Source organism: Pristiophorus japonicus, chromosome 16 (assembly GCF_044704955.1).
Source record: "Pristiophorus japonicus isolate sPriJap1 chromosome 16, sPriJap1.hap1, whole genome shotgun sequence".
NCBI lineage: Eukaryota > Metazoa > Chordata > Chondrichthyes > Pristiophoridae > Pristiophorus > Pristiophorus japonicus.
In genome coordinates this window covers 70709444-70997801 of record NC_091992.1, presented here as the reverse complement: position 1 = coordinate 70997801, position 288358 = coordinate 70709444, and the positions used below count along the sequence as shown (strand labels likewise).

Sequence of the window (288358 nt, the reverse complement as noted above, 5' to 3'; positions counted from 1 at the left end):
TGATGTAGGAAGGCCAGCTGCAGAGTTAGAGAAGTCAAGCCTGGAGGTGAAGCCTGCATGGACCAGGCTTGTGACAGCTGGGTGAGAGACACAGGGGCAGAGAGAGGCCACATCGCAGAGGTGGAAGAAAGCACTTTCCCCAACAGGGCAGATTTGGGAAGAAAGCTGGGCTCCGGGTCCAGCCAAAGGCAATGGCTTCAGTTTTGCTGACACCCAGCTGGAGGAAGGTTTGACTCACCCAGTTCTCTATCACAAAAGCAATTTTACAAGGTTGGCAACAACCTTTGGTCACCCTTTGTTCCTCGCTCGTTGTGCAGCTATTCAGCTGTCTCTGGCTTCAAGTTCAAAGGTCACCACCACCCAGCCAGCAGCATTCGGCAAGTTTCATTATTCAAATAAATTAGCAATGATACAGTCTTCAGTTCGTGATAGTGTCTAGTCAGTTCTGTTCCTGACTACCATCAACCCATCGTCAACATTGTCTCTGCCCTTGTAATACAGGTGATTCAGATATGGTCCTGATCAGACTCAAACTGGCAAAAAATTATACATCAAAAATAAACCTTTAATTACATCTGTAATATCAGAATTAATGTCACGGAATTTACAGCGACCAAACAGGTCCATACACCGCGGTGTTTATGCTCCACACCAGCCTCCTCCCACCCCATCAACATATCCTTCTCTTCCTTTCTCCCTCGTTTCTCTGGTGGCACTACCAGCTGGTAGATTTCAAATGAGTTTCTAGCAATTAGATTATCCCAGAGATGCGAGAGGTGATGAACCAACTCAACAGGGGAGATAGTCGACTACTGAAACCACCAGTCCCTCCAGCTATCCATGCAGACCGGACGTGAATCAAGCAGCCCTACAGTGACACTCACTTTGCTCTCAGCCACCACTTTCATATTAGGAAATGGAGCTCTGGATGCCCGATATTGGCGAAAATACACTGCTGCAGTTCTCGGGTACATTTCCCATTAAACCAAAGTCCCACGTGCCACTTCATTGCAGCTTTTCAAACTGTTGTCCTTTGGTGGAGGGGTGGCAAGGGGGCGACCACTGCAAATATTGAATATTGACAGTCCCAAGGAGCACTGTCCTAAGTTCTGGATGAAACAAAATGTTTTCATACATATAACATAGCGGGGGCCCTCCTGAGCACAAGATTTGGGTGACCCATTTTGGAATGTTTGCACTACATTGCTATATCCATGGGCCAAGGCCAAAACAAATAGGTATAATGCATTTCAAGGCAGCTCAAGACAATTCCAGCTGCTTTAGTACATCAGCCAAATGCTTGGCATTCCTTTCAGGAAAGGCAACTGAAGACAATGACATGTGCATAGTTGCCACTTTCCACTGATAAGCAGCATCTGTCAATGCTCAAACTAAGGAGTGATTATAGATAGTTGGGTCGGAAATCAGCCGAGGGAGGGCACGGTGACTGCAAAGGAGGGTGGGGTCCCACTGCTATGTGCTTTGGTTCATCCCAACCCCTCATCGTGGCAATTAAATTCAACCAAGAGAATGCTGCACCACGGGCAAATGACAATATCCCAGCCAAGTGGAATCCACAGGACTTTGGAAATACGAGTGCCAGATCTGGGCTGCTAGCTCTTCAACTGTGCCACTGACACACTATAGCGAGAGACATGCAAAACCTTTGCCCCAACTCCAAACTTGCCCTCGGCTATCTAGCTGGGTATCCAAAAGTTACTATTTATTCCTAGCTATACACATCTCCACCACTAGATTGTTCACAGATGTAGGGGTGTAATGATTTACACTGAACACATTTTATTGTGCATTCCTGGTCAGATAACATTGCTAAACCAGCAGCATAAATTGCCATCACCACTTCCAGTGCAGAAAGGGAGGGACCTGCAATTAGCAGATCGCAATACAGCCAAAAGCAGCGGGAGTGCACACAATGCACACAGCAACTTATTAAAACTACAATAAAAAGCTTCCATTAAATCAGCATGAACTATTCAAATATTGATGGTCAGAAAGCTAGCCAATGGCATGTAAAATCAGACCGAGTACTGAGCCGGTGATAGGCCTCAACTCGCAATATAAAGCTAGGTTGTGTGTTTCTTTCTCAATCCTTAAGTCGGATTGGTTTAGCAGACTGTTGGTTCAGTCATCACTCAAGCTCCAGATGCCCCGCTGCCATGGTTATCAGCTCACACTTCCAGCGAGTTCGGGTGCAGGGCGTGTTGCAAGATGGCCGACTCCCACCCCTGGAGTCACCTTTTACACAGATACACCTTACTCTACAACCATCGTGTTGGACCCTTCATCGGTGCTGCATGAAATATACGGAGCTGTGCAGTCGAGGTATAAAGACTGGGCTCAGGGGTAGCACTTGTACCTTGGAGTCAGAAGGCTGTGGTTTCAAGCCCCACTCATAGAAATTTACAGCGCAGGAGGCGGCCATTTCAGCCCATCGTGTCCGCGCCAGCCGACAAAGAGCCACACGGCCCTCGGTCAGCAGCCCTGAAGGTTACATATAAACCTATGAACAATGAACAATGGCGGAAAGGTAAAGAGCACCCAGCCCAACCAGTCCGCCTCACACAACTGCAACACCCCTTGCTCCGAAACATTCTACACTCCACCCCAACTGGAGGAGGAAAACAGACTTGTCTTCATACAACAACAGTAGCTATATAACGCCTTCAATGCAGTGAAAAGTCCCAAGGTGCTTCACAAGTGTATTATGAAACCAAAAAATTTGACACCGAGCTGCATAAGTAGAAATTAGCGCAGATGAAGAGGTAGGTTTTCAGGAGCTTGCTGTACCTGCATGTTGTGTTTCATGCACAAGGACCCCCAGGTCCCTCTGTATTGCAGCAATTTTTCTCCATTTGAATTATAATTTGCTTTTCTATTTTTTCTGCCAAAGTGGATAACCTCACATTTTCCCCACATTATAATCCATCCAAATTTTTGCCCACTCACTTAACCTGTCTATATCCCTTTGCAGATTTTTTTGTGTCCTCCTCACAAATTGCTTTCACACCCATCTTTGTATCATCAGCAAACTTGGCTACATTACACTCGGTCCCTTCATCCAAGTCATTAATATAGATTGTAAATAGTTGAGGTCCCAGCACCGATCCCTGCGGCACCCCACTAGTTACTGTTTGCCAACCGGAAAATGACCCATTTATCCCGATTCTCTATTTTCTGTTAGTTAGCCAATCCTCTATCCATGCTAATATATTACCCCCAACCCCGTGAGAATTTATCTTGTGCAGTAACCTTTTGTGTGGCACCTTATCAAATGCCTTCTGGAAATCCAAATACACCACATCCACTGGTTTCCCCCTTAACCACCCTGCTCGTTACATCCTCAGACAATTCCAGCAAATTTGCCAAACATGATTTCCCTTTCATAAAACCATGCTGACTCTGCTTGATTGAATTTTGCTTTTCCAAATGTCCTGCTACTGCTTCCTTAATAATGGACTCCAGCAGTTTCCCAATGACAGATGTTAGGCTAACTGGTCGATAGTTTCCTGCTTTTTGTCTGCCTCCTTTTTTAAATAGGGGCTTTACATTTGCAGTTTTCCAATCCGCTGGGACCTCCCCAGAATCCAGGGAATTTTGGTAGATTACAACCAATGCATCCACTATCTCTGCAGCCACTTCTTTTAAGACCCTAGGATGTAAGCCATCAGGTCCAGGGGACTTGTCCGCCTTTAGTCCCATTATTTTACCGAGTACTACTTCATTAGTGACAGTGATTGTATTAAGTTCCTCCCTCCCTATACCCCCTTGATTATCCACTATTGGGATGCTTTTAGTGTCTTCTACTGTGAAGGCTAATTACAAAATATTTGTTCAACATCTCTGCCCTGTTCTCCAGTCTCATCCTCCAAGGGACCAACATTTACTTTAGCCACTCTTTTAAGGTACCTGTAGAAACTTTTGCTATCTGTTTTTATATTTCATGCTAGTTTACTTTCATAACCTATCTCCCCCCTCAATCGTTTTTTTTAAAGTCGTTCTCTGCTGGCTTTTAAAAATTTCCCAATCCCCAAGTAAAACTAGCAATATCAGTCAGGCTGGTGTGAAACAACAGCATGTGCAGGATTTACAATCAATACGTTTCAGCCAATGCTCTTCGCTCCTGAAGGTGCTTATTGCTGCTGGGGTACAGTTCCTCAGACGACACCCAGTAAGTGTTAGGCAATGATGGGGTGGACATCAGCTGAGTTCTGTCCTGTCTTCATCTGATGTTCAATACATGCACTTTCCAGTTAAGCATGGTGCAGAGAAAGAGGGCAGCACTGGATAGCAATCGGGGGTGAAACCCCCAGCTGATTCCCCTCTCCCCGGCCCCGAGCCCAGTTGTACCACCACAATTGCTGCCTTAGAATTAGAATCCAGGCTGACATCAGCTAACTCCAAGAACAACATTTCTCAAGCCATTAATTGCTAACCGATCTCTTCTACAGGATCACTGCGCTGCTCACAATATACAAAACATGCACCGGTTCATCTCCACAATTCCAACACTCAATCAACTAGAGACAGGAGTGCATCAAAAACACACGAGTTCCCCTGAGACAGGACAGAGAAACATAGAAAATAGGTGCAGGAGTGGGCCATTCAGTCCTTCTAGCCTGCACTGCCATTCAATGAGTTCATGGCTGAACATGCAACTTCAGTACCCCCTTCCTGCTTTCTCGCCATACCCCTTGATCCCCTGAGTAGTAAGGACTTCATCTAACTCCCTTTTGAATATATTTAGTGAATTGGCCTCAACTACTTTCTGTGGTAGAGAATTCCACAGGTTCACCACTCTCTGGGTGAAGAAGTTTCTCCTCATCTCGGTCCTAAATGGCTTACCCCTTAGCCTTAGACTGTGACCCCTGGTTCTGGACTTCCCCAACATTGGGAACATTCTTCCTGCATCTAACCTGTCTAAACCAGTCAGAATTTTAAACATTTCTATGAGGTCCCCTCTCATTCTTCTGAACTCCAGTGAATACAAGCCCAGTTGATCCAGTCTTTCTTGATAGGTCAGTCCCACCATCCCGGGAATCAGTCTGGTGAATCTTCGCTGCACTCCCTCAATAGCAAGAATGTCCTTCCTCAAGTTAGGAGACCAAAACTGTACACAATACTCCAGGTGTGGCCTCACCAAGGCCCTGTACAACTGTAGCAACACCTCCCTGCCCCTGTACTCAAATCCCCTCACTATGAAGGCCAACATGCCATTTGCTTTCTTAACCACCTGCTGTACCTGCATGCCAACCTTCAATGACTGATGTACCATGACACCCAGGTCTCGTTGCACCTCCCCTTTTCCTAATCTGTCACCATTCAGATAATAGTCTGTCTCTCTGTTTTTACCACCAAAGTGGATAACCTCACATTTATCCACATTATACTTCATCTGCCATGCATTTGCCCACTCACCTAACCTATCCAAGTTACTCTGCAGCCTCATAGCATCCTCCTCGCAGCTCACACTGCCACCCAACTTATTGTCATCCGCAAATTTGGAGATACGACATTTAATCCCCTCGTCTAAATCATTAATGTACAATGTAAACAGCTGGGGCCCCAGCACAGAACCTTGCGGTACCCCACTAGTCACTGCCTGCCATTCTGAAAAGTCCCCATTTACTCCTACTCTTTGCTTCCTGTCTGACAACCTGTACTCAATCCACGTCAGCACACTACCCCCAATCCCATGTGCTTTAACTTTGCACATTAATCTCTTGTGTGGGACCTTGTCAAAAGCCTTCTGAAAGTCCAAATATACCACATCAACTGGTTCTCCCTTGTCCACTCTACTGGAAACATCCTCAAAAAATTCCAGAAGGTTTGTCAAGCATGATTGCCCTTTCACAAATCCATGCTGACTTGGACCTATCATGTCACCATTTTCCAAATGCACTGCTATGACATCCTTAATAATTGATTCCATCATTTTACCCACTACTGAGGTCAGGATGACCGGTCTATAATTACTGTTTTCTCTCTCCCTCCTTTTTTAAAAAGTGGGGTTACATTGGCTACCCTCCACTCAATAGGAACTGATCCAGAGTCAATGGAATGTTGGAAAATGACTGTCAATGCATCTGCTATTTCCAAGGCCACCTCCTTAAGTACTCTGGGATGCAGTCCATCAGGCCCTGGGGATTTATCGGCCGTCAATCCCATCAATTTCCCCAACACAATTTCCCGACTAATAAAGATTTCCCTCAGTTCCTCCTCCTTACTAGACCCTCTGACCCCTTTTATATCCGGAAGGTTGTTGGTGTCCTCCTTAGTGAATACCGAACCAATGTGCTAAATGTAGCATGTTTGGGAGGAACAAGTGACTTTGGTACTATGGGTCCCCAAGCTCTCCATCATTGGAGTTTTCCTCACCTCATGTCTGGGTCTCTTGTAGACTAATTATAGAATCATACAACACGAGGTGGCCATTCAGCCCATCATGTGTGTGCCAGCTCCTGAGAGATTGATTGCTATGATTAGTCAACAACTCCATTGTCATTGTATCATGCAACTACCAGGATGGTGGATGGTAGATGGTGAACTGGTTGGACCACCCCCAGCACACGGACCCGCCCGCCCCCAACGCCAACACCCAGACCCTGCCACCCCCAACTCCAAAACCCGGACCGGTCCGCCCCCAAACCCAACACGCAGAGCCGCCCGCCTCCAGCACACGGGCCCGTCCGCCCCCAACACCAATCCCAACACCCGGGCCTGCCCGCCCCCCAACCTCAACCCGGCGTCGCCCCCGGCACCCGCCCACAGGCACCCGCCGCCCGCCCACAGCCCCCAGCATACGGACCCCACCCACCCGCCCCCAGCACACGGACCCGCCCCGCCCCCAGCTCACGGACCCGCCACCCGCAGCACACGGACCCGCCCACCCGCCCCCGGACCCGCCTGCCCCCAGCAGGCAGCTGGCTCAGTCGCCCTGAAAGAAGTGGAAAAAAAATGATGCACCCAGGAAGTGCTTTGACGGAATGAGTGTTTAACTGAAAACTGTTCCAGGCATTATCACATTATGTCTGAAGATCATCAATCAGTGCTCAACTGTTGGTGCCAATAATCAGAGGAGAGCCCGAAGCACTGACTGTGCGCCTGTTTAATGCCGAGCTCCTGCTGCCTGCAGGGAAAGAAATGCAGCCACACTGCTTCGTGGGCTACAATCAGACCAATGCAGTGCCGCACTGGGGCCCGCAGGTCAATGATCCCACAGCGCACATCACTGCTATACTCTGGGTCCGCTTGCCAAACTGGTAACGGTGCAAACCCAACAGTGGGAGTAAAACCCCAAATATGGAAAAAGGCTATTTACCACACCAGTGTTGTTGCTGTATCAAGCCACAGAACCGAGCACACTGACTGGCTTCTACTTGGTTAGTCTGACTATTGCAAAAACAGCTATCACATCGACAAGTGTTCATTCGTGTCCACCAACTGCAGGCCCGTCAGTTTAACCTCGGTAATAGGGAAGCTGTTAGAAACAGTGATCAAGGACAAAATTAAATCACTTGGATAAGGGTGGATTAATTAAGGAAAGCCAGTACAGATTTGTTAAAGGCAAATTGTGTTGAACCAACTTGATTTGAGTTTTATGATGAGGTAACAGAGAGGGTTGATGAGGGTAATGTGGTTGACATAGTGTTGTACATGGATTTTCAAAAGGCGTTTGACAAAGTGCTAGCAAAGTTAAAACCCATGGAATAAAAGGCACAGCGGCAGCTTGGATACAGAGCAGTGGAGAACGGTTGTTTTTCGGACTGGAGGAAGTTCCCCAGGGGTCGATTCAGACATGGATATACAGAGCACAATTTCAAAATTTGCAGATGAGACAAAACTGAGGGATTTCAGTTCTGTGGATAGATTGGAGAAGCTGGTGTTGTTCTCCTTGGAGCAGAGAAGGTTGAGAGGAGATTTGATCGAGGTGTTCAAAATCATGAGTTGTCTGGACAGAGTAGATAGAGAGAAACTGTTCCCATTGGTGGAAGGGTGGAGAACCAGAGGACACAGATTTAAGGTGATTGGCAAAAGAACCAAAGGTGATGCAAGAAAAAAAAATCTACGCAGCGAGTGGTTGGGATCTGGAATGCGATGCCCGAAAGGGTGGTGGAGGCAGACTCAATCATGGTTTCAAAAGGGAATTGGATAAGTGTCTGAAGGAAAAAGATTTGCAGGGCTACTGGGAAAGGGCGGGGGAGTGGGACTGGCCGAGTGTCGGCACGGGCTCGACGGGCCGAATGGCCTTCTGTGCTATGCTCTACATAGCACCTGCAACTCACCAAAAGAACAGAAGGTGACAGGAAGGAAAGGAAAGGAAAAGAGCTGCATTTATATAGCGCCTTTCACGACCACCAGAAGTCTCAAAGTGCTTTACAGCCAATGAAGTACTTTTGAAGTGTAGTCACTGTTGTAATGTAGGAAACGTGGCAGCTAATTTGCAAACATCAAGATTCCACAAACAGCAATGTGATAATGACCAGATAATCTGTTTGTTATGGTGATTGAGGGATAAATATTGGCCAGGACATCGGGAATAACTCCCCTGCTCTTCTTCGAAATAGCACCATGGGATCTTTTATGTCTACCTGAGCGCGCAGACGGGGCCTCAGCACTGCACTGGAGTGTCAGCTTAGATTTCGGTGTGCTCAAGTTCCAGGAGTTGGACTTGAATCCACACCCTTCTGACTCAGAGCCAAGTGTGCTACCCACCGAGACAGAGAGGAGACGGTCTCTCTGGGCTCACATTGTTGGGCATACTGTCGGAGGGTTGGTGCCCCTGTACACTCCCTCCCTCCCCCAAACACACTGCATCAGAGTGCGATTCAGAGACACAGATTCAAGCTGCAAGAAACCCTGGAACAAAGGAAGAGAGTTCTCACGTTTTATTGGTGCCTTCTGGTGGATGTTTATACAGTAAAGAAAGAGCGGTCAGTCAGCGCTGGTGTAGGTGACTGATAACCCACAAACTCTAAACCCAAGCTGCAAACACAAAACGGAGACACAGCTTTAAATCACTTGATTTACTCAGTGCCGCCCACTGATCTCCCCTAACTTCACAGCCAATGAAGCATTGTCACTGCTGTACTGTAGGGAAACAGCAGCCAATTTATATACAGCAAGATCCCACAAATACAGACAGACAATGAGCAGATACTGGAATGTTTTACTGATGCTGGTCAGGACAAGAGAAGAACTCGGCCAGAGCTACATCCATAGCAGGAAGGTCCCGGCTTGTGATCTCTGGCAAGAACGCTCAGTGCAGTACACAGGGGGTGTCCCTCGGGCTCCACGCAGCTGTATTTGTATGTGATCTGTGAGATTAGAGCAAGCTTAAACAAGGGTTTTATCTTCCCACCCCTCTGTGTTCAGACTACAGCCAAGTAATCCTTCAGGTGAAACAGGAGGGAAGGAGAGAGGAGAAAAGCGCGAAGCATTGAGGCAGAGCGGCCCACTGGCAGAGGGGAACAGGCAGCTGGGGCAGCAAAGGGTGATGGAGCAGGAATTCAGAGCAAGTCTTGGCTACAGCAAGGAATGCCAGAGGCAGATCTAAGAGGCTCCCAAATGGATCAGGAATGAGCAAGCAATAGAGGGCAGCAAGGACAGTGGCAATTGGGGGGGGGGGGGGCGGTGAGAGAATGAAGAGAAAGGGGGTCTTGTTATGAGGCAGGATGCAAGTGGCAGCATCCTGGAGTGAATCTCTGAAGGAGTGCAGAAATGTTGTGCAGCAGTTCACCACGAGTGAAACTCTACCATCCCCACAGTACAGGACAGGTGCAACTCACTAAACCAGTTCCGTGGAAGTAAGCTTAGCCAAAGTACACAGGCTCAGATTACAGAAACTACAGTCCCCGCCCGCCGTCTTCAACTAGCAAACATTCTCATCCCGTGGCATCGTTTCAGCTGTAAACATTTAACCCAGACATGCCACTCCATGGGGTACAGGTCTGTCACTGTATAATACTGGGGTACAGTGCTGGTGGGTACAGGTCTGTCACTGATGCATTTTTTTCCATTATGCATCATTACTAAACAAACCTAGTGTAACAGAGAGGAAAAGCCTTGGACACAAGTTTCATTGTGCTTCTGTACCATTTGTTTGTTTAAACTGCAAAAGTCTTCAGTGAGCTCTTCACTCACCCAGCACATCAAGAACCAAAGGAAGAGCTCGAGGCCGGTATGTTCTGCTGTAAGAGATGATTCATCCTGCTCTGTATAAACATGGGTAGTGACACTCCAACAAACAGCTTCAAATCGCCTTTATATCTGCTTTTTTGTTGCCTCTATATTTGCTAAATATGTACAACTGGGACATCCGTCTGTTCATCCCCACCTACCTTCCCCCCACCCCCCACCCCGTGCTGTACTTGCCCTGGGAGTGTTTGATGGGACAGTGTAGAGGGAGCTTTACTCTGTATCTAACCCCATGCTGTACCTGCCCTGGGAGTGTTTGATGGGGCAGTGTAGAGAGAGCTTTACTCTGTATCTAGCTCGTGCTGTACCTGCCTTGGGTGTGTTTGATGGGACAGTGTAGAGGGAGCTTTACTCTGTATCTAACTCGTGCTGTACCTGCCTTGGGTGTGTTTGATGGGACAATGTAGAGGGAGCTTTACTCTGTATCTAACCCCCTGTACCTGCCCTGGGAATGTGATGCTGTCTCAGAATCTCCGAAATATGACTACCTCCATTCTGAGCTCCAACACCCCTCACAGAGTGCGGAAAGCAAGAGCAAAAATGCGATTCTAATTTTCAGCAATTTAAAAATCAGACAGTCCTGCTTTTTGGATGAGACGTTAAACCGAGACCTTGTCTGGTCTCTCACATGGTTTAAAAGATCCCATGGTACTATTTTGAAGAAGAGCAGGGACATTATCCCATGTCCTGGCCAATATTTAACATTCAACTAACACTACTAGAAAAAAAATGATTATCTGTTTGTGGGAGCTTGCTGTGCGCAAATTGGCTGCTGCGTTGCCCACATTACAACAGTGCACTCCAAAAGTGCTTCATTGGCTGTAAAGCGCTTTGGGGCGTCCGGTGGTTGTGAAAGGCGCTATAGAAATCCAAGCTTTTTAAAAAAAAAACCTGAGTAGATTAGCCCAAACACGGAACCTCCAAACTGCAGCAACTCATTTTAAGAGGGCGATGGGCACCAGGATGAAACATGAGGGGAGGAGAAACAAGATGCACAGAGGATTGGGGATGTGAAGAGTTCAGAAATAGAAGGGACCTGAAGCAGTCCATGATGGGAGAGCATTTGTGAAAGTAATCATATCAGCTTTAGAATAGTTACAGAAAAGGACAAGGAACAATCAAGTATAAAAATACTTACCTGGAGGGCAAACTTCAGGGAGTTGGAAAGGGATCTGGCCCAGATGAAATGGAATCAGAAATTGGTCGGCACAACAGTAACTGAACAATGGGAGGCCTTCAAAGAGGAGTTGGTTCAGGTACAGAGTAGACACATTTTTAATGGGGGAAAAAAGAGGCGCCATCCAAAGCTGGAGCTCCCTGGATGACTAAAGATTCAGAGGTTAAAATAAGACAGAAAAAGGAGGGTTATGACAATTGTAAGGTTGATAATGCAGCAGAGAACAGAGCTGAATATAGAAAGTACAGAGGAGATCTAAAAATGGGAGTAAGAGCGGCAGAGAGACTAGCAGCCAACATGAAAGAGAACCCAAAGGCTTGTCTAAATATAAATAATCAAAGGAAGGGTGGCGCCGATTAGGAACCAAAAAGGAGATGATCTTGTGGAGACAGAGGGCATGGCTGCGTTAATAAATGAGTACTTGTACCTTGCATGGTCTTCAGTAGGAGAGGATGCTGCCAATGCAGCAGTAAAAGAGGAGCGATATTCGACAATCAAAATTTAAAAAAAAAAAAGAAGAGGTACTTAAAAGGTTGCCAGTCGTCAAAATAGAAAAGTCACGATCCAAATGGGATATATCCTCGATTACTGAGGGAAGTAAGGGTGGGAATTGCAGAGGCTCTGGCCACAATCTTCCAATCTTTCTTGGATATGGGGTGGTGCCTGGAGGTTGCTAGTGTTACACCCGTTTAAAAAAAGGGGAGGAGGATAAACCCAGCAACTACAGGCGGTCCGCCCAATGTCAGTGGTGGATAAACCTTTCGCGACAATAATCCGGGACAAATTTAATTGGTATTTGGAAAAGTTTGGGCTAATAAATGAAAGGCAGCATGGATTTGTTAAAGGCAAAGCATGTTTGACTAATGATGAGGGTAGTGCGTTTGAGGTGTATATGGACTTTCAAAAGGCATTTGTAGCAAAATAAAAGTCCCAGAGATTAAAAGGATTAATGGCAGCATAGATACAAAATTGGCTAAGGGACAGAAAGCACAGAGTAGTGGTGAACGGTTGTTTTTCGGACTGGAGGAAGGTATACAGTGGTGTTCCCCAGGGGTCTGTGTTGGGACCTCTGCTCTTTCATACATATTAATTACCTGGACTTGGGCATACAGGGCATCATTTCAAACTCGGAAATGTAGTAAACGCTGAATGGATAGTAAAAGACTTCAGGAGGACATGGACAGACTGGTTAGATGGGCAGATGAAGTTTAACACAGAGACGGCAAGGTGATCCGAGGGAGAATGAGGAGAGGCAATATAAACTAAATGGTACAATTGTAAAGGGTTTACAGGCAAGGTTTTCTCATTTTCTTTGGGCCTCGCAACCCCTTTAATAAGCTGCACGGGCAATTCAGGATTCCGCGCAGGCACAGTTTTCTGTTTAAAAGCCGGCATACATAGAATTCAGAGCGCTACATGGCCGCACAGCTTAAGAGGAACATTGGTTGCAGGAACAGAGACCTGGGGGGTCCATACACAAATATCTTTGAGGTTGGCAGGGCAATTTGAGAAGGCCGTTAAAAAAGGCATTCGGAATCCTTGGTTTTATAAATAGAGAGAGTACTAAAGTAAGGAAGTTATGCTTAACTTTAACAACACTGGTTAGGCCCAAGCTGGAGTATTGTGGCCAATTCTGGGCTCTGCACTTTAGGAAGAATGTCAAGGCCTTGGAGAGAGTGCAGAGGAGATTTATTAAAATGGTATCAGGGATGAGGGATTACAATTATAATACTGAGATGAGGAGGAATTTCTTCTCTGAGGATTGTAAATCTATGGAATTCACTGCCCCAGAGAGCTGTGGAGGCTGGGTCATTGAATATATTTAAGGTGGAGATAGACAGATTTTTGAGCGATGAGAGTAAAGGGTTATGGGGAGTGGGCAGGGAAGTGGAGCTGAGTCCATGATCAGATCAGCCATGATCTTACTGAATGGCGGAGCAGGCTCGAGGGGCCAGGTGGCCTACTCCTGCTCCTATTTCTTATGTGCTTAATAATGTGGACAGACTGGAATAGCTGGGGTTGTTTCCTTCGAGCAAGATTAAGAGGAGATTTAATAGAAGCCTTCAAAATTGAGTGGTTTGAACTAGAAACAAGTGGGTGAAGAGTGGATAACCAGAGGACTCGGTTTAAAGTGACTGGAGAACCAGAGGCGTGGTGAGGAAACTAGCGTTTTATGTATAATGCAGCGAGTTGTTGTGATCTGGAATGCGCTGCCTAAAAGGGTGGTGGAAGCAGATTTAATAGTAACTTTCTGAAGAGAATTGAAGACAGACAACAGGACTATGAGGAGAGAGAAGAGTGGGATTATTGGATATCTTTGCCAAAGCGCTGGCACGGCCACAATGGGCCACATAGCCTCCTGTGGTGCTGCAGCATTCTATGATTGTGTCCAGCAATCAGCAGCAAAAGCCACAAAAGCAACCCGTGCCTCGGTCCCCATCCTCGTATATAACTATGCACAGAGCAGCAGTCACACAACTTCCAAAGTACCACACTGTGTGAATCGACATGCTGAGACACTACATAAAGGCACACTGTACATTGAAGCACATACAGAGAGTCAGTGTATAAATTCAAGTAGATGCGTTAACGGAGAATTATTAAATAATATATATTTTATTTAATAAGAGTCCAGGAAATCTCGGATCATGCCTGGACTGGCAGGACCTTGGGTTTACACATAGACCACAGTAACCCTTTATAGAACAGGAGCACTGTAGGATGAAGGGCAGCCAAGCTACACGAACACAGCTTTTACACTACGGGGCTCGAAATCACACCAGCCATATCACAACTCCCCTTTGAATATCCACCACTTTTAGAAGCCCATCATATGGAGGTGAACTAAAGCCGCTGTCCCGATTATAGGGCAAGGAACCTGCTGGGAAATCAACTGTAAACATGATATTGGGGTCACATCATCATAGGCAGTCCCTCAGAATCTAGGAAAACTTGCTTCCACTCTTAAAAATGAGTCCTTAGATAGCTGAACAGTCCAATACATGAATTACAGTTCCTGTCACAGGTGGGACAGATAGTCATTGAAGGAAAGGGTGGGTGGGATAGGTTTGCCGCACGCTCTTTCCGCTGCCTGTGCTTGATTTCTGCATGCTCTCGGCGATGAGACTCGAGGTGCTCAGCGCTCTCCCGGATACACTTCCTCCACTTAGGGCGGTCCTTGGCCAGAGTCTCCCAGGTGTCAGTGGGGATGTTGCACTTTATCAGGGAGGCTTTTAGGGTGTCCTTGTAACATTTCCTCTGCCCACCTTTGGCTTGTTTGCTGTGAAGGAGTTCCGAGTAGAGCGCTTGCTTTGGGAGTCTCGTGTCTGGCATGCGGACAATGTGGCCTGCCCAGCGGAGCTGGTCAAGTGTGGTCAGTGCTTCAATGCTAGGGATGTTGGCCTGGACAAGGATGCTGATTTTGGTGCGTCTGTCACAGCAGCAGTCGGGGATCTGACACTGCACACCCCTGGAACAATGTACGAGTGCGACGATTACCTGTGGAGCAATCACCCACTCTCCTCCCTCTCTCCCTCTCCATTCTCGTACGGACAACAGCAGTTAGAACCCTGCCCAGCGAGGATCAATGTGTTCTGGAACAGCATAGCTTGACCACCCATAGATCACATAGTAGAACATTCCCAGCAGCGGATCACCGCTTACTCGAGGAGGAGACTGCTGTGCAATGTAATGATTAGTCAGCTGGGATTAGAATTGAATTACAGGGAAATGGAATCACACTGGCTCAAAGCCAAGCGTTTGCAGTGTGACAGTTCATCCAATCAGTGCACCATGCTCACCGCAGGTTAAAGACAAGTCAATCATTCACTGGATTTCTCAATCAGTGCTTCACCAGCTCAGGGAGGCACTTGCATCTTGGGAAATATTTCCTGCACAGAAAATGGCAAACATGCCAGGGTTTGCTATTAGCTGTGGAGCGCACAAACGAGCAACATTACCAGTTAGTCCAACAACTACTGGAGCATTTCCCCAACACAAACTGTTTACATTACACGACTAACAGCAACAAACTGCGGATGCCGACTGTCAGCGTGAAATAAATAAAAAACTGAAAGCACAGCAACTCAGGCAGCACCTGCCAACTTTACAGGAGCGCGCCGACAACGCGGGCAGCCAAAGGCGCGCACACAACACAGGCAGCACAAATTAGAGCCGAAAGGAATTCACTCCTTGCCCAGTGAGACATACAGAACAGGGTCCAGGAACCCGGGCCAATTTAACCTCTAACCCAAGGGTGCCGAGCTCAATTGTACCTCCCCTATGGTCAATCTAGCCGAAAGCACCTACCCAACAGTTACCAACTGAAGCAATGCTGTATAAATCTCATCCAAGCAGCCTTCAGACCACCATGTCACCCTTTGAACGAATCTTCCTATCACTGACAATTCGTCACATAATTCAGCAACCAAACCAGCTGCTTCCTGGAAACTTCAGATCAGCTTAGCCCCAGGTTGGGTAATAAAGTACATTTGGCTCATCTCATTGTTTGTTACATCACTTCACAAGAATAAACAACAGTGCAGTGCAGCCCGGTCAGATTTTGTCCCGTGCTGACGTTTAACCTTTGAAATTTTTGCAAAAGGAAACCCTCTCAGTGAATGGACTTATTTAGGGATGACTGCAGCGAAGCAATTTCTGAAGTTGAGGTGGATTGTGCATGACCCAATCAGCCCACGGAGGTACGTACCAGAGAGACGGCCGCAGTTAGCACACCTGGACATTTCAGGTACAGGACTGGAAACCCTGAATCGGGCAACAACTGCCAACTGTTCACAGGGGCTCCAGGGTACCCCGTCCAGACCTTGTACTGAATTCACTGTCTATTGAAAACCAATTTCATGGGCTAATCGAGTGAAATTACTGGAAAACAACTTTTCGTTTGGGAATTGCAAGCTGCAGCACTTGGGAATAACTTGCTGGCAAATTCGCAGAGTTAAAGCAGGTACTTTCCAAAGCTGCAGACACTAGTAAACCCGTCACAAATCTCTCACCACCCAGAAGCGAAACTGCACAAGTCGGAACATGCCTGGCTGACAGCATGTTACACGTGGATTGTTCGGCAGTGCTTACAGGTAGACATGCGGTGAGACACCCATCGATCACACATACCCAAACCCTCGACCTGCTGTTCATCGTGGTGAGGCTGGTGTGCACCCATGGCAACTCAAAAGGGACACTCGAATTTCAGAAAAGTGTATAGTTGCCATGTGACTTTTATATTGCATCTGCATTAAAAAAAATTGCAAAATGTCAAGCAATTTGGCTGAAGGGAGCTCGGAGTTGCTGACAGTTACAGATCCATAACTGGGAGTGGGAACAACTTCATAGCAATTTACAGCACGGAAGGAGGCCATTTCGGCCCATCGTGTATGCGCCGGCCAACCAAGAGCTACCCAGCCTAATCCCATTTTCCAGCTCTGGTCCGTAGCCCTGCAGGTTACAGCACTTTTTAAAAAAAAATACTGAATATGCGCTTAAATGATGAGGGTTTCTGCCTCTACCACCCTTTCAGGCAGTGAGTTCCAGACCCCCACAACCCTCTGGGTGAAAACATTTCCGCTCATATCCCCTCTAAACCTCCTCCTAATTACTTTAAATCTATGCCCCCTGGTTGTTGACCCCTCTGCTAAGGGAAACAGGTCCTTCCTATCCACTCTATCCAGGCCACTCAATTTTATACACCTCAATTAACTCTCCCCTAAACTTAAGCCACCTCCACCCCCATCACACCCCGTCCATTGCTGAGAGTCTTATCCACGCCTTTCGTTCCCTCCAGACCCAATCTCTCCAACACTCTCTTGGCTGACCTCCCATCCTGCACCTCGCACATACTGCTGCTCACCCTAATCTGTTTCTACCCTGTCCGGCACCAAGTCCTGTTCAGCCATCACCTACATGCTTACAGACCCAATCCAGCCACATCTCAAACTACAACTTTATTGTCCTCATCTTCCAATCCCTCCCACCTCCCAACCTTGCCCGACCCCCTCCCATCTCTCCATTCCTCCGACTCCAGCCTCTTGTGCAATCCCTTCAGTTGCTAAGGTCCCACTTTCAGGGACTCTCACCCTTGCCAAAACCCCTCCACCTTCTCCAAACCCACCTCTTTTCCAAAGTCTCCCTTGCAATCTCTATTGGTTACTTGAAGTGCCGTGGGATATTCTTCTACATCGAAGATGCGAAATGAATGCAGGTTGCCGACATGTACTGTTCACTGACTATAGTGAAGTAGTGGGACCACTGCTCAGCTCCAGACTTACAGCCAGCAACCAATAGCAAATCGATAAACACAGCTTTAAGTATTTAGCACAGTTAAAAGACTGAAGAACTCACATTTGTAGAGTGTCTGATCACGTTGTGTAGTCACTTATGTAGGTAAATGTGGCGCCCAAAATGTGCACAGCAAGATCCCACAAACCGCAAAATGAGATGCCCAGTTAATCTTTTTTGATGGTGTTATTTGAGGGATTGTGTGCTGAAGTCCTGGTGTAGGACATGAACACAACATCCTGTCTGAGGCCTCACTGAGCCAAGCAGTTTCTAAGGCTAGTTCAACAATGTTACCGTGTCAAAATGTGAAGTCCTGCTACCCAGTGGCTGTGCGTAACCTTGCCACCTGAAGGATAGAGCTACACCAACCAGGTTTGATCCCTGGCCTGTGCCACAAGCTGAGCTCAGGCAGGACGGTAGCAAGGTCATTACAGGCAGCGCTGGGCGACGAAGAGACTCGATGTGTTCGCCGCCTCCTCGGATGCTTTTCCTCCACCTCAAGCGTTCTCAGGCCAGGGATTCCCAAGAGTCGGTAGGGATGTTACATTTTTTCCCCCCAAGGAGGCTTTGAGGGGTTCCTTGAAGCGTTTTCTCTGCCCTGCTGGGATTCGCTTGCTGTGACGGAGCTCTGAGTAGAGCGCTTGTATCAGGTATGCAGACAATGTGTCCCATCCATCGGAGCTGATTGAGTGTGGTCAATGCCTCGATGTTGGCCTGAGCGAGAACACCGACGTTGGTATGCCTACCCTGCCAATGGATTTGCAGGATTTTGCAGAGGCAGTGTTGGTACTTCAGTGCTTTGAGGTGCCTGCTGTACATAGTCCATGTCTCTGAAGTATATAGGAGGGCGAGTATCACTGCTGCTATGTAGACCATGAGCTTGGTGCTGGGTTTGAGATCTTGGTCTTGAAACACTTTTCCTCAGGCGACCGAAGGCTGCACTGGCACACAAAGCGGTGTTGGATTTCATCATCGACGTCTGCCCTCGCTGACAGAAGGCTCCCAAGGTATGTAAAGTGGTCCACGTTGTCCAAGGCCTTGTCATGGATCTAGATAATCGGGGGGCAGTGCTGTGCGGCGGGGGCAGGCTGGTAGAGAATCTTACGGATGTTTAAAGTAAGGCCCAGACTCTCGAATGCTTCAGTGAAGGTGGCAGACCATGCACAGCTCGAAAAATACCACACACCAAGATTGGCAACACACTCAGCAACTATCCCCGGCAAGATTTGCTTCGCATACATTGCATCAAAAGATTCCCGAACCCCTCAATTACACCTACAAATACCCTCCCCCCAGCCCCACCCCGCCCCCCCACATACACAACTATCCCGGAAACCCCCACACCTACAAATACCCTCCCCCCCGCCCCGCCCCCCCGACATACACAACTATCCCGGAAACCCCCACACCTACAAATACCCCCCGAACCTCCCACACCTACAAATAATCCCCGAACCCCCCCCCCACACCTACAAATAATCCCTGAACCTCCCCCACACCTACAAATAATCCCCGAACCCCCCCCCACACCTACAAATATCCCAGAACCTCCCCCACACCTGCAAATAATCCCCGAACCCCCCCCCCCCCACACCTACAAATATCCCAGAACCTCCCCCACACCTACAAATATTCCCCGAACCTCCCACACCTACAAATATCCCAGAACCTCCCCACACCGACAAATATCCCCGGAACCCCTCACACCTACAAATACCCCCGGAACCCCTCACACCTACAAATACCCCCGAACCCCCCACGCCTACAAAACCCCCGAAACCCCCACGCCTACAAATACCCCCCGAAACCCCCACGCCTACAAATACCCCCCGAACTCCCCACGCCTACAAATACCCCCCGAACTCCCCACGCCTACAAATACCCCCCGAACTCCCCACGCCTACAAATACCCCCCGAACTCCCCACGCCTACAAATACCCCCCGAACTCCCCACGCCTACAAATACCCCCCGAACTCCCCACGCCTACAAATAACCCCCCGAACCCCTCACGCCTACAAATACCCCCGAACCCCTCAATCGCCAGTAAGATGAATTATGGTCCTATATTTTGGCTGCAAGAAGAAGAACTGACAAACTAACCTGGAGACCTGATAACCTTGCTCGTGTTGTGTGCTGCAGTGACCCACTTGACAGGATTGTACGCGGAACTCAAACATTCGCAGCCTTGTTTTCACTCCTAAAATAGCGCAGTATGATCGACACGCATTTCTGAAACTGGTACTCTGCATTTGTAATAAATGGAGTGATCTTTACATTGTCGTCTTGCTCCAGTTTTAAACACCGTCACACATCACATGTCGATATAAATGCACGTTATGATGTATAAATGCCATTTACATTAGCTTAGTGCACTTCCTTGCTCATACTCTCCTTGAAAGCCTGGACATGTGAATGCAAATATGTCTCACAATCACACAAAGGTAGATGCAAGGCTGTCATTTGGTGATGGGCTTTGGATGGCACAATACGCACACCAGCCCCAGCTTTGGCAGGAGGGCTGTGGGGAAAAGGATGCCACACTTCTCCCTTCTGGACCACCCTCTTTAGTGGTACCATGGAGCACCTGAGCCAGCACTGCCCCCTTCCTGGTGGCGTCAAGGACTACCTGAACCACATACAACCGCAACAAATGTCAACCAAACCGGCATGACCTGCTGTTATTTTCAGGTCAAAGAGGCTCCTGCAGGCAATCAGAAAACCACTTGCAGTACACGTTACACACCCTTCCCAACGCCCAGGAGGCACAGAGACAACGTAAATAGCAGCTTTCAAACTACTGGAGCTACAAGCCAAAGACAAAGCCTTTCGGCACACATCCCGGCACACCACACCATCACTACAGATCACCATGGAGCATCCCGGCACACCACACCATCACTACAGATCACCATGGAGCATCCCGGCACACCACACCACCACTACAGATCACCATGGAGCATCCCGGCACACCACACCACCACTGCAGATCACCATGGAGCACCCCGGCACACCACACCACCACTGCAGATCACCATGGAGCATCCCGGCACACCACACCATCACTGCAGATCACCATGGAGCATCCCGGCACACCACACCACCACAGCAGGTCACCATGGAACGTCCCGGCACACCACACCACCACTGCAGATCACCATGGAGCACCCCGGCACACCACACCACCACTGCAGATCACCATGGAGCATCCCGGCACACCACACCAGGTCACCATGGAACGTCCCGGCACACCACACCACCACTGCAGATCACCATGGAACACCCCGGCACACCACACCACCACTGCAGGTCACCATGGAGCATCCCAGCACACCACACCACCACTGCAGGTCACCATGGAGCATCCCGGCACACCACACCACCACTGCAGATCACCATGGAGCACCCCAGCACACCACACCACCACTGCAGGTCACCATGGAGCATCCCGGCACACCACACCACCACAGGAGGTCACCATGGAGCGTCCCGGCACATCACTGCAGATCGCCATGGAACGTCCCAGCATACCACACCATCACTGCAGATCGCCATGGGGCGGTCCATCATGGAGCATCCATCAACACCCTTACCCAACAAAATTCATCAGTCTGAAAGCTCCAACTGACCCACAACATCACAGCCTTTTGGGGAGAGATTTCCAGACTTCCAGTACCCTTCGAGAGAAAAGGTGTTTCCTGATCACCACTAGAGGCAATAGTTTCTCTGTATCTACCCTAGCAATTCTTCTCATTTTTTTTTATATCTTGATTAGATCATCCCTTAATCTTCTGAACACTAGTGAATACATTCCTAGTCTTTGCAACCAGTCCTCAGAATTTAAACCTCGAAGGCCCGGGATCATTCTGCGACCATTGTTACCGAGCTGGCTATCAGCAGATACCGAGCACCCACACTCCAGTACAACATACCTCCAACCAGTGACCGGCCTCAGTCAGGGAGACAACACTACACAGGACCACCAAATCTCAACCGGGACTTGGCCAGCAACAGCTCATTGCAGTAACCGCATTACAGCAATATTAGTCGCCATATTCCCAGACCTCAATACTAAACTGGTTAGCAGTCTGGTTATCGGTTACCCAGATAATTGCTAGTCCGGTTATCACTACATTAACCAGTTGGTTACTATTCTGGTCACCACTATCTAACCCATTGGATTATCAGTTACCAATTACCCAGCTAATTACTAGCTCGAGTCAGAAAGTCGTGGGTTCAAGTCCCACTCCAGAGACCAAGCACAAAATCCAGGCTAACACTCCAGTGCAGTACCGAGGGCGCGCCGCACTGTCGGAGGGGCAGCACCGAGGGCGCGCCGCACTGTCGGAGACTGTAATAATGGTAAACTATCCTTCCTTGCACTTTTCGACCTGTCTGCAGCCTTCAACAGTTCACCACTCCATCCTCCTCCAACGCCTCTCCACCATCGTCCAGCTGGGTGGGACTGCACTCGCCTGGTTCCATTCTTATCTATCTAATCGTAGCCAGAGAATCACCTGCAATAGCTTCTCTTCCCGCCCCCGCATCGTTACCTCTGGTGTCCCCCAAGGATCTATCCTTGGCCCCTCCTACATGCTGCTCGGTGACATAATCCAAAAACACAACATCAGTTTCCACGTGAACCACCACCTCTCTCAACCCCTCCACCATCTGATTTGTCATGCTGCTTGTCCAATATCCAGTTCTCGATGAGCAGAAATTTCCTCCAATATTAGGAAGATCCCGCCGCAAACTCCGTTCCTTAGCCACTAACTCCATCCCTCTCCCTAGCATCAATCTGAGGGTGAACCAGCCAATTCGCAACCTTGGTGTCATATTTGACCGTGAAGGAAGCTTTCGACCACATATCCACAGTATAACCAAGACCGCCTATTTCCACCTCCGGAACATCACCCGACTCTGTCCTTGCCTCAGCTCATCTGCTGCTGAAACACTCATCCATGCCTTGGTTACCTCTACACTGGACTATTCCAACACACTCCTGGCTGGCCTCCCACATTCTGCACCACATAAACTAGAGGTGATCCAAAACTCTGCTGCCAGTGTCTTAACTCGCACCAAGTCCCGATTAACTGTTTTCAAATCCCTCCATGGCCTTGCTCCTCTGTAACCACATCCGACCCCACAACCCATCTGTGCTCCTCTAATTCTGGCCTCAAGCATCCCTAATTAAATCGCTCAACCACTGGTGGCCATGGCTTCGGTTGCCAAGACCCCAAGGTCTGGAATTCCCTCCCTAAATTTCTCTGCCTCTATTTCCTTTCAGCCACTCCTTAAAACCTCTCTCTTTGACCAAGCCTTTGGTCACCTACCCCAATATCATCTTATGTGGCTCAGTGACAACATTTGTTTCAGTGAAGCACCTGGGGACATTTAAGGCGCTATATGAAAGTCATAATTGCTGATATAAATGCAACCTTTGTTGCTTTACCCAACTCTTTACAGTCTGGTTACAACTCGGTTACCCTATCTGGGAATCACTGCATTCCCAGGCTGGTTACCATGTTGCCCAGCTGGTGACTAGCCTGGTTAGCACCATGTTATCCAGCTGGTGACTAGCCTAATCACCATGTTACACAGCTGGTGACTAGCCTGGTTAGCACCATGTTACCCAGCTGGTGACTAGCCTGGTTATCATGTTACCCAGCTGGTGACTAGCCTAGTTACCATGTTACCCAGCTGGTGACTAGCTTAGTTAGCACCATGTTACCCAGCTGGTGACTAGCCTGGTTCGCACCATTGCCCCGCTGGGTGATCAGGCCAGCCCGCGGCTCCGGCACTAACTCTCCGCTTCTTGCTGTGCAACTGAGCCCCAGGCCAGGCCTCCCCACCTAGGCCCAGGCCCGGGCCCGAGCGGGCTGCTCTCCCGGCCTAGCTGCGCCCAGCAGCCGCGGGCCGGGGCCGGGGCCTGGGCTGGGCTGAGGCGGTGCAGTCCCGGGCCGGGGAAGGGAGGGTGTGGTGCCCGCACTCTCTCGCACTTACCTGGGCTGCAGTCCCGGCACGGCCTGTCCCGCTGCCTACCGGCCCGGCTCTAGGTGTGTCCCCGCCCGGCCTCGCTTGCCCCGGCCCAGCGCCGCCCCTTCCGCCCGCTGCCAGGTGCGGCCCGCCAGGTAACCTCTTAAAGGGGCCGCGCCGCCTCGGCACCGCGCAGCCGCAGGGCTCGGCAAACAGCGCCCCCAGCGCGGCGCCCCTTTAATACAGCTCTTAAAGAGCCCGCAGCAGGATCCTGGTGCGGGGCAAGCATCAATACTGGATTTACCAAGATCCACACAGGGTGCAGAGAAATAAAAAGAGGCAACGTTTTTGATAGAGTAAAGAAGTGTTTTCAATGGCAGGAGGATCGGTAACCAGAGTACACAGATTTAACCACAGCAACAACTTGTATTTATATAGCACCTTTAACATAGTGAAACATCCCAAAACGCTTCGCAGGAGTATCATGAGATAAAAATTTTGACACCAAGCTGCAGAAGTAGCAATTAGCGCAGGTAACCAAAAGATTAGTCAAAGAGGTAGGTTTTAAGGAGCATCTTGAAGGAGGATAGAGAGGTAGAGGGGTTTAGGCAGGGTGTTCCAGAGCTTGGGGGTCTAGGCAGCAGAAGGCACGGCCACCAATGGTTGAGCGATTATAATCAGGGATGCTCAGGAGGGCAGAATTAGAGGACCGCAGACATCTCGGGGGGATGTGGGGCCTGAAGAGATTACAGAGATAGGGAGGGGCGAAGCCATGGAGGGATTTGAAAATAAGGATGAGAATTTTGAAATCGAGGCGTTATTTAACCAGGAGCGAGTGTAGGCAGCGAGCACAGGGATGATGGGTGAATGGGACTTGGTGCGAGTTAGGACACGGGCAGCTGGGTTTTGGATGTCAAGTTTACGTCGGGTAGAATGTGGGAGGCCAGCCAGGAGTGCGTTGGAATAGTCAAGTCTAGAGGTAACAAAGGCCTGGATGAGGGCTTCAGCAGCAGAAGAGTTGAGGCAATTAAATTAATTGGCAAAAGAACCAGAGGGGAGATGAGGTTTTTTTTACACAGCGAGTTGTTGTGCTCTCGAATGCATTGCCTAAAAGGACAACTTTCAACGGGGACAAGGCATTCACGGACAGCCCGTCCGGGAGGGGAATTGGCTGCCAGCCTCCACCTTCTCTCCTCGTCCTCTGACTCATCTTCCTCCTCCTCCTCTCCCTCATCCTCCTCCTGAGGTGATCCTGCAATCCCTGCTGGCAAAGGCTGCACCCTCATGATGGCCAAGTCGTTGAGCATGCATCAGACCACCACAAAATGGGACACGCGCTCATCCGAGTACTGGAGGGCTCCTCCCAAGCAGTCAAGGCAGCAGAACCGTTACTTCAGTAACCAGATGGTCTGCTCGATGATGTTCCTGTTGGAAGCCTGGCTCTCATTCTATAAGTGCTGGGCACAGTGTTGGGGTTGTGGCAGGGAGTCATGGGTCAGCTGCAGAGTGGAAAGCCCTTGCCTCCAAGCAGCCAGTCTCAAGTTTCATGTGGTGGCTGGAAGATTGCTGGCAGACCGGACTGATGCAGGATGAAGGCATCATGGCTGTTGCCAGGATAGCAGGCATCAGGAAATTCTGGGCGTGATCGCAAACCAAAGGCACATTAAGTGCGTGGTAGCCTTTGCGTTACGGAAGATCTCAGGATTGTTATACGGTGCCCGCCAAGCCACGTGGGTGCAGTCGATGGCGCCCTGCACCATGGGGAATCCCGCTATCCTGGCAAAGCCACATGCACGCTCATCCTGCTTCTCTCTGCTTCGAGAGAAGAATAAGTAGTCCCTTCTTCCCAGATGCAGGGATGGATGGCGAACTAGGAGATGTTAACTATGTCTCCTGCTGCAGACTGGAAAGATCCACTGGTGACGAAATTGAGGGCCACGGTGACCTTGACTACAACTAGGAGAGCCATGGTCACCCTGGTCTCAGGATCCTATTGCACTGCTCGTCAGTGCCCAATGGATATAACAGGAGTGTTCTCTGAAGACCCGAGGTGGGTAAGCCCTCCTGGTCCTCCTCCTCCTCCCTCTGCGTGCATCTTCTCGTCTTCTTCAATGCCTCTGCTCCCTCTACTGAACGTACTCGAGTGCGAGGGGAACTGTCAGTAGAGACCCCATGCCTGTGACCAAGTGTTGTGAGCAGAAGCCTTAAAATAAGATTGAAGGCATTCTCCACTTGCCCCAACACTCCCTGTTACCTTAGAACCTTGAAAGAAGTTACCAAAGCTGCTGGAATTGCAGAAAGTTGCACAGAGCCAATCAAATTGTAGAAAAATGTCATGTGCAAGTAGCTGTTTATGATCACTTTAAATCCCACTGCTGTAGCCTCCTTTCTGCTTGTCAACGCTTGCTCAGCTCATCGCATTTAAGGCAAAGTCAAAACTCAAAGATTGGACATTAAGTGAGCATTACACACTCACTGACGTCACGATCTGCATAATCTACATATCCCTAGCGAGCATAGACATGGGCAGCGCTGCCAGCCATCTGAAAATGCCAGGTGCCGCAGGACCCACCGGCAGTGGCAGAAGAGTGGCCATTTTGTTTCCCGAATTGGGCAGTAATGGTGGTGCTAAATCCTGAATTTCTAGGCCAGGGAGTAATTGATCAATACTGATGGCTACAGATGTTTCCTTCCTGATGCGACCATTTGCTGATTAACCCCTGGGATTTTGGCTATTGTTTCAAAGCTTGAATATGCGAGAGTAACCAGTTTATAATGGCTGGCTTGTCCAGTATTCCAACATTCAAACTCACTTGTGTATCCCTGTGTCAGCTGAACTGAATTTCTATCAACAACACAATATCATTAAAATTGTCAAGGTGTTACAGTAGCATTGATGTAGACAAGGGAGTATTAGAGCTAAATTAATCAAAGCTGGCCTTTACATTTTTGTGTTTGTCACTAGATATTCTCCTCGGTCTCGTTGTTACTGACATAAGAAGATCTTGTAGCCCCTACAATTTGGACTGTGCCTTTACCTCCCAATATCCAGTGAGACCCGTGGATCACTCCAGCTCCTGTAATGTACCAGGTGCCACCTTGTCATCAGTGCATGGATTGAAGCTACAATCTATCAGACTGAGATTAGGCAATAAATCAATAGCTCATTTATTTTACAAGAACAGGTAAATGAACAGAGTTCAGTGCAAGAATATGCACTTACATTATCCATGTTGAACACCACTTAGAAGAAGCACTGAGATCATCTGACCATGACAGTATTGGTAGGAGTGACCACCACACAGTCATTGTGGAGACAAAGTCCCGTCTTCACACTGAGGACACCCTCCATCGTGTTGTGTGGCACTATCACCGTGCTAATGGGATAGATTCAGAACAGATCTAACAGCTCAAAACTGGGCATCCATGAGGCTTTGTGGGCCATCAGCAGCAGCATTTCACTACACTCTGTAACCTCATGGCCCAGCATATCTCTCACTCTACCATTACCATCAATCCTTTAATAAAGGAGGCAGACAAAAAGCAAGAAACTATAGACCAGTTAGCCTAACATCTGTCGTTGAGTAAATGCTGGAGTCCATTATTAAGGAAGCAGTAGCGGGACATTTGGAAAAGCATAATACAGTCAAGCAGAGTCAGCATGGTTTTATGAAAGGAAAATCATGTTTGACAAATGTGCTGGAGTTCTTTGAGGATGTAACGAGCAGGGTGGATAAGGGGGAACCAGTGGATATGGTGCATTTGGATTTCTAGAAGGCATTTGATAAGGTGCCATATAAAAGATTGCTGTATGCTAATATATTAGCATGGATAGAGGATTGGCTAACTAACAGAAAACAAAGAGTCAGGATTGTACTGTCCTTAGATGCTCGAGTAATGACTCCACGAGGCAATGTGTTGTACTTGAACTGTAGTGACCTTAGTCGTTTATTAGTTAACTCCAGAGTGAAGTTAAACCTGGTGCCTGCCTTTTATACCAGGCACACCTGTACATGTAACCTACAAGTCTCCCCTGCTGTGCCCTCTGGTGGCACACCTTGTGATAGCACCACAGTAACCATGTAGGATACATGACATCACTCTCCCCTGAGCCTTTAGTGCAAATCGCCCCTGCATTGACTGTGCTCTGGGCTTAGCTCTCTGTGGGCTCTATCTGGTTGACCCTTGGAAGGTCGTTTCAACCTTGGGTGAGTGGTTGGTGCAGTAGACTGCTGGTGGTTGCTGTTTGTGTGTGTCCCTGACCACTCCATTATCCGTCCCCGCCGCCCCCCACCGCCCCCCCCCCCCACTGCCCCTCACATCGATTATGACAGAGGCTCATTGCATTCATATACATTCTTCAGGAAAACAGGTTTGCGTTACATTTGTGGTTCCACTGTGAGGCAAGTACGTTCGACTGGTGAGATGTCTTATCGATGCAGTGATCGGTGCGTGAGGACAAACTAGTTCCAGAGCTGCTGGGTTGTGTCCCTGCAGTCTGGTGGTGGCTCAGTGCCCGGTGCTGGCTGTGGGAACCCGGTTGGCTCAAGTTGCCTGCTCTTGGGCTGTTGACGTGGTCCATAGCGTTGGGCCGGTTCACAGATGCCTGTGATCTCCCTGTCCTTTCTTTGCGCCCTGAGTCGCTGCTGCTTCCTGAGGAGCTGTCGCCTAGCAGTGCACAGGGGACTGCTGACTCGCTGGCCTGGGCGTTGTTTGGTTTGGGATCCTGGCTGGTCCCGGTCCTCTGTGGGGGAACTGTGGTGGGTGACCCTTCATTGACGGGTATGGCCTTGGTGGCGATGGGGTCTGGGGACTGCGCCTTAGCACGGTCTGCTCCTTCAGGCTCGTGGTGGTTGGTGCCATCGGGTGCCTGAGAGGTGGAGCTGATCAGGGGCATGGTATCGATACGGTGCCGTTGCCCTCCTGAGATTGCTTACTCTGCAGCTCATGTGTGTTGGCTGCTTGTGGCCACACTCCATGGTGCATGACTATGGTCCCCGGGACGCAGGTTACAGCATTGGGTAGTTTGCTGGACCTGTGTGCTCCCGATGGGTGTCTGCTTGCTGCATTGGCTGCATGCAGTTGAAATCCTGCATCGCACAACTTTTCATTACTTATGATGGACAATCTGTGGGTCCAATCGCGATCACGTGACTTTTCCTCGCTGGTTGCATGTACACAATTCAGATTATCAATTACAAATTTTACATGATCAGTTACACATTTTGTCTCAGACTAACAGTTACTATTACATTGCTTAAGTGCGTGGAACTGTCCCTTGCTTTCTTTGCCCCAATCCGCTTCTCCGTTTGGTGCCATGTGTTGCTCCCTCAGCGCCTCACCTCGTGGTCTGGCTGCGGCCATCTTTGTCTTCAGCGCCTCACCTCGTAGTTTGGGCGCCATCTTTTCTCCATCCCCGATGTCGACTGCGGTGATCCTCTTCTCCTCGGGTTCTGCCTCCGAAGCTGGGAAGTCGCCTCTGGATCCGATTTTCTTCCTCCAGAGTCATGCCACTGGAGCCTGCAAGGTGCGTTCGGTCACCTCAGCTGGATCATCTCCAGGCAGTTGTGCTGAGCGGTCTGTGTCTTGGGTGCCATGCTGGTCTGCTCTCTGGTGCCCGGTCCACCCTCAGGTGAGGGCTTGCTTTGCCTCTGAGCGCAGAGGGCTTCGATCGCTGGAGGGGCGAAGTCTTCCCACTTCCAGTGGATCTTCTCCATCCACCTTCTGCCGAGCAGCGTTGGTCCATCACCTGAAACAATTCACAGAGGTAACTTGTGCACCGCGCCATCATGGAGTACCTTTACATTCGCACTACCGACTGGGATGATTTCATCGGTGTATGTGTGTGCTTTGCTTGAAGCAGGACCAACTTGGGTCGTTCAACTTGATTGTCCTATAGCCTCTCAAAGGCTTCTTGATTCATCACTGACTGGCTCGCCCCTGTGTCCACTTCCAATAAGACTGGAACTGTTATGTATGGCGAAAGAGTCAGACTGAACACTGTGAGCTCGAAGTAAAGTGTGACCTTAGTCTTTTATTGCAGGTCTCCAGAGTGCCTCTCCAACCTGTGAAGCCTCCTTAAATACCTGTGCTCCCAAGGAATTATGGGATCCCTTGGGACTCCTGGGGATGAGCCCTCTGGTGGCTGTACAGAGTAAATACAAGTTTACATAAATAACAGGAACGCCATCTATCTCGACTTCCATCGTCAGCGGGGAACACTCAGTGGTGTAGGTAAACATGCTATGTACCTCCCCGTGGGGCTGCCTCTCTGCCTATCGATTCATAATTCGCGCTGGATTCCTGGCCATCTGCAGACTCTTCATCGACACAGTGAGTCATATTTCTCTTACACATTCGCTGGAGGTGGCCCTTTGTGCTGCAGCCTTTGCATACATAGTCTTTAAAGCGGCACTGGTGAGCCCTGTGATTCCCTCCGAAACGTCAGTATGGTGCTACTCGATTAGGCCCATTGGCGGACTCGTGGGCCTGTTCTTTCTTCCCTGAGAGAGTTTGCGTTCTACAGTCCAGCTCCTGAACGCTCTACAGTCCAGCACTGAACGGCTCTACAGTCAGCACTGAACGGCTCTACAGTCCAGCACCTGAACAGCTCTACAGTCCAGCTCCTGAACAGCTCTACAGTCCAGCACTGAACGGCTCTACAGTCCAGCTCCTGAACAGATCTACAATCCAGCACTGAACGGCTCTACAGTCCAGCACTGAACAGTTCTACAGTCCAGCTCCTGAACACTCTACAGTCCAGCTCCTGAACGGCTCGACAGTCCAGCTCCTGAACAGCTCTACAGTCCAGCTCCTGAACGGCTCTACAGTCCAGCACTGAACGGCTCTACAGTCCAGCTCCTGAACAGGTCTACAGTCCAGCACTGAACGGCTCTACAGTCCAGCTCCTGAACAGGTCTACAGTCCAGCACTGAACAGCTCTACAGTGCAGCTCTGAACGGCTCTACAGTCCAGTTCCTGAATGGCTCTACAGTCCAGCTCCTGAACGGCTCTACAGTCCAGCACTGAACAGCTCTACAGTCCAGCCCCTGAACGGCTCTACAGTCAGCACTGAACGGCTCTAGAGTCCAGCTCCTGAACAGCTCTACAGACCAGCTCCTGAACAGCTCGACAGTCCAGCTCCTGAACAGCTCTGCAGTCCAGCACTGAACAGCTCTACAGTCCAGCTCCTGAATGGCTCTACAGTCCAGCACCTGAACGCTCTACAGTCCAGCACTGAACGCTCTACAGTCCAGCTCCTGAACGGCTCTACAGTCCAGCACTGAACGGCTCTACAGTCCAACACTGAACGCTCTACAGTCCAGCTCCTGAACGGCTCTACAGTCCAGCACTGAACGGCTCTACAGTCCAGCACTGAACGCTCTACAGTCCAGCTCCTGAACGGCTCTTCAGTCCAGCACTGAATGGCTCTACAGTCCAGCTCCTGAACGGCTCTACAGTCCAGCACTGAATGGCTCTACAGTCCAGCCCCTGAACGGCTCTACAGTCAGCACTGAACGGCTCTAGAGTCCAGCTCCTGAACAGCTCTACAGACCAGCTCCTGAACAGCTCGACAGTCCAGCTCCTGAACAGCTCTACAGTCCAGCACTGAACAGCTCTACAGTCCAGCACTGAACAGCTCTACAGTCCAGCACCTGATTAGCTCTACAGTCCAGCTCCTGAACGGCTCTACAGTCCAGCACTGAACGCTCTACAGTCCAGCTCCTGAACGGCTCTACAGTCCAGCACTGAACGGCTCTACAGTCCAGCACTGAACGGCTCTACAGTCCAGCTCCTGAACGGCTCTACAGTCCAGCACTGAACAGCTCTACAGTCCAGCACCTGAACGGCTCTACAGTCCAGCACCTGAACGCTCTACAGGCCAGCTCCTGAACGGCTCTACAGTCCAGCTCCTGAACGGCTCTACAGTCCAGCACTGAACGGCTCTACAGTCCAGCACTGAACGGCTCTACAGTCCAGCTCCTGAACAGCTCTACAGTCCAGCTCCTGAACAGCTCTACAGTCCAGCACCTGAATGGCTCTACAGTCCAGCACTGAACGGCTCTACAGTCCAGCTCCTGAACGGCTCTACAGTCCAGCTCCTGAACACTCTACAGTCCAGCACTGAACGGCGCCACTCTGTGCACAGTACTTGCTGGGTTTGAGTCCTGAGGGTGAGACATCTGCCGAGAGCCACAGGTTGAGGTCATGAATGACTGGCTCACGGAGATGGCCTCCTGCAGTGTGACTGTGGTATCCGCCGACAGTAGCTTATGTAGAAGGTCCTCATGGCCAATTCCAATTACAAAAATGTTCCACAGCGCTTCGTTGAGGTGATTGCCAAACTCACACAGTGCCGCCAGCCTCCTGAGGTCTGTGGTGTACTTCGCGACTTCCTGGCCTTCCGGCCGCCGGTGGGTATAGAACCGGTGTCTGGCTGTGAGGATGCTCTCCTTGGGCTTGAGTTGCTCATGGATCAGGGTTACGAGCTCCTTGTATGACTTGGTCGTTGTCTTTGCTGGTGCCAGCAAGTCCCTGACGAGGCCACAGACAGTGGGCCCACAGCTGGTTAGCAGGATAGCTCTGCGCTTATCAGCCAGTGTGGCCGGGTTGTCTCCTGCCAGGTCATTTGCTGTGAAGAAATGTTCGAGCCTCTCCACAAAGGCATCCCAATCATCACCATCGGCGAACTGTTGCAACTTACCAAAGATAGCCATTTTCGCTTGAAAGTTCGGAATATTGTCGCTAATTGTTGTGTCCTTAGATGCTCTAGTAATGACTCCATGAGGCAATGTGTTGTACTTGAACTGTAGTGATCTTAGTCCTTTATTTGTTAACTCCAGAGTGAGGATCATACCTGGTGACCTGCCTTTTATAGTAGGCCAGGCACACCTGTACAGGTAACCTACAAGTCTCCTACTGCTGTGCCCTCTGGTGGCACCCCTTGTGATAGTACCAACAGTAGCCATGTAGGATACATGACAGGGATAAATGGGTCATTTTCCGGTTGGCAAACATAAACTAGTGGGGTGCCGCAGAGATCGGTGCTGGGTCCTCAACTATTTACAATCTATATTAATGACTTGGATGAAGGGACCAAATATAATGTAGCCAAGTTGGGAGGAAAAGCAATGTGTGAGGAGGACACAAAAAATCTGCACAGGAATATAGACAGGCTAAGTGAATGGGCAAAAATTTGGCAGATGGAGTATAATGTGGGAAACTGTGAGGTTATCCACTTTGGCAGAAAAAATAGAAAAGCAAATTATAATTTAAATGGAGAAAAATTGCAAAGTGCTTCAGTACAGAGGAACTTGGGGGTCCTTGTGCATGAAACACAAAAAGTTAGTATGCAGGTACAGCAAGTGATCACGAAGGCAAATGGAATGTCGACCTTTATTGCAAGGAAGATAGAGTATAAAAGCAGAGAAGTTTTTGAATGGTCCTTACTTTACAGTATAAATGCACATGAGGCCCATGCTTGAGAGAAGGTCAGTCTGTGACCTGTCCTTTATTCCTTAGCACTCAAGTGATGAAGGTGGGTGGAGCTTCCCCTTTTATATCTGAAGGTCCAGGTTAGGAGTGTCTCCCACAAGTTCGCCACCTAGTGGTCATTGTTCTCACAGTGTACAACTTAGGTCAGATTATACATGGGTTACAATGCTGGTTGAATACATGACATCACGTCCCCCCCAAAGTCTTATTGGGATCACAGGTTGAGTCTCTCTGGTGGTTTACGCTCCCTTGTAGAGCTCCGGTTGTTGGGCGCTGGCCTGAGTGTCTGCTGTTTGCAGTGCCTCAGGCCTGTACGGACTGCCCACAGTGGCTGGGCTCTCCTCCCTTTGGTTCCGGTGTTCGGTCACCTGTGGTGGAGTGAACTCTACATCGTGTTCTTCCTCTGCTTCTTCTATGGGGTTGCTGAACCTTCTTTTTGTTTGATCCTCGTGTTTGCGGCAGATTTGTCCATTGGTAAGTTTAACTACCAGAATCCTATTTCCCTCTTTGGCAATCACAGTGCCTGCGAACCATTTGGGCCCTGCAGCGTAGTTGAGGACAAAAACAGGGTCATTGACATCAATACATCACGCTCTTGCATTCCTGTCATGGTAGTCATATTGTGGCTGGCGCCTGCTCTCGACAATTTCTTTCATGGTGGGGTGTATAAGGGATAGCCGGGTTTTGAGCGTCCTTTTCATTAGCAGCTCTGCGGGTGGAACCCCTGTGAGCGAGTGTGGTCGGGATCTATAGGCCAACAGGAGGCGTGATAAGCGGGTTTGTAGGGAACCCCCTTGGATTCTGAGCATCCCCTGTTTGATTATCTGCACTGCTCGTTCTGCCTGGCCGTTTGAGGCCGGCTTGAACGGTGCCGTTCTGACATGGTTAATTCCATTGCCTGCCATGAAGTCCTGGAATTCAGTGCTTGTAAAGCACCGGCCATTGTCGCTGACCAAGACGTCCGGTAGACCGTGGGCGGCGAACATTGCCCGTAGACTTTCTACTGTGGCAGAGGCTGTGCTTGAATTTAAAATGACACACTCGATCCATTTGGAGTAGGCGTCTACGACAACCAAAAACATTTTTCCCATGAAAGGATCTGCGTAGTCCACATGGATGCGTGACCATGGCTTGGCGTGCCATGGCCAGGGGCTAAGGGGGGCTTCACTGGGCGCATTGCCCAGTTGTGCACACGTGTTGCACCTGTGAACATAAAGTTCCAGATCTGCGTCTATCCCTGGCCACCAAACGTGTGACCTGGCAATTGCCTTCATCATGACAATGCCCGGGTGCTCATTGTGGAGTTCTCTGATGAACACCTCTCTGCCCATCTGGGGCATGACTACACTGTTTCCCCACAGTAGGCAATCGGCCTGAATCGAGAGTTCATCCCTGCGCCTGTGAAATGGTTTAAATTCCTCAAGGCATGCCCCGTACATGACTGCCCAGTCCCCATTCAGGACACATTTCTTGACTGGAGACAATAGCGGGTCTCTATTTGTCCAGACTTTAATCTGACGGGCTGTCACGGGTGAGCCATTGATATGTCCTTACTATACAGTATGAATGCACACGAGGCCCATGCTTGAGAGAATGTCAGTCTGTGACCTGTCCTTTATTCCTTAGCACTCAAGTGATGAAGGTGGGTGCAGCTTCCCCTTTTATACCTGAAGGTTCAGGTTAGGAGTGTCTCCCACCTAGTGGTCATTCTTCTCACAGTGTACAACTTAGGTCAGATTATACATGGGTTACAATGCTGGTTGAATACATGACAGTTTTGGTCCTGTATTTAAGAAAGGATATGCTTGCATTGGAGGCTGTTCAGAAAAGGTTCACTAGGTTGATTCCGGGGTTGACTTATGAAGATAGGTTGAGTAGGTTGGGCCCATACTCATTGGAGTTCAGAAGAATGAGAGGTGATCTTATCGAAACATATAAGATAATGAGGGGGCTCTGTCATGTATTCAACTGTCATTGTAACCCATGTATAAACTGACCTAAGTTGTACACCGTGAGAACATTGACCACTAGGTGGTGAACTTGTGGGAGACACTCCTAACCTGGACTTTTAGGTATAAAAAGGGAAGCTCCACCCACCTTCTTCACTTCAGTGCTGGAATAAAGGTTACTGGTCACAGAGTGACCTTCTCTTAAGTATGGGCCTCGTGTGCATTTGTACTGTATAGTAAGGACATATTATTGGCGACGAGAAACTGGGATTTAAGCCACGCGAGCATGGCCACTAGCAGCACAGACGAAAGGTACTGTGTTGGTGATGATTGGGACGATTTTATTGAGAGACTACAGCAAAGTTTCGTCACTAAGGAATGGTTGGGACAGGATTCGGCCGACAAACGCAGGGCTCATCTCCTGATGGTTTGTGGATCCAGGACGTACTCCCTGATGAAGGACCTTCTAGCACCAGAGAAGCCAGCGGACAAGACTTTTGAAGAGCTCAGTAAGTTGATCGGGGAACACCTTAAACCGGCGAGCAGCATGCACATGACGAGACACCGGTTTTACACGCACCGGTGGCGAAAAGGGCAAAGCGTTCCAGACTTCGTGGCAGACCTCCAGCGACTGGCAAGCCTATGTAAGTTCCCAGATGCATGCAGAACGGAGATGCCGCGAGACTTTTTTATTGAGGGCATCGGGCACACTGGGGTTTTCAGGAAACTGATTGAGACCAAAGACTTAACCCTGGAAACGGTGGCTTTGATGGCCCAGACATTTATCTCAGGGGAGGAAGAGACCAGAATGATGTTTGACAAAAATCTTGGTTTAAATGCAGTAAATGGACAGGGAGTCAACATTGTTAACGCGGCACACAGTTCTCCAGGCAGACAGGGGCAATCGGACATGCCCGAACATGTAGTCGAACCCAAAGGGGGAATTCAACAGAGACAATGGCTAGCTGAACGGCGATTCATGCCATCGTAAGGGACAATGTGGCCAATAATAGGGCTGTCAACACCTGTTAATGGTGCGCTTAAGGACAGTTACAGAGACAGTGAGAGACAATCGACTGATAATGAACCTTTTGTTTCCAACAACGGCTCATGTTGGAGGTGTGGAGGCAAACACACAGCCAGAGCTTGCAGGTATCAGCAATATACCTGCAGAAACTGCAACGTCAGCAGTAACTTGGCGCGTATGTGCAGGAAGCCTGCAGCCAGGTTGATGTACGAGGAGGACGGGCCCGATGTAAGCCCTACGAGGCCAAATGGACACTGGGGGAAATCGCTGGATGCTGAAGTTCAGCGAGTTCATGTGGAGCACATATACAGTTCATACACCAGGATGCCACCGATAATGATGAAAGTGCTCCTCAATGGCATCCCAGTATCAATGGAGCTAGACACGGGGGCCAGCCAGTCCCTGATGAGTATCAAACAGTTCGACAAGTTGTGGGCGTCCAAGGCCAGGAGGCCAAAATTATTGCCGATTGACGCTCAGCTATGGACATATACAAAGGAGATCATTCCAGTGCTAGGCAGCGCCACGGTAGTCGTGACCCACAAAGATTCGAAGAACAGGTTGCCACTCTGGATTGTCCCAGGGGACGGTCCCGCACTACTGGGGAGGAGTTGGCTTGCTGTCATGAACTGGAAATGGGGCGATGTCAATGCAATTTCTTCTGTGGAGCGAATATCATGCTCACAGGTCCTGGACAAATTTGACTCACTATTTCAACCCAGCATTGGCACTTTCATGGGGACCAAGGTAGTGATTCACATAAACCCGGACGCCAGGCCAGTACACCACAAGGCCAGAACGGTGCCGTACGTGATGTGGGAAAAGATAGAAGGCGAAATGGATCGCCTGCTGAGGGAAGGCATCATCTTGCCAGTTGAATTCAGTGATTGGGCGAGCCCGATCGTGCCGGTGCTCAAGGCGGATGGGTCGGTCAGGATATGTGATGATTACAAGGCCACCATCAATCGGGTGTCACTCCAAGACCAGTACCCGCTACCGAGAGTGGAGGACCTCTTTGCGTGGCAAACCTTTTTCAAAATTGGACCTGACCTCAGCTTACATGACCCAGGAGCTGGCGAGTGAGTCGAAGAAGCTGACCACCATCACGACACACAAGGGGTTGTTTGAGTACAACAGATGTCCGTTCGGGATTTGCTTGGCCACCGCGATCTTTCAGCGAAATATGGAAAGCCTCCTCAAGTCGATTCCAAGGATGGTGGTTTTTCAAGACGACATCCTCATCACGGGTTACGACACTGAAGAACACCTCCACAACCTGGAGGAGGTGCTACGCAGACTGGACCGGGTAGGGTTGCGACTGAAAACGGCAAAGTGCGTCTTCTAAGCTCCAGAGGTAGAATTCCTGGGGTTGAGGGTAGCAGCAGACGGGATCAGCCCTACAGCGTCCAAAACGGAAGCGATCCAGAGAGCACCCAGACCCCGTAACACGACGGAGCTGCGTTTGTTCCTGGGGCTCCTGAACTATTTTGGTAACTTTCTTCCCAAATTGAGCACGCTGCTGGAGCCGCGACACGTGCTCCTACGCAAAGGTCGCGAATGGGTCTGGGGGGACAGCCAGGAAAAGGCTTTTGACAGAGCACGCAATTTGTTATGCTCCAACAATCTGTTAACGCTATATGACCCATGTAAGAAACTTGTTTTAACATGCGATGCGTCGTCCTATGGGGTCGGGTGTGTGTGTTGCAGCATGTTAATGCCAAGGGTCAGTTACAGCCACTAGCTAATGCCTCCAGAAGTCTGTCCCAGGCAGAAAGGGGCTATGGGATGGTAGAAAGGGAAGCGTTTGCATGTGTATATGCAGTAAAAAAAAATGCACCAGTACCTGTTTGGCAGGAAATTTGAGCTGGAGACAGATCACAAATCCCGAACGTCCCTTCTGGCCAACAACAAGGCTATAAATGCGAATGCATCGGCCCGCATACAGAGGTGGGCACTCACGTTAGCCGCCTATGACTATACAATTCGGCACAGACCGGGCACCGAAAACTGCGCCGATGCACTCAGCAGGCTCCCACTAGCCACCACCGAGGGGGCAACTGAGCATGCTGCTGAGATGGTCATGGCTGTTGAAGCTTTTGAAAGCGAAGGCTCACCCGTGACAGCCTGTCAGATCAAAGTCTGAACAAATAGAGTCCCGCTCCGGTCTTTAGTCAAGAAATGTGTCCTGAATAGGGACTGGGCAGTCATGTACGGGGCATGCCCTGAGAAATTTATACCATTTCACAGGCGCAAGAATGAACTCTCGATTCAGGCCGATTGCCTACTGTGGGGAAACCGAGTAGTCATGCCCCAGATAGGCAGAGAGGTGTTCATCCGAGAACTCCACAAACAGCACCCGAGCATTGTCATGATGAAAGCAATTGCCAGGTCACACGTTTGGTGGCCAGGGATAGATGCAGACCTGGAACTTTGTGTTCGCAGGTGCAACACGTGTGCCCAGCTGGGCAATGCGCCCAAGGAAGCCACCCTTAGCCCCTGGTCCTGACCCGCCAAGCCATGGTCACGCATCCATGTGGACTATGCAGGTCCTTTCATGGGAAAAATGTTTTTGGTTGTCGTAGACGCCTACTCCAAATGGATCGAGTGTGACATTCACAATTCAAGCACATTCTCTGCCACGGTAGAAAGTCTATGAGCAATGTTCGCCGCCAATGGTCTACCGGACGTCTTGGTCAGCGACAATGGCCCGTGCTTTACAAGCATTGAGTTCCAGAACTTCATGGCAGGAAATGGTATCAACCATGTCAGAACGGCACCATTCAAGCCAGCCTCAAACGGCCAGACGGAACGAGCAGTGCAGATAATCAAACAGAGGATGCTCAGAATCCAAAGTCGCTTATCATGCCTCCTGTTGGCCAATAGATCCCGACCACACTCGTTCACAGGGGTTCCACCCGCAGAGCTGCTAATGAAAAGGACGCTCAAAACCAGGTTATCCCTTATACACCCCACCATGAAAGAAATTGTTGAGAGCAGGCGCCGGTCACAATGTGACTACCATGACGGGAATGCGAGGGCGCGATGTATTGATGTCAATGACCCTGTCTTTGTCCTCAACTACGCTGCAGGGCCCAAATGGCTTGCAGACACTGTGATTGCCAAAGAGGGGAATAGGGTTTTGGTAGTTAAACTTACCAATGGACAAATCTGCCGCAAACACGTGGATCAAACAAAAAGGAGGTTCAGCAACCCCATAGAAGAAGCAGAGGAAGAACACGATGTAGAGTTCACTCCACCACAGGTGACCGAATACCGGAACCAAGTGGAGGAGAGCCCAGTCACTCTGGGTAGTCTGGACAGGCCTGAGGCACCGCAAACAGCAGACACTCAGGCCAGCGCCCAACAACCGGAGCCCCAACTCAGGCGCTCTACAAGGGAGCGTAAACCACCAGAGAGCCTTAATCTGTGATCCCAATAAGACTTTGTGGGGGGACGTGATGTCATGTATTCAACTGTCATTGTAACCCATGTATAAACTGACCTAAGTTGTACACCGTGAGAACATTGACCAGAAGGTGGTGAACATGTGGGAGACACACCTAATCTGGACTTTCAGGTATAAAAGGGGAAGCTCCACCCACCTTCTGCACTTCAGTGCTGGAATAAAGGTTACTGGTCACAGAGTGACCTTCTTTCAAGTATGGGCCTCGTGTGCATTTGTACTGTATAGTAAGGACATATTAGGCTCGACAAGGTGGATGCAGAGAGTGTATTTCCACTCATAGGGGAAACTAAAACTAGGGGACATAATCTCAGAATAAGGGGCTGCCCACTTAAAATTGAGATGAGGAGGAATTTCTTCTCTCTGAGGGTTGTAAATCTATGGAACTTTCTTCCCCAGAGAGCTGTGGAGGCTGGTCATTGAATATATTTAAGGCGGAGATAGACAGATTTTTGAGCGATAAGAGAATAAAGGGTTATGGGGAGCGGGCAGGGAAGTGCAGCTGAGTCCATGATCAGATCAGCCATGATCGTATTAAATGGCGGAGCAGGCTCGAGGGGCCAGGTGGCCTACTCCTGCTCCTATTTCTTATGTTCTGATGTTCTTAAGCCAGGGGACCAACCCTGGTTCTCTGAAGAGTGCAGAAGAGCATGCCAGGGGCATACCTGAAAACGAGGTTCCAACCTGGTGAAGCTACAACACAGGACTACATGCATTCTAAACAACAGAAGCAACATGGTATAGACAGGGCTAAGCGATCCCATAACCAACAGATCAGATCAAAGCTCTGTAGACCAGTCACAATCACTCATGAATGCTGGTGAACAATTGCACAACTAACAGGAGGAAGAGGCTCCGTTAACATTCACATGCTCAACAATGGCAGAGCCCAGCACATGAGTGCAAAAGACAAGGCTGAGTGGATGATCCATCTCGGCCTCCTCCTGAGGTCCCCACCATCACAGAAGCCAGTCTTCAGCCAATTCGATTCACTCCACGTGATAGCAAGAAACAGCTGAGCGCACTGGATACAGCAAAGGCTATGGGCCCAGCAAGTTTCTCGCGCCCTCTGTTCTAAATCTGACATTTCATCTTATATTTCTGGCCCCTCATTCTAGACCCCTCAACTACTGGAAGCAGTCTGCTTCTATCACCCCCATCCCATCTGTTATGTCTGTAATGCACTTATGAATGACTCCACGAGGCAATGTGTTGTACTCAAACTGTAGTGACCTTGGCCCTTTATTCGTAATTCCAGAGTGGGGCGCAAGCATGGTGGGCAGCCTTTAATACTGGGCCCTGCACATCTATGCAGGTGACCCTCAGGTCTCCCACCGCAGTGCCCTCTGGTGGACAGCTTCTGCCACAGGGGCAGGAAACGCCGGTCTCCACCAGTTACACCCTCTAATGGTGCCAACATAGTATATACACAGGGTAAACCTTATTGATAGTACATCAGGTAACAAGTCTCCATCTTATGCAACTATACAGTGACTAAACAGAGAGTATATCTATAGTCTGCATATATAACACCATCCTTTCATTATTTCAAACTCTTCAATCAGATCACCCCATAATCTGCATTTTTTCAGTCTTTCCTTGTAATTGTATTCCCTCGCAGCAGGCAGCACCCGAGTGAATCTGTGCCATTGCTCCTCTACAGCCACAATGCCCTTCCTCTAGTGTGGAGCCCAGCACTAAACCTGTACTCTAACTCAGGTCTTATTAAGCTTTTATATAAGCTCATCATTACCTCGGTTTCTATATTCTATATATTTTGTGATAAAACCTAGAATTCCATTAGCTTTTTTACAGCCTTACCAACCTGAGGTGCTGCCTTTAATGTCCGATGCAGCTGTACCCCAAATCAGGGATGTTTTCCCCGTCTGCAGGCAATAGAAACATAGAAACATAGAAAATAGGTGCAGGAGCAGGCCATTCAGCCCTTCTAGCCTGCACCGCCATTCAATGAGTTCATGGCTGAACATGAAACTTTAGTACCCCCTTCCTGCTTTCTCGCCATAACCCTTGATCCCCCGAGTAGTAAGGACTTCATCTAACTCCCTTTTGAATATATTTAGTGAATTGGCCTCAACTACTTTCTGTGGTAGAGAATTCCACAGGTTCACCACTCTCTGGGTGAAGAAGTTTCTCCTCATCTCGGTCCTAAATGGCTTACCCCTTATCCTCAGACTGTGACCCCTGGTTCTGGACTTCCCCAACATTGGGAACATTCTTCCTGCATCTAACCTGTCTAAACCCGTCAGAATTTTAAACGTTTCTATGAGGTCCCCTCTCATTCTTCTGAACTCCAGTGAATACAAGCCCAGTTGATCCAGTCTTTCTTGATAGGTCAGTCCCGCCATCCCGGGAATCAGTCTGGTGAACCTTCGCTGCACTCCCTCAATAGCAAGAATGTCCTTCCTCAAGTTAGGAGACCAAAACTGTACACAATACTCCAGGTGTGGCCTCACCAAGGCCCTGTACAACTGTAGCAACACCTCCCTGCCCCTGTATTCAAATCCCCTCGCTATGAAGGCCAACATGCCATTTGCTTTCTTAACCGCCTGCTGTACCTGCATGCTAACCTTCAATGACTGATGTACCATGACACCCAGGTCTCGTTGCACCTTCCCTTTTCCTAATCTGTCACCATTCAGATAATAGTCTGTCTCTCTGTTTTTACCACCAAAGTGGATAACCTCATATTTATCCACATTATACTTCATCTGCCATGCATTTGCCCACTCACCTAACCTATCCAAGTCACTCTGCAGCCTAATAGCATCCTCCTCGCAGCTCACACTGCCACCCAACTTAGTGTCATCCGCAAATTTGGAGATACTGCATTTAATCCCCTCGTCTAAATGTCAGGGTTTCGCCTCTATTCTTCTATTTAAAGGGTCTGCACCTCAACCTTTGACCCAATTTCAATCCCACATTCTTGATCTTCAGATACTCAATACATGGGGTGGGTGTGGCAAGTCAGAGGACGTTCTCGGGAGTCTAATCCTGGGCCTGGCCAAAGTTGCTCCATATAGGTCCAGGGTGCGTGAGGCCCCCGGAGAAGGGTCACGCTGGCTGCCTGCTGGTCTTGTCTGTGCCCGGGTGACTCTGGACAGGGTCCGTGCATTGCTCAACGGGATGTTTGAGGCCTTCCACAGCCGGTGGGGCCCGCAGGAGGTAAACTGCATAAATGACAACAGCGAGATCCTAATCTTATTTAACACTACGCTTCCTTTTGCATGGTCGGCCCTGATGTTAGATGTTTATTAGTGGTGCCCTGTTCTGATTGAGGGGGCATCATGCACAGAGGGACCTGGGGGTCCTTGTGCATGAAAGATAAAAAGTTAGTATGCAGGTACAGCAAGTAATTAGGAAGGCAAATGGAATGTCAATAAGAACATAAGTGTTGTGTCTGGAGAAAGAATCAGACTGAATACTGTGAGCTCAAAGTAATGTGTGACCATAATCTTTTATTGCAGGTCTCCAGAGTGCCTCTCCAACCTATGAAGCCTCCTTAAATACCTGTGCTCCCAAGGGATTATGGGATCCCTTGGGATGCCAGGTGATGAGCCCTCTGGTGGCTGTACAGAGTAAATACAAGTCCACATATATAACAACATTCCCCCACAAAGTCAATAGTGTAACTATTTACAGTGTGAGTTGATCTGGGGCCCTTCTTGCCCTGGTTGATCGTCTCGGTGTGAAAGCTGGTGTTGTTGAATCATTTGTTGGGCCCTCGCTGGGCTGCTGTGCCGCTGGCCTTGCTGGGCTGCCTGGTGTGTTGGGCCCTGCAGGGCTGTTGTAGATGACGGGTTCTGATTCGTGGTCAACCGTGGTGTCGGTTGCCACTGGTGTGTGTGTTGGGGATCAAAAAAGGTAGGGTCCAAGGTGGGTTGCTCAGGGTAGTCCGTGAATCTTAGTTTGATTTGGCCCAAGTGTTTCCGGTGAATGAGTCCATTTGAAAGTTTGACCCGAAACACCCTGCTCCCCTCTTTGGCCACAACAGTGCCGGGAAGCCACTTGGGACTGGCCCATAATTTAATACAAATACAGGATCATTGACTTCAATCTCGCGTGACACATTTGCGCTATCATGGTATGCACTTTGTTGAAGCCGCCTGCTCTCTACCTGTTCATGTAGATCAGGGTGAACTAACGAGAGCCTTGTCTTAAGTGCTCTTTTCATGAGCAGTTCAACAGGTGGGATCCCAGTCAGTGAGTGAGTGTGGTCTCGTGCGGTAGCTAAGCAGGACTCGGGATATGCGAGTCTGCAGTGAGCCTTCAGTTACCCTCTTCAAGCCTTGCTTGATGGTTTGCGCTGCTCTCTCTGCCTGACCATTGGACGCTGGTTTAAACGGGGCAGATGTGACATGTTTGATCCCGTTATGGGTCATGAATTCTTTGAACTCAGCACTGGTAAAACATGGCCCGTTGTTGCTCACCAGGACATCGGGTAAGCCGTGTGTGGCAAACATGGCCCGCAGGCTTTCAGTGGTGGCAGCGGACGTGCTAGCCGACATTATCTCACTTGGAGTACGCGTCTACAACCACAAGGAACATTTTACCCAAGAACGGGCCTGCATAGTCGACGTGTACCCGAGAACACGGTTTGGAGGGCCAAGACCATAAACTTAGCAGTGCCTCCCTGGGTACATTGCTTAACTGCGAGCATGTATTGCATCTGTGAACGCAGGACTCTAAGTCCGCATCGATACCGGGCCACCACACGTGGGATCTGGTTATCGCTTTCATCATTACGATGCCTGGGTGGGTACTGTGGAGGTCATTGATGAAGGTATCTCTGCCCTTCTTGGGGACCACTACTTGATCGCCCCACAGAAGGCAGTCTGCCTGTATAGACACTTCATCTTTGCGCCGTTGGAACGGCTTTATCTCTTCCTGCATTTCCACTGGGACACTGGACCAGCTCCCGTGAAGCACACAGCTTTTGACTAGAGATAATAAGGGGTCCTGGCTTGTCCAGGTTTTAATCTGCCGGGCAGTGACGGGTGATTGCTCACTCTCAAATGCTTCCATAACCATGGCTAGATCTGTGGGCTGCGCCATTTCCACCCCCATGGTGGACGATGGCAGCCTACTGAGAGCATCGGTGCAGTTTTTTGTGCCTGGCCTGTGGCGGATGGCGTAGTTGTAGGCGGACAACGTGAGCGCCCATCTCTGGATGCGGGCCAATGCGTTGGTATTTATCCCTTTACTTTCGGAAAACAGGGATATAATTGGCTTATGGTCAGTTTCCAATTCGAATTTTAGCCCAAATAGGTACTGATGCATTTTCTTTACCCATAGATACACGCTAACGCTTCTTTTTCAATCATGCTGTAGGCTCTCTCTGCCTTCGACAGACTGCTAGATGCATAAGCAACCGGTTGCAGTTTTCCAAAATCATTAGCTTGTTGCAATACACACCAGATACCATAGGACGACGCATCACATGCTAGTACCAAATGCTTACATGGATCATCCAACACAAGCAATTTGTTTGAGCATAACAATTGTCTTGCTTTTACAAAGGCATTTTCTTGGCTTTTGCCACAAACCCATTTGCCCCCTTTTCATAGTAAGACATCTAGCAGGGTGCTGAGACCCGGTAAGAAGTTACCAAAGTAGTTCAAGAGTCCCAGAAACGACCGCAGCTCCGTCACATTCTGTGGCCTCGGTGCGTTCTCAATTGCCTCCGTCTTCGCGTTGGTGGGCCTGATGCCGTCCGCCACAATCCTCCTTCCCAGAAACTCCACTTCAGGTGCCAGGAAAATGCACTTCGAGCATTTTAACCTGAGCCCCACGCGGTTGAGTCGACTAAGAACCTCCTCCAGGTTCTGCAGGTGCTCGACTGTGTTCCGACCTGTGACCAAGATGTCGTCCTGGAAGACCACGGTGTGCGGGACCGACTTCAGTAAACTTTCCATGTTTCTCTGGAATATTGCCGCCGCTGATCGGATTCCAAATGGGCATCTGATATGAACAAAAAGACCTTTTGTGTGTGTTGATGCAGGTGAGGGCCTTTGATGATTCCTCCAGTTCCTGCGTCATGTAGGCTGAAGTCAGATCCAGCTTCGTGAACATCTTTCCTCCTGCCAGCGTTGCAAAGAGGTCATCAGCTTTTGGTAGTGGGTATTGGTCCTGCAGGGAGAAACAATTCATAGTTACTTTGTAATCACCACAGATTCTGACAGTGCCGCCTCCCTTGAGGACTGGGATGATAGGACTGGCCCACTTGCTGAACTCGATCGGTGAAATGATGCCCTCTCGTGGCAGCCAGTCTAGCTCAATCTCTACCCTTTCTCTCATCATGCCCTTGCCTTGTGATGGATGGATCACGCCCTCGGAATTAGGTGGATCTGCACTTTTGTTCCTTGGAATTTCCTGATACCTGGTTCGAACAGCGAACGAAATTTGTTTACGACCTGGGCACACGAAGTGTCATCAGCGGGTGATAGCGCTCGGACGTCGTCCCAGTCCCAGCTCTTTTAATAAAAGATGATATCAGGGCAGTTGTGAGGGATGATATTGGCTCCAATGAACAAAATGTTGAATCATTGTGGGTGGAGATTAGAGATAGTAAGGGGAAAAAGTCACTGGTCGGCGTAGTTTATAGGCCCCCAAATAATAACTTCACGGTGGGGCGGGCAATAATCAAGGGAATAATGGAGGCATGTGAAAAAGGAACGGCAATAGTCATGGGGGATTTTAACCTACATATCGATTGGTCAAATCAAATCGCATGGGGTAGCCTGGAGGAGGAATTCATAGAATGCATACGGGATTGTTTCTTAGAACAGTATGTAACAGAACCTACAAGGGAGCAAGCCATCTTAGATCTGGTCCTGTGTAATGAGACAGGAAAAATAAACGATCTCCTACTAAAAGATCCTCTCGGAATGAGTGATCACAATATGGTTGAATTTGTAATACAGATTGAGGATGAGGAATTTGTGTCAGACACGAGCGTAGTACGCTTAAACAAAGGGGACTACAGTGGGATGAGGGCAGAGTTGGCTAAAGTAGACTGGAAACTCAGACTAAACGGTGGCACAATTGAGGAACAGTGGAGGACTTTTAAGGAGCTCTAGTGCGCAACAAAAATATATTCCAGTGAAAAAGAAGGGCGGCAAGAGAAGGGATAACCAGCCGTGGATAACCAAGGAAATAAAGGAAAGTATCAAATCAAAGACCAATGCGCATAAGGTGGCCAAGGTTAGTGGGAAACTAGAGGATTGGGAAAAGTTTAAGCAACAGCAAAGAATGACTAAAAAAGCAATAAAGAAAAGGAAGATAGATTACGAAGGTAAACTTGCGCAAAACATAAAAACAGATAGTAAAAGCTTTTACAGATATATAAAACGGAAAAGAGTGACGAAAGTAAATGTTGGTCCCTAAGAAGATGAAAAGGGGGATTTAATAATGGGAAATGTGGAAATGGCTGAGACCTTAAACAATTATTTTGCTTCCGTCTTCACAGTGGAAGACACAAAAACCATGCCAAAATTTGCAGGCCACATGAATGTGGGAAGGGAGGACCTTGAGACAATCACTATCACTAGGGGGGTTGTGCTGGACAGGCTAATGGGACTGAAGGTAGACAAGTCCCCTGGTCCTGATGAAATGCATCCCAGGGTATTAAAAGAGATGGCGGAAGTTATAGCAGATGCATTCGTTATAATCTACCAAAATTCTCTGGACCCTGGGGAGGTACCAGCGGATTGGAAAGCAGCTAATGTAATGCCTCTGTTTAAAAGAGGGAGCAGGCAAAAGGCAGGTAACTATAGGCCGGTTAGTTTAACATCTGTCGTGGGGAAAATGCTTGAAACTATCATTAAGGAAGAAATAGCGGGACATCTAGATAGGAATAGTGCAATCAAGCAGACGCAGCATGGATTCATGAAGGGGAAATCATGTTTAACTAACTTGCTGGAATTCTTTGAGGATATAACGAGCATGGTGGATAGAGGTGTACCGATGGATGTGGTGTATTTAGATTTCCAAAAGGCATTCGATAAGGTGCCACACAAAAGGTTACTGCAGAAGATAAAGGTACGCGGAGTCGGAGGAAATGTATTAGCATGGATAGAGAATTGGCTGGCGAACAGAAAGCAGAGAGTCGGGATAAATGGGTCCTTTTCCGGTTGGAAATCAGTGGTTAGTGGTGTGCCACAGGGATCAGTGCTGGAACCACAACTGTTTACAATATACATAGATGACCTAGAAGAGGGGACAGAGTGTAGTGCAACAAAATTTGCAGATGACACTAAGATTAGTGGGAAAGCGGGTTGTGTAGAGAACTCAGAGAGGCTGCAAGGAGATTTGGATAGGTTAAGCGAATGGGCTAAGGTTTGGCAGATGGAATACAATGTCGGAAAGTGTGAGGTCATCACCTTGGGGAAAAAAACAGTAAAAGGGAATATTATTTGATTGGGGAGAAATTACAACATGCTGTGGTGCAGAGGGACCTGGGGGTCCTTGTGCATGAATCCCAAAAAGTTAGTTTGCAGGTGCAGCAGGTAATCAGGAAGGTGAATGGAATGTTGGCCTTCATTGTGAGAGGGATGGAGTACAAAAAGCAGGGAGGTCCTGCTGCAACTGTATAAGGTATTGGTAAGGCCGCACCTGGAGTACTGCGTGCAGTTTTGGTCACCTTACTTAAGGAAGGATATACTAGCTTTGGAGGGGGTACAGAGACGATTCACTAGGCTGATTCCAGAAATGAGGGGGTTACCTTATGATGATAGATTGAGTAGACTGGGTCTTTACTCGTTGGAGTTCAGAAGGATGAGGGGTGATCTTATAGAAACATTTAAAATCATGAAAGGGATAGACAAGATAGAGGCAGAGAGGTTGTTTCCACTGGTAGGGGAGACTAGAACTAGGGGGCACAGCCTCAAAATACGGAGGAGCCAATTTAAAACCGAGTTGAGAAAGAATTTCTTCTCCCAGAGGGTTGTGAATCTGTGGAATTCTCTGCCCAAGGAAACAGTTGAGGCTAGCTCATTGAATGTTTTCAAGTCAAAGATGGATAGATTTTTAAGCAATAAGGGAATTAAGGGTTACGGGGAGAGGGCGGGTAAGTGGAGCTGAGTCAACGACCAGATCAGCCATGATCTTATTGAATGGTGGAGCAGGCTCGAGGGGCTAGATGGCCTACTCCTGTTCCTAATTCTTATGTTCTTATGTTCCCAGCCAGCTCCTGCCGAGCAGCGTGGGACCATCGCCCGGTACCACTCAAAGTGGTAGCTTGTGCACTGCTCCATCGTAGGAGACCTTTATGGCAGCACTGCCGATTACAGGAATCAGTTCTTTAGTGTAAGTTCTTAGTCTCGTGCGAATTGGAGTTAAGACTGGCCTTGAGGCCTTGTTCCACCACAACCTTTCGAAAGTCTTTTTGCCCATGCTGGACTGGCTCGCGCCCGTGTCCAGCTCCATTGACACCGGGAGTCCATTTAGTTCAACATTCAGCATTATCGGGGGTCAATTCGTGGTGAATGTGTGCACCCCATGTACCTCTGCCTCCTCTATCTGAGGCTCTAGTCCGTAGTGATCCTCCTTGGATCTGTCCTCCACTGCAACATGGTGATTTGCAGGTTTAACAGGCTTTGCAGCTCGCCTGCACACTCGTTGGTGGTGTCCCATTGTTCCACAGCTCTTGCAAATGTATCCTTTGAATCGACATGAATGGAAACAATAATCACCCCCGCAGCGCCAACAAGGTGTTAATGGCCTTGCATTCATCACCCTTGATGGTGGACCCTGAGACATCTGCGGACGTGTAGCTGCAGGTATATGTGACCTGCCCTGTCTGTTACGATTCGAAAACATCACTTTGTTCACAGTACTTGTAGCAGCACTTGTGTGCTGAGAGATTTGCTTAGTATTGTCACTGGTGGCAATGAACGCCTGGGCTATCGCTATGGCCTTACTCAAGGTTGGGGTCTCTACAGTCAAAAGCTTGCGAAGTATGGTTTCGTGGCCAATGCCAAGTTCGAAAAAGTCTCTGAGCATGTGCTCCAAATGTCCTTCAAATTCCCAATGTCCTGCAAGGCGTCTCAGCTCGGCGACATAACTCGCCACTTCCTGGCCTTCAGACCTTTTGTAGGTGTAGAACCGGTACCTCGCCATCAGAACGCTTTCCTTCGGGTTCAGATGCTCTTGGACCAGTGTGCACAAATCGTCGTACGATTTCTCCGTGGGTTTCGCTGGAGTGAGCAGATTCTTCATGAGGCCACACGTTGGTGCCCCACAGACGGTGAGGAGGATTGCTCTACGTTTGGCAGTGCTCTCTTCCCCATCTAGCTCGTTAGCTACGAAGTATTGGTTGAGTCGCTCCACAAAAGTTTCCCAATCATCTCCCTCCGAAAATTTCTCCTGGATGCCCACTGTTCTCTACATCTTTGGGTTCGTTATCTGTATCTCGTCGCCAGTTATTGTGTATGAAGAAAGAGTCAGATTGAACACTGTGAGCTCAAAGTAAAATGTGACCTTAGTCTTTTATTGCAGGTCTCCAGAGTGCCTCTCCAAGATGTGAAGCCTTCTTAAATACTTGTGCTCCCAAGAGATTATGGGATCCCTTGGGACTCCGGGGAATGAGCCCTCTGGTGGCTGTACAGAGTAAATACAAGTCCACATATATAACAGGCCCAACCTACTCAACCTTTCCTCATCAGACAACCCTCTCATCTCTGGAATCAACCTTGTGAACCTTCTCTGAACTGCCTTCAAAGCAAGTCTACCCTTACGTAAATATGGAAACCAAAACTGCACCCTGTACAATTGTAGCAAGACTTCCCTGCTTTTATACTCCATCCCCTTTGTGATAAAGGCCAAGATTCCATTGGCCTTCCTGATCACTTGCTGTACCTGCATACTAACCTTTTGTGTTTCTTGCACAAGTACCCCCAGGTCCCGCTGTACTGCAGCACTTTGCAATCTCTCTCCATTTAAATAATAACTTGCTCTTTGATTTTTTTTCTGCCGAAGTGCATGACCTGACACTTTCCAACATTATACTCCATCTGCCAAATTTTTGCCCACTCACTTAGCCTGTCTATGTCCCTATGCAGATTTTGTGTGTCCTCCTCATACATTGCTTTTCCTCCCATCTTTGTATTGTCAGCAAACTTGGCTACATTACATTCGGTCCCTTCTAATATAGATTGTAAATAGTTGGGGTCCCAGTACTGATTCCTGCGGCACCCCTATAGTTACTGATTGCCAACCCGAGAATGAACCATTTATCCCGATTCTCTGTTTTCTGTTAGTTAGCCAATCTCTATCCATGCTAATATATTACCCCCAACCCCGTGAACTTTTATCTTGTGCAGTAACCTTTTATGTGGCACCTTGTCAAATGCCTCTGGAAGTCCAAATACACCACATCCACTGGTTCCCCTTTATCCACCCTGTTCGTTACATCCTCAAAGAACTCCAGCAAATTTGTCAAACATGATTTCCCCTTCATAAATCCAGAATTGGCCTTTATTGCAAGGGGATGGAGTATAAGAGCAGAGAAGTGCTGCTACAACAGCACAGTTTTGATCTCCTTGTTTAAGGAAAGATAAGGATATACTTGCTTTGGAGGCAGTTCAGAGAAGGTTCACAAGGTTGATTCCGGAGATGAGGGAGTTGACTTATGAGGAAAGATTGAGCAGGTTGGGCCTCTATTCATTGGAATTCAGAAGAATGAGAGGTGATCTTATCGAAACGTATAAGAATATGAGGTTTGACAAGGTGGATGCAGAGAGCATGTTTCCACTCATAGGGGAAACTAAAACTGGGGGACATAGTCTTAGAATAAAGGGCCGCCCATTTAAAACTGAGATGAGGAGAAATTTCTCTCTCAGGGTTGTAAATCTGTGGAATTCTCTGCCCCAGAGAATTGTGGAGGCTGGGACATTGAATATATTTAAGGCGAAGATAGACAGATTTTTGAGAGATAAGTGAATAAAGGGTTATGGGGAGGTGGCAGGGAAATGGAGCTGAGTCCATGATCAGATCATCCATGATCTTATTAAATGGCCGACTCCTGCTCCTATTTCTTATGTAGTTTCACCTTTCTTGGTTCAATTAAAACAGGATATTGACAACCAGGTGTGTAGACAGCATTCCCGGACCCCGGGGAGCGGAGCGGCAGCACGTCTAGGCTGTGAATGCCCCGAGGGTCCCTGCCTCTCCCCTTTCAGGGCAGGCCGGGCGGCCCTCCCCTTTAAGGACAATTTGTGTCGGTGCAGCCTTCGCCCAATGCACCACAATGCTGTATACCCGGAAGTGCAGCGGGGCCGTGTTTCCGATGGGTTTCCCTGGAAACGGCGGGAGTGCCGAGCCGTCGGCCCGGGCATGGGCCCCAGCTCCCGCTGCCCTGCTCCTCACCGTCGTGTCTGCCGTCTACCTGCACACCACGCAGCGCTCGGTGCCGGGCGGCGACTCGGGTCAGTGAGGGCCCGGGGGGGGGGGTGGAAGAGTGAGTGAGGGGGTAGGGAGGGTGTGAGCGAGTGAGGGGGGAGGGTGGAGGTGAGCGAGTGAGGGAGCGTCTGAGGGAGGGGGTGAGCGAGTGAGGGAGCGTCTGAGGGAGGAAGTGAAGGGGGGGTGAGGGAGAAGGGGGGGTGAGAGAGTGAATGAGGGGGGAGGGAGCGGGTGAGCGAGTGAGGGAGGGTGAGTGAGAGGGGGGGTGAGTGAGTGGGGAGGGGGGTGAGTGAGGGGGCTGGGGAGTGAGTGAGGGGGGAGGTGGGATGTGAGGGAGGGGGGAGTAAGGGGGGGGCGAGAGAATTAGTGATGGAGGAGGAGGGTGAGTGTCAGTGAGGGAGGAGGGGGGTGAGTGTCTGAGGGAAGGTGGAGTGAGTGAGTGAGTGAGGGGGGAGCGTGAGGGTGGTGCCAGTGATGATGGGAGCGTGTGTGAGAGCATGTGAGTCCGTGTGTGAGTGAGTGAGGGGGGAGCGGTGAGTCAGTCTTAGTGAGTGAGGGGGTTGTGAGCGAGTAGGGGGGGAAGCGTATGAGCGAGTGAGGGGGAGTGTGTGAGTGAGGGAGGGTGGAAGTGTGTGAGTCAGTGAGTGGGGTGGAGGGCAAGGGAGTGAGTGAGTGAGGGAAGGGAGTGGGCAGGTGACGGGGTGGGAGCGGAGGGGAGGGGAGGGGATGTGATGTTTTGCTGCTCTGTCCTAGTGATGACTGAAGTGTTGTTGTGTTCACAGGGGAGCTGGTGACGGCTGCCTGCGAGCTGGGGGTGAGTGGCTGCACGTTCTGTATTGAGGGCGGATTGCGTACCTTCGTGGACAGGCCTGGCTGGTGGACGACGACTCCTGCTGCCGCTGCAGGGGATTGGGACAAGGATTGGGTGGCTGATTTTGAGCACTGAGTTTAAAAGAAATAAAGACTTGCATTTATTTAGCGCCTTTTACGACCACAGGGCGTCTCAAAGTGCTTTACAGCCAATGAATTTTGGAAGTGGCCACTGCTGTAAAGTGGGAAATGTGGCATATTGCGCACAGCAAGTTCCCACAAACAGCAATGTGATAATGACCAGAACATCTGTTTCTTAGTGATGTTGATTGAGGGTTAAATATTGGCCCCAGGACACTGCGGATAACTCCCCTGCTCCTCTTCACAATCGTGCCGTGGAATCTTTTGCGGCATCTGAGAGAGCAGACGGGGCCTCATCGTCTCGTCTGAAAGGCGGCACTTCCGACAGTGCAGTACTTTCTCTCACGGGAATGTCAGCCTAGATTTATGTGCTCAAGTTCCTGGAGTGGGACTTGAACCCACAACCTTCTGACTCAGGTCAGTGTGCTGCAGCTTGGGAATGATGGGAGTCTGACGAGAGATTGTGTGGAGATTGAGTAAGGGTTTCAGGGGCAGTGGGGTGTTTGAGGTGAAAGGTCGTGGTTTCGATAATGGATAGGATACCAAGGTTTCGCCGATGGTTAAGCCTCAGCAAACGGCCAGGGAGGGGGAATGGGATCGGGGGCAAGAGAGTCTAGTGTATGGCCCAACAATGTGGTATTGGGACAGATCCTGGGATGGTGGTGTGGGGCCAGAGAGGATCCCATTACTGGTTATCCATTGGCTGTGTTTGGATGTAGGAGTAAAACCAGTGAGGAACATATTTGCGGGAGAGGGCGGTTAGAGTGTTGAGGTATTGCAGATGATGGGTGGGTGGAGAGCAGGCTGAGCACAGAGATCGTGTCTGACCAAAGGGAGCCGTGAACAGAGTTGCTTGGCACGGGGACCAGGTGAGACGTCAGGAGTGAAGGGGGCGGGAAGTCGAGCATTCGGTGGATCCTGTCGAAAAGATGAGTTTGAGGGGGTGGGGTGGGGGAGCAAAGCTGGAGAAGAGAGTGCAGAATGACAGGGTCCGTCAAGAGCAGCACAAGGAATGTGAGGCACAGGCAGCGACTCCTGCACGCATGGCCTCCATTTCAACTGCCCTCTGTCAGGGCATCCCATAGTTTACCAGATGAGGCCTTTTCTGGAGCGGGTACCGTCTGGGGGAGAGCGGGGGTGATTGCTGCTGTTTGGGTGGGGGGGGGGGGGGGGCTGTGCATTTTGTTGTGTTACATTGTGGGGGGGGTGTGACGGTTTCAGGCCTGTGTTTCCCTGTGTTGCAGGTGGCACACCCTCCCGGGTACCCATTGTTCACTCTCCTGGCCAGGCTGGCCATGACTCTTCCACTGGGCTCTCCTGCTTTCAGAGTCAATGTGTTGAATGCAATGCTGGGGGCAGCCACAGCCCCACTGCTGTTTGACACAGCTTTCAGGTGAGTCTGGGGGCAGGGCCCCGCTCTGCCTCGACACGCACTCGATCCGGGCCAAGAATCCCAGTCGCCAACAACGGGACTGAGCTTCATAGGAACAGGAGGAGGCCATTCAATTAGATCACAGCTCATCTGTCTTTTAACTACATTTACTGCCTTGGTTTTGTATCCTTCAATACCCTCACCTAATAAAAAATCTATCAATTTCACTTTTGAAATTTTCAACCGACCCTGAGCCTCAACAACTTTCTAGGATAGGAGTCCCCAATTGCCATAGCCCTTTGTGTGAAGAAGTGTTTCCTGACAACACCTTGACTGGATGGCTCTCATTTTAAGGTTCTGCCCCCCCGGTTCTGGACTCCCCACCAGAGGAAATAGTTTCTCTATCTACCCTATCGAATCCTTTAATCATCTTAAACACCTCGTTTGTGTCATCCCTTAATCTACACTCAAGGGAATACCAGCCTAGTCTGTGCAACCTGTCCTCGTAATGTAACCCTTTTCACTCCGGTATCATTGTGTTTGATAATGCTCCTGTGCAGTGCCTTGAGACATTTTTGCTAGGTTAAGGACGCTGTATAACTGCAAGTTGTTGCACCCTCTCCAAGACCGCTATGTCCTTCCTGAGATGTGGTGCCCAGAACTGAACACAGTACTCCCGATGAAGCCCAGCCCGAACTCTGTACAGTTGTAACATAACTTCCGCCCCTGTCTATTCCAGCCCTCCTGCAATTTAAAAAAAAACATACCATTGGCCTTTATAATTATTTTTTGTTCCTGTCCATTGGTTTTTAGTGATTTCTGTACTTGAACCCCTAACTCTCTCAGCTCCCCCACAATTCTTCGTTTTTCATCAGTTAGATCCATCTTTCTTCGGTCCAAAGTGGACGACCTCACATTTCCCCACGTTAAACTCCATCTGCCATCATCATAGGCAGTCCCCCGGAATCGAGGAAGATTTGCTTCCACTCTAAAAATGAGTTCTTCGGTGACTGAGCAGTCCAATACGGCAGTTACTGTCTGTCACAGGTGGGACAGACAGTCGTTGAGGGAAAGGGTGGGTGGGGAGTCTGGTTTGCCGCACGCTCCTTCGCTGCCTGCGCTTGGTTTCTGCATGCTCTTGGCGATGAGACTCGAGGTGCTCGGCGCCCTCCCGGATGCTCTTCCTCCACTTAGGGCGGTTTTTGGCCAGGGATTCCCAGGTGTTGGTGGGGATGTTGCATTTTATCAGGGAGGTTTTGAGGGTGTCCTTAAAATGTTTCCTCTGCCCACCTGGGGCTCGCTTGCCATGTAGGAGTTCCGAGTAGAGCGCTTGCTTTGGGAGTCTTGTGTCAGGCATGCGAACAATGTGGCCCGCCCAAGGAAGCTGGTCGAGTGTGGTCAGTGCTTTAATGCTGGGGATGTTGGCCTGATCTTCCTCACTGCAATCTCCACCTGACACTCAACAAGCTCCCCGCTGGAGTGGAACTAAACTATAGAACCAGTGGGAACCTATTCAACCTTTGTCACCTCCAGGCCAGATCCAAGACTGTCCCATCTTCTGTCGTCGAACTACAGTACGCGGATGACGCTTGCGTCTTCGCATGTTCGAAGGCTGAACTCCAAGCTATCGTCAACATCTTTACCGAGGCGTACGAAAGCATGGGCCTTAGACTAAATATCCGTAAGACAAAGGTCCTCCACCAACCTGATCCCGTCACACAGCACTGCTCTCCAGTCATCCACGGCGTGGCCCTGGACAACGTGGACCACCTTCCATACCTCGGGAGCTGATTATCAGCAAGGGCAGACATCCATCTGCCACAGTTTTACCCACTCACTGAATCTGTCAATGTCCCGTTGCAACTTTCTGCTCCCATCACATGGTTGAACTACAACAATTGTTCATCCCTGTCTGGAGTAAAAATAAAACAGGGAAGGTGGCTCAACCGTGGCTAACAAGGGAAATTAGGGATAGTGTTAAATTCAAGGAAGTGGCATATAAATTGGCCAGAAAAAGCAGCAAACCTGAGGACTGGGAGAAATTTAGAATTCAGCAGAGGAGGACAAAGGGATTAATTAGGAGGGGGAAACTAGAGTTCGCAGGTGCAACACGTGTGCCCAGCTGGGCAATGCGCCCAAGGAAGCCCCCCTTAGCCCCTGGTCCTGACCCGCCAAGTCATGGTCACGCATCCATGTGGACTACGCAGGTCCTTTCATGGGAAAAATGTTTTTGGTTGTCGTAGACGCCTACTCCAAATGGATCGAGTGTGACATTCTCAATTCAAGCACATCCTCTGCCACGGTAGAAAGTCTATGAGCAATGTTCGCCGCCAATGGTCTACCGGACGCCTTGGTCAGCGACAATGGCCCGTGCTTTACAAGCATTGAGTTCCAGGACTTCATGGATATATTCAAAAGGAGTTAGATGTGGCCCTTACGGCTAAAGGAATCAGGGGTATGGAGAGGAGACCGGAGTGGGGTACTGAAGTTGCATGATCATATTGAATGGTGGTGCAGGCTCGAAGGGCCGAATGGCCTGCTCCTGCACCTATTTTCTATGTTTCTATGTTTACTGTGACAGCAAACTTGGATTTACAGCTCGCTGTTCCTTCATTCAAGGCATTTATAAATATAGTGAAAGGCTGAGGCCCCAGTACAGAGCCCTGGGGGACAGCACTAGTCATATCCTGCCCATTGGGGTACATGCCCATTATCCCATCTCTCTGTCTCCTATCCCATTGCCCCTACTCTCTGTCTCCTATCCCATAACCCATTACCCCATCTCTCGGTCTCCTACCTCCTAACCCATTGTCCCTACTTTCTGTCTCCTATCCCCTAACCCATTACCCCATCTCTTGGTCTCCTGCCCCCTAACCAATTCCCTACCCATGTCAATAGATGGCCTTCAATTCCATGTACGCTCATTTTTGATGACAATCTCTTGTGTGGAACTTTGTCGAATGCCTTCTGGAAGTCCATATAAACAACATCCATAGACACTTCCTTATCCACCATGTTTTATACCTCATCAAAAAATTCAACTAGGTTTGTTGGACATGACTTTCCCATCACAAATCTCTCTGATCAGTTCATATTTGTCCAAATGCTCAGTGTCTGTTGCTAACAACAGATTCTGGGAACTTTCCCACAACCGGCGTTCGACGACTCGGTCTATTTTCCGAGTTTAGCTCTCCTCTCTTTCTTAAACAGTGGAAAATTTCCAATCGAGGGATAATTCCGAATCAAGAGAGTTTAGGACGATCATGACTAAAGCATCTACAATTTCCTCACCTTTTAATCCCCTGGGGGGAAACCATCGGGTCCTGGAGATTTGTTTGTCTTCAGTCTCATTGTTTTCTCCATGACCAATTCTTGCAACTTGTATTGACTCTAGTTAGTTCCTCCCCTTGATGTATTTGTAGTTTTCCTTGTATCTCTGGTACTTTATCCTCTTCCTCTACCTTGAAGACCAAAACAAAGTAGCTATTTAGTAAATCTGCCATTTCCAATTCCAGTATCACTGGCGCCTGCCATTGAGGCCCACATTGCTCTTAGCTATTCTCTTTCTCTTATATATTTGTAAAACCTTTAGTGTTTTTCCTTGCATTCCCCTTTTGCAGCTCTTACCACTTTGTGTCCCTTTGCTGTTCTTTATACCCCTCCCAGTCTGCGCACTTGCTACGTTCTCTGTTGTAGAATCCCTTGCCTTTAGTTATACCCCTCCCAGTCCGCCCGCTCGCTACGTTCTCTGTATTGTAGAATCCCTTGCCTTTAGTTATACCCCTCCCAGTCCATGCACTTGCTACGTTCTCTGTTGTAGAATCCTTTGCCTTTAGTTATACCCCCTCAGTCCGGGCACTTGCTACGTTCTCTGTTGTAGAATCCCTTGCCTTTAGTTATACCCCTCCCAGTCCGCCCGCTCGCTACGTTCTCTGTATTGTAGAATCCCTTGCCTTTAGTTATACCCCCTCAGTCCGGGCACTTTCTACGTTCTCTGTTGTAGAATCCTTTGCCTTTAGTTATACCCCTCCCAGTCCGCCTGCTCGCTACGTTCTCTGTATTGTAGAATCCCTTGCCTTTCCTTGTATCCTATCTCCCACTTCCCTTGTTGACCAAGGTTGTTTAATTACACAAGTAGAACTCTTTCCCTTTACGGGTATGTACAGGTCTTGTATTTGACCAAATACTTTGAACACCTCCCACTATTCACCTGTAGTTTTACCCACTAACAGTTCTGCCCAGTCTGCTGTGGACAATTTCTGCCTCCTCCCTCCAAAGTCAGCCTGGCCTAAATTTAAATGCTTGGCTAGTGACTCATCTGTCCCACTCTCAAACCCGAATGTTGAATTTAGTCCTGTTCTGGTCACTGTTAGCTAGGTGTTTCCCCCCCCCCTGCTGTTAGATTATTGACTACTCAGGCTCAGTACAATCTGATGGCCTTTCCTCTTGTTGGGACTGAGTTAATATCTGCCTTTGTCTGACTATGTTCACAAGGGGATCGTTCAGCCAGGGTTCCAGCTCTGGATCACGATCCAGTCACCCCTACTGGAAAGTGTGTGCATGGACAAAGACTCTGAGGCTAAATGGCACTGCTCCTCTTACTGTGTTCCTATGTGTGAGGTCCAGTCCCCCCCCCGCCTGTCTGAGACCTGTGGACTTCCCCGCCTGTCTGAGACCCCATCTGCTCGTCCCCCCGTCTGTCTGAGGTCCCATGGCCTCCCCCCCCCCCCCCCTCCCTCCTTCAAATGTGCTGTCATCATCCCTCCTCAAAAAAAACCCCTCTGTCCTTCCAAACCACTGCCCCATCTCCAACCTCCCTTTCCTCTCAAGTCCTTGAATATGTTGTCACCTCCCAAATCCTTGCCCATCTTTCCCGGAACTCCATGTTTGCATTCCTCCAATCCGGTTTCCGCCCCTGCCACAGTACCGAAACGGCTCTCATCAAAGTCACAAATGACATCCTTTGTGACTGTGACAAAGGTAAACTATCCCTCCTCGTCCTCCTGGACCTGTCTACAGCTTTTGACACGGTTCATCCTCCTCCAACGCCTCTCCTCCATCGTCCAGCTGGGTGGGACTGCACTCGCCTGGTTCCATTCTTATCTATCTAATTGTGGCCAGAGAATCACCTGCAACGGCTTCTCTTCCCGCGCCCGCATCGTTACCTCTAGTGTCCCCCAAGGATCTATCCTTGGCCCCCTCCTATTTCTCATCTGTATGTTGCCCCTCGGCGACATCATCCCAAAACACAGCGTCAGTCTCCACATGTACGCTGATGACACCCAGCTCTACCTCACCACCATTTCTCTCAACCCCTGCTGTCATAAATTCTCAGACTGCTTGTCCGACATCCAGTACTGGATGAGCAGAAATTTCTTCCAACTAAATATTGGGAAATCATTGTCTTTGGTCCCTGCCACAAACTCTGTTCCCGAGCCACCGACTCAATCCATCTCCCTGGCAACTGTCTGAGGCTGAACCAGACTTTTCGCAACCTTGGTGTCATATTTGACCCCAGGATGAGCTTCCGGTCACGTATCCGCGGCATCATTGAGACCGTCTACTTGCACGTCCCGCCTAACTGCACTCCTGCCTCAGCTCATCAGCTGCTGAAACCCTCATCCATCCCTTTGTTACCTCAACACTTGACTATTCCAACGCACTCCTGGCTGGCCTCCCACTTTCCACCCTACGTAAACTAGAGGTCATGCAAACCTCTGCTTGCCCGTATCCTGCTCACCCATCGCCCTTGTGCTCGTTGACCTACATTGGCTCACGGTTCAGAAATGCATCGATTTTAACATTCTCATCCTTGTTTTCAAATCCTTCCATGACCTCGCCTTGCCCCTCCCTATCTCCGTAAACTACTCCAGCCTTCCAATCCTCCAAGTACCTGCACTCCTCCAATTCTGGCCTCTTGCGCACCCCCAATTTTAATTGCTCCACCATTGGCGGCTGTGCCTTCAACCAAGTCTCTAAGCTCTGAAATTTCCTCCCTAAACCCCTCCGTCTCTCTACCTCTCTTTCCTTCATTTAAGATGCTCCTTAAAACCTACCTCTTTGAACAAGCTTTTGGTCATCTGCCCGAATATCTCCTTATATGGCTCGATGTCATATTTTGTTTAATAACACTCCTGTGAAGTACATTGGGACATTTTGCTATGTTAAAGGTGCTATATAAATACCAGTTGTTTGGGGTCTGAAGTCCCGTTGCCATGTGTTTCAGGTTGTCGGGTTCATACTGCGGAGGGATTCTCGCCGCTGGGCTCTTTGCCTTTTCCCGACTGGCGTGGCAGTGGTCTGTTACAGCAGAGGTTTTCGCCTTGAACAATTTCTTTGTGGGTCTCCTCATGGTCCTGACGGTTCGATTCAGCGCCGCACCAACAGCACGGGAAAGGTCAAAGGTAAACCCGACCCCTCGCCCACCAACGGCAGGCTGTTTGACAAGTGATTGGCCAAGACACTCCCATCGCAGGCCTTGCTCCACACTAACGTCTCACTTAGTGTGAAGCCCCTCACTACACCAGGGAGTGCCTGAAGCCCAACGATGGGCCAATCACATACCCGTATTTACTGATTTTACCTTTGATAAAAATTGACGTAAAATACAATAACTTAATCTGATCCATGATCCATTGGTCTACCATGAATATTTTAGTGAGATTAGTGATCAATCACAACAAGACAAATCACAGACCATTGAACGGAGGGAGGCTGATCGCAGACCCATTGATCAATGGACTGATCGCAGACCCATTGATCAATGGACTGATCGCAGACCCATTGATCAATCCCATCATCATAGGCAGTCTCTCGAATCGAGGATGACTTGCTTCCACGTCAAAAAGTTCACGGGTGTTCCAATGAAGGACCTAATATTCCCGGTCCCGAACTACATGGTGAAGGGTGGAAGATGCCTGTGTGTGGATTTTTTTAACGTGTGGTGGCCATTGCACACCAGCCACCAAACACCAATGGCAAGGATGAACCAAGACGACTGGAGACCTGCTCTGCTGCATGGACCTAGTGTGCACACATACCGTAGTGTGGGCTGGCCCATGCTGCCCCTGGGTCCTCGCCTCTTCTGGGCCCGAACTCACGCCTCACCGTGGCCCCGATCACGTCCCTCTACAATCTCTCGCCGCTCCTTTGCCCCAACCTCGCCGCTCCTGCAGTACCTGCCCACGCTCCAGTCACCGACCTGGATCTTGGTGACGTTCCTTTTCACTGCCATTGCTCTCCTGCTCCAGCACGTGGTGCTCCCTGGAGTGGTAGGCCGCCACACTGCTCCTTCCGCTCCCCGGCCTGCTCAGATAGTGCTCACAGGCCAGGGGCCGCTCAGCGTACTGGAAACAGACAATCACCAGTTCTCCGGCTGTCTGCTGAGGTTGACTAGGCCCGAATCTTAATGGCAGTTTGCGTCCCGAAGAGAGACAGCTGTCTGTTGCTGTTTTGATACTTGATCAATCGACTGATCGCAGACCCATTGATCAATACTGATCACAGACCCATTGATCAATACTGATCACAGACCCATTGATCAATACTGATCACAGACCCATTGATCAATACTGATCACAGAGCCGTTGATCAATCGACTGATCACAGACCCATTGATCAATACTGATCCCAGACCCATTGATCAATACTGATCCCAAACCCATTGATCAATAGGCTGATCGCAGAGCCATTGCACACAGGCCCAGCATTGGTTCTGAATGTTTCTGAAGGCTGTTTACTGGTTGCCAGCAGAGAGTGTTTTCGCTGACTGGTGGTCTTGGTGCTGCTCATCTCGCCGTCCTGTTAACTGCAGAACCCAGGGTGGCCCGTCAGGCCTGTGAGGGATTGAGGGGGAGACAAGGTGAGCTGTGAGGGATTGAGGGGGGACAAGGTGAGCTGTGAGGGATTGAGGGGATACGGTGAGCTGTGAGGGATTGAGGGGATACGGTGAGCTGTGAGGGATTGAGGGGACATGGTGAGTTGAGGGGATACGGTGAGCCGTGAGGGATTGAGGGGACACGGTGAGCCGTGAGGGATTGAGGGGATACGGTGAGCTGTGAGGGATTGAGGGGATACGGTGAGCTGTGAGGGATTGAGGGGACACTGAGCTGTGAGGGATTGAGGGGGGACAAGGTGAGCTGTGAGGGATTGAGGGGACACTGAGCTGTGAGGGATTGAGGGGACACTGTGAGCTGTGAGGGATTGAGGGGACACACGGTGAGCTGTGAGGGATTGAGGGGACACACGGTGAGCTGTGAGGGATTGAGGGAACACTGAGCTGTGAGGGATTGAGGGGACACGGCGAACTGTGAGGGATTGAGGGGGGACAAGGTGAGCTGTGAGGGATTGAGGGGACACTGAGCTGTGAGGGATTGAGGGGACACTGTGAGCTGTGAGGGATTGAGGGGACACACGGTGAGCTGTGAGGGATTGAGGGGACACACGGTGAGCTGTGAGGGATTGAGGGAACACTGAGCTGTGAGGGATTGAGGGGACACGGCGAACTGTGAGGGATTGAGGGGACACGGCGAGCTGTGAGAGATTGAGAGGACACAGTGAGCTGTGAGGGATTGAGGGGATACGGTGAGCTGTGAGGGATTGAGGGGGGACAAGGTGAGCTGTGAGGGATTGAGGGGACACTGAGCTGTGAGGGATTGAGGGGGACACGGTGATCTGTGAGGGATTGAGGGGAGACAAGGTGAGCCGTGAGGGATTGAGGGGGCACGGTGAGCCGTGAGGGATTGAGGGGACACTGAGCTGTGAGGGATTGAGGGGACACTGAGCTGTGAGGGATTGAGGGGACACACGGTGAGCTGTGAGGGATTGAGGGGACACAGCTGTGAGGGATTGAGGGGACACGGCGAGCTGTGAGGGATTGAGGGGACACGGCGAGCTGTGAGGGATTGAGAGGACACGGTGAGCTTTGAGGGGATACGGTGAGCTGTGAGGGATTGAGGGGGGACAAGGTGAGCTGTGAGGGATTGAGGGGGGACACGGTGAGCTGTGAGGGATTGAGGGGAGACAAGGTGAGCCGTGAGGGATTGAGGGGGCACGGTGAGCCGTGAGGGATTGAGGGGGCACGGTGAGCCGTGAGGGATTGAGGGGACACTGAGCTGTGAGGGATTGAGGGGGGACAAGGTGAGCTGTGAGGGATTGAGGGGAAACTGAGCTGTGAGGGATTGAGGGGACACGGTGAGCTGTGAGGGATTGAGGGGGGACACGGTGAGCTGTGAGGGATTGAGGGGACACGGTGAGCTGTGAGGGATTGAGGGGATACGGTGAGTTCTGAGGGATTGAGGGGATATGGTGAGTTCTGAGGGATTGAGTGGATACGTTGAGCTGTGAGGGATTGAGGGGGAACAAGGTGAGCTGTGAGGGATTGAGGGGATACGGTGAGTTGTGAGGGATTGAGGGGACACTGAGTTGTGAGGGATTGAGGGGACACTGAGCTGTGAGGGATTGAGGGGACACGGTGAGCTGTGAGGGATTGAGGGGACACGGTGAGCTGTGAGGGATTGAGGGGGCATGGAGCTGTGAGGGATTGAGGGGGCATGGAGCTGTGAGGGATTGAGGGGGCACGGTGAGCTGTGAGGGATTGAGGGGGGGCACGGTGAGCTGTGAGGGATTGAGGGGACACTCAGCTGTGAGGGATTGAGGGGACACTGAGCTGTGAGGGATTGAGGGGGGACACGGTGAGCTGTGAGGGATTGAGGGGGGACATGGTGAGCTGTGAGAGATTGAGGGGACATGGTGAGTTGTGAGGGATTGAGGGGGGACACAGTGAGCTGTGAGGGATTGAGGGGGGACACGGTGAGCTGTGAGGGATTGAGGGGACCCTGAGCTGCCAGGCCCGCGGAAATACAGTCCTTTCTGATTCAGATTCCACACTCAAAGCAAATTGTTGGCATGGAACTTTCTGCCGAGATCTTTCTCTTGTTTCTCACCAGCTCCCCTCATGCCCTCTGAGCTCAACTTGTCTATGAGACACACTTCCTGCTCCCTTGACCTTATTCCCAGCAAACTGTTGACTTTCCCAGCTTCTCTTCCTGGCCTCCATGTTTGTTGATATTGTTAACCATTCTGTCTCCTCGGGTACTGTCCCCCTCTTCTTCAAATCTGCCGTCATAAACCCCCCCCCACCACCCTGTTCAAAAAAAAATCCTGGACCATCTTATCCTTGCAAACCACCGCCCCATCTCCAACCTCCCTTTCCTCTCAAGTCCTTGAACGTGTTGTCGACTCCCAAATCTGTGCCCATCTTTCTTGGAACTCCATATTTGCATCCCTACAATCCGGTTTCCGCCCCTGCCATAGTACTGGAACGGCTCTCATCAAAGTCCCAAATGACATCCTGTGTGACTGTGACAAAGGCAAACCATCCCTCCTCGTACTTCTTGAATGGTCTGCAGCCTTTGACACGGTTGACCAATCTGTCCTCCAACACCTCTCCACTGGGCGGGACTGCACTCGCCTGGTTCCATTCTTATCTATCTAATCGTAGCCAGAGAATCTCCTGCAACGGCTTCTCTTCCCGCCCCCACATCATTACCTCTGGTGTCCCCCAAGGATCTATCCTTGGCCCCTCCTATTTCTCATTTACATGCTGCCTCTAGGCGACATTAGCTGAAAACATGCCAGGTTCCACATGTACACTGATGACACCCAGCTCTACCTTACTATCATTTCTCTGAACCATTCCACTGTCTCTAAATTGTCACATTGCTTGTCCAACATGCAGTTCTGGATGAGCAGAAATTTCCTCCAATATTGGAAAGATTGAAGCCATTGTTTTTGGACCCTGCTACAAACTCTGTTCCCCAGCCACCAACTCCATCCCTCCCTGGCAACGATCTGAGGCTGAGCCAGACGCTTTGCTTGGTGTCATATTTTCCCCTGTGATGAGCTTCCGACCACATCTGCACCATCACTATGACTGCCTATTTCCACCTTCGGAATATCGCCCGTCTCTGCCCTTGCCTCAGCTCATCTGCTGCTGAAACCCTCATCCTTGCCTTTGTTACTTTCAGACTCGACTATTCCAACGCACTCCTGACCAGCCTCCCATCTTCCAGCCTCCATAAACTTGAACTCATCCAAAACTCGGCAGACCATGTCCTAACTCGCACCAAGTCCCGCTCACCCATCACCCCCTGTGCTCACTGCCCCATGTCCTAACTCGCACTGAGTCCCGCTCACCCATCACCCCCTGTGCTCACTCATCACCCCCTGTGCTCACTGCCCCATGTCCTAACTCACACCAATTCCCGCTCACCCATCACCCCCTGTGCTCGCTGCCCCATGTCCTAACTCGCACTGTGTCCCGCTCACCCATCACCCCCTGTGCTCGCTGCCCCGTGTCCTAACTCGCACCAAGTCCTGCTCATCCATCACCCCCTGTGCTCATTGCCCCGTGTCCTAACTCGCACTGAGTCCCGCTCACCCATCACCCCCTGTGCTCGCTGACCTACATTGGCTCCCGGTTAAGCAACGCCTCAATTTTAAAATGTTCATCCTTGTTTTCAAATCCTTCCATGGCCTCGCCCCTCCCTATCTCTAAAATCTCCTCCTGTCACACAACCCTCTGGGGTATCTGCTCTCCTCCAATTCTGCCCTCTTGAGCATCCCCAATTTTAATCGCTCAACCATTGGTGGCCGTGCCTTCTGTTGTCTAGGCCCCAATCTCTGGAATTCCCTCCGTAAACCTCTTCGCCTCTCAACCTCACTTTTCTCCTTTTTAAGATGCTCCTTAAAAGCTACCTCTTTGACCAAGCTTTTTGTCATCTGCCCGAATAGCTCCTCTGGTCTGTCCAGGTGTGTGTGCAGAGAATGATAAACCTGCTTCCTGAGGGAGTGACTGGTAATTGTAGCTGCATTTGCCGGCTACTCTCAAACTCCTCCATCATCTGTGCAACTTGTTTGGAACCCCCAAACAAATCCCTGGCACCACCCCTGTGTAAGGACCAATGTCAAAGGCAGCAACAACCCATAACGTACTTCCTACCCTTGAGGCCTCCAGTTACATGAACCCAACCTGATGGTGACAGGCCATCAGAAAATCCGGTCTCTCGCAAATGTTCCCGATTTCAGCCCATGACTGGCACCTGAGAGCCCCCTGGCACCGGCATTGTCATGGTGACTGGCACCTGAGAGATCCCTGGCACCGGCAGAGCCTTGGTGACTGGCACTGAGACTCCTGGCACCGGCAGAGTCTTGGGTTGGGGCTCGGTGCTCCGTACCATAACGGGAGATGGCTCTGGCTCAGGATGCAGCCTCTACACTTGCTCTGACAAAGTCTTGTATCTGTTTGCAGCTTTCTCTGCAGGGTGCGTTCTGCTGCGGCCTGAGTCTGTGTAATCAGCACACTGTTGTTCTCTATCTGATGTACATTGTACCCTGGGTGTTGTTCAGACTACACAGAGAGAAGGTAAAATACTAACCCTGTTTTAAGGGTTTCTGCACCTGGTGTTCACCAACTGCTGCTCATTCTTACTCTGCCTGTCTCTGACTGCCACTTCGCTGCCGTCTGTCTTTTCGCCGCGTTCTCTCTCTCTCTCTCTCTCTCTCTCTCTCTCTCTCTCCAACCTCTCTCTCTCTCTCTCTCTCTCTCTCTCTCTCTCCCCCTCCAACCTTTCTCTCTCTCTCTCTCTCCAACCTCTCTCCTGCTCGTTCTCTTTTAACCTCTACGCGTGCGCACTCTCTTTCTCTCTAACCTCTCTCCCTCTCTTTCCTCCTCTCTTCCCCCATGTGTATTTATTTCATGTCTCTTTGATCTCTCTGGATACGCTGTGTCTCTCTGATCTCTGGGTATGTTGTGTGCCTCTGTCTTTCTACTACTTGGCTGTGGTATCACCGACTTTACCATTGCACTGTGTAGGACGGTTGATGAACAGTGGTGTACATTTAAGGAGATACTTCACAATTCTCAAGAAAAATATATTCCAGTGATGAGGAAAGGGCGTAAGAGAAAAGATAGCCATCCGTGGCTAACTAAAGAAATAAAGGCCGGTATCCAATTAAAAACAAGGGCATACAAAGTGGCCAAAACTAGTGGGAGGACAGAAGATTGGGAAGCTTTTAAAAGCCAACAAAGAAAGACTAAAAAAATGATTAAGAAAGGGAAGATAAACTATGAAAGTAAACTAGCACAAAATATAAAAACAGATAGCAAGAGTTTCTATAGGTATATAAAAAGGAAAAGAGTGGCTAAAGTAAATGTTGGTTCCTTAGAGGACGAGACCGGGGAACTATTAATGGGGAACATGGAGATGGCAGAAACTCTGAACAAATATTTTGTATCAGTCTTTATGGTAGAGGACTCTAACAATATCCCAACAATGGATAGCTATGGGGGGGAGAAACTTAACACAATCACTAAGGAGGTGGTACTCAGTAAGATAATGGGACTAAAGGCAGATAAATCCCCTGGACCTGATGGCTTGCATCCTAGGGTCTTAAGAGAAGTAGCGACAGGGATTGTGGATGCATTGGTTGTAATTTACCAAAATTCCCTGGATTCTGGGGAGGTCCCAGCAGATTGCAAATGTAACGCCCCTATTTAAAAAAGGAGGCAGACAAAAAGCAGGAAACTATAGACCAGTTAGCCTAACATCTGTGGTTGGGAAGATGTTGGAGTCCATTGTTAAAGAAGCAGTAGCAGGACATTTGGAAAAACAAAATTCGGTCAGGCAGAGTCAGCATAGATTTATGAAGGGAAAGTCATGTTTGACAAATTTGCTGTAATTCTTTGAGGATGTACCGAACTGGGTGGATAAAGGGGAACCAGTGGATGTGGTGTATTTGGACTTCCAGAAGGCATTTGACAAGGTGCCACATAAAAGATTACAGCACAAGATAAAAGTTCACAGAGCTGGGGGTAATATATTAGCATGGATAGAGGATTGGCTAACTAACAGAAAACAGAGAGTCGGGATAAATGGTTCATTCTCGGGTTGGCAATCAGTAACCAGTGGGGTGCCACAGGGATCAGTGCTGGGACCCCAACTATTTACAATCTGTATTGATAACTTGGAGGAAGGTACTGAGTGTAACGTAGCCAAGTTTGCTGACGATACAAAGATGGGAGGAAAAGCAATGTGTGAGCAGAACAGAAAAAAGCTGCAAAAGGACATAGACAGGCTAAGTGAGTGGGCAAAAATTTGACACTTGGAGTATAATGTTGGAAAGTGTGAGGTCATGCACTTTGGCAGGAAAAATCAAAGAGCAAGTTATTATTTAAATGGAGAAAGATTGCAAAGTGCTTCAGTACAGTGGGACATTGTGCATGAAACACAAAAGGTTCATATGCAGGTACAGCAAGTGATCAGGAAGGCCAATGGAATCTTGGCCTTTATTGCAAAGGGGATGGAGTATAAAAGCAGGGAAGTCTTGCTACAGTTGTGCAGGGTATTGGTGAGGCCACACTTTGAATACTGCGTGTAGTTTTGGTTTCCATATTTATGAAAGGATATACTTGCTTTGGAGGCAGTTCAGAGAAGGTTCACAAGGTTGATTCCAGAGATGAGGGGGTTGACTTATGAGGAAAGGTTGAGTAGGTTGGGCTTCTACTCATTGGAGTTCAGAAGAATGAGAGATGATCTTATTGAAACGTATAAGATTATGAGGGGGCTTGACAAGGTGGATGCAGAGAGGATGTTTCCACTGATAGGGGAGACTAGAATTAGAGGGCATGATCTTAGAATAAGGGGCAACCCATTTAAAATCCAGATGAGACGGAATTTCTTCTCTGTGGGTTGTAAATCTGTGGAATTCGCTGCCTCAGAGAGCTGTGGAAGCTGGGTCATTGAATAAATTTAAGACAGAAATAGACAGTTTCTTAACCGATAAGGGATTAAGGGGTTATGGGGAGCGGGCGGGGAAGTGGAGCTGAGTTCATGATCGGATCAGCCATGATCATATTAAATGGCGGAGCAGGCTTGAAGGGCCATATGACCTACTCCTGCTCCTATTTCTTATGTTCTTATGTTCTTGTGTTGTGTTGTGAATGTACAGGAGTTGTCTGTGAGGGCCGTGCTGTGGTTGGGCCTGTGTTTTGGAGCTGGTGTGCTGCCGTATCTCTACCTGCCCATCTCGTCCTACCTCAATCGAGCACGCTGGAGTTGGGGAGACCAGACCTCCCTGAGAGGCTTCATCACCCACCTGCTGCGCGAGGAGTATGGCACATTCAATCTGGTAAAGCCTGAAACCTTGTCAATTTGACACAGTAATTGGGGTATTGGAAATTGAAAATTGTAGAAAATCAGGACAGCAGAAGTTTGTCAAGTGGCAGAAATTTAAGAAAGAAATAAAGAAATGGTGAACTCCTCTACGGGTAATTCTTCAGCGTTAATATATCCGAATATTCCTGTGGTCTGCAATTGTGCTGAATGTTCCTCTCCATCCTCCCAATCTCCAGATAACCAAACTTACACACACTTCCTCATCCTTGTATCAGATCGACTTACTACATGGTCTTCTGCTCTGATTCATGTTTCCTCAAAATAACAGCACTGTTCCTCCCGCTCCCCCACTCTCCCTCCCTCCTTCAATCTACAGCTTTAATGGCCAAGCTGGAGTCCCTAAAACACCACTTGTACATTCCCATTGGCTGGTCTCCTAAACCCCTGAGCCTTGCTGCATCATTGACCATTGCCAGGTGCCCCACTAATTGATCAGTGGACTCCCCGCTCTCGGTGAATCGCTGGAGACACAATTATTTTGAACATTTTTGTTTAGACAGATTGATGAAAATCTTTCCTGATGAGACTTTTTGTTTCTAGGCCAAATCGGAGTCGGGCTCGGGACTGCTGCAGGTGTGGAGGTGAGTGCTAGCTGATGTTGCCCAGTGCTCTGGAAACACAAGCTATTGTGTGAACTGCTCGGCCTGTGTCCCAATCTCCGTGCTGACACTGGGGTAACAACCCCCCCCCCCCCATTCCCCGGACCCCAATCTCCTTGCTGACACCAGGGTACCCCCCCCCCGACCCCAATCTCCGTGCTGACACCAGGGTACACCCACCTGGGCTCGGGGGGACACATTGCGGACCTCGGGGACACACTGTGGGGGTCCTGGGGTCAGGGACACACTGCGGGGGTCCTAGTCCGTGCTAAGCGGTTCAGGTTAAAAGTATCAGTCAAATACGTGATTTATTACAGGGAAGAAAAAAGGAATACAGCAAATATTACCAGGTCTACAAAATAACAGAGTCCTTAACTGAGTCTTTGTGCAAACGTGAGAGTGGCAGGGTATGTTTAACGGTCTGAGAGACTGATTCAAATTGTACAGGTGACGAGCTTTATGCGTGAATTTAAAATAATTCGAAACACGACTGGTGAAGCCAAAAACTCCCCTCCACCCTCATTTAAACAGCACCCACTGGGAGAGTGGGATTGGATAGGGTGGGAGCACCCACTGGGAGAGTGGGATTGGATGGGGTGGGAGCACCCACTGGGAGAGTGGGATTGGATAGGGTGGGAGAGTGGGATTGGATAGGGTGGGAGTATCCACTGGGAGAGTGGAATTGGATAGGGTGGGAGAGTGGGATTGGATAGGGTGGGAGCACTGATCGGTGCATTGACCTTTAGAATCGAACACCAAGCTGGCTTGTATGCTGATGGGGGTCGGACGGTTTTCAGATAGAAGACCGTACCAGGCATACTCCACTGATTCCTCTCGCCCTTCCTGGCTTCTGTCTACTTTCGTTGGTCCTGTATTTGCGGCCGGAGGCTTCCCGCGGGGAAATGTCTCCGATCTGCAAAAAACAATGTCCGGGGGTACATGGAAGGTATGGAGAACCGCGGTCCTGGCCCTCCCCTCCCACGGCCCTGACCCCCGGCCCCCCCCCCCCCCCCCCTGGCTGTCCTGGCCCTCCCCGGGTACCGCGGGTGGAGACCCACATCTGTGAACCGCCTGCACCCCTGGGATCACGTTGGCCAGCCCAAACAATGAAGCACGGGTTCCCCATTCCTGTACATATGTATGCAATCTCCATGAGCATGAATTGGAACCCCCCCCACAATACATCCACACATCAAATAAATAAAAATGTTTTCATATTTAATAATTAAAATGGCATTTACTTAATATTTAATTTTTTGGTAAATTAAAATATTTTAAAGGGGCTAAAAATAAACTTACTTTATTGCAGAGAATCTTGAATGTATAAAATATTGAAAAAAAGTTATTTTAATGTTTTTTTAAAAAACTGCTCCGCTGGTGAAATCCAGCCTTGCGCTGCTTTTCCCAGGTGTGAGAATTTCCCTGGCATTCGCTGGGCACAAGTTGGAGAAATGGCCACACTCCCCGATGCCTTTTTCCCGGGATGCTTTGTGCATGAAAACCCGGAACTTGCACATAAGAACATAAGAACATAAGAATTAGGAACAGGAGTAGGCCATCTTGCCCCTCGAGCCTGCTCCGCCATTCAACAAGATCATGGCTGATCTGGCTGTGGACCCAGCTCCACTTACCCACCCGCTCCCCATAACCCTTAATTCCCTTATTGGTTAAAAATCTATCTATCTGTGATTTGAATACATTCAGTGAGCTAGCCTCAACTGCTTCCTTGGGTAGAGAATCCCACAGAAGGGCGGCCTGCACCTCGTACCCGCCTGTAGGGGCTGCCAATTACAGCCCAGTGTGTCCAATTGAAATGCCTGAGGATGCTTTTACAATAAATGGTTGTATGAATTCAGGGTGCTGACGTGACTGGGCAGGATGTGTGTTTCTTTACTCAGCATAGTAACCAGGGAGGGAAGGGAATCGCGAGTTAATCTATTGCTCATTTCTGTACCTCTCTTCTCTACAGTTATCAGATGGCACAAATAAAGAGAGAATTGTCGACCATCGGGGCAGCTCTGGCAGTCGTAGCCATCCCGCTACAGGGCTTCAAAAGGTGCATGCCGCGGCATCCAGCACAGGCAGGAAATACTCACTTTCCCCCCCCCACCCCACCTCGCCCAGTCCCTGAGCGGTAAATATTCTCCTCCCCCCCCCCCTCCCCAGTCCCTGTGCGGTAAATACCCCACCACCCCCCACCCCCAGTCCCCGTGCAGTAGGTGAGATCGGCCAATAGAAATTGGTCAGTGTATGAGCGATTATATTTCCAGTTTTACCTCCCTCCCCGCACTGGCTCTCTGTGAATGTTCCAGTAACGTGTTTTCCACCCTGCCTTAGCCTTGAACTCCAATCTTTCTCTCGTTTCTCTCCAATCTCCCCTCGTGCCCTCTCTGGGCTCATCCTGTCCTGAGACACACCTCCTGCTCCCACAATTCTGTCCCCATTAAACTGCTCAGCTCCTGGCTCCCATGTTAGCTGATATTGTTAATGCTGCTCTTGGGTACTGTCCACCTCCCCTTCAAATCTGCCGTCATCACCCCTCTCCACAAAAACGCAACCTTTGACTCCTCTGTCCTTGCAAACTACTGCCCCAACCCAACCCCCCCTTACCTCTCAAGTCCTTGTATGTACTGTTGCCTCCCAAATCTATGCCCACCTTTCCTGGAACTCCATGTTTGAATCCCTCCAATTAGGTTTCCATTCCTACTGCAGTACCAAAACATGTCTTATCAAAGTTACCAATGACATCCTATGTCACTGTGGGTGAGACTGCACTCGCCTCGTTCCATTCTTATCTATGTAATCGTAGCCAGACAGTCACCTGCAACGGCTTCTCTTCCCACTCTCCACCATTTCCTCTGGTATCCCCCAAGGATCTATCCTTGCCCCCTCCCTATTTGGTGGAGGTAAGATCAAGGAAAACCCAAAGATGTTTTATAAATACAGTGAGGATAACTAAAGAAAGGGTAGGGCCTATTAGTGACCATAAAGGTAATGTGTGTGTGGGGCGGAAAACGTGGGTATGGTTCTTAATGAATACTTTGCGTCTGTTTTCACAAAAGAGAGGGGCGATGCAGACATTGCAATCGGGGAGGAGGAGTGTGAAATATTAGATGAAAAAAATATAGTGCGAGAGGAAGTATTAAGGGGCTTAGCAGCTTTGAAAGTGGATAAATCCCCAGGCCCAAATGAAATGTATCCCAGGCTGTTCAGAGAAGCAAAAGAGGAAATAGCAGAGGCTCTGACCATCATTTTCCAATCCTCTCTGGTTACAGGTGTGGTACTGGAGTACTGCTAATGTTGTACCTTTGTTTAGAAAGGGATAGACCAAGTAATTACAGGCCAGTCAGCCTAACCTCGGTGGTGGGAAAATTATTGGAAAATATGCTGAGGGACAGGATAAATCTTCATTTAGATAGACACGGATTAATCAAGGACAGTCGACATGGATTTGTTAAGGGAAGGTCATGTCTGACTAACTTAATTGAATTTTTTGAGGAGGTAACAAGGAGGGTTTGATGTGGTGTATATGGATTTTAACAAGGCTTTTGATAAGGTCCCACATGGCAGACTGGCCATAAAAGTAAAAGCCCATGGGATCCGGGGCAAAGTGGCAAGTTGGATCCAGAATTGGCTCAGAGGCAGGAAGCAAAGGGTAATGGTTGATGGGTGTTTTTGTGACTGGAAGGATGTTTCCAGTGGGGTTCCGCAGGGCTCAGTACTGGGTCCCTTGCTTTTTGCGGTATATATCAATGATTTAGACATAAATGTTGTGGGTATGATTAAGAAGTTTGCAGATGATAATGAAGAAGAAAGCTATAGACAGCAGGAAGATATTAATGAACTGGCCAGGTGGCAAATAGAATTCAATCCGGAGAAGTGTGAGATAATGCATTTGTGGAGGGCTAACAAGGAAAGGGAATACACATTAAATGGTAGGACACTGAGAAGTGTAGAGGAACAAAGGGACCTTGGAGTGCATGTCCACAGATCCCTGAAGATAACAGGCTAGGTGGATACAGTGGTTAAGAAGGCATACAGAATGCTTGCTTTTATTAGCTGAGGCATAGCATACCTAGGGAGGTTATGCTAGAACTGTATAAAACACTGGTTAGGCCACAGCTGGAGTACTGCGTGCAGTTCTGGTCACCACATTACAGGAAAGATGTGATTGCACTGGAGAGGGTACAGAGGAGATTAACGAGGATGTTGCCGGGAGTGGAGAATTTTAGCTATGAGGATAGATTGGATAGGCTGGGGTTGTTTTCTTTGGAACAAAGGAGGCTGAGGGGAGACCTTGTTAAGGTGTATAAAATTATGAGGGGGCCTAGATAGAATGGATAGGAAGGACCTATTTCCCTTAGCAGAGGGATCACCAACCAGGGGACATAGATTTAAAGTAATTGGTAGAAGGTTTAGAGGGGATTTAAGGGGAAATTTCTTCACCCAGAGGGTGGTGGGGGCCTGGAACTCACTGCCTGAAAGGGTGGTAGAGGCAGAAACCCTCACTGCATTTAAAAAGTACTTGGATGTGTACTTGAAGTGCCGTAACTGCAGGGCTATGGACCAAGAGCTGGACAGTGGGATTAGGCTGGGTGGCTCATGGTTGGCCCGCGCAGACACGATGGGCCGAATGGCCTCCTTCCGTGCTGTAAATTTCTATCATTCTATGATTTCTCATCTACATGTTGCCCCTTGGCGACATCATCTGAAAACACAGTGTCAGTTTCCACATGTACGCTGATGACACCCAGCTCTATCTCACCACCACTTCTCTCGACCCTTCCATGGTCTCCAAATTGTCAGACTGCTTGTCTGTACTGGATGAGTAGAAATTTTCTCTAACTACATATTATGAAGAGCGAAGCCATTGTCTTTGGGTACCCGCCACAAGCTCCGTTCCCTAGCCACTGACTCCATCCCTCTCCCGGTCTGAGCCTTGGTCTCCTATTTGACCCTGAAATGAGCTTTCGATCACATATCTTTGGCATAACTAAAATCGCCTATTTCCAGCTCCGTAACATTGTCCGTCTCTGCCCCGCCTCAGCTCATCCACTGCTGAAAACTTTGTCTTTGCCTTTGTTGCCTCTAGTCTTGACTATTCCAACGCACTCCTGGCTGACCTCCCACATTCTACCTGCCGTAAACTTGAGGTCATCGAAAATTCTGCTGCCTATGACCTAACCAAGTACCACTCACCCATCACCCCTGTGCTCGCTGACCTACGTTGGCACATGGTTAAGCAACACCTCGATTTCAAAATTCTCATCCTTGTTCTCAAAGCCCCTCCATGGCCTTACCATTACTTATCTCTGTAATCTCCTCCAGCGTTACAATCCTCTGACATCTCTGCATTCCTCCAGTTCTGGCCTCTTGCACATCTCTGAATTTAATTGCTCCACCATTGATGGCCGTTCCTTCAGCTGCCTGGGCCCTAAGCTCTGGAATTCCCTCCCTAAACCACTCCGCCTATCTACCTATATGGCGCCCCTTCAAACCTACCTCTTTGACCAAGCTTTTGGTCGTCTGCCCGTATATCTCCTTTTGTGGCTCCATGTCAAATTTTGTTTTATAAAGCTCCTGAGAAGCACCTTGGGACATCTTACTACATTAAAGGTGCTATATAAGTAACATAGCAAGAACGTCCTTCCTCAGATTAGGAGACCAAAACGCAACACAATATTCCAGGTGAGGCCTCATTTAGGCCCTGTACAACTGCAGTAAGACCTCCCTGCTCCTATACTCAAATCCCCTAGCTATGAAGGCCAACATACCATTTGCCGCCTTCACCGCCTGCTGTACCTGCACGCCAATTTTCAATGACTGAGGAACCATGACACCCAGGTCTCATTGCACCTCCCCTTTTCCTAATCTGCCACCATTCAGATAATCTGCCTTCGTGTTTTTACCCCCAAAATAGATAACCTCACAGTTATCCACATTATACTGCATCGGCCATGCATTTGACCACTCGCCTAACCTGTCCAAGTCACCTTGTAGCCTCTTAGCGTCCCCCTCACAGCTCACACTGCCACCCAGTTTAGTGTCATCTGCAAACTTGGAGATATTACACTCAATTCCTTCATCTAAATCGTTAATGTATATTGTAAAGAGCTGGGGTCCCAGCACTGAGCCCTGCGGCACTCCACTAGTCACTGCCTGCCAGTCTGAAAAGGACCCGTTTATCCTGACTCTCTGCTTCCTGTCTGCCAACCAGTTCTCTATCCACGCCAGTACATTACCCCCAATACCATGTGCTTTAATTTTGCACACCAATCTCTTGCACTGGACCTTGTCAAAAGCCTTTTGAAAGTCCAAATACACCACATCCACTGGTTCTCCCTTGTCCACTCTACTAGTTACAGCCTCAAAAAAAATTCCAGAAGATTCGTCAAGCATGATTTCCCTTTCATAAATCCATGCTGACTTGGACTGATCCTGTCACTGCTTTCCAAATCCGCTGCCATTACATCCTTAATGATTGATTCCAACATTTTCCCCACTACTGATGTCAGGCTAACCGGTCTATAATTCCCTGCTTTCTCTCTCCCTCCCTTTTTAAAAAGTTGTTCTTGTGCCTGTGAGGAGTGCCCGAGAGTTGTCCTGCCCAGTTGAAGCAGGCAGGTTGGAGTGATCTGTGGGTTTCCAGCTCACCACCCCTCCTCATCCCCAAACAACCGCTGCACTTTTATGAAACACTGGCCCTGAACACTCTCAAAGCAGCAGTGATGGAGGCAAAAGGCTCCTACGGACATCAACATCGCTATAACAGGCAAACACAGGCTAGTGCTTCTGGATCCCAGTGCCTGTCGCCTGCCCTGGCCAGTCCATAACCTTCATACAAGGTCACTCTGCATCTCATGCACTGTACCACGCTGTGAGCAACAAGCAACAGAGTACAGATCAAAAGCAAAATACTGCGGATGCTGGAATCTGAAATAGAAACAGAAAATGCTGGAAATCTCAGCGGGTTAGGCAGTGTCTCTGGAGAGAAAACAGAGTTAATGTTTCAGGTCTGTGACCCTTCATCAGAACTGGAAAAGTTCAAAATGTAACAGATTCCTAAGGAAGTACAGGGACAGTGAAAGGGGGAGGGGAGGAAAAAACAAAAGGGAAGGACTGTGATAGGGTGGGGGGCAGGAGAGATTAGAGAGACAAAAGTGATAATGAGCTCCACCCTAGCTATGCCTGCCTTTCTGTGGGATATGTGGACCATTCTTTGTTCCAGTCCTACTCGGGTCCCCTCCCTCACCTCTTTTTCAGGTACATTGATGACCGTATCGGTGCCGTTTCCTGCTCTCGCCCTAAACTAGAAAGTTTCATTCACTTTGCATCCAATTTCCACCCTTCCCTCACCTTCACACGGTCCATCTCCGACTCTTCCCTTCTCTTCCTCGACTTCTCTGTCTCCATCTCTGGGGACAGGATATCGACCAGTATCCACTATAAGCTCACTGACTCCCACAGCTACCTGGACTACACTCCCTCCCACCCCGCATCCTGTAAGGACTCCATTCCATTCTCCCAGTTTCTCCGTCTCCGTCACATCTGCTCTGACGACACCACCTTTCACACTAGTGCCTCTGACATGGCTTCCTGTTTCCTCAACTGAGGATTCCCCTCCTCCGTGGTTAACATGGCTCTCAACCGTGTCCGTTCTATTTCCTGCACCTCTGCTCTCACCCCTTCCCCTCCCTCTCAGAACATTGACAGGGTTCCCCTTGTCCTCACCTTTCAATCCACCAGCCTCCACGTTCAACGGATCATCCTCCGCCATTTCCGCCACCTCCAGCGTGATCCCACCACCAATCACATCTTCCCCTCCCCTCCCCTCCCAGAATTCTGAAGGGACCGCTCCCTCCATGACACCCTGGTCCATTCCGCAGTCACCCCCAGCACCCCTTCCCCTTCCCGCGGCACCTTCCCGTGCAAGCGCAGGAAATGCAACACCTGCCCTTTTACCCCCTCCCATCCCACTATCCAGGGCCCAAAACACTCCTTCCAGGTGAAACAGCGATTTACTTGCACTTCTTACAATGTAGTATACTGTATTCCTGCTCACGATGGGCTCTCCTCTACATTGGGTGACCGCTTTGCGGAGCACCTCCGTTCAGTCCGTAAGCGTGACCCTGAGCTTCCGGTTGCCTGTCACTTTAATTCCCCGCTCCACTCCCACTCTGACCTCTCCGTCCTTGGCCTCCGACATTGTTCCAATGAAGCTCAACGCAAGCTCGAGGAACAGCACCTCATCTTTCGTTTAGGCACTTTACAGCCTTCTGGACTCAACATCGAGTTCAACAATTTCAGAGTGTAACCTCTGCTCCCATTTTATGCAGACAGCCGATGCCGTTAATGGTTCTGCCATTTACAGCTCCTCTAGGCCCACCTTTCTGTTTCTTTACTTGTCCCATTACCACCCCCTTTTGCATAGCATCTTCATCCCTTTTGTCGTTTAATCTCAGAAAATGCTGGAAATCTCAGCAGGTCAGGCAGCATCTGTGGAGAGAACGCTTGCGGTCTGAATGGAGGTGTTCCAAAAAACAATCACCCAATCTGTGCTTGGTCTCCCCAATGTAGAAGAGACCCCATCGTGAGCAGCGAGTACAGTAAATTGAAAGAAGTACATCGCTGTTCCACCTGGAAGGAGGTTTTGAGGTCCTGCATGTGGGAAGGGAGCAGGTGAAAGGGTAGGTCTTGCATCTCCTGCGCTTGCATGGGAAGGGAAGGAGGTGATACTACAGTTGTACAGGGCCTTGGTGAGGCCACACCTGGAGTATTGTGTACAGTTTTGGTCTCCTAACTTGAGGAAGGACATTCTTGCTATTGAGGGAGTGCAGTGAAGGTTCACCAGACTGATTCCCGGGATGGTGGGACTGACATATCAAGAAAGACTGACTGGACCAACTGGGCTTGTATTCACTGGAGTTCAGAAGAATGAGAGGGGATTTCATAGAAACGTTTAAAATTCTGATGGGTTTAGACAGGTTAGATGCAGGAAGAATGCTCCCAATGTTGGGGAAGTCCAGAACCAGGGGTCACAGTCTAAGGATAAGGGGAAAGCCATTTAGGACCGAGATGAGGAGAAACTTCTTCACCCAGAGAGTGGTGAACCTGTGGAATTCTCTACCACAGGAAGTTGTTGAGGCCAATTCACTAAATATATTCAAAATGGAGTTAGATGTCGTCCTTACTACTAGGGGGATCAAGGGGTATGGCAAGAAAGCAAGAATGGGGTACTAAAGTTGCATGTTCAGCCATGAACTCATTGAATGGCGGTGCAGGCTCGAAGGGCTGAATGGCCTACTCCTGCACCTATTTTCTATGTTTCATGAAAGGGGGTGATTGAAGAGTGCTGTGGAGGGAATGGCCCATTGGGAATGCTGCGAGGCGAGGCGACGATGTGTTTGGTGACAGACCAGCAGTACTGCACCCTTGGGAAATGGCTGGGCTTGCTTTGATCTCCTTGCTCCATATAGTCTCCTCCATCTGTTGTGCTTCACCCAGTCTAAGAAATATTGACTTGGCCTGAGGATGCCGGTGTGTCGGTAGGTTGGTTACTATGGAAACGGGTGTGTGTGTTGATGGTTGTGTTTGGTATGTTTGCAGGAGTTCCCCGCAGTGCTCGGTGGTGTGGCTCTTCACTGTGATGCTCTGCTCTTACTCTCTGTTCTTCTCCTGGAGGGCTAACCTGGACATCAGCAAACCCCTCTTTGTTGGAGTGGTGAGTGTGCAATGATGGAATTGACCTGATGTGACGGTGTGATGAGTTTATATCGTACCTCCTCCTGATTTACACACCTTAACCCACAGACAGCACTCGCACATTTGCTTCTACTTTACTGGATATGGAAACAATGAGCTGATATCTCGAGGTAGTTGCTGGATTACAGGATTGCGTTTTTGCATAGAATCATAGAAATTTACAGCACTGAAGGAGGCCATTTCGGCCCTTCGTGTCCACGCCGGCCGACCAAGAGCTATCCAGCCTAATCCCACTTTCCAGCTCTTGGTCCGTAGCCCTGTAGGTTACGGCACTTCAGGTGCACATCCAAGTACTTTTTAAATGTGTGAGGGTTTGTGCCTCTGTCACCCTTTCAGGCAGTGAGTTCCAGACCCGCACCACCCTCTGGGTTAAACACTTGAAATCTATGCCCCCTGGTTGTTGACACCTCTGCTAAGGGAAATAGGTCCATCCTATCCACTCCATCTCGGCCCCTCATAATTTTATGCACCTCAATTTGGTCTTCGCTCAGCCTCCTCTGTTCCAAAGAAAACAAACCCTGCCTATCCAATCTTTCCTCATAGCTAAAATTCTCCAGACCCGGCAACATTCTAATAAATTTCCTCTGTACCCTCTCCAGTGCAATCACATCTTTCCTGTAATGTGGTGACCAGAAATGCACGCAGTACTCCAGCTGTGGCCTAACCAGTGTTTTATACAGTTCAAGCATAACCCCCCCTGCTCTTGAAACGAACCAAGTTTCTGTCTCCAATCCCCTACCCGGGTGGAAGTATTCATTGCTCAGTGTACAGAAGGGTTTCCTGGTGTCAGTCCTGAACTTCACTTTGCCAGTTTGTACCTGTCTGGCACTCATGGTTTGACTTGGAATAGTGACTTGGGATTTACCTCAGTTTGCTGGATATGTTAAATGTCTCCTTTCTAATGCTTCCTTATATCTCTCTCCCTCCGACACGAAGGGTCAGCCTCACTGCATCACTCCTAGTACTTGGATGTTTGCCTTGGTGACTACAACTGAAGGCAGTATTCAAGGTGCTGCCTGCCTCGGGCACTACAGAGACTCCCACAGACGTACTGTACAGCTCTGGTATTCTGTGCCCCTTGTTAACCACTGCTATGCAGTGAGTGCTGTAGAAATGTCTTGCTGTTGCCCCAGTGGGTGTGTAGTAATGGATAAAGTTAAGGCACAGTGTTGGGACCGAGTTAAGGGCACAGCATCTTAACTAGTGCTGCAACTACACTGTAGGAGTGTAACACTGATGCCACAGTGCTATGTTCTGTTCTGTCCTATACAACAATCTTGAGGGACTGTGGAAAGCGGAATTATGGGTCCTTGCATCCTGGAGGAATGGGATGGGGGAAGTTGGGACTATCGGACAAAATCTGGAATGTTCTGTGAAGAGACCGAGGCTCTCTGCTGTTGTGTTGCTGACCTGTACCAGGGTTCCTGTCGATTATTAAATACTCCTCTGTATTTATCTGCCTGGGAGACTGTAATCTGTTGCTGGGCATGCGTCTTTCAGTTCTACACAAACTACAGACACAGTTATACACAGTCTCTCTAATTATCAATAACAGCAACTATCATTTATGTAGCGCCTTTAATGTAGAAGGGATATTGGGAGGGATGACTAATAGCTTGGTCAAAGAGCGTGGTTTTATGGAGAGGGAGGTGGATGGGTTTAGGGAGGGAATTCCTGAGTGTGGGACCGAGACGGTTGAAGGCTCGGCTGCCAGTGGTGGGCTGTAGGGAGGAGGTCCGAGTCAGAGGAACTGAGTTCATGGTGGATCTGGAGGGATTACAGAGATAGGGAGGGGCGAGGCCCTGGAGGGATTTGAAAACAAGGATGAGAATTTTAAAATTGAGGCGTTGCCGGACTGGGAGCCAATGTAGGTCAGTGAGCACAGGGGGTGATGGGTGAGCGGGACTGGGAGCCAATGTAGGTCAGCGAGCACGGAGTGATGGGTGAGCGGGACTGGGAGTCAGTGTAGGTCAGTGAGCACAGGGGGTGATGGGTGAGCGGGACTGGGAGCCAATGTAGGTCAGTGAGCACAGGGGGTGATGGGCGAGCGGGACTGGGAGTCAGTGTAGGTCAGTGAGCACAGGGGGTGATGGGTGAGCGGGACTGGGAGTCAGTGTAGGTCAGTGAGCACAGTGGGTGATGGGTGAGCGGGACTGGGAGTCAGTGTAGGTCAGTGAGCACAGGGGGTGATGGGTGAGCGGGACTGGGAGTCAGTGTAGGTCAGTGAGCACAGGGGGTGATGGGTGAGTGGGACTGGGAGTCAGTGTAGGTCAGTGAGCACAGGGGGTGATGGGTGAGCGGGACTGGGAGTCAGTGTAGGTCAGTGAGCACTGGGGGTGATGGGTGAGCGGGACTGGGAGTCAGTGTAGGTCAGCGAGCACAGGGGGTGATGGGTGAGCGGGACTGGGAGTCAGTGTAGGTCAGTGAGCACAGGGGTTGATGGGTGAACAGGATTTGGTGCGAGTTAGGATACGGGCAACAGAATTTTGGATGAGTTCAAGTTTATGGAGGGTGGAAGCTGGGAGACTGGCCAGGAGAGCATTGGAATAGTCGAGTCTGGAAGTAACACAGGCGTGGATGAGGGTTTCAGCAGCATGGGCTGAGGTCGGGTTGCAGACAGGTGATATTATGGAGGCGGAAGTAGGTGGTCCTGGTGATGGAGAGGATATGGGGTCGGGAACAAAGCTCCGTGTCAAATCTGATGTCAAGGTTGGTTCAGTCTCACGGGAATGGAATCAGTGGCTAGGGACGGACTTTGTGGCGGGACCTAAGACAATAGCTTCGGTCTTCCCAATCTTTAATTGGAGGAAATTGCAGCACATCCAGTGCTGGATGTCAGGCATGCAGTCTGACATTTTGGAGACTGGCGGGGGTCATAGAAAGATGGCGGGGTTGATTTGGGTGTTGTCGGCATACATTTGGAACTTGTCATCGAGGGACAGCATCTAGAGGAGTCGGAGTCGGAGTCCCGCGGTTCGGGGGCAGGAAAAGAAGCCATTACTGGAAATGCTTTAGCTACAATTGGATAGACAAGACAGCAGTCCTACTTGGCTGGATGATATAGGAGAGGCGTTGGAGGACGATGGTGTGGTCAACCGTGTCAAAGGCTGCAGACAGGTGGAGAAGGATGAGTAGTGATAGGTTCCCATTGTCACAGTCACATAGGATGTCATTTATGATTTTGGAGCAGTGATGGGCAGAAACCTGATTGGATGGGTTCAGACATGGAGTTGTGGGAAAGATGGGCACGGATTTGGGAGGTGATCGCTTGTTCAAGGACTTTGGAGAGAAGGGAGGTTGGAGATGGGGCGGTAGTTTAACAGGAACTGCTGTAGGTCACAGCACCCCTCACTTTTGACAGAATCTCTGGGTCTTGGCAACATTCCTCTCCTTCCCTAGGGTAGTCACAACATCAGCATCCCCAAACCCAGCTTCTCTGGATCATTACAGCCTCCCTCTCTGGCTTTGATCGTAAAACTACCAAATTAAACCTGATTTTAGCATTGTGCCAACAGTGTCAATTGGTAACAGACAGATTATAGGAACAGGAGGAGGCCATTTAGCCCCACGAGCCTGTTTCACCATTCAATGAGATCATGGCTGATCGATGACCTAACTCCACATACTCGCCTTTGACCCATGTCCTTTAATACCTTTGGTTAACAAAAATCTATCAGTCTTGGATTTAAAATTAACAATTGATCTAGCATCAATTGCCGTTTGCGGGAGAGAGTTCCAAACTTCTTTGAGTGTAGAAGTGTTTCCTAATTTTACTTCTGAAGGGTCTGGCTCTAATTTTTAAGACTTACCCCCTAGCCCCAGACTCCCCAACCAGCGGGAATAGTGTCTCTCTATCTACCCTCTCTGTTCCCCTTAAGATCCTGAAAACTTCGATCAAAGCTCCCCTTAACCTTCTAAATTCCGGGGAATACAACCCTAGATTCTGTAATCTCTCCTCATAATTTAACCCTTGGAGTCTGGGTATTATTCTGGTAAACCCACGCTGCACTCCCTCCAAGGCCAATATACCCTCCCTAAGGCGTGGTGCCCCGAACTGCTCTCAGTGCTCCAGGTGTGGTCTAACCAGGGCTTTGTACAGCTGCAGCATAACCTCTACCCCCTTGTATTCTAGTCCTCGAGATATAAAGGCCAGCATTCCATTAGCCTTTTTGATTTATTTTCTGTACCTGTCCTGACATTTTAATGATTGATGTACCTGGACCCCAAGTCTCTTTGTACCTCCACTGTTTCCAGCTATTCACCATTTAGAAAGTAGCTTTTTAAGTCCAAAGTGGATGACCTCCCATTTTCCGACACTGAAACCCATTTGCCACAGTTTTGCTCAGTCACTGAATCTGTCGATATCCCGGTGTCATTTTATACTTCCATCTACACTGCTGCCGATCTTTGTAGCATCAGCAAATTTGGATATGTGGCTTTCTATCCCACCATCGTTAATAAATATAGTGAATAGTTGAGGCCCCAACACAGATCCCTGCGGGACACCACTACTCACATCCTGACAATTAGAGTACCTGTCCATTATCCCTACTCTCTGTCTCCTGCCGCTCAGCCCATTTCCGAACCAGCTCAGTAATCTGCCTTCCATTCCATGGGCTTCTACAGTCTCTGATGTGGGACTTTATTAAAAGCCCTCTGGAAGTCCATATAAATAACATCCATAGACATTCCCCTGTCCGCTACTTTAGTCACCTCAAAAGATTCAATCAGATTTGTCAGGCGTGACCTACCTTTCACAAATCCGTGCTGGCTCTCTCTGATCAACTGAACATTTTTGAGGTGTTCAGTCACTCTATCCTTAATTCTAGACCCTAGTAATTTCCCCACCACGGATGTTAGGCTAACTAGTCTATAATTCCCCGGTCTCCCCTCTCGCCATTCTTAAATAGTGAGTGACATGTGCGATTTTCTAATCTAAAAGAATGGTTCCTGAATAGAGAGAACTTTGGAAGATTATAATTAGGATATAGATTGGGATATCATTTACTTTCATTGACATTATTCATTTTGTTTCTGTAGGTTGAAAGGTTTTGGCTGCAGAGTAATTTGGTGGTTTGTGTCCTGTCAGGCTGTGGCCTAGCTTCACTCTGCTCCATGCTGCAGAGAATCATGGGTAATAACGCACTGTGGCACTGGGCAGAGCGGCTCTCTGCCTTCCTCCTCATCGCCTTCCAAATCCACCTCAACTACAGGTAAGGAATGACTGTCAAATCATCCGCCAATAGCTGGTAATAATCGGTGTCCGCTTAGAAACATAGAAAATAGGTGCAGGAGTAGGCCATTCGGCCCTTCGAGCCTGCACCACCGTTCAATAAGATCATGACTGATCATTCCCTCAGTACCCCTTTCCTGCTTTCTCTCCATAACCCTTGATCCCTTTAGCCGTAAGGGCCATATCTAACTCCCTCTTCAATATATCCAATGAACTGGCATCAACAACTCTCTGCGGCAGGGAATTCCACAGGTTAACAACTCTCTGAGTGAAGAAGTTTCTCCTCATCTCAGTCCTAAATGGCCTACCCCTTATCCTAAGACTGTGTCCCCTGGTTCTGGACTTCCCCAACATCGGAAACATTCTTCCCGCATCTAACCTGTCCAGTACCGTCAGAATCTTATACGTTTCTATGAGCCTTGATGACAGCACTCTCTCCTCTGGTCATGGGTTCAAGTCCCACTCCAGAGACTTGAGCACGTAATCCAGGCAGTACTGAGGGATTGCTGCACTGCCGGAGGTGCCGTCTTTCAGTTGAGACATTAAACTGCCCTCTCGGGTGGAGGTAAAAGATCCCACGGCCACGATTTGAAGAAGTCCTGCTGGTGCCCGGGCCGACATTTACCCCTCGATCAACACCACCGGAGCAGATTATTGCTGTTTGTGGGATCTTGCTATGTGCAATATGGCTCCCAGGTTTCTCTATGAAACAAGTGACTACACTCATTCATTCACTGTGAAACAATGGGACATCCTGAAGCTTGAAAGCACAATATAAATGCAAGTTGGTTCTTTTGTTTATTTAATAACTAATTTTCATTGAGGAACCAGAATGAAGTGTCAAAGCCGACAGCACTGAGCCAAGTGAGACACTGAGTGACAGAGAAGGTGGGGCAAATCAGGGTGTAGTTATGTTGGGCCAGGATTTATTTTTTTAAAGCCTGTAGATTGTAGGATGAGAGAGAGGCCGAGAGACAAGGAGCTCCACAGATTTAACCCTGGGAAAGAATGAGTTAGAGTAGGAGAGCGTGCAATAAGCTGGGATTCCAGCACCGTGAGGAGATAGTGAAGTTGGGGGCAGTACATGAACCTTGGGAAGAACAAGGGTGAAGTTCAGGGAGTTTACAGTTCGATCTGTGGAGCACGCAGCGATGATGATGGTTCACAGTGACAGATTATCCTCGCGCGTCTAAAGGGCTTGGCTGGATCTCGTTCTGTCAGAGACATAACCACAGGGATTTGGGTCATTTATCACAAACTGGGCTTATAACAAGGTGACACCAGAGTGCCTGTGGTGGGGGCGTTTCCGTGAGGGGAGCGGGGGCGGGGGGAGGTGCCTGTGTGAGGGAGAGCGGGGAGGGGGCGATGTGTTGTAATGGCCCCTGGGTCACATGATCATTCGACTATCTGTTGTACAGTAACGCTCTTCGGGTCACAAGGGATGCAGGGTCTGTAACACTGGGTCATACACTGCTGCCCCCCTGGGCCTCCCATTGCTCACTCTCGTTCCCCCCCCCCCTCCCCCAATCGCTCATCATTCCCTCCTCACATCACCATTGCCCCCTGTGGGCCTCCCTCGCTCACTTTATACTATCTATAATATATTTGCCTGCTTCTAAAGTATGTTCCTTTAAGTCAAATTGCTGATAAGTAAACAGTATCTGAGTTATTACCGAGGTAAATGTCTAGACTGTAGACATCCTGGCTCAGGGCTCTTGTGTTTTGCGGGAGTTCTTTGTTGCTTTATGCTGTCTTTAAAGTTGAGATTGAAAGTTGAGATGTGATGTACAGAAACTGTACTGTTCCAAAAACACTAACCAATTTGTTCCCAATTATGTTCTTATTTTGTCCAGGATCTGTGACCAAAGTAGTAATGATGTTGTGGACAAATTTGCCAGAAACCTATTGGGCAGTATGCCCCCCAACGCCATGATCCTGGTCCGAGGAGACCTCCCAGGAAATTCCCTGCGGTACCTGCATTACTGCGAGGGCCGAAGACCCGACCTCAGCCTGGTGGATCAGGAGGTAACACAGCTGCGACCAAGTGTGACCGGGCTTGGAGGGGAGGGGCCGAGGGGGTGGGGCCTACGGGGGGGGCGTGTCTAGGGTCCGAGGTGGGTGCACCCAGCATGGGACCAGAGGGGTGAGGCGAGGGGGTTGGTGGGGGATCAGAGGGTCCGAGGGGGTGGGTCTAAGGGCCGAGGGGTGGGGGGGATGGGGCCCAGTGGGGGAAGGGGGGCCGAGGGAGCCGGGGATCGGAGAGACCGAGCAGCAGATTCTCAATCAATCCCATCTAGGCCAGCGGGGAGAATTCGTTGATGCATTCAGAAACTTCAAAATAATTTCAAATCACATTGTAAAATCTCATCAGCAAACTATTGCAATTTAAATATTAATCAGATCATATTCAGATGCTACTTTCTAACATCGGAGTGGTGGGCGAGTGTGCGGGTGGGTGAGGGATAGGTGGGTGCAGCAAATGCCTCGAGTGATGCCCCTGAGCATTAAGACTGCCGCAGTACTGTGATTGGAGAGGAAGCAGTGTTAACGTTTCGGGTCGATGACCCTTCGTCAGAACTGGAGAGTTTTTGAAAAGAACAGATTCTTAACCAGCACTGAAAGGTGTGTGAGGGAGGGAGCTGGGGTCGAGGGGGGGAATGGGGGTGGAGAGAGGGTCGAGGGGGGGAATGGGGGTGGAGAGAGGGTCGAGGGGGGGAATGGGGGTGGAGAGAGGGTCGAGGAGGGGAATGGGGGTGGAGAGAGGGTCGAGAGGGGGAATGGGGTGGAGAGAGGGTCGAGGAGGGGAATGGGGGTGGAGAGAGGGTCGAGAGGGGAATGGGGGTGGAGAGAGGGTCGAGGGGGGAATGGGGGTGGAGAGAGGGTCGGGGGGGGAATGGGATGGAGAGAGGGTCGGGGGGGGAATGGGATGGAGAGAGGGTCGAGGGGGGGAATGAGGGTGGAGAGAGGGTCGAGGGGAGTGCAGTGGAGAGAGGGTCGAGGGGGGAATGGGAGTGGAGAGAGGGTCGAGGGGGGAATGGGGGTGGAGAGAGGGTCGAGGGGGGAATGGGGGTGGAGAGAGGGTCGAGGGGGGAATGGGGGTGGAGAGAGGGTCGAGGGGGGAATGGGGGTGGAGAGAGGGTCGAGGGGGGAATGGGGGTGGAGAGAAGGTCGAGGGGGGAATGGGGGTGGAGAGAGGGTCGAGGGGGGAATGGGGGTGGAGAGAGGGTCGAGGGGGGAATGGGGGTGGAGAGAGGGTCGAGGGGAGAATGAGGGTGGAGAGAGGGTCGAGGGGAGAATGAGGGTGGAGAGAGGGTCGAGGGGGGGAGTGTGGTGGAGAGAGGGTCGAGGGGGGAATGGGGGTGGAGAGAGTGTCGAGGGGGGGAATGGGGATGGAGAGAGGGTTGGGGGGGGTGTGGTGGAGTGCGGTGGAGAGCTGGTCTCTCCTTGCTCGGTCCCCTAGGGTGATGCTTTTGTTGGTAGATCTTTGTGGGCCTGAGTCTGTGGCTATTGTGTTATCAAGTACACTGGGGAGCTGAATGGTTGGAACAAACAGACCCAAGGGGCTGTGGCTGTTACTGCGTGTGTAATGAAAGCTGCCTCAGGACTGGAGACCCCTCAGTGAAGGACATAACCTGCTGTCACTGCCCCTGTAGATGATGACGTACGATTGGTATTTGCCGAAACTGGCCAAGCACCTACCCAGGGTCCGCTTCCCAGGGAATCGCTGGAAACCTGACAACGGAGAGGGTCATGCTGGGACTGTGACATTCAACCTGCACTGGTTACTCCGTGAGAACAGAGAGTGAGTTTCTGTACAATAACCACTGTTACTGGGTCAGCCCGTCGATCCCATGCAGACGCAGCTCCCGATCTGTCCAGACCCTGTCTCGGTGGGGCTGTGTGAAATATGTTTAACTGGTGATCTGGCAATAGCTCAGTGGGTAATACACGGGTCCCGGAGGTGAGAAGGCCCTGCACACAGCGTCCAACTCGGGCCCTCTCTGGGATTGGACTCGGATGCTGAGCAGCATGGCACCTGCCTTTCACTCCTGGGACCCGAGTTGTGATCCAGCCGAGGCGCAGATGAGGACCTCCTGCACTGGTGGAGTTGAGTTGGGGTCAGTTGCACCCCAAGTACAAATGGGGTGAGTTTACAGCTTAAAAAAATGTCACTTCACAGCTGATCAATAATCCCACTTTCCAGCTCTAGGTCCGTAGCCCTGCAGGTTACGGCACTTCAAGTGCACATCCAAGTACTTTCAAATGTGGTGGGGGTTTCTGCCTCTACCACCCTTTCAGGCAGTGAGTTCCAGACCCCCACCACCCTCTGGGTGAAAAAATGTTCTCCGCAACACCCCTCTATTCCTTTTACCAATGACTTTAAATCTCTGCCCCTGGTATTGACCCCTCTGCTATGGAAATAGATCCTTCCTGTCCACTCTATCTAGGCCCCTCAATCAAGTCTCCCCTCAGTCTCCTCAGTTCCAAAGAAAACAACCCCAGACTATCCAATCTTTCCTCATAGCTAAAATTCTCCAGTCCAGGCAACATCCTAGTACATTTACTCTGTACCCTTTCTAGTGCAATCACAACTTTCCTGTAATGTGACCAGAACTGTACACTGTACGCCAGCTGTGGCCTAACTAGTGTTTTATACATTTCAAGCATAACCTCCCTACTCTTGTCTTCTATGCGTCGGCGAATAAAGGCAAGTATTCCGTATGTCTTCTTAACCACCTTCGTGTCAGCTATGGCTCAGCCTCTGTCAGAAGGTTGTGGGTTCAAGTCCAACTCCAGGGACTTCAGCATGAAAATCTCGGCTGACACTCCCAGTGCAGTGCTGAGGGAGTGCTGCACTGTCGGAGGTGCCCTCTTTTCGGATGAGACTTTAAACCGAGGTCCTATCTGCTCTTTCAAGTGGACGTAAAAGATCCCACGGCTCTTTTTTGAAGAAGAGCAGGGGAGTTCTCCCTGGTGTCCTGGCCAATATTTATCCCTCAATCAACATAACCAAAACAGATGATCTGGTCATTATCACATTGCTGTTTGTGGGAGCTTGCTGTGCGCAAATTGGCTGCCACATTTCCCACATTACAACCGTGACTACACTCCAAAAGTACTTCATTGGCTGTAAAGCACTTTGAGACGGCCAGTGATTGTGAGGCGCTATATAAATGCAAGTCTTTTTATCTACCTGTCCCGCTACCTTCAAGGATCTGTTCCTCTACACTTCTCCGTGTCTGAACATTCATTGTGTATTCTCTTGCCTTGTTAGCCCTCCCCAAAGGGATTGAATTTCATTTGCCACTGTTCTGCCCACCTGACCAGTCCATTGATATCTTCCTGCAGTCTACAGCTTTTTTCCTAACTATCAGCCACACAGCCGATTTTAGTATCATCTGCAAACTTCTTAATCATGCCCAAAATTGAATTCTAAATCATTCATAAAAACCACAAAGAGCAAGGTCCCCAATACTGAGCCATGCGGAACCCCACTGGAAACATCCAGTCACAAAAACACCCATCAACCAGTACCCTTTGCTTCCTACCTCTAAGCCAATTCTAGATCCAACTTGCCACTTTGCCCTGGATCCCATGGGCTTTTACTATCCTGACCAGTCTGCCATGTGGGACCTTATCAAAAGCCTGACTACAATCCATATACACTACATCATACGCACTACCCTCATCAACCTTTCTTGTTACCTCCTCAAAAAATGTAATCAAATTACTCAGACACTACCTTCCCTTAAATCCATGCTGACTGTCCTTGAATAATCTGTGTCTTTCTAAATGACAATTAATACTGTCCCTCAGAATTTTTTCCAACAATTTTCCCACCACTGAGGTTAGGCTGACTGGCCTGTAATTAATTACACAGTCTATCCCTTTCTCCTTTTTTAAACAACGGTACGATGTTAACCGTCCTCCAGTCCTCCAACACCACACCTGTAGAGGGAGCTTTACTCTGTATCTAACCCGTGCTGTACCTGCCATGGAAGTGTTTGATGAGGCACTCGGTGTTTAAAGTTGTGAAATATTTCACTCTCGGTATTGATGTTCATCTATGAGAAGAACAAGATTGATGTAAGCTTAGCGTGTTCCAGCTCTCAGCTCGACCGGAGTCCCTGGATGTTCCCTCAAACTCCATGGCAGGAGGCGTACCCACCCCCGTGCCCAGGGCCATGGAAGCTCTGATCCTGTGAGTAGTGACATCCACAATCTGAGCAACGTACAGGAGCAGAGCTCCAGAGATCTGCTTCAGATTTCAGTGTTCAGGATTGATCTTTGTGTTGAAGTGATGATGCAATGACATTTTGGAAGTGCTTCGATTGTATGGCTACTGCGATGCACTGAAATATACACCTGTGTGTTTTACAGCAAGGAGATCTTTGTGTGCATCGGGCTGCACGAAGGAGACCCGAGCTGGAAGCACAGTTACTCCCTGTGGCCCTGGGGGGTGTGTGAGAAACTGGTCCCTTCCAACAATCTGTTCAGCCCAGAAAGCTGGATCCAGCTCACCAGGAACATGTACAACTGGACAGAGGAGTACGGCAGGTATGTGTGGAGGTACACGGGGCTGGGACAGAGGATATGTGTGGGGTACACTGGGCTGGGACAGAGGATATGTGTGGGGTACACTGGGCTGGGATAGAGGATATATATGGGGTACACTGGGCTGGGACAGAGGATATGTGTGGGGTACATGTGGCTGGGACAGGAGGATGGTGGGTTACACAGAGGGTGGGAGTGGGGGTACACTGAGCTGGGACAGGAGGGTGGTGTGGGGGTACACTGAGCTGGGACAGGAGGGTGGTGTGGGGGTACACGGGGCTGGGACAGGAGGGTGGTGTGGGGGTACACGGGGCTGGGACAGGAGGATGGTGTGGGGGTACACAGGGCTGGGACAGGAGGGTGGTGTGGGGGTACACAGGGCTGGGACAGGAGGGTGGTGTGGGGGTACACGGGGCTGGGACAGGAGGATGGTGTGGGGGTACACAGGGCTGGGACAGGAGGGTGGTGTGGGGGTACACGGGGCTGGGACAGGAGGGTGATGTGTGGGTACACGGGGCTGGGACAGGAGGGTGGTGTGGGGTACACGGGGCTGGGACAGGAGGGTGGTGTGTGGGGTACACAGGGCTGGGACAGGAGGGTGGTGTGTGGGGTACACAGGGCTGGGACAGGAGGGTGGTGTGGGGTACACAGGGCTGGGACAGGAGGGTGGTGTGGGGTACACGGGGCTTGGACAGGAGGGTGGTGTGGGGGTACACGGGGCTGGGACAGGAGGGTATGTGTGCGGTGCACGGGGCTGGGACAGGAAGGTGGTGTGGGGGTATACGGGGCTGGGACAGGAGGGTGGTGTGGGGGTACACGGGGCTGGGACAGGAGGGTATGTGTGCGGTACACGGGGCTGGGACAGGAGGGTATGTGTGCGGTACACGGGGCTGGGACAGGAGGGTATGTGTGGGGGTACGGGGGGCTGGGACAGGAGGATGGTGTGGGGGTACACGGGGCTGGGACAGGAGGGTGGTATGGGGGTACACTGGGCTGGGACAGGAGGGTGGTGTGTGGGGTACACAGGGCTGGGACAGGAGGGTGGTGTGTGGGGTACACGGGGCTGGGACAGGAGGGTGGTGTGTGGGGTACACAGGGCTGGGACAGGAGGGTGGTGTGTGGGGTACACGGGGCTGGGACAGGAGGGTGGTGTGTGGGGTACACGGGGCTGGGACAGGAGGGTGGTGTGGGGGTACACAGGGCTAGGACAGGAGGGTGGTGTGGGGCTACACAGGGCTGGGACAGGAGGGTGGTGTGGGGGTACACGGGCTGGGACAGGAGGGTATGTGTGCGGTACACGGGGCTGGGACAGGAGGATGGTGTGGGGGGTACACGGGGCTGGGACAGGAGGATGGTGTGGGGGTACACGGGGCTGGGACAGGAGGGTATGTGTGCGGTACACAGGGCTGGGTCAGGAGGGTATGTGTGGGGTACACGGGGCTGGGACAGGAGGATGGTGTGGGGGGTACACGGGGCTGGGACAGGAGGGTATGTGTGCAGTACACGGGGTTGGGACAGGAGGGTATGTGTGGGGTACACGGGGCTGGGACAGGAGGATGGTGTGGGGGTACACGGGGCTGGGACAGGAGGGTGGTGTGGGGTAAATGGGTTTGCTGTCGGTTCTGAACTAGCCTGGCCGCTCAGTCCTCTGTCTCGATATCCGTGACAAGTCACTCTTGACCCTGTCAATCCAGCGCTTCCTTAGTCGCCTTGTTCCATGCATACAGCCCCCCCCACCCCCTGTGCCCAGCTGTTTCCATCAGTGAAGTGGACCCAAACCATCGCAGTCAGCCTCTTGGACCCTCTGCTCAAGTCTTGTTCTGGATACTCCCAATATTTCTCTCAACCAACTCGCCTCTGCTGTTAGTATCTTTTTCTCCATAACCTTTCTCATGTTCCAGCACTCCGATCTGTATAATGATATGGGAATAACCATCGCTTCATAAACTCTTTTGTTTTTACCAAAATATCTTTAGCTTTCCATATTGTTTGATATTTCTGCGAAGCTCCTTGGGACGTTTTAATATATTGAACGCACTATATAAATGCAAATTGTTGTTTCTATATCGTGCTTAATCTTCCAAAAACAAATCCATTCAAAGATGCAACACCTGCCCTTTTACCCCCTCCCTTCCCACTGTCCAGGGCCCCAAACACTCCTTCCAGGTGAAACAGCGATTTACTTGTACTTTCAATGTAGTATATTGTATTTGCTGCTCACGATGGAGTGGTCTCTACATTGGGGAGACCAACTGTAGATTGGGTGACCACTTTGCGGAGCACCTCCGTTCAGTCCGTGAGTGTGACCCTGAGCTTCTGGTCGCCTGTCACTTTAATTCCCCGCTCCACTCCCACTCTGACCTCTCCGTCCTCGGCCTCTGACACTGTTCCAATGAAGCTCAACGCAAGCTCGAGGGACACCACCTCATCTTTCGATTAGGCACTTTACAGCCTTCTAGAATCATAGAAATTTACAGCATAGAAGGCCATTTCGGCCCATGATGAGTTTGGTGCCAAACCAACAGGCGCTTTGGCCTGCTGACCGCTGACGTGCTCTCCTGCTGGTGGACTTGTCCAATAACCGCGGCTCATCTCAGGCCACCAATTCTTGGTGCTAATAATGAGTGTGAAAAAACGTTACCCTGGAAGCGCGGGTAGGAAAATTGCTTGTTGCAGAAAATTGGAACGGAGAGCTGGGAAAGGTATTCTCCAAACGTTGTATACACAGCTCAAGCCCAGGGCACACAGCTCGTGCACCTATTGATGTTTCAATTCAAAAAACATGTTAGCTACTTCCCAAATGAGCAAGTTTAAAAACTAACCGCAAGCAGCAGGTTTATATTGGATCCGCTCGACACTCCATGTACCGGGACGGTGCTTCAATTTGCCGGGGCTTGGTGTTTTAGTTTTCATTATTAAATGCGATCTTTCCCCCCTGTTGATTACTAACTGTTTGTAACAAAATCTGTCCTGATAATGCAGATATGCTGCTTGCAGATACACTGCTGTCAAATAAGCCATCCACTGGGATGCATGCAGAAAGGTTACAGTTTATAACACTTAAGATCTTCTCCTGTTAAACTCTCTATGAAACTATTTGTCACAGATGTGAAGTAAATTGATAAATCATTTACAATTAAAGATTTGTCCTCCTTAAACTGATGGTTGAGATTCTCGGGGAATCACGGGATATGGGGATAGTGCAGGAAAGTGGAGTTGAGTTCGATGATCAGCCATGATCGTATTGAATGGCGGAGCAGACTCGAGGGGTCGAATGGCTGAGTCCTGCTCCTAATTCTTATAGAAACATAGAAAATCGGTGCAGGAGTAGGCCATTCGGCCCTTCAAGCCTGCACCACCATTCAATAAGATCATGGCTGATCATTCCCTCAGTACCCCTTTCCTGCTTTCACTCTATATCCCTTGATCTATTAGCCATAAGGGTCATATGTAACTCCCTCTTGAATATATCCAATGAACTGGCATCAACAACTCTCTGCGGTAGGGAATTCCACAGGTTAACAAATCTCTGAGTGAAGAAGTTTCTCCTCATCTCAGTCCTAAATGGCTTACCCCTTATCCTTAGACTGTGTCCCCTGATTCTGGACTTCCCCAACATCAAGAACATTCTTCCTGAATCTAACCTGTCCAGTCCCGTCAGAATTTTATATGTTTCTATGAGATCCCCTCTCATCCTTCTAAATTCCAGTGAATACCGGCTCAGTCGATCCAGTCTCTCCTCATATGTCAGTCCTGCCATCCCGGAAATCAGTCTGGTGAACCTTCGCTGCACTCCCTCAATAGCAAGAATGTCCTTCCTCAGATTAGGAGACCAAAACTGAACACAATATTCCAGGTGAGGCCTCATTTCGGCCCTGTACAACTGCAGTAAGACCTATACTCAAATCCCCTAGCTATGAAGACCAACATACAATTTCTTCACCGCCTGCTGTACCTGCATGCCAGCTTTCAATGACTGATGTACCATGACACCCAGGTCTCGTTGCACCTCCCCTTTTCCCAATCTGCTACCATTCAGATATTCTGCCTTCGTGTTTTTGCCACCAAAGTGGATAACCTCACATTTATCCACGTTATACTGCATCTGGCATGCGTTTGCCCACTCACCCAACCTGTCCAAGTCACCCTGCAGCCTCTTAGCATCCTCCTCACAGCTCACACCGCCAACCAGCTTAGTGTCATCTGCAAACTTGGAGATATTACACTCCATTCCTTCATCTAAATCATTAATGTATATTGTAAAGAGCTGGGGTCCCAGCACTGAGCTCTGCGGCACCCCACTAGTCACTGCCTGCCATTCTGAAAAGGACCCGTTTATCCCGACTCTTTGCTTCCTGTCTGCCAACCAGTTCTCTATCCACGTCAGTATATTACCCAATACCATGTGCTTTAATTTTGCACACCAATCTCTTGTGTGACCTTGTCAAAAGCCTTTTGAAAGTCCAAATATACCACATCCACTGATTCTCCCTTGTCCACTCTACCAGTTACATCCTCACAAAATTCTAGAAGATTTGTCAAGCATGATTTCCCTTTCATAAATCCATGCTGACTTGGACCGATCCTGTCACTGCTTTCCAAATGCGTTGCTATTTCATCTTTAATAATTGATTCCAACATTTTCCCTACTACTGATGTCAGGTTAACCAGTCTATAATTACCCGTTTTCTTTCTCCCTCCTTTCTTAAATAGTGGTGTTACATTAGCTACCCTCCAGTCTATAGGAACTGATCCACAATCGACAGACTGTTGGAAAATTATCACCAATGCATCCACTATTTCTAAGTCTACATCCCAGAGTACTTGAGTAAGTAGCCAATTAGGCCCCGGGGATTTATCGGCCTTCAATTGCATCAATTTCCCCAACAATTTCCTGCCTAATAAGGATTTCCTTCAGTTCCTCCTTCTCACTAGACCCTCGGTCCCCTAATATTTCCGGAATGTTATTTGTGTCTTCCTTCGTGACGACAGAACCAAAGTATTTGTTCAACTGGTCCCCCATTTCTTTGTACCCCATTATAAATTCACCTGATTCTGACTGCAAAGAACCTACGTTTGTCTTCACTAATCTTTTTCTCTTCACATATCTGTAGAAGCTTTTGCAGTCAGTTTTTATGTTCCCAGCAAGCTTCCTCTCATACTCTATTTTCCCCCTCCTAATTAAACCCTTTGTCCTCGGCTGAATTATAAAATTCTCCCAGTCCTCAGGTTTGCTACTTATTCTGGCTAATTTATATGCCTCTTCCTTGGATTTAACACTATCCTTAATTTCCCTTGTTAGCCACGGTTGAGCCACTTTCCCCATTTTATTTTTACTCCAGACAGGGATGTACAATTGTTGAAGTTCATCCATGTGATCTTTAAAGGTTTGCCATTGCCTATCCACCGTCAACCCTTTAAGTATCATTCGCCAGTCTATTCTAGCCAATTCACATCTCGTGGATAATCTGTTAGTAATGAACGGATGCACTTCCTGTCCAGGAGCAAAGGTCGCGGAACGCACTTCCTGCCTGGCCGCAAACATCAGTGAGCGGTCGGGTCGGAAAAAAGTAACTCCTGGTTCTTGCCAAATCTCCTGATTTTGAATAGTTTGTCTCTTGATTTATGAGGCGATGAGGTTGGCAATACTGGGGTTCGGCCACGAACACTGGAACAGTACCGTTCACTGGTGTTCCAGAGCTCGCCCCTTGGGTAAGGGTGCAGAACAGCAAAGGGGTCAAAGCAAAGAACGCCCCCCCCCGCCACCACCACAAAAAAAAGGGAGAAGGAAGCAGAAAGCATGCAAAGGCAGGCTAGGCTCCACCTAGCCCCAGTACAGATGCCCAATTATTAGTTATTGATGAGCCAAAAGCAGATCAATAAACATATAAATATATTATGACTTGAGCGAGCAAAGTGAGATGCTCAAAATCATTTCGGTGAGGAGACACAAAAAACTCGGCTGGAAAATCAAACTGCAGATAAACCCCAAGCCATCATTATTATTGCCATGAAATGTCTGGCCTAAAGGAAGTTTGATTGCGTGTAGTGCCTCAGTCAGTGAGTGAGGTGCATTGGTCTGTTAGCCCGTTGGGTTGTAGAGTCTACCAGAAAAAAAAGGTAAGTCTCAAATAATAAAAACATGAGTAAGAAAATTAAAATGTAATAATTTGCCTTAATGCAATTCTTAAACATTTTCCCAACTCCCCCTGCCCACCATACCTGAACCTTGATCGAATCAGATAATGATACAGCACAGGAGGCCACTCGGCCCATCGTGCCTGTGCCGGCTCTTTGGTAGAGCTAACTAATTCTCACTCTCTTTTGCTATAACCCTGCAAATTTTTCCTTTGCAAGTATTTATCCAATTCCCTATTGAAAGTTATTGAATCTGCTTCTTCTGTCCTTTTACAAAAAAAAATGTTTTAATTCTCACCTTTGGCTCTTTACCAATCACCTTGAATCTGAGTCCTCTGGCTACTGACACTTCTGCTTCTCCTAATTTACTCTAACTGAACACCTCTGTTAAATCTCCTCTTAAACTTCCCTGCTCTAAGGAGAACCACCCCAGCTTGCTTATTCTCTCCAGATAACTGAAGTGTCTCATCCCTGGTAAAGTTCCAATAAATTTCCTCTGCACTCTCTCCAAGGCCTCAAGATATCAGAACCTCACCTAGGATTGATTTTAAAGAATTAGTTCCTGGAATGTGGGCGTTGCTGGCAAGGCCGGCATTTATTGCCCATCCCTAATTGTCCCTTTGAGAAGGTGGTGGTGAGCCGCCGCCTTGAACCGTTGCACTCCGTGTGGTGAAGGTGCTCCCACAGTGCTGTTAGGGAGGGAGTTCCAGGATTCTGACCCAGCGACGATGAAGGAACGGCCGATATATTTCCCAGTCAGGATGGTGTGTGACTTGGAGGGGAACGTGCAGGTGGTGGTGTTCCCATGCACCTGCTGCCCTTGTCCTTCTAGGTGGTAGAGGACATGGGTTTGGGAGGTGCTGCCGAAGAAGCCTTGGCGAGTTGCTGCAGTGCATCTTGTAGATAGTACACACTGCAGCCACGGTGCGCCGGTGGTGGAGGGAGTGAATGTTGAAGGTGGTGGATGGGATGCCAATCAAGCGGGCTGCTTTGTCCTGGATGGTGTCTTGAGTGTTGGAGCTGCATTCATCCAGGCAAGTGGAGAGTATTCCATCACACTCCTGACTTGTGCCTTGTAGATGGTGGAAAGGCTTTGGGGAGTCAGGAGGTGAGACATTCACCGCAGAATACCCAGCCTCTGACCCGCTCTTGTTGCTACAGTATTTATGTGGCTGGTCCAGTTAAATTTCTGGTCAATGGTGACCCCCTGGATATTGATGGGGAATTCGCGATGGTAATGTCAATGAATGTTGAGGGCAGGTGGTTAGACTCTCGCTTGTTGGAGATAGTCATTGCCTGGCACTTGTGTGGTGCGAATGTCTTCCTACTTATCAGCCCAAGCCTGAATGTCGTCCAAGTCTTGCTGCATGCGGGCATGGACTGCTTCGTTATCTGAGGAGTTGCGGATGGAACTGAACACTGTGCAGTCATCAGCGAACATCCCCACTTCTAACCTTATGATGGAGGGAAGGTCATTGATGAAGCAGCCGAAGATGGTTGGGTCGAGGACACTGTCCTGAGGAACTCCTTCAGCGATGTCCTGAGGCTGAGATGATTGACCTCCAACAACCACAACCATCTTCCTTTGTGCTAGGTATGACTCCAGCCAGTGGAGAGCTTGCCTCCTGAATCCCATTAACTTCAATTTGACTAGGGCTCCTTGATGCCACACTGTCAAATGCTGCCTTGATGTCAAGGGCAGTCACTCACCTCATCTCTGGAATTCAGCTCTTTTGTCGATGTTTGGACCAAGGCTGTAATGAGGTCTGGAGCCAAAGTGAGCATTGGTGAGCAGGTTATTGGTGAGTAAGTGTCGCTCGATAGCACTGTCGACGACACCTTCCATCACTTTGCTGATGATTTAGAGTAGACTGATGGGGCGTTAATTGGACGGATTGGATTTTTCCTGCTTTTCGTGGACAGGACATACCTGGGCAGTTTTCCACATTGTCGGGTAGATGCCAGAGTTGTAGCTGTACTTGAACAGCTTGGCGAGAGGCACAGCTAGTTCTGGAGCACAAGTCTTCAGCACAACAGCTGGGATGTTGTCGGGGCCCATAATCCAGTGCGCTCAGCTGTTTCTTGATATCACGTGGAGTGAATCGAATTGCATGAAGACTGGCTTCTGTGATGGTGGGGACCTTGGGAGGAGGCCGATATGGATCATCCACTCGGCACTTCTGGCTGAAGATGGTTGCAAACGCTTTAGCCTTGTCTTTTGCACTCGCATGCTGGGCTCCGCCATCATTGAGGATGGGGATATTCATGGATAGCATTCTTCTTACATTGTAAAGATCTTCAAAATATTCTTTGCACTGCTTGCCTGTTCTTCCTCCGTTATCTGACCACTTTGGTCTTTCATTGTAGCAAGTTCACTGAGTTCTCTTATCTTCTGATACCGTCCCTGCAATTCATTTCTTTTGGCTGAATCTTCTGCATCTTTGCTGTGGTTCTTTATCCAGTTGTTCTTGTCTCTCTCGGCTTTTAGATTTATTTCTCTGATATTCGGTCCTCAGTGGGATCTGATCTTAAGCTTTCTTTGTTTTTTTACTCAACTCCATAACTTCCATTATCCATTATTTTATGAGTGCTGCTTGTTCTGCAGTTCTTGATGGTGTTCCTCGTCTCTTCTCCAGCCATATCTTCAGTTACTGCAGGCCCGAGGTTCCCCTCTACAACATCTTTGTACTTGTTTCTGCTGCCCAGTTCTTTCAATTTGTTCAGGGCCGGTTTTGTTTGAAATGCTTTTCCAGCAGCTCTTGTTCTCAACTTCACCGGGGGCCCAAACTAACCGATGGTCAGAGCCAACATTGGCCACAACGGACCTTCCCGGCAGAACGCTGGATCTCCCCCTCTGTTTGCAGTGATCATTGAATAGTACGGCTCAGAATGAGGCCATCCGCCCATCGAGTCTGTGCCAGCTCTTTCGAAGAGCATTCCAGTTAGTCCCAGTCACCTCTTTCTCCATATCTCTGCAATTTTTTCTCCGAAGTATTTATCCAATTTTCAAATATATCCAAATTGATCGTAATCCTTGTCTGCCCATTAGGTGATGACAAATCAATTTTTGTCGATTTTCTTTAACAGAAAAGTGTTCACAGCCAACAGGTTGTGACTGAAGCAGACGGAAAGTCATCGTTAACCTCATCAAATCTAAACTTTCCTCTCTTACGTTCCAGTAAGATTCCATTTTCACATTGAAGTCTCCATTTTCAGCAACATGTATTGGAGCTGCTTCTGTTACCGTTTGGATGTACAAAAGCAGGGAAGTCCTGCTACAGCTTTACAGGGTATTGGTGAGGCCACACCTGGAGTACTGCGTACAGTTTTGGTCTCCGTATTTAAGGAAAGATGTACATGCATTGGAGGCAGTTCAGAGAAAGTTCACTAGGTTGATTCTGGAGATGAGGGGGTTGACTTATGAGGAAATGTTGAGCAGGTTGGGCCTATACTCATTGGAGTTTAGAAGAATGAGAGGTGATCTTATTGTAATGAATAAGATAATGAGGGGGCTCGACAGGGTAGATGCAGTGAGGATATTTCCACTCATAGGGGAATCTAAAAATAGGGGACGTAGTCTTAGAATAAGTGGCCGCCCATTTAAAGCTGAGATGAGGAGGAATTTCTTCTGAGGGTTGTAAATCTGTGGAATTCTCTGCCCCAGAGAGCTGTGGAGGCTGGGTCATTGAATATATTTAAGGTGGAGCTAGACAGATTTTTGAGCGATAAGGGAGTAAAGGGTTATGGGGAGCGGGCAGGGAAGTGGAGCTGAGTCCATGATCAGATCAGCCATGATCTTATTGAATGGCGGAGCAGGCTCGAGGGGTCAATGGCTTACTCCTGCTCCTATTTCTTATGATAGTTAACTCCCGTAAACACATCTCTCCATCAAAGGCTACTGGTGTTGTACAGGAACAGGAGATGACGGGGTGGCGGGGCGGGGCGCAATGCTGGATTGTGAACAGATGTTTTTCTCTTTCAGGTTTGATCAAGTTTCGTGGGAAGCTGTAGCGAATGAAGAGATGTGGCAAGCGAGGTAATCCTCCCTCCCCCCGCCCCCCGCTGCCCCCCCCCGCTGCCTCCTCCCCCCGCCGCCTCTGTCTCCCTCTCTTTTCCCTCCCCCGACCCCCCACCATGCCTCTCTCCCCTCGCCGTCTCTTTGCTCGTCCCCTCACTCTCTCTCTTGCTATCAGTCCTATCACTGAGGGTTGTGAATCTTTGCCATTCTCTACCCCAAAGGGCTGTGGATACAGAGTAGTTGAGTATATTCAAGGCAGAGATCGATAGATTTTTCAACTCCAAGTGATATGAGGATAGTGTGGCGAAGTTGAGGTAGAAGTTCAACCTTGATCTTATTGAAAGGAGAGCAGGCTCCGAAGGCCGTATGCCCTACTCCCTACTCCCCCCCCTCACTGTTGCTATCAGACCCCTCGCTCTCTCTCGCCATGGGAGGTGAACTACTATAAAGTAGTGATAATGGAGGACATCAACTATCCTAATATAGACTGTTATAGTAATAATGTAAAGGGCAGACGGGATTAATTTCTGAAGTGTATTCAGGAGAACATTCTTGATCAGTATGTTTCCAGCCCAGCGAGGGAGGAGGCATTGCTGGATTTGGTTCTGGGGAATGAGGTGGGTCCAGTGGGGGATCATTTAGGGAACAGCGATCATAGTATTATAAGGTTTAGATTAGCTATGGAAAAGGACAGGAGGCACAAAACAAAAAGGGCCACTGTATAGCAAATATTCTCAAGGGTCAAGGTGTAATAAAAAGGCAAGCCTGAAAGCTCGGTGCCTCAATGCGAGGAGTATTCGGAACCCAGGAGAGCTAGTTAAAGTGGGCGAGAGCTCAGATGAACAGGACCCCAAGAAAGAATGCAAAAGGCAGGAGGCAACAGAGCAGAGTAGCACTGTGGTAAGTGTAAACCACAAGGTGATAGGAAGGGACAATATGTATGAATATAAAGGGGCTGTAGGAGGGGTCAAAACTAAAAATCATGGTTTAAAAACTAGTATTAAAACACTCTACCTAAACGCACGCAGCATTCGAAATAAAGTAAATGAGTTGACAGCACAAATCATTACAAATGGGTATGATTTGGTGGCCATTACAGAAACGTGGTTGCAGGGTGGCCAAGACTGGGAATTAAACATACAGGGGTATCTGACAATTTGGAAGGATAGACAAGAAGGGAAAGGAGGTGGGGTAGCTCTGTTAATAAAGGATGATATCAGGGCAGTTGTGAGAGACGATATTGGCTCTAATAAACAAAATATTGAATCATTGTGGGTGGAGATTAGAGATAGTAAGGGGAAAAAGTCACTGGTGGGCGTAGTTTATAGGCCCCCAAATAATAACTTCACGGTGGGGCGGACAATAATCAAGGGAATAATGGAGGCATGTGAAAAAGGAACGGCAGTAATCATGAAGAATTTTAACCTACATATTGGTTGGTCAAATCAAATCGCACGGGGTAGCCTGGAGGAGGAATTCATAGAATGCATATGGGATTGCTTCTTAAAACAGTATGTTACAGAACCTACAAGGGAGTAAGCTATCTTAGATCTGGTCCTGTGTAATGAGACAGGAATAATAAACGATCTCCTACTAAAAGATCCTCTCTGAATGAGTGATCACAGTATGGTTGAATTTGTAATACAGATTGAGGGTGAGGAAGTAGTGTCTCAAACAAGCGCACTATGCTTAAACAAAGGGGACTACAGTGGGATGAGGGCAGAGTTGGCTAAAGTAGACTGGGAACACAGACTAAACGGTGGCACAATTGAGGAACAGTGGAGGACTTTTAAGGAGCTCTTTCATAGTGCTCAACAAAAATATATTCCAGTGAAAAAGGGTGGCAAGAGAAGGGATAACCAGCCATGGATAACCAAGGAAATAAAGGAGTGTCAAATTAAAAACCAATGCGTATAAGGTAGCCAAGGTTAGTGGGACACTAGAAGTTTGGGAAAATTTTAAACGACAGCAAAGAATGACTAAGAAAGCAATAAAGAAAGGAAAGATAGATTACGAAAGTAAACTTGTGCAAAACATAAAAACAGATAGTAAAAGCCTTTTACCGATATATAAAACGGAATAGAGTGACTAAAAGTAAATGTTGGTCCCTTAGAAGATGAGAAGGGGGATTTAATAATGGGAAATGTGGAAATGGCTGAGACCTTAAAACAATTATTTTGCTTCGGTCTTCACAGTGGAAGGCACAAAAACCATGCCAAAAATTGCTGGTCACGGGAATGTGGGAAGGGAGGACCTTGAGATAATCACCATCACTAGGGGGGTAGTGCTGGACAGGCTAATGGGACTCGAGGTAGACAAGACCCCTGGTCCTGATGAAATGAATCCCAGGGTATTAAAAGAGATGGCGGAAGTTATAGCAGATGCATTCGTTATAATTTACCAAAAATCTCTGGACTCTGGGGCTGGTACCAACGGATTGGAAAGAGGCTAATGCAACGCCTCTGTTTAAAAAAGGGGGCAGACAAAAGGCAGGTAACTATAGGCCGGTTAGTTTAACATCTGTAGTGGGGAAAATGCTTGAAGCTATCATTAAGGAAGAAATAGCGGGACATCTAGATAGGAATAGTGCAATCAAGCAGATGCAACATGGATTCATGAAGGGGAAATCATGTTTAACTAATTTACTGGAATTCTTTGAGGATATAACGAGCATGGTGGATAGAGGTGTACCGATGGATGTGGTGTATTTAGATTTCCAAAAGGCATTCGATAAGATGCCACACAAATGGTTGCTGCAGAAGATAAAGGTATGCGGAGTCAGAGTAAATGTATTAGCATGGATCGAGAATTGGCTGGCTAACAGAAAGCAGAGAGTCGGGATAAATGGGTCCTTTTCGGGTTGGAAATCGGTGGTTAGTGGTGTGCCATAGGGATCGGTGCTGGGACTGTTTACAATATACATAGATGATCTGGAAGAGGGGACAGAGTGTAGTGTAACAAAATTTGCAGATGACACAAAGATTAGTGGGAAAGCGGGTTGTGTAGAGGACACAGAGAGGCTGCAAAGAGATTTAGATAGGTTAAGCGAATGGGCTAAGGTTTGGCAGATGGAATACAATGTCGGAAAATGTGAGGTCATCCACCTTGGAGAAAAAAAACAGTGAAAGGGAATATTATTTGAATGGGGAGAAATTACAACATGCTGTGGTGCAGAGGGACCTGGGGGTCCTTGTGCATGAATCCCAAAAAGTTAGTTTGCAGGTGCGGCAGGTAATCAGGAAGGCGAATGGAATGTTGGCCTTCATTGCGAGAGGGATGGAGTACAAAAGCAGGGAGGTCCTGTATAGGGTATTGGTGAGGCCGCACCTGGAGTACTGCGTGCAGTTTTGGTCACCTTACTTAAGGAAGGATATACTAGCTTTGGAGGGGGTACAGAGATGATTCACTAGGCTGATTCCGGAGATGAAGGGGTTACCTTATGATAGATTGAGTAGACTGGGTCTTTACTCGTTGGAGTTCAGAAGGATGAGGGGTGATCTTATAGAAACATTTAAAATAATGAAAGGGATAGACAAGATAGAGACAGAGAGGTTGTTTCCACTGGTCGGGGAGACTAGAACTAGGGGGCACAGCCTCAAAATACGGGGGAGCCAATTTAAAACCGAGTTGAGAAGGAATTTCTTCTCCCAGAGGGTTGTGAATCTGTGGAATTCTCTGCCCAAGGAAGCAGTTGAGGCTAACTCATTGAATGTATTCAAATCACAGATAGATTTTTAACCAATAAGGTAATTAAGGGTTATGGGGAGCAGGGGGGTAAGTGGAGCTGAGTCCACGGCCAGATCAGCCATGATCTTGTTGAATGGCGAAGCAGGCTCGAGGGGCTAGATGGCCTACTCCTGTTCCTAATTCTTATGTGCACCTGCAGTGCCGTAACCTGCAGGGCTACAGACCAAGAGCTGGAATTAGGTGGGATTAGACTGGATAGCCTCTTGTCGGCCGGCGTGGACTCGATGGGCCGAAATGGCCTCCTTCCGTGCTGTAAATTTCTGTGATTCTAGGAATAGATTGTCAGCTAACAAAAGGGAATCCAAAAGTTGTGAACGGGTAATAAGAGGAGGGGTGGGACTAAAAAGGAGACCTACGCACGGAGGCAGAGGGTAGGGCTGAAGTACGAAGTACTTGGCATTTGTCTTTACCAAGGAAGATGCTGCTGACAAAAGTCAGAGTGAAAGAGGACGTAGTTGAGATACTGAATGGGATAAAAATTGATAAAGAAGCGATACTAGAAAGGCTGGCTGAACTTAAAGTAGATAAAGCACCAGGACATGGGATGTCTCCTCGGATGCTGAGTGAAGTTCAGATGGAAATTGTGGAGGTGCTGGCCGTAATCTTCCAATCCTCCTTAGAAATGGTTGTGCCAGAGGACTGGAGAATTGCAAATGTCACATCCTTGTCTAAAAAAGGGTAAGCTTTTAGAAACAATAATCAGGGACAAAATTAAGTCCCTTGGACACGTGTGGATTAATTAAGGAAAAGCCAGCACGGATTTGTTAAAGGCAAATTGTGTTTAACGTGATCAAGTTTTTTGATGAGGTAATAGACGTTTAATGGGGGCAATGTGGTTGACGTGATGTACAGGGACTTCCAGAAGGCTCTTGATAAAATACCACGTACCACTTGGAACGGTAGCATAGTGGTTAAATTAAGGGACTAGTACTGCAGAGCCTGGATTAATAATCCGGAGACCTGAGTTTTAATCCCACCTGTGGAATTTAAATTTAAATTCGGTTAAATTAAAAAAAAAAAAAATCTGGAATAAAAAGCCAGTATTAGTAATAGTGACCCTGAAACTACCGATTGTGGTAAAAACCCATCCGGTTCACATGTCCTTTAGGGAAGGAAATCTGCCACCCTTACCTGGTCTGGCCTATATGTGGCTCCAGACCCACAGCAATGTGGTTGACTCTTAAGTGCCCTCTGAAATGGCCCAGCAATCCACTCAGATGTAACAAACCGCTACAGAAGATAAGAATAAAACCGGACGGACGAATCGACTTCGGCACCGGCTTCTGACATGACAGCGGTACAGCCCAATCGCCCTGCAAAGTCCTCCTCACTAACATCTGGGGACTTGTGCCAAAATTGGGAGAGCTGTCCCACAGACTGGTCAAGCAACAGCCTGACATAGTCATACTCACAGAAACAGGGTTGGTCCCCTGGCTTGATGGTAATAGTAGTGTGAGGGATATGCTGTGCCATGAGGTTACAGATTTCAGCCAATATCCCAGACTCCTCCATCACCATCCCTGGGTACGTCCTGTGCCATCGGCAAGACAGACCCACACGAGGTGGCGGCACAGTTGGGAGGGAGTGGCCCAACATTGACTCCGGACCCCATGAACGTAAGAAGCAGGAGTAGGTCATACGGCCCCTCGAGCCTGCTCCGCCATTCAATAAGATCATGGCCGATCTGATCGTGGACTCCGCTCCACTTCCCTGCCCGCTCCCCATAACCCCTTATCGTTTAAGAAACAGTCTATTTCTGTCTTAAATTTATTCAATGTCCTAGCTTCCACAGCTCTCTGAGACAGCGAATTCCACAGATCCACAACCTTCTGAGAGAAGAAATTTCTCCTCATCTGTTTTAAATGGGCGGCCCCTTATTCTAAGATCATGCCCTCTAGTTCTAGTCTCCTCCATCAGTGGAAACATGCTCTCTGCATCCACCTTGTCATACTCTTATACGTTTCGATAAGATCACCTCTCATTCTTCTGAATTCCAATGAGTAGAGGCCCAACCTACTCAACATTTCCTCATAAGTCAACCCCCTCATCCCCGGAATCAACCGAGTGAACCTTCTCTGAACTGCCTCCAAAGCAAGTATATCCTTTTGTAAATATGGAAACCAAAACTGCACGCAGTATTCCAGGTGTGGCCTCACCAATACCCTGTATAGATGTAGCAAGACTTTCCTGCTTTTATACTCCATCCCCTTTGCAATAAAAGCCAAGATACGATTGGCCTTCCTGATCACTTGCTGTACCTGCATACTATCCTTTAGTGCTTCATGCACAAGTACCCCCAGGTACCGCTGTACTGTGGCACTTTGCAATCTTTCTCCATTTAAATAATAACTTGCTCTTTGATTTTTTTCTGCCAAAGTGCACAACCTCACACTTTCCAACATTATACTGCATCTGCCAAATTTTTGCCCACCTACTTAGCCTGTCTGTGTCCTTTTGCAGATTTTTGGTGTCCTCCTCACACCTTGCTTTTCCTCCCATCTTTGTATTGTCAGCAAACTTGGCTACATTACATTCAGTCCCTTCTTCCAAGTCGTTAATGTAGATTATAAATAGTTGGGGTCGCATGGCTTCAGGTTAAGCATGGGCTAGGAAACCTCCTGCTGATTACCACCTAGTGCCCTCCCTCAGCTGATGAATCAGTGCTCCTCCATGTTGAACACCACTTGGAAGAAGCACTGTGGGTAGCAAGGGCACAGAATGTACTCTGGGTGGGGGACTTCAATGTCCATCACCAAGAGGGGCTCGATAGCACCACTACTGACCGAGCTGGCCGAGTCCTGAAGGACATAGCTGCCAGACTGGGCCTGCGGCAGGTGGTGAGAGAACCAACACGAGGGAAAAACCTACTTGACCTCGTCCTCACCAATCTACCTGTCACAGATGCACCTGTCGCAGACAGCATTGGTAGCAGTGACCACCGCACAGTCATTGTGGAGACGAAGTCCCATCTTCACACTGAGGACACCCTCCATCATGTTGTGTGGCACTACCACCGTGCTAATGGGATAGATTCAGAACTGATCTAGCAGCTCAAAACCGGGCATCCATGAGGCGCTGTGGGCCATCAGCTGCAGCAGAATTGTATTCCACCACAATCTGTAACCTCATGGCCCGGCATATCCCTCACTCTACCATTACCATCAAGCCAGGAGACCAACCCTGGTTCAATGAGGAGTGCAGAAGAGCATGCCAGGAGCAGCTCCAGGCATACCTGAAAATGAGGTGCCAACCTAGGGAAGCTTCAACACAGGACTACATGCATGCTAAGTAGGGGAAACAGCATGCTATAGACAGAGCTTAGCGATCCTACAATCAACTGATCAGATCAAAGCTCTGCAGTCCTGCCCCATCCAGTGTGAATGGTGGTGGACCATTAAACAAGTAATGGGATAAATATCACCATCCTCAATGATGGCAGAACCCAGCATGTGAGTGCAAAAGACAAGGCTGAAACGTTTGCAACCATCTTCAGCCAGTGCCGATTGGATGATCCATATCGGCCTCCTCCTGAGGTCCCCACCATCACAGTGCCAGTATTCAGACAATTCGATTCACTCCACGTGATATCAAGAAACAGCTGAGCGCACTGGATACAGCAAAGGCTATGGGCCCTGCAACATCCCGTCTGTACAATTGAAGACGTGCTCCAGAATTAGCCGTGTCTCTAACCAAGCTGTTCCAGTACAGCTACAATACTGGCATCTACCCGACAATGTGGAAAACTGCCCAGGTATGTCCTGCCCACAAAATGCAGGACAAATCCAATCCGGCCAATTAGTCTGCTCTCAATCATCAGCAAAGTGATGGAAGGTGTCATCGATAGTGCTATCAAGCGGCACTTACCAATAACCTGCTCACCAATGCTCAGTTTGGATTCTGCCAGGACCACGTGGCTCCAGACCTCATCACAGCCTTGGTCCAAACATGGACAAAAGAGTTGAATTCCAGAGATGAGATGAGTGTGACTGTCCTTTGACATTAAGGCAGCATTTGACCAAGTGTGGCATCAAGGAGCCCAAGCAAAATTGAAGTCAATGGGAATCAGAGGGAAAAGTCACCCCGGTGGCTGGAGTCATAACTAGCACAAAGGAAGACGGTTGTGGTTGTTGGAGGTCAATCATCCCAGCCCCAGGAGTTCCTCAGGGCAGTGTTCGAAGCCCAACCATCTTCAGCTGCTTCATCAATGACCTTTCCTCCATCATAAGATCAGAAGTGGGGATGTTCATTGCAGTGTTCAATTCCATTCGCAACTCCTCAGAAAATTAAACAGTCTGTGCCGCAATACCTGGACGACGTTCAAGCTTGGCTGATAAGTGGCAAGTAACATTCGCTTCACACAAGTGCCTCTCACCATCAACATCCTGAGGGTCATCATTGACCAGAAACTTAACTGGACCAGCCACATAAATACTGTGGATACAAGAGCAGGTCAGAGGCTGGGTATTCTGTGGTGAGTGTCTCACCTCCTGACTCCCCAAAGCCTTTCCACCATCTACAAGGCACAAGTCAGGAGTGTGATGGAACGCTCTCCACTTGCCTCGATGAGTGCAGTTCCAACAACACTTAAGAAGCTCGACACCATCCAGGACAAAGCAGCCCACTTGATTGGCACCCCAGCCACCACCTTCAACATTCACTCCCTCCACCGGCGCACCGTGGCTGCAGTGTGTACCATCTACAAGATCCACTGCAGCAATTCGCCAAGGCTTCTTCGGCAGCACCTCCCAAACCCATAACCTCTACCACCTAGAAGGACAAGGGCAGCAGGAGCATGGAAACACCATCACCTCCACGTTTCCCTCCAAGTTACACACTATCCTGACTTGGAAATATCTTGTTGTTGCTTCATCGTCGCTGTGTCAAAATCCTGGAACTCCCTCCCTTACAGCACTGTGGGAGCACCTTCACCACACGGACTGCAGCGGTTTAAGAAGGTGGCTCACCATCACCTTCTCAAGGGGCAATAAATGCTGGCCTTGTCACCGATGCCCACATCCTGGAACAATTTATTTTTAAATAAGCTGGCCAGCAAATTTAAAGATCATCAGATAAAAGTTACCCTCGTCAGCATGGATACAGAATTGGCTAAGTGACATGAACCAGAGAGTAGTGGTGAACGGTTGTTTTTTGGACTAGAGGAAGGTATACATTGGTGTTCCCAGGGATCAGTACTAAGACCACTGCTTTTCTTGATATATATTAATGACTTGGGACATGGGTGTACAGGGCACAATTTCAAAATTTGCAGCTGACACAAAACTTTAGTGAACAGTGGGGAGGATAGTGATAGACTTCAAGAAGACAGGCTGGTGAAATGGGCGGACACGTGGCAGATGAAATTTAACGCAGAAAAGTGCAAATTGATACATTTTGGTAGGAAGAATGAGAGGCAATATAAACTAACGGGTACAATCCTAAAGGGGGTGCATGAACAGAGAGACCTGGGGGTATATCAGCAAATCATTGAAGATGCCAGGGCAGGTTGAGAAAGTGGTTAAAAAAGAATACGGGATCCTGGGCTTCATAGATTTGTAGAGGCATAAAGAACAAAAGCAAGGAAGTTATGATGAACCCAACTGGAGTATTGTATCCAATTCTGGGCACCGCACTTTAAGAAGGATGTGAAGGACTTAGAGAGGGTGCAGGAAAGATTTACGAGAATGGTTCCAGGGATGAGGGACTTCAGTTACGTGGATAGACTGGAGAAGCTGGGTTTGTTCTCCTTGAAGCAGAGAAGGGAGGACACAGATTTAAGGCGATTGGCAGAAGAACCAAAGGCGACATGAGGAAAAACTTTTTTTATGCAGCGAGTGGTTAGGATCTGGAATGCGCTGCCTGAGGGTGGGGGAGGCAGATCAATCGTGGCTTTCAAAAGGGAATTGGACAAATATCTGAAGGAAATTGATTTTCAGGGCTACGGGGGAAAGGGAGTGGGACCAGCAGAAGTGCTCTTGCAGTCAGCTGGCATGGGCCAAATGGCCTCCTTCTGTACTTGTAACCATTCTATCATTCAGTCGATGCTTGTTCAATTAATTTCTTAAACGATTTATCAGCTTGTGTTTACTGCAAGTCTCCTTTTGGTTGGGGTTTGTCTGATTCACTTTGGGGTTTTGCAGGATGAAGACGCCTTTCTTCTTATTTGAGTTGGCGGAGAGACCAGCCCAAGCGGAGTCAATAAAGGTGCAGCTCTATACATCCGTCTACCAGGTGAGAGCTCGGTGTTCTTGCCAGTCACCCAATTGCAACTGCCCAAGATTGGTGTTTGTTTAACCTGTCATGTGTCATTACCCATCCGACTAATGCTTATGATTCAGATTGTTGTGTTTAGTCTAATCCTAATCTTTATCCTTTGCTTTCTCAGTTATATCAGGAGCTGGTCACCACAAAGAAGCATCCGGTTAATTGGCACAAAAACTATGCCATAGTGTGTGAGAGGATGCTGCGACTCCAGGCTTCCACTGGGGTTGACCCAGAACTACTCCTGTCAGAAACCATCAAACATTTCTCGCTCTACGTGACCAAAGCACCAGATGATCCTCAGAGAAGCGCCATTATCCAGATCATCAGACACCTGAAGGGGGAGCGAGAGAGAGTGAGAGCCAAGTAGAGGATGAAGAAAGCATTCAGACATCGCACTAATGGGACAGTGCTGCTGAAGGTGACAAGAGATTTCATTCCTGAAGCAACCGGATCAGAATTTAGTGACTAACCACATGATCTGGTCAGCTGACTCGCTTGGTTAATGCGTTAGTGCTGTATGTGGCTGAATGGCTTGTATGTTGAGTAGAGTGGATGACCCCTTGTTCACGAATGGTTTGATATCCCGGGTCTCAGTGAGATGGTAAAACGCACCAATCTTTTGTACTTTAGTTGGTGTCTGACTGACCCAGATGTGTTTGTTGAAACAAACTACACTGTTCTGAGCTCGTAGTGTATGGGCCACTCTGGGATGGAGGGTATTCTGGAGGATGAAGATATTAAATATTTTGCATCAGTTTTTACAAATTATGATGGAAATGTAAGTTCACTAGAGGATATGGATCAATGGTTAGAGGTAACTAGAAAATGATTTGTTTCTGAAATGTTATCTGAACTTGGGATGGATGAGTCACTGGGCCCTGATGGATGCACTCAGGGCTGTTGAAGGAAGTCCAAGAGAAGGGAGCAGAGACTGGCTGCAATTTTTCAGTCTTCAAATATGCAAATTGTGTCCTGGGACTGGCTAAAGTAGCCCCTCTGTTCAAGGCCAAAACCAGGGAATTTGCGATCAGTTAGCCTAATGCCAATTGTAGGCAAACTTTGAATCCGTAATTCAAGATATAACTACTAAACATTTACAAATGTATGGATTAATCAAGGATAGTCAGCATGGATTTGTTAAAGGCAGGTCATATTGACAAATGTAATGTTTTTTTAAAGTCATTGACTGGATGGATGAGTCAGCATTGTATAACTTGTTTCTATAGTGCCTTTCACCATCTCAGGACGTCCCAAAGCATTTCAGACAATGAAGTACTTTGGAAATGTAGTTCCTGTTGTAGCAGCAAGATCCCACAATCAGCAATTGGTTTTAAAATTGTTGTTTGAGGAATACTGGGAAGAGCTGCCCTACTCTTTGAAACATTGCCATGGGATCTTTTACATTACATGCTGTGTTTAATGTCTCATCTGAAAGATGGCACCTCTTCTTCGATTCTTTGTACTGAATTAAAGTGTCAACCTGCATTATATGCTCAAGTTTCAAGAGTGGGCCTGATCCCATGACCATCTAATTCATAGGTGAGAGTGCTGCTGAGCCAAGCTGACGTCTGAAAGATGGCTTTAGAAAATTCAGGCGTATGGCACAAGAGGAAACGTGGTGGTGTAGTCATAATTTGTACCATAGGTAATATGAGCTGGGGTAAATGGACGTTGGACTGAAAGAAAGATTTAAAGCTAATGGAATGCTGGCCTTTATATCTCGAGGACTAGAATACATGGGGGTAGAAGTTTATGCTGCAGCTGTACAAAGCCCCTGCTTAGACCACACCTTAGGGAGGGTATATTGGCCTTGGAGGGAGCAGTGTATGTTTTACCAGAATGATACCCGCACTTCAAGGGTTAAGTTACGAGGAGAGATTACACAAATTAGGGTTGTGTTCTCTAGAATATAGGTTAAGGGATGAACTAATCGAAGTTTAAGATATTAAGGGGAACAGATCTCTATCTACCCTATTTCCACGGGTTGTGGATTCTAAGAGTAGGGGGGGTGCAATCTAAAAAATTTTAGAGCCAGACCTTTCAGGAGTGAAATTTGGAAACACGTACGCACAAAAGGATGGTAGAAGTTTGGAACTCTCTTCTAGCATCAAACAAATTGCTGTTTGCAGATCAATTGTGAATTTTAAATTTGAAATTGATCGCTTTTTGTCAACCAAAGGTATAATTAGATATGGGCCACAGTGGGTTGTAAGGAGTTAGTTCACAGATCAACCGTGATATTGAATGGAGGAACAGGCTCGAGGGGCTCCTATGGTGTATCACGGGTTTAGCGCTGTTAGTTATTTTTGTTCTCCTCCACTTGGGTAGAATTACATAGTCTACAGCACAAACAGACCAATTGGCCTAGCTGGTCTATGCTCCACTCTAGCCACTTCCCAGCATCTCTTTCTATTCCTTTCTCCTTCACATTTCTCTAGCTTTCCCTTAAAAGCATCTATGCTAGTCACCTCAACTACTGTTTATGATAGTGAGTTCCACCTGCTAACCACTCTTGGTAAAAAAGTTTCTCCTGCTTTCCTATTAGATTTTAGAGACTGATTTATACAGGTTGAACTCCCTTATCCGAAACCACCCTCATCCAGATCCATTCCCGGCCACTGGGTGGCGCATGCACAGAACTCTGCCATGAACAAATTGAAGCCCTTCTTTACTGCTGGCCTGACCCTGCGATCTACCCCCCCCCCCCCCCCCCCCCCCCAACAATGATCTCTCTGCCGCACTCCCAGCCCCGACATCCCCTTGCTCAGCACCTGTACCATCCAATTTAACATGACCACCGCTTGTCCAAAAAAATCCTTTATCCAGACCAGGCCGGGTCCTGAGGGCTCCGGGTAAGGGAGGTTCAGCCTGTATTGATGGCCCCAATTCTGATCTTCCCAAGTGGAAACATCTAAGTTATACCCTATCAAACCCATTCATAATCTTATAACCAGAGAAATCTCCATTATCGGCCACTGGGAAAGTCGTCATCAGAGTGTTCCTCAACCATCCTGTCCCTGTGGCCGAGGAGCTCCTCCCAGAATCAGTGCGGATTTCGTCCCCTACGGGGCACAACAGACACGATTTTTGCAAAGCACCAGCCCTTATACATGGCCGACTTTGACCTTACAAAGGCCTTTGACACTGTCAACGGCGAGGGTCTATGGGGCTGCCTCCTCCATTTCAGATGCCCCCAAATGTTTGTCCCCATCCTCCGCCTGCTCCACAACGGCATGTAGGCCGTGATCCTTACCAACGGGTCCATTACAGACCCAATCCATGTCTGGATCGGAGTCAAACAATGCTGCGCCGTCACCCCAACCCTATTCTCAATCCTCCTCGCTGCCATGCTCCACCTCACTCAACAAGCTCCCCACTGGAGTAGAACTACATAACCAGTGGGAACCTGTTCAACCTTCATTATCTCAAGGTCAGGTCCAAGACCACTCCAACCTCGAGCAACAGTACGCGGACGACGCCTGCGTCTGTGCCCATAGAGGCTGAACTCCAGGACATAGTCAACGTATTTATTGAGGTGTACGATAGCATCGGCCTTATGCTAAACATACGGAAGACAAAGGTCCTCCACCATCTCGCCGCACAGCACAGCACCCCAGTCATCAAGATCCACGGCGCGGCCCTGCCTGGCCAACGTGGACCATTTCCTATACCTCGGGAGCCTCTTAACAAGAGCAAACATTGACGACAAGATTCAACACCACCTCCAGTGCAGCCTTCGGTCGCCTGAGGAAAAGTGTGTTTGAAGACCAGGCCCTTAAATCTGCCACCAAGCTCATGGTCTACAGGGCTGTAGTAATACCGGCTCAGAGACATGGACCATGTACAGTAGACACCTCAAGTCGCTGGAAAAATACCACCAACGATGTCTCCGCAAGATCCTACAAATCCCCTGGGAGGACAGATGCACCAACGTTAGCCTCCTTGACCAGGCCAACATTCCCAGCATTGAAGCACTGACCACATTTGATCAGCTGCCCTGGGCAGGCCACATTGTTCGCATGCCAGACAAGCCGCGCTCTACTTGGAACTCGTCCACGGCAAACGAGCCAAAGGTTGGCAGAGGAAGCGTTACAAGGACACCCTCAAAGCCTCCCTGATAAAGTACAACATCCCCACTGACACCTGGGAATCCCTGGCCAAAGACCGCCCTAATCAGAGGAAGTGCATCCGGGAGGGTGCTGAGCACCTCGAGTCTCGTCGCCGAGAACATGCAAAAATCAAGGGCAGGCAGTGGAAGGAGCGTGCAGCAAACCTGTCCCACCCTCCCTTTCCCTCAACCACTATCTTGTCCCACCTGTGACGGGGGCTGTGGTTCTCGTATTGGACTGTTCAGCCACCTAAAGGACTAGTTTTTGAGTGAAAGCAAGTCTTCCTCGATTCCAAGGGACTGCCTATGATGATGATGAATCTTAAAGATCTGAGATCTACTCAGCATATACACGACTATTGCAATAATCTGCAAACTTTAGCAAGTTAACATTTTAATACAACTGAAATTCTAGATATTTCCTTAATTTGATATTAAATTTTACATGAAATCGATTCTACTTATACTGGCATTAAATCTATATTTTGAGAATATCAGATATGGATATTACTTTTGGGCACCAACTGTAGGCATCAAACACTCCCAGGGCAGGTACAGCACAGGGTTAGATACAGAGTAAAGCTCCCTCTACACTGTACCATCAAACAATCCCAGGGCAGCTACAGCACGGGGTTAGATACAGAGTAAAGCTCCCTCTACACTGTCCCATCAAACAATCCCAGGGCAGGTACAGCATGGGGTTAGATACAGAATAAAGCTCCGTCTACACTATCCTATAAAACACTCCTGGGGCAGGTACAGCATGGGTTAGATACAGAGTAAAGCTCCGTCGACACTGTCCCACTCCTAATTCTTGTGTAGAAGGCTGTGGATCCTGGGGGCGGTGGGGGTCAGTTGGAATTTTGATGAAAGATCAATTTTTGTTGGATCATAGAGAATGTGGAGCAGTTTTGAGGGGCCAAATGGCCTACACTTGCTCCTAATATTCCTATGTCCCCAAGTGAATGCTTGTTCAGCACTAAACTAACTAACCTGAGCCAATTACACAAGTACCCTGGGCTGGTCCTCATTCTGCTCAGTCTCTAGTGACCCCTGCAGGAAAGTGGGTGTGTGCAAAGTAGTTGCAGTCAGGATCAAGCTGGACCATGTTGTCCTCCATGGTCAAATAGCCACTAATAGAATCTGGACTCAACAGAGTTCAACAATTTCAGACCATAACCTGTCCATATTTTGTTCACTTTTTAAAAAAAAAAATCCTTTATTTTTTTGTTTCCCATGGCAGCTGGTAATTATCCCACTGTTCACACCCTATCTGGACTCATCTTTTGTTTCCCAACATGTGTCATTACCATCTCAATGTGGTCCATCATCCCTTTTGTGTCTCATAGAAGTTTACAGCACGGAAGGAGGCCATTCGGCCTATCGTGTCCGCGCTGGCCAACCAAGAGCTATCCAGTCTAATCCCACTTTCCAGCTCTAGGTCCATAGCCCTGCAGGTTACGGCACTTCAGGTGCACATCCAAGTACTTTTTAAATGTGGTGAGAGTTTCTGCCTCTACCACCCTTTCAGGCAGTGAGTTCCAGACCCACCCCCACCCTCTGGGTCAAGAAATTTCCTCAAAACCTTCTACCAATTACTTTAAATGCCCCCTGGTTGTTGACCCCTCGAAGGGAAATTGGCCCTTTCTATCCACTATATCTAGGCCCCTCGTAATCAGGTCTCCCCTCAGCCTCTGTTCCACGGAAAACAGACCCAGCCTATCCAATCTGTCCTCATAGCTAAGATTCTCCACTCCCGGCAACATCCTCCTAAATCTCCTCGGTACCCTCTCCAGTGCAATCACATCCTTCCTGTAATGTGGTGACCAGAACTGCACGCAGTACTCCAGCTGTGGCCTAACCAGTGTTTTATACGGTTCAAGCATAACCTCCCTGCTCTTGTATTCTAGGCCTTGGCTAATAAAGGCAAGCATTCTATATGCCTTCTTAACCACCTTATCTACCTGGCCTGCTACCTTCAAGGATCTGTGGACATGCACTCCAAGGTCCCTCTACACTTCAGTATCCTACCATTTAATGTGTATCCCCTTGCCTTGTTAGCCCTCCCCAAATGCATTACCTCACACTTCTACAGATTAAATTCCATTTGCCACTGTTCTGCCCACCTGACCAGTTGATTAATATATTCCTGCAGTCTACAACTTTCTTCTTCATTATCAACCTCACAGCCGATTTTTCTCCCCTGCCTTCCACCCTATCACAGTCCTTCCCTTTTGTTCTTTCCTCCCCTCCCCCTTTCAGTGCCCCTTACACTTAAGAACATTACATTTCAAACCTTTGCCAGTTCTGAAGAAGTCATTGACCTGAAACGTTAACTGTTTCCACAGATGCTGCCTGACCCGCTGAGATTTCCAGCGTTTTGCTTTTGTATTTAATCAATACATGGTTTAAAATGAGCGATCTAGATACAAGGGGCCAGGGTTATAAAAACAAACTTTGTTATAAAAACAAAACACTGCAGATGCTGGAATCTGAAATAAAACCAGAAAATGCTGGAAACTCAGCATCTGCAGAGAGAGAGAAACCCAGTTAACGTTTTAAGTCAATGACCCTTTATCAGAACTGTTTTCTTAATATTTTTGTATCCCTGGCTAGCCTCAGACTGGCTGTATTTGTGCCAACATAGAGCTTAAACTCCAGAGATAAAAATCAGACACTAAAAGCTGGACCTGTGAACTCATCATCATAGGCAGTCCCTTGAATCGAGGATGACTTGCTTCCATGCCAAAAAGTTCACAGGTATTCCAATGAAGGACCTAATATTCCAGAACCCAAACTAAATCTTAGTGGAAGATGCCTGTGTGTGGATTTATTAACACGTGGTAACCGTTGCACACCAGCCACCACGGGCTTGGGTCCAGTGGCAAGGGTTAACCAGGACGATTGGAAACCGGTGAACTGTATCAGAGCTGAACCAGAGTGATGTAATTGCCCAAAATAGATAGCGACTTAAGAGGCGAATGGAATCACACATTACTCATTAGCAGATTTATATCCCTTTTTTAAAAATTTAAAAATGTCAACTACCCAAGGACACGCCTGGATTCTCTACACATTGACAAACGCTGCTGGCAGTAACCAAAACCTTTGCACATACTGTAATTAGAGAAAATACATGGAAGACAATGGTGTATTTTTGTCACAAAATGTAATTTCGGAGACTTGCGCCGCGAATTGTTGAGCTGCAGCAGCGCAAGTGCGGCGGAAAGCCCCGGACTTGCGCTCTCAATCTAAAACCCGGCAAAGAGGCAGTGGCACAGCAGCCATGTTAACTGGCGGGCCCCGCCGGGAGAAGGAGAGCGCGGCGGGGGAGGAGCCCTGCACGGAGCGCCATGCTCACAGGGCCGGCCATGTGGCCCGGAGCCCGGGGGACCGGTGTGAGAGTGGGCCGCAGTATGGTGGGGCGGGCCGGGCCGGCTGGATGCGGATCAGAATCGCCTCGATACTCAGTGGCCGGGGATGCCCCGCGGCCTCGTCTATCTGATCAGTTCATCACCTCCGCTCAGCCCGGGCCTAACCTGCCGCCTCGCCCATCGCCAGCGGCTCGCGTGCGGACTCTCATCATTTCGGCCCGGGGCCCGGGCCCACCGCCCGGCCGATCAAATAAGATCAGAGTGTAGGGGAGCGGGGGGCTCTCAGTCACTCCGTCAGTCCCTCACACCTCTCTCTCTCGGACTCACACACACACACACTCTCTCTCTCTCTCTCTCTCTCTCTCTCGGACTCTCTCACACACACGGACTCTCTCACACACACACACTCTCTCTCTCGCTCGCTCTGCCGCCGCCGCCGCCGCCGCAGCTCTCTGGCTGAACACACACACACACACTCTCTCTCTCTCACTCTCACTCACACACACACACACTCTCTCTCTCTCTCTCTCTCTCTCTCTCTCGCTCGCTCGCTCTGCCGCCGCCGCTCTCTGGCTGAGCATGCGGCTCCGCGCTCTTTATAGCTTCCCACTGACGACGAGTTGAGAGTAGGGCAAGATCGACCAATCGCCCGGGTTACCGGACCTCCCACCAGCAGCGCGCCCCGCCGTGCCCCGAAGGACCATCTTGATGCAGATCTGCAGTGAAACCTTCCCTGGACTCGAAACATAGAAAATAGGTGCAGGAGTAGGCCATTCAGCCCTTCGAGCAATATGATCATGGCTGATCATTCACCTCAATACCCCTTTTCTGCTTTCTCTCCATACCCCTTGATCCCTTTAGCTGGAAGGGCCACATCTAACTCCCTCTTGAATATATCTAACGAACTGGCATCAATAACTCTCTGTGGTAGAGAATTCCACAGGTTAACAGCTCACTGAGTGAAGAAGTTTCTCCTCATCTCGGTCCTAAATGGCTTACCGCTTATCCTTAGACTGTGTTCCCTGGTTCTGGACTTCCCCAACATTGGGAACATTCTTCCTGCATCTAACCTGTCCAGTCCCGTCAGAATTTTATATGTTTCTGTGAGATCCCCTCTCATTCTTCTAAACTCCAGTGAATACAGGCCCAGTCGATCCAGTCTTTCCTCATATGTCAGTCCTGCCATTCCGGGAATCAGTCTGGTGAACCTTCGCTGCACTCCCTCAATAGCAAGAATGTCCTTCCTCAGATTAGGAGACCAAAACTGAACACAATATTCAAGGTGTGGTCTCACCAAGGCCCTGTACAACTGCAGTAAGACCTCCCTGCTCCTATACTCAAATCCCCTAGCTATGAAGGCCAACATTCCATTTGCCTTCCTCACCGCCTGCTGTACCTGCATGCCAACTTTCAATGACTGATGTACCATGACACCCAGGTCTCATTGCACCTCCTCTTTTCCTAATCTGCTGCCATTCAGATAATATTCTGCCTTCATGTTTTTGCCACCAAAGTGGATAACCTCACATTTATCCACATTGTACTGCATTTGCCATGCATTTGCCCACTCACCTAACCTGTCCCAAGTCACTCTGCAGCCTCTTAGCATCCTCCTCACAGCTGACACCGCCACCCAGCTTAGTGTCAACTGCAAACTTGGAGATATTACATTCAATTCCTTCAACTAAGTCATTGATGTATATTGTAAATAGCTGGGGTCCCAGCACTGAGCCCTGCGGCACCCCACTAGTCACTGCCTGCCATTCTGAAAAGGACCCGTTTATCCCGACTCTTTGCTTTCTGTCTGCCAACCAGTTCTCCATCCACATCAATACATTACCCTCAATACCAGGTGCTTTCGTTTTGCACATCAATCTCTTGTGTGGGACCTTGTCAAAAGCCTTTTGAAAATCCAAATACACCACATCCACTGCTTCTCTCTTATCCACTCTACCAGTTACACCCTCAAAAAATTCTAGAAGATTTGTCAAGCATGATTTCCCTTTCATAAATCCATGCTGACTTGGACCGATCCTGTCACTGATTTCCAAATGTGCTGCTATTTCATCTTTAATAATTGACTCTAACATTGACTCTTCTTCCTTTGTAATTTTAAACAAAACTGGTGGAGAGTAACTTAAGATGAGTATTTCTTTTTATTGAGAAACCTGGATACCAGCAAGTTAAAAGGATAAAGTGAAGCAGGAAACTGTGCTGAACATTAAGCTTGGGATTTAAATGGAGGGAGACAGCTCCAAGGTCCAGGGCAACAATAAGTCACAGTGGAGGGCGTCATTAGTCTTGATTCCAACTGACTGACAATGCAGGGAGAGTGTGTCAAATGGAGGAGTTGGGGTTCAGAGGGATATCATAGAAACATAGACATTTACAGCACAGGAGGCAGCCATTTTGACCCATCGTATCCGCAATGGCTGACAAAGAGCCGCACGGCCCTCGGTCAGCAGCCCTGAAGGTTACATATAAACCTATGAACAACGGCGGAAAGGTAAAGAGCACCCAGCCCAACCAGTCTGCACCACACAACTGCGACACCCCTTACACTGAAACATTCTACATTCCACCCCAACTGGAGCCATGTGATCTCCTGGGAGAGGCAAAAACCAGATAAAAACCCAGGCCAATTGGGGAAATAAATCTGAGAAAATTCCTCTCCGACCCATCCAGGTGATCGAAACTAGCCCAGGAGATCACCCTGGCTGTATTCGATTACCTGCAGTACTTACCATTATATCTGCGCCGGCCAACAAGAGGTTATCCAGTCTAATCCTAATTACCAGCTCTAGGTCCGTAGCCCTGAAGGTTACGGCGCACTTAAAGTGCCCATCCAAGCACCTTTTAAATGTGGTGAGGGTTTCTGCATCCACCACCCTACCAGGCAGTGAGCTCAAGACCCCCACAACCGTCTGCATGAAGAAGCCCCCCCTCAAATCCCCTCTGAACCTTCTACCAACCACTTTAAAACTATGCCCCCTCATAATTGACCCCTCCACCAATGGAAATAGGCCCTTGCTATCCACTATATCCAGGCCCCTCAAAATTTTGTACACGTCAATGAGGTCTCCTCTCAATCTCCTCTGTTCCAATGAGAACAAACCCAGCCTATCCAATCTGACCTCATAGTTAAGATTCTCCATTCCAGGTGGTATCCTAGTAAATCTCCTCTGCACACTCTCTGGTGCAATCATGTCCTTCCTATAATATGGTGACCAGAACTGCACGCAGTACTCCAGCTGTGGCCTAACCAGAGTAGTATACAATTTAAGCATAACCTCCTTGCTCTTGAATTCTATGCCTCGGCCAATAAAGGCAAGCATTCCTTATGCCTTCTTTACCACCTTAGCCGCTTGGTCTTCTACTTTCAGGGATCTGTGGACAAGCACTCCAAGATCCCTTTGTTCATCTACACTATTAAGTCACCTACGGCTTAATGTGTATACCCTTTCCTTATTAGCCCTCCCAAAGTGCATTACCTCACACTTCTCTGAATTAAATTCCATTTGCCACTGGTCTGTCCCTCTAACCAGTAGATTGATATCCTCCTGCAGCCCATGACTTTCCTCTTTATTATCAACCACACAGCCAATTTTAGTGACATCTGCAAACTTCTTAGTCATACTCTCTATATTCAAATCTAAATCATTGATGTATACCACAAAAAGCAAGGGATCCAGTACTGAGCCCTGCAGAACCCCACTGGAAACAGCCTTCCAGTCACAAAAACATCCATCAACCATCACCCTTTGCTTTCTACCTCTAAGAACATTTTGGATCCAACTAGCCACTTTGCCCTGGATCCCATGGGTTTTACCTTCATGACCAGTCTGCCATGTGGGACCTTATCAAAAGCTTTGCTAAAACCCATATACACTACATCGTATGCACTACCCTCATCGACCCTCTTGGTTATCTCCTCAAAACATTCAATCAGGTTAGTCAAACCCGATCTTCCCTTAACAAATCCGTGCTGACTGTCTCTAATTAATCCTTGCCTTTCCAAATGCAGATTTATCCTGTTTTTCCAATAATTTTCCCACCAGATGACAGGCCTGTAATTACTCGGCCTATCCCTTTCTCCCTTCTTAAACAAAGGTACTACATTAGCAGTCCTCCAGTCCTCCGGCACCATGCCCAAATCCAAAGAGGACTGGAAAATGATGGTCAAGGCCTGTGCTATTCCCTCTTTTACTTCGCTCAACAGCCTGGGATGCATTTCATCCGGGCCTGGGGACTTATCTACTTTCAAAGCTGCTAAACCCCTTAATACCTCCTCTCTCACGATGTTTATTTCATCCACAATTTCACACTCCTCCTCGATAGCAGTATCTGCATTGCCCCTTTCCTTTGTGAAAACAGACACAAAGTATTCATTAAGAACCATACCAACATCTTCTGCCTCTACACAAAGATTACCCTCATGGTCTCTACTAGGCCCTACCCTTTCTTTAGTTACTCTCTTGCTCTTAATATATTTATAGAACATCTTTGGGCTTTCTTTAATTTTAGTCGGCAAGAATTGTTCATGTTCTCTCTTAGCATTCCTAATATCCTTTTTAATTTTACCTCTGAACTTTCTATATTCCTCCAAAGATTCTACAGTATTTAGCCGTTGGTATATAGCATAAGCTTCCCTTTTTTTCTTTATCCTCCCCTGTAAGTCCCTAGACATCCAGGAGGCTCTAGAATTGTTCCTCCCACCCTTTTTCTTTAAGGGCACGTATTTGGCCTGAGCCTTCCGGATCTCCTCCTTGAATGCCTCCCACCGTTCCAACACTGATTTACCCACAAGTAACTGTTTCCAGTCCACCGATAAGACAGAACATAGGAGCAGGAGGCCATTCAACCCCTCGAGCCTGTTCCCCCATTCAATGAGATCATGGCCGATCTGTATCTTAACTCCGTTATCCAGCAATTGGCTCCATATTCTTTTATACCCTTGTCTAGCAAAAATCTATTGATCTCAGATTTAAATGGTTATCTACTGCGTTTTGTGGGAGAGAGTTCCACATTTCTACCTTTGTGTGAAGAGGTGTTTCCTAACTTCTCTCCTGAATGGCCTAGCTCGGATTTTAAGATTATGTCCCCTTGCCCTAAACTCTACCAGCAGGAAAAGGTTCTCTCTTATCAACTCACCAATTCTTTTCAAAATCCTAAAAATCTGAATCAAATCACCCCTTAACCTTCTATATTCTAAGGAATGTAAGCCTAGGTAAGTCTCTCCTCATAATTTATCACATGGAGCCCTGGTCATCATCATAGGCAGTCCCTTGAAATCGAGGAAGACTGGCTTCCACTCTAAAAGGGAGTCTTCAGGTGGTGGAACAGTCCAATACGGGAATTACAGTCTGTCACAGGGGGCACAGACAGTGGTTGAAGGAAAGGGTGGGTGGGGAGTCTGGTTTGCCGCACGCTCCTTTCACTGTCTGCATTTGATTTCTGCATGCTCTCGGCGATGAGAGTCGAGGTGCTCTAGCGCCCTCCCAAATGCACTTCCTCCACTTAGGGCGGTCTTTGGCCAGGGTCTCCCAGGTGCTGGTGGGGATGTTGCATTTTATCAAGGAGGCTTTGAGGGTGTCCTTGTAACATTTCCTCTGCCCATCTGGAGCTCGCTTGCCGTGTCGGAGTTCCGAGTAGAGCGCTTGCTTAGGGAGTCTCGTGTCGGGCATGCGGACGATGTGGCCCACCCAAAGGAGCTGATCGAGTGTGGTCAGTGCTTCGATGCTGGGGATGTTGGCCTGAGCGAGAACACTGATGTTGGTGTGTCTGTCCTCCCAATGGATTTGCAGGATCTTGCAGAGGCAGCTCTGATGGTACTTCTCCAGGGCTTTGAGATGTCTGCTGTATATAGTCCACATCTCTGAGCCATATAGGAGGGCGGGTATCACAATGCCATGTAGATCATAAGCTTGGTGCCAGATTTGAGGTGCTGGTCTTCGAACACTCTCTTCCTCAGGCGCACTGGAGGCAGTGTTGAACCTCATCATCAATGTCTGCCCTTGCTGATAGTAAGCTCCCGAGGTATGGAATATGGTCCACGTTGTCAGGGCCGCGCCGTGGATTTTGATGATCAGGGGCAGTGCTGTGTGGTGGGGTCAGTACCCGTTGTTGTTGGACCCCTGGTAACATTCCAGTGAATCTGCACTGCTCTCCTTCCGAGGCCAATATATCCTTTCTAAGTGCTCCAGGTGTGGTCCAACTAGAGCTTTGTATAGCTGTAGCAAAGCCCTGAATCTTTGCGTCTGGAGGTTGTGGGTTGAAGTCCTATCCCAGAGAGTTGAGCACATAATTCAGGCTGACACTCCAGTGTAGTACTGAGGGAGCACTGCAGTGTGGAGAGGCAGTACTGAGGGAGCACTGCAGTGTTGCAGGGGCAGTACTGAGGGAACACTGCAGTGTTGGAGGGGCAGTACTGAGGGAGCACTGCAGTGTGGAGGGGCAGTACTGAGGAAGCACTGCAGTGTTTGAGGGGCAGTACTGAGGGAACGCTACAGTGTTGGAGGGGCAGTACTGAGGGAGTGCTGCAGTGTTAGAGGGGCAGTACTGAGGGAGTGCTGCAGTGTTGGAGGGGCAGTACTGAGGGAGCGCTGCACTGTTGGAGGGGCAATACTGAGGAAGTGCTGCAGTGTTGGAGGGGCAGTACTGAGGGAGTGCTGCAGTGTTGGAGGGGCAGTACTGAGGGAGTGCTGCAGTGTTGGAGGGGCTATACTGAGGGAGTGCTGCAGTATTGGAGGTGCCGTCTTTCAGATGAGATGTTAACCCGAGGCCCCGTCTGCTCTCTAAGGCGTACGTAAAAGATCCCATGGTGCTATTTTGAAGAAGAGTTCTCCATGGTATTTTGGCCAATATTTATTATTCAACCTACACCTAGAAACAGATTATCTGGCACATTGCTGATTATGGGAGCTTGTTGTATGCAAATTGGCTGCTGCATTTCCCATATTATAACAGTGACTACACTTTAAAAAAATACCTAAAGGACTTTGGGATGTCCTGACGTTCTTGAAAGGCTCTATATAAATGCAAATCTTTCTTATTTTTCTTTTTTTAAAGCAAATCTTCCTCCCCTTTATATTCTGGCCCACTAATTATAAAGGCTAACATTACATTCGCCTTATAGATGATGTTTTGCACCTGACTACTACACTTTAGTGATCTGTGTACATGGAATTGCCAGTGTTTTTAGTGTCCCCCTCCCCTTTTATAGGGGGCACTTGAAGGAAAAAAATATGATTTTAGTGCCCCCAAAAAAACTTTTAAAAAACACACAAAAAAAGGGCCTTGGAAATGTTTGGTGCGCCCCCCAGATCTGGGAGACACAATTTTATGATTTAATGTTTTAATTTTCTAACAAAAAGAGTTCTGTGTACATGGAATTGCCGGTGTTTTTAGTGTCCCCCTCCCCTTTTATAGGGGGCACTTGAAGGAAAAAAAAAACAAAAAAACAAACAAAAAAAAAACACCAAAAAAAGGGCCTTGGAAATGTTTGGTGCGCCCCCCAGATCGGGGGGGGGGGGGGACACGATTTAATGATTTAATGTTTTAATTTTCTCCCAAAAAGAGTTCTGTGTACATGGAATTGCCGGTGTTTTTAGTGTCCCCCTCCCCTTTTATAGGGGGCACTTGGAGGAAAAAAAATAAGATTTTAGTGCCCAAAAAAAAACTTTAAAAAAAACAAAAGAACCCCCAAAACAACACAAAAAAAAGGGCCTTGGAAATGTTTGGTGCGCCCCCCAGATCGGGGGGACACGATTTAATGATTTAATGTTTTAATTTTCTCCCAAAACAGAGTTCTGTGTACATGGACCCCGACATCTCTCTGGACCTCAACTATCCCTAGCTTTTCACCATTTAAATAAAACTCGGCTCCATCCTTTCTTGGTCTAAATTGGATGACCTCACACTTATCTTCATTGAAACCCATCTGCCACACCCATTCATTGAATCTATCGATGTCTCTGTCATTTCATGCTCCCATCTACACTACGTATTATACCTCCAATCATTGTCAAACTTGGATATACGGCTCTGTATTGTGTTATCAAAGTCATTGAGAAATACAGTGAATAGTTGAGATCCCAGCACAGATCCTTGTGGGACACCACTAGTTACCTCTCTGCCTACTACTGCCTAACCAATCTCCTAACCAGGTCAATTTGCTTTCAATTCATTGAGCTTTACTTTTAGCTAACAGTCTCTTATGTGGAACCTTATTGAATGCTTTCTGGAAGTCCATATAAATGACATCCGTGGACATTCCCCTGTCTACTACTTTAGTTACTTCCTCAAAAAATCAAATAGGTTCATTAGACATGACCTAACCCCCACAAATCCATGTTGGCTCTCTCTAATTAGCTCAAGATTCTCAAAGCGCTCAGTCACCCTGTCTTTAATTATAGATTCCAATAACTTCCCCACAACAGATATTAAACTAACCAGGTCTATAATGTCCTGGTTTCTCTCTCTCAGCTTTCTTAAATAATGAGGTTACATTTGCAATTTTCCAATCTAAAGGGACAATTTCTGAATCGAGAGAGCTTTGGAAAATTATGGTTAAAACATCTTCAATTTCCACACCTACATCCATTAAACCCCTGGGGTGTAAACCATCGGGTCCTAGGGGCTTCCAGTCTGTCATGGCATTATTTGGCGTAATACTGGTTTTTTGCTTACTTTAGCTTTAGTGAGTTCCCGTCTTTGATTCATTATTTGTTTCCCTGGAATGTCAGGTGTATCCTCTTCCTCTACTGTGAAGACTGACAAAAGTGATTGTTCAACAAGTCTGCCATTTCCTTATTTTCATTTGCAATATTACCCACATCTGTTTTTAAAGGGCCCACATTAGCCACAGACACTGTGATAAACATTAATGATATGATTTATCAGGCCGCTGCGGAGATTGATCTTAATCGCGGGGGCTCTAATTTACTCTCACTGCGTCCTGGTTTGGGGAGGGGTCCCTGCTTCCACTCACTGTTCAATGATCCCGATGGAAAGTGTGTTTTGTGGAAGTTGGATGGGCTTCACTGTGATAGCTTCCATAGTTGAATAGTCAACATCTGCTATTAAAGATCAGACATTAAGAACATGCATTTTGGGAGCTAGCTGCATTCTGATGAAAGTCGCTCCATGTGACTGGCGGTCTGACAGTCTGGTACTGAGGCATGGGCAGGAAGCTCCCAGCCTGTGCTGTGTGCTGCACAGAATAGGGACGGAATCTGAGCCCACCCTGATCCACACCATTGGAGGGAAGCAATCGAAGAGCAGATGAGAAAAGGGACAGGGGAGGAGAACTGGAGAGAGGAGGGCAGAGATTGGAAGGATAGTTATCCACTACAAACTACACCAACCCTGATGGTCCCAGGTCCTGGTGCTGGGGAAACAAAACTGGGCTAGGAAAGGGACAAAATAGCCGCGGTCCCAGTTCCTGGTCACTGCCCACTGACTCCTAATTAAAGTGTGTGGACATCCTGTTGAGGACAAGATGGTCCCCCCCCCCCCGCCCATCTCACCCGCTTAGCCCCCCACCCCCCATCCCACCCCCCACCCCACATCCCACCCTCCCACCTCACCCCTCCACCCCCCCCTCAATTGTTCATCCCCCTACCTCACCCTCTCACAAGAGTGTTTGAAGACCAGGACCTCAAACCCGGCACCAAGCTCATGTCTACAGAGCAGCAGTGATACCTGCCCTCCTATAAGCTTCAGAGACATGGACTATGTACATCAGACACCTCAAAGCACTGAAGAGGTACCATCAACACTGCCTCTGCAAGATCCTGCAAATCTATTGGCAGGATAAACGTACCAATGTCAGTGTTCTCGCTTAGGCCAACATCCCCAGCATCGAAGCACTGACCACACTCGACCAGCTCTGTTGGGTGGGTCACATCGTCCGCATGCCCGATACAAACGCTCTACTCGGAACTTCGACACGGCAAGAGAGCCCCAGGTGGGCAGAGGAAACGTTTTAAGGACACCCTCAAAGCCTCCTTGAAAAAGTGTAACATCCCCACCGGCACCTGGGAGTCCCTGGCCAAAGACCGCCCTAAGTGGAGGAGAAGCATCCGGGAAGGTGCCGAACACCAAGTCTCTTTGCCGGGAGCACAAGGAAGTCAAGTGCAAACAGCGGAAGGAGCGCACGACAATCCAAACACCCCACCCACCCGTCCTGTCAACCACCGTCTGCCCCACCTGTGACAGAGACTTTGGGTCCGGCGTTGATCTCATCAGTCACCTGAGAACTCGTGTTAGTGTGGAAACAAGTCATCCTCGACCCCGAGGGACAGCCTGCCTAATGCGATTGCACAACACTGTGATTATGGGGATATACTGAATGATATTTGCGTGGAGTCTGTTGTCAGAGTCTTCACTGGAATTCAAAAAAGGGTGGGAAATCGCTCAGGCTATAGAGTTGGCCGAGAAAAATGCCAAAGACACACAAAGGAACTCAAACAGTGGGTCCTACAAATATGCAGCAAGCCCACAGAGTAGCGAGTACCAGGCCCAAGGGGAATCACTAGACAAGGCCATAGTCATAAACACACAAACAAGTATGGTGTGGACATACAGATCACACAGAAAACGACTGTAGGGTTCGCTCATATATCTGTCACATTTGTGGAAAAGAAGGGCCTTTGGCAAGATGTGTATAAGTGGAAAACCCACAGCGACAGCGATAAAGTCACCGTTCAGTGCGAAGCACGAAACATACTGCATTGAGGAGGATGTGGGTAGTGAGGAGAGTGTACCAGGTGTCAGTGTGCAAGACATTGTCACAACATAAAGAGCCATTGTTGGTCCCATTGATTAACGAGAGTAAAGTGTCGATGGAAGTAAACACTGGAGCCTCAGTTTAAATTGTGAGAGCACCTGTGACCTCGGGGATGACGAACCCGCACTACATAATGGTACTGATGTAGAGTCACGGACATATACAGGACAGAGTATTCCAGTGGTCGGTGGCTGTACAGTTGTGGTAGAACACAGTAGTCAAACAGCTCAACTCCCACTTCTCGTCCTTTCAGGCCAAGGGCCAAACCTTCTTGGACGCGATTGGCTATACACCATCTGCGATCAACATGGCCAGGTGAGACAAGCGTCATAGCGCACAGCCATTATGGAGCAACACGAGGAGTTGTTTCCCGATGAATTGGGAGAACTCACAGGTCAGACAGTACAAATAAACATTAAATCGGATGCCAAGTACAGGTTCTGCAAGGCAAGAACCCTGCCTTTCGCAATGAAACAACAGGTGGAAGATGAGCTCGATAGATTCCAGAAAATTGGGGCCAGTTCCGGTGATGATAATCCGGCAAAATTGGAATCTGTGGCGATTACAGGGTCACAAGTCAACCAACCAGTTAATAACCCCTTCCTCTTTGCCGCAATGTCAGGTGGCAAAAGCTGGATCCCAGCCACTCCGATCTTCAACCCGTGCTGGGCGAGGAATCCCGTGAACTAGTGACAGTCCCCACACCGGGTTATTTCAGTGCACACAATGCCTTTTGGTATTTCAGCGGCACCCGAAATCTTCCAACAGAACATTGAAAGCTTGTTCGCGGATATCCTCAAACGGGTGCTTTTCTCGATGATGTCCCTGTGACAGGGTATGCCGAGTCCGAGCACATCCCTAATGTCGAGAGGGTACTTTACGGTCCACAAAGCGCAGGACCTGTCCTGCAGCGAGAGGAATGCATGTTCCTCGGTCACTGAATCCCACGCTGGAGAAAGTGCAGGCTGTGAGGGAGGCACCAGTAGCCCGCAATATCACAGCTGCTCCTCAATTACTACGCTAAGTTTTTTGCTGGATGTATCGTCAGTTCTAGCTCCATTACATGGTCTGTTGAGGAAACACATACACTGGTCATGGAGTCCAGCACAGGACTTCCGCGCATCCAGAGAACTGTTGATGTCAGCAAAAGTATCCTCTTGTGCACTACGATCCAGAGAAGGGATTAGTGTTAGGGTATGATGCCAGCCTGTACTAACCCACCGGATGTCTGATGGCACAGACCATACAATCGCGCACGCATCGTAATCGCCACCACCGCCACAGCGCAATTATTCGCAGTTGGACAAAGAAGGGTTAGCGGTGATATTTGAAGTGAAAAAGTTTCACCAGTATGTGTATGGCAGGAAATTTGAGATTTCTACCGACCACAAGCCATTGCTCAGCTTGTTCAGTGTGGAGCGAGCAATAACCCCCATGGGGTCCAGCGATGGGCTCTTACACTATCGACAAATCTGCACAGTTGCATTGGGCAGATTGCCATTCGCCCAGACACTCGCCCATGTACCGATTGCAGCTGATTATATCATCACCTGCAGTCAACTCCGGGCAGCCCCGATAAAGTTTGTCAGTGGACGGGGTGAGAGCCACAAGTGCGGCCATTCCTAATGACTGGTTGGCCACAGGAATATGAGGAGACGGCAATGAAGCCGTACATCTGTCAGAAATATGAATGGAGCGTTGAAGATGGTTGTATCATGTGGGGGTCACGAGTTGTTATCTCCCACAAGGCAAACGGCGTATCGTTGAGGAATTGCACAAATCACACCCGAGAACTTGGGTATGAAGTCATTGGGTCGTAGCTACGTATGGTGGCCCAGTATGGACAAGGATCTGGAGAACAAAGTTAAGCAAAGTGCTGCTTGTCAAACCTCACTCCAGTCACACCACTTCACTCCTGGCCATGGTCACATGGCCTTCGCAGGTCCATTTATGGGCCGAATGTTTCTAGTTATCGTGGATGCACATAACAAACAGCTCGATATTCACACTATGCACAACGCAACATCACAAGCTACAGTGGAAAAGCTTCGTCAGATTCCCGCAACACAGGGATTGCCAGAGATCGTTGTCACTGATAGTGGCCGCAATTTTACTCGTGCAGCGTTCGAGGAGTCCATGAGAATGAATGGCATTAAACCCGTCCGATCAGCGACATACCACCCACCATCCAATGGTTTGGCTGAAAGAACGCTTCAGTCATTCAAAGCTGGAATGGAGGCGCAGTTGCAACAAAGTTATCGCGATTCTTGATGACATCACACCGCATTCAACGACAGGATTGTCACCTGCTCAAATGTTGATGAATCGCTAACCACGGACGGTACTTGACTTAGTCCGTCCAGATATCCAACGTGGCGTTAATAAACAGCAGCTCACACAGGAGAATGATGATAAACATTCCAAACCTCGCTCGTTCAGGGTCAATAGCACCGTCTATGTGCAAAACCTCACGCATGGACCGAGATGGCCAGCAGCTCATGTCACAGCGTTAATTGGCCTTCTCATGTACAACGTCCAGCTTGTGAATGGACGTGTGTGGAGACGTCATGTCGATCATATCCATCACCGACATGGTTCCTCCCCATCATTATGGATCCAGTTTTCCCCACGTCGTTACCAGAGGGAGGAGGTGCTTGGCGAACAACCGACAGTACAAGTAGATATTGCTCCAGACCTTGTACAACAACTATCGATGGAAGAACAGTACCCAAAGCCCATCGAGCAGACTAACCCACCGAACAATAAACCAGAAACTGGACCTCGCAGATCAACGTGCGTTCACACCAAACCGATCGCTATGGTTCCCCAGATCTGTGACTCGTAAGCACAGTTTTGTATTGACACTTCAGTATAATTACAAATTCCCTATAAACACTCTCTGCACAATAATGTGCAAATATTGGACATTTAAATGCATTATTGTTGTTTTCACCAATACTTAGTGGGACAAAAATAGACATTTTGCCAGAACAACATCATGTGTATGACTATGTTCATAAAAAAATCTAAGTACCGGATTTTCCCAAATATGTTGTTTAAGTTCAACCCTATTGAAGTTTTGGAAGTTCTGGTATTATTGGTCTAAAAGGGGAGTTGTTGTAACCTGGAGTTGAGAGTTTTTGTCATAGCACCCTCTATTGGCGATACTCTCTAAAGCATGTTTTTTTTAGTTCTGATGGCATCCATCTTGTCTGGCAGTATTTGATTAAACCCCCAAGTTATTCCCCCTAACTCAGTTGTATCGAGTGTATTTTGTAAGTTGTAACACCCTCCCCCCCCCATCTCACCCGTTCCCACCCCCCCAACATCTCACCCACTCCCCCCATCTCACCCACTCCCCCCACCCTCCCCTCCATCTCACCCGCTTCCCCCACCCCCCCATCTCACCCACTCCCCCCACCCTCCCCAACATCTCACCCACTCCCCCTCCATCTCACCCGCTCCCCCCACCCTCCACTCCATCTCACCCACTCCCACACTCCCAACATCTCACCCGCTCCCCCCACCCTCCCCTCCATCTCACCCGCTCCCCCCACCACACCCACTCCCCCCACCCTCCCCAACATCTCACCCACTCCCCCTCCATCTCACCCGCTCCCCCCACCCTCCACTCCATCTCACCCACTCCCAACATCTCACCCGCTCCCCCCACCCTCCCCTCCATCTCACCCGCTCCCCCCACCACACCCACTCCCCCCACCCTCCCCTCCATCACACCCGCTCCCCCCACCCTCTCCTCCATCTCACCCGCTCCCCCCACCCTTCCCTCCATCACACCCGTTCCCCCCACCCTCCCCTCCATCTCACCCACTCCCACCCCCCCCAACATCTCACCCGCTCCCCCCACCATCTCACCCGCTCCTCCCATCTCTTCCCCCCACCCCCCGCCAAACCCACTAAATTCGAAAATTGCATTAAGGAGTGATCTAATTGAGGTTTTTACGATGATTAAAGGAGTTAATAAAGTAGCTGGAGAGCAGTATTTCCTCTAGTAGTGAGTCCAGAACAAGGGGGCATAACCTTAAACGTAGAGCCAGGCCGTTCAGGGGTGATGTCAAGAAGCGATTCTTCACACAAAGAGCAGTGGCAATCTGGAACTCTCTCCCACAAAGGGCTGTTAAGGCCGGGGTGGGGGTCAATTAAAAATTCCAAAACTAAGATTGATAGATTTGTGTTAGGCAAATAAAGGGTTGCAGAACCAACATGAATAGATGGAATTAAAATATAGATCAGCCAAGATCTAATTGAATGGTGGGACAGACTCAAGGGGCTGAATGGTCTACTCTCAATCCTCGATTGCGACCGACACTCACTGTCTGCGTTCACACATGAGAATGGTCACAGGTAAGGGACAGGAGGACTACCTGTATCTACCTTGTAGTCCAGTGAGAGCCAGCACCTTCAGGGAGGAGGGGACCTTTTTGTTAAATGTTAAGCCACAGAGTAACAGCAAAGAGTGAGACAGGAGAGAGTTTGCTTGCGAAAGTGTTACTGTGGTTTATTTTTCAACATTTTTATTAATTTGCCAGAAACTGTGGTTCTAACTGAAGAGTAATTAACAAAACCTGTGAAAAATACCATTAAACCATGCATCGACTCACAAACTAATGTTTGACAGAGTCGCTCACACCACACGGTGTGTAACCTGGGTAACCATTGCTCGGGTACACTGGGCCCACTCTGCTCCCTCTCTACTTACTCTCAGGGCTTCGGCCAACAGCTCCTCCTCACGTCGTGCTGTCCACAGCAGCCCGTCCCCTGCAGGTCTAATGGTCAACAAGTCCTCCCAGTGGCTCGCAGCTAAATAGGAGCCCTTCACTAGTGGTCACAGCCCACGCCCTCCCCTCCCCCACCACTCCCCTCCCCCACTGCCCCCTTCCCCTCCCCCCTTCCCCCACTCCCAACCCCCCTTCCCCCACTCCCAACCCTCCCCTTCCCCCCCCTCTGCCACTCTCCCCTCCCCCATTCTCCACTGCCTCCCCTCCCCACCTCCACCCCCACTCCCAACCCTCCCCACTTCCACCCCCCCTCCACCCACTGGCCCTCCCCTCCCCATCCCCACTGCCTTGCTTCACCCCCACAGCCATTCCTCTCTCCTAATGTCCCGTCCCTTCTCCGAGGAGGGTAAAGGGGCGGGGGGAAGGGGGGAGGTAACAGGAATCATTGAATCTGTGCCCAAGTCTTCCCCTCTCCAGTGTAAGCAGTCCCAGGCACCAGCCGCTGCCCGGATGCCCTTGTGTAGAAATCGGTTCCTCTGCCTGTAGGGTGCACGCCCCTCCCTCCTTCACTGCTGCCACACTCGGTGTTGGTGGTTTCAGGGAGCGGAGGTAAGTCTTGCTGTCGATTCTGGTGAGTCTCGATGTCCTGCAATGGCTCCAGCCAGGAAAGCTCTCGGCCTAAGAGAAGGAGCTGTTGGAAAGGGCAGCCTGTCTCTTTAGTTGAAAGGATCGAGGATGGGGACAGCGCGGACCCATTAACTGTCACGTGTGGGAAAGATTCTCACAGAGCACATCTCACGTCTGGGAGCCCTGCCACTGGAGAGACTCTCTCTTCACGCAGTGAGGCTCCCCCTCCCTCCCTCTGGGACCATCGGAGTTCCTTTCCCAGCCGTGACTGGTGTGTTTATGATGGGTGTCGAACCCGGAGTGGTGCAGACTGGGGAGAGGAGGACTGGTTTTATTCTGATGAGTATTGATGGGGATTGTGAGCAATTGCTGTCAGTCTTGTGGAAGTATTCGTGTCAGCACTCAGACTCCCTGTCAACACATGTTCATGGACTGTAAGTCATTCACTTCCATCAAATTCCAGCTTGTGATACAAAGGTCCTTTAGACTCTGGGCGCGGGTTGGCTGCTGAGGTTCCCCGAGCTCCACCCCCGTGTGCATGAGCCGAGTTAGGAGGTTTTCAGCTTTCCTTTCCCTGGTTCAGCCTCGGTCTTCCTATCGCCCCCGGCCTTCCCCTCCCTCGCTGTCACTCCCGCTGACGTCTCTTTGTCCTTGTCGTCCGCCTGCCTGATGATGAGCAGCCGGCAGGTCAGCAGGATCCCGAAGACCAGCGCGTGGGCGTAGCGTTTGAGCGGGTCACCCACCAGCTGGTGGAAGAAGAGGACGGCCAGCATGACCAGCAGCAGTGTGAAGTTGGCCACATCCTTGGGCCTCCCGGGGACCAGCGTCATCACAATGCCACACGCCACCTCCAGCGTCCCGATCACTTTCCGCAGCACGATTGATGTGATGCCCATCTTCTTTAATACTGGCAGGGCCTTGGCATATTCCTTATACGCTCTTTTCTGCAATTAAAATGATTCAAAACTGATGGCATTAGTTGTTCAAAAACAGAGCCCAGTGCAGCTTAAAAGGAGCTTTCATAGAACGGTTACAGCACGGAAGGCCATTCGGCCCCTCGAGCCCGTGCCCACTCTCAGCTAGTCCCCCTCCCCCACCCTTTCCCCGTAGCCCTGCAAATGATTTTCCTGCAGACACTTATCCAATTCCCTTTTGAAAGCCACGATTGAGTCTGCCTCCCCAACCCTCTCAGGCAGCGCATTCCAGATCCTAACCACTCGCTGCGTAAAAAAAGTTTTTCCTCATGTCGCCTTTGGTTTTTCTGCCAATCGCCTTAAATCTGTGTCCTCTGGTTCGCGACCCTTCTGCCAATGGGAACAGTTTCTCTCTATCTACTCTGTCCAGACCCCTCATGACATTGAACACCTCGATCAAATCTCCTCTCAACCTTCTCTGCTTCAAGGAGAACAATCCCAGCTTCTCCAATCTACCCACGTAACCGAAATCCCTCATCCCTGGAACCATTCTCGTAAATCCCCTCTGCACCCTCTCTAAGGCCTTCACATCCTTCCTAAAGTGCGGTGCCAGAATTGGACCCAATACTCCAGTTGGGCCCGAATCAGTGTTTTATACAGGTTCATCATAACTTCCTTGCTTTTGTACTCTATACCGCTATTTATGAAGTCCTTATCCTGTAAGCCCTTTTAACCGCTTTCTCAACCTGCCCTGCCACCTTCAACGATCTGTGCACACATACTCCCAGGTGTCTCTGTTTGTGCACCCCCTTTAGGATTGTACCATTTATTTATCATTCTTTCTACCAAAATGCATCACTTCACACTTTTCTGTGTTTAATTTCATCTGCCACCTGATACAGCACACACAGAGGTCATTGAGCCCATCGTGCCTGTGCCAGCTCTTGCGAGAATTGTCCAATCAGTCGCACTCCACTATCCTTCCCCACAGCCCTGCAGCTCTTTCCTCTTCACGTATTTATCCAATTCCTGTTTGAAAGTTACTATTGAATCTGCTCCCACCGCCCTTTCAGGCAGCGCGTTCCCGATCAACACAACTCGCTGTGTAAAAACATTCTTCTCGTCTCCCTCGGCTTCTTTTGCTCCGAATCGCCCGGAAAGCTAAATGAGCGAGCTCTCACTGGCAGGCTGGGAAAGTTGCTGTGTGTAGATCCTGCCCAGAGAGACAAGCCTCCCCACTGTGAGCGGGAGAGGGGCACCCCTCTTACACCATGCTGCTGGGGCTGGACTTCACGGCGGGGCAGGGGCAAGGGAACCCATACCGCCGATATTTGCAAGCCCGAGGGAGTAAGCCCGTATTCTGATGGCCAGCTTTTAGTTGTGTTCTGTCCAAGCACCGGGTCACTCCTGGGTCACTCCCGGGTCAGACAAAATTCTGTGTTCTTACAAAGCAGCAACGGGGTCTCCTGTAATGGCTTCACCGCTCTCTCCTACTGCCCGCAAGGGGTTCAGAGATGTAACAATGGATTGAGTGCAGCAAAAGCACCTTAATCTCAATCAGGATAACCAGACGTTGTTCAAGGGCTGACTCAGTCCCAGAGGACTGGCTTTCACCGGTTACACAGAGGATCAAAAAACGAAGGACAGGTCACCAACTGAGCAAATCCTTATATTTAGTTATCCTGTGGGGTCTGGAATCCCCCCGGTCCGATCCTGAGAGATCTAGAATCCCCCCGGTCCGATCCGGAGAGATCTGGAATAGTCCTGGTCCGATCCGGAGAGAGCTGGAATCACCCCGGTCCGATCTGGAGAGATCTAGAATCCCCCCGGTCCGATCCAGAGAGATCTGGAATCCCCCCGGTCCGATCCGGAGTTATCTAGAATCCCCCCTGTCCGATCCTGTGGGATCTGGAATCCCCCTGGCCCAATCCTGTGGGGTCTGGAATCCCCCCAGTCCAATCCGGAGAGATCTGGAATCCATCCTGCACTTTCTGTGGCCCATCTCGGTCTCCTCCTTCCCCACTGGACTCAAGCCCACTGCCATCGGTTAACAAACTCACTATTCCCACGACCACCTGGATTATTCTCCTTCCTCCTCGACTTCCTGTCAGGACCCGGTCCCTTTCTCTGCTTCTAGTGGACCTGCTCTGATCATCCACTTTCTGAGACTCTGCTCCCCCTCAACAGCCACAGGGCACCTCACCCTCAGCTTCCAGTCCACGGGCCTTGCATTGACCAGATCATTCTCACCACCGCACACTCAAGCTCAATTCCCTCCCCTCCCCGGCTTTATCTTTCCCTTCTTTACAATTCTGTATTTCTGTCAGTGTGTGTATTTCTGTCAGTGTGTGTGTGTTTCTGTCAGTGTGAGTGTCTTTCTGTCAGTGTGTGTGTGTGTTTCTGTCTGTGTGTCTGTATTTCTGTCAGTGAGTGTGTGTTTCTGTCAGTATGTGTTGTGTTTCTGTCAGTATGTGTGTGTTTCTGTCAGTGTGTGTGTGTTTCTGTCAGTGTGTGTCTGTATTTCTGTCAGTGTGTGTGTGTTTCTGTCAGTGTGTGTCTGTATCTGTCAGTATGTGTTGTGTTTCTGTCAGTATGTGTGTGTGTTTCTGTCAGTATGTGTGTGTGCGTATTCCTGTCAGTGTGTGTGTATTTCTGTCAGTGTGTGTCTGTATTTCTGTTAGTGTGTGTCTGTATTTCTATCAGTGTGTGTGTATTTCTGTCAGTTGTGTGTGTATTTCTGTCAGTGTGTGTGTGTGTTTCTGCCAATGTGAGTGTCTTTCTGTCAGTGTGTGTGTGTTTCTGTCTGTGTGTCTGTATTTCTGTCAGTGTGTGTGTGTTTCTGTCAGTATGTGTGTGTTTCTGTCAGTGTGTGTGTGTATTTCTGTCAGTGTGTGTGTGTTTCTGTCAGTATATGTGTGTGCGTATTTCTGTCAGCGTGTGTATTTCTGTCAGTGTGTGTCTGTATTTCTGTTAGTGTGTGTCTGTATTTCTATCAGTGTGTGTGTGTATTTCTGTCAGTTTTGTGTGTATTTCTGTCAGTGTGTGTGTGTGTTTCTGCCAATGTGAGTGTCTTTCTGTCAGTGTGTGTGTGTTTCTGTCTGTGTGTCTGTATTTCTGTCAGTGTGTGTGTGTTTCTGTCAGTATGTGTGTGTTTCTGTCAGTGTGTGTCTGTATTTCTGTCAGTGTGTGTGTGTTTCTGTCAGTATATGTGTGTGCGTATTTCTGTCAGTATGTGTGTGTGCGTATTTCTGTCAGCGTGTGTATTTCTGTCAGTGTGTGTCTGTATTTCTGTCAGTGTGTGTATTTCTGTCAGTGTGTGTGTTTCTGTCTGTGTGTCTGTATTTCTGTCAGTGTGTGTGTGTTTCTGTCAGTATGTGTTGTGTTTCTGTCAGTATGTGTGTGTTTCTGTCAGTGTGTGTGTGTTTCTGTCAGTGTGTGTCTGTATTTCTGTCAGTGTGTGTGTGTTTCTGTCAGTATGTGTGTGTGCGTATTTCTGTCAGAGTGTGTGTATTTCTGTCAGTGTGTGTCTGTATTTCTGTTAGTGTGTGTCTGTATTTCTATCAGTGTGTGTGTATTTCTGTCAGTTGTGTGTGTATTTCTGTCAGTGTGTGTGTGTGTTTCTGCCAATGTGAGTGTCTTTCTGTCAGTGTGTGTGTGTTTCTGTCTGTGTGTCTGTATTTCTGTCAGTGTGTGTGTGTGTTTCTGTCAGTATGTGTGTGTTTCTGTCAGTGTGTGTCTGTATTTCTGTCAGTGCGCGTGTGTTTCTGTCAGTATATGTGTGTGCGTATTTGTCAGTATGTGTGTGTGCGTATTTCTGTCAGCGTGTGTATTTCTGTCAGTGTGTGTCTGTATTTCCGTCAGTGTGTGTATTTCTGTCAGTGTGTGTGTTTCTGTCTGTGTGTCTTTATTTCTGTCAGTGTGTGTGTGTTTCTGTCAGTATGTGTTTGTGCGTATTTCTGTCAGTATGTGTGTGTGCGTATTTCTGTCAGTGTGTGTCTGTATTTCTGTTAGTGTGTGTCTGTATTTCTATCAGTGTGTGTGTATTTCTGTCAGTGTGTGTCTATATTTCTGTCAGTGTGTGTCTGTATTTCTGTTAGTGTGTGTCTGTATTTCTGTCAGTGAGTGTGTGTGTGTTTCTGTCAGTGTGTGTCTGTATTTCTGTCAGTGTGTGAGTATTTCTGTTAGTGTGTGTCTGTATTTCTGTCAGTGTGTGTGTGTGTTTCTGTCAGTATGTGTGTGTGTTACTGTCAGTGTGTGTCTGTATTTCTGTCAGTGTGTGTGCGTGTTTCTGTCAGTGTGTGTGCGTGTTTCTGTCAGCGTGTGCGTATTTCTGTCAGTGTGTGTTTCTGTCAGTATGTGTGCGTGTTTCTATCAGTGTGTGTGCGTATTTCTGTCATTGTGTGTGTATTTCTGTCAGTGTGTGTTTCTGTCAGTGTGTGTGTATTTCTGTCAGTGTGTGTGTGTTTCTGTCAGTATGTGTGCGTGTTTCTGTCGGTGTGTGTGCGTATTTCTGTCATTGTGTGTGTATTTCTGTCAGTGTGTGTGTATTTCTGTCAGTGTGTGTGTGTATTTCTGTCAGTGTGTGTGTATTTCTTTCAGTGTGTGTGCGTATTTCTGTCAGTGTGTGTGTATTTCTGTCAGTGTGTATTTCTGTCAGTGTGCGTGTTTCTGTCAGTGTGCGTGTTTCTGTCAGTGTGTGTGTGTTTCTGTCAGTGTGTGTGTGTATTTCTGTCAGTGTGTGTGTATTTCTGTCAGTGTGTGTGTTTCTGTCAGTGTGTGTGTGTTTCTGTCAGTGTGTGTGTGTTTCTGTCAGTGTGTGTGTGTATTTCTGTCAGTGTGTGTTTGTCAGTGTGTGTGCGTATTTCTGTCATTGTGTGTGTATTTCTGTCAGTGTGTGTTTCTGTCAGTGTGTGTGTGTTTCTGTCAGTGTGTGTGCGTATTTCTGTCATTGTGTGTGTATTTCTGTCAGTGTGTGTTTCTGTCAGTGTGTGTGTATTTCTGTCAGTGTGTGTTTCTGTCAGTGTGTGTGTATTTCTGTCAGTGTGTGTTTCTGTCAGTGTGTGTGTATTTCTGTCAGTGTGTGTGTTTCTGTCAGTATGTGTGCGTGTTTCTGTCGGTGTGTGTGCGTATTTCTGTCATTGTGTGTGTATTTCTGTCAGTGTGTGTGTATTTCTGTCAGTGTGTGTGTGTATTTCTGTCAGTGTGTGTGTGTATTTCTGTCAGTGTGTGTGTATTTCTTTCAGTGTGTGTGCGTATTTCTGTCAGTGTGTGTGTATTTCTGTCAGTGTGTATTTCTGTCAGTGTGTGTGTGTTTCTGTCAGTGTGCGTGTTTCTGTCAGTATGCGTGTTTCTGTCAGTGTGTGTGTGTGTTTCTGTCAGTATGTGTGTGTTTCTGTCAGTGTGTGTGTGTTTCTGTCAGTGTGTGTCTGTATTTCTGTCAGTGTGTGTGTGTTTCTGTCAGTATGTGTGTGTGTTTCTGTCAGTATGTGTGTGTGCGTATTTCTGTCAGTGTGTGTGTATTTCTGTCAGTGTGTGTGTGTTTCTGTCTGTGTGTCTGTATTTCTGACAGTGTGTGTGTGTTTCTGTCAGTATGTGTGTGTGTTTCTGTCAGTATGTGTGTGTTTCTGTCAGTGTGTGTGTGTTTCTGTCAGTGTGTGTCTGTATTTCTGTCAGTGTGTGTGTGTTTCTGTCAGTATGTGTGTATGTTTCTGTCAGTATGTGTGTGTGCGTATTTCTGTCAGTGTGTGTGTATTTCTGTCAGTGTGTGTCTGTATTTCTGTTAGTGTGTGTCTGTATTTCTATCAGTGTGTGTGTATTTCTGTCAGTTGTGTGTGTATTTCTGTCAGTGTGTGTGTGTGTTTCTGCCAATGTGAGTGTCTTTCTGTCAGTGTGTGTGTGTTTCTGTCTGTGTGTCTGTATTTCTGTCAGTGTGTGTGTGTTTCTGTCAGTGTGTGTGTGTTTCTGTCAGTGTGTGTGTATTTCTGTCAGTGTGTGTCTGTATTTCTGTCAGTGTGTGTCTGTATTTCTGTCAGTGTGTGTGTGTGTGTTTCTGTCAGTGTGTGTCTGTATTTCTGTCAGTGTGTGAGTATTTCTGTCAGTGTGTCTGTATTTCTGTCAGTGTGTGGCGTGTTTCTGTCAGTATGTGTGTGTGTTACTGTCAGTGTGTGTCTGTATTTCTGTCAGTGTGTGTGCGTGTTTCTGTCAGTGTGTGTGCGTGTTTCTGTCAGCGTGTGCGTATTTCTGTCAGTGTGTGTTTCTGTCAGTATGTGTGCATGTTTCTGTCAGTGTGTGTGTGTATTTCTGTCAGTGTGTGCACGCGTATTTCTGTCAGTGTACGTGCGTATTTCTGTCAGTGTGTGTGTTTCTGTCAGTGTGTGTGTGTTTCTGTCAGTGTGTGTGTATTTTTGTCAGTGTGTGTGTATTTCTGTCAGTGTGTGTTTCTGTCGGTGTGTGTGCGTATTTCTGTCATTGTGTGTGTATTTCTGTCAGTGTGTGTTTCTGTCAGTGTGTGTGTGTTTCTGTCAGTGTGTGCGTGTTTCTGTCAGTGTGTGTGTGTTTCTGTCAGTGTGTGTGTATTTCTGTCAGTGTGTGTGTGTATTTCTGTCAGTGTGTGTGTGTATTTCTGTCAGTGTGTGTGTGTATTTCTGTCAGTGTGTGCGCGCGTATTTCTGTCAGTGTGCGTGCGTATTTCTGTCAGTGTGTGTGTGTGTGTGTTTCTGTCAGTGCGTGTGTATTTCTGTCAGCGCGTGTGTATTTCTGTCAGTGTGTGTATGTATTTCTGTCAGTGTGTGTGTATTTCTGTTAGTGTGTGTGCGTATTTCTGTCAGTGTGTGTGTTTCTGTCAGTGTGTGTGTGTGTTTCTGTCAGTGTGTGTGTGTATTTCTGTCAGTGTGTGTGTTTCTGTCAGTGTGTGTGTGTTTCTGTCAGTGTGTGTGTGTATTTCTGTCAGTGTGTGTGTATTTCTGTCAGTGTGTGCACGCGTATTTCTGTCAGTGTACGTGCGTATTTCTGTCAGTGTGTGTGTTTCTGTCAATGTGTGTGTGTTTCTGTCAGTGTGTGTGTATTTTTGTCAGTGTGTGTATGTATTTCTGTCAGTGTGTGTATGTATTTCTGTCAGTGTGTGCGCGCATATTTCTGTCAGTGTGCGTGCGTATTTCTGTCAGTGTGTGTGTTTCTGTCAGAGTGTGTGTATTTCTGTCAGTGTGCGTGTTTCTGTCAGTGTGTGTGTGTATTTCTGTCAGCGCGTGTGTATTTCTGTCAGTGTGTGTATGTATTTCTGTTAGTGTGTGTGCGTATTTCTGTCAGTGTGTGTGTTTCTGTCAGTGTGTGTGCGTATTTCTGTCAGTGTGTGTGTTTCTGTCAGTGTGTGTGTGTGTTTCTGTCAGTGTGTGTGTGTATTTCTGTCAGTGTGTGTGTTTCTGTCAGTGTGTGTGTGTTTCTGTCAGTGTGTGTGTGTATTTCTGTCAGTGTGTGTGTATTTCTGTCAGTGTGTGCACGCGTATTTCTGTCAGTGTACGTGCGTATTTCTGTCAGTGTGTGTGTTTCTGTCAGTGTGTGTGTGTTTCTGTCAGTGTGTGTGTATTTTTGTCAGTGTGTGTATGTATTTCTGTCAGTGTGTGTATGTATTTCTGTCAGTGTGTGCGCGCGTATTTCTGTCAGTGTGCGTGCGTATTTCTGTCAGTGTGTGTGTTTCTGTCAGAGTGTGTGTATTTCTGTCAGTGTGCGTGTTTCTGTCAGTGTGTGTGTGTATTTCTGTCAGTGTGTGTGTGTGTTTCTGTCAGTGTGTCTGTATTTCTGTCAGTGTGTGTGCGTATTTCTGTCAGTGTGTTTGTATTTCTGTCAGTGTGTGCGCGCGTATTTCTGTCAGTGTGCATGCGTATTTCTGTCAGTGTGTGTGTTTCTGTCAGTGTGTGTGTGTTTCTGTCAGTGTGTGTGTATTTTTGTCAGTGTGTGTATGTATTTCTGTCAGTGTGTGTGTATTTCTGTCAGTGTGTGTATGTATATCTGTCAGTGTGTGTGTATTTCTGTTAGTGTGTGCGCGCGTATTTCTGTCAGTGTGTGTGTTTCTGTCAGTGTGTGTGTTTCTGTCAGTGTGTGTGTATTTCTGTCAGTGTGTGTGTTTCTGTCAGTGTGTGTGTTTCTGTCAGTGTGTGTGTGTATTTCTGTCAGTGTGTGTGTTTCTGTCAGTGTGTGTGTGTTTCTGTCAGTGTGTGTGTGTATTTCTGTCAGTGTGTGTGTATTTCTGTCAGTGTGTGCACGCGTATTTCTGTCAGTGTACGTGCGTATTTCTGTCAGTGTGTGTGTTTCTGTCAGTGTGTGTGTGTTTCTGTCAGTGTGTGTGTATTTTTGTCAGTGTGTGTATGTATTTCTGTCAGTGTGTGTATGTATTTCTGTCAGTGTGTGCGCGCGTATTTCTGTCAGTGTGCGTGCGTATTTCTGTCAATGTGTGTGTTTCTGTCAGAGTGTGTGTATTTCTGTCAGTGTGCGTGTTTCTGTCAGTGTGTGTGTGTATTTCTGTCAGTGTGTGTGTGTGTTTCTGTCAGTGTGTCTGTATTTCTGTCAGTGTGTGTGCGTATTTCTGTCAGTGTGTTTGTATTTCTGTCAGTGTGTGCGCGCGTATTTCTGTCAGTGTGCATGCGTATTTCTGTCAGTGTGTGTGTTTCTGTCAGTGTGTGTGTGTGTTTCTGTCAGTGCGTGTGTATTTCTGTCAGTGTGTGTGTATTTTTGTCAGTGTGTGTATGTATTTCTGTCAGTGTGTGTGTATTTCTGTCAGTGTGTGTATGTATATCTGTCAGTGTGTGTGTATTTCTGTTAGTGTGTGCGCGCGTATTTCTGTCAGTGTGCGTGCGTATTTCTGTCAGTGTGTGTGTTTCTGTCAGTGTGTGTGTTTCTGTCAGTGTGTGTGTATTTCTGTCAGTGTGTGTGTTTCTGTCAGTGTGCGTGTTTCTGTCAGTGTGTGTGTGTTTCTGTCAGTGTGTGTGTGTATTTCTGTCAGTGTGTGTGCGTATTTCTGTCAGTGTGTGCGCGCGTATTTCTGTCAGTGTGTGTGTGTTTCTGTCAGTGTGTGTGTGTTTCTGTCAGTGTGCGTGTGTTTCTGTCAGTGTGTGTGCGGATTTCTGTCAGCGTGTGTGCGTGTTTCTGACAGTGTGTGTTTCTGTCAGTATTTGTGCGTGTTTCTGTCAGTGTGTGTGCGTGTTTCGGTCATTGTGTGTGTATTTCTGTCAGTGTATGTTTCTGTCAATGTGTGTGTGTGTTTCTGTCAGTGTGTGTGTGTTTCTGTCAGTGTGTGTGCGGATTTCTGTTAGCGTGTGTGCGTGTTTCTGACAGTGTGTGTTTCTGTCAGTATGTGTGCGTGTTTCTGTCTGTGTGTGAGTGTTTCTGTCATTGTGTGTGTATTTCTGTCAGTGTATGTTTCTGTCAATGTGTGTGTGTGTTTCTGTCAGTGTGTGTGTGTTTCTGTCAGTGTGTGCGTGTTTCTGTCAGTGTGTGCGTGTTTCTGTCAGTGTGTGTGTGTTTCTGTCAGTGTGTGTGTGTATTTCTGTCAGTGTGTGTTTATTTCAGTGTGTGTCTGTATTTCTGTCAGTGTGTGTGTATTTCTGTCAGTGTGTGTCTGTATTTTTGTCAGAGTGTGTGTGTGTTTCTGTCAGCGTGTCTGTATTTCTGTCAGTGTGTGTGCGCGTGTTTCTGTTAGTATGCGTGTGTGTTTCTGTCAGTGTGTGTCTGTATTTCTGTCAGTGTGTGTGCGTGTTTCTGACAGTGTGTGTTTCTGTCAGTATGTGTGCGTGTTTCTGTCAGAGTGTGTGCGTGTTTCTGTCATTGTGTGTGTATTTCTGTCAGTGTGTGTTTCTGTCAATGTGTGTGTGTGTTTCTGTCAGTGTGTGTATTTTTGTCAGTGTGTGTGTGTTTCTGTCAGTGTGCGTGTTTCTGTCAGTGTGTGTGTATTTCTGTCAGCGTGTGTGCGTATTTCTGTCAGCGTGTGTGGGTATTTCTGTCAGCGTGTGTGCGTGTTTCTGACAGTGTGTGTTTCTGTCAGTGTGTGTGCGTGTTTCTGTCATTGTGTGTGTGTATTTCTGTCAGTGTGTGTGTATTTCAGTGTGTGTGTGTGTTTCTGTCAGTGTGTGTGATTCTGTCAGTGTGTGTGTGTTTCTGTCAGTGTGTGTGTGTATTTCTGTCAGTGTGTGTCTGTATTTCTGTCAGTGTGTGTCTGTATTTCTGTCAGTGTGCGTGTTTGTCAGTGTGTATGTATTTCAGTGTGTGTGTGTGTTTCTGTCAGTGTGTATGTATTTCAGTGTGTGTCTGTATTTCTGTCAGTGTGTGTGTATTTATGTCAGTGTGTGTGTATTTCTGTCAGCGTGTGTGCGTATTTCTGTCAGCGTGTGTGCGTATTTCTGTCAGTGTGTGTTTCTGTCAATGTGTGTGCGTATTTCTGTCAGTGTGTGTTTCTGTCAATGTGTGTGTGTGTTTCTGTCAGTGTGTGTGTATTTCTGTCAGTGTGTGTGTGTTTCTGTCAGTGTGCGTGTTTCTGTCAGTGTGTGTGTATTTCTGTCAGCGTGTGTGCGTATTTCTGTCAGCGTGTGTGCGTGTTTCTGACAGTGTGTTTCTGTCAGCGTGTGTGCGTGTTTCTGTCATTGTGTGTGTATTTCTGTCAGTGTGTGTTTCTGTCAATGTGTGTGTGTTTCTGTCAGTGTGCGTGTGTTTCTGTCAGTGTGCGTGTTTCTGTCAGTGTGTGTGTATTTCACTGTGTGTCTGTATTTCTGTCAGTCTGTATTTCTGTCAGTGTGTGTCTGTATTTCTGTCAGTGTGTGTCTGTATTTCTGTTAGTGTGTGTGTGTATTTTTGTCAGTATGTGTGTGTACTTTTGTCAGTGTGTCTGTATTTCTGTCAGTGTGTGTGTGTATTTCTGTCAGTGTGTGTTGCAGCCTATCTGAAATGAACAGTCCCTGGTGGACAATAACCGCATTTATTGCGAGGCCCTGGGGAACGGCATTGTGCGGTTTCCAACCTCCCTTGCTGCTGGCCCTGTGTCAGGATCAGCCGGTTACTGGGACCGGGTGAGGAGGCCCTGGGCCCGGCTCTGTGCCGTTCACCATCTCGCTGTCAGGCTGGCGCCGTGCGGGGCCGGGCCCCCGGGTTGGGGCTGGGGTTGTCCGGGTGCCGGGGTTGGGTCTGTGCCGGGCGGTATTGCCCGGTGTCGGGTTGGGGTTGCTCGGGTGCCGGGACCCCGGGCTGGAGTTGGGGTTGTCCGGGTGCCGGGCCGGGCCGGGGTTGGGCCTGTGCCGGGCGGTCGGGTTGGGGTTGCTCGGGTGCCGGGACCCCGGGCTGGAATTGGGGTTGGCCGGGTGCCGGTCCGGGCCGCTGCCACTCACCATCTCGCTGTGAGCGTCCCTGCTGAGCCGCGGTGTCAGTTTGATGGTGCCCATGAAGACAAAGAAGAGCCCGAGGGCCAGGGACAGGGCCCCGATGGTGACGGTCCGGGAGGACAGCATCCTGGGCACCGACAGGGCGGGGGGAAGTCATGGCAACCGCCGCCTCCCAGCCCTGCCGCCGGGTCCTAAAGTCCGCCCTGCTCCCATAATTCCCAGAAATTCAGCCCCTCGAGCCTGCTCTGCCATTCAATAAGATCATGGCTGATCTGATCATGGACTCAGCTCCACTTCCCCGCCCGCTCCCTTTACTCCCTTATCGCTCAAAAATCTGTCTATCACCGCCTTAAATTTATTCAATGACCCAGCCTCCACAGCTCTCTGAGGCAGATAATTCCACAGATTTACAACCCTCTGAGAGAAGAAATTCCTCCTCATCTCAGTTTTAAATGGACAGCCCCTTACTCTGAAAGAATGCCCTTAGATTCCCCCATGAGGGGAAACATCCTCTCTGCATCTACCCTGTCGAGCCCCCTCAAAATCTTACAAGTTTCAATAAGATCACCTCTCATTCTTCTAAACTCCAATGAGTATAGGCCCAACCTGCTCAACCTTTCTTCATAAGACAACCCCTTCATCTCAGGAATCAATCTCATGAATCTTCTCTGAACTGCCTCCAAGGCAACTATATCCTTCCTTAAACATAGAAACATAGAAAATAGGTGCAGGAGTAGGCCATTCGGCCCTTCGAGCCTGCACCACCGTTCAATATGATCATGGTTGATCATGCAACTTCAGTACCCCATTCCTGCTTTCTCTCCATACCCATTGATCTCTTTAGCCGTAAGGGCCACATCTAACTCCCTTTTGAATATATCTAACGAACTGACCTCAACAACTTTCTGTGGCAGACAATTCCACAGGTTCACAATTCTCTAAGTGAAGAATTTTCTCCTCATCTCGGTCCTAAATGACTTACCCCTTATCCTTAGACTGTGACACCTGGTTCTGGACCTCCCCAACATCGGGAACATTCTTCCTGCATCTAATCCCATCAGAATTTTATATGTTTCCATCAGATCCCCTCTCATTCTTCTAAATACGGAGACCAAAACTTTACACAGTACTCCAGGTGTAGTCTCACCAATACCCTGTACAGTTGTAGCAGGACTTCTCTGCTTTTATACTCTATCCCCCTTGCAATAAAGACCAACATTCCATTTGCCTTCCTGATTACTTGCTGTACCTGCATACTAACTTTTTGTGTTTCATGCACAAAGACCCCCAGATCCCTCTGTACCACAGCATTTTGTAATCTCTCCCCATTTAAATAATAATTTGCTTTTTTATTTTTCCTACCAAAGTGGATAACCTCATATTGTCCCATATTATACTCCATCTGCCAAATTTTTGCCCATTCACTGAGCCTGTCTATATCCCTTTGCAGATTCTTTGCATCCTCCTCACAACTTGCTTTCCCACCCATCTTTGTATCATCAGCAAATTTGGCTACATTACACTCGGTCGCTTCATCCAAGTCATTAATATAGACTGTAAATAGTTGAGGCCCCAGCACTGATCCCTGCAGCACCCCACTAGTTACAGTTTGCCAACTGAAAATGACCCATTTATCCTGACTCTCTGTTTTCTGTTCGTTAGCCAAATCTCTATCCATGCTAATATATTACATAGAAACATAGAAACATAGAAAATAGGTGCAGGAGTAGGCCATCCGGCCATTCGAGCCTGCACCACCATTCAATAAGATCATGGCTGATCATTCCTTCAGTACCCCGTTCCTGCGTTCTCTCCATACCTCTTGATCCCTTTAGCCGCAAGGGCCATATCTAACTCCCTCTTGAATATATCCAGTGAACTGGCATCAACAACTCTCTGCGGCAGGGAATTCCACAGGTTAACAACTCTCTGAGTGAAGAAGTTTCTCCTCAACTCAGTCCTAAATGGCCTGCCCCTTATCCTAAGACTGTGTCCCCTGGTTCTGGACTTCTCCAACATCGGGAACATTCTTCCCGCATCTAACCTGTCTAGTCTCGTCAGAATCTTATATGTTTCTATGCGATCCCCTCTCATCCTTCTAAACTCCAGTGTATAAAGGCCCAGTTGATCCAGTCTCTCCTCATATGTCAGTCCAGCCATCCCTGGAATCAGTCTGGTGAACCTTCGCTGCACTCCCTCAATAGCAAGAAAGTCCTTCCTCAGATTAGGAGACCAAAACTGAACACAATATTCCAGATGGGGCCTCACCAAGGCCCTGTACAACTGCAGTAAGACCTCCCTGCTCCTATACTCAAATCCCCTTGCTATGAAGGCCAACATACAATTTGCCTTCTTCACAGCCTGCTGTACCTGCATGCCAACCTTCAATGACTGATGAACCATGACACCCAGGTCTCGCTGCACGTCCCCTTATCCTAATCTGCCACCATTCAGCTAATATTCTGCCTTTGTGTTTTTGCCCCCAAAGTTGATAACCTCACATTTATCCACATTATACTGCATCTGCCATGTATTTGCCCACTCGCCTAACCTGTCCAAATCACCCTGCAGCCTCTTAGCATCCTCCTCACAGCTCACACCGCCACCCAGTTTAGTGTCATCTGCAAACTTGGAGATATTACACTCAATTCCATCATCTAAATCATTAATATATATTGTAAAGGGCTGGGGTCCCAGCACTGAGCCCTGCGGCACTCCACTAGTCACTGCCTGCCATTCTGAAAAGGACCCGTTAATCCCGATTCTCTGCTTCCTGTCTGCCAACCAGTTCTCTATCCACGTCAGTACATTACCCCCAATACCATGTGCTTTGATTTTGCACACCAATGTCTTGTGTGGTACCTTGTCAAAAGCCTTTTGAAAGTCCAAATACACCACATCCACTGGTTCTCCCCTGTCCACTCTACTAGTTACATCCTCAAAAAATTCCAGAAATTTGTCAAGCATGATTTCCCCTTCATAAATCCATGCTGACTTGGACCAATCCTATCACTGCTTTCCAAATGCGCTGCTATATCATCCTTAATGATTGATTCCAACATGTTCCCCACTACTGATGTCAGGCTAACCGTTTTCTCTCTCCCTTGTTTTTTAAAAAGTGGTATTACATTAGCAACCCTCCAGTCCATAGGAACTGATCCAGAGTCGATAGACCGTTGGAAAATTATCACCAATGCATCCACTATTTCTAGGGCCACTTCCTTAAGTACTCTGGGATGTAGACTATCAGGCCCTGGGGATTTATTGGTCTTCAATCCCATCAATTTCCCTAACACAATTTCCTGTCTAATAAGGAAATTCTTCAGTTCTTCTTTCTCACGAGATGTTCGGTCCCCTAGTATATCCGGAAGGTTATTTGTGTCTTCCTTTGTGAAGACAGAACCAAAGTACTTGTTCAATTGGTCTGCCATTTCTTTGTTCCCCATTATAAATTCACCTGAATCCGACTGCAAGGGACTTACGTTTGTCTTCACTAATCTTTTTCTCTTCACATATCTATAGAAGCTTTTGCAATCATTTTTTATGTTTCCGGCAAGCTTCCTCTCGTACTCTATTTTCCCCTTCTTAATTAAACCCTTTGTCCTCCTCTGCTGTATTCTAAATTTTTCCCAGTCCTCCGGCTTGCTACTTTTTCTGGCTAATTTATATGCCTCTTCCTTGGATTTAACACTATCCTTAATTTCCCTTGTTAGCCACCGTTGAGTCACTTTCCCCATTTTATTTTTACTCCAGACAGGGATGTACAATTGTTGAAGTTCGTCCATGTGATCTTTAAATGTTTGCCATTGCCTATCCACCGTCAACCCTTTAAGTATCATTTGCCAGTCTAATCTAGTCAATTCGCGTCTCATACCATCAAAGTTACCTTTCCTTAAGATCAGGACCCTAGTTTCTGAATTAACTTTGTCACTCTCCATCTTAATAAAGAATTCTACCATATTATGGTCACTCTTCCCCAAGGGGCCTCGCACAACAAGATTACTAATTAGTCCCTTCTCATTACACATCACCCAGTGTAGGATGGCCAGCTCTCTGGTTGGTTCCTCGACATATTGGTCTAGAAAACCATACCTAATACACTCCAGGAAATCCTCCTCCACCGCATTGCCAGCAGTTAGGTTAGCCCAATCAATATGTAGATTAAAGTCGCCCATGATTACTGCTGTACCTTTATTGCACACAGCCCTTATTTCTTGTTTGATGCTGTCCCCAACCTCATTGCTACTATTTGGTGGCCTGTACACAACTCCCACTAGCGTTTTCTGCCCTTTGGTATTCCGTAGCTCCACCCATACCGATTCCACAGCATCCAAACTAATGTCCTTCCTTACTATTGCATTAATTTCCTCTTTAACCAGCAACACCACCCTGTCTCCTTTTCCTTTCTGTCTATCCTTCCTAAATGCTGAATACCCCTGGATGTTGAGTTCCCAGCCTTGGTCACCCTGGAGCCATGTCTCCGTGATGCCAATCACATCGTATCCGTTAACTGCTATCTGCACAGTTAATTCGTCCACCTTATTCCGAATATTCCTCGCATTGAGGCACAGAGCCTTCAGGCTTGTCTTTTTAACACACTTTGACCCTTTAGAATTCTGCTGTATAGTGGCCCTTTTTGTTTTTTGCCTTGGGTTTCTCTGCCCTCCACTTTTACTATTCTCCTTTCTATCTTTTGCTTCTGTCTCCATTTTATTCCCCTCTGTCTCCCGGCATAGGTTCCCATCCCCCTGCCATATTAGCTTAACTCCGCCCAAACAGCACTAGCAAACACTCCCCCTAGGACATTGGTTCCGGTCCTGCCCAGGTGCAGACCGTCCGGTTTGTACTGGTCCCACCTCCCCCAGAACCGGTTCCAATATCCCAGGAATTTAAATCCCTCCCTACTGCACCACTGCTCAAGCCACATATTCATCTGAGCTATCCTGCGATTCCTACTCTGACTAGCACGTGGCACTGGTAGCAATCCTGAGATTACTACTTTTGAGGTCCTACTTTTTAATTTAACTCCTAGCTCACTAAATTCGTCTCGTAGGACCTCATACCGTTTTTTTACCTATATCATTGGTACCTATATGCACCATGACAACTGGCTATTCACCCTCCCTTTTTAGAATGTCCTGCACCTGCTCCGAGACATCCTTGACCCTTGCACCAGGGAGGCAACATTCCATCCTGGAGTCACGGTTGCGGCCGCAGAAACGTCTATCTATTCCCCTTACAGTTGAATCCCCTATCACTATCGCTTTCCCACTCTTTTTCCTGCCCTCCTGTGCAGCAGAGCCACCCACGGTGCCATGGACTTGGCTGCTGCTGCCCTCCCCTGATGAGTCATCTTCCTCAACAGTACCCAAAGCGGTGTTATCTGTTTTGCAGGGGGATGACCGCAGGGGACCCCTGCACTACCTTCCTTGCACTGCTCTTCCTGTTGGTCTTCCATTCCCTATCTGGCTGTGTACCCTTTTCCTGCGGTAAGACCAACTCGCTAAACATGCTATTCACCTCATTCTCAGCATCGTGGATGCTCCAGAGTGAATCCACCTGCAGCTCCAGTGCCACAATACGGTCTGTCAGGAGCTGCAGGCGGATACACTTCCCGCACATGTAGTCGTCAGGGACACCGGAAGCGTCACTAACTTCCCACATGGTAAAGGAGGAGCATAACACGTGTCCGAGCTCTCCTGCCATGACTTAACTCCTAGATTAACTTAATTTGGCAACAACAATGCTAAATGTTACTTACTGATATAGAAAAGAAAAACTACTCACCAATCACCAGCCAATCACTTACCTCCTTGGCTGTGACATCACCTTTCAATTTCTTTCTACTTCTTTTTTGCCTTCTCTCCCTGCTGCAGCTGCACAAGCTGGCCTTTCCGAAGTGCCGCTCCGCCTCCCAACTCCCTGCTGGGCCTCTCCGACCAACGCTGGGCTTTTGTAGGCCTCACCACGCTGCCGCTCCGCCTCCCGACTCCCTGCCTGTGAGCTCTTATGTGGCATTTTATCGAATGCCTTCTGAAATCCAAATACACCACATCTGCTGGTTCCCCTTTATCCACCCTGCTTGTTACATCCTCAAAGAACTCCAGCAAATTTGTCAAACATGATTTCCCTTTCATAAAACCATGCTGACTCTGCTTGACTGTATTATGATTTTCTAAATGTCCTGCTACTGCTTCTTTAATAATGGACTCCAGCATTTTCCCAATGACAGATGTTAGGCTAACTGGTCTATAGTTTCCTCTCTCCCTCCTTTCTTGAATAGGGGCGTTACATTTGCTGTTTTCCAATCCGCTGGGTCACTGTGTGATCTCTACCAGGAATCTCAGGGTCACTGTGATCAAATAGCCTTCTATGCTATAGCCATTCTATGATTCGATGCACCAGAGCCCTGCCATGTGACTATTTACCCCTCGAGTGGGAGGGGCTTGGGCTGCTTTGTGACATCAATACTGGCTGTTGTGTGATTGGCTCATGGCTCCTCTGTGATGTCACCTGGAGACAGGTTTGCGCCCTTGGTTACAGCATCAGTGAGGTTACTGTGGGCAGAGCTGGAGTTAGCAGCTGACGCAGTGAGTGACTTTAGTCACTGTACATAGGGCCAAGGCGAGAAAATAACTATTTCATATTAACACATTGAATACAACTGAATACAATTAATTACAACTACATACAAATTAAATGTGATTATAGTCACCAAATTGTCCTATTGATCACTTATCAATCATTTTTATATCAAAAGCCTCTTGGAGTGAGCAGTATCTCAGGAAGGTGGAGAGAGAGAGAAGTGGAATCATCGCCACACTAACTGGGACTGGAGAAAGGTCGCTGGGGTCACAGAGCAGCACTGGTGGGGCCAAGACCCCCTGTGTTAGAGACAGGATAAAACAAGAAGCTTCAGCATTGATTATAAACTTTACTAAGGAACATTACTAAGATTCCTGTCAGTCCAGGATTTTCCCAAGGTGGGAGTCTAACCAGCTATTATGAGATTCTTCAAACAGGTTAGTCGGCAGATGCCATAAAGCTCGGCCTTTGATGTGATGAGTTAAATGGATATTAACTCATGTGTAAAACTAGCCCGTACCTCACCTGAGAGTGCTTGAAACTTTCCTACACTGGGATTTTTGTTCTGTATTCATCCCATTGCTGTCCCTGAGCTGATGTACTTCACTGGGCAGTGTCAGAGGAGCTGCACGCTACATTTAACACATGCTGTGTCTGAGTTGGCTGTTTACTCTGTATCTAACCCCGTTCTGTACCTGCCCTGGGAGTGTTTGATGGGACAGTGTAGAGGGAGCTTTACTCCGGATCCAACCCGTGCTGTACCTGCCCTGGGTGTGTTTGATGGGACAGTGTAGAGGGAGCTTTACTCTGGATCCAACCCGTGCTGTACCTGCCCTGGGAGTGTTTGATGGGACAGTGTAGAGGGAGCTTTACTCTGTATCTAACTCATGCTGTACCTGCCCTGCAAGTGTTTGATGGGATAGTGTAGTGGGAGCTTTACTCTGTATCCAACCCATGCTGAATCTGCCCTGGGAGTGTTTGATGAGACAGTGTAAAGGGAGCTTTACTCTGTATCTAACCCCGTGCTGTACCTGCCCTGGGAGTGTTTGATGGGACAGTGTAGAGGGAGCTTTACTCTGTATCTAACTCATGCTGTACCTGCCCTGCAAGTGTTTGATGGGATAGTGTAGTGGGAGCTTTACTCTGTATCCAACCCATGCTGAATCTGCCCTGGGAGTGTTTGATGGGACAGTGTAGAGGGAGCTTTACTCTGTATCTAACCCGTGCTGTACCTGCCCTGGGAATGTTTGATGGGACAGTGTAGAGAGAGCTTTACTCTGTATCTAATCCGTGCTGTACCTGCCCTGGGAGTGTTTGATGGGACAGTGTATGTCATGTATTCTACTGTCATTGTAATCCATGTATAAACTGACCAAAGATGTACACCGTGGGAACATTGACCACTAGGTGGTGAACTTGTGGGAGACACTTCTAACCTGGACTTTCAGGTTTAAAAGGGGAAGCTCCACCCATCTTCTCCACTTCAGTGCTGGTTAATAAAGGTTACTGGTCACAGAATGACCTTCTCTCAAGTATGGGCCTCGTGTGCATTTATACTGTATAGTAAGGACATATTATTGGCGACGAGAAACTGGGATTTAAACCACGCGAGCATGGCCATTAGCAGCACAGAAGAGAGGTACTGTATTGGTGATGATTGGGATGATTTTATTGAGAGACTACAGCCAAGTTTCGTCATGAAGGAATGGCTGGGACAGGATTCGGCCGACAAACGCAGGGCTCATCTCCTGACGGTTTGTGGATCCAGGATGTACTCCCTGATGAAGGACCTTCAAGCGCCAGAGAAGCCAGTGGACAAGACTTTTGAAGAGCTCAGTAAGTTGATCGGGGAACACCTTAAACTGGCGAGCAGCATGCACATGGCGAGACATCGGTTTTACACGCACCGGCGGCGAGAAGGGCAAAGCGTTACAGACTTCGTGGCAGACGTCCAGCGACTGGCGAGCCTATGTAAGTTCCTAGATGCATGCAGAGCGGAGATGCTGCGAGACTTTTTTATTGAGGGTATCGGGCACGCTGGGGTTTTCAGGAAACTGATTGAGACCAATGACTTGACCCTGCAAACGCCGACTTTGATGACCCAGACTTTTATCTCAGGGGAGGAAGAGACCAGAATGATGTTTGACAAAAATCTTGGTTTAAATGCAGCAAATGGACAGGGAGTCAACATTGTTAACGCGGCACACAGTTCCCCAGGCAGACAGGGGCAATCGGACAGCCCGAGCATGTAGTCGAACCCAAAGGGGGAATTCAACAGAGACAATAGCTAGCTGAACAGCAATTCATGCCATCGCAAGGGACAATGCGGCCAGTAATGGTGCCATCAATACCTGTCATTGGTGCGTTTAAGGACAGTTACAGAGACAGTCAGAGACGATCGACTGGTAATGGACCTTTTGTTTCCAACAACGGCTCATGTTGGAGGTGTGGGGGCAAACACACAGCCAGAGCTTGAAGGTATCAGCAATATACCTGCAGAAATTGCCATGTCAGCGGTCACTTGGCACGTATGTGCAGGAATCCTGCAGCAAGGTTGATGTACGAGGAGGACGGGCCCGATGTAAGCCCGACAAGGCCAAATGGACACTGGGGGAAATCGCTGGAAGCTGAAGTTCAGTGAGTTCATGTGGAGCACATATACGATTCATACACCAGGACGCCACTGATAATGATGAAAGTGCTCCTCAATGGCATCCCAGTATCAATGGAGCTAGACTCGGGGGCCAGCCAGTCCCTGATGAGTATCAAATAGTTCGACAAGTTGTGGGCGTCCAAGGCCAGGAGGCCAAAATTATTGCCGATTGACAGACAGCTACGGACATATACAAAGGAGATCATTCCGGTGCTAGGCAGCGCCACGGTAGTCGTGACCCACAAAGATTCGGAGAACAGGTTGCCACTCTGGATTGTCCTGGGGGACGGTTCCGCACTGCTGGGGAGGAGTTGGCTTGCTGTCATGAACTGGAAATGGGGCAATGTCAATGCAATTTCTTCTGTGGAGCGAATATCATGCTCACAGGTCCTGGACAAATTTGACTCACTATTTCAACCCGGCATTGGCACTTTCTTAGGGACCAAGGTAGTGATTCACATAAACCCGGATGCCAGGCCAGTACACCACAAGGCCAGAGCGGTGTCGTACGTGATCCGGGAAAAGATACAGGACGAATTGGACTGCCTGCTGAAGGAAGGCATCATCTTGCCAATCGAATTCAGTGACTGGATAAGCCCGATTGTGCCGGTGCTCAAGGCAGATGGGTCGGTCAGGATATGTGGTGATTACAAGGCCACCATCAATCGGGTGTCACTCCAAGACCAGTACTTGCTACCGACAGCGGAGGACTACTTTGCGACATTATCCGGTGGCAAACTTTTTTCAAAATTGGACCTGACCTCAGCTTGCATGACCCAGGAGCTGGCGAGTGAGTCGAAGAGGCTGACCACCATCACGACACACAAAGGGTTGTTTGAGTACAACAGATGTCCGTTTGGGATTCGCTCGGCCGCCGCGATCTTTCAACGAAACATGGAAAGTCTCCTCAAGTTGATTCCAATGACGGTGGTTTTTCAAGACGACATCCTCATCACGGGTTGCGATACTGTAGAACACCTCCACAACCTGGAGGAGGTGCTACGCAGACTGGACCGGGTAGGGCTGCGATGAAAAAGACGAAGTGTCTTTCTAGCTCCAGAGGGAGAATTCCTGGGGTTGAGGGTAGCAGCAGACGGGACTAGACCTACTGCATCCAAAACGGAAGCGATCCAGAGAGCACGACGGAGCTGCGTTCGTTCCTGGGGCTCCTGAACTATTTTGGTAACCTTTTTCCCAAATTGAGCACGCTGTTCAAGCCGCTACACGTGCTCCTACGCAAAGGTCGCGAATGGGTCTGGGGGGACAACCAGGAAATGGTTGTTGGTAGAGCATGCAATTTGTTATGCTCCAACAATCTGTTAACACTATATGACCAAAGTAAGAAACTTGTTTTAACGTGCGATGCGTCATCCTATGGGGTCGGGTGTGTGTTGCAGCATGTTAATGCCAAGGGTCAGTTACAGCCGGTAGCTTATGCCTCCAGAAGTCTGTCCCAGGCAGAAAGGGGCTACAGGATGGTAGAAAAGGAAGCGCTTGCATGTGTATATGCAGTAAAAAAATGCACCAGTACCTGTTTGGCAGGAAATTTGAGCTGGAGACAGATCACAAACCCCTAACGTCCCTTTTGGCTGACAACAAGGCCATAAATGCAAATGCGTCGGCCCGCATACAGAGGTGGACACTCACATTAGCTGCCTATGATTATACAATTCGGCACAGACTGGGCACTGAAAACTGCGCCGATGCACTCAGCAGGCTCCCACTAACCACCACCGAGGGGGCAACCGAGCATGCTGCTGAGATGGTCATGGCTGTTGAAGCTTTCAAAAGCGAAGGCTCACCCGTGACAGCCCGTCAGATCAAAGTCTGGACAAATAAAGACCCGCTACTGTCTTTAGTCAAGAAATGTGTCCTGAATGGGGACTGGGCAGCCACATATAGGGCATTCCCTGAGGAATTTAAACCATTTCACAGGCGCAAGGATGAACTCTTGATTTAGGCTGATTGATGAGCACCCGGGCATTGTCATGATGAAGGCAATTGCCAGGTCACACGTTTGGCGGCCAGGGATAGACGCAGACCTAGAACTTTGTGTTCGCAGGTGCAACACGTGTGCCCAGCTGGGCAATGAGCCCAGGGAAGCCTCCCTTAGCCCCTGGTCCTGGCCCGCCAAGCCATGGTCACGCATCCATGTGAGCTACGCAGCTCCTTTCATGGGGAAAATGTTTTTGGTTGTAGTAGACGCCTGCTCCAAATGGATTGAGTGTGACATTCTCTATTCAAGCACATCCTCTGCCACGGTAGAAAGTCTACGGGCAATGTTCGCCGCCCATGGTCTACCGGACGTCTTGGTCAGCGACAATGGCCTGTGCTGTACAAGCATTGAATTCCAGGACTTCATGGCAGGAAATGGTATCAACCATGTCAGAACGGCACCATTCAAGCCAGCCTCAAACGGCCAGGCGGAACGAGCAGTGCAGATAATCAAACAGGGGATGCTCAGAATCCAAGGGGGTTCCCTACAAAGCCGCTTATCACGCCTCCTGTTGGCCAATAGATCCCGACCACACTCGCTCACAGGGGTTCCACCCGCAGAGCTGCTAATGAAAAGGACGCTCAAAACCAGGTTATCCCTTATACACCCCACCATGAAAGAAATTATGAGAGCAGGCGCCGGTCACAATGTGACTACCATGACGGGAATGCGAGGGTGCGATGTATTGATGTCAATGACCCTGTCTTTGTCCTCAACTACACTGCAGGGCCCAAATGGCTCGCAGGTACTGTAATTGCCAAAGAGGGGAATAGGATTCTGGTAGTTAAACTTACCAATGGACAAATCTGCCGCAAACACGTGGCTCAAACTAAAAGGAGGTTCAGCAACCCCATAGAAGAAGCAGAGGAAGAACACGACGTAGAGTTCACTCCACCACAGGTGACCGAACACTGGAACCAAGTGGAGGAGAGCCCAGTCACTGTGGGCAGTCCGGACAGGCCTGAGGCACCGCAAAGAGCAGACAAGCAGGCCAGCGCCCAACAACCGGAGCCCCAACTCAGGTGCTCTACAAGGGAGCGTAAACCACCAGAGAGACTCAACCTGTGATCCCAATAAGATTTTGGAGGGGAGGTGATGTCATGTATTCAACTATCATTGTAATCCATGTGTAAACTGACCTAAGTTGTACACCGTGAGAACACTGACCACTAGGTGGTGAACTTGTGGGAGACACTCCTAATTTGGACTTTCAGGTATAAAAGGGGAAGCTCCACCCATCTTCTCCACTTCAGTGCTGGCTAATAAAGGTTACTGGTCACAGAGTGACCTTCTCTCTAGTATGGGCCTCATGTGCATTTATACTGTATAGTAAGGACATATTAGTGTAGAGAGAGCTTTACTCTGTATCTAATCCCGTGCTGTACCAGCCCTGGGAGTGTTTGATGGGACAATGTAGAGGGAACTTTACTCTGTATCTAATCCGTGCTGTACCTGCGCTGGGAGTGTTTGATGGGACAGTGTAGAGGGAGCTTTACACTGTATCTAACCCCGTGCTGTACCTGCCCTGGGAGTGTTTGATGGGACAGTGTAGAGGGAGCTTTACTCTGTATCTAACCCCGTGCTGTACCTGCCCTGGGAGTGTTTGATGGGACAGTGTAGAGGGAGCTTTACTCTGTATCTAATCCCGTGCTGTACCTGCACTGGGAGTGTTTGATGGGACAGTGTAGAGGGAGCTTTACTGTGTATCTAACCCGTACTGTACCTGCCCTGGGAGTGTTTGATGGGACAGTGTAGTGGGAACATTAGTCCATTATTGCTCATGATGCCGAGACTATTATTGCTCTGAATGTCCCATTCGTTGGTAGCCCTGATGAGACCTCTGATTATCAATTTTGACAGCCCCTCCAATTGCAGGAATAGAAACATAGAAACATAGAAAATAGGTGCAGGAGCAGGCCATTCGGCCCTTCGAGCCTGCACCACCATTCAATAAGATCATGGCTGATTATTCCTTCAGTACCCCTTTCCTGCATTCTCTCCTAACCCCTTGAACCCGTTAGCCGTAAGGGCCATATCTAACTCCCTCTTGAATATATCCAATGAACTGGCATCAACAACTCTCTGCCGCAGGGAATTCCACAGGTTAACAACTCTCTGAGTGAAGAAGTTTCTCCTCATCTCGGTCCTAAATGGCCTACCCCTTATCCTAAGACTATGTCCCCTGGTTCAGGACTTCCCCAACATCGGGAACATTCTTCCCGCATCTAACCTGTCCAGTACCGTCAGAATCTTATATGTTTCTATGAGACCCCCCTCTCCTCCTTCTAAACTCCAGTGCATAAAGGCCCAGTTGATCCAGTCTCTCCTCATATGTCAGTCAAGCCATCCTGGGAATCAATCTGGTGAACCTTCACTGCACTCCCTCAATAGCAAGAACGTCCTTCCTTAGATTAGGAGACCAAAACTGAACACAATATTTCAGGTGAGGCCTCACCAAGGGCCTGTGCAACTGCAGTAAGACCTCCCTGCTTCTATACTCAAATCCCCTAGCTATGAAGGCCAACATACCATTTTCCTTCTTCACCGCCTACTGTACCTGCATGTCAATTTCAATGACTGATGAACCATGACCCCCAGGTCTCGTTGCACCTCCCCATTTCCTAATCTGCCGCCGTTGAGATAATATTCTGCCTATGTGTTTTTGCCCCCAAAGTGGATAACCTCACATTTATCCACATTATACTGCATCTACCATGCATTTCCCCACTCACCTAACCTGTCCAAGTCACCCTGCAGCCTCTTTGCGTCCTGCTCACAGCTCACACCGCCACCCAGCTTAGTGTCATCAGCAAACTTGGAGATATTATACTCAATTCCTTCATCTAAATCATTGATGTATATTGTAAAGAGCTGGGGTCCCAGCACTGAGCCCTGCGGCACCCCACTAGTCACTGCCTGCCATTCTGAAAAGGACCCGTTTATCCTGACTCTCTGCTTCCTGTCTGCCAACCAGTTCTCTGTCCACGTCAGTATATTACCCCCAATACCATGTGCTTTGATTTTGTACACCAATCTCTGTTGTGGGACCTTGTCAAATGCCTTTTGAAAGTCCAAATACACCACATCCACTGGTTCTCCCTTGTCCATTCTAATAGTTACATCCTCAAAAAATTCCAGAAGATTGGTCAAGTATGATTTCCCTTTTATAAATCCATGCTGACTTGGACCGATCCTGTCACCGCTTTCCAAATGTGCTGCTATTTCATCCTTAATAATTGATTCCAACATTTTCTCCACTACTGATGTCAGACTAACCGGTCTATAATTACCCATTTTCTCTCTCGCTCCTTTTTTAAAAAGTGGTGTTGCATCAGCTACCCTCCAGTCCATAGGAACTGATCCAGAATCGCTAGAGTGTTGGAAAATGATCACCAATGCATCTATCACCACTATTTCTATGGCCACTTCCTTAAGTACTCTGACAGGTTTCAGAGCACAGCAAAGGTTGTGATATCCCTGCCTCATCCCATACACTACTCCCTTAAGCTGTCTTGCACTGCCAGAGCAGGAGGAAGGCACACTGCATGATAGAAAGAGAGGGAACAGACTTTCATGTAGATAAAGCAAGAGATAGACATGGGGGACATTGAATAGTGGGACCTCACAGTTGGAGGATGGGAGGGAGAATTAAGAAGTGGTAACTTTGGGAGTCTGTGCTCAGTACATGGGAGCGGGGTCGGAGACGACTGAATGTACAACCTGTGTTCGTGCCCAATGAGACGCACACCAGGAACAGAGCATGGTCATGTGACCATGTAACCACTCGCGTAGGAGGGCCTTAGATCCTGGCTGCTGTGTGATTGGCCCCTGGCTCCTTTGTGATGTCACCTGGAGACAGGTTTGCACCCTGGTTACACATCATCAGTGGGGTCACTGTGGGCGGAGCTGGAGTTGGCAGCTGACACAGTGAGTGACTTTAGTCCTTATACATAGCGGCAAAGGGAGAAAAGAATGATTTCATATTACAATAAGTAATACAACTAAATATAATTAACTACAAATATATTGGGCTAGACTTTCCACTTTTTTTGCATCCATTCCGCGCACTTAACGTCCATTTTAATGCTGAATTGAGGTATAATGCTCAGATATCGTCCATTTAGCCACAAAATGGAAAATAACGCCCATGTATCGCTCACTTATTGCCCAGCATTACTTTTGGCATGTACTTAACGCCGAGAATTAATAATACCGCCCGCCCATTTTTTTCTGCCGTAAAGATCAGAGTGGATGAAACTAACGGCCATGATATCGGCGAGCGTTACTTTTGGCACCTCACACACATATCACTCGCCGAAAAAACCGCTGAGAAAAAGTTGCTCTCACCGGAACCAAACCTAGCGGTAAGGATGCTATTTTGTAAATCGGAGGCTGCTTCAACTTCTGGGGAGTTTTGATGCACAGTGGAGTTCTTTTAAGGTGATTTGAACACCTGAACAAACATCTTATCATACTGTGAAGGATTTGAATTTATTTTAGGTGTTTTAGTCGGTAAAGTTATTGTTTGTAAACAATAGGTATAACACTGATTGTTATTGTAATGGGGCCTGTAATTTCTCAGCCTGCCTTGATGATGATGCATATGCTGCAGACTAGAGATGGCAGAAGGTTTATTCAAAGAGCATTATGTGCCCAATCAAAGAGGTGACAGACTGAGGAGGACGAGAACTTACACCCCACGCACTTACAGGGGGAAGCGGTCTTACCTGAACCTGTCCGATAACACGTGCCTTAGGAGACTGCGCTTCCAGAAAGAGGTTATCAGTGAGATATGACAGCTCATTAGGGGAGATCTGCAGCCTGCCAGCACCATCAGGACCGCACAGTCCGTTGAGGTCAAGGTCACTGCGGCACTTGCCTTTCATGAACTCTTGAAACTCCTGACTGGTGAAGCACGATCCGTTTTCGCTAACAACGATGTCAGGCAGACCATGTATTGCGAACATGACACTGAGATTCTCAATGGTAGCTGTGGATGTGCTGGATGACGTGATTATACACTCTATCCACTTCGAATATGCATCCACCACAACTAAAAACATCTTCCCCAGGAAGGGACCTGCAAAGTCTATGTGAATCCTGGACCATGGTTTGGACGGCCACGACCACAGACTCAGCAGCGATTCCACTGGTGCTTTGCTGAGCTGCATGCAAGTGTTGCACTGATGCACACATGATTCCAGCTCAGAGTCAATTCCCGGCCACCATACATGAGATCTGGCGATGGCTTTCATCATTACAATGCCAGGATGTGTGCTATGTAGCTCACGTACAAATTTCTCTCTCCCTTTCTTGGGCATAACAATACGATTGCCCCACAGTATACAATCCAACTGAATAGACAGTTCGTCTTTGCGACGAATGTAAGGTTTGGTCTCCTCGCACATTTGCTTGGGTATGGCAGACCAATCATCTTTGAGGATGCAACTCTTCACCACCGATAAAATCAGGTCCTGGCTGGTCCAGGTCTTAACTTGTTGAGCCGTGACAGAGGTTCCTTCACTCTCAAAAGCATCCATAACTAACAATAGATCCGCCGGTTGTGGCGTTTCCACCTCTGGTGTGGGCAACGGCAGACGGCTCAAAGTATCGGCACAATTCTCGGTGCCAGGTCGATGGCGAATGACATAATCATAAGTGGATAATGTCAGCGCCCACCTGTGGATGCGGAATGAGGCACTGTTATTGATATCTTTGTTTTCAGAGAACAGTGAAATGAGCGGCTTGTGATCTGTCTCCAGTTCAAACTGAAGACCAAACAGGTACTGATGCATCTTGTGTTCCTAACACAGATGAGGCTGCACACAGGGAGGTTAAAGTAACAGTGACCTCAGTCTTTATTACGACACTCCAGAGTGAGGAACAGGCCTTAGGGTCCGGCTTATATACAGTGCTCCCAAGGGATGCTGGGATCCCTTGGGACTTCAGGGGATGCGCTCCCTGGTGGCGGAACATGGGGGTGCATGCTTTACAGATACACAACATCACAACCCCGCAAAGTCAAAGTGAAAACTATTTACAAGGTGAAGCGTTCGGGAACCTTTCTTTCCCTGGTGGACCGCCTCGGTACAAATGTCTGTTCTGGTGTGTTGGCTGTGCCCTCGCTGGGCTGGCGTGTTGTTGGCCCTGCAGGGCTGCTGGGTGAGCCTGGCCTTGCTGGGCTGTTGGGCGTGATAGGTTCAATTTCCTGGTCCGGGGTGGTGTCGTTGATCCTTTGGGTGTGTGTTGTGGGCTCGAAAAAGATGGTGTCTGCTGTGGGTTGTTCAGGGCAGTCTGTGAACTGCTTCCTCGTTTGGTCCAGGTGCTTTCTGCAAATTTGTCCATTGTCTAGTTTGACTACAAACACCCTATTCCCTTCTTTAGCTATCATCATGCCCGTGATCCACTTGGGACCATATCCATAGTTTAGCACATACACAGGGTCATTCAGATCAATTTCCCGTGACACAGAGGTGCGACCATCGTTAACATTTTGTTGCTACCACCTGCTCTCTACCTGATCATGCAGGTTGGGGTGACCAACGAGAGCCTCGTTTTAAGTGTCCTTTTCATGAGTAGCTCAGCCGGGGGCACCCCTGTGAGCGAGTGGGATCTTGTGCGGTAGCTGAGCAGTACTCGGGACAGGTGGGTTTGGAGTGAGCCTTTCTGTGACTCGTTTAATGGTTTGTACTGCCCGCTCTGCCTGCCCATTGGAGGCTGGTTTAAACGGGGCCGAGGTGACATGTTTGATCCCATTGCGGGTCATGAATTCTTTAAATTTGGCACTGGTGAAACATGGCCCGTTGTCACTGACCAGTATGTCAGGTAGGCCGTGGGTAGCAAACATGGCCCTCAAGCTTTCAATGGTGGCGGTGGCGGTGCTTCCCGACATTATTTTACATTCAATCCATTTTGAAAAAGCATCCGCCACCACTGTGGATATCTGAACGGAATATATGGAATTAAGGACAGTAAAGTAAACGGGATATATGAAAATGTATAAGCCGTGGAAGAATAGCTGGGAGAATGTCAGATTGCAAATAGTGCAACATCAGCATAGCTAACAGTCTGTCTCAAGGTTTCAAGTCACTAATCCTGCCAATAATATATAATTGTAACATGAAATACATCTGCAGAATTGCAAGGTCTCAGTAAATAGTCACACCACTAGATTGAAACATTTAGAGGCAATACTTGAGCTTTCAAGAAGAACATCTCATATAGATTGACTAATGAGTGGCTGAGTTAGACTGTCAATCCATTTGTATTTTGTTATCTGATTTCAAAACTGTATAACTGTTAACGCTTTACGGTGTAACTTCACCTATCCGTAGGGAGTGTGTACGCTCTATCCAGAGAGTATATCTTCTGTCTGATAGGTCTTACTGGCCGGTAATAAAGACTGCTTTGTTCAAAGCACAAGAGGTATTCGACTCAGTAATTTTACTGAACCAGATTGAAGTAAAAGAATCCAGGAATTAACATTTGGTGTCAGAAGTGGGATCTCAACGGACGACTGCCGAAAACTTGCGAATTAAGAGCCAGACTAGCCTTGGACGAGACGAGGGGAAAATGGCCACTGGAGTGAGTATGATTTCAATACTGCTCCAGTTTCCCCCGGTTTCAAAAGTCTGAGGAAAGTTTAGCCACTCGCTGGTTCTCAGGTAGTGTCTGAACGAGATCCAGGACAATCTGGTGAATACCTTTCAAACTTAGAATAGGGATAGAGATAGGGAAATTGCGCGATGACGCAAACCAAGCGGCGACTTGGAAAGATAGTTAGAGCTAGATAGGGATAGATGATCAATCATGGATCCAAAAAAAAAAAATTAATAGGAAAGAAAAGAGACTCTTGTGAATGTCTGTTTAAATGAGAAATGCTTCTGTGACTTTTACTGTAAAAAAAAGCCGGGGAGTTGTGGTTTGTTTTATCTCAAACAGAATGAAAGTTTGTTTTAACCCTTCGTAGTGTTGTCCTGTATGTGGGAAATTTAAGAGTGTGAACCTTATTGAATTACGTATATTCGGATGATAAGTTGCGGAGCCACGAAATGCCCAAAGGATAGATATGTTAAAAAAGAAAAAATTACATGGTCCCGGTGGTTACAAAAAAAAAGAAAAACTTGTTGAAAGCAAACATTCAGAGAAGGCACAGCAAAACAACTGAGATGGATTCAAAAGGATTTAAAAAAAAATATATTAAATAACACGACCTTGAGGCTGGAACAATTGAGATAACGAAAAGCAGTCCACAGCCTACGTGCCAGACTTCTCTCTAGTTATAAAAAAAAGAAACGTACTAAATAGGTGCCGAAAGAAAAAAAATTTTCTGAGATTTTAAATTATGAAAAATATAAAATCACTCCTGTCCAATTGGCAGAAAAAAACTCCATTAAATTAGGGCTTTCATTGACTGATTGAATTTAAACTGCGCAGTAACGCAAAAGGATAGGGAAATTTGGAGACTGAAAGAAATTAATTGAGGCTCATAAGAAATCAAAATTAGAAAATTAGGCTCACAGGGAATAAAATGGGGATTTAAATAGAAGATAGGTGTTCAACTCAGGTACGACGTCGACCTTGTATATCACTTGGCCCGTCTAGGCTCTGATTGAATTTTAAAAAAAACCCCGCAGCAACTCGGAAGGTAGGGCCGACGCGAACGCGCGGCCGAGAGGAGAAGGGCCGAAGCGAACGCGCAGTGACGTAAACGCGCAGTGAAGCGAACGCGCAGTGACGTCAACGCGCAGTGACGTAGACGCGCGGTGACGTAAACGCGCAGTGACGCCGACGCGTAGTGACGCAGAGACGCAGCAACGCGAATCGCGAAAGTCAGTGCTAATGGCAGTAAGTCTGTAAGTCTAAAAGTGTTTAGAGTTTTAAGTAAAGTTTTAAGTATTGAAATCGCGCGGCGACGCGAACCGCACAGCGACGCGGGTAAGTGTTAGAAGTCTTTGTCTATTTTGTAAATCGCGCGGCGACGCGAACCGCGCGGCGACGCGGGTAAGTGTTAGAAGTCCTTGTTTATCTTTTAAAGTTTAAAGTATCTTAACTCGCGCGGCGACGCGAGCCACGGGTCGACGCGGATTGCGCGGCGACGTGAACTGCGAGGCAACGCGGATTGCGCGGCGACGTGAACTGCGAGGCGACGTGGTAGTTTAGTATTGAAATCGCGCAGCGACGCGAACCGCGCGGCGACGCGGGTAAGTGTTAGCATTAGTAAAGTTTGGTTATTTGGAGTTAGTTAAAGTCCGTGTTAGTTCTGTAAAGTCTGTGTCTATTTTTAAGTTTGTTTAAATTGCATGACGACACGAACGCGTAGCGACACAGTAATACGAGGGGCAGTGTGAAAATGGGTAATCAGTTAGATAAAACCACGGATGCGGATAGTCCGCTACAAAAGCTATGTGAGGAATTTCCTGAAAGAGCTGAAGACTTTAGAAAATTATCAGGAGCCCTGAACAAATTATTATGGGATGACCAGTGGCCTCTAAGTGACACTAGAAGCATAGAGGTAAAAAAAAAGCACAGGGATTAATTTGGAGAAGGGGACGAGGAAAAGGGGATAAAAAAATTTAATTGCAACCTGGCGACATTATTGTCAGAAATTAAAAGATGCATCACTTCTATCGAGTTGGCAAACAAATGCTATTAAATTAGGACTTGCATTGACAGAGGGAACACATGTTAAAACTGTAGACGTCTTAAAAAAAAAGAATGAATGTGCTCACGAGAAACTTGCTAAGAGATCCTCTGGGACCTCTGAGAAAGGTATTGATCAACTACAAGTTAAAATGGCTGGCTTTGTGTTAACCGAGGCTGATGATGAAATTGATGAGTGGCCACTGACTCAGCGCCCAACGGCGCCTCCCGCACCCCCTGGCCTCTTGCTCCAGTCCTCTTCCCAACACCCTCCACCTAACACACCGGTAAAAAGAGTTAGGAACAACCACATATCACCAAAGCAACAAACCCAAACTGACTCCTCATCCTCTGATAGTGATTCGGATCCCCAGTTCACAGGCAATATAGCCGAAAGGACCAGATCTCACACTCGAAAGGGCAGAACTATATCTCAACATCACAAACAGTCCCGTAAATCTTCTAGTCAACCTACCAGTCCAAGTTGTGAAAGACATAGCAAACACCCCCGCCGATCGAGACGCAGAACTGTCAAGCAGTCAGACAGCTCTGAAACATCCTCCGGCCTAGAAATGATTTCCAAGATCCCAAAGTCCCGACACCAATTCCCTGTCAGACCAATGCCAAACCCTGATGCACAACAAGCTGCAGACCACCTCTCTATAGATGTCTGTGATCTTCAAACAACTATTTGATTGCTCACGCTATCCGGACAGATGGAAAGGGTCGTTAGATATTATTGGCAGAAAAAGAAAGGGGAGGGGGGAGGTGCGCCCCCAACCCGGGTCAAGACTAAATACGTGACTAGAAAGGAAGAGCCATCTCGGGAGGAAGGATCAATAGAACCGTAGTGTGGCATACAGGATTGGATGGATTGCCCCTACCGTCAGCATGGAAAAGGAAGAGGAGGAAGAGGAGGGGGGCAAGGGGGGAGAGGAGGATCTTACACTAACTTCTCCCAGAACAACCCCTTTGGTCAATTGTCCCCCGATTGACTACGCAGCTTGATTGTGCAGGGATCCTCCCCGGACGACGAACCCATTCTGAATGAGTGGCAACCCTTTTTGATAGATACGGGAGCCTTCATGTCTTCTGTACAATCAAAGCTTAAACTCCCTGCTTCTACTGAAACACAGGAACTTTCAGGATTCCTGGGACAAATCTCGACTTTCCCAGTGTCAGAACCGGTTAAAATGGGTTACCAGGAAGAATCGGTGGAACATCGAGTTGTTATCACAACCAATCTGGACTGTAACTTGATGGCTAGAGACCTCCTTTGCAAATTCCAGTTGCATTTGGAGTGTGGAGATAATGGGATTATTGTAAAACAGGAAACCCTTAAGCGGCAGTATTATACCACTAGAACCCCTCAGTGGTGGTCTCTGGACCTGCCGCAGGCACCCTATCACGTGACCCTAGCATACGATCCCAGTGGAAAGAATCAGGACCTGCAGAACTTTTATCAGGATCACGAAGGGGAAGTGAAGGGAATTCTATTAAGGGCTAGAGTGACTGGACTGGAAAGAGAGGCAGATTTTGTGGAAGTGGATAAGAATCTGTGGAAACAGCCCCTAACAATGGCACCGCATATTGCTTGTGAAGTATTAGCCCCTCACCATGCTAAAGATTTGGGGTTATGGTACGCAAGGCCATAGATGAGGCTGACCCTACCAGCCGGGATGTGCAAATCGTAAAACATGGCTGAACAGTCCAATTTCATGGGGACCCCGAGAAGGTCTTAACGACTCTACAGCATCATACTGGCTTGGACATACCTGACTATGTGGATCCTCATGTGTGGGCAGAGGACCCCTCCCAAGTGGGTTATACTCCCATTAATTGAGATCCCAGTGCAGGGCAATGTGGACTGGCCCTCTATCCGACAGAACCCACTGAAATCACAGGCAATCCTAAACTGACCTTTCGGCACTGTACTGCAATTAATCCGGCCTGTTTTCTTACTGAGCCACCCCAAGATGAGGAAGAACCCAGTCATGATTGCTTATCTTTAATTTAAGAGGCCACATCAGTCAGGGAAGATTTAGTTGATGTACCAATGGAAGATCCAGACTGTATTCTTACTGAGCCACCCCAAGATGAGGAAGAACCCAGTCATGATTGTTTATGTATGTTGACGGAAGTACTTCTATTAATCCAGAAGATACACGAATCTCAGGATACGCCATAGTAAACCAGGAGAATCAGGTCTTGGAATCTGCTGCTTTGAAACCGCCTATTCTGCTCAACAAGCTGAACTATTCGCCCTCACCCAAGCCTGTATCTTGGCCAAAGATCTCAAAGTCAATATCTATACCGACTCTAGGTATGCCTTTGGGGTGGCGCATGATTTCGGACAATTATAGAAAAATAGGGGATTCCTAACCTCACAGGGGAATGAGATATCTCATAAACAGCTAGTATCTGATTTGTTGCAAGCCCTCATGTTCCCCAAACGCATTGCCATTGTACCAAGAGGCCAAACAGGCCTCTCGTGACCAACAGATGGTAGTGCCCAAAATTATGAGTCAGACTAAAAATCCTGCGAAGGATAAGTTAGCCTCGGAAAAACCAATGCCAACCATCCAAGATGTTATAAAAGCACAGGAGGACGCTCCTGAAAAAGATAAACTGTTGTGGAAATATTATGCATGTACTTATGACAATGTTTCTAAACTCTGGACCACTCCCGCGGAACAGACTTGCATGTCTGACGAGTTGGCCTCATGGGTTATAGAATGTCTGCATTTTGCTACTCATTGTGGAGCAAGGGCAACAAGTGATACGCTTTTGGCTACTTGGTGGCACCCTAAACTCCAGGCGCTCACCCAGAACATCAGTAGTCGTTGCCTGGTTGGCCAGCAACATATTCCAGGGAAGGGAGTCCCCTGTGATTGGGGTAAAACGCCCCTACCCGAAGGTCCCTTTGAGACATTTCAGTTGAACTACATTGAGTTGCAAAAAGTTCAGTGTTACAGATATGTGTTAGTAATAGTAGATGTGTTTAGCAGATGGATTGAAGCCTACCCTAACCTGGACAATAAGACTCAGACTGTTGTTAAGGTGTTAATGAGGGAAATTGTTCCTAGATATGAGATCTCAGCTAGACTGATGACCACCTATGTTCTTTCTCTGACTCAGGCTCTGCGACTAGTTCACAACCAGGTTCAAGATGCTCACCTCGACCTCCCAGTTTTACCCGAATTGTCCCTCGTGGCACCAGGGAAGTATGGATTCGGAAGGGATTAGAGCCACAATAGGAGGGGCCTTTTTAGGTGTCACTCACTACCCCCACTGCAGCCAAGGTTGAGGGGAAAAGTGCCTGGGTTCACCTGCACCACTGCAAGCTCATCACCATTTAAACAAATTTTGCTGGTTAGTCTAATTCCTGTTTCTGTTCCAGATCTCCTCCTCCCTATAGCTGAACAAGGCAGTTGAAGGAGGATCAGTTTGAACTCTTACCTGTCAGACAGCCAAATACACTGACGGAAACCTGAAGGGAAACGTGAAAACAGAACTCTTTTTATCAGCTAAATAATTGGACTATTTATAAGATGAGACTGTGTCTGTATGCTACTGTCTGCATAATAGTGTTGATATATGACAGTTTTGGTGCACGGGAAGGAAGACAAAGGCGAGAGCTCCATGTAAACACCTTTTTGTATATGTCTTACGTTTATGCGGAAAAAGGGCACTTCACTAGATGCTGGGTGTGTTCACAAATCCCTATACATTCTAAAGGGGGAATTCCTTTGCGCACCGTTCCCCTGACCCTAACTGAGACTGTTAGATGGATTCAAAGAAACGATATTGGAACAGGTAGCTAACCGCACTGCTGAGGCTCTGGAGGGCATCACAGCTGAAATGGTAGTGATAAGGACCGTAGCATTACAAAACCGAATGGCCCTCGATTACCTGTTAGCTGAGAAAGGGGGAACGTGTGCCCTGATAGGATCTGAATGTTGCACTTACATTCCTGATAGTTCAGCAAACATAACCCACCTTGCCGATCACATAAGGAGGGAGGTGAAAAAGTTATCCACACCAGCAAAAGAACTTAGCAGGTTTGATTGGTTTCTGGGTGGATCTTGGAGATCCTATCTAATACATGGGGCAATTGTTCTCATCATAATAATTACCTGCTGTTTGATTGTTGGTTGCCTTAACCTCTGCTGTAAAGCAATGACAAGGTTAGCAGACCCTCTTGTGGTCAAGGGTTCCCGGGTTATGATCCAACAAACTAGAGAACTACTCAACAATGCAATACTCATAGAATGATCCTAAATGTTATCATAGAATGATAAAAGGGGGGATGTGGATATCTGAACGGAATATATGGAATTAAGGACAGTAAAGTAAACGGGATATATGAAAATGTATAAGCCATGGAAGAATAGCTGGGAGAATGTCAGATTGCAAATAGTGCAACATCAGCATAGCTAACAGTCTGTCTCAAGGTTTCAAGTCACTAATCCTGCCAATAATATATAATTGTAACATGAAATACATCTGCAGAATTGCAAGGTCTCAGTAAATAGTCACACCACTAGATTGAAACATTTAGAGGCAATACTTGAGCTTTCAAGAAGAACATCTCATATAGATTGACTAATGAGTGGCTGAGTTAGACTGTCAATCCATTTGTATTTTGTTATCTGATTTCAAAACTGTATAACTGTTAACGCTTTACGGTGTAACTTCACCTATCCGTAGGGAGTGTGTACGCTCTATCCAGAGAGTATATCTTCTGTCTGATAGGTCTTACTGGCCGGTAATAAAGACTGCTTTGTTCAAAGCACAAGAGGTATTCGACTCAGTAATTTTACTGAACCAGATTGAAGTAAAAGAATCCAGGAATTAACACCACCAGGAACATTTTACCGAGAAACGGGCCCGCAAGTCGACATGGATCCTTGACCATGGTCTGGAGGGCCAGGACCACAAACTTAATGGTGCCTCTCTGGGTGCGTTGCTCAACTGAGCGCACACGCAGCATTGTCGTACACAGGACTCTAAGCCAGAGTCAAGTCCTAATCTGGCGGGCCGTGACATGTGATTTATCATTTTCAAATGCTTCCATGACCATCAACAAGTCTGCGGGCTGCGCCACCATCAACAAGTTTGCAGGCTGCGCCATTTCTACCCCCGTGGTGGGCAATGGTAGCCGACTGAGAGCATCCGCATAGTCCTCGGTGCGTGGCCTGTGGCGGATGGTATAGTTATACGCTGATAGCGCGAGTGCCCACTTTTGTATGCGGGCTCAGGCATTAGTATTTATCCCCTTGTTAGCTCTTGCATTTCAATGGGGATGCTGGCCCAGCTCCCATGTGGGATCTGGCTATCGCTTTCATCATTACTATACCCGGGTGTGTGCCGTGGAGATCCGAGATGAATGTCTCCCTGCCCTTTTTGGGTAGCACTACGCGGTTACCCCACAACAGGCAGTCTGCCTGAATGGACAGCTCGTCCTTTCGCCACTGGAACGGCTTGATTAGCTCTTGCATTTCAACGGAGATGCTGGCCCAACTCCCATGCAGTACAAAGTTTTTTACTCGGGACAACAGAGGATCTTGGCTGGTCCAAGTCCTAATATGGCGGGCCGTGACAGGTGATTTATCATTTTCAAACGTTTCCATGACCATCAACACGTCTGCGAGTTGCACCACCATCAACAAGTTTGCAGGCTGCGCCATTTCCACCCCCGTGGTGGGCAATGGTAGCCGACTGAGAGCATCCGCACAGTTCTCGGTGCCTGGCCTGTGGCGGATGGTAAAGTTATACGCTGATAGCGCGAGTGCCCACCTTTGTATGTGGGCTGAGGCATTAGTATTTATCCCCTTGTTTTCAGCGAACAGGGATATGAGGGGCTTGTGATCGGTTTGTAGCTCAAATTTGAGGCCAAACAGGTACTGATGCATTTTCTTTACCCCGAACACACACGCTAATGCTTCTTTCTCAATCATGCTGTAGGCCCTCTCAGCCTTAGACAAGCTCCTGGAGGCATAGGCGACAGGTTGCAACTTCCCCGCAACGTTAGCTTGTTGTAATACTCCACTCCATATGACGACGCATCACATGCTAGCACAAGTCTTTTACACGGGTTATACAATACAAGCAACTGGTTGGAGCATAAAATGTTTCTGGCTTTCTCAAAAGCAATGACTTGGTTTTTTCCAAATAATCAGTTCTCACCTTTACGGAATAACACATGTAGGGGCTCTAAGAGGGTGCTTAACCCCGGTAGGGTGTTACCAAAATAGTTGAAGAGTCCCAGGAATGACCGCAGCTCCATGACATTCTGTGATCTGGGCGCGTTCCTGGTAGCCTCTGTCTTGGTGTCTGTGGGCCGAATGCCGTCCGCCGCAATCCTTCTCCCCAAAAACTCCACTTCTGTTGCCATGAAGACGCATTTCGACCACTTCAGCCGCAGCCCTACGCGATCCAGTCGCTGAAGGACCTCCTCCAGGTTTTGTAGGTGCTCGGCGGTGTCCCGACCCGTGACCAATATGTCATCCTGAAAAACCACCGTGTGTGGTACTGACTTGTGTAGGCTCTCCATGTTTCTCTGGAAGATCGCTGCAGCCGACCGAATTCCAAACGGGCATCTGTTGTAGATGAACAGTCCCTTGTGTGTGTTGATGCAGGTGAGGCCCTTCGAAGACTCCTCCAGATCCTGCGTCATGTAGGCCGAAGTCAGGTCGAGCTTGGTGAACGTCTTGCCTCCTGTCAGCATCGTAAGTAGGTCGTCTGCCTTAGGTAGCGGGTATTGGTCCTGTAGCGAGAAACGATTAATAATTACTTTATAATCGCCGCAAATCCTGACCGTGCCATTACTTTTGAGTACTGGAACAATTGGGCTGGCCCACTCGCTGAATTCCACTGGGGAGATGATGCCCTCGCGTTACAGCCTGTTCAGCTCGATTTCCACTCTCTCCCTCATCATGTGAGGTACCGCTCGCGCCTTGTGGTGAATGGGTCGTGCCTCTGGGACCAAGTGGATCTGCAGCTTCGCCCCGGAAAAGTTTCCAATGCCTGGCTCAAAAAGGAAAGGAAATTTGTTAAGAACCTGGGTACATGAGGCCTCATCGACATGTGATAGCGCTCGGATGTCATCCCAGTTCCAGCGGATTTTGCCCAGCCAGCTCCTTCCAAGCAGTGTGAGGCCATCGCCCAGGACAATCCAGATTGGCAGTTCATGCACCGTGCCCTCGTAGGTGACCTTGACCATGGCGCTGCCCAGGACAGTGATGAGCTCTTTGGTGTACGTTCTCAGTTTCGTGTGGATGGGGTTCAGGGCTGGTCTGAGTGCCTTGTCGCACCACAGTCTCTCAAACATCTTTTTACCCATGATGGATTGGCTAGCGCCAGTGTCCAGTTCCATGGCTACGGGTAAGCCATTCAATTTTACATTTAGCATTATAGGTGGACATTTCATCGAAAATGTGTGCACCCCGTGTTCTTCAGCATCTGCCTCCTCTCTCTGAGGCTTGAAATTGCTTTGATCCACCATGGACTGATCTTCCTCTGCCACGTGGTGGTTAGCAGGTTTTGCAGAGCTTGCAGCTCATCTGCAAGCTCGTTGGAGGTGCCCCATTGTTCCACAGCTCTTACAAACATATCCTTTGAAGCGTCATGAATAGGCTGAATGGAAGCCTCCACAATACCAACAAGGTGTGAATTGCCTGGCATTCATCCTTTGTTGTGGACTCTGAGTCATCTGGGTCACCTGAGGCCTGCTAGCAGTTGCAGACTCGTGGTTTCTGCCCTGTACATTTCTGTTCACAAACACAGTTCCAGTTAATTAATGAACATTGCTAGCACTTGTGTGCTGAGAGATTTGTTTGGTGTTATCACTGGTGGACATAAATGCCTGTGCTATCGCAATGGCCTTACTGAGGTGTCTCTACAGTCAAAAGTTTTCGTAGGATGATCTCGTGGCCAATGCCCAGTACAAAAAAGTCTCTGAGCATCTGCTCCAGGTAGCCATCAAACTCACATTGTCCTGCAAGTCGCCTTAGCTCGGCGACGTAGCTCACCACTTTCTGACCTTCAGATCGCTGGCACGTGTAGAACCAATACCTCGCCATCAGCACGCTCTCCCTCGGGCTAAAGTGCTCCCGAACCAGTGTACACAGCTCCTCATACGACTTAACTGTGGGTTTTACCGGAGCCAGAAGATTCTTCATGAGAGTGTAGGTCGGTGCCCCGCAGACTGTGAGGAGGACCGTTCTCCTTTTTGCAGCGCTTCCTCCTCCGTCCAGATCATTGGCTACAAAGTATTGGTCTAGCCGTTCGACATAGGCTTCCCAGTCCTCACCCTCCGAGAACTTCTCCAGGATGCCCACAGTTTGCTGCATCTTTGCGTTGGATTTGTATACTCGTCGCCAGTTGCTGTGTTCATAACACAGATGAAACTGCACACAGGGAGGTTAAAGTAACAGTGACCTCAGTCTTTATTAAGACACTCCAGAGTGAGGAACAGGCTTTAGGGACTGGCTTATATACAGTGCTCCCAAGGGATGCTGGGATCCCTTGGGACTTCAGGGGATGCGCTCCCTGGTGGCGGAACATGGGAGTGCATGTTTTACAGATACACAACACATCTTTTTAACCCCATACACACAGGCTAGTGCTTCTTTCTCTACCATGCTGAAGAAAAAGAAGCACTAGCTTAAGGATAGTGTTAAATCCAAGGAAGAGGCATATACATTGGTCAGAAATAGCAGCAAACCTGATGTCTGGGAGAATTTTGTAACACAGCAGAGGAGGACAAAGGGTTTAATTAGGAGGGGGAAAATAGATTATGAAAGGAAGCTTGCTGGGAACATAAAAACTGACTGCAAAACTTCTATAGATATGTGAAGAGAAAAAGATTGGTGAAAACAAACGTAGGGCCCTTGCAGTCAGGTTCAGGTGAATTTATAATGGGGAGCAAAGAAATGGCGGACCAGTTAAACAAATATTTTGGTTCTGTCTTCACGAAGGAAGACACAGATAACCTTCCGGAAATACTAGGGGACCGAGGGTCTAGTGAGAATGAGGAACTGAAGGAAATCCTTATTAGGCGGGAAATTGTGTTAGGGAAATTGATGGGATTGAAGGCCGATAAATCCCCGGGGCCTGATGGTCTGCATCCCAGAGTACTTAAGGAAGTAGCCCTAGAAATAGTGGATGCATTGGTGATCATTTTCCAACAGTCTATCGACTCTGGATCGGTTCCTATGGACTGGAGGGTAGTTAATGTAACACCACTTTTTAAGAAAGGAGGGAGAGAGAAAACGGGTAATTATAGAACGGTTAGCCTGACATCAGTAGTGGGGAAAATGTTAGAATCAATTATTAAAGATGAAATAGCAGCGCATTTGGAAAGCAGTGACAGGATCGGTCCAAGTCATCATGGATTTATGAAAGGGAAATCATGCTTGACAAATCTTCTAGAATTGTTTGAGGATGTAACTGGTAGAGTGGACAGGGGAGAACCAGTGGATGTGGTGTATTTGGACTTTCAAAAGGCTTTTGACAAGGTCCCACACAAGAGATTGATGTGCAAAACTAAAGCATGTGGTATTGATGGTAATGTATTGATGTAGATAGAGAACTGGTTGGCAGACAGGAAGCAAAGAGTCGGGATAAACAGGTCCTTTTCAGAATGGCAGGCAGTGACTAGTGGAGTGCCGCAGGGCTCAGTGCTGGGACCCCAGCTATTTACAATATACATCAATGATTTAAATGAAGGAATTGAATGTAATATCTCCAAGTTTGCAGATGACATTAAGCTGGGTGGTGGTGTGAGCTGTGAGGAGGACACTAAAAGGCTGCAGGGTGACTTGGACAGGTTAGGTGAGTAGACAAATGAGTTGCAGATGCAGTACAATGTGGATAAATGTGAGGTTATCCACTTTGGGGGTAAAAACACGAAGGCAGAATATTATCTGAATGGCGGCAGATTAGGAAAAGGAGAGGTACAACAAGACCTGGGTGTCATGGTACATCAGTCATTGAAAGTTGGCATGCAGCTACAGCAGGTGGCGAAGAAGGCAAATGGTATGTTGGCCTTCATTGCTAGAAGATTTGAGTATAGGAGTAAGGTGGTCTTACTGTAGTTGTACAAGGCCTTAGTGAGGCTTCACCTGGAATATTGTGTTCAGTTTTGGTCTCCTAATGTGAGGAAGGACGTTCTTGCTATTAAGGGAGTGCAGCGAAGGTTCACCAGACTGATTCCTGGCATGGCAGGACTGACATATGAGGAGAGACTGGATCGACTAGGCCTGTATTCACTGGAGTTTAGAAGGATGAGAGGGGATCTCATAGAACGATATAAAATTCTGACGGACTGGACGGGTTAGATGCAGGAATAATGTTCCCGATGTTGGGGAAGTCCAGAACCAGGGTACATAGTCTAAGGATTAGGGGTAAGCCATTTAGGACTGAGCTGAGGAGAAACTTCTTCACTCAGAGAGTTGTTAACCTGTGGAATTCCCTACCACAGAGAGTTGTTGATGCCAGCTCATTGGATATATTCAAGAGGGAGTTAGATATGGCCCTTACGGCTAAAGGGATCAAGGGGTATGGAGAGAAAGCAGGAAAGGGGTACTGAGGTGAATGATCAGCCATGATCTTATTGAATGGTGGTCCAGGTTCGAAGGGCCGAATGACCTACTCCTGCAGCTATATTCTATGTTTCTATGTTTCTATGTGCAGTGGTTCTAATAAGGTGCTCAATTTAGGTAGGAAGTTAGCGAAGTAGTTGAGTAGACCCAGGAACGAATGCAGCTCCGTCACATTCTGCGGCTTGGGTGCATTCTTGATGGCCTTGGTTTTCGCGTCCATGGGCCTGATGCCGTCAGCCGCAATTCGATCTCTCGTGCCATGAAGACGCACTTCGAGCATTTCAATTTGAGTCCCACTTTGTCCAGATGATGTAGCACCTCTTCCAGGTTATTCAGATTTTCCTCAGAGTCACGACCTGTGATCATCTTGGAACACGACGGTTCTGGGAATGGACTTCAGTAGACTCTTCATGGTCCTCTGAAGTATTGCTGCAGCTGAGCGAATTCCAAAAGGGCGCCTGTGATAAATAAACAATCCTTTATGCGTGCTAATGCACGTAAGACTCTTCGACGTCTCGACCAGCTCCTGTGTCATGTAGATCGACGTTAATTCCAGTTTGGTGAACTAATTCCCCCTGGCTAGCGTTGCAAACAAGTCATCAGCTTTCGGTAACAAGTACTGATCCTGTTTCAAAACTTTGTTGATCGTAGCCTTGTAGTCTCCACAGATTCTGACTGTGCCATCACTTTTCAGCACAGGAACTATGGGGCTGGCCCATTCATTAAATTCAACCAGTGATATGATCTCGTCACGCAGGAGTCTGTCCAGCTTGATTTCGACCTTCTCCCTCATCATATACGGAACTGCCCGAGCTTTATGATGGGCGGGTCTTGCATCCGAGTCCACGTGGATCTGCACCTTGGCTCCCGTAAAGTTGCTGATGCCTGGTTCGAACAGCGAGGGGAACTTGCTCAGTACCTGGGCACACGTATCTTCCTCCGACGACAGCGCTTTGATGTTGTTCCAGTCGCATCTGATTTTTTCAAGCCAGTTCCTGCCGAACAGCGTTGGGCCATTGCCTGGGACAATCCATAGCGGTAACTCGTGAACCGCACCGTCATACGACACTTTAATTGTGGTACTGCCAATCACCGTTATGAGTTCTTTGGTATATTTGGGCAACTTGGCATTGACTGGACTCAGCCTGGGCCTCACAGCGTTAGTATCCCACAGCTTGTCGAATGCCCTCTGGCTCATTATCGATCGACTTGCCCCCGTGTCCAGTTCCATCGATACCGGCATCCCATTAAATTTCACGTTTATCATTATCGGTTTGCTCTTAGTTAGGAACGAGTACAGTCCATACACTTCCTCCTCTGGTATCTCGGATTACGTATCCAGATCGGCGCTAGTCTGACCATCGTCCTCCATGTGGTGTGTCGCAGCACGCTTGCTCATCTACAGACACTTGGGCTGAAGATGTCCCACTCTCAAACAACCTTTGTAACTATATTGCTTAAATTGGCACTGCTGGTGTCAGTGATTTCCCCCACAACGCCAACACGGAGAAATCGGATGCATTCCCGTTGGCGGACTTTGGGCAGCCACAGGTTTCGCGTACGCAGTCGGGTAGGCCCTGCCATGTGCCGCTCTGCCGAACGCCAAATAATCACATTTACAGTACTTGCCGAGTTTCGATTTTTCACTGATATCTGCTTTAGACTTCTATCCGTCGTCATGCATGACTGAGCGATCGTGATGGTCCTGTTCAAGTCCAACGTCTCCATCGGCAGTAGTTTACGCAGGATCACCTCGTGGTTGATGCCGATTACAAAGAAGTCCTGCAGCATGTCTGCCAACACAGCCCCGAACTTACACTGTCCCGCTAGATGTCTCAGGTCGGCAACGAATTCCGCCGCATTCTGGCCCTCTGAGCGAACGTGCGTATAAAATCTGTATCTCGAGATGATGATGCCTTCGTCTGGTTTCAGGCGGTCCTGTACCAGTGTACACAATTCTTCATACGTCTTCTCTGTTGGACTCACAGGCAGAAGTAGATTCTTTATCAGACCATAACTTTTTGGACCGCAAACCGTGAGGAACACCGCCTGGCGCCGATCTGCGTCGCCGACCTTCTTCATTTTGTTGGCCACGAAGAACTGGTTCAAACGGCTCACAAAGTCTGCCCAATCTTCTCCTTCCACAAATCGCTCCAACAATCCAATTGTGCTTATTTTTGCATGCAAAGGTTCTTGTTGCCTCATCGCCAAATGTTGTGTATGCAATAAGTGTTAGACTGAGTGTTGTTTAACTCCAAGAGATATGACCTTGGCTCTGCTTTATTAAGGCCCAAAGTGACTAATATACAAAATGGCTGGTCTTTTATACTTGGGCTATACACACGTGTGTGCAACCCAATGGTCTCCAACAGTGACGTCATCTAGTGGCTAATGATCCAAAAAGTACATAAATGACACAGTCGATCACCAGAAAATTATTGTGGCAGTAAATGCAAAATTTCCGGGCAGCATCCATGATGCTGACATCCTGCATGAGAGCGCTGTATCTGACATGTTTACCAGTCAGCCACAAGATGAATGCTGGATGCTTGGTGACAAAGGGGGCTAGAACTTCCACTTTTTTTGCATGCTTAACGCCCACTTACCACCCATTTTACCACTGAAATGACGTATAACGCCCATATATCGCCCATTTTGGCACAAAATGGAAACTGGCAGACATTTTTCGGAAACTTATCGCCGAGCGTTGCTTTCCCCATGGGCTTAACACCGGGAAAAAAAGTTACTGCCCGCCCACTTTTTTTGGGGCGGAATCAGCAGATTGGGTGAATTCAATGGCCATAATATCACCCAATGTTATTTTCTGCACGGAATTAAGGCTGAGACTCAATATTAACATCCTCCCACTGTTTTTTGTCATAAAGAGCATATTTACTGAAACTAGCGCCCATCGTCAATTTCATCACCTCGCACATATATCGCCCACAATATCGCTTGCCCAAAAAACCGCCCACAAAAAGTGGAATTAAATGGAAGTAATCACAGCGTTATGGACACCATGTTCTAGATCACATGTCGCGTCCTTTAAAAGGCTGCTGTGCTTCAACCTCAGCGGAGTTCGGATGTACTCTGCAGGTCGTTGGAGTTGATGTGAACATCTGTAAAAACATCTTGACCATAATGTGACCGATTGGAATTGAAGCGGTGTCTTCGTTGGGGCATTCCTTGGTTGTGAACAATCGGTGGAAAACAGAGAGCTACTGCAATGGGGCCTGTCCTTTCTCACCCTCTCTTGGTGATGAAATACATGCAGCAAACTCGACATTGCCGAAGGAACGCTCCACTGCATTATGTGCCCAATGTAAGAAGTAACAGACAGTACAAGGAGAAACATTCTTACCTCGACTTGCCCGACTTGCCCTTCAGACACTGCGCTTCCACAAAGAGATTATCACTGAGGTATGCCAGCTGATAAGGGCAGATCTGCAGCCTGCCAGCACCAGTACTGCACTGTCCGTTGAGATCAAAGTCACCGCGGCACTGTTGTTCTACGCCTCAGGTTCTTTTCAGGCCACAGCTGGTGACATTTGCGGACCTTCTCAGCATGCCACACATCGCTGCATTAGACAGGTCACTGAAGCCCTGTACGCACACAGGAGGAACTTGATCAGATTCCCTATGACCAGGGAGGCACAGAGTGAGAGGGCTCTAGGTTTCTCCAGAATTGCAAACTTCTCCAAGCTGCAGGGAGCAATAGACTGTACGTGCATCACGATGTGGGCACCTTTTCAGGATGCAGAGGTTTTCAGGAACCGCAAGGGATTCCACTCCCTGAATGTCCAACTGGTTGTCGACCACTAGCAAATTATGCTGGCAGTGAATGCTCAATTCCAAGCAGCACCCATGATGCTCACATCCTGCATGAGAGCATTGTATCTGACTTGTTTAACAATAAGGCACAAGGTCAATGTTGGATGCTTGATGACAAAGGATATGGCCTTACCATCTAGCTGATGATCCTGCTGTGTGACACTCACACTGAGGCCGAGAGGCGATACAATGAGAGCCACAGAGCAACTCGCAATATCGTGGAGAAAACCATTGGAGTGCTGAAGCAGCACTTTAAATGCCTAGACCACTCAGGAGGCGAGCTTTAATACCACCCTGAGCAGGTAGCTAAATTCGTGGTGCTGTGCTCCATGCTGCACAACTTGGCTATCAGGAGGGGACAAGAATTGCCTGATGAATCTGTTGATTCTGGATTCTTTTCCCTTCAATCTGTTTCAGCGAATACACTGAGGCGAACACCAAAGAAGCTTATAACAAAGCAGTCTTTATTATTTGTTTTACCGGCCGGGACATCAGAATGAAGGAACGCTCTCCCTCAGAGTGTGCCCACTTCCCTCGGACAAGCCCCGTTACAATGTAGAGGCACAACAGTTATACACTTTCAGTACGTAATACAATTGAAAGACATTCAGTTCACCCTATCCTTTGTGATCCCTCCTTCCCTTTGTTCACTCATTAGCCGATACCTAGCCTTCCTTGCCCAATTAAATACGGGCAAGTGGTTACAGCAACTGTTTTTCACAAGGAGTTTTCTCACACATTGCTCGTAAATGTTACAATTTTACTGGCGTGACTAGTAACTAAGACCGTGAGAAAGTCTGTTAATGGTGCTGATGTTGTAATATTTGCAGTCTGACATTCTTTTAGTTATTTTCCATTATTTCTTTGTTCACTTCACTGTCTCTATTGCTTATACATTTCTTTGTTCACTTCACTGTCTCTATTGCTTATACATTTTCACACATTCACAAATCTGACAGTTCACCTCACCAGAGAGAGGAAGAGGAGGATGAGGAGGCGGATGCTGACATCGGCCCAGACAATCAGACTGATGCTGAAGTCATGCCCCCGCCCCCCTGTAGACTGCATGAAAGGGCCCATGGTGGCATGATAGCTGCAAGAGCCTTACATCAGGAGCTCATCAATGATCGCTTTGCCTGAAAGAACGTTACAAGACCTGCTGGGTGTGCAGGTCATACATCAATGGTGGGTATTACCTTGGTGACAGTTAAAGTTTAAGTTGATTGAAGTTAAGTGTGATTATACCCTTTGATGTTAAGGAATCACCAGCATGCAATGGTGCAGCTATCTGAGCCAATGTACTACTAGGTTTTGTTACATAAAAAACACTTAAACTGAACATTAGTCTGAAATCATCAGTATTTCTGTACAAACCAACCCAGTTTTAATTTGGAAACGACAATGTTACTCATGTTAAGTGGCATATTACTGATACAATAGAAGTGTTAGATGCCTGGACCATTCAGGAGGCGAGTTACAATACCACCCTGAGCAGGTAGCTCAATAACCAACTTGGCTATCAGGAGGGGGCAAGAATTGTTAGAAGGGACTGCCAGTCCATCTCAGGAGAGAGAGGAAACGGAGGACGAGGAGGTGGATGCTGACCTCAGCCCAACCAATCAGGCTGACTATGCAACCATGCCCACGCCCCCTTCTAGACCGCGGTAGCTACATAGCAGCAAGATTCTTACGTCAGCACCTCATAAATGAGCACTTTGCTTGAAATAACATTGGTGGTATTTACAAAGCTGCAAGACTGCTGTGTCTGCAGCTCATAAATGAGTGGTGTGCATTATCTTGCTGACAGTTAAAGTTTAAGTTAATTCAAGTGACATTGAATTCTCCCCTTTCATGGTAAGGAATCACCAGTGTGTAACGGTGCAGCTATCTGAGACAATACGCAACAAGGTTATGTGAAATAAAAAACATTTAATGAGAGCATTTGTGTGAAATCATAATTATAACTGTAAAAAACACCCCACCCCACCCCACCCCACAACAAATGTTTATATAATTCATTATTTTTTTTCCATTTCCAACAAAACTTCATAAACATAGAACACAAATGCAAAAAAACACTGTACCCCCCCTCCCCCAAAACTCCCAACAAAATAGCAACAACAACATAAAAATACTGTGACCAATACAACTCCTACGATCAGGCACCTCACTTTCGTTTCCCCCACTTCTCCTCCCCACCTCTACCCCTTTCCCTTCCTCCCGACTCCAAGCCACCTTGCCGAACTGCTCCTCAGGCGCTGCTTCATTGGGGGGGCAGAACCAGTGGTTGGCTGGATACGGGAGAGGACGGTCCCGAGGTGGGAATATCCTCCGAGCCAGAAGCAAGATCTTCCTGCTGGTAGCCCTCTGCCACCAGTGTTCCTGGCTATCACCTCCACAGCCTCCGCCATCCGCGGCATGTATTCGGCCATGGTGGTGGACATGCTGGCCAGCTGTTGGGATATTCCCCCCATTGTCTGTTGAATCTGCTGACCTATGTCCACACTCCTCCTGGACAAGTGTACCATGTCCCCGCTCAGACCTGCTGCTCGTGGAGCAGTCCTGCTGCGTCAAACCAACTTCCGCCGGGTCCACGCCATCATGGGGACACTTGAGGTGCCCTCCGGCAAGGTGCTTGGGCCCGGTACCTCCACGGTGGAGGAGGACATGGCCGCAGGAGCACTAGATGCCATCGGTGTTGCATAGATTATGAAGCTTGTCGATGCAGGCTCCTCAAAGTCGGCACTGTCATCAGTGGAGAAGGCAGCTCCACGGGCAAGATTCGGGGGTCCTCAGCACTAGATTGACGATCCTCCGGCGAGTCCGGCGATGGACCCCCAGCTTCTGGGCTCGGTGGTGTTGCCTGGGGCCATGCTGCTGGCTGAGCTACAAAACACAAATGAGGTTATTAGAGGAGAAGGGGGTGCTAGGGTCACAAGGTGAGTCCAGTGCTACACACAGCATATGCACGACAAAAGCACCACTGCTATCAAAACCATCACAGACTTCACATTTCATGACCATGACCAAATTCTGCATTGCAATGATTCTCATGAGGCCATCATTATTTATAGAACACTTTTATCAATCACCTATCATATATAATTGTTCGGATATGAGTGGGTGTGGCATCTATTGACTTTACATCACGCAATGGTGTATACTTTACTCACGTGGCATCACATCAGGTTCTGCTGCTGCTTGTGTGGCCGACCGGAGGTGGGACCCCACTAGTGCCAGCGCCCGCTCCTCGATGTCTGTCAGCTCGCTGATAACTGGTGAGCCTCCACCCGTTCACCTCTGCTCAGCCCTATTCTTCAAAAGCTTCTTCTGCAAAAGGTAACAGGACGACATGGCATGAGATCATTGCATGAGATCATTGCTAGGTTCTGTCACAGAGACTAACACAACACATAGCCAACAGATATAATCATGATTATTATGATAATGATCATTATTTACCTAAAGACATACACCGTAAATGCAGGCTTTGAGTAAAACATTCCCGGTATAAGTGCAAGACATCACATCTCATTTTAATCATTTATTACCCTCACAACTCAAATTATATAAATATATAAGTAAATGTAAAAAAATATAATACTTACTCTGGCGGAACCGACAAGGTCGTTCCATTGCTTGTGGCATTGGTTGCCTTCACGCACGTCGTTCATCGCCGACGGCCCATATCCTCTGGTAAACAAGCCCACCCGGGTCAATTGATCCCAGCGTGACTACAGGAGGGAGGCATTTGCCTCGTCGTTATAAAAGGTTATCTGCCATGCTGTTTTGGCACTCTGGAGTTTTATTAAAGAAACTAAGGTCACATCAGTTTAAGCTTACAGTACTCAGTCTTGTGGAGTTATTCTAAACATAACAATTGGCGACGAGTAACAGATCACAAACTTTCATGCGGTTATGGCTGCCATTGGTATTCTTGAGTGATTTGTAGGGAATTGTGTACAGACCACCACACAGTAGTAGTGAGGTTGGGGATGGCATCAAACAGGAAATTAGGGATGCGTGCAATAAAGGTACAACAGTTATCATGGGTGATTTTAATCTACATATAGATTAGGCTAACCAAACTGGTAGCAATACGGTGGAGGAGGATTTCCTGGAGTGTGTAAGGAATCATTTTCTAGACCAATAAGTCGAGGAACCAAGTAGAGATCTGGCCATCCTAGACTGGGTGTTGTGTAATGAGAGAGGATTAATTAGCAATCTTGTTGTGCGAGGCCCCTTGGGGAAGAGTGACCATAATAGGGTAGAATTTTTCATTAAGATAGGGAGTGACACAGTTAATTCAGAGACTAGTGTCCTGAACTTAAAGAAAGATAACTTCGATGGTATGAGACATGAATTGGCTAGGATAGACTGGCGAATGATACTTAAAGGGTTAACGGTGGATAGGCAATGGCAAACGTTTAAAGGTTACATGGATGAACTTCAACAATTGTACATCCCTGTCTGGCGTAAAAATAAAATGGGAAAGGTGGCTCAACTGTGGCTAACAAGGGAAATTAGGGATCGTGTTAAATCCAAGGAAGAGGCATATAAATTGGCCAGAAAAAGCAGCAAACCTGAGGACTGGGAGAAATTTAGAATTCAGCAGAGGAGGCCTAAGGGTTTAATTAGGAGGGGGAAAATAGAGTATGAGAGTAAGCTTGCAGGGAACATAAAAACTGACTGCAAAAACTTCTATAGATTTGTGAAGAGAAAAAGATTAGTGAAGACAAATGTAGGTCCCTTGCAGTCAGAATCAGGTGAATTTATAATGGGGAACAAAGAAATGGCAGACCAATTGAACAAATACTTTGGTTCTGTCTTCACTAAGGAAGACACAAATAACCTTCCGGAAATACTGGGGGACCGAGGATCTAGCTAGAAGGAGGAACTGAAGGAAATCTTTATTAGTCAGGAAATTGTGTTAGGGAAATTGATGGGATTGAAGGTCGATAAATCCCCAGGGCCTGATAGTCTGCATCCCAGAGTACTTGTGTACAGTTTTGATCTCCTAATCTGAGGAAGGACATTCTTGCTATTGAGGGAGTGCAGCGAAGGTTCACCAGACTGATTCCCAGGATGGCAGGATTGACATATGAGGAAAGACTGGCTTATATTCACTGGAATTTAGAAGAATGAGAGGGGATCTCGTCGAAACATATAAAATTCTGACGGGATTGGACAGGTTAGATGCAGGAAGAATGCTCCCGATGTTGGGGAAATCCAGAATCAGGGGTCACAGTCTTATGATAAGGGGTAAGCCATTTAGGACCGAGATGAGGAGAAACTTCTTCACTCAGAGAATTGTGAACCTGTGGAATTCTCTACCACAAAAAGTTGTTGAAGCCAGTTCGTTAGATATATTCAAAAGGGAGTTAGATGTGGCCCTTATGGCTAATGGGATCAAGGGGTATGGAGAGAAAGCAAGAATAAGGTACTGAAGTTGCATGACCAGCCATGATCATATTGAATGGTGGTGCAGGCTCGAATGGCCGAATGGCCTGCTCCTGCACCTATTTTCTATGTTTCTATGTAGAGGGTGATGATTGGGAAGCCTTCGTTGAACATCTCGACCAGTACTTCGTGACCAACGAGCTGGATGCGGACGATAAAGCAATCAAGCGCAGGGTGATTCTCCTCACCGTTTGTGGGTATACAACATACGACCTCATCAAACATCTGCTAGCACCAACGAAACCAATGGAAAAGACATAGGCAGAGTTGTGTACGCTGGTTAGGGAATACCTCAAGCCGAAGGAGAACACCTTAATGGCCAGGTATCACTTCTATATGCACCATTGCTCCGAGGACCAGGACGTGGCGAGTTATGTCGCCGACCTAAGATGCCTTGCGGGACCGTGCGATTTTTCTGGATGTTTGGGGGAAATGCTGCGGGACTTTTTCGTGCTTGGAATTGGCCACATGGTCATTCTTCGCAAGCTGCTGTATGCCGAATCCCCAGACCTGAACAAGGCTATCACGATAGCCCAGGCTTTCATGTCCACGAACGATAACACTAAACTGATATCTTCTCAGCATCGGAGCTCACCGGCAATTACTGTGTATAAAATAACGCCGTCAGCAGGCAGAACTGTACATGGCAGGGCCTACACGCCCGCAGCTGCCAGACCTAGGATGACTCAGAGTCCGCCGTGGGGCGTGAATGTGAATCCATTAACACCATGTTGGCTGCGGGGGTAATCATAGAGTCCATCAATGTCGATTCAAGCACTTCATGTGCAAAGGCTGTGAAACAATGGGGCACCTCCAGCGAATGTGCAAACGTGCTGCGACTCACCACGTGGCAGAGTTGGCAGAAGATGGTTGATCCGAAGCGGATCACGCAGAATGAGTAAGAGAGGCAACTCAACCCGAGGCCGAGGAAGAAGTGTATGGGGTACACACCTTCACCACCAACAGCCCTCCTATAATGCTGAAAGTCAAATTAAATGGCATTCCAGTTTCCATGGAGTTGGACACGGGGCGAGTCAGTCAATTATGAGCAGAAGGATTTTGAGAAACTGTGGGGCAACAAGGCACAAAGTCCCAAACTGATCCCGATTTATACAAAGCTGCACACTTACACCAAAGAGCTCATACCAGTCATTGGCAGTATGGCAGTGAAGGTATTGTATGATGGAGCTGTGCATGGCTTATCACTGTGGATTGTACCAATGCTGTTCGGCAGAAGCTGGCTTGGAAAGATTTGATGGAACTGGGATAACATCAAAGCACTATCTTTGCTGGATGACGCCTCATGCGCTCAAGTGCTGAGCAAATTTCCATCGCTATTTGTACCAGGCATTGGCAAATTCAGATGCACGGCATGTTCATCACAAGGCTCGAGCAGTTCCATATATGATGAAGGAGAAAGTCGAGATCGAACTGGACAAACTTTAACGAGAGGCAATCATATCGCCAGTTGAGTTCAACGATTGGGCCAGCCCAATTGTTCCAGTGTTGAAAAGCGATGGCACGGTCAGAATCTGCGGAATCTACAAGGTAACGATCAACCGAGTCTCGTTACAAGACCAGTATCTGCTACCCAAGTCGAATGACCTGTTTGCGACATTAGCTGGTGGGGGTGGGGAGTGGCAATTTGGGAAGTTGTTCACCAAATTGGATCTAACTTTCACTTACATGACACAGGAGCTGGCTGAATCTTCGAAAAGATTAACGTGCATCAACACACACAAAGCACTGTTTATATACCACAGATGCCCTTTTGAGATTCACTCGCTGTTGCCAGTTCCCAGAAGAACATGGAGAGTCTGCTGAAATCAGTTCCGCGCACCGTTGTGTTTCAAGACGACATCCTGATCACCGGTCGTGACACCATCGAACACCTGCACAACCTGGAAAAGGTTCTAAGTCGATTAGACAGAGTGGGACTCAGGCTGAAATGTTCCAAGTGTATTTTCCTGGTGCCGGAAGTCGAATTTTTGGGGAGAAAGATTGCGGCAGACGGCATCAGACCCACGGACTCCAAGACGGAGGCCATCAAAAACGCACCCAGACCACAGAATGTGATGGAGCTGCGTTCGTTCCTGGGATTCCTCAACTATTTTGGTAACTTTCTACCCGGGTTGAGCACTTTGCTGGAACCATTGCACATGTTGCTACGTAAGGGTGACGGCTGGGTTTGGGATAAATATCAAGAGACAGCCTGTGAGAAGGCCAGAAACCTGCTATGTTCTAACAAGTTATTTGTATTGTATGACCCGTGTAAACGTTTAGTGCTAGCTTGTGATGCATCTTCGTACGGGGTCGGTGTGTGTTACAGCAAACCAATGTATCGGGCAAACTGCAACCGGTTGCATATGTGTCTAGAAGTCTATCTAAGGCTGAAAGAGCCTACAGTATGGTCGAGAAAGAGGCATTAGCATGCGTATATGGGTTTAAGAAAATGCACCAATACCTATTTGGACTCCGGTTTGAGCTTGAAACCAAACACAAGCCGCTCATTTCGCTGTTTTCAGAAAGCAAAGGTATAAACACCAATGCTTCGTTCCACATCCACAGTTGGGCACTAACATTGTCCGCTTATGACTATGTAATCCGCCACAGACCAGGCACTGAGAACGGTGCTGATGCCCTTAATCAGCTACCATTGCCCACCACCGGGGTGGAAATGGCGCAACCCGCAGACTTGCTTCTGGTCATGGATGTTTTTGAGAGCGAGGGGTCACCCGTCACGGCTCGCCAGATCAGGACTTGGACTAGCCAGGATCCTGTGCTATCACTAGTAAAAAGCTGTGTCCTCAATGGGAGCTGGTCGGCTGTTCCCGGGGAAATGTAAGACGAAATTAAGCCGTTTCATCGACGTAAAGTGAAATGTCCATCCAGTCAGATTGTCTCCTATGGGGTAATCGCATGGTTTTGCCAGAAAAAGGCAGGGAAATGTTTATATGCGACCTACACAGTACCCAACCAGACATAGTCATGATGAAGGCTATCGCCAGGTCACACGTTTGGTGGCCCGGCATTGACTCGGATTTGGAGTCATGCGTACACCAATGTAACACTTGCTCACAGTTGAGCAATGCACCAAAGGAGGCTTCACTGAGTCTGTGGTCATGGCCCTCTAAACTGTGATCCAGGGTCCATGTAGTTTTCGCTGGCCCCCTTCTTAGTAGTAGTGGATGTTTACTCTAAATGGATTGAATGTGTAATCATGTCATCCTGCATGTCCACTGCCACCATTGAAAGCCTCCGGGCCATGTTTGCCACCCATGGCTTGCCTGACGTCCTTGTCAGTGACAATGGACCGCGTTTCATCAGCTCGGAATTCAACGAGTTTATGACCTGCAATGGCATTAAGCATGTCCGGTCTGCCCCTTTTAAGCCCGCATCCAACGGTCAAGCGGAACGGGCAGTCCAAACTATCAAGCAGAGCTTGAAAAGTGTGACGGACGGCTCCCTGCCAACCCATTTCTCTCGGGTTCTGCTTAACCAGCGGACACGACCCCACTCGCTTACTGGAGTTTCCCCAGCAGAATTGTTAATGAAGAGAGCACTCAAAACCAGGCTCTCCTTAGTCCACCTGGATCTTAATGATCATGTGAAAACCCAGCGTCATTAGCAAAACATGTACCACGATCGCGCGGCTGTATTGCATGACATTGATGTAAACGACCCTGTATTTGTCTTTTAATTATGGTCATGGTCCCAAATAGGTTGCTGGCACAGTCTTGGCCAAGAAGGGGAATAGAGTGTTTATTGTCAGACTATGTAATGGACAAATGCGCAGAAAGCATTTAGATCAGACCAAACTGCGATTCACTGACAACCAGGAACAACTTGAAGAGGACATCACCATCATCGATCCACCAACACACACCCAATCAGCAATCGCTCTCACCGTCAATCAAGAGGATGAACCCACCATGCCCAACAGTCCAGTCAGACCAGCTGTGCTGCAGTGCAGCTATGGCCCGACCAACTCACCCATGCCAGGGATCGAACTCAGGCGTTCAACCAGGGAGCGAAGAGCTCCGGACCGCCTCAACTTGTAAATAACTTGTATCAAAGACTTTGGAGGGGAGTGATGTTATGTATGTAAACATTATAACTGTGTAAGACTTGCCACCAGAGGGCGCACTTGTTGGAGGCCCATGGGTTACCTGCACACCTCATGCAAGCGAGTATAAAAGGTTGTCTGCCATGCTGCTTTGGCACTCTGGAGTGTTATTAAAGAGACTAAGGTCACATCAGTTTAAGCTTACAGTACTCAGTCTTGTGGAGTTATTCTAAACATAACACTGGTCACAAAGATCTCCTCACAATTTGGACCTGAACTTATTTGGAATAACCCCTCTTGCCCCCTACATGATCCAATCTTTATCCACTGACAATTCATTCCTACGAACAAAGTATGGATGAATAACTTCCTCTGATACCTGGTTAGGCCAGCCATTTGCTATGTAATCATGCACCTTTGACATAACTGAGTCACATTTGGTTGCATTACCAATCTCTTCAGCTGTGACTGGCAGTTCATCAATGTATGAAAAATAGGACACAATTCTTTTAACTTAGAGGTAATGTTCTCAGATTCTTGTCTTTTGAGTTCTTGCTCAACTTTCTCCTTGAGTGCGTATGGTACAGGACGTGGCTTGCAGTAAACCAGTCTAGCGTCCTTCTGCACTCTGACACTTGCTTTGAAGTCATGGATTGGGCCGCCTGTTTCACGGAACACCTTCGGATACTGCTTGATGACATCCTCTTTCGATGCAAATTTAGTTTCCACACGAAAAATCTCACTCCAATCCAGCTTCAGTGATCCCAACCAATTTCTACCTATCAAAGCAGGCTTGTCTCCTGCCACTACAATGAGAGGCAAGCTCTGAAACTGATCATTGTATTTCACTGGTATGCTGATACATCCTACAACAGGGATTTGCTCTCCTGAGTAGCCTCACGGCTCTATCTTCGATTTCTCCAGTGGAGAAATCACACAACTTGTCAAGGTATAACGATTTCAGTACTATGCTCATGATGCACCAGTGGGTATCCTGGTTCCTACTTGAATGACGATACATAGCGAATCCTTATTAGATACCCTTGTGCTCCTGATGATGTGTATCTCCAAAACCTCCTCATCCTGTTGATTCTCTTCAATTCTATGCAGTATCTGCCGATTTTTACATCTAGCATTGAAAGTTGGTTTATTTTTCAGTCGGCATGCCTTCGCAAGATGCCCAGGTTTCTTGCAGAAGAAACACTCTGCCTTCACATATGGACAGCTTTGAGCAATGTGTTGTCCAGGCACCAATAGCATGATTTCAATGCCCTGTTACCTTGGCCAGTGGCTGAAGTCTTGGGACCCAACAACATTTTACTTTTGACCTACAGGCAATTCACCTCGGTTGTCTGATGACTGGAAATGACACAAAATTCTCGGGAGTATTAGTCGACCATATCCATTGACATATCTGTCTGACAAGCTAAATCAAAAGTCAAGTTAGGGGTTGTCAACAACTTTCTTCTGATTGCTTGATTTTTCAGCCCACAAACAAAACGGTCACGCAATGCTTGGTCCTGAAAGTTTCTGAAATGACAGTGAATGGACTGTAGTGCTGTTCTAACTTGGTTAGAATCTCCATCAGTGGTGTGTTCTTTGGCTTGATAAGAACAAGCAAAATTTTCAGGGTTTCATACACCTCGGGGCCTGCTTCAGTCAAGAAAATAGCTCGTTTCCTTTTAGAATCACCCGGTTATGGTTTTCATCATCGGCGATGTCAACGATAATATTCGCGGTGAAAAACATGGCTAGCCACTGCACATACACTCCGAAAGTCTCTCGGTCATGATGGAACTCACCCAAGTGTCCGATTATTCCCATAGGTGGGCCATCTGGACTCTGGCACCGTCAACAGTTCAGCCAAGTGTGCTTGAAATTTACCTTGGATTTTTAGCTGTTCTGCAAAACAAAGAACCTCTCAAAGTCACTCTGTCGGTTGGCAGGAATATCCACCAACAAAACTTTCAGCTAGGGCATCCAGAAATCCTATCCTCATCGCCAATGTGATATATTCTTATGCCATCACTAACACAGCGCACACACAACATGGCTCTTAACCAGAAAACCTTGCCACATGATCCTTTATTATTTACATCACTAGTTGCAATACATCAGTAGTCCACTAGGTGGAGCAGTAGTCCACTAGGGAGAGCTCTATTACAAAAGGATTGAGAGAGACAGAGAGCAGTCGAGTAAGAAATATTATGGTATTAGGTGGGGTCAGACTGCAAAAGTTTACAGTAAGGTCTAAGATAGGTTTACAGTGCATGTGTGTAAATGCACAAAGCGTGGTAAATAAGGTTGGTGAGCTGCAGGCGCAAATAGTCACATTGGAATATGATGTCATGATGATAACAGAGCCCTAGCTCAAAAAAGGGCAGGATGGGGTACTAAGTATTCCTGGCTATAAGGTGTTCAGGATAGAGAGGGAAGGAAAGAAAGGAGGTGGGGTTGCAGTATTGGTTAAGGAGAATGTTACAGTGCTGGGGAGAGAGGATGTCCTGGAGGGGTCAAGGACTGAATCTATTTGGTTAGCGTTAAGAAACAATAGAGGTGATGTTATACTACTAGGTGTATTCTATAGGTCACCAACTAGTGGGAAGGATATAGAGGAGTAAACGCAGGGAAATTACAGAGAGGTGCAAGAGCCACAGAGTAGTGATAATGGGGGACTTCGACTATCCAAATATAGACTGAGATAGAAATAGTGTAAAGGGCAGACAGGGGGGAGAATTTCTGAAGTGTGTCCAAGAAAACTTTCTTGATCAATATGTTTCTGGCCCAATGAGGGAGGAGGCATTGCTGGATCTGGTTCTGGGGAATGAGGTGGGTCAGGTGGAGCAAGTGTCAGTAGGGGAACATTAAGGGAACAGCGATCATAGTATCATAAGGTTGAGACTAGCTATGGAAAAGGACAGGCAGCAATCTAGAGTAAAAATACTTAATTGGAGGAAGACCAATTTCAATGGGTTGAGAATGGATCTGGCCTGGGTAAATTGGAATCAAAGATTGGCATGCAAAACTGTATTCGAACAGTGGGCTGCCTTTAAAGAGATGGTTTGGGTACAGTCGAGGTACATTAGCATGAGGAGGAAAAGGAGGGCAACTAAAGTCCGAGCTCCCTAGATGACGAATGAGATAGAGAGTAAGATGAAGCGGATGTCAGGATGGGGATGTTACGCATGCAACTCTATGTAACCAGCATTCTACTGCCATCAGAGGGCATATCTGTTGGAGTCCCAAGGGACCCCAGCATCCCTTGGGAGCACTATATATAAGCAAGCCTTCCATGCTGTACCAACACTCTGGAGTTAGAATAACGAGACTAAGGTCACACTTATGTCTACAGTACTCAATCACTTTACCTTATTCTGGACATAACAACTGGTGACGAGATAACGAACCATCACGCGAAAATGCAGCGAACTGTTGGTATCCTGGAGAAATTCTCAGAAGGGGACGATTGGAAGGCCTTCGTGGAGCGACTCGACCAATACTTCGTGGCCAACGAGCTGGAAGGGAATGAGAACGCTGCCAAACGTAGGGCGATCCTCCTCACTGTCTGTGGGGCAACAACCTATGGCCTCATGAAGAATCTTCTTGCTCCGGTGAAACCAACAATCAAATCGTATGAAGAACTGTGTATGCTGGTCCGGGAGCACCTAAATCCGAAGGAGACCGTTCTGATGGCAAGGTATCTGTTATGTATTGTCCAGTACATTAAATGTATAATTACAATGGGGCACCACAGAGGGCGCTGTGGTGGGAGACCTGGAAGTACCTGCAAGACAGAGTATAAAAGGCTGCTCACCACACCTGAGAGGCACTCTGGAGTTGCACAATAAAGGACTAAGGTCACAGCAGTTACTACAACACCAGACTGTGTGGAGTCAGTAATTTGAGTGCTACATACATCACATTGGCGACGAGGACACCGACGAGCTTCAAGCAACCATGGCTACTCTGGGCTCGCTCAAGGATTTTACAGTGGGTAATGATTGGGATGCCTTTATGGAAAGGCTCGAGAACTACTTTATAGCAAACGACAAGTCATATGAGGAGCTGATTGAATTCATTCGTGACCAACTGAAACCGAAGGAGAGCATCCTCACGGCCAGACACAAATTCTACCACCACTGCAGACCTGAGGGCCAGGATGTCACAATATACACTGCGGACATCAGGAGACTCGCGACACCATGTGATTTTGACACACACCTTGACGAGGCGTTGCGAGACGTTTTTGTTATGGGGATTGGCCATGAGGGTCTCCTTCACAAGCTGCTATCTACTGAACCTACAGTCAGCCTGCAGCAAATCATCAACATCAGCCGGGCATATATGACCTCGACTTGCAGCACCAGGCAGATGATCCACACAGTCTCGAACCCGGCAGGCACTGTCCACAGGATAGCGCCCGTCACAGACAAAACGCAGAGAGCATGGACCTCGGGGTCCTGGAACTCAGAGTCCGCCGAGGGGGGCTAATCGAGTAGCACCATGCTGATGCTGCGGAGGAAGCCACGGGGCTCACCGGTGCAGGTTTGCGGAGTATACGTGCAATACCTGCCACTCAAAAGGCCACCTTCAGCGTATCTGCAAAAGAAACCTGACTCACTGTGTGGCTGAGGAGATGGTAGAGGATCCACCATCCAGCGAGGAGCAGGCAGAAGAAGATGAGGCGTTTGGACTGTATACGTGTATTGACGATTCGGCCCCAGTGATTATTGAAGTCAAGATTAACGGAGTTCCAGTGAATATGGAAGTGGACACGGGCTCGGGTCAGTCGCTGATAAGTCAGGAAACTTTTGATAAACTGTGGGTCAACCCAGCTTCACGACCCAAGCTGGTCCCGGTCATGGCGAAGCTGCGTACCTACACCAAGGAACTGATACCTGTTCTTGGCACAGCGGATGTGCAGGTATCTCACGGGGGCGAGACGCACGGTTTACCTTTGTGGGTCATTGCAGGCGATGGGCCAACGCTACTCATCAGGAGATGGATGGGAAAGGTCCGTGGGAGCTGGAAAGACTTAATTCCTCCACAGACCGCTGCCCCCCGGGTTCCCAAAGAGCAGCACCGACCGAGCTGGAGGAGAAAGAAGGGCTTCGACGGGCTGCTGCAGCAGGCACCATCGGCCCAGAGGCAGAGGCTGGCTCCAGCGGATGTGGCGGTACGGGGGCCGGTGTGTTGTGGCTCCCCGGTGCGGTCGAAGTGTGGTGGGTCCTGAGAGAGAGTTGAGAGCGAACTGGTAGACAGCAGCAGGCTAGAGTTCAGCAGGGAAACCAACCTCGCAAAAGGGTCCGGAGAAGGAAAGCTGTTCATTGGCGGTCTAAATCTCGACACAGACGAGCAGGCCCTGGAAGGCGTGCTCTCCAGGTACGGGCAGATCTCCGAGGTGCGAGTGATCAAGGACAACCAAGTGTCCCGCGGTTTCGGCTTCAGCACTAATGTTCTTCTCAAACTCGCTCAGCAGTGCAGTCAAGCTACTCACATCCTCAATTGGTTCAGTAATTGCAGGAAGCTTCTCCTCAACAAAATGAGCGTTTAACCTACGCCTCTTCTGTACCATTTCTTCAGGCACGCTACGTCTCTTTTGGCTTGGAACCTCCTTTTCTGTAATCGGCTGCAACTGTTGGCTGAGTTGTTTCTAGATAAAGGGGCACAGCGAGCTCAAGATGGTGGCGAGCCTCGTGTTAGCAGAAGTCTGCAGAGAAAGGCAAGCAGAGCAACTAAAATGGTGGCGCCCAGTGGACGCCTCATGGGAACAACAAGATGGCATCTTAAAAAGGAAATGTACCCGGGAGTCTTAAAAGGGCCTTACACCGTTGGCGGTCCCCACAAAGAGACTTTTGTAAGACAAGAGCGAGTCTAAATGAGTAATGTGATTTATATGATGACGTGATTTAAGACAGGAATTAATATTTTGATGCTGAAATGATTACTGTGCTTAAAATGATGGGTGATTTACGAAAAAAGTTAATACCATGAGGTACAAGTAAAAGCGTTAATGGATCTGTGACTAACATGACTAATGGACTAATGCAATTTCGATTTTATGTGATTCATGCAATGGTTCAGCGGCGGCAGATGAGCCGCAAAGGCGACTATTTTCTGAGAACAGAGGCAACGCACTAGTTGCGATACCCTGTCTCAGCGCAGCCCATTACCTCGGGCAAAAAGGGGCTGTATGCCGCCACCGTACCTCACCCAGTGGAGCTGGGATTAAATAACTGTTCAGTGTACCTGCAACCTTTTGTTGTAATTCTTCAATGCATCTATATGTACCAAACAAATGTACTGTCTATGTATATCTGCTTTCTGTTGGAGGTTATGCTCATGTACTTCATCACCCATGTAAGGACAGCAAATACCACATGCTTGCACCAGATCATAAGCATAATCTCTACATGGGGGAGAAGGGGGAAGTGGATGGCCATTGACTCACACTCACAAATCAACCAGGACGAACAAGGCCGAGGTTACCGGCAATGGCTTTTGGAACTGGGGGGGGAGTGAGATGTTATGTATTGTCGAGGTACATCAAATGTATACGTACAATGGTGCACCACAGAGGGAGCTATGGGGGGAGACCTGAAGGTACCTGCAAGATAGAGTATAAAAGGCTGCCCACCACACCTAAGAGTCACTCTGGAGTTACACAATAAAGGACTAAGGTCACAGCAGTTATTACAACATCAGACTGTGTGGAGTCAGTGATTTGAGTGCTACATACATCACAGTATCGATTTTACATGTGTCAACAGTCTGAAGGCCAGGAAGTGGCGAGCTAAATCGCTGAATTAAGGCGCCTTGCAGGACATTGCGTATTCGATGGATTCCTGGAGCAAATGCTAAGAGACTTTTTTGTGCTTGGCAAGGGGGTTATCCTTCGCAAACTATTGACTGTTGAAACACCGAACATGAGCAAAGCCACAACGATAGCCCAGGCATTTATGTCCATCAGCAATAACACCAAACAGATTTTGCAGCATAAAGATGTTTCGGCAAGTACTGTACACAAACTAACATCATTTTCAGGCAGGATTGCATATGGCAGAATGTACACGCCTGCAGCTGCACGATCTCAGATGACTCAGAATCTGCCAGCAAGCGTTAATGCGAGGCAGTTAACACCTTGTTGGCGCTGCGGAGGTGATCATCGAGCCCATCAATGCCGCTTCAAACACTATGCATGCAAAGGCTGTGGAACAATGGGACACCTCCAGCGAATGTGCAGATGAGCTGCAAACCTGCAAACCACCACGTTGCAGAGGAAAGCCGATCCATGGCGGATCAAACTGAACTAGAGACTCAAACTGAGGAAGCAGCAGTGTACGGGGTATACACCTTCACCACGAAATGTCCCCCAATCATGTTAAAAGTTGAACTGAACGGAATTCCAGTATCCATGGAATTGGACATGGGTGCGAGTCAGTCCATCATGAGCAAAAAGGCCTTCGACAGGCTGTGGTGCAACATGGCACACAGGCCCAAGCTGAGCCCCATTCACACCAAGCTGAGATCTTACACTAAAGAGTTAATCCCAGTAAAAGTCTCCTATGATGGAGCAGTGCATGAACTACCACTATGGGTAGCCCCACACTGTTCGGCAGAAGCTGATGGGAAAAATCCGCTGGAACTGGGACGACATCCAAGTGCTTTCGTCCGTTGACGACACCTCATGTGCCCAGGTTCTGAGAAAGTTTCCGTCGTTGTTTGAGCCAGGCATCGGAAGTTTCTCGGGGGCGAAGGTGCAGATCCACTTGATTCCCGGTACAAGACCCATCCACCACAAGGCATGGGCAGTGCCATATGTGATGCGAGAGAAAGTGGAGATCGAGCTAGACAGGCTGCAACGAGAGGGAATCATCGCGCCGATGGAGTTCAACGAGTTCGATTGTTCCGGTTCTCAAGGGCGATGGCATGATCAGAATTTGTGGGCACTATAAAGTAACGATTAACCGTTTTTCGCTGCAGGACCAGTATCCGTTACCCAAGGCAGACGGCCTATTTGCAACACTGGCAGGAGGAAAGGCATTCACCAAGTTGGACCTGACATCGGCCTACATGATGCAGGAGATGGCGGAATCTTCGATAGGCCTCACCTGCATCAACACGCACAAAGGTCTGATTATCTACACTAGATGCCCGTTTGGGATTCGATTGGCCGTGGCTATTTTTCAAAGGAACATGGAGAGTCTGCTAAAGTTGGTTCCGCGCACCGTGGTTTTCCAGGACGACATACTGGTCACAGGTTGGGACACCATTGAACACTTGCAGAACCTGGAAGAGGCTAGATCGTGTGGGACTCAGGTTGAAACGCTCGAAGTGTGTTTTCCTAGTGCCAGAGATCGAGTTCTTAGGGAGAAAAATCGCAGCAGATGGCATCAGACCCACCGACGGAGGCTATCAAGAATGTGCCGAGACCACAGAATGTGACGGAGCTGCGGTCGTTCCTGGGACTCCTCAATTATTTTGGTAGTTTTCTACCCGGTTTAAGCACCTTGTTAGAGCCTTTATACGTGTTGCTATGCAAGGGAGATGACTGGATATGGGGGAAATCACAAGAGACCGAAATCTATTTGAGAAAGACCGAAATCTATTATGTTCCAACAAACTGCTTGCCCTGTATGATCCTTGTAAACGTATAGTGCTAGTTTACGATGCGTATTCGTACGGGGTCGGGGTATGTGTGCTACAACAAGCAAATGAATCGGGAACATTGCAACCGGTCGCTTATGCCGAAAGGGCCTACAGCATGGTTAAAAAAGAAGCTCTGGAATGCGTTTACGGGTTAAAAAAATGCATCAGTATCTGTTTGGGCTGAAGTTCACGTTAGAAACTGACCATAAGCCGCTCATATCACTATTCTTAGAGAGCAAAGGTATCAATACCAATGCCTCTGTTCGCATCCAAAGATGGGCGCTCACGTTGTCTGCATATAACTATGTAATTCGCCACAGGCCAGGCACAGAGAACTGCACTGAAGCCCTCGGTTGGCTACCATTGCCCACCACCAGGGTGGAAATGGCATAGCCTGCAGACTTGCTCTTGGTGATGGATGCATTTGAAAACAAAAAGTCACCCGTTACGGCCCGCCAGATCAGGACCTGGACCAGCCAGGATCCTTTACTGTCCCTTGTAAAAAACTGTGTTCTCCATGGGAGCTGGTCCAGTGTCCCAGCGAAGATGCATGAAGAGATCAAGCCGTTCCAGCGGCGCAAAGACGAAATGTCCATTAAGGCAGATTGTCTTTTGTGGGGTAATTGCGTGGTTTTGCCCAAGAAAGGCAGGGAAACATTCATACGCGACCTACACAGTACCCACCCAGGCATAGTAATGATGAAAGCTATAGCCGGATCCCATGTGTGGTGGCCCGGCATCGACTCAGATTTGGAGTCTTGCGTACGCCAATGCAATACTTGCTCTCAACTGAACAATGCACCCAGGGAGGCACCGCTAAGTTTGTGGTCATGGCCCTCCAAACTGTGGTCTAGGATCCATGTTGACTTCACTGGCCCGATTCTAGGCAAAATGTTCTTGGCTGTTGTGGATGCTTGCTCAAAGTGAATTGAGTGTGTAATAATGTCTGTAAGCACGTCCATGGCCACCATCGAAAACCTACGAGCCATGTTTGCCACAAACGGCCTGCTTGATGTCCTTGTCAGCGACAATGGGCCATGTTTCACTAGCACTGAATTCAAGGAATTCATGACCCACAATAGGATCAAGCATGTCACATCTGCCCCGTTCAAGCCCGCATCTAATGGCCAGGCAGAACAGGCAGTCCAAACCATCAAGTAAAGCTTGAAAAGCGTGTCGGAAGGCTCCCTGCAGACCCGCCTGTCCCGAGTCCTGCTCAGCTACCGCACCAGACCCCACTCACTCACCGGGGTTCCCCCAGCTGAGCTGCTCATGAAAAGGGTGCTCAAAACAAGGCTCTCTCTCGTCCACCCTGATCTCCATGATCACGTCGAGGGCAGGCGGCATCAACAAAGCATGTACCATGATCGCACAAATTTATCACGCGATATTGAAGTCAATGACCCTGTATTTGTATTCAACTACGGACATGGTCCCAAATGGCTTGCTAGCACTGTCATAGCCAAAGAAGGGAGTAGGATGTTTCAGGTCAAACTCGCAAATGGACTAAATTGCAGAAAGCACTTGGACCAAACCAAACTGTGATTCACAGACAGCCACGAGCAACTTGAAGAGGACACCACCAACTTCGACCCTGCGACACACACACAAGTGGCAAAAATGAGCACAATTGGAATTCTGGAGACATTTGTGGAGGCAGAGGACTGGGCAGATTTTGTAGCTCACCTGGACCAGTACTTCGTGGCAAACAAAATGGAGGAACCCACTGACGCAGTTAGGCGTAGGGCGGTCTTCCTCACGGTTTGCGGTCCGAAAATCTATGGACTCAAAGAATCTTCTCTCGCCTGTAAGTCCAACGAACAAGGAATATGAAGAATTGTGTGCTGTAGTACGTGACTGCCTCAAACCAGAAGAAGGCAGCATCATCTCACAATATCGATTCTACACACATGTTCATTCTGAGGGCCAGGATGTGTCCGAATTTGTTGCCGACCGTGTAAGTTCGACAACGCATTGGGAAACATGCTGCGGGACTTCTTTGTAATCTGCATCAACCACGAGGTGACCCTGGTAAGCTACTGGCGGCGGAGACGCTGGATTTGAGCAAGGCCATCACGATTGCCCAGGCATGCATGACGACAGACAAAAACTTAGAGCAGATATCATCGAAAAATCGGAACTTGGCAAGTACTGTAAACAAGATTGTATCGTCGTTTGGCAGAGCTGCATATGGCAGGGCCTACTAGACTGCGTATGCGAAACCTGTGGCTGCTCAAAGTCCGCCAACGAGAATGAATCCGATTTCACCGTGTTGGTGTTGTGGGGACAATCATCGGCCTCATCAGTGACGGTTTAAACAGTACATTTATAAAGGCTGTTCGAGACTGGGACATCTCCAGTGCATGTGTCCGCAACTGAGCAAGCGTGCTGCGACACACCATGTGGAGGATGTTGACCAGTCTAGCGTGGATCCAGATATGCAGTCCGAGATACCAGAGGAGGAAGTGTATGGATTGTATTCGTTCCAAACAAAGAGCCAACCGATAATGATTAATGTGAAACTTAACGGTGTGCCGGTACCGATGGAATTGGACACGGGTTGAGTCAATCAATCACGAGCCAGAGGACATTTGACAAGCTGTGGGATACTAAGGCTGTAAGGCCTATGCTGAGTCCAGTCAATGCCAAGTTGCGTACGTACACTAAAGAACTCATAACGGTGATTGGCAGTGCAGTAGTCAAGGTGTCGTATGATGGTGCGGTTCATGATTTACCGTTATGGATGGTTCCAGGCAATGGTCCAATGCTGTTCGGCAGGAATTGGCTAGAAAAGGTCAAATGAAATTGGAATGATATCAAAGCATTGTCGTTGGAGGATGATATTCCATGTGCTCAAGTGCTGAGCAAGTTCTCCTCGCTGTTTGAACCAGGCATCGACAATTTCACGGGAGCCAAGGTGCAGATCCACGTGGACTCAGATGCAAGACCCGTCCATCATAAAGGTTGGGTGGTTCCGTACATGATGAGGGAGAAGGTTGAAATCGAACTGGACAGACTCCAGGATGAAGGGGTCATATCACTGGTCAAATTTAACGAATGGGCCAGCCCCAATGTTCCTTTGTTGAAGAGTGATGGCACTGTCAGGATTTGTGGAAACTACATGGTTACAACCAACCGAGTTTCGAAACAGGATCAATACTCGTTACCGAAGGCTGATGACCTGTTTGCAACGCTAGCGGGGGGAAGTCATTCACTAAACTGGATCTACATGACACAAGAGCTGGTCGAGACATCAAAGAAATTTACATGCATCAACACTCACAAAGGACTGCTTATCTACAACAGGTGTCCTTTCGGAATTCGCTTGGCTGCAGCCATATTTCAGAGGAACATGGAGAGTCTACTGAAGTCCGTCCCTAGAACCGTCGTTTTCCAAGATGACATCCTGGTCACAGGTCGTGACACTGCCGAACATGGGAACAACCTGGAAGAGGTTCTACATCGTCTGGACAAAGTGGGACTCAGACTGAAACGTTTGAAGTGCGTCTTCATGGCATCGGAAGCCGAATTCCTGGGGAGGAAAATTGCTGCTGATGGTATCAGGCCTACGGACTCGAAAACCAAGGCCATCAAAAATGCACCCAAGCCTCAGAATGTGACAGAGCTGCGTTCGTTCCTTGGTCTACTCAACTACTTCAATAATTTCCTACCTAGATTGAGCACTTCATTAGAGCCACTGCACATGTTGCTAAGAAAAGGCGACAACTGTGTTTGGCGTGTGTCTCAAGGTAGAGCTTTTGAGAAAGCTACTAATCTGCTTTGCTCTAACAAGTTTCTGGTACATTATGATCCGTGTAAGCGTCTAGTATTGGCCTGTAATGCTTCGTCATATGGAGTTGGTTGCATACTCCAACAAACTAATGAGTCGGGTAAACTACAACCTGTTGCGTATGCTTCTAAAAGTTTGTCAAAGGCAGAAAGAGTCTACAGCATGGTAGAAAAAGAAGCATTAGCCTGTGTGTATGGGGTTAAAAAGATGCATCAGTACCTGTTTGATCTTCGGTTTGAACTGGAAACAGATCACAAGCCACTCATTTCATTGTTTTCGCAAAACAAAGGTATCAATACCAATGCATCGTCCCGCATCCAGAGGTGGGCGCTGACATTATCTGCCTATGATTATGTATTTCACCATAGACCTGGCACTGAGAATTGTGCCAATGCAGTGAGCCATCTGCCGTTGCCCACATCGGAGGTGGAGATGCCACAACCTGCAGACCTACTGTTAGTTCTGGATGCTTTTGAAAGTGAAGGAACCCCTGACACGGCTCAACAAGTTAAGGTCTGGATCAGCCAGGACCCGATATTATCGGTTGTGAAACATTGTGTCCTTAGTGGTGATTGGTCTGCCATACCCAAGCAAATGGGTGATGAGACCAAACCTTATAACCGTCGCAAAGACGAACTATCTATTCAGTCAGATTGTTTACTGTGGGGTAATCGTGTTGTTATGCCTAAGAAAGGCAGAAAGAATTTGTACATGATCTACATAGCACTCATCCCAGTATTGCCATGATGAAAGCCATTGCCAGGTCTCATATATGGTGGCCTGAAATTGACTCTGATCTGGAATCACGTGTGCATCAGTGCAACACTTGCATGCAGCTAAGTAAAGCACCAGCGGAATCGCCGCTGAGTCTGTGGTCGTGGCCATCTAGGATCCACATCGACTTTGCAGGTCCCTTCCTGGGAAAGATGTTTTTAGTTGTGTTGGATGCATATTCCAAGTGGATAGAGTGTATAATCATGTCATCCAGCACATCCACAGCTACCATTTAGAGCCTTCGTGTCATGTTTGCCACTCATGGTCTGCCCGACATCGTTGTAAGCGACATCGGATCTTGCTTCACTAGTCTGGAGTTTCAAGACTTCATGAAACTCAATGGTATCAAACATGTGAGGTCAACACCATTCAAACCCGCATCTAATGGTCAAGCAGAGCGTGCTGTCCAAACCATCAAGCAGAGTATGAAACGTGTAACTCAAGGTTCACTGCAGACTCGCTTGTCATGCATATTGCTTAGTTACAGGACAAGACCCCACACGCTTACCGGGGTCCCCCCTGCTGAACTATTAATGAAGAGAGGTCTCAAGACCAAGCTCTCTCTTGTCCACCCTGACTTGAACGATCATGTTGAATATAGGCGTCAAAGTCAGTAGTGGTAACATGATCGCGCTGCTGTGTCATGCGACATTTCTGTTAACAATCCTGTGTATGTACTAAATTATGGTCAAGGTCCCAAGTGGATCACCGGTAATGTTACAGCCAGAGAGGGTAACAGTGTTTATCGTCAAGCTCAAGAATGGATAAACACGCAGGAAACATGTTGATCAGATAAAGCTGCGGCACACGGATGAATCGGAACAGTCTGTGGAAGACACAATCAGTGACCAACCAACCTATCGTCAGTTATCAGAGGACTCCGCTGTCATCAATGAATCTGGACTTTCAATCCCTGACATGGTCATTGTCACTCCCATCAGATCGGCTACCCAGCCCCCAGTCATAACAGACTCAGAATGCTCGCCCAAGGCTGGAATTGAACTGAGACGATCAACTCAGGAGCGGAAAGCCCTGGACCGTCTCAATTTGTAAAAAGACTGTTACTAATATCTTAAAGGGGGATATTGTCATGTATGTGTGCTTGGTGTTACTAGCCACCAGGTGGCACCACTGTGGGAGAGACAGATCACCTGAGTCAATCCATCGGTCAGTATTGGCGGGAGGAACGGTGATGGGTTTTTGAGGATATAAGGAGCCGCTTTGCAACAAACTCCAGCTCAGGAAACGGCTCCAGCGGAAGCTCTGGCAAACTGAAGTTCAAGCTCAAGTTCGAAGCTCTCTTCATTTCAACAAAACACCGCCAGAAGCTGAGCGCTGCTCTTCAACCCTCATCAGCGGACCTCGACTCAAACTGGAACTTGGATACTGCGTCGCTGGTACGGAACCAGGAGCGAGACGTACAGGAAGAAGCTGCAAGCAAGACAACGGGCAATCAGAGAGGGCATACAGCCTGCACCTACACATCCGCAAGACCACTGAGCTGTGTGAGGGGGTGATTGTAAGTCCCAACCAAACCCAAGGGGTTTAGTGCTGGGGGTGGGGGTCCTGTGTTAGTTTATTTCACGGGAGGGTTTTTTTATGAAGCCGTGGTAACTTAGCACGACAGGGCTTATTGGGTAAGCCAGGGTTGTTCTCTGTTTTGCACTGTTTATGAGTGCTGTTATTAATCTTATTAAACACAATACAGTTCAGCCTGAAAAACGAGTGTCCCAATCTGATCTGTCCATATAATCCCTATCGTCCAGAACTTGTAGTAGGAGGTGCGCCCGAGAAAACCACCAACACTGGGAATGTCCCAATCTTGGTGACTATTTCAGAGAGCTCCCAACCGGGTTATATTAAGGACTGTGTAAAAGCTGACAGTGCCAGTACCACCATGCTCGAGGTAAAAACAAGAGATAGGAAGGAGAGAAAAGGTTAGAATGAGGGAGACGAGAAGAAGAACAATTAAGCAGGACTAATAAAGGGAAATAGAAACGTGAGATGTGAGGAAGAGAGAAATAGATAAACAGGAATAATGTGACAGTTTGTGGAAAAGTGTGTCAGATGAGAAGAGGCAAAGGTCAGTAAAGATAAGCAGATGAAGAATAAAAAGGGAAATAGAATTAAGGGAATGAGGGAGAGGATAAAAAAGAGAAAAAAGATTGAAATGTGAAATCGGGAAAGGAATTGAGCGAAGGAAACGTAAATAGAAAATGAGAGGAACAAGCAGGAGAAGAATATTGGAATGCAAAATGAGATCACAGGTCATTTTCTGCACCCTTTCTAAGGCCTCCCTAAAGTGCGATGCCCAGAATTGGACACAATACTCCAGTTCGGGCCGAACCAGTGTTTTATACAGGTTCATCATAACTTCCACACTTCTGTACTCTAAGTAAAAGACAGAAAGGAGATGAGTAAAAGTGGAGGGCAGAGAAACCCAAGGCAAAAACCAAAAAGGGCCACTGTACAGCAAAATTTTAAAGGGTCAAAGTGTAATAAAAAGACAAGCATGAAAGCTCGGTGCCTCAATGCAAGGAGTATTCGGAACCCAGGCCTCCTCCTGCTCCTATTTCTTATATTCTTATCTCCTTACCCTTTCCAAAAAAAAATATATCTATCTCAGACTTGCAATTTCCAAGTGTCCTAAAATTCATAGCCTTTTGTGGGAGGGGAATCCAGATTTCTGCTGCCCGACGTGTTAAAACCGATATCTGATTTCACTCCTGACGGGCTTGTCAGCTGCACGGGACTGTACCCCTGCACTATCGATGACAGACTGTAACCCTGCACTGATCAATGACGGACTGTACCCCTGCACTGATCAATGACGGACTGTACCCATGCACTGATCAATGATGGGACTGTACCCCTGCACTTATCAATGATGGACTGTACCTCTGCACTGATCAATGATGGGACTGTAACCCTGCACTGATCAATAATGTGACTGTACCACTTATCTGATCAATGATGGGACTGTACCCCTGCACTGATCAATGATGGAATTATACCCCTGCACTGATCAATGATGTGACTGTACCCCTGCACTGATCAATGATGGACTGTACCCCTGCACTGATCAATGACGGACTGTAACACTGCACTGATAGATGACGGACAGTACCCCTGCAGTGATCAATGATGGGACTGTACCCCTGCACTGATCAATGACAGACTGTGCCACTGCACTGATCAATGATGGGACTGTACCCGTGCACTGATCAATGACGGACTGTACTGCTGCACTGATCAATGACGGCACTGATCAATGATGGGATTGTACGCCTGCACTGATCAATGACGGAAAGTAACCCAGCACAGATCAATGATGGGATTGTACGCCTGCACTGATCATTGACGGAATGTAACCCTGCACTGATCAATGATGGGATTGTACCCCTGCACTGATCAATGATGTGACTGTAACCCTGCACTGATCAATGATGTGACTGTACCCCTGCATTGATCAATGATGGGATTGTACGCCTGCTCTGATCAATGACGGACTGTGCCACTGCACTGATCAAAGATGGGACTGTACCCGTGCACTGATCAATGACGGACTGTACTGCTGCACTGATCAATGACGGCACTGATCAATGATCGGATTGTACGCCTGCACTGATCAATGACGGAAGGTAACCCAGCACAGATCAATGATGGGATTGTACGCCTGCACTGATCATTGACGGAATGTAACCCTGCACTGATCAATGATGGGATTGTACCCCTGCACTGATCAATGATGGGATTGTACCCCTGCACTGATCAATGATGTGACTGTACCCCTGCACTGATCAATGATGGACTGTACCCCTGCACTGATCAATGATGGGACTGTACCCCTGCACTGATCAATGATGGGACTGTACCCCTGCACTGATCAATGATGGGACTGTACCACTGCACTGATCAATGATGGGACTGTACCCCTGCACTGATCAATGACGGACTGTACCACTGCACTGATCAATGACGGACTGTACCACTGCACTGTTCAAAGATGGGAACGTACCCCTGCACTGAGCAATGATGGGACTGTACCCCTGCACTGACAATTGATGCGACTGTACCCCTGCACTGATCAATGATGTGACTGTACCACTAAACAGATCAATGATGGGACAGTTCCCCTGCACTGATCAATGATGCGACTGTATCTCTGCACTGATCAATGATGTGACTGTACCCCTGCACTGATCAATGACGGACTGTGCCCCTGCACTGATCAATGATGGGACTGTACCCCTGCACTGATCAATGATGCGACTGTAACCCTGCACTGATCAATGATGCGACTGTACCCCTGCATTGATCAATGATGGGATTGTACGCCTGCTCTGATCAATGACGGACTGTGCCACTGCACTGATCAATGATGGGACTGTACCCTTGCACTGATCAATGATGGCACTGTTACCCTGCACTGATCAATGACGGACTGTACTGCTGCACTGATCAATGACGGCACTGATCAATGATGGGATTGTACGCCTGCACTGATCAATGACGGAATGTAACCCAGCACAGATCAATGATGGTATTGTACGCCTGCACTGATCATTGACGGAATGTAACCCTGCACTGATCAATGATGGGATTGTACCCCTGCACTGATCAATGATGGACTGTACCCCTGCATTGATCAATGATGGGACTGTACCCCTGCACTGATCAATGATGGGACTGTACCCCTGCACTGATCAATGATGGGACTGTACTCTTCCACTGATCACTGATGGGACTGTACCCCTGCACTGATCAATGATGGGACTGTACCACTGCACTGATCAATGATGCGACTGTACCCCTGCACTGATCAATGACGGACTGTACCACTGCACTGATCAAAGATGGGAATGTACCCCTGCACTGAGCAATGATGGGACTGTACCCCTGCACTGACAATTGATGCGACTGTACCCCTGCACTGATCAATGATGTGACTGTACCACTAAACTGATCAATGATGGGACAGTTCCCCTGCACTGATCAATGATGCGACTGTATCTCTGCACTGATCAATAATGTGACTGTACCCCTGCACTGATCAATGACGGACTGTACCCCTGCACTGATCAATGATGGTACAGGACACCTGCACTGATCAATGACGGACTGTACCCATACACTGATCAATGATGGGACTGCACCTCTGCACTGATCAATGAAGGACTGTACTCCTGCACTGATCAATGACAGATTGTACCCCTGCACTGATCAATGATGGACTGTACCCCTGCACTGATCAATGATGGGACTGCCCCCCTGCACCGATCAATGACGGGACTGTACCCCTGCACTGATCAATGACGGATTGTACCCCTGCACTGATCCATGATGGGACTGTACCTCTGCACAGATCGTTGATGCGACTGTACCCCTGCACTGATCAATGACGGACTGTACCCCTGCACTGATCATTGATGGGACTGTACCCCTGCACTGATCAATGAAGGGACTGTACCACTGCACCGATCAATGATGGGACTGTACCCCTGCACCGATCAATGATGGGACTGTACCCCTGCACTGATCATTGATGGGACTGTACGCCTGCACTGATCAATGATGGGACTGTACCCCTGCACCGATCAATGACAGACTGTACCCCTGCACTGATCAATGATGGGACTGTACCCCTGCAATGATCAATGACGGACTGTACCCATGCACTGATCAATGCTGGGACTGTACCCCTACACTGATCAATGACGGACTGTACCCCTGCACTGATCAATGATGGGACTGTATCGCTGCACTGAACAATAATGGGATTGTACCCCTGCAACGATCAATGACGGACTGTACCCCTGCACTGATCAATGATAGGACTGTATCCCTGCACTGATCAATAATGGGACTGTATCCCTGCACTGATCAATAATGGGACTGTACCCCTGCACTGATCAATGATGTGACTGTACCCCTGCACTGATCAATGATGGGACTGTACCCCTGCACTGATCAATAATGTGACTGTACCACTTATCTGATCAATGATGGGACTGTACCCCTGCACTGATCAATGATGTGACTGTACCCGTGCACTGATCAATGAAGGACTGTACCCCTGCACTGATCAATGAAGAGACTGTAACCCTGCACTGATCAATGATGGGACTGTACCCCTGCACTGATCAATGATGTGACTCTACCCCTGCACTGATCAATAACGGACTGTACAGCTGCACTGATCAATGATGTGACTCTACCCCTGCACTGATGAATGACGGAATGTAACCCTGCACTGATCAATAATGGGACTGTACCCGTGCACTGATCAATGATGGGACTGTACCCATGCACTTATCAATCATGGGTTTGTACCCCTGCACTGATCAATGACAGACTGTACCCCTGCACTGATCATTGATGAGACTGTACTCTTGCACTGATCAATGAAGGGACTGTACTCCGGCACTGATCAATGATGCGACTGTACTCCTGCACTGATCAATGATGGGTCTGTACCCCTGCACTGATCAATGACGGACTGTACCCCTGCACTGAGCATTGATGGGACTGTACCCCTGCACTGATCAATGATGTGACTGTACCCCTGCACTGATCAATGACGGACTGTACCCCTGCACTGATCAATGATGGACTGTATCCCTGCTCTGATCAATGACGGACTGTATCGCTGCACTGATCAATGATGGGATTGTACCCCGACACTGATCAATGATGGGACTGAAGCCCTGCACTGATCAATGATGGGACTGTACCCCTGCACTGATCAATGATGGACTGTACCCCTGCACTGATCAATGACAGACTGTACCCCTGCAGTTATCAATGATGGGACTGTGCCCCTGCACTGATCAATGATGGTACTGTACCCGTGCACTGATCAATGACGGACTGTACCCCTGCACTGATCAATGAAGAGACTGTAACCCTGCACTGATCAATGATGTGACTGTACCCGTGCACTGATCAATGACGGACTGTACCCCTGCACTGATCAATGAAGAGACTGTAACCCTGCACTGATCAATGAAGAGACTGTAACCCTGCACTGATCAATAACGGACTGTACAGCTGCACTGATCAATGATGGGACTGTACCCCTGCACTTATCAATAATGGGACTGTACCCCTGCACTGATCAATGATGGGACTGTACCCATGCACTGATCAATGATGTGACTCCACCCCTGCACTGATCAATGACGGACTGTACAGCTGCACTGATCAATGATGTGACTGTACCCCTGCACAGATGAATGACGGAATGTAACCCTGCACTGATCAATGATGTGACTGTACCCCTGCAGTGATCAATGATGGGCTGTACCCCTGCACTGATCAATGACGGACTGTACCCCTGCACTGATCAATGAAGGGACTGTACCCGTGCACTGATCAATGATGGGCTGTACCCCTGCACTGATCAATGACGGACTGTACCCCTGCACTGATCAATGATGTGACTATACCCCTGCACTGATCAATGATGGGCTGTACCCCTGCACTGGTCAATGATGGGATTGTACCCCTGCACTGATCAATGCTGGGACTGTATCCCTGCACTGATCAATGACGGACTGTACCCCTGCACTGATCCATGATGAGACTGTACCCCTGAACTGATTGTTGATGCGACTGTACCCCTGCACTGATCAATGACGGACTATACCCCTGCACTGATCAATGACGAACTGTACCCTTGCACTGATCAATGACTGGACTGTACCGCTGCACTGATCAATGATGGGACTGTACCCCTGCACTGATCAACAATGTGACTGTACCACTTATCTGATCAATGATGGGACTGTACCCCTGCACTGATCAATGATGTGACTGTACCCCTGCACTGATCAATGACGGACTGTACCCCTGCACTGATCAATGAAGAGACTGTAACCCTGCACTGATCAATGATGGGACTGTACCCCTGCACTGATCAATGATGTGACTGTACCCCTGCACAGATGAATGACGGAATGTAACCCTGCACTGATCAATGATGGGATTGTACGCCTTCACTGATCAATGACGGAATGTAACCCTGGACTGATCAATGGTGTGACTGTACCCCTGCACTGATCAATGATGTGACTGTACCCCTGCACTGATCAATGATGGGCTGTACCCCTGCACTGATCAATGAAGGGACTGTACCCGTGCACTGATCAATGATGGGACTGTACCCCTGCACTGATCAATGATGGGACTGCACCCCTGCACTGATCAATGATGGGACTGTACCACGGCACTGATCAATGATGGGACTGTACCCCTGCACTGATCAATTGCGGACTGCACCCCTGAATTGATCAATAATGGGACTGTACCCTTGCACAGATCGATGCTGGGACTGTAGCCCTGCACTGATCAATCATGGGACTGTTACCCTGCACTGATCAATGAAGGTACTGTACCACTGCACCGACCATTGATGGGTCTGTACGCCTGCACTGATCAATGATGGGAATGTACCTGTGCACTGATCAATGATGGAACTGTAACTCAGTACTAATCAATGAACGGACTGTACCTATGCACTGATCAATGATGGGACTGTACCCCTGCACTGATCAGTGATGGGATTGTACGCCTTCACTGATCAATGACGGAATGTAACCCTGGACTGATCAATGGTGTGACTGTACCCCTGCACTGATCAATGATGTGACTGTACCCCTGCACTGATCAATGATGGGCTGTACCCCTGCACTGATGAATGACGGACTGCACCCCTGCACTGATCAATGAAGGGACTGTACCCGTGCACTGATCAATGATGGGACTGTACCCCTGCACTGATCAATGATGGGACTGCACCCCTGCACTGATCAATGATGGGACTGTACCACGGCACTGATCAATGATGGGACTGTACCCCTGCACTGATCAATTGCGGACTGCACCCCTGAATTGATCAATAATGGGACTGTACCCTTGCACAGATCGATGCTGGGACTGTAGCCCTGCACTGATCAATCATGGGACTGTGACCCTGCACTGATCAATGATGGGATTGTACCCCTGCACTGATCAATGATGGGACTGTACCCCTGCACTGATCAATGATGGGACTGTGACCCTGCACTGATGAATGATGGGATTGTACCCCTGCACTGATCAATGCTCGGACTGTAACCCTGCTCTTATCAATGACGGACTGTACCCCTGCACTGATTCATGATGAGACTGTACCCTTGAACTGATTGTTGATGCGACTGTACCCCTGCAGTGATCAATGACGGACTGTACCCCTGCACTGATCAATGACGGACTGTACCCCTGCACTGATCAATGACTGGACTGTACCGCTGCACCGATCAATGATGGGACTGTACCCCTGCACTGATCATTGATGGGACTGTACCCCTGCACTGATCAATGAAGGTACTGTACCACTGCACCGACCATTGATGGGTCTGTACGCCTGCACTGATCAATGATGGAACTGTACAGCTGCACTGATCAATGATGGGACTGTACCTCTGCACTTATCAATAATGGGACTGTACCCCTGCACTGATCAATGATGGGACTGTACCCATGCACTGATCAATGATGTGACTCCACCCCTGCACTGATCAATGACGGACTGTACAGCTGCACTGATCAATGATGTGACTGTACCCCTGCACAGATGATGACGGAATGTAACCCTGCACTGATCAATGATGTGACTGTACCCCTGCAGTGATCAATGATGGGCTGTACCCCTGCACTGATCAATGACGGACTGTACCCCTGCACTGATCAATGAAGGGACTGTACCCGTGCACTGATCAATGATGGGCTGTACCCCTGCACTGATCAATGACGGACTGTACCCCTGCACTGATCAATGATGTGACTATACCCCTGCACTGATCAATGATGGGCTGTACCCCTGCACTGGTCAATGATGGGATTGTACCCCTGCACTGATCAATGCTGGGACTGTATCCCTGCACTGATCAATGACGGACTGTACCCCTGCACTGATCCATGATGAGACTGTACACCTGAACTGATTGTTGATGCGACTGTACCCCTGCACTGATCAATGACGGACTATACCCCTGCACTGATCAATGACGAACTGTACCCTTGCACTGATCAATGACTGGACTGTACCGCTGCACTGATCAATGATGGGACTGTACCCCTGCACTGATCAACAATGTGACTGTACCACTTATCTGATCAATGATGGGACTGTACCCCTGCACTGATCAATGATGTGACTGTACCCCTGCACTGATCAATGACGGACTGTACCCCTGCACTGATCAATGATGGACTGTATCCCTGCTCTGATCAATGACGGACTGTATCGCTGCACTGATCAATGATGGGATTGTACCCCGACACTGATCAATGATGGGACTGAAGCCCTGCACTGATCAATGATGGGACTGTACCCCTGCACTGATCAATGATGGACTGTACCCCTGCACTGATCAATGACAGACTGTACCCCTGCAGTTATCAATGATGGGACTGTGCCCCTGCACTGATCAATGATGGTACTGTACCCGTGCACTGATCAATGACGGACTGTACCCCTGCACTGATCAATGAAGAGACTGTAACCCTGCACTGATCAATGATGTGACTGTACCCGTGCACTGATCAATGACGGACTGTACCCCTGCACTGATCAATGAAGAGACTGTAACCCTGCACTGATCAATGAAGAGACTGTAACCCTGCACTGATCAATAACGGACTGTACAGCTGCACTGATCAATGATGGGACTGTACCCCTGCACTTATCAATAATGGGACTGTACCCCTGCACTGATCAATGATGGGACTGTACCCATGCACTGATCAATGATGTGACTCCACCCCTGCACTGATCAATGACGGACTGTACAGCTGCACTGATCAATGATGTGACTGTACCCCTGCACAGATGAATGACGGAATGTAACCCTGCACTGATCAATGATGTGACTGTACCCCTGCAGTGATCAATGATGGGCTGTACCCCTGCACTGATCAATGACGGACTGTACCCCTGCACTGATCAATGAAGGGACTGTACCCGTGCACTGATCAATGATGGGCTGTACCCCTGCACTGATCAATGACGGACTGTACCCCTGCACTGATCAATGATGTGACTATACCCCTGCACTGATCAATGATGGGCTGTACCCCTGCACTGGTCAATGATGGGATTGTACCCCTGCACTGATCAATGCTGGGACTGTATCCCTGCACTGATCAATGACGGACTGTACCCCTGCACTGATCCATGATGAGACTGTACCCCTGAACTGATTGTTGATGCGACTGTACCCCTGCACTGATCAATGACGGACTATACCCCTGCACTGATCAATGACGAACTGTACCCTTGCACTGATCAATGACTGGACTGTACCGCTGCACTGATCAATGATGGGACTGTACCCCTGCACTGATCAACAATGTGACTGTACCACTTATCTGATCAATGATGGGACTGTACCCCTGCACTGATCAATGATGTGACTGTACCCCTGCACTGATCAATGACGGACTGTACCCCTGCACTGATCAATGAAGAGACTGTAACCCTGCACTGATCAATGATGGGACTGTACCCCTGCACTGATCAATGATGTGACTGTACCCCTGCACAGATGAATGACGGAATGTAACCCTGCACTGATCAATGATGGGATTGTACGCCTTCACTGATCAATGACGGAATGTAACCCTGGACTGATCAATGGTGTGACTGTACCCCTGCACTGATCAATGATGTGACTGTACCCCTGCACTGATCAATGATGGGCTGTACCCCTGCACTGATCAATGAAGGGACTGTACCCGTGCACTGATCAATGATGGGACTGTACCCCTGCACTGATCAATGATGGGACTGCACCCCTGCACTGATCAATGATGGGACTGTACCACGGCACTGATCAATGATGGGACTGTACCCCTGCACTGATCAATTGCGGACTGCACCCCTGAATTGATCAATAATGGGACTGTACCCTTGCACAGATCGATGCTGGGACTGTAGCCCTGCACTGATCAATCATGGGACTGTTACCCTGCACTGATCAATGAAGGTACTGTACCACTGCACCGACCATTGATGGGTCTGTACGCCTGCACTGATCAATGATGGGAATGTACCTGTGCACTGATCAATGATGGAACTGTAACTCAGTACTAATCAATGAACGGACTGTACCTATGCACTGATCAATGATGGGACTGTACCCCTGCACTGATCAATGATGGGACTGTACCCCTGCACTGATCAGTGATGGGATTGTACGCCTTCACTGATCAATGACGGAATGTAACCCTGGACTGATCAATGGTGTGACTGTACCCCTGCACTGATCAATGATGTGACTGTACTCCTGCACTGATCAATGATGGGCTGTACCCCTGCACTGATGAATGACGGACTGCACCCCTGCACTGATCAATGAAGGGACTGTACCCGTGCACTGATCAATGATGGGACTGTACCCCTGCACTGATCAATGATGGGACTGCACCCCTGCACTGATCAATGATGGGACTGTACCACGGCACTGATCAATGATGGGACTGTACCCCTGCACTGATCAATTGCGGACTGCACCCCTGAATTGATCAATAATGGGACTGTACCCTTGCACAGATCGATGCTGGGACTGTAGCCCTGCACTGATCAATCATGGGACTGTGACCCTGCACTGATCAATGATGGGATTGTACCCCTGCACTGATCAATGATGGGACTGTACCCCTGCACTGATCAATGATGGGACTGTGACCCTGCACTGATGAATGATGGGATTGTACCCCTGCACTGATCAATGCTCGGACTGTAACCCTGCTCTTATCAATGACGGACTGTACCCCTGCACTGATTCATGATGAGACTGTACCCTTGAACTGATTGTTGATGCGACTGTACCCCTGCAGTGATCAATGACGGACTGTACCCCTGCACTGATCAATGACGGACTGTACCCCTGCACTGATCAATGACTGGACTGTACCGCTGCACCGATCAATGATGGGACTGTACCCCTGCACTGATCATTGATGGGACTGTACCTCTGCACTGATCAATGAAGGTACTGTACCACTGCACCGACCATTGATGGGTCTGTACGCCTGCACTGATCAATGATGGGAATGTACCTGTGCACTGATCAATGATGGAACTGTACAGCTGCACTGATCAATGATGGGACTGTACCTCTGCACTTATCAATAATGGGACTGTACCCCTGCACTGATCAATGATGGGACTGTACCCATGCACTGATCAATGATGTGACTCCACCCCTGCACTGATCAATGACGGACTGTACAGCTGCACTGATCAATGATGTGACTGTACCCCTGCACAGATGATGACGGAATGTAACCCTACACTGATCAATGATGTGACTGTACCCCTGCAGTGATCAATGATGGGCTGTACCCCTGCACTGATCAATGACGGACTGTACCCCTGCACTGATCAATGAAGGGACTGTACCCGTGCACTGATCAATGATGGGCTGTACCCCTGCACTGATCAATGACGGACTGTACCCCTGCACTGATCAATGATGTGACTATACCCCTGCACTGATCAATGATGGGCTGTACCCCTGCACTGGTCAATGATGGGATTGTACCCCTGCACTGATCAATGCTGGGACTGTATCCCTGCACTGATCAATGACGGACTGTACCCCTGCACTGATCCATGATGAGACTGTACACCTGAACTGATTGTTGATGCGACTGTACCCCTGCACTGATCAATGACGGACTATACCCCTGCACTGATCAATGACGAACTGTACCCTTGCACTGATCAATGACTGGACTGTACCGCTGCACTGATCAATGATGGGACTGTACCCCTGCACTGATCAACAATGTGACTGTACCACTTATCTGATCAATGATGGGACTGTACCCCTGCACTGATCAATGATGTGACTGTACCCCTGCACTGATCAATGACGGACTGTACCCCTGCACTGATCAATGAAGAGACTGTAACCCTGCACTGATCAATGATGGGACTGTACCCCTGCACTGATCAATGATGTGACTGTACCCCTGCACAGATGAATGACGGAATGTAACCCTGCACTGATCAATGATGGGATTGTACGCCTTCACTGATCAATGACGGAATGTAACCCTGGACTGATCAATGGTGTGACTGTACCCCTGCACTGATCAATGATGTGACTGTACCCCTGCACTGATCAATGATGGGCTGTACCCCTGCACTGATCAATGAAGGGACTGTACCCGTGCACTGATCAATGATGGGACTGTACCCCTGCACTGATCAATGATGGGACTGCACCCCTGCACTGATCAATGATGGGACTGTACCACGGCACTGATCAATGATGGGACTGTACCCCTGCACTGATCAATTGCGGACTGCACCCCTGAATTGATCAATAATGGGACTGTACCCTTGCACAGATCGATGCTGGGACTGTAGCCCTGCACTGATCAATCATGGGACTGTTACCCTGCACTGATCAATGAAGGTACTGTACCACTGCACCGACCATTGATGGGTCTGTACGCCTGCATTGATCAATGATGGGAATGTACCTGTGCACTGATCAATGATGGAACTGTAACTCAGTACTAATCAATGAACGGACTGTACCTATGCACTGATCAATGATGGGACTGTACCCCTGCACTGATCAATGATGGGACTGTACCCCTGCACTGATCAGTGATGTGATTGTACGCCTTCACTGATCAATGACGGAATGTAACCCTGGACTGATCAATGGTGTGACTGTACCCCTGCACTGATCAATGATGTGACTGTACCCCTGCACTGATCAATGATGGGCTGTACCCCTGCACTGATGAATGACGGACTGCACCCCTGCACTGATCAATGAAGGGACTGTACCCGTGCACTGATCAATGATGGAACTGTACCCCTGCACTGATCAATGATGGGACTGCACCCCTGCATTGATCAATGATGGGACTGTACCACGGCACTGATCAATGATGGGACTGTACCCCTGCACTGATCAATTGCGGACTGCACCCCTGAATTGATCAATAATGGGACTGTACCCTTGCACAGATCGATGCTGGGACTGTAGCCCTGCACTGATCAATCATGGGACTGTGACCCTGCACTGATCAATGATGGGATTGTACCCCTGCACTGATCAATGATGGGACTGTACCCCTGCACTGATCAATGATGGGACTGTGACCCTGCACTGATGAATGATGGGATTGTACCCCTGCACCGATCAATGCTCGGACTGTAACCCTGCTCTTATCAATGACGGACTGTACCCCTGCACTGATTCATGATGAGACTGTACCCTTGAACTGATTGTTGATGCGACTGTACCCCTGCAGTGATCAATGAAGGACTGTACCCCTGCACTGATCAATGACGGACTGTACCCCTGCACTGATCAATGACTGGACTGTACCGCTGCACCGATCAATGATGGGACTGTACCCCTGCACTGATCATTGATGGGACTGTACCCCTGCACTGATCAATGAAGGTACTGTACCACTGCACCGACCATTGATGGGTCTGTACGCCTGCACTGATCAATGATGGGAATGTACCTGTGCACTGATCAATGATGGAACTGTAACTCAGCACTAATCAATGAACGGACTGTACCTATGCACTGATCAATGATGGGACCGTACCCCTGCACTGATCAATGATGGGACTGTACCCCTGCACTGATCAGTGATGGCGCTGTACCACTGCACTGATCAATGATGGACTGTACCCCTGCACTGATCAATGATGGGACTATACTTGTGCACTGATCATTGATGAGACTGTACCCCGACACTGATCAATGATGAGACTGAACCCCTGCACTGATCAATGATGGGACTGTACCCCTGTACTGATCAATGATGGGACTGTGCCCCTGCACTTATCAATGATGGAACTGTACCCCTGCACTGATCAATGATGTGACTGTACCCCCGCACTGATCAATGATGGGACTGTAACCCTGCACTGATCAATGATGGGCACTGTACCCCTGCACTGATCAATGATAGGACTATACCCCTGCACTGATCAATGATGGACTGTACCCCTGCACTGATCAATGACAGACTGTACCCCTGCAGTTATCAATGATGGGACTGTACGCCTGCACTGATCAATGATGGGACTGTACCCCTGCACTGATCAATGACGGACTGTACCCCTGCACTGATCCATAATGAGACTGTACCCCTGAACTGATTGTTGATGCGACTGTACCCCTGCACTGATCAATGACGGACTGTACCCCTGCACTGATCAATGACGAACTGTACCCTTGCACTGATCAATGACTGGACTGTACCGCTGCACCGATCAATGATGGGACTGTACCCCTGCACTGATCAATGATGTGACTGTACCCCTGCACTGATCAATGACGGACTGTACCCCTGCACTGATCAATGAAGAGACTGTAACCGTGCACTGATCAATGATGGGACTGTACCCCTGCACTGATCAATGAAGAGACTGTACCCCTGCACTGATCAATGATGGGATTGTACGCCAGCTCTGATCAATGACGGACTGTGCCACTGCACTGATCAATGATGGGACTGTACCCTTGCACTGATCAATGATGGCACTGTTACCCTGCACTGATCAATGACGGACTGTACTGCTGCACTGATCAATGACGGCACTGATCAATGATGGGATTGTACGCCTGCACTGATCAATGACTGAATGTAACCCAGCACAGATCAATGATGGTATTGTACGCCTGCACTGATCATTGACGGAATGTAACCCTGCACTGATCAATGATGGGATTGTACCCCTGCACTGATCAATGATGTGACTGTACCCCTGCACTGATCAATGATGGACTGTACCCCTGCACTGATCAATGATGGGACTGTACCCCTGCACTGATCAATGATGGGACTGTACCCCTGCACTGATCAATGATGGGACTGTACCCCTGCACTGACAATTGATGCGACTGTACCCCTGCACTGATCAATGATGTGACTGTACCACTAAACTGATCAATGATGGGACAGTTCCCCTGCACTGATCAATGATGCGACTGTATCTCTGCACTGATCAATGATGTGACTGTACCCCTGCACTGATCAATGACGGACTGTACCCCTGCACTGATCAATAATGGTACAGGACACCTGCACTGATCAATGACGGACTGTACCCATACACTGATCAATGATGGGACTGCACGCCTGCACTGATCAATGAAGGACTGTACTCCTGCACTGATCAATGACAGACTGTACCCCTGCACTGATCAATGATGGACTGTACCCCTGCACTGATCAATGATGGGACTGCCCCCCTGCACCGATCAATGACGGGACTGTACCCCTGCACTGATCAATGATGGGACTGTACCCCTGCACAGATCGTTGATGCGACTGTACCCCTGCACTGATCAATGACGGACTGTACCCCTGCACTGATCATTGATGGACTGTACCCCTGCACTGATCAATGAAGGGACTGTACCACTGCACCGATCAATGATGGAACTGTACCCCTGCACCGATCAATAATGGGACTGTACCCCTGCACTGATCATTGATGGGACTGTACGCCTGCACTGATCAATGATGGGACTGTACCCCTGCACCGATCAATGACAGACTGTACCCCTGCACTGATCAATGATGGGACTGTACCCCTGCAATGATCAATGATGGACTGTACCCATGCACTGATCAATGCTGGGACTGTACCCCTACACTGATCAATGACGGACTGTACCCCTGCACTGATCAATGATGGGACTGTATCGCTGCACTGAACAATAATGGGATTGTACCCCTGCAACAATCAATGACGGACTGTACCCCTGCACTGATCAATGATAGGACTGTACCCCTGCACTGATCAATAATGGGACTGTATCCCTGCACTGATCAATAATGGGACTGTACCCCTGCACTGATCAATAATGGGACTATACCCCTGCACTGATCAATGATGTGACTGTACCCCTGCACTGATCAATGATGGGACTGTACCCCTGCACTGATCAATAATGTGACTGTACCACTTATCTGATCAATGATGGGACTGTACCCCTGCACTGATCAATGATGTGACTGTACCCGTGCACTGATCAATGAAGGACTGTACCCCTGCACTGATCAATGAAGAGTCTGGAACCCTGCACTGATCAATGATGGGACTGTACCCCTGCACTGATCAATGATGTGACTCTACCCCTGCACTGATCAATAACGGACTGTACAGCTGCACTGATCAATGATGTGACTGTACCCCTGCACTGATGAATGACGGAATGTAACCCTGCACTGATCAATAATGGGACTGTACCCGTGCACTGATCAATGATGGGACTGTACCCATGCACTTATCAATCATGGGTCTGTACCCCTGCACTGATCAATGACAGACTGTACCCCTGCACTGATCATTGATGAGACTGTACTCTTGCACTGATCAATGAAGGGACTGTACTCCGGCACTGATCAATGATGCGACTGTACTCCTGCACTGATCAATGATGGGTCTGTACCCCTGCACTGATCAATGACGGACGGTACCCCTGCACTGAGCATTGATGGGACTGTACCCCTGCACTGATCAATGATGGACTGTACCCCTGCACAGATCAATGATGGGACTGTACCCCTGCACTGATCAATGATGGACTGTATTCCTGCTCTGATCAATGACGGACTGTAACGCTGCACTGATCAATGATGGGATTGTACCCCGACACTGATCAATGATGGGACTGAAGCCCTGCACTGATCAATGCTGGGACTGTACCCCTGCACTGATCAATGATGGACTGTACCCCTGCACTGATCAATGACAGACTGTACCCCTGCAGTTATCAATGATGGGACTGTGCCCCTGCACTTATCAATGATGGTACTGTACCCGTGCACTGATCAATGACGGACTGTACCCCTGCACTGATCAATGAAGAGACTGTAACGCTGCACTGATCAATGATGTGACTGCACCCGTGCACTGATCAATGACGGACTGTACCCCTGCACTGATCAATGAAGAGACTGTAACCCTGCACTGATCAATGATGGGACTGTACCCCTGCACTGATCAATGATGTGACTCTACCCCTGCACTGATCAATAACGGACTGTACAGCTGCACTGATCAATGATGGGACTGTACCCCTGCACTTATCAATAATGGGACTGTACCCCTGCACTGATCAATGATGGGACTGTACCCCTGCACTGATCAATGATGTGACTCTACCCCTGCACTGATCAATGACGGACTGTACAGCTGCACTGATCAATGATGTGACTGTACCCCTGCACAGATGAATGACGGAATGTAACCCTGCACTGATCAATGATGTGACTGTACCCCTGCAGTGATCAATGATGGGCTGTACCCCTGCACTGATCAATGACGGACTGTACCCCTGCACTGATCAATGAAGGGACTGTACCCGTGCACTGATCAATGATGGGCTGTACCCCTGCACTGATCAATAACGGACTGTACCCCTGCACTGATCAATGATGTGACTATACCCCTGCACTGATCAATGATGGGCTGTACCCCTGCACTGGTCAATGATGGGATTGTACCCCTGCACTGATCAATGCTGGGACTGTATCCCTGCACTGAACAATGACGGACTGTACCCCTGCACTGATCCATGATGAGACTGTACCCCTGAACTGATTGTTGATGCGACTGTACCCCTGCACTGATCAATGACGGACTGTACCCCTGCACTGATCAATGACGAACTGTACCCTTGCACTGATCAATGACTGGACTGTACCGCTGCACTGATCAATGATGGGACTGTACCCCTGCACTGATCAACAATGTGACTGTACCACTTATCTGATCAATGATGGGACTGTACCCCTGCACTGATCAATGATGTGACTGTACCCCTGCACTGATCAATGACGGACTGTACCCCTGCACTGATCAATGAAGAGACTGTAACCCTGCACTGATCAATGATGGGACTGTACCCCTGCACTGATCAATGATGTGACTGTACCCCTGCACAGATGAATGACGGAATGTAACCCTGCACTGATCAATGATGGGATTGTACGCCTTCACTGATCAATGACGGAATGTAACCCTGGACTGATCAATGGTGTGACTGTACCCCTGCACTGATCAATGATGTGACTGTACCCCTGCACTGATCAATGATGGGCTGTACCCCTGCACTCATGAATGACGGACTGCACCCCTGCACTGATCAATGAAGGGACTGTACCCGTGCACTGATCAATGATGGGACTGTACCCCTGCACTGATCAATGATGGGACTGCACCCCTGCACTGATCAATGATGGGACTGTACCACGGCACTGATCAATGATGGGACTGTACCCCTGCACTGATCAATTGTGGACTGCACCCCTGAATTGATCAATAATGGGACTGTACCCTTGCACAGATCGATGCTGGGACTGTAGCCCTGCACTGATCAATCATGGGACTGTTACCCTGCACTGATCAATGATGGGATTGTACCCCTGCACTGATCAATGATGGGACTGTACCCCTGCACTGATCAATGATGGGACTGTGACCCTGCACTGATGAATGATGGGATTGTACCCCTGCACTGATCAATGCTGGGACTGTAACCCTGCTCTTATCAATGACGGACTGTACCCCTGCACTAATCCATGATGAGACTGTACCCTTGAACTGATTGTTGATGCGACTGTACCCCTGCAGTGATCAATGACGGACTGTACCCCTGCACTGATCAATGACGGACTGTACCCCTGCACTGATCAATGACTGGACTGTACCGCTGCACCGATCAATGATGGAACTGTACCCCTGCACTGATCATTGATGGGACTGTACCCCTGCACTGATCAATGAAGGTACTGTACCACTGCACCGACCATTGATGGGTCTGTACGCCTGCACTGATCAATGATGGGAATGTACCTGTGCACTGATCAATGATGGAACTGTAACTCAGCACTAATCAATGAACGGACTGTACCTGTGCACTGATCAATGATGGGACTGTACCCCTGCACTGATCAATGATGGGACTGTACCCCTGCACTGATCAGTGATGGCGCTGTACCACTGCACTGATCAATGATGGACTGTACCCCTGCACTGATCAATGATGGGACTATACTTGTGCACTGATCATTGATGAGACTGTACCCCGACACTGATCAATGATGAGACTGAATCCCTGCAATGATCAATGATGGGACTGTACCCCTGTACTGATCAATGATGGGACTGTGCCCCTGCACTTATCAATGATGGGACTGTACCTCTGCACTGATCAATGATGTGACTGTACCCCCGCACTGATTAATGATGGGACTGTAACCCTGCACTGATCAATGATGGGCACTGTACCCCTGCACTGATCAATGATAGGACTATACCCCTGCACTGATCAATGATGGACTGTACCCCTGCACTGATCAATGACAGACTGTACCCCTGCAGTTATCAATGATGGGACTGTACGCCTGCACTGATCAATGATGGGACTGTACCCCTGCACTGATCAATGACGGACTGTACCCCTGCACTGATCCATAATGAGACTGTACCCCTGAACTGATTGTTGATGCGACTGTACCCCTGCACTGATCAATGACGGACTATACCCCTGCACTGATCAATGACGAATTGTACCCTTGCACTGATCAATGACTGGACTGTACCGCTGCACCGATCAATGATGGGACTGTACCCCTGCACTGATCAATAATGTGACTGTACCACTTATCTGATCAATGATGGGACTGTACCCCTGCACTGATCAATGATGTGACTGTACCCCTGCACTGATCAATGACGGACTGTACCCCTGCACTGATCAATGAAGAGACTGTAACCGTGCACTGATCAATGATGGGACTGTACCCCTGCACTGATCAATGATGTGACTGTACCCCTGCACTGATCAATGACGGACTGTACCCCTGCACTGATCAATGAAGAGACTGTACCCCTGCACTGATGAATGGTGTGACTGTACCCCTGCACTGATCAATAATGGGACTGTACCACAGCACTGATCAATGATGGGACTGTACCCCTGCACTGATGAATGACAGACTGTACTCCTGCACTGACCAATGATGGGACTGCACCCCTGCACTGATCAGTGATGGCGCTGTACCCCTGCACTGATCAATGATGTGACTGTACCCCTGCACTGATCAATGACGCACTGTACCCCTGCACTGATCAATGATGGGATTGTACGCCTTCACTGACCAGTGACGGAATGTAACCCTGGACTGATCAATGGTGTGACTGTACCCCTGCACTGATCAATGACGGACTGTACCCCTGCACTGATCAATGAAGGGACTGTACCCGTGCACTGATCAATGGTGTGACTGTACCCCTGCACTGATCAATAATGGGACTGTACCACAGCACTGATCAATGATGGGACTGTACCCCTGCACTGATGAATGACAGACTGTACTCCTGCAGTGACCAATGATGGGAATGCACCCCTGCACTGATCAGTGATGGCGCTGTACCACTGCACTGATCAATGATGGACTGTATCCCTGCACTGATCAATGATGGGACTATACTTGTGCACTGATCATTGATGAGACTGTACCCCTACACTGATCAATGATGGGACTGAACCCCTGCACTGATCAATGATGGGACTGTATCCCTGCACTGATCAATGATGGGACTGTGCCCCTGCACTTATCAATGATGGGACTGTACCCCTGCACTGATCAATGATGTGACTGTACCCCCGCACTGATCAATAATGGGACTGTAACCCTGCACTGATCAATGATGAGCACTGTACCCCTGCACTGATCAATGATAGGACTATACCCCTGCACTGATCAATAATGGACTGTACCCCTGCACTGATCAATGACAGACTGTACCCATGTACTGATCAATGATGGGACTGTACACCTGTACAGATCAATGACAGACTGTACCCCTGCACTGATCAATAATGGGACTGTACCCCTGCACTGATCAATGATGGGACTGTAACCCTGCACTGATCAATGATGGGCACTGTACCCCTGCACTGATCAATGAAGTGACTGTACCCCTGCACTGATCAATGATGGACTGTACCCCTGCACTGATCAATGACAGACTGTACCCCTGCAGTTATCAATGATGGGACTGTACCCCTGCACTGATCAATGATGGTACTGTACCCCTGCACTGATCAATGACGGGACCGTACCCCTGCACTGATCAATGATGGACTGTATCCCTGCACTGATCAATGATGGGACTGTACCCCTGCACTGATCAATGATGGACTGTACCCCTGCACTGATCAATGATGGGACTCTACCCCCGCACTGATCAATGATGGGACATTAACCCTGCACTGATCAATGATGGGCACTGTACCCCTGCACTGATCAATGATAGGACTGTATCCCTGCACTGATCAATGATGGGACTGTACCCCTACACTGATCAATGATGGGACTGAAAACCTGCACTGATCAATGATGGGACTGTACCCATGTACTGATCAATGATGGGACTGTACACCTGTACTGATCAATGACGGACTGTACCCATGCACTGATCAATGATGGACTGTACCCCTGCACTGATCAATAACAGACTGTACCCCTGCAGTTATCAATGATGGGTCTGTACCCCTGCACTGATCAATGACGGACTGTATCCCTGCACTCAGCATTGATGGGACTGTACCCCTGCACTAATCAATGATGGACTGTACCCATGCACTGATCAATGATGGGACTGTACCCCTGCACTGATCAATGATGGACTGTATCCCTGCTCTGATCAATGACGGACTGTAACGCTGCACTGATCAATGATGGGATTGTACCCCTACACTGATCAATGATGGGACTGAAGCCCTGTTCTGATCAATGATGGGACTGTAATCCTGCACTGATCAATGACGGACTGTACCCATGCACTGATCAATGATGGGACTGCACCCCTGCACTGATCAATGATGGACTGTACCCCTGCACTGATCAATGATGGTACAGTACTCCTGCACTGATCAATGATGGACTGTAGCCATGCACTGATCAATGATAGGACTGCACCCCTGCACTGATCAATGAAGGACTGTACTCCTGCACTGATCAATGATAGACTGTACCCCTGCACTGATCAATGATGGACTGTACCCCTGCACTGATCAATGATGGGACTGCCCCCCTGCACCGATCAATGACGGGACTGTACCCCTGCACTGATCAATGACGGATTGTACCCCTGCACTGATCCATGATGGGACTGTACCCCTGCACAGATCGTTGATGCGACTGTACCCCTGCACTGATCAAAGACGGACTGTACTCCTGCACTGATCATTGATGGGACTGTACCCCTGCACTGATCAATGAAGGGACTGTACCACTGCACCGATCAATGATGGGACTGTACCCCTGCACCGATCAATGATGGGACTGTACTCCTGCACTGATCATTGATGGGACTGTACGTCTGCACTGATCAATGATGGGACTGTACCCCTGCACCGATCAATGACAGACTGTACCCCTGCACTGATCAATGATGGGACTGTACCCCTGCAATGATCAATGACGGACTGTACCCATGCACTGATCAATGCTGGGACTGTACCCCTACACTGATCAATGACGGACTGTACCCCTGCACTGATCAATGATGGGACTGTATCGCTGCACTGAACAATAATGGGATTGTACCCCTGCAACGATCAATGACGGACTGTAAACCCTGCACTGATCAATGATGGGACTGTACCCATCCACTGATCAATGATAGGACTTTACCCCTGCACTGATCAATAATGGGACTGTATCCCTGCACTGATCAATAATGGGACTGTACCCCTGCACTGATCAATAATGGGACGATACCCCTGCACTGATCAATGATGTGACTGTACCCCTGCACTGATCAATGATGGGACTGTACCGCTGCACTGATCAATAATGTGACTGTACCACTTATCTGATCAATGATGGGACTGTACATCTGCACTGATCAATGATGTGACTGTACCCGTGCACTGATCAATGACGGACTGTAACCCTGCACTGATCAATGAAGAGACTGTAACCCTGCACTGATCAATGATGGGACTGTACCCCTGCACTGATCAATGAAGAGACTGTAACCCTGCACTGATCAATGATGGGACTGTACCCCTGCACTGATCAATGATGTGACTCTACCCCTGCACTGATCAATAACGGACTGTACAGCTGCATTGATCAATGATGTGACTGTACCCCTGCACTGATGAATGACGGAATGTAACCCTGCACTGATCAATGATGGGATTGTACGCCTTCACTGACCAATGACGGAATGTAACCCTGGACTGATCAATGGCGTGACTGTACCCCTGCACTGATCAATGATGGGACTGTAACCCCGCACTGATCATTGATGGGACTGTACCCCTGCACTGATCAATGATAGGACTGTATCGGTGCACTGATCATTGATGGGTCTGTACGCCTGCACTGATCAATGATGGGAATGTACCTGTGCACTGATCAATGATGGAACTGTAACCCAGCACGAATCAATGATCGGACTGTACCCCTGCACTGATCAATGATGTGACTGTACCCCTGCACTGATCAATGACGGACTGTACCCCTGCACTGATCAATGAAGAGACTGTAACTCTGCACTGATCAATGATGGGACTGTACCTCTGCACTGATCAATGATGGATTGTACCTCTGCACTGATCAATGATGGGACTGTACCCCTGCACTGATCAATGATGTGACTGTACCCCTGCACTGATCAATGATGGGACTGTAACCCTGCACTGATCAATAATGTGACTGTACCACTTATCTGATCAATGATGGGACTGTACCCCTGCACTGATCAATGATGTGACTGTGCCACTGCACTGATCAATGATGGGACTGTACCCCTGCACTGATCAATGACGGACTGTGCCACTGCACTGATCAATGATGGGACTGTACCCGTGCACTGATCAATGATGGGACTGTACCCCTGCACTGATCAATGACGGACTGGACTGCTGCACTGATCAATGATGGGACTGTACCCCTGCACTGATCAATGTTGCGACTGTAACCCTGCACTGATCAATGATGCGACTGTACCCTTGCATTGATCAATGATGTGATTGTACGCCTGCTCTGATCAATGACGGACTGTGCCACTGCACTGATCAATGATGGACTGTACTGCTGCACTGATGAATGACGGCACTCTACCCCTGCACTGATCGATGATGGGGCTGTACCCCTGCACTGATCAATGACGGAATGTAACCCAGCACAGACCAATGATGTGACTGTAGCCCTGCACTGACCAATGACGGACTGTACCCCTGCACTGATCAATGATGGTACAGTACTCCTGCACTGATCAATGACGGACTGTACCCATGCACTGATCAATGATGGAACTGCACCCCTGCACTGATCAATGAAGGACTGTACTCCTGCACTGATCAATGACAGACTGTACCCCTGCACTGATCAATGATGGACTGTACCCCTGCACTGATCAATGATGGACTGTACCCCTGCACTGATCAATGACGGACTGTACCCATGCACTGATCAATGATGGGACTGTACCCCTACACTGATTAATGATGGACTGTACCCCTGCACTGATCAATGATGGGACTGTATCGCTGCACTGAACAATGATGGGATTGTACCCCTGCAACGATCAATGACGGACTGTACCCCTGCACTGATCAATGATGGGACTGTACCCATGCACTGAGCAATGATAGGACTGTATCCCTGCACTGATCAATAATGTGACTGTACCCCTGCACCGATCAATGATGAGACTGCACCCCTGCACCGATCAATGATGGGACTGTACCCCTGCACCGATCAATGATGGGACTATACCCCTGCACTGATCATTGATGGGACTGTACCCCTGCACTGATCAATGATGGGACTGTACCCCTGCAATGATCAATGACGGACTGTACCCATGCACTGATCAATGATGGGACTGTACCCCTACACTGATCAATGATGGACTGTACCCCTGCACTGATCAATGATGGGACTGTATCGCTGCACTGAACAATGATGGGGTTGTACCCCTGCAACGATCAATGACGGACTGTACCCCTGCACTGATCAATGATGGGACTGTACCCATGCACTGATCAATGATAGGACTGTACCTCTGCACTGATCAATAATGGGATTGTATCCCTGCACTGATCAATAATGGGACTGTACCCCTGCACTGATCAATCATGGGACTATACCCCTGCACTGATCAATGATGGACTGTACCCCTGCACTGATCAATGATGGGACTGTATCGCTGCACTGAACAATGATGGGATTGTACCCCTGCAACGATCAATGACGGACTGTACCCCTGCACTGATCAATGATGGGACTGTACCCATGCACTGATCAATTATGGGCTGTACCCATGCACTGATGAATGACGGACTGTACCCGTGCACTGATCAATGAAGGGACTGTACCCGTGCACTGATCAATGATGGGACTGTACCCCTGCACTGATCAATGATGGGACTGTACCACGGCACTGATCAATGATGGGACTGTACCCCTGCACTGATCAATTGCGGACTGTACCCGTGCACTGATCAATAATGGGACTGTACTCTTGCACTGATCAATGCTGGGACTGTAGCCCTGCACTGATCAATCATGGGACTGTACCCCTGCACTGATCAATGATGGGATTGTACCCCTGCACTGATCAATCATGGGACTGTACCCCTGCACTGATCAATGATGGGATTGTACCCCTGCACTGATCAATGCTGGGACTGTATCCCTGCACTGATCAATGACGGACTGTACCCCTGCACTGATCCATGAAGAGACTGTACCCCTGAACTGATTGTTGATGCGACTGTACCCCTGCACTGATCAATGACGGACTGTACCCCTGCACTGATCAATGACGGACTGTACCCCTGCACTGATCAATGACTGGACTGTACCGCTGCACCGATCAATGATGGGACTGTACCCCTGCACTGATCATTGATGGGACTGTACCCCTGCACTGATCAATGAAGGTACTGTACCACTGCACCTATCAATGATGGGACTGTAACCCCGCACTGATCATTGATGGGACTGTACCCCTGCACTGATCAATGATAGGACTGTATCGGTGCACTGATCATTGATGGGTCTGTACGCCTGCACTGATCAATGATGGGAATGTACCTGTGCACTGATCAATGATGGAACTGTAACCCAGCACGAATCAATGATCGGACAGTACCCGTGCACTGATCAATGATGGGACTGTACCCCTGCACTGATCAATGATGGGACTGTACCCCTGCACTGATCAATGATGGGAAAGTACCCCTGCACAGATCATTGATGGGACTGTAACCCTGCACTGATCAATGATGTGACTGTACCCCTGCACTGATCAATGACGGACTGTACAGTTGCAGTGATCAATGACGTGACTGTACCCCTGCACTGATGAATGACGGAATGTAAACCTGCACTGATCAATGATGGGATTGTACGCTTTCACTGACCAATGACGGAATGTAACCCTGGACTGATCAATGGTGTGACTGTACCCCTGCACTGATCAATGATGTGACTGTACCCCTGCACTGATCAATGATGGGCTGTACCCCTGCACTGATCAATGACGGACTGTACCCCTGCACTGATCAATGAAGGGACTGTACCCGTGCACTGATCAATGGTGTGTCTGTACCCCTGCACTGATCAATAATGGGACTGTACCACAGCACTAATTAATGATGGGACTGTACCCCTGCACTGATGAATGACAGACTGTACTCCTGCACTGACCAATGATGGGACTGTACCCCTGCACTGATCAATGATGGGACTGCAATCCTGCACTGATCAGTGATGGCACTGTACCACTGCACTGATCAATAATGGATTGTACCCCTGCACTGATCAATGATGGGACTATACTCCTGCACTGATCATTGATGAGACTGTACCCCTACACTGATCAATGATGGGACTGAAGCCCTGCACTGATCAATGATGGGACTGTACCCCTGCAGTGATCAATGATGGGACTGTGCCCCTGCACTTATCAATGATAGGACTGAAGCCCTGCACTGATCAATAATGGGACTGTACTCCTGCACTGATCAATGATGTGACTGTACCCCCGCACTGATCAATGATGGGACTGTAACCCTGCACTGATCAATGACGGACTGTACCCTTGCACTGATCAATGACTGGACTGTACCGCTGTACTGATCAATGATGGGACTGTACCCCTGCACTGATCAATAATGTGACTGTACCACTTATCTGATCAATGATGGGACTCTACCTCTGCACTGATCAATGATGCGACTGTACCCCTGCACTGATCAATGACGGAGTGTACCCCTGCACTGATCAATGAAGAGACTGTAACCCTGCACTGATCAATGATGGGACTGTACCCCTGCACTGATCAATGATGTGACTCTACCCCTGCACTGATCAATGACGGACTGCACAGCTGCACTGATCAATGATGTGACTGTACCCCTGCACAGATAAATGACGGAATGTAACCCTGCACTGATCAATGATGGGATTGTACGCCTTCACTGATCAATGACGGAATGTAACCCTGGACTGATCAATGGTGTGACTGTACCCCTGCACTGATCAATGATGTGACTGTACCCCTGCACTGATCAATGATGGGCTGTACCCCTGCACTGATCAATGACGGACTGTACCCCTGCACTGATCAATGAAGGGACTGTATCCCTGCACTGATCAATGATGGGACTGTACCCCTACACTGATCAATGATGGGACTGAAAACCTGCACTGATCAATGATGGGACTGTACCCATGTACTGATCAATGATGGGACTGTACACCTGTACTGATCAATGACGGACTGTACCCATGCACTGATCAATGATGGACTGTACCCCTGCACTGATCAATAACAGACTGTACCCCTGCAGTTATCAATGATGGGACTGTACGCCTGCACTGATCAATGATGGGACTGTACCCCTGCACTGATCAATGACGGGACTGTATCCCTGCACTGATCATTGACGGACTGTACCCCTGCACTGATCAATGGCAGACTGTGCCCCTGCACTTATCAATGATGGGACTGTACCCCTGCACTGATCAATGACGGACTGTACCCCTGCACTGATCAATGACGGACTGTACCCCTGCACTGATCCATGACGCACTGTACCCCTGCACTGATCATTGATGGGCCTGTACCCCTGCACTGATCAATGACGGGACTGTACCACTGCACTGATCAATGACAGACTGTACCCCTGCAGTTAACATTGATGGGACTGTACCCCTGCACTGATCAATGATGGGACTGTTCCCCTGCACTGATCAACGACGGGACTGTACCCCTGCACTGATCAATGACAGACTGTACCCGTGCACTGATCAATAATGGGACTGTACCCATGCACTGATCAATGATGGGACTGTACCCATGCACTTATCAATCATGGGTCTGTACCCCTGCACTGATCAATGACGGACTGTACCCCTGCACTGATCATTGATGAGACTGTACTCCTGCACTGATCAATGAAGAGACTGTACTCCGGCACTGATCAATGATGCGACTGTACTCCTGCACTGATCAATGATGGGTCTGTACCCCTGCACTGATCAATGACGGACTGTATCCCTGCACTCAGCATTGATGGGACTGTACCCCTGCACTGATCAATGATGGACTGTACCCATGCACTGATCAATGATGGGACTGTACCCCTGCACTGATCAATGATGGACTGTATCCCTGCTCTGATCAATGACGGACTGTAACGCTGCACTGATCAATGATGGGATTGTACCCCTACACTGATCAATGATGGGACTGAAGCCCTGTTCTGATCAATGATGGGACTGTAATCCTGCACTGATCAATGACGGAATGTAACCCAGCACAGACCAATGATGTGACTGTAGCCCTGCACTGACCAATGACGGACTGTACCCCTGCACTGATCAATGATGGTACAGTACTCCTGCACTGATCAATGACGGACTGTACCCATGCACTGATCAATGATGGAACTGCACCCCTGCACTGATCAATGAAGGACTGTACTCCTGCACTGATCAATGACAGACTGTACCCCTGCACTGATCAATGATGGACTGTACCCCTGCACTGATCAATGATGGACTGTACCCCTGCACTGATCAATGACGGACTGTACCCATGCACTGATCAATGATGGGACTGTACCCCTACACTGATTAATGATGGACTGTACCCCTGCACTGATCAATGATGGGACTGTATCGCTGCACTGAACAATGATGGGATTGTACCCCTGCAACGATCAATGACGGACTGTACCCCTGCACTGATCAATGATGGGACTGTACCCATGCACTGAGCAATGATAGGACTGTATCCCTGCACTGATCAATAATGTGACTGTACCCCTGCACCGATCAATGATGAGACTGCACCCCTGCACCGATCAATGATGGGACTGTACCCCTGCACCGATCAATGATGGGACTATACCCCTGCACTGATCATTGATGGGACTGTACCCCTGCACTGATCAATGATGGGACTGTACCCCTGCAATGATCAATGACGGACTGTACCCATGCACTGATCAATGATGGGACTGTACCCCTACACTGATCAATGATGGACTGTACCCCTGCACTGATCAATGATGGGACTGTATCGCTGCACTGAACAATGATGGGGTTGTACCCCTGCAACGATCAATGACGGACTGTACCCCTGCACTGATCAATGATGGGACTGTACCCATGCACTGATCAATGATAGGACTGTACCTCTGCACTGATCAATAATGGGATTGTATCCCTGCACTGATCAATAATGGGACTGTACCCCTGCACTGATCAATCATGGGACTGTACCCCTGCACTGATCAATGATGGACTGTACCCCTGCACTGATCAATGATGGGACTGTATCGCTGCACTGAACAATGATGGGATTGTACCCCTGCAACGATCAATGACGGACTGTACCCCTGCACTGATCAATGATGGGACTGTACCCATGCACTGATCAATTATGGGCTGTACCCATGCACTGATGAATGACGGACTGTACCCGTGCACTGATCAATGAAGGGACTGTACCCGTGCACTGATCAATGATGGGACTGTACCCCTGCACTGATCAATGATGGGACTGTACCACGGCACTGATCAATGATGGGACTGTACCCCTGCACTGATCAATTGCGGACTGTACCCGTGCACTGATCAATAATGGGACTGTACTCTTGCACTGATCAATGCTGGGACTGTAGCCCTGCACTGATCAATCATGGGACTGTACCCCTGCACTGATCAATGATGGGATTGTACCCCTGCACTGATCAATCATGGGACTGTACCCCTGCACTGATCAATGATGGGATTGTACCCCTGCACTGATCAATGCTGGGACTGTATCCCTGCACTGATCAATGACGGACTGTACCCCTGCACTGATCCATGAAGAGACTGTACCCCTGAACTGATTGTTGATGCGACTGTACCCCTGCACTGATCAATGACGGACTGTACCCCTGCACTGATCAATGACGGACTGTACCCCTGCACTGATCAATGACTGGACTGTACCGCTGCACCGATCAATGATGGGACTGTACCCCTGCACTGATCATTGATGGGACTGTACCCCTGCACTGATCAATGAAGGTACTGTACCACTGCACCTATCAATGATGGGACTGTAACCCCGCACTGATCATTGATGGGACTGTACCCCTGCACTGATCAATGATAGGACTGTATCGGTGCACTGATCATTGATGGGTCTGTACGCCTGCACTGATCAATGATGGGAATGTACCTGTGCACTGATCAATGATGGAACTGTAACCCAGCACGAATCAATGATCGGACAGTACCCGTGCACTGATCAATGATGGGACTGTACCCCTGCACTGATCAATGATGGGACTGTACCCCTGCACTGATCAATGATGGGACTGAAGCCCTGCACTGATCAATGATGGGACTGTACCCCTGCAGTGATCAATGATGGGACTGTGCCCCTGCACTTATCAATGATAGGACTGAAGCCCTGCACTGATCAATAATGGGACTGTACTCCTGCACTGATCAATGATGTGACTGTACCCCCGCACTGATCAATGATGGGACTGTAACCCTGCACTGATCAATGACGGACTGTACCCTTGCACTGATCAATGACTGGACTGTACCGCTGTACTGATCAATGATGGGACTGTACCCCTGCACTGATCAATAATGTGACTGTACCACTTATCTGATCAATGATGGGACTCTACCTCTGCACTGATCAATGATGCGACTGTACCCCTGCACTGATCAATGACGGAGTGTACCCCTGCACTGATCAATGAAGAGACTGTAACCCTGCACTGATCAATGATGGGACTGTACCCCTGCACTGATCAATGATGTGACTCTACCCCTGCACTGATCAATGACGGACTGCACAGCTGCACTGATCAATGATGTGACTGTACCCCTGCACAGATAAATGACGGAATGTAACCCTGCACTGATCAATGATGGGATTGTACGCCTTCACTGATCAATGACGGAATGTAACCCTGGACTGATCAATGGTGTGACTGTACCCCTGCACTGATCAATGATGTGACTGTACCCCTGCACTGATCAATGATGGGCTGTACCCCTGCACTGATCAATGACGGACTGTACCCCTGCACTGATCAATGAAGGGACTGTATCCCTGCACTGATCAATGATGGGACTGTACCCCTACACTGATCAATGATGGGACTGAAAACCTGCACTGATCAATGATGGGACTGTACCCATGTACTGATCAATGATGGGACTGTACACCTGTACTGATCAATGACGGACTGTACCCATGCACTGATCAATGATGGACTGTACCCCTGCACTGATCAATAACAGACTGTACCCCTGCAGTTATCAATGATGGGACTGTACGCCTGCACTGATCAATGATGGGACTGTACCCCTGCACTGATCAATGACGGGACTGTATCCCTGCACTGATCATTGACGGACTGTACCCCTGCACTGATCAATGGCAGACTGTGCCCCTGCACTTATCAATGATGGGACTGTACCCCTGCACTGATCAATGACGGACTGTACCCCTGCACTGATCAATGACGGACTGTACCCCTGCACTGATCCATGACGCACTGTACCCCTGCACTGATCATTGATGGGCCTGTACCCCTGCACTGATCAATGACGGGACTGTACCACTGCACTGATCAATGACAGACTGTACCCCTGCAGTTAACATTGATGGGACTGTACCCCTGCACTGATCAATGATGGGACTGTTCCCCTGCACTGATCAACGACGGGACTGTACCCCTGCACTGATCAATGACAGACTGTACCCGTGCACTGATCAATAATGGGACTGTACCCATGCACTGATCAATGATGGGACTGTACCCATGCACTTATCAATCATGGGTCTGTACCCCTGCACTGATCAATGACGGACTGTACCCCTGCACTGATCATTGATGAGACTGTACTCCTGCACTGATCAATGAAGAGACTGTACTCCGGCACTGATCAATGATGCGACTGTACTCCTGCACTGATCAATGATGGGTCTGTACCCCTGCACTGATCAATGACGGACTGTATCCCTGCACTCAGCATTGATGGGACTGTACCCCTGCACTGATCAATGATGGACTGTACCCATGCACTGATCAATGATGGGACTGTACCCCTGCACTGATCAATGATGGACTGTATCCCTGCTCTGATCAATGACGGACTGTAACGCTGCACTGATCAATGATGGGATTGTACCCCTACACTGATCAATGATGGGACTGAAGCCCTGTTCTGATCAATGATGGGACTGTAATCCTGCACTGATCAATGACGGAATGTAACCCAGCACAGACCAATGATGTGACTGTAGCCCTGCACTGACCAATGACGGACTGTACCCCTGCACTGATCAATGATGGTACAGTACTCCTGCACTGATCAATGACGGACTGTACCCATGCACTGATCAATGATGGAACTGCACCCCTGCACTGATCAATGAAGGACTGTACTCCTGCACTGATCAATGACAGACTGTACCCCTGCACTGATCAATGATGGACTGTACCCCTGCACTGATCAATGATGGACTGTACCCCTGCACTGATCAATGACGGACTGTACCCATGCACTGATCAATGATGGGACTGTACCCCTACACTGATTAATGATGGACTGTACCCCTGCACTGATCAATGATGGGACTGTATCGCTGCACTGAACAATGATGGGATTGTACCCCTGCAACGATCAATGACGGACTGTACCCCTGCACTGATCAATGATGGGACTGTACCCATGCACTGAGCAATGATAGGACTGTATCCCTGCACTGATCAATAATGTGACTGTACCCCTGCACCGATCAATGATGAGACTGCACCCCTGCACCGATCAATGATGGGACTGTACCCCTGCACCGATCAATGATGGGACTATACCCCTGCACTGATCATTGATGGGACTGTACCCCTGCACTGATCAATGATGGGACTGTACCCCTGCAATGATCAATGACGGACTGTACCCATGCACTGATCAATGATGGGACTGTACCCCTACACTGATCAATGATGGACTGTACCCCTGCACTGATCAATGATGGGACTGTATCGCTGCACTGAACAATGATGGGGTTGTACCCCTGCAACGATCAATGACGGACTGTACCCCTGCACTGATCAATGATGGGACTGTACCCATGCACTGATCAATGATAGGACTGTACCTCTGCACTGATCAATAATGGGATTGTATCCCTGCACTGATCAATAATGGGACTGTACCCCTGCACTGATCAATCATGGGACTGTACCCCTGCACTGATCAATGATGGACTGTACCCCTGCACTGATCAATGATGGGACTGTATCGCTGCACTGAACAATGATGGGATTGTACCCCTGCAACGATCAATGACGGACTGTACCCCTGCACTGATCAATGATGGGACTGTACCCATGCACTGATCAATTATGGGCTGTACCCATGCACTGATGAATGACGGACTGTACCCGTGCACTGATCAATGAAGGGACTGTACCCGTGCACTGATCAATGATGGGACTGTACCCCTGCACTGATCAATGATGGGACTGTACCACGGCACTGATCAATGATGGGACTGTACCCCTGCACTGATCAATTGCGGACTGTACCCGTGCACTGATCAATAATGGGACTGTACTCTTGCACTGATCAATGCTGGGACTGTAGCCCTGCACTGATCAATCATGGGACTGTACCCCTGCACTGATCAATGATGGGATTGTACCCCTGCACTGATCAATCATGGGACTGTACCCCTGCACTGATCAATGATGGGATTGTACCCCTGCACTGATCAATGCTGGGACTGTATCCCTGCACTGATCAATGACGGACTGTACCCCTGCACTGATCCATGAAGAGACTGTACCCCTGAACTGATTGTTGATGCGACTGTACCCCTGCACTGATCAATGACGGACTGTACCCCTGCACTGATCAATGACGGACTGTACCCCTGCACTGATCAATGACTGGACTGTACCGCTGCACCGATCAATGATGGGACTGTACCCCTGCACTGATCATTGATGGGACTGTACCCCTGCACTGATCAATGAAGGTACTGTACCACTGCACCTATCAATGATGGGACTGTAACCCCGCACTGATCATTGATGGGACTGTACCCCTGCACTGATCAATGATAGGACTGTATCGGTGCACTGATCATTGATGGGTCTGTACGCCTGCACTGATCAATGATGGGAATGTACCTGTGCACTGATCAATGATGGAACTGTAACCCAGCACGAATCAATGATCGGACAGTACCCGTGCACTGATCAATGATGGGACTGTACCCCTGCACTGATCAATGATGGGACTGTACCCCTGCACTGATCAATGATGGGACTGAAGCCCTGCACTGATCAATGATGGGACTGTACCCCTGCAGTGATCAATGATGGGACTGTGCCCCTGCACTTATCAATGATAGGACTGAAGCCCTGCACTGATCAATAATGGGACTGTACTCCTGCACTGATCAATGATGTGACTGTACCCCCGCACTGATCAATGATGGGACTGTAACCCTGCACTGATCAATGACGGACTGTACCCTTGCACTGATCAATGACTGGACTGTACCGCTGTACTGATCAATGATGGGACTGTACCCCTGCACTGATCAATAATGTGACTGTACCACTTATCTGATCAATGATGGGACTCTACCTCTGCACTGATCAATGATGCGACTGTACCCCTGCACTGATCAATGACGGAGTGTACCCCTGCACTGATCAATGAAGAGACTGTAACCCTGCACTGATCAATGATGGGACTGTACCCCTGCACTGATCAATGCTGGGACTGTATCCCTGCACTGATCAATGACGGACTGTACCCCTGCACTGATCCATGAAGAGACTGTACCCCTGAACTGATTGTTGATGCGACTGTACCCCTGCACTGATCAATGACGGACTGTACCCCTGCACTGATCAATGACGGACTGTACCCCTGCACTGATCAATGACTGGACTGTACCGCTGCACCGATCAATGATGGGACTGTACCCCTGCACTGATCATTGATGGGACTGTACCCCTGCACTGATCAATGAAGGTACTGTACCACTGCACCTATCAATGATGGGACTGTAACCCCGCACTGATCATTGATGGGACTGTACCCCTGCACTGATCAATGATAGGACTGTATCGGTGCACTGATCATTGATGGGTCTGTACGCCTGCACTGATCAATGATGGGAATGTACCTGTGCACTGATCAATGATGGAACTGTAACCCAGCACGAATCAATGATCGGACAGTACCCGTGCACTGATCAATGATGGGACTGTACCCCTGCACTGATCAATGATGGGACTGTACCCCTGCACTGATCAATGATGGGACTGAAGCCCTGCACTGATCAATGATGGGACTGTACCCCTGCAGTGATCAATGATGGGACTGTGCCCCTGCACTTATCAATGATAGGACTGAAGCCCTGCACTGATCAATAATGGGACTGTACTCCTGCACTGATCAATGATGTGACTGTACCCCCGCACTGATCAATGATGGGACTGTAACCCTGCACTGATCAATGACGGACTGTACCCTTGCACTGATCAATGACTGGACTGTACCGCTGTACTGATCAATGATGGGACTGTACCCCTGCACTGATCAATGATGGGACTGTACCACGGCACTGATCAATGATGGGACTGTACCCCTGCACTGATCAATTGCGGACTGTACCCGTGCACTGATCAATAATGGGACTGTACTCTTGCACTGATCAATGCTGGGACTGTAGCCCTGCACTGATCAATCATGGGACTGTACCCCTGCACTGATCAATGATGGGATTGTACCCCTGCACTGATCAATCATGGGACTGTACCCCTGCACTGATCAATGATGGGATTGTACCCCTGCACTGATCAATGCTGGGACTGTATCCCTGCACTGATCAATGACGGACTGTACCCCTGCACTGATCCATGAAGAGACTGTACCCCTGAACTGATTGTTGATGCGACTGTACCCCTGCACTGATCAATGACGGACTGTACCCCTGCACTGATCAATGACGGACTGTACCCCTGCACTGATCAATGACTGGACTGTACCGCTGCACCGATCAATGATGGGACTGTACCCCTGCACTGATCATTGATGGGACTGTACCCCTGCACTGATCAATGAAGGTACTGTACCACTGCACCTATCAATGATGGGACTGTAACCCCGCACTGATCATTGATGGGACTGTACCCCTGCACTGATCAATGATAGGACTGTATCGGTGCACTGATCATTGATGGGTCTGTACGCCTGCACTGATCAATGATGGGAATGTACCTGTGCACTGATCAATGATGGAACTGTAACCCAGCACGAATCAATGATCGGACAGTACCCGTGCACTGATCAATGATGGGACTGTACCCCTGCACTGATCAATGATGGGACTGTACCCCTGCACCGATCAATGATGGGACTGTACCCCTGCACTGATCATTGATGGGACTGTACCCCTGCACTGATCAATGAAGGTACTGTACCACTGCACCTATCAATGATGGGACTGTAACCCCGCACTGATCATTGATGGGACTGTACCCCTGCACTGATCAATGATAGGACTGTATCGGTGCACTGATCATTGATGGGTCTGTACGCCTGCACTGATCAATGATGGGAATGTACCTGTGCACTGATCAATGATGGAACTGTAACCCAGCACGAATCAATGATCGGACAGTACCCGTGCACTGATCAATGATGGGACTGTACCCCTGCACTGATCAATGATGGGACTGTACCCCTGCACTGATCAATGATGGGAAAGTACCCCTGCACAGATCATTGATGGGACTGTAACCCTGCACTGATCAATGATGTGACTGTACCCCTGCACTGATCAATGACGGACTGTACAGTTGCAGTGATCAATGACGTGACTGTACCCCTGCACTGATGAATGACGGAATGTAAACCTGCACTGATCAATGATGGGATTGTACGCTTTCACTGACCAATGACGGAATGTAACCCTGGACTGATCAATGGTGTGACTGTACCCCTGCACTGATCAATGATGTGACTGTACCCCTGCACTGATCAATGATGGGCTGTACCCCTGCACTGATCAATGACGGACTGTACCCCTGCACTGATCAATGAAGGGACTGTACCCGTGCACTGATCAATGGTGTGTCTGTACCCCTGCACTGATCAATAATGGGACTGTACCACAGCACTAATTAATGATGGGACTGTACCCCTGCACTGATGAATGACAGACTGTACTCCTGCACTGACCAATGATGGGACTGTACCCCTGCACTGATCAATGATGGGACTGCAATCCTGCACTGATCAGTGATGGCACTGTACCACTGCACTGATCAATAATGGATTGTACCCCTGCACTGATCAATGATGGGACTATACTCCTGCACTGATCATTGATGAGACTGTACCCCTACACTGATCAATGATGGGACTGAAGCCCTGCACTGATCAATGATGGGACTGTACCCCTGCAGTGATCAATGATGGGACTGTGCCCCTGCACTTATCAATGATAGGACTGAAGCCCTGCACTGATCAATAATGGGACTGTACTCCTGCACTGATCAATGATGTGACTGTACCCCCGCACTGATCAATGATGGGACTGTAACCCTGCACTGATCAATGACGGACTGTACCCTTGCACTGATCAATGACTGGACTGTACCGCTGTACTGATCAATGATGGGACTGTACCCCTGCACTGATCAATAATGTGACTGTACCACTTATCTGATCAATGATGGGACTCTACCTCTGCACTGATCAATGATGCGACTGTACCCCTGCACTGATCAATGACGGAGTGTACCCCTGCACTGATCAATGAAGAGACTGTAACCCTGCACTGATCAATGATGGGACTGTACCCCTGCACTGATCAATGATGTGACTCTACCCCTGCACTGATCAATGACGGACTGCACAGCTGCACTGATCAATGATGTGACTGTACCCCTGCACAGATAAATGACGGAATGTAACCCTGCACTGATCAATGATGGGATTGTACGCCTTCACTGATCAATGACGGAATGTAACCCTGGACTGATCAATGGTGTGACTGTACCCCTGCACTGATCAATGATGTGACTGTACCCCTGCACTGATCAATGATGGGCTGTACCCCTGCACTGATCAATGACGGACTGTACCCCTGCACTGATCAATGAAGGGACTGTATCCCTGCACTGATCAATGATGGGACTGTACCCCTACACTGATCAATGATGGGACTGAAAACCTGCACTGATCAATGATGGGACTGTACCCATGTACTGATCAATGATGGGACTGTACACCTGTACTGATCAATGACGGACTGTACCCATGCACTGATCAATGATGGACTGTACCCCTGCACTGATCAATAACAGACTGTACCCCTGCAGTTATCAATGATGGGACTGTACGCCTGCACTGATCAATGATGGGACTGTACCCCTGCACTGATCAATGACGGGACTGTATCCCTGCACTGATCATTGACGGACTGTACCCCTGCACTGATCAATGGCAGACTGTGCCCCTGCACTTATCAATGATGGGACTGTACCCCTGCACTGATCAATGACGGACTGTACCCCTGCACTGATCAATGACGGACTGTACCCCTGCACTGATCCATGACGCACTGTACCCCTGCACTGATCATTGATGGGCCTGTACCCCTGCACTGATCAATGACGGGACTGTACCACTGCACTGATCAATGACAGACTGTACCCCTGCAGTTAACATTGATGGGACTGTACCCCTGCACTGATCAATGATGGGACTGTTCCCCTGCACTGATCAACGACGGGACTGTACCCCTGCACTGATCAATGACAGACTGTACCCGTGCACTGATCAATAATGGGACTGTACCCATGCACTGATCAATGATGGGACTGTACCCATGCACTTATCAATCATGGGTCTGTACCCCTGCACTGATCAATGACGGACTGTACCCCTGCACTGATCATTGATGAGACTGTACTCCTGCACTGATCAATGAAGAGACTGTACTCCGGCACTGATCAATGATGCGACTGTACTCCTGCACTGATCAATGATGGGTCTGTACCCCTGCACTGATCAATGACGGACTGTATCCCTGCACTCAGCATTGATGGGACTGTACCCCTGCACTGATCAATGATGGACTGTACCCATGCACTGATCAATGATGGGACTGTACCCCTGCACTGATCAATGATGGACTGTATCCCTGCTCTGATCAATGACGGACTGTAACGCTGCACTGATCAATGATGGGATTGTACCCCTACACTGATCAATGATGGGACTGAAGCCCTGTTCTGATCAATGATGGGACTGTAATCCTGCACTGATCAATGACGGACTGTACCCATGCACTGATCAATGATGGGACTGCACCCCTGCACTGATCAATGATGGACTGTACCCCTGCACTGATCAATGATGGTACAGTACTCCTGCACTGATCAATGATGGACTGTAGCCATGCACTGATCAATGATAGGACTGCACCCCTGCACTGATCAATGAAGGACTGTACTCCTGCACTGATCAATGATAGACTGTACCCCTGCACTGATCAATGATGGACTGTACCCCTGCACTGATCAATGATGGGACTGCCCCCCTGCACCGATCAATGACGGGACTGTACCCCTGCACTGATCAATGACGGATTGTACCCCTGCACTGATCCATGATGGGACTGTACCCCTGCACAGATCGTTGATGCGACTGTACCCCTGCACTGATCAAAGACGGACTGTACTCCTGCACTGATCATTGATGGGACTGTACCCCTGCACTGATCAATGAAGGGACTGTACCACTGCACCGATCAATGATGGGACTGTACCCCTGCACCGATCAATGATGGGACTGTACTCCTGCACTGATCATTGATGGGACTGTACGTCTGCACTGATCAATGATGGGACTGTACCCCTGCACCGATCAATGACAGACTGTACCCCTGCACTGATCAATGATGGGACTGTACCCCTGCAATGATCAATGACGGACTGTACCCATGCACTGATCAATGCTGGGACTGTACCCCTACACTGATCAATGACGGACTGTACCCCTGCACTGATCAATGATGGGACTGTATCGCTGCACTGAACAATAATGGGATTGTACCCCTGCAACGATCAATGACGGACTGTAAACCCTGCACTGATCAATGATGGGACTGTACCCATCCACTGATCAATGATAGGACTTTACCCCTGCACTGATCAATAATGGGACTGTATCCCTGCACTGATCAATAATGGGACTGTACCCCTGCACTGATCAATAATGGGACGATACCCCTGCACTGATCAATGATGTGACTGTACCCCTGCACTGATCAATGATGGGACTGTACCGCTGCACTGATCAATAATGTGACTGTACCACTTATCTGATCAATGATGGGACTGTACATCTGCACTGATCAATGATGTGACTGTACCCGTGCACTGATCAATGACGGACTGTAACCCTGCACTGATCAATGAAGAGACTGTAACCCTGCACTGATCAATGATGGGACTGTACCCCTGCACTGATCAATGAAGAGACTGTAACCCTGCACTGATCAATGATGGGACTGTACCCCTGCACTGATCAATGATGTGACTCTACCCCTGCACTGATCAATAACGGACTGTACAGCTGCATTGATCAATGATGTGACTGTACCCCTGCACTGATGAATGACGGAATGTAACCCTGCACTGATCAATGATGGGATTGTACGCCTTCACTGACCAATGACGGAATGTAACCCTGGACTGATCAATGGCGTGACTGTACCCCTGCACTGATCAATGATGGGACTGTAACCCCGCACTGATCATTGATGGGACTGTACCCCTGCACTGATCAATGATAGGACTGTATCGGTGCACTGATCATTGATGGGTCTGTACGCCTGCACTGATCAATGATGGGAATGTACCTGTGCACTGATCAATGATGGAACTGTAACCCAGCACGAATCAATGATCGGACTGTACCCCTGCACTGATCAATGATGTGACTGTACCCCTGCACTGATCAATGACGGACTGTACCCCTGCACTGATCAATGAAGAGACTGTAACTCTGCACTGATCAATGATGGGACTGTACCTCTGCACTGATCAATGATGGATTGTACCTCTGCACTGATCAATGATGGGACTGTACCCCTGCACTGATCAATGATGTGACTGTACCCCTGCACTGATCAATGATGGGACTGTAACCCTGCACTGATCAATAATGTGACTGTACCACTTATCTGATCAATGATGGGACTGTACCCCTGCACTGATCAATGATGTGACTGTGCCACTGCACTGATCAATGATGGGACTGTACCCCTGCACTGATCAATGACGGACTGTGCCACTGCACTGATCAATGATGGGACTGTACCCGTGCACTGATCAATGATGGGACTGTACCCCTGCACTGATCAATGACGGACTGGACTGCTGCACTGATCAATGATGGGACTGTACCCCTGCACTGATCAATGTTGCGACTGTAACCCTGCACTGATCAATGATGCGACTGTACCCTTGCATTGATCAATGATGTGATTGTACGCCTGCTCTGATCAATGACGGACTGTGCCACTGCACTGATCAATGATGGACTGTACTGCTGCACTGATGAATGACGGCACTCTACCCCTGCACTGATCGATGATGGGGCTGTACCCCTGCACTGATCAATGACGGAATGTAACCCAGCACAGACCAATGATGTGACTGTAGCCCTGCACTGACCAATGACGGACTGTACCCCTGCACTGATCAATGATGGTACAGTACTCCTGCACTGATCAATGACGGACTGTACCCATGCACTGATCAATGATGGAACTGCACCCCTGCACTGATCAATGAAGGACTGTACTCCTGCACTGATCAATGACAGACTGTACCCCTGCACTGATCAATGATGGACTGTACCCCTGCACTGATCAATGATGGACTGTACCCCTGCACTGATCAATGACGGACTGTACCCATGCACTGATCAATGATGGGACTGTACCCCTACACTGATTAATGATGGACTGTACCCCTGCACTGATCAATGATGGGACTGTATCGCTGCACTGAACAATGATGGGATTGTACCCCTGCAACGATCAATGACGGACTGTACCCCTGCACTGATCAATGATGGGACTGTACCCATGCACTGAGCAATGATAGGACTGTATCCCTGCACTGATCAATAATGTGACTGTACCCCTGCACCGATCAATGATGAGACTGCACCCCTGCACCGATCAATGATGGGACTGTACCCCTGCACCGATCAATGATGGGACTATACCCCTGCACTGATCATTGATGGGACTGTACCCCTGCACTGATCAATGATGGGACTGTACCCCTGCAATGATCAATGACGGACTGTACCCATGCACTGATCAATGATGGGACTGTACCCCTACACTGATCAATGATGGACTGTACCCCTGCACTGATCAATGATGGGACTGTATCGCTGCACTGAACAATGATGGGGTTGTACCCCTGCAACGATCAATGACGGACTGTACCCCTGCACTGATCAATGATGGGACTGTACCCATGCACTGATCAATGATAGGACTGTACCTCTGCACTGATCAATAATGGGATTGTATCCCTGCACTGATCAATAATGGGACTGTACCCCTGCACTGATCAATCATGGGACTATACCCCTGCACTGATCAATGATGGACTGTACCCCTGCACTGATCAATGATGGGACTGTATCGCTGCACTGAACAATGATGGGATTGTACCCCTGCAACGATCAATGACGGACTGTACCCCTGCACTGATCAATGATGGGACTGTACCCATGCACTGATCAATTATGGGCTGTACCCATGCACTGATGAATGACGGACTGTACCCGTGCACTGATCAATGAAGGGACTGTACCCGTGCACTGATCAATGATGGGACTGTACCCCTGCACTGATCAATGATGGGACTGTACCACGGCACTGATCAATGATGGGACTGTACCCCTGCACTGATCAATTGCGGACTGTACCCGTGCACTGATCAATAATGGGACTGTACTCTTGCACTGATCAATGCTGGGACTGTAGCCCTGCACTGATCAATCATGGGACTGTACCCCTGCACTGATCAATGATGGGATTGTACCCCTGCACTGATCAATCATGGGACTGTACCCCTGCACTGATCAATGATGGGATTGTACCCCTGCACTGATCAATGCTGGGACTGTATCCCTGCACTGATCAATGACGGACTGTACCCCTGCACTGATCCATGAAGAGACTGTACCCCTGAACTGATTGTTGATGCGACTGTACCCCTGCACTGATCAATGACGGACTGTACCCCTGCACTGATCAATGACGGACTGTACCCCTGCACTGATCAATGACTGGACTGTACCGCTGCACCGATCAATGATGGGACTGTACCCCTGCACTGATCATTGATGGGACTGTACCCCTGCACTGATCAATGAAGGTACTGTACCACTGCACCGATCAATGATGGGACTGTAACCCCGCACTGATCATTGATGGGACTGTACCCCTGCACTGATCAATGATAGGACTGTATCGGTGCACTGATCATTGATGGGTCTGTACGCCTGCACTGATCAATGATGGGAATGTACCTGTGCACTGATCAATGATGGAACTGTAACCCAGCACGAATCAATGATCGGACAGTACCCGTGCACTGATCAATGATGGGACTGTACCCCTGCACTGATCAATGATGGGACTGTACCCCTGCACTGATCAATGATGGGAAAGTACCCCTGCACAGATCATTGATGGGACTGTAACCCTGCACTGATCAATGATGTGACTGTACCCCTGCACTGATCAATGACGGACTGTACAGTTGCAGTGATCAATGACGGAATGTAACCCTGGACTGATCAATGGTGTGACTGTACCCCTGCACTGATCAATGATGTGACTGTACCCCTGCACTGATCAATGATGGGCTGTACCCCTGCACTGATCAATGACGGACTGTACCCCTGCACTGATCAATGAAGGGACTGTACCCGTGCACTGATCAATGGTGTGTCTGTACCCCTGCACTGATCAATAATGGGACTGTACCACAGCACTAATTAATGATGGGACTGTACCCCTGCACTGATGAATGACAGACTGTACTCCTGCACTGACCAATGATGGGACTGTACCCCTGCACTGATCAATGATGGGACTGCAATCCTGCACTGATCAGTGATGGCACTGTACCACTGCACTGATCAATAATGGATTGTACCCCTGCACTGATCAATGATGGGACTATACTCCTGCACTGATCATTGATGAGACTGTACCCCTACACTGATCAATGATGGGACTGAAGCCCTGCACTGATCAATGATGGGACTGTACCCCTGCAGTGATCAATGATGGGACTGTGCCCCTGCACTTATCAATGATAGGACTGAAGCCCTGCACTGATCAATAATGGGACTGTACTCCTGCACTGATCAATGATGGGCTGCACCCCTGCACTGATCAATGACGGACTGTATCCCTGCACTGATCAATGATGTGACTGTACCCCTGCACTGAGCAATGATGGGCTGTACCCCCGCACTGATCAATGATGGGACTGTAACCCTGCACTGATCAATGACGGACTGTACACTTGCACTGATCAATGACTGGACTGTACCGCTGTACTGATCAATGATGGGACTGTACCCCTGCACTGATCAATAATGTGACTGTACCACTTATCTGATCAATGATGGGACTCTACCTCTGCACTGATCAATGATGCGACTGTACCCCTGCACTGATCAATGACGGAGTGTACCCCTGCACTGACCAATGAAGAGACTGTAACCCTGCACTGATCAATGATGGGACTGTACCCCTGCACTGATCAATGATGTGACTCTACCCCTGCACTGATCAATGACGGACTGCACAGCTGCACTGATCAATGATGTGACTGTACCCCTGCACAGATGAATGACGGAATGTAACCCTGCACTGATCAATGATGGGATTGTACGCCTTCACTGATCAATGACGGAATGTAACCCTGGACTGATCAATGGTGTGACTGTACCCCTGCACTGATCAATGATGTGACTGTACCCCTGCACTGATCAATGATGGGCTGTACCCCTGCACTGATCAATGACGGACTGTACCCCTGCACTGATCAATGAAGGGACTGTACCCGTGCACTGATCAATGATGGGACTATACCCCTGCACTGATCAATGATGGGACTGCACCCCTGCACTGATCAATGATGGGACTGTATCCCTGCACTGATCAATGACGGACTGTACCCCTGCACTGATCCATGATGAGACTGTACCCTTAAACTGATTGTTGATGCGACTGTACCCCTGCACTGATCAATGACGGACTGTACCCCTGCACTGATCAATGACGAACTGTACCCTTGAACTGATCAATGACTGGACTGTACCGCTGCACCGATCAATGATGGGACTGTACCCCTGCACTGATCAATAATGTGACTGTACCACTTATCTGATCAATGATGGGACTGTACCCCTGCACTGATAAATGATGTGACTGTACCCCTGCACTGATCAATGACGGAATGTAACCCTGCACTGATCAATGATGGGATTGTACGCCTTCACTGACCAATGACGGAATGTAACCCTGGACTAATCAATGGTGTGACTGTACCCATGCACTGATCAATTATGTGACTGTACCCCTGCACTGATCAAAGATGGGCTGTACCCCTGCACTGATGAATGACGGACTGTACCCCTGCACTGATCAATGAAGGGACTGTACCCGTGCACTGATCAATGATGGGACTGTACCCCTGCACTGATCAATGACAGACTGTACCCCTGCAGTTATCATTGATGGGACTGTACCCCTGCACTGATCAATGATGGGACTGTTCCCCTGCACTGATCAATGACGGGACTGTACCCCTGCACTGATCAATGATGGACTGTACCCCTGCACTGATCAATGATGGGACTGTACCCCTGCACTGATCAATGACAGACTGTACCCCTGCACTGATCAATAATGGGACTGTACCTCTGCACTGATCAATGATGGGACTGTACCCCTGCACTGATCAATGACAGACTGTACCCCTGCACTGATCAATAATGCGACTGTACCCCTGCTCTGATCATTGATGAGACTGTACTCCTGCACTGATCAATGAAGGGACTGTACTCCGGCACTGATCAATGATGCGACTATACTCTTGCACTGATCAATGATAGGTCTGTACCCCTGCACTGATCAATGACGGACTGTACCCCTGCACTGAGCATTGATGGGACTGTACCCCTGCACTGATCAATGATGGACTGTACCCATGCACTGATCAATGATGGGACTGTACCCCTGCACTGATCAATGATGGACTGTATCCCTGCTCTGATCAATGACGGACTGTAACGCTGCACTGATCAATGATGGGATTGTACCCCTACACTCAACAATGATGGGACTGAAGCCCTGCAGTGATCAATGATGGGACTGTACCACTTATCTGATCAATGATGGGACTGTACCCCTGCACTAATCAATGATGTGACTGTACCCCTGCACTGATCAATGACGGACTGTACCCCTGCACTGATCAATGAAGAGACTGTACCACTTATCTGATCAATGATGGGACTGTACCCCTGCACTGATCAATGATGTGACTGTACCCCTGCACTGATCAATGACGGACTGTACCCCTGCACTGATCAAAGAAGAGACTGTAACTCTGCACTGATCAATGATGGGACTGTACCTCTGCACTGATCAATGATGGACTGTACCTCTGCACTGATCAATGATGGGACTGTACCCCTGCACTGATCAATGATGTGACTGTACCCGTGCACTGATCAATGATGGAACTGTAACCCTGCACTGATCAATGAAGAGACTGTACCACTTATCTGATCAATGATGGGACTGTACCCCTGCACTGATCAATGATGTGACTGTCCCCCTGCACTGATCAATGACGGACTGTACCCCTGCACTGATCAATGAAGAGACGGTACCACTTATCTGATCAATGATGGGACTGTACCTCTGCACTGATCAATGATGCACTGTACCTCTGCACTGATCAATGATGGGACTGTACCCCTGCACTGATCAATGATGTGACTGTACCCCTGCACTGAACAATGATGGGACTGTAACCCTGCACTGATCAATGATGTGACTGTGCCACTGCACTGATCAATGATGGGACTGTACCCGTGCACTGAGCAATGATGCGACTGTAACCCTGCACTGATCAATGACGGACTGTGCCACTGCACTGATCAATGATGGGACTGTACCCGTGCACTGATCAATGATGGGACTGTTACCCTGCACTGATCAATGATGGGACTGTACCCCTGCACTGATCAATGACGGACTGGACTGCTGCACTGATCAATGATGGGACTGTACCCCTGCACTGATCAATGATGCGACTGTAACCCTGCACTGATCAATGATGCGACTGTACCCCTGCATTGATCAATGATGGGATTGTACGCCTGCTCTGATCAATGACGGACTGTGCCACTGCACTGATCAATGATGGACTGTACCCATGCACTGATCAATGATGGACTGTACCCCTGCACTGATCAATGATGGACTGTATCGCTGCACTGAACAATGATGGGATTGTACCCCTGCAACGATCAATGACGGACTGTACCCCTGCACTGATCAATGATGGGACTGTACCCATGCACTGAGCAATGATAGGACTGTATCCCTGCACTGATCAATAATGGGACTGTACCCCTGCACTGATCAATGATGGGACTGTACCCCTGCAATGATCAATGACGGACTGTACCCATGCACTGATCAATGATGGGACTGTACCCCTACACTGATCAATGATGGACTGTACCCCTGCACTGATCAATGATGGGACTGTATCGCTGCACTGAACAATGATGGGATTGTACCCCTGCAACGATCAATGACGGACTGTACCCCTGCACTGATCAATGATGGGACTGTACCCATGCACTGATCAATGATAGGACTGTACCTCTGCACTGATCAATAATGGGACTGTATCCCTGCACTGATCAATAATGGGACTGTACCCCTGCACTGATCAATCATGGGACTATACCCCTGCACTGATCAATGATGGACTGTACCCCTGCACTGATCAATGATGGGACTGCACCCCTGCACTGATCAATGATGGGACTGTACCCCTGCACTGATCAATGATGGGACTGTACCCCTGCAATGATCAATGACGGACTGTAGCCATGCACTGATCAATGATGGGACTGTACCCCTACACTGATCAATGATGGACTGTACCCCTGCACTGATCAATGATGGGACTGTATCGCTGCACTGAACAATGATGGGATTGTACCCCTGCAACGATCAATGACGGACTGTACCCCTGCACTGATCAATGATGGGACTGTACCCATGCACTGATCAATGATAGGAATGTACCCCTGCACTGATCAATAATGGGACTGTATCCCTGCACTGATCAATAATGGGACTGTACCCCTGCACTGATCAATGACTGGACTGTACCGCTGCACCGATCAATGATGGGACTGTACCCCTGCACTGATCATTGATGGGACTGTACCCCTGCACTGATCAATGAAGGTACTGTACCACTGCACCGATCAATGATGGGACTGTAACCCCGCACTGATCATTGATGGGACTGTACCCCTGCACTGATCAATGATGGACTGTACCCCTGCACTGATCAATGACGGACTGTACCCCTGCAACGATCAATGACGGACTGTACCTCTGCACTGATCAATGATGGGATTGTACCCTTGCACTGATCAATGATAGGACTGTACCCGTGCACTGATCAATGATGGGACTGTACCCCTGCACTGATCAATGATGGGACGGTACCCCTGCACTGATCAATGATGGGAAAGTACCCCTGCACTGATCATTGATGGGACTGTAACCCTGCACCGATCAATGATGGGAATGTACCCCTGCACTGATCAATGATGTGACTGTACCCCTGCACTGATCAATGACGGACTGTACAGCTGCACTGATCAATGATGTGACTGTACCCCTGCACTGATGAATGACGGAATGTAAACCTGCACTGATCAATGATGGGATTGTACGCCTTCACTGACCAATGACGGAATGTAACCCTGGACTGATCAATGGTGTGACTGTACCCCTGCACTGATCAATGATGTGACTGTACTCCTGCACTGATCAATGATGGGTCTGTCCCCCTGCACTGATCAATGACGGACTGTACCCGTGCACTGATCAATGAAGAGACTGTACCACTTATCTGATCAATGATGGGACTGTAGCCCTGCACTGATCAATGATGTGACTGTACCCCTGCACTGATCAATGACGGACTATACCCCTGCACTGATCAAAGAAGAGACTGTAACTCTGCATTGATCAATGATGGGACTGTACCTCTGCACTGATCAATGATAGACCGTACCTCTGCACTGATCAATGATGGGACTGTACCCCTGCACTGATCAATGATGTGACTGTACCGCTGCACTGATCAATGATGGGACTGTAACCCTGCACTGATCAATGAAGAGACTGTACCACGTATCTGATCAATGATGGGACTGTACCCCTTCACTGATCAATGATGTGACTGTACCCCTGCACTGATCAATGACGGACTGTACCCCTGCACTGATCAATGAAGAGACTGTAACTCTGCACTGATCAATGATGGGACTGTACCTCTGCACTGATCAATGACGGACTGTACCCGTGCACTGATCAATGAAGAGACTGTACCACTTATCTGATCAATGATGGGACTGTACCCCTGCACTGATCAATGATGTGACTGTACCCCTGCACTGATCAATGACGGACTGTACCCCTGCACTGATCAAAGAAGAGACTGTAACTCTGCACTGATCAATGATGGGACTGTACCTCTGCACTGATCAATGATAGACCGTACCTCTGCACTGATCAATGATGGGACTGTACCCCTGCACTGATCAATGATGTGACTGTACCCCTGCACTGATCAATGATGGGACTGTAACCCTGCACTGATCAATGAAGAGACTGTACCACGTATCTGATCAATGATGGGACTGTACCCCTGCACTGATCAATGATGTGACTGTACCCCTGCACTGATCAATGACGGACTGTACCCCTGCACTGATCAATGAAGAGACTGTAACTCTGCACTGATCAATGATGGGACTGTACCTCTGCACTGATCAATGATGGACTGTACCTCTGCACTGATCAATGATGGGACTGTCCCCCTGCACTGATCAATGATGTGACTGTACCCCTGCACTGATCAATGATGGGACTGTAACCCTGCACTGATCAATAATGTGACTGTACCACTTATCTGATCAATGATGGGACTGTACTCCTGCACTGATCAATGACATACTGTACCCCTGCACTGATCAATGATGGACTGTACCCCTGCACTGATCAATGATTGGACTGCACCCCTGCACCGATCAATGATGGGACTGTACCCCTGCACCGATCAATGATGGCACTGTACCCCTGCACTGATCAATGATGGACTGTACCACTGCACTGATCAATGATGGGACTGTACCCCTGCAATGATCAATGACGGACTGTACCCATGCACTGATCAATGATGGGACTGTACCCCTACACTGATCAATGATGGGATTGCACCCGTGCACTGATCAATGATGGGACTGTACCCCTGCACTGATCAATGATGGGACTGTACCCCTGCAATGATCAATGACGGACTGTACCCATGCACTGATCAAAGATGGGACTGTACCCCTGCACTGATCAATGATGGGACTGTATCGCTGCACTGAACAATGATGGGATTGTACCCCTGCAACGATCAATGACGGACTGTACCCCTGCACTGATCAATGATGGGACTGTACCCATGCACTGATCAATTATGGGCTGTACCCATGCACTGATGAATGACGGACTGTACCCGTGCACTGATCAATGAAGGGACTGTACCCGTGCACTGATCAATGATGGGACTGTACCCCTGCACTGATCAATGATGGGACTGTACCACGGCACTGATCAATGATGGGACTGTACCCCTGCACTGATCAATTGCGGACTGTACCCGTGCACTGATCAATAATGGGACTGTACTCTTGCACTGATCAATGCTGGGACTGTTGCCCTGCACTGATCAATCATGGGACTGTACCCCTGCACTGATCAATGATGGGATTGTACCCCTGCACTGATCAATCATGGGACTGTACCCCTGCACTGATCAATGATGGGATTGTACCCCTGCACTGATCAATGCTGGGACTGTATCCCTGCACTGATCAATGACGGACTGTACCCCTGCACTGATCCATGAAGAGACTGTACCCCTGAACTGATTGTTGATGCGACTGTACCCCTGCACTGATCAATGACGGACTGTACCCCTGCACTGATCAATGACGGACTGTACCCCTGCACTGATCAATGACTGGACTGTACCGCTGCACCGATCAATGATGGGACTGTACCCCTGCACTGATCATTGATGGGACTGTACCCCTGCACTGATCAATGAAGGTACTGTACCACTGCACCGATCAATGATGGGACTGTAACCCCGCACTGATCATTGATGGGACTGTACCCCTGCACTGATCAATGATAGGACTGTATCGGTGCACTGATCATTGATGGGTCTGTACGCCTGCACTGATCAATGATGGGAATGTACCTGTGCACTGATCAATGATGGAACTGTAACCCAGCACGAATCAATGATCGGACAGTACCCGTGCACTGATCAATGATGGGACTGTACCCCTGCACTGATCAATGATGGGACTGTACCCCTGCACTGATCAATGATGGGAAAGTACCCCTGCACAGATCATTGATGGGACTGTAACCCTGCACCGATCAATGATGGGAATGTACCCCTGCACTGATCAATGATGTGACTGTACCCCTGCACTGATCAATGACGGACTGTACAGTTGCAGTGATCAATGATGGGACTGTACCCCTGCACTGATCAATGATGTGACTGTACCCCTGCACTGATCAATGATGGGACTGTAACCCTGCACTGATCAATAATGTGACTGTACCACTTATCTGATCAATGATGGGACTGTACCCCTGCACTGATCAATGATGTGACTGTGCCACTGCACTGATCAATGATGGGACTGTACCCCTGCACTGATCAATGACGGACTGTGCCACTGCACTGATCAATGATGGGACTGTACCCGTGCACTGATCAATGATGGGACTGTACCCCTGCACTGATCAATGACGGACTGGACTGCTGCACTGATCAATGATGGGACTGTACCCCTGCACTGATCAATGTTGCGACTGTAACCCTGCACTGATCAATGATGCGACTGTACCCTTGCATTGATCAATGATGTGATTGTACGCCTGCTCTGATCAATGACGGACTGTGCCACTGCACTGATCAATGATGGACTGTACTGCTGCACTGATGAATGACGGCACTCTACCCCTGCACTGATCGATGATGGGGCTGTACCCCTGCACTGATCAATGATGGAATGTAACCCAGCACAGACCAATGATGTGACTGTAGCCCTGCACTGACCAATGACGGACTGTACCCCTGCACTGATCAATGATGGTACAGTACTCCTGCACTGATCAATGACGGACTGTACCCATGCACTGATCAATGATGGGACTGCACCCCTGCACTGATCAATGAAGGACTGTACCCCTGCACTGATCAATGATGGACTGTACCCCTGCACTGATCAATGATGGGACTGTATCGCTGCACTGAACAATGATGGGATTGTACCCCTGCAACGATCAATGACGGACTGTACCCCTGCACTGATCAATGATGGGACTGTACCCATGCACTGAGCAATGATAGGACTGTATCCCTGCACTGATCAATAATGTGACTGTACCCCTGCACCGATCAATGATGAGACTGCACCCCTGCACCGATCAATGATGGGACTGTACCCCTGCACCGATCAATGATGGGACTATACCCCTGCACTGATCATTGATGGGACTGTACCCCTGCCCTGATCAATGATGGGACTGTACCCCTGCAATGATCAATGACGGACTGTACCCATGCACTGATCAATGATGGGACTGTACCCCTACACTGATCAATGATGGACTGTACCCCTGCACTGATCAATGATGGGACTGTATCGCTGCACTGAACAATGATGGGATTGTACCCCTGCAACGATCAATGACGGACTGTACCCCTGCACTGATCAATGATGGGACTGTACCCATGCACTGATCAATGATAGGACTGTACCTCTGCACTGATCAATAATGGGATTGTATCCCTGCACTGATCAATAATGGGACTGTACCCCTGCACTGATCAATCATGGGACTATACCCCTGCACTGATCAATGATGGACTGTACCCCTGCACTGATCAATGATGGGACTGTATCGCTGCACTGAACAATGATGGGATTGTACCCCTGCAACGATCAATGACGGACTGTACCCCTGCACTGATCAATGATGGGACTGTACCCATGCACTGATCAATTATGGGCTGTACCCATGCACTGATGAATGACGGACTGTACCCGTGCACTGATCAATGAAGGGACTGTACCCGTGCACTGATCAATGACTGGACTGTACCCCTGCACTGATCAATGATGGGACTGTACCACGGCACTGATCAATGATGGGACTGTACCCCTGCACTGATCAATTGCGGACTGTACCCGTGCACTGATCAATAATGGGACTGTACTCTTGCACTGATCAATGCTGGGACTGTAGCCCTGCACTGATCAATCATGGGACTGTACCCCTGCACTGATCAATGATGGGATTGTACCCCTGCACTGATCAATCATGGGACTGTACCCCTGCACTGATCAATGATGGGATTGTACCCCTGCACTGATCAATGCTGGGACTGTATCCCTGCACTGATCAATGACGGACTGTACCCCTGCACTGATCCATGAAGAGACTGTACCCCTGAACTGATTGTTGATGCGACTGTACCCCTGCACTGATCAATGACGGACTGTACCCCTGCACTGATCAATGACGGACTGTACCCCTGCACTGATCAATGACTGTACTGTACCGCTGCACCGATCAATGATGGGACTGTACCCCTGCACTGATCATTGATGGGACTGTACCCCTGCACTGATCAATGAAGGTACTGTACCACTGCACCGATCAATGATGGGACTGTAACCCCGCACTGATCATTGATGGGACTGTACCCCTGCACTGATCAATGATAGGACTGTATCGGTGCACTGATCATTGATGGGTCTGTACGCCTGCACTGATCAATGATGGGAATGTACCTGTGCACTGATCAATGATGGAACTGTAACCCAGCACGAATCAATGATCGGACAGTACCCGTGCACTGATCAATGATGGGACTGTACCCCTGCACTGATCAATGATGGGACTGTACCCCTGCACTGATCAATGATGGGACAGTACCCCTGCACAGATCATTGATGGGACTGTAACCCTGCACCGATCAATGATGGGAATGTACCCCTGCACTGATCAATGATGTGACTGTACCCCTGCACTGATCAATGACGGACTGTACAGTTGCAGTGATCAATGATGTGACTGTACTCCTGCACTGATGAATGACGGAATGTAAACCTGCACTGATCAATGATGGGATTGTACGCTTTCACTGACCAATGACGGAATGTAACCCTGGACTGATCAATGGTGTGACTGTACCCCTGCACTGATCAATGATGTGACTGTACCCCTGCACTGATCAATGATGGGCTGTACCCCTGCACTGATCAATGACGGACTGTACCCCTGCACTGATCAATGAAGGGACTGTACCCGTGCACTGATCAATGGTGTGTCTGTACCCCTGCACTGATCAATAATGGGACTGTACCACAGCACTAATTAATGATGGGACTGTACCCCTGCACTGATGAATGACAGACTGTACTCCTGCACTGACCAATGATGGGACTGTACCCCTGCACTGAACAATGATGGGACTGCAATCCTGCACTGATCAGTGATGGCACTGTACCACTGCACTGATCAATAATGGATTGTACCCCTGCACTGATCAATGATGGGACTATACTCCTGCACTGATCATTGATGAGACTGTACCCCTACACTGATCAATGATGGGACTGAAGCCCTGCACTGATCAATGATGGGACTGTACCCCTGCAGTGATCAATGATGGGACTGTGCCCCTGCACTTATCAATGATAGGACTGAAGCCCTGCACTGATCAATAATGGGACTGTACTCCTGCACTGATCAATGATGTGACTGTACCCCCGCACTGATCAATGATGGGACTGTAACCCTGCACTGATCAATGACGGACTGTACCCTTGCACTGATCAATGACTGGACTGTACCGCTGTACCGATCAATGATGGGACTGTACCCCTGCACTGATCAATAATGTGACTGTACCACTTATCTGATCAATGATGGGACTCTACCTCTGCACTGATCAATGATGCAACTGTACCCCTGCACTGATCAATGACGGAGTGTACCCCTGCACTGATCAATGAAGAGACTGTAACCCTGCACTGATCAATGATGGGACTGTACCCCTGCACTGATCAATGATGTGACTCTACCCCTGCACTGATCAATGACGGACTGCACAGCTGCACTGATCAATGATGTGACTGTACCCCTGCACAGATGAATGACGGAATGTAACCCTGCACTGATCAATGATGGGATTGTACGCCTTCACTGATCAATGACGGAATGTAACCCTGGACTGATCAATGGTGTGACTGTACCCCTGCACTGATCAATGATGTGACTGTACCCCTGCACTGATCAATGATGGGCTGTACCCCTGCACTGATCAATGACGGACTGTACCCCTGCACTGATCAATGAAGGGACTGTACCCGTGCACTGATCAATGATGGGACTATACCCCTGCACTGATCAATGATGGGACTGCACCCCTGCACTGATCAATGACGGACTGTACCCCTGCACTGATCCATGATGAGACTGTACCCCTGAACTGATTGTTGATGCGACTGTACCCCTGCACTGATCAATGACGGACTGTACCCCTGCACTGATCAATGACGAACTGTACCCTTGAACTGATCAATGACTGGACTGTACCGCTGCACCGATCAATGATGGGACTGTACCCCTGCACTGATCAATAATGTGACTGTACCACTTATCTGATCAATGATGGGACTGTACCCCTGCACTGATAAATGATGTGACTGTACCCCTGCACTGATCAATGACGGAATGTAACCCTGCACTGATCAATGATGGGATTGTACGCCTTCACTGACCAATGACGGAATGTAACCCTGGACTAATCAATGGTGTGACTGTACCCATGCACTGATCAATTATGTGACTGTACCCCTGCACTGATCAAAGATGGGCTGTACCCCTGCACTGATGAATGACGGACTGTACCCCTGCACTGATCAATGAAGGGACTGTACCCGTGCACTGATCAATGATGGGACTGTACCCCTGCACTGATCAATGACAGACTGTACCCCTGCAGTTATCATTGATGGGACTGTACCCCTGCACTGATCAATGATGGGACTGTTCCCCTGCACTGATCAATGACGGGACTGTACCCCTGCACTGATCAATGATGGACTGTACCCCTGCACTGATCAATGATGGGACTGTACCCCTGCACTGATCAATGACAGACTGTACCCCTGCACTGATCAATAATGGGACTGTACCCCTGCACTGATCAATGATGGGACTGTACCCCTGCACTGATCAATGACGGAATGTAACCCTGGACTGATCATTGATGGGACTGTACCCCTGCCCTGATCAATGATGGGACTGTACCCCTGCAATGATCAATGACGGACTGTACCCATGCACTGATCAATGATGGGACTGTACCCCTACACTGATCAATGATGGACTGTACCCCTGCACTGATCAATGATGGGACTGTATCGCTGCACTGAACAATGATGGGATTGTACCCCTGCAACGATCAATGACGGACTGTACCCCTGCACTGATCAATGATGGGACTGTACCCATGCACTGATCAATGATAGGACTGTACCTCTGCACTGATCAATAATGGGATTGTATCCCTGCACTGATCAATAATGGGACTGTACCCCTGCACTGATCAATCATGGGACTATACCCCTGCACTGATCAATGATGGACTGTACCCCTGCACTGATCAATGATGGGACTGTATCGCTGCACTGAACAATGATGGGATTGTACCCCTGCAACGATCAATGACGGACTGTACCCCTGCACTGATCAATGATGGGACTGTACCCATGCACTGATCAATTATGGGCTGTACCCATGCACTGATGAATGACGGACTGTACCCGTGCACTGATCAATGAAGGGACTGTACCCGTGCACTGATCAATGACTGGACTGTACCCCTGCACTGATCAATGATGGGACTGTACCACGGCACTGATCAATGATGGGACTGTACCCCTGCACTGATCAATTGCGGACTGTACCCGTGCACTGATCAATAATGGGACTGTACTCTTGCACTGATCAATGCTGGGACTGTAGCCCTGCACTGATCAATCATGGGACTGTACCCCTGCACTGATCAATGATGGGATTGTACCCCTGCACTGATCAATCATGGGACTGTACCCCTGCACTGATCAATGATGGGATTGTACCCCTGCACTGATCAATGCTGGGACTGTATCCCTGCACTGATCAATGACGGACTGTACCCCTGCACTGATCCATGAAGAGACTGTACCCCTGAACTGATTGTTGATGCGACTGTACCCCTGCACTGATCAATGACGGACTGTACCCCTGCACTGATCAATGACGGACTGTACCCCTGCACTGATCAATGACTGTACTGTACCGCTGCACCGATCAATGATGGGACTGTACCCCTGCACTGATCATTGATGGGACTGTACCCCTGCACTGATCAATGAAGGTACTGTACCACTGCACCGATCAATGATGGGACTGTAACCCCGCACTGATCATTGATGGGACTGTACCCCTGCACTGATCAATGATAGGACTGTATCGGTGCACTGATCATTGATGGGTCTGTACGCCTGCACTGATCAATGATGGGAATGTACCTGTGCACTGATCAATGATGGAACTGTAACCCAGCACGAATCAATGATCGGACAGTACCCGTGCACTGATCAATGATGGGACTGTACCCCTGCACTGATCAATGATGGGACTGTACCCCTGCACTGATCAATGATGGGACAGTACCCCTGCACAGATCATTGATGGGACTGTAACCCTGCACCGATCAATGATGGGAATGTACCCCTGCACTGATCAATGATGTGACTGTACCCCTGCACTGATCAATGACGGACTGTACAGTTGCAGTGATCAATGATGTGACTGTACTCCTGCACTGATGAATGACGGAATGTAAACCTGCACTGATCAATGATGGGATTGTACGCTTTCACTGACCAATGACGGAATGTAACCCTGGACTGATCAATGGTGTGACTGTACCCCTGCACTGATCAATGATGTGACTGTACCCCTGCACTGATCAATGATGGGCTGTACCCCTGCACTGATCAATGACGGACTGTACCCCTGCACTGATCAATGAAGGGACTGTACCCGTGCACTGATCAATGGTGTGTCTGTACCCCTGCACTGATCAATAATGGGACTGTACCACAGCACTAATTAATGATGGGACTGTACCCCTGCACTGATGAATGACAGACTGTACTCCTGCACTGACCAATGATGGGACTGTACCCCTGCACTGAACAATGATGGGACTGCAATCCTGCACTGATCAGTGATGGCACTGTACCACTGCACTGATCAATAATGGATTGTACCCCTGCACTGATCAATGATGGGACTATACTCCTGCACTGATCATTGATGAGACTGTACCCCTACACTGATCAATGATGGGACTGAAGCCCTGCACTGATCAATGATGGGACTGTACCCCTGCAGTGATCAATGATGGGACTGTGCCCCTGCACTTATCAATGATAGGACTGAAGCCCTGCACTGATCAATAATGGGACTGTACTCCTGCACTGATCAATGATGTGACTGTACCCCCGCACTGATCAATGATGGGACTGTAACCCTGCACTGATCAATGACGGACTGTACCCTTGCACTGATCAATGACTGGACTGTACCGCTGTACCGATCAATGATGGGACTGTACCCCTGCACTGATCAATAATGTGACTGTACCACTTATCTGATCAATGATGGGACTCTACCTCTGCACTGATCAATGATGCAACTGTACCCCTGCACTGATCAATGACGGAGTGTACCCCTGCACTGATCAATGAAGAGACTGTAACCCTGCACTGATCAATGATGGGACTGTACCCCTGCACTGATCAATGATGTGACTCTACCCCTGCACTGATCAATGACGGACTGCACAGCTGCACTGATCAATGATGTGACTGTACCCCTGCACAGATGAATGACGGAATGTAACCCTGCACTGATCAATGATGGGATTGTACGCCTTCACTGATCAATGACGGAATGTAACCCTGGACTGATCAATGGTGTGACTGTACCCCTGCACTGATCAATGATGTGACTGTACCCCTGCACTGATCAATGATGGGCTGTACCCCTGCACTGATCAATGACGGACTGTACCCCTGCACTGATCAATGAAGGGACTGTACCCGTGCACTGATCAATGATGGGACTATACCCCTGCACTGATCAATGATGGGACTGCACCCCTGCACTGATCAATGACGGACTGTACCCCTGCACTGATCCATGATGAGACTGTACCCCTGAACTGATTGTTGATGCGACTGTACCCCTGCACTGATCAATGACGGACTGTACCCCTGCACTGATCAATGACGAACTGTACCCTTGAACTGATCAATGACTGGACTGTACCGCTGCACCGATCAATGATGGGACTGTACCCCTGCACTGATCAATAATGTGACTGTACCACTTATCTGATCAATGATGGGACTGTACCCCTGCACTGATAAATGATGTGACTGTACCCCTGCACTGATCAATGACGGAATGTAACCCTGCACTGATCAATGATGGGATTGTACGCCTTCACTGACCAATGACGGAATGTAACCCTGGACTAATCAATGGTGTGACTGTACCCATGCACTGATCAATTATGTGACTGTACCCCTGCACTGATCAAAGATGGGCTGTACCCCTGCACTGATGAATGACGGACTGTACCCCTGCACTGATCAATGAAGGGACTGTACCCGTGCACTGATCAATGATGGGACTGTACCCCTGCACTGATCAATGACAGACTGTACCCCTGCAGTTATCATTGATGGGACTGTACCCCTGCACTGATCAATGATGGGACTGTTCCCCTGCACTGATCAATGACGGGACTGTACCCCTGCACTGATCAATGATGGACTGTACCCCTGCACTGATCAATGATGGGACTGTACCCCTGCACTGATCAATGACAGACTGTACCCCTGCACTGATCAATAATGGGACTGTACCCCTGCACTGATCAATGATGGGACTGTACCCCTGCACTGATCAATGACAGACTGTACCCCTGCACTGATCAATAATGCGACTGTACCCCTGCTCTGATCATTGATGAGACTGTACTCCTGCACTGATCAATGAAGGGACTGTACTCCGGCACTGATCAATGATGCGACTATACTCTTGCACTGATCAATGATAGGTCTGTACCCCTGCACTGATCAATGACGGACTGTACCCCTGCACTGAGCATTGATGGGACTGTACCCCTGCACTGATCAATGATGGACTGTACCCATGCACTGATCAATGATGGGACTGTACCCCTGCACTGATCAATGATGGACTGTATCCCTGCTCTGATCAATGACGGACTGTAACGCTGCACTGATCAATGATGGGATTGTACCCCTACACTCAACAATGATGGGACTGAAGCCCTGCAGTGATCAATGATGGGACTGTACCACTTATCTGATCAATGATGGGACTGTACCCCTGCACTGATCAATGATGTGACTGTACCCCTGCACTGATCAATGACGGACTGTACCCCTGCACTGATCAATGAAGAGACTGTACCACTTATCTGATCAATGATGGGACTGTACACCTGCACTGATCAATGATGTGACTGTACCCCTGCACTGATCAATGACGGACTGTACCCCTGCACTGATCAAAGAAGAGACTGTAACTCTGCACTGATCAATGATGGGACTGTACCTCTGCACTGATCAATGATGGACTGTACCTCTGCACTGATCAATGATGGGACTGTACCCCTGCACTGATCAATGATGTGACTGTACCCGTGCACTGATCAATGATGGAACTGTAACCCTGCACTGATCAATGAAGAGACTGTACCACTTATCTGATCAATGATGGGACTGTACCCCTGCACTGATCAATGATGTGACTGTCCCCCTGCACTGATCAATGACGGACTGTACCCCTGCACTGATCAATGAAGAGACTGTACCACTTATCTGATCAATGATGGGACTGTACCTCTGCACTGATCAATGATGCACTGTACCTCTGCACTGATCAATGATGGGACTGTACCCCTGCACTGATCAATGATGTGACTGTACCCCTGCACTGAACAATGATGGGACTGTAACCCTGCACTGATCAATGATGTGACTGTGCCACTGCACTGATCAATGATGGGACTGTACCCGTGCACTGAGCAATGATGCGACTGTAACCCTGCACTGATCAATGACGGACTGTGCCACTGCACTGATCAATGATGGGACTGTACCCGTGCACTGATCAATGATGGGACTGTTACCCTGCACTGATCAATGATGGGACTGTACCCCTGCACTGATCAATGACGGACTGGACTGCTGCACTGATCAATGATGGGACTGTACCCCTGCACTGATCAATGATGCGACTGTAACCCTGCACTGATCAATGATGCGACTGTACCCCTGCATTGATCAATGATGGGATTGTACGCCTGCTCTGATCAATGACGGACTGTGCCACTGCACTGATCAATGATGGACTGTACCCATGCACTGATCAATGATGGACTGTACCCCTGCACTGATCAATGATGGACTGTACCCCTGCACTGATCAATGATTGGACTGCACCCCTGCACTGATCAATGATGGGACTGTACCCCTGCACCGATCAATGATGGGACTGTACCCCTGCACTGATCAATGATGGACTGTACCCCTGCACTGATCAATGATGGGACTGTACCCCTGCAATGATCAATGACGGAGTGTACCCATGCACTGATCAAAGATGGGACTGTACCCCTACACTGATCAATGACAGACTGTACCCCTGCACTGATCAATAATGGGACTGTACCCCTGCACTGATCAATGATGGGACTGTACCCCTGCACTGATCAATGATGCGACTGTAACCCTGCACTGATCAATGATGCGACTGTACCCCTGCATTGATCAATGATGGGATTGTACGCCTGTCTCTGATCAATGACGGACTGTGCCACTGCACTGATCAATGATGGACTGTACCCATGCACTGATCAATGATGGACTGTACCCCTGCACTGATCAATGATGGACTGTACCCCTGCACTGATCAATGATTGGACTGCACCCCTGCACCGATCAATGATGGGACTGTACCCCTGCACTGATCAATGATGGACTGTACCCCTACACTGATCAATGACGGACTGTACCCCTGCACTGATCAAAGAAGAGACTGTAACTCTGCACTGATCAATGATGGGACTGTACCTCTGCACTGATCAATGATGGACTGTACCTCTGCACTGATCAATGATGGGACTGTACCCCTGCACTGATCAATGATGTGACTGTACCCGTGCACTGATCAATGATGGAACTGTAACCCTGCACTGATCAATGAAGAGACTGTACCACTTATCTGATCAATGATGGGACTGTACCCCTGCACTGATCAATGATGTAACTGTCCCCCTGCACTGATCAATGACGGACTGTACCCCTGCACTGATCAATGAAGAGACTGTACCACTTATCTGATCAATGATGGGACTGTACCTCTGCACTGATCAATGATGCACTGTACCTCTGCACTGATCAATGATGGGACTGTACCCCTGCACTGATCAATGATGTGACTGTACCCCTGCACTGAACAATGATGGGACTGTAACCCTGCACTGATCAATGATGTGACTGTGCCACTGCACTGATCAATGATGGGACTGTACCCGTGCACTGAGCAATGATGCGACTGTAACCCTGCACTGATCAATGACGGACTGTGCCACTGCACTGATCAATGATGGGACTGTACCCGTGCACTGATCAATGATGGGACTGTTACCCTGCACTGATCAATGATGGGACTGTACCCCTGCACTGATCAATGACGGACTGGACTGCTGCACTGATCAATGATGGGACTGTACCCCTGCACTGATCAATGATGCGACTGTAACCCTGCACTGATCAATGATGCGACTGTACCCCTGCATTGATCAATGATGGGATTGTACGCCTGCTCTGATCAATGACGGACTGTGCCACTGCACTGATCAATGATGGACTGTACCCATGCACTGATCAATGATGGACTGTACCCCTGCACTGATCAATGATGGACTGTACCCCTGCACTGATCAATGATTGGACTGCACCCCTGCACTGATCAATGATGGGACTGTACCCCTGCACCGATCAATGATGGGACTGTACCCCTGCACTGATCAATGATGGACTGTACCCCTGCACTGATCAATGATGGGACTGTACCCCTGCAATGATCAATGACGGAGTGTACCCATGCACTGATCAAAGATGGGACTGTACCCCTACACTGATCAATGACAGACTGTACCCCTGCACTGATCAATAATGGGACTGTACCCCTGCACTGATCAATGATGGGACTGTACCCCTGCACTGATCAATGATGCGACTGTAACCCTGCACTGATCAATGATGCGACTGTACCCCTGCATTGATCAATGATGGGATTGTACGCCTGTCTCTGATCAATGACGGACTGTGCCACTGCACTGATCAATGATGGACTGTACCCATGCACTGATCAATGATGGACTGTACCCCTGCACTGATCAATGATGGACTGTACCCCTGCACTGATCAATGATTGGACTGCACCCCTGCACCGATCAATGATGGGACTGTACCCCTGCACTGATCAATGATGGACTGTACCCCTACACTGATCAATGATGGACTGTACCCCTGCACTGATCAATGATGGGACTGTATCGCTGCACTGAACAATGATGGGATTGTACCCCTGCAACGATCAATGACGGACTGTACCCCTGCACTGATCAATGATGGGACTGTACCCATGCACTGAGCAATGATAGGACTGTATCCCTGCACTGATCAATAATGGGACTGTACCCCTGCACTGATCAATGATGGGACTGTACCCCTGCAATGATCAATGACGGACTGTACCCATGCACTGATCAATGATGGGACTGTACCCCTACACTGATCAATGATGGACTGTACCCCTGCACTGATCAATGATGGGACTGTATCGCTGCACTGAACAATGATGGGATTGTACCCCTGCAACGATCAATGACGGACTGTACCCCTGCACTGATCAATGATGGGACTGTACCCATGCACTGATCAATGATAGGACTGTACCTCTGCACTGATCAATAATGGGACTGTATCCCTGCACTGATCAATAATGGGACTGTACCCCTGCACTGATCAATCATGGGACTATACCCCTGCACTGATCAATGATGGACTGTACCCCTGCACGGATCAATGATGGGACTGCACCCCTGCACTGATCAATGATGGGACTGTACCCCTGCACTGATCAATGATGGGACTGTACCCCTGCAATGATCAATGACGGACTGTAGCCATGCACTGATCAATGATGGGACTGTACCCCTACACTGATCAATGATGGACTGTACCCCTGCACTGATCAATGATGGGACTGTATCGCTGCACTGAACAATGATGGGATTGTACCCCTGCAACGATCAATGACGGACTGTACCCCTGCACTGATCAATGATGGGACTGTACCCATGCACTGATCAATGATAGGACTGTACCCCTGCACTGATCAATAATGGGACTGTATCCCTGCACTGATCAATAATGGGACTGTACCCCTGCACTGATCAATGACTGGACTGTACCGCTGCACCGATCAATGATGGGACTGTACCCCTGCACTGATCATTGATGGGACTGTACCCCTGCACTGATCAATGAAGGTACTGTACCACTGCACCGATCAATGATGGGACTGTAACCCCGCACTGATCATTGATGGGACTGTACCCCTGCACTGATCAATGATGGACTGTACCCCTGCACTGATCAATGACGGACTGTACCCCTGCAACGATCAATGACGGACTGTACCCCTGCACTGATCAATGATGGGATTGTACCCTTGCACTGATCAATGATAGGACTGTACCCGTGCACTGATCAATGATGGGACTGTACCCCTGCACTGATCAATGATGGGACGGTACCCCTGCACTGATCAATGATGGGAAAGTACCCCTGCACTGATCATTGATGGGACTGTAACCCTGCACCGATCAATGATGGGAATGTACCCCTGCACTGATCAATGATGTGACTGTACCCCTGCACTGATCAATGACGGACTGTACAGCTGCACTGATCAATGATGTGACTGTACCCCTGCACTGATGAATGACGGAATGTAAACCTGCACTGATCAATGATGGGATTGTACGCCTTCACTGACCAATGACGGAATGTAACCCTGGACTGATCAATGGTGTGACTGTACCCCTGCACTGATCAATGATGTGACTGTACTCCTGCACTGATCAATGATGGGTCTGTCCCCCTGCACTGATCAATGACGGACTGTACCCGTGCACTGATCAATGAAGAGACTGTACCACTTATCTGATCAATGATGGGACTGTAGCCCTGCACTGATCAATGATGTGACTGTACCCCTGCACTGATCAATGACGGACTGTACCCCTGCACTGATCAAAGAAGAGACTGTAACTCTGCATTGATCAATGATGGGACTGTACCTCTGCACTGATCAATGATAGACCGTACCTCTGCACTGATCAATGATGGGACTGTACCCCTGCACTGATCAATGATGTGACTGTACCGCTGCACTGATCAATGATGGGACTGTAACCCTGCACTGATCAATGAAGAGACTGTACCACGTATCTGATCAATGATGGGACTGTACCCCTGCACTGATCAATGATGTGACTGTACCCCTGCACTGATCAATGACGGACTGTACCCCTGCACGGATCAATGAAGAGACTGTAACTCTGCACTGATCAATGATGGGACTGTACCTCTGCACTGATCAATGACGGACTGTACCCGTGCACTGATCAATGAAGAGACTGTACCACTTATCTGATCAATGATGGGACTGTACCCCTGCACTGATCAATGATGTGACTGTACCCCTGCACTGATCAAAGAAGAGACTGTAACTCTGCACTGATCAATGATGGGACTGTACCTCTGCACTGATCAATGATAGACCGTACCTCTGCACTGATCAATGATGGGACTGTACCCCTGCACTGATCAATGATGTGACTGTACCCCTGCACTGATCAATGATGGGACTGTAACCCTGCACTGATCAATAATGTGACTGTACCACTTATCTGATCAATGATGGGACTGTAACCCTGCACTGATCAATGATGGAGTGTACCCCTGCACTGATCAATGATGGACTGTACCCCTGCACTGATCAATGATTGGACTGCACCCCTGCACCGATCAATGATGGGACTGTACCCCTGCACCAATCAATGAAGGACTGTACTCCTGCACTGATCAATGACATACTGTACCCCTGCACTGATCAATGATGGACTGTAGCCCTGCACTGATCAATGATGGACTGTACCCCTGCACTGATCAATGATTGGACTGCACCCCTGCACCGATCAATGATGGGACTGTACCCCTGCACCGATCAATGATGGCACTGTACCCCTGCACTGATCAATGATGGACTGTACCACTTATCTGATCAATGATGGGACTGTAGCCCTGCACTGATCAATGATGTGACTGTACCCCTGCACTGATCAATGACGGACTGTACCCCTGCACTGATCAAAGAAGAGACTGTAACTCTGCATTGATCAATGATGGGACTGTACCTCTGCACTGATCAATGATAGACCGTACCTCTGCACTGATCAATGATGGGACTGTACCCCTGCACTGATCAATGATGTGACTGTACCGCTGCACTGATCAATGATGGGACTGTAACCCTGCACTGATCAATGAAGAGACTGTACCACGTATCTGATCAATGATGGGACTGTACCCCTGCACTGATCAATGATGTGACTGTACCCCTGCACTGATCAATGACGGACTGTACCCCTGCACTGATCAATGAAGAGACTGTAACTCTGCACTGATCAATGATGGGACTGTACCTCTGCACTGATCAATGACGGACTGTACCCGTGCACTGATCAATGAAGAGACTGTACCACTTATCTGATCAATGATGGGACTGTACCCCTGCACTGATCAATGATGTGACTGTACCCCTGCACTGATCAATGACGGACTGTACCCCTGCACTGATCAAAGAAGAGACTGTAACTCTGCACTGATCAATGATGGGACTGTACCTCTGCACTGATCAATGATAGACCGTACCTCTGCACTGATCAATGATGGGACTGTACCCCTGCACTGATCAATGATGTGACTGTACCCCTGCACTGATCAATGATGGGACTGTAACCCTGCACTGATCAATGAAGAGACTGTACCACGTATCTGATCAATGATGGGACTGTACCCCTGCACTGATCAATGATGTGACTGTACCCCTGCACTGATCAATGACGGACTGTACCCCTGCACTGATCAATGAAGAGACTGTAACTCTGCACTGATCAATGATGGGACTGTACCTCTGCACTGATCAATGATGGACTGTACCTCTGCACTGATCAATGATGGGACTGTCCCCCTGCACTGATCAATGATGTGACTGTACCCCTGCACTGATCAATGATGGGACTGTAACCCTGCACTGATCAATAATGTGACTGTACCACTTATCTGATCAATGATGGGACTGTACTCCTGCACTGATCAATGACATACTGTACCCCTGCACTGATCAAAGATGGGACTGTACCCCTGCACTGATCAATGATGGGACTGTATCACTGCACTGAACAATGATGGGATTGTACCCCTGCAACGATCAATGACGGACTGTACCCCTGCACTGATCAATGATGGACTGTACCCCTGCACTGATCAATGATGGGACTGTATCGCTGCACTGATCAATGATGGGACTGTACCCCTGCACTGATCAATGATGGACTGTACCCCTGCACTGATCAATGATGGACTGTACCCCTGCACTGATCAATGATTGGACTGCACCCCTGCACCGATCAATGATGGGACTGTACCCCTGCACCGATCAATGAAGGACTGTACTCCTGCACTGATCAATGACATACTGTACCCCTGCACTGATCAATGATGGACTGTACCCCTGCACTGATCAATGATGGACTGTACCCCTGCAATGATCAATGATTGGACTGCACCCCTGCACCGATCAATGATGGGACTGTACCCCTGCACCGATCAATGATGGCACTGTACCCCTGCACTGATCAATGATGGACTGTACCCCTGCACTGATCAATGATGGGACTGTACCCCTGCAATGATCAATGACGGACTGTACCCATGCACTGATCAAAGATGGGACTGTACCCCTGCACTGATCAATGATGGGACTGTATCGCTGCACTGAACAATGATGGGATTGTACCCCTGCAACGATCAATGACGGACTGTACCCCTGCACTGATCAATGATGGGACTGTACCCATGCACTGAGCAATGATAGGACTGTATCCCTGCACTGATCAATAATGGGACTGTACCCCTGCACTGATCAATGATGGGACTGCACCCCTGCACCGATCAATGATGGGACTGTACCCCTGCACCGATCAATGATGGGACTGTACCCCTGCACTGATCATTGATGGGACTGTACCCCTGCACTGATCAATGATGGGACTGTACCCCTGCAATGATCAATGACGGACTGTACCCATGCACTGATCAATGATGGGACTGTACCCCTACACTGATCAATGATGGACTGTACCCCTGCACTGATCAATGATGGGACTGTATCGCTGCACTGAACAATGATGGGATTGTACCCCTGCAACGATCAATGACGGACTGTACCCCTGCACTGATCAATGATGGGACTGTACCCATGCACTGATCAATGATAGGACTGTACCTCTGCACTGATCAATAATGGGACTGTATCCCTGCACTGATCAATAATGGGACTGTACCCCTGCACTGATCAATCATGGGACTATACCCCTGCACTGATCAATGATGGACTGTACCCCTGCACTGATCAATGATGGGATTGCACCCGTGCACTGATCAATGATGGGACTGTACCCCTGCACTGATCAATGATGGGACTGTACCCCTGCAATGATCAATGACGGACTGTACCCATGCACTGATCAATGATGGGACTGTACCCCTACACTGATCAATGATGGACTGTGCCCCTGCACTGATCAATGATGGGACTGTATCGCTGCACTGAACAATGATGGGATTGTACCCCTGCAACGATCAATGACGGACTGTACCCCTGCACTGATCAATGATGGGACTGTTCCCATGCACTGATCAATGATAGGACTGTACCCCTGCACTGATCAATAATGGGACTGTATCCCTGCACTGATCAATCATGGGACTGTACCCCTGCACTGATCAATAATTGGACTATACCCCTGCACTGATCAATGATCTGGACTGTACCCCTGAACTGATCAATGATGGGACTGTACCCCTGCACTGATCAATAATGTGACTGTACCCCTGCACTGATCAATGATGGACTGTACCCCTGCACTCATCAATGAAGAGACTGTAACCCTGCACTGATCAATGATGGGACTGTACCCCTGCACTGATCAATGATGTGACTCTACCCCTGCACTGATCAATGACGGACTGTACAGCTGCACTGATCAATGATGTGACTGTACCCCTGCATAGATGAATGACGGAATGTAACTCTGCACTGATCAATGATGGGATTGTACTCCTGCACTGATCAATGATGTGACTGTACCCCTGCACTGATCAATGATGGGCTGTACCCCTGCACTGATCAATGACGGACTGTACCCCTGCACTGATCAATGATGTGACTGTACCCCTGCACTGATCAATGATGGGCTGTACCCCTGCACTAATCAATGATGGGATTGTACCCCTGCACTGATCAATGCTGGGACTGTACCGCTGCACTGATCAATGATGGGACTGTAACGCTGCACTGATCAATGAAGAGACTGTACCACGTATCTGACCAATGATGGGACTGTACCCCTGCACTGATCAATGATGTGACTGTACCCCTGCACTGATCAATGACGGACTGTACCCCTGCACTGATCAATGAAGAGACTGTAACTCTGCACTGATCAATGATGGGACTGTACCTCTGCACTGATCAATGACGGACTGTACCCGTGCACTGATCAATGAAGAGACTGTACCACTTATCTGATCAATGATGGGACTGTACCCCTGCACTGATCAATGATGTGACTGTACCCCTGCACTGATCAATGACGGACTGTACCCCTGCACTGATCAAAGAAGAGACTGTAACTCTGCACTGATCAATGATGGGACTGTACCTCTGCACTGATCAATGATAGACCGTACCTCTGCACTGATCAATGATGGGACTGTACCCCTGCACTGATCAATGATGTGACTGTACCCCTGCACTGATCAATGATGGGACTGTAACCCTGCACTGATCAATGAAGAGACTGTACCACGTATCTGATCAATGATGGGACTGTACCCCTGCACTGATCAATGATGTGACTGTACCCCTGCACTGATCAATGATGTGATTGTACCCCTGCACTGATCAATGACGGACTGTACCCCTGCACTGATCAATGAAGAGACTGTAACTCTGCACTGATCAATGATGGGACTGTACCCCTGCACTGATCAATGATGGACTGTACCGCTGCACTGATCAATGATGGGACTGTAACCCTGCACTGATCAATGAAGAGACTGTACCACGTATCTGATCAATGATGGGACTGTACCCCTGCACTGATCAATGATGTGACTGTACCCCTGCACTGATCAATGACGGACTGTACCCCTGCACTGATCAATGAAGAGACTGTAACTCTGCACTGATCAATGATGGGACTGTACCTCTGCACTGATCAACGACGGACTGTACCCGTGCACTGATCAATGAAGAGACTGTACCACTTATCTGATCAATGATGGGACTGTACCCCTGCACTGATCAATGATGTGACTGTACCCCTGCACTGATCAATGACGGACTGTACCCCTGCACTGATCAAAGAAGAGACTGTAACTCTGCACTGATCAATGATGGGACTGTACCTCTGCACTGATCAATGATAGACCGTACCTCTGCACTGATCAATGATGGGACTGTACCCCTGCACTGATCAATGATGTGACTGTACCCCTGCACTGATCAATGATGGGACTGTAACCCTGCACTGATCAATGAAGAGACTGTACCACGTATCTGATCAATGATGGGACTGTACCCCTGCACTGATCAATGATGTGACTGTACCCCTGCACTGATCAATGACGGACTGTACCCCTGCACTGATCAATGAAGAGACTGTAACTCTGCACTGATCAATGATGGGACTGTACCTCTGCACTGATCAATGATGGACTGTACCTCTGCACTGATCAATGATGGGACTGTCCCCCTGCACTGATCAATGATGTGACTGTACCCCTGCACTGATCAATGATGGGACTGTAACCCTGCACTGATCAATAATGTGACTGTACCACTTATCTGATCAATGATGGGACTGTACTCCTGTACTGATCAATGACATACTGTACCCCTGCACTGATCAATGATGGACTGTACCCCTGCACTGATCAATGATGGACTGTACCCCTGCACTGATCAATGATTGGACTGCACCCCTGCACCGATCAATGATGGGACTGTACCCCTGCACCGATCAATGATGGCACTGTACCCCTGCACTGATCAATGATGGACTGTACCACTGCACTGATCAATGATGGGACTGTACCCCTGCAATGATCAATGACGGACTGTACCCATGCACTGATCAAAGATGGGACTGTACCCCTGCACTGATCAATGATGGGACTGTATCACTGCACTGAACAATGATGGGATTGTACCCCTGCAACGATCAATGACGGACTGTACCCCTGCACTGATCAATGATGGACTGTACCCCTGCACTGATCAATGATGGGACTGTATCGCTGCACTGATCAATGATGGGACTGTACCCCTGCACTGATCAATGATGGACTGTACCCCTGCACTGATCAATGATGGACTGTACCCCTGCACTGATCAATGATTGGACTGCACCCCTGCACCGATCAATGATGGGACTGTACCCCTGCACCGATCAATGAAGGACTGTACTCCTGCACTGATCAATGACATACTGTACCCCTGCACTGATCAATGATGGACTGTACCCCTGCACTGATCAATGATGGACTGTACCCCTGCACTGATCAATGATTGGACTGCACCCCTGCACCGATCAATGATGGGACTGTACCCCTGCACCGATCAATGATGGCACTGTACCCCTGCACTGATCAATGATGGACTGTACCCCTGCACTGATCAATGATGGGACTGTACCCCTGCAATGATCAATGACGGACTGTACCCATGCACTGATCAAAGATGGGACTGTACCCCTGCACTGATCAATGATGGGACTGTATCGCTGCACTGAACAATGATGGGATTGTACCCCTGCAACGATCAATGACGGACTGTACCTCTGCACTGATCAATGATGGAACTGTACCCATGCACTGAGCAATGATAGGACTGTATCCCTGCACTGATCAATAATGGGACTGTACCCCTGCACTGATCAATGATGGGACTGCACCCCTGCACCGATCAATGATGGGACTGTACCCCTGCACCGATCAATGATGGGACTGTACCCCTGCACTGATCATTGATGGGACTGTACCCCTGCACTGATCAATGATGGGACTGTACCCCTGCAATGATCAATGACGGACTGTACCCATGCACTGATCAATGATGGGACTGTACCCCTACACTGATCAATGATGGACTGTACCCCTGCACTGATCAATGATGGGACTGTATCGCTGCACTGAACAATGATGGGATTGTACCCCTGCAACGATCAATGACGGACTGTACCCCTGCACTGATCAATGATGGGACTGTACCCATGCACTGATCAATGATAGGACTGTACCTCTGCACTGATCAATAATGGGACTGTATCCCTGCACTGATCAATAATGGGACTGTACCCCTGCACTGATCAATCATGGGACTATACCCCTGCACTGATCAATGATGGACTGTACCCCTGCACTGATCAATGATGGGATTGCACCCGTGCACTGATCAATGATGGGACTGTACCCCTGCACTGATCAATGATGGGACTGTACCCCTGCAATGATCAATGACGGACTGTACCCATGCACTGATCAATGATGGGACTGTACCCCTACACTGATCAATGATGGACTGTGCCCCTGCACTGATCAATGATGGGACTGTATCGCTGCACTGAACAATGATGGGATTGTACCCCTGCAACGATCAATGACGGACTGTACCCCTGCACTGATCAATGATGGGACTGTTCCCATGCACTGATCAATGATAGGACTGTACCCCTGCACTGATCAATAATGGGACTGTATCCCTGCACTGATCAATCATGGGACTGTACCCCTGCACTGATCAATAATTGGACTATACCCCTGCACTGATCAATGATCTGGACTGTACCCCTGCACTGATCAATGATGGGACTGTACCCCTGCACTGATCAATAATGTGACTGTACCACTTATTTGATCAATGATGGGACTGTACCCCTGCACTGATCAATGATGTGACTGTACCCCTGCACTGATCAATGATGGACTGTACCCCTGCACTCATCAATGAAGAGACTGTAACCCTGCACTGATCAATGATGGGACTGTACCCCTGCACTGATCAATGATGTGACTCTACCCCTGCACTGATCAATGACGGACTGTACAGCTGCACTGATCAATGATGTGACTGTACCCCTGCATAGATGAATGACGGAATGTAACTCTGCACTGATCAATGATGGGATTGTACTCCTGCACTGATCAATGATGTGACTGTACCCCTGCACTGACCAATGATGGGCTGTACCCCTGCACTGATCAATGACGGACTGTACCCCTGCACTGATCAATGATGTGACTGTACCCCTGCACTGATCAATGATGGGCTGTACCCCTGCACTAATCAATGATGGGATTGTACCGCTGCACTGATCAATGATGGGACTGTAACGCTGCACTGATCAATGAAGAGACTGTACCACGTATCTGACCAATGATGGGACTGTACCCCTGCACTGATCAATGATGTGACTGTACCCCTGCACTGATCAATGACGGACTGTACCCCTGCACTGATCAATGACGGACTGTACCCCTGCACTGATCAATGATGGGACTGTAACTCTGCACTGATCAATGATGGGACTGTACCTCTGCACTGATCAATGACGGACTGTACCCGTGCACTGATCAATGAAGAGACTGTACCACTTATCTGATCAATGATGGGACTGTACCCCTGCACTGATCAATGATGTGACTGTACCCCTGCACTGATCAATGACGGACTGTACCCCTGCACTGATCAAAGAAGAGACTGTAACTCTGCACTGATCACTGATGGGACTGTACCCCTGCACTGATCAAAGAAGAGACTGTAACTCTGCACTGATCAATGATGGGACTGTACCTCTGCACTGATCAATGATAGACCGTACCACTGCACTGATCAATGATGGGACTGTACCCCTGCACTGATCAATGATGTGACTGTACCCCTGCACTGATCAATGATGGGACTGTAACCCTGCACTGATCAATGATAGACTGTACCACGTATCTGATCAATGATGGGACTGTACCCCTGCACTGATCAATGATGTGACTGTACCCCTGCACTGATCAATGATGTGATTGTACCCCTGCACTGATCAATGACGGACTGTACCCCTGCACTGATCAATGAAGAGACTGTAACTCTGCACTGATCAATGATGGGACTGTACCCCTGCACTGATCAATGATGGACTGTACCTCTGCACTGATCAATGATGGGACTGTACCCCTGCACTGATCAATGATGTGACTGTACCCCTGCACTGATCAATGATGGGACTGTAACCCTGCACTGATCAATGATGGGACTGTACCACTTATCTGATCAATGATGGGACTGTACCCCTGCACTGATGAATGATGTGACTGTGCCACTGCACTGATCAATGACGGACTGTACCCCTGCACTGATCAAAGAAGAGACTGTAACTCTGCACTGATCACTGATGGGACTGTACCCCTGCACTGATCAAAGAAGAGACTGTAACTCTGCACTGATCAATGATGGGACTGTACCTCTGCACTGATCAATGATAGACCGTACCTCTGCACTGATCAATGATGGGACTGTACCCCTGCACTGATCAATGATGTGACTGTACCCCTGCACTGATCAATGATGGGACTGTAACCCTGCACTGATCAATGAAGAGACTGTACCACGTATCTGATCAATGATGGGACTGTACCCCTGCACTGATCAATGATGGACTGTACCCCTGCACTGATCAATGACGGACTGTACCCCTGCACTGATCAATGAAGAGACTGTACCACTTATCTGATCAATGATGGGACTGTACCCCTGCACTGATCAATGATGTGATTGTACCCCTGCACTGATCAATGAAGGACTGTACCCCTGCACTGATCAATGAAGAGACTGTAACTCTGCACTGATCAATGATGGGACTGTACCCCTGCATTGATCAATGATGGACTGTACCTCTGCACTGATCAATGATGGGACTGTACCCCTGCACTGATCAATGATGTGACTGTACCCCTGCACTGATCAATGATGGGACTGTAACCCTGCACTGATCAATAATGTGACTGTACCACTTATCTGATCAATGATGGGACTGTACCCCTGCACTGATCAATGATGTGACTGTGCCACTGCACTGATCAATGATGGGACTGTACCCGTGCACTGAGCAATGATGCGACTGTAACCCTGCACTGATCAATGACGGACTGTGCCACTGCACTGACCAATGATGGGACTGTACCCCTGCACTGATCAATGACGGACTGTGCCACTGCACTGATCAATGATGGGACTGTACCCGTGCACTGATCAATGATGGGACTGTTACCCTGCACTGATCAATGATGGGACTGTACCCCTGCACTGATCAATGATGGACTGGACTGCTGCACTGATCAATGATGGGACTGTACCCCTGCACTGATCAATGATGTGACTGTAACCCTGCACTGATCAATGATGCGACTGTACCCCTGCATTGATCTATGATGGGATTGTACGCCTGCTCTGATCAATGACGGACTGTGCCACTGCACTGATCAATGATGGACTGTACCCATGCACTGATCAATGATGGGACTGCACCCCTGCACTAATCAATGAAGGACTGTACTCCTGCACTGATCAAGGACAGACTGTACCCCTGCACTGATCAATGATGGACTGTACCCCTGCACTGATCAATGATGGACTGTACCCCTGCACTGATCAATGATTGGACTGCACCCCTGCACCGATCAATGATGGGACTGTACCACTGCACCGATCAATGATGGCACTGTACCCCTGCACTGATCAATGATGGACTGTACCCCTGCACTGATCAATGATGGGACTGCACCCCTGCAATGATCAATGACGGACTGTACCCATGCACTGATCAAAGATGGGACTGTACCCCTACACTGATCAATGATGGACTGTACCCCTGCACTGATCAATGATGGGACTGTATCGCTGCACTGAACAATGATGGGATTGTACCCCTGCAACGATCAATGACGGACTGTACCCCTGCACTGATCAATGATGGGACTGTCCCCCATGCACTGAGCAATGATAGGACTGTATCCCTGCACTGATCAATAATGGGACTGTACCCCTGCACTGATCAATGATGGGACTGCACCCCTGCACCGATCATTGATGGGACTGTACTCCTGCACCGATCAATGATGGGACTGTACCCCTGCACTGATCATTGATGGGACTGTACCCCTGCACTGATCAATGATGGGACTGTACCCCTGCAATGATCAATGACGGACTGTACCCATGCACTGATCAATGATGGGACTGTACCCCTACACTGATCAATGATGGACTGTACCCATGCACTGATCAATGATGGACTGTATTGCTGCACTGAACAATGATGGGATTGTACCCCTGGACTGATCAATGACGGACTGTACCCCTGCACTGATCAATGATGGGACTGTACCCATGCACTGATCAATGATAGGACTGTACCTCTGCACTGATCAATAATGGGACTGTATCCCTGCACTGATCAATAATGGGACTGTACCCCTGCACTGATCAATCATGGGACTATACCCCTGCACTGATCAATGATGGACTGTACCCCTGCACTGATCAATGATGGGATTGCACCCGTGCACTGATCAATGATGGGACTGTACCCCTGCACTGATCAATGATGGGACTGTACCCCTGCAATGATCAATGACGGACTGTACCCATGCACTGATCAATGATGGGACTGTACCCCTACACTGATCAATGATGGACTGTACCCCTGCACTGATCAATGATGGGACTGTATCGCTGCACTGAACAATGATGGGACTGTACCCCTGCACTGATCAATAATGGGACTGTATCCCTGCACTGATCAATCATGGGACTGTACCCCTGCACTGATCAATAATTGGACTATACCCCTGCACTGATCAATGATGTGACTGTACCCCTGCACTGATCAATGATGGGACTGTACCCCTGCACTGATCAATAATGTGACTGTACCACTTATTTGATCAATGATGGGACTGTACCCCTGCACTGATCAATGATGTGACTGTACCCCTGCACTGATCAATGATGGACTGTACCCCTGCACTCATCAATGAAGAGACTGTAACCCTGCACTGATCAATGATGGGACTGTACCCCTGCACTGATCAATGATGTGACTCTACCCCTGCACTGATCAATGACGGACTGTACAGCTGCACTGATCAATGATGTGACTGTACCCCTGCATAGATGAATGACGGAATGTAACTCTGCACTGATCAATGATGGGATTGTACTCCTGCACTGATCAATGATGTGACTGTACCCCTGCACTGATCAATGATGGGCTGCACCCCTGCACTGATCAATGACGGACTGTACCCCTGCACTGATCAATGATGTGACTGTACCCCTGCACTGATCAATGATGGGCTGTACCCCTGCACTAATCAATGATGGGTTTGTACCCCTGCACTGATCAATGCTGGGACTGTATCCCTGCACTGATCAATGACGGACTGTACCCCTGCACTGATCCATGATGAGACTGTACCCCTGAAATGATTGTTGATGCGACTGTACCCCTGCACTGATCAATGACGGACTGTACCCCTGCACTGATCAATGATGGATTGTATCCCTGCACTGATCAATGAAGAGACTGTAACCCTGCACTGATCAATGATGGGACTGTACCCCTCCACTGATCAATGATGTGACTGTACCCCTGCACTGATCAATGACGGACTGTCCAGCTGCACTGATCAATGATGTGACTGTACCACTTATCTGATCAATGATGGGACTGTACCCCTGCACTGATCAATGATGGACTGTACCCCTGCACTGATCAATGATGGACTGTACCCCTGCACTGATCAATGATTGGACTGCACCCCTGCACCGATCAATGATGGGACTGTACCCCTGCACCGATCAATGAAGGACTGTACTCCTGCACTGATCAATGACATACTGTACCCCTGCACTGATCAATGATGGACTGTACCCCTGCACTGATCAATGATGGACTGTACCCCTGCACTGATCAATGATTGGACTGCACCCCTGCACCGATCAATGATGGGACTGTACCCCTGCACCGATCAATGATGGCACTGTACCCCTGCACTGATCAATGATGGACTGTACCACTTATCTGATCAATGATGGGACTGTAGCCCTGCACTGATCAATGATGTGACTGTACCCCTGCACTGATCAATGACGGACTGTACCCCTGCACTGATCAAAGAAGAGACTGTAACTCTGCATTGATCAATGATGGGACTGTACCTCTGCACTGATCAATGATAGACCGTACCTCTGCACTGATCAATGATGGGACTGTACCCCTGCACTGATCAATGATGTGACTGTACCGCTGCACTGATCAATGATGGGACTGTAACCCTGCACTGATCAATGAAGAGACTGTACCACGTATCTGATCAATGATGGGACTGTACCCCTGCACTGATCAATGATGTGACTGTACCCCTGCACTGATCAATGACGGACTGTACCCCTGCACTGATCAATGAAGAGACTGTAACTCTGCACTGATCAATGATGGGACTGTACCTCTGCACTGATCAATGACGGACTGTACCCGTGCACTGATCAATGAAGAGACTGTACCACTTATCTGATCAATGATGGGACTGTACCCCTGCACTGATCAATGATGTGACTGTACCCCTGCACTGATCAATGACGGACTGTACCCCTGCACTGATCAAAGAAGAGACTGTAACTCTGCACTGATCAATGATGGGACTGTACC

The 288358-nt window shown here is 48.6% G+C and overlaps 3 protein-coding genes, 1 long non-coding RNA gene and 1 other non-coding gene across 8 annotated transcripts in view; 2 read left to right on the top strand and 3 right to left on the bottom strand.

The window, feature by feature from the left end:
- LOC139226185 (LLGL scribble cell polarity complex component 2-like) overlaps positions 1-23831 on the bottom strand; it is a 64532-nt gene extending 40701 nt beyond the window's left edge. The window contains exon 1 of the mRNA XM_070856818.1: positions 23685-23831. The gene's annotated coding sequence lies outside the window, so the exon portion shown is untranslated. The remainder of the gene's footprint in view (positions 1-23684) is intronic.
- A 27940-nt stretch (positions 23832-51771) lies between these two features.
- Positions 51772-113370, top strand: tmem260 (transmembrane protein 260). Of its 4 annotated transcripts, none has more exons than XM_070857418.1 (16): positions 51787-52034; positions 52791-52822; positions 54204-54352; positions 60558-60735; positions 66642-66755; positions 69341-69520; positions 70108-70148; positions 72136-72222; positions 79773-79887; positions 84969-85141; positions 87015-87186; positions 88815-88963; positions 91543-91719; positions 101837-101890; positions 111757-111847; positions 112002-113370. In XM_070857418.1, the coding sequence occupies exons 1-16, from the start codon at positions 51857-51859 to the stop codon at positions 112245-112247; spliced, it is 2136 nt and encodes a 711-aa protein (XP_070713519.1). In that variant the 5' UTR covers positions 51787-51856; the 3' UTR covers positions 112248-113370. The 4 variants fall into 4 exon arrangements, with proteins under 4 accessions (XP_070713516.1, XP_070713517.1, XP_070713519.1 ...); XM_070857417.1 differs by having other exon boundaries at positions 51967-52034; positions 52791-53376; XM_070857415.1 differs by lacking the exon at positions 72136-72222 and having other exon boundaries at positions 51772-52034.
- Positions 113371-119432: 6062 nt separating this feature from the next.
- On the bottom strand, positions 119433-119769 carry LOC139227352 (small Cajal body-specific RNA 2). Its single transcript, XR_011587435.1, has one exon. It is a non-coding gene; the product is annotated as a small Cajal body-specific RNA 2 (non-coding RNA).
- A 15452-nt stretch (positions 119770-135221) lies between these two features.
- On the bottom strand, positions 135222-147960 carry LOC139227069 (novel acetylcholine receptor chaperone-like). Its single transcript, XM_070858143.1, has 2 exons — positions 147798-147960; positions 135222-136461 (listed from the first exon to the last, which is right to left on the bottom strand). Exons 1-2 carry the CDS (start codon positions 147915-147917, stop codon positions 136066-136068), a joined length of 516 nt encoding a protein of 171 aa, XP_070714244.1. The 5' UTR covers positions 147918-147960; the 3' UTR covers positions 135222-136065.
- A 19872-nt stretch (positions 147961-167832) lies between these two features.
- LOC139227068 (uncharacterized) lies at positions 167833-173451 on the top strand. The gene is made up of 2 exons (XR_011587369.1): positions 167833-167880; positions 172068-173451. It is a non-coding gene; the product is annotated as an uncharacterized lncRNA (long non-coding RNA).
- Positions 173452-288358: the final 114907 nt, after the last annotated feature.

What these genes read in the sequence shown, in the direction of transcription:
- tmem260 (XM_070857418.1), top strand. Translation starts at nt 51,857, where the DNA reads ATGCTGTATACCCGGAAGTGCAGCGGGGCCGTGTTTCCGATGGGTTTC. An exon ending in CAGCACGGGAAAGGTCAAAG is followed by an intron (nt 60,736 to 66,641) that starts GTAAACCCGACC and finishes ATCTGTTTGCAG; the next exon opens with CTTTCTCTGCAGGGTGCGTT. An exon ending in GGACTGCTGCAGGTGTGGAG is followed by an intron (nt 70,149 to 72,135) that starts GTGAGTGCTAGC and finishes TCTTCTCTACAG; the next exon opens with TTATCAGATGGCACAAATAA.
- LOC139227069 (XM_070858143.1), bottom strand. Translation starts at nt 147,917, where the DNA reads ATGCTGTCCTCCCGGACCGTCACCATCGGGGCCCTGTCCCTGGCCCTC. An exon ending in GGGACGCTCACAGCGAGATG is followed by an intron (nt 136,462 to 147,797) that starts GTGAGTGGCAGC and finishes TTTTAATTGCAG; the next exon opens with AAAAGAGCGTATAAGGAATA.